The sequence below is a fragment of the Chelonia mydas genome, chromosome 14, assembly GCF_015237465.2.
Source record: "Chelonia mydas isolate rCheMyd1 chromosome 14, rCheMyd1.pri.v2, whole genome shotgun sequence".
Taxonomy (NCBI): domain Eukaryota; kingdom Metazoa; phylum Chordata; order Testudines; family Cheloniidae; genus Chelonia; species Chelonia mydas.
Window position 1 is genome coordinate 477,425 of NC_051254.2, and position 230,745 is coordinate 708,169.

The 230,745-nt window shown below is 47.6% G+C and overlaps 7 protein-coding genes and 1 long non-coding RNA gene across 39 annotated transcripts; 5 read left to right on the forward strand and 3 right to left on the reverse strand.

The window, feature by feature from the left end:
- Positions 1-381: 381 nt before the first annotated feature.
- On the reverse strand, positions 382-23,174 carry LRRC45 (leucine rich repeat containing 45). Of its 12 annotated transcripts, none has more exons than XM_043528386.1 (19): positions 23,047-23,160; positions 22,262-22,401; positions 19,780-20,104; positions 17,686-17,747; positions 15,826-15,896; positions 15,308-15,486; positions 13,935-14,063; positions 13,227-13,339; positions 12,566-12,624; positions 12,381-12,458; positions 7,680-7,815; positions 7,349-7,426; positions 7,032-7,143; positions 6,786-6,856; positions 4,524-4,616; positions 3,709-3,801; positions 2,458-2,631; positions 2,240-2,387; positions 382-1,674 (listed from the first exon to the last, which is right to left on the reverse strand). In XM_043528386.1, the coding sequence occupies exons 3-19, from the start codon at positions 20,009-20,011 to the stop codon at positions 1,478-1,480; spliced, it is 2,025 nt and encodes a 674-aa protein (XP_043384321.1). In that variant the 5' UTR covers positions 20,012-20,104; positions 22,262-22,401; positions 23,047-23,160; the 3' UTR covers positions 382-1,477. The 12 variants fall into 12 exon arrangements, with proteins under 12 accessions (XP_043384321.1, XP_037769714.1, XP_043384322.1 ...); XM_037913786.2 differs by having other exon boundaries at positions 13,227-13,354; XM_043528387.1 differs by lacking the exon at positions 22,262-22,401 and having other exon boundaries at positions 23,047-23,174.
- Positions 23,175-23,218: 44 nt separating this feature from the next.
- CENPX (centromere protein X) lies at positions 23,219-49,823 on the forward strand. Of its 3 annotated transcripts, none has more exons than XM_043528398.1 (6): positions 23,234-23,419; positions 25,490-25,541; positions 31,885-31,938; positions 32,513-32,601; positions 39,444-39,589; positions 49,612-49,823. In XM_043528398.1, the coding sequence occupies exons 1-6, from the start codon at positions 23,234-23,236 to the stop codon at positions 49,616-49,618; spliced, it is 534 nt and encodes a 177-aa protein (XP_043384333.1). In that variant the 3' UTR covers positions 49,619-49,823. The 3 variants fall into 3 exon arrangements, with proteins under 3 accessions (XP_037769731.1, XP_043384333.1, XP_037769730.1); XM_037913802.2 differs by having other exon boundaries at positions 23,234-23,392; XM_037913803.1 differs by lacking the exons at positions 39,444-39,589; positions 49,612-49,823 and adding an exon at positions 32,802-33,545 and having other exon boundaries at positions 23,219-23,392.
- ASPSCR1 (ASPSCR1 tether for SLC2A4, UBX domain containing) lies at positions 36,175-122,944 on the reverse strand. Of its 15 annotated transcripts, none has more exons than XM_037913796.2 (16): positions 122,778-122,944; positions 121,190-121,245; positions 117,440-117,554; positions 101,429-101,529; positions 89,937-89,994; positions 89,035-89,108; positions 87,881-88,319; positions 79,530-79,669; positions 74,603-74,684; positions 71,516-71,582; positions 66,935-66,997; positions 66,533-66,585; positions 40,570-40,621; positions 39,102-39,171; positions 38,549-38,736; positions 36,175-37,330 (listed from the first exon to the last, which is right to left on the reverse strand). In XM_037913796.2, the coding sequence occupies exons 1-16, from the start codon at positions 122,904-122,906 to the stop codon at positions 37,317-37,319; spliced, it is 1,701 nt and encodes a 566-aa protein (XP_037769724.2). In that variant the 5' UTR covers positions 122,907-122,944; the 3' UTR covers positions 36,175-37,316. The 15 variants fall into 15 exon arrangements, 14 of the variants coding, with proteins under 14 accessions (XP_037769724.2, XP_043384325.1, XP_043384326.1 ...); XM_043528390.1 differs by lacking the exon at positions 89,937-89,994 and adding an exon at positions 116,859-117,015; XM_043528391.1 differs by lacking the exons at positions 89,937-89,994; positions 122,778-122,944 and adding exons at positions 116,859-117,015; positions 121,434-121,597.
- Positions 122,945-148,034: 25,090 nt separating this feature from the next.
- Positions 148,035-161,688, forward strand: NOTUM (notum, palmitoleoyl-protein carboxylesterase). 3 transcript variants are annotated; one of them, XM_043528506.1, is made up of 12 exons: positions 148,035-148,135; positions 148,935-149,279; positions 150,567-150,619; positions 151,062-151,157; positions 154,569-154,629; positions 156,371-156,429; positions 157,684-157,786; positions 158,391-158,582; positions 159,304-159,404; positions 159,520-159,667; positions 160,220-160,267; positions 160,380-161,688. In XM_043528506.1, exons 2-12 carry the CDS (start codon positions 148,951-148,953, stop codon positions 160,684-160,686), a joined length of 1,497 nt encoding a protein of 498 aa, XP_043384441.1. In that variant the 5' UTR covers positions 148,035-148,135; positions 148,935-148,950; the 3' UTR covers positions 160,687-161,688. The 3 variants fall into 3 exon arrangements, with proteins under 3 accessions (XP_043384441.1, XP_043384440.1, XP_037770518.1); XM_043528505.1 differs by having other exon boundaries at positions 148,036-148,204; XM_037914590.2 differs by lacking the exon at positions 148,035-148,135 and having other exon boundaries at positions 148,252-149,279; positions 160,380-161,687.
- Positions 161,689-161,979: 291 nt separating this feature from the next.
- LOC122462834 lies at positions 161,980-182,756 on the reverse strand. The gene is made up of 4 exons (XR_006285668.1): positions 182,199-182,756; positions 181,535-182,168; positions 181,152-181,232; positions 161,980-163,153 (listed from the first exon to the last, which is right to left on the reverse strand). It is a non-coding gene; the product is annotated as an uncharacterized LOC122462834 (long non-coding RNA).
- MYADML2 (myeloid associated differentiation marker like 2) lies at positions 165,596-168,214 on the forward strand. Its single transcript, XM_007063381.3, has one exon. It carries the CDS (start codon positions 166,049-166,051, stop codon positions 166,955-166,957), a length of 909 nt encoding a protein of 302 aa, XP_007063443.2. The 5' UTR covers positions 165,596-166,048; the 3' UTR covers positions 166,958-168,214.
- Positions 182,757-183,365: 609 nt separating the features above from the next.
- Positions 183,366-190,456, forward strand: PYCR1 (pyrroline-5-carboxylate reductase 1). 2 transcript variants are annotated; one of them, XM_037913950.2, is made up of 7 exons: positions 183,366-183,594; positions 184,254-184,324; positions 184,974-185,153; positions 186,281-186,502; positions 187,360-187,452; positions 187,813-187,976; positions 188,121-190,456. In XM_037913950.2, exons 1-7 carry the CDS (start codon positions 183,528-183,530, stop codon positions 188,281-188,283), a joined length of 960 nt encoding a protein of 319 aa, XP_037769878.1. In that variant the 5' UTR covers positions 183,366-183,527; the 3' UTR covers positions 188,284-190,456. The 2 variants fall into 2 exon arrangements, with proteins under 2 accessions (XP_037769878.1, XP_043383767.1); XM_043527832.1 differs by lacking the exon at positions 183,366-183,594 and adding an exon at positions 183,677-183,904.
- Positions 190,457-207,592: 17,136 nt separating this feature from the next.
- On the forward strand, positions 207,593-222,930 carry MAFG (MAF bZIP transcription factor G). 2 transcript variants are annotated; one of them, XM_037914101.2, is made up of 3 exons: positions 207,593-207,849; positions 216,608-216,669; positions 216,759-222,930. In XM_037914101.2, the coding sequence occupies exons 2-3, from the start codon at positions 216,634-216,636 to the stop codon at positions 217,209-217,211; spliced, it is 489 nt and encodes a 162-aa protein (XP_037770029.1). In that variant the 5' UTR covers positions 207,593-207,849; positions 216,608-216,633; the 3' UTR covers positions 217,212-222,930. The 2 variants fall into 2 exon arrangements, with proteins under 2 accessions (XP_037770029.1, XP_037770030.1); XM_037914102.2 differs by lacking the exon at positions 207,593-207,849 and adding an exon at positions 215,488-216,419.
- The last annotated feature ends 7,815 nt before the right edge of the window (positions 222,931-230,745 follow it).

Sequence of the window (230,745 nt, forward strand, 5' to 3'; positions counted from 1 at the left end):
CTTCTCCTTTAATCTGCCCATCTACGAGAACTCTCAGAAACCAGTTTTTCCATTTTGAGCAGCTGAGGCTCTGGCCTCTCACTCAATTACAGCTACTGTACAGCTGCAGTCCATGGGCCTCTCCTGGGTCTCAAGGAGAGACTTGGAGCTGAGCAACCACCCTGGGGGTTTAATTCCAGGCCCCTTCTGTTTTTAGCTGTGCTCAAAATCTCTAACCTCTAGATGCCCTCAGCTAGTTCTCCATACAGCTGCCCCCTGTTTATTGGCCAGCCCCAGAGGGTCTCCCTGCAGGAAGCACATTACAGAGATCAACACAATAGTTAAGAACAAACATTAGAGTTCCCAAATTTGTTAAAGCATGCAACCAATGATTGCTAAGTATTATAACAAAATGCAAAAGCTCTTTATTTTAAAATAAACCCTGCAAAACAAACCATGAAAACAAATCAACCCCTAGACCCAGAGAGAAGGACACATACTTCACTTTCATCTTCATTTTAAAAATGTGCATTAAAATTAATATAAAATCATTCACCGTCTCCTACACATTATTTTCTGAAATACTATAGCAATGGAAAGAGAACAACTCACACCCTCTTCACCAGTTCAAAGCCAAGGAAATAGGCACTGCACAGCTCAGGGACCTTCTGGAGCCAGGAGTTCATTCTTTGCAGCTTGTCTATTTAGTAGGATCCACTGTGACTCCCCCACCATGTGGAACTAAATGCTGTTCTCTGCCACTGTCTTGTTAAAGAGGCCCCAGTTTAGGACAGTGGTTCATACTGAGCAAGGACAGGATCTTCCCTACTTTTCAGTATCAACTAGGACTGTAGGGGCTTCAGCCATAGCTAACAATTCATTATCCAGCCTGGTTCTGCAGTCACCTGCCAGCATAGCTGATTTTATTCATTACAAGTATGTCTGTGTCACCCATCACCGTAGTATCTGTGCTCACTGTACTTTGCCTAGAGTGACACAGATGGCTCCCAAGCATGTGAGCTGTTTTTGACAGTTCCCCTGTCGAGTGAGTGTTGACAAGACTTTCTTTGTGAACAGCCATAGCATCCAAATTAGTGCTGCAGGTGGACACCTCTCTCCCAGGCTCCTACAACATGGTTAGTATCAGTGTGTGGGGCAGATACAGATAGGCTTATGTTGTGTGACAAAACATAAAAACTGTTTTCAAAGGCTGTTACAGGCTCTAGTGTGGACAGAGTCTAACACGGTGAAGTGGGAGAACTCAGTCCTGGCTATCCCTAACCCCAGCCTTGGCTAGTTGCTTTCTTCAGACCTCATTGCTGTCAGCAGCAGAATTTCTGAATGGCCTGAGGGATTCTGTGTCTGTGACCCCCTTGTGCTTCCGAGAGGAGTAACACCACTCTCCTGAGAAACCAGGCCTGCTCCGGAAGAAGGAGCTGCACACAGATCACGCCCCCCTATTCCTGACAGCAGGCACCTGGGATTCCTTCGGACATGCTCATTTCCTAGGGCTGAGGGCTCCAAGGGCAGAGCCCTGCACATAGGCCATGATGGCGTTTTGCAGGAAACTAGCTCGTTGGGCCTCCTCTTCCCTCATCCTGGAGATCTCAGCCTCTTTCATCCTCAGCTTCTCCTGGAGAGTAGAGATTTCACTCTCTTTATCCAGCAGGGCCTCTCGGTGGTTACTTGATAACACTGTGCAGAAAGAACCATGTTAGCATAGGGAGTGGGTGTGTCCTTTGGCTCAGAGGGTCAGTACCAGGGAATAACCTGCTGTAGTGGGAGTATGCCTGTGGAGGCAGAGTGGTAACAGGCACACACAGCACAGACTGCTGGAGGCCTTTACCTCTAGTTTTATCTAATGGGCCCAACAAGACACTGATGGGGCATTTGTGTGCAGATGTGGTATCATGCTCATAGGACTGAGGGTCAAGAGACCCTGGGTTCTATCCCCCCCACTGTGTGAACTTGAGCAGGGCACTTCACTTCTGAGCCTCAGCCTCCCATCTGTAAAATGGGGATAAGAATCCTGAGACACTTCCAGGGGCTCCTGTGCAGTTTAATTCATCGCTGTCTGTAGAGCAACTGGAAGGCAGGAAAGAAATATGAGGGGGTATCGTCAAGGGTAGCAGCAGGTACCATTCGGCCCCAGACTCTCTAGACCATGGAGCGGGACTAGAGATGACATGACACCTCATACTACTCCCTGCAATCTGTAAGAAATATGCTGTATATAACCCCCAACCCCCATGTCCATCACCTTTCAATTGCCTCTCCAGGGCAGCAATCTTCTCTTTCAGCCCTTCCTGTGCTGTCCTTTCAGCCTGCAGGTGTCCAATCTGCTCCTGCAGCTCAACTCTCACTTTGTTCACCTCAGCCACCTTCTCCTGCTCCTTGCCGCTCAGGTCCTAGCATACACAGGACATGAGAGACCAGCAACCTCAGCATACAGTTCTGCATCAATTACTGCCCTAGTACCTGTTGTAGTTCCTCCATGCGCCTCTTGAGCCCTTCGGTTTGCAGGGTCATCTGGCTGAGCTTGGCCTGTGCCTCTCCCACTGCCTGCTTCTGCTGAAGGCAGTAGTTCTGAGCTTCATCACGTGACTGTGTCATCAGCCGTAGCTTCTCTTCCAAGTGATCCAGGCGCTGTTGCTGTAAAACACAAGCACGTAGCTTCTCTGCCTCCTGTAAGAGGATTCTCCCCAGCCCAGGGTCACGAGCAGGGACTGGCCTAGCAAGTGTTTGGATGGGAAGCAGAAATTATGCAGTATGTGGTGGCAGGGAGTCACCAAGGGACACGCCTCTCTTGAATTGTACAGGGGCCAGTGCCTCTTTCTGATGATGGAGACAATGATCTGGTGGAAGGGCTGCCTTTTGGAGGAGTTGTAAAAGCAAGGCCCTAACCACCCACTGAAGATCCCAATGGGCATTTCACGGGGTAGGACCGTTAACACCAGAGTCCTGGACGAGCCCCAGTTCTGGTATTTACATCCTATAGCCTGGGTTCATTTCAGTTTGACACAGCATTCTTCTTCACTTCCTGTCCTAAATGGCTGGGCAGCATTGCTATATCTGGTTATTCAGCTGCTGCATCCCACCTCAGACATCACTGCACTTATGCAGTGGTGAAGTGTGAGGGGGTGTGTGTGTGTGTATTTATAAGCTCATAAAGCATTTTAGCTTGGGATGTAAGGTGCTAGAAGAGGTCTGGATCCTGAGGAAGACTCCTGTGCCACACAAGGGGCACCTCACCTTGCGTGCTGGTCTCACTGTGGTTTCCACGGGTTTCAAGTCTAGACAGTAACATTTCTTGTCCAACAGCAATAGCCATACAAGAAAAATTCTACTGAGCCTAGAGAACTGCAGCAGCACATGAAGTCTGCAGAAACATAGCAGCAGAGGGATCCACTTGTCTGCCAGGACCTTGAGCATAAGCAGTTAGAATGACACCCTATTACACCATAGCCACTAATTCTGTATGTAACAAGTTGGAAGGCGCTGGGCTGCTGGGGACAGGGGTGATGGTTTTGAGACAATTTGGTATGGAAAGTGCTGATATAGCTTGATGCAGACATCTCAGGGTTACTCCCCCTCATGAGTCAGTCAATAATTAGGATAACAAGACCAAGAAGAACAAGTTACTGATCAGATATTGGAGAAAGACATGCTGGAAAGACAAATCTGCTCCCACCTCCACAGACAGGCCCAGCAGCTGGGTCACGGTCTTACCTCTTCCAGCCTGGCCTGGCCCCGGACTTTGATTAACTCCTCCTCTGCCTGACCTCGCTCAGCAAATGCCGCTGCTTTGACTCGGCTCAGCTCCTAACACACACGACACACACATTCCTGCCGTGATACCATGCAGCTTCAGGCCACAGATGGGACAGGGCTAAAAGTGATGCAGCCACCTCCTTTCCCTTAGGGGCAGGGAGCAAAAGGCATCCCCCACCCTGAGGCTGCCTGGGTCAGTCATTTGATTCACAGATCAAGCTTCAGGTGCAGGTGGGAATGCACCAGACACATTGTTCCAGGGCCAGAGAGCCACAGCCAGGATGGGCACGGGGGCTGAAAAACCTGATAGTCGAATCAAAATGAAAATAGAATATTTGATATAAAATCTGTGTGCCTTCTCTCTCAGTCCCCTAAGGCAGCCCCTCCCCTGAGGTGCTATTCTCCATGGACCTTAGCCAATAGGCAAATACATCACTGCTGTAGGCAACGTTTAATTCCCCTGACTGCGTGCCCAAGCCCTGCTATCTTACCCAGTTTCTGATCCAGGACTCTGTTTGACCTAACGCCATCACTATCCAGTAGAAAGAGTTTTTGTTTAAATGGGAAATCAAATGAACAGATGCCTCAGTTCCCTTGTCTTCTCATCTCTGCCCCAGCCCCCACGCCCCACAACACAGTGAGTGTCACAGCCCAGCAGTGGCAAATTTTGTAGAAGCCCCTTGTTAAAATATTGGCAGCACATTCCTGCCACTGCAACTCCACGACAGCCAATGACTCCCAGACACACATGCACCCGGACCACTCGCTCTCACCTCCTCCAGCCCAATCCGGGTGGCTTCCAGCCTCTGGATTCTCTCCTGCATGGAGTGCTCACTTGCCTCCATGTGATGTGTCATGTGATCCACCTGCAAAGCAGCAGGAGCCATTCCAGTGGGTTTCTGGCACCTTGTTATTCCTGAGATACAGCAGTCACCCAGCACTGAGAATAGCACACTCCTCTCTAGCCAGCTACTGGCAAGAGCAAACAAAGCTTCCTCCTTTCCCAACACCACTCTTCTGTGAGGCTCCAACAAAACTGAGCAGCAATGCCTTTAAATAGGAAGCCATAGCTTTGCATACAAATTCCCCCACATTTCTGGAGAAAGGGAGTTGGAGTCAACTCCCAGGAGCTCAGACCACCCTGTAGTTTGGTCCTGGACTGGAGCCAAACACCGGGAAAGGCCCAGGCTCCAGTTGGGATATGGGATGAGGTCTTCCTGAAACAGATCTCTCATGAGATTTCCACACACACCCAAGAACAGTTTGGAAGGTTTTAGTTTTGAGAGACCCAAATCCAATCGAGATCTGATCACAGCCTCCTCATCACTGCCTGTGCCAGTGGAGAATCAGTCCCCAAATCCCAGGGAGGAACTATTAATAGAGCTGGGACTCCAAGCACCCTGTATTCGCACCATACACACTACTGCAATAATCTTGGTCCAAAATATATTTTGTGAAGCATCATTTGAAAATACATAACTCACTAGTCAATATCATGGTAAAATATATGTAGCAACATTATACATAAAGTTATGAATTCCCCCTGTATGATGTTACTTGTTCAAAACCAGATAGCCCTGCCAGGGCCAAAGTTGTTAAACAGGCCTACCCTAAACAAAGCAAGGTGTGCTTACCTCAGTTTACATATAGGTAGTAAACAGAACCTTCAAGACAGCATGGGGTGGGAGGAGAGATTGGTAAAAATGCAAATTGTTTGGTTTCCTGCAAACACGAGCAGGATTTTAAAACAAAACAAAACAAAACCAACAACAAAACATGGGGCCTCCTTCACCACCAGACTGCAAGCTGCATGTCACCTCCTCACCATTTAAATAAACTTTACTTTGAGGGGTAACCTTCAGAAGAATCCATTACAAAGGTTCACTGGACTATAAAAGAAAGGGGCAGAAAATTCTTCTCTCTTTCACCCAAGAAGATAAAGAAATCAGGATCTTTGGGCTTCTGGAAGAGATCCTGACTGAGAAGGTCAGCCACTGTGGAAGACGGTGGGCGAGAAAAGCTTCTTGAACAATGCCTCAAACCAAACCTTGCTAGATTCAGTTTTAGGCTTGTAGATGTGTATTTTCACTTTTATTTTCTTGTAACCATTTCTAACTTTATCTCTTACACTTGAACTCACTTAAAATCCTGTCTTCTTTTGTTAATAAACTTGTTTTACGATTACTCTAAACCAACTGTGTTTGCAATACAGTGAAAGTGAACTTTGGGTAATTTGACAAGCTGGTGGGTTTGATCTCCTTAAAGGAGCAAACAGATCTTATTATTCCTCTGAATGTTGCAGGAGAGGGGTGGACATTTCAGAGCACACAGGTCTGGGGAAGTTCAGGACTGGGGGTGATGTTGGGGTCACCTGCTAACATTAAACAAGTCTGATAAAGACAAAAGCATGTCTGTGATAACTGCAGGCAGGCTGTTGGATTCAAAATGGTTGAATCAGAGCTCCACAGCACACAGAACACCAAGTGCATGCTGGCTGTGTGCATGTCCCAGACAGGGAGCCACAAGTAGCAGAAACATTTTGAGGCACTCAGGTTATATACAATGCAACAGTGATACAACCTCTCACTGGTGTGAACTGCACCTAGAACATGACAAGAGCCGATCACTGATCACTGGCCCTGAATTGCACAAATGGGTGTCTGAGACATTTTGTTGTTTGCTCCAGCAAAATATCTTTTTCAGGATAAAAATGATGACACCACAAGTTCACAGTTACTGCCCTCTGGAGACAGGATCAAAGGACAAATCTCTTTGACACCCCAGCACACTCCTGAGGGCTGCAGAACCTTGCTGGATGGCCTAGCAGCAGGGTGCCCTGCAATTTCTCCTGCCAGGCTCAGGCCTCAGGCTGACTGGAAAGAGTTTCTATTTTTATAAATGGCCTTTTGTTCCCATGGATGAGCCAGAGGCTGCTGGATCCTCACCTGACATCAACAAACAGTCCCAGTAACTAAACCAAAGGGGTCAGTAGCCCAGAGGCCAGTGGGGAGACTTGGTTCAGTTGCTGCTCTTACCTCTTTCAGTCGAAGGGATTCCATATCTTCCAGGCCCTGTTTAAATCTCTTCTTCTCCATTTCAAGGCGTTCTGGAGGTTAAAAAAGAGCGGATTATCAACAAAGGTTTCCCCCTGGTACTCCACACCCTCACTTCACATTACGTGTCTCACTACAAATCTTTATGCTCGGACTGCAGGGTCTGGCTCCCTAATAACTCAATTCTCTGATTCCCCCCAGGCCTGGCTGCCCAGCTCCTCCACTCACCCTCTGCCTGCACAACTCGCAGTTTCAGCTCTGCTGTTGTGTTTGTCAAATCTTGCTTCACCTGGAACAGTTGGTCCTGCTGGGCTTTGCACCTTCTCTCTAGCTCATCCACCTGAATGGAAATTACCACCATGAAGTGAAGACAAACAGAGCTTCTGCTTCCACTAGCACTGGGATGGGTGGCTGGCTGTGCATGGCCACTAGGCAGTGGGAGCATAGGAAAGGGTCTGGAAACCTTCACACACTTAGCAAAGTGAAAAGTATGTTGGGAATTCCCTATCCCCATCCCAAGTTTCAGCCTAGGCTTGCTCTCCTACCTGGTTTCTTAAAAGCAGGTTTTTCTCATTGGCAGCAGATAGTTGCTGGAGAAGGTTTGTTTCCCGATCAGAAGCTTCCTGCAAACGGAGCCCAGGATTAGGAAAGCCCATCCCAGACCTCCTGAGGCCCCACACCCCCATCCAATACCACTTCAAAATAACCCAAGTGCCCAACACCATCACTTTCTCCCACCCACAGTACAGATCATTCTCCACAGTCACTACTCTATCCTTCACCGTTCACAGCAGTTCATATACAGAACCACCTGACTTCTCATCCCATCCAGCATCCCCTGATACCCCAAACCAGAATGCCCCCCATCCAGCCCACCTGTTTTTGCTGCCGGAGCTCCTTCAATTGGCACTCGGCCATGCTGGCTTGCTCCTGCTTTGTGGCACTCAGAAGCTCTCCCAGGTTGTGCACTTTCTGCTCAGACAGAGCTAATGCAGCTTCAGTCATCTGCAGTCTACACAACAGAAGGCACAGATGAGATTTTAATCTTTGTCCTCCCAAAAATACATCATAGTTCCAATGAATTCTCTACACTGGACAGTACAGGATATGCAGCAAGACACAACCTCACAGCAACATAGGAAGAGCCAGAGGATCAGCTTGGGGTCCTCCCAACTCCATCTCTGGTCTCAGACAATGGTCAGCACCAGCTGCTTCAGAGGAAGGTGCAAGAAACTCTGGAATTTGCAATTACAGAATAACTTGCTCATTGGGGCAGTTCCTTCCTACCCCTCATCAGTTAGTGGTTAGCTCAGATCTTGAAGCACAAGGACTTGTATCCCCTAATGTATCTGTATCACATCTAATGTTACTCATTATCCAGAGATACTGGATCCCTTTTCGCAAAAAGAAAAGGAGTACTAGTGGCACCTTAGAGACTAACCAATTTATCTGAGCATAAGCTTTCGTGAGCTACAGCTCACTTCATTGGATGCATGGGGTGCCACTAGTACTCCTTTTCTTTTTGCGAATACAGACTAACACGGCTGCTACTGTAAAACCTCAATCCTTTTTGGAATCCTACTAAGCTCCTGGCTGCAATGAAAACTTGTGGCAAGAATTTGAGCAGACTAATTTTATATTGTGTAAGAGAAAGTTACTCACCTTCAGTAACTGAAGTTCTTCGAGATGTGTGCCCCTGTGGGTGCTCTACTCTAGGTGATGGTGAGTCCCAGCAGCGTTGATTGGAGATCTTTGGTAGCAGTGCCTGGTCGGGATGCACATGTTCAGCTGGTGTCTCGCAGTCTCGTTAGAATCTGCCTGAGTGTGTGCATCCTGCGCCCCCTTAGTTCCTTCTCTACCATGGAAAAATCATACTAGTACTCCAAAGTAGAGGGGAGAGGGCAAGGAGTGGAGCACTCACAGAGGGACACATCTAGAAGAACTTCATTTACTGCAAGGTGAGTAACTTCCCCTTCTTCTTCGAGTGCTGTCCCTGTGGGTGCTCCACTCTAGGTGAATGTGTAGCAGTACCCACTATGGTCGGCAGGACTTTGGAGATGCGGCAGTGAGTACTGTAGAGAGTACCGTATGGCCTACTATGGTGTCTGCCATGGTATCCTGCGTGATAGCATAGTGTTTGGCAAACGTGTGTTCAGATGACCATATAGCTGCTTTACAGATGTCAGGAATGGGTATATTATGTAGGAAGGCAACGGATGTCGACATGGCTCGAGTGGAATGAGTTTGAATGCCTTTAGGTGGCTGAATATTTTGGATGCGGTAACAGGATCTGATGCAGTCAAAGATCCACTTGGACAGGCATTGCCTAGAGATAGCTGTACCTTTCGATCTTTCGGTAATGGAGACAAAGAGTCGTGGGGACTTACGAAACAGTTTAGTCCTGTCTAAATAAAAGGCGATTGCGCCTGATGTCGAGAGCATGCAGAGTTGCCTCGTGAGGAGTCTTGTGAGGTTTGGGATAGAAAGTAGGTAAGTATATCGGTTGGTTAAGGTTGAAGGTGGACATCACCTTACAGAGAAATTTAGGATGTGGTGTCAGGGTGACTTTATCTTTGGAGAAGATGGTGTAGGGAGGATAGGCCATCAGGGCGCTTATTTCTCCTACTCTCCTTGCTGACGTTATTGCAACTAAGAAAGCTACCTTCATGGACATATGAAGAAGAGAGGAGGTAGCCAAGGGCTCGAATGGAGGTTTCATGAGACCGCGAAGAACGAGGTTAAGACTCCATGTAGCTGCCGTTGGATAAATTTCCGGGTAGAGATTTTGTAGGCCCGTGATAAATCATTTTATGGTGGGGTGGGTAAAGACTGAGTAGCCTTCTAACAAGTCATGGAAGGTGGTAAGTGCCGCCAGGTGTACTTTGATGGAGCTGAGAAAGAGTCCATCCTGTTTCAATTTTAGAAGGTAGTCTAGGATGTTAGGGAGGGTTACTGTATGGGGGTGTTAGGTGATTATATGTGCACCAGAGCACCAGAAGGAGAAATGTTTCCACTTCTGCAGGCATATCAGCGAAGATAGCCAAGTCAGGTGGGGAGAGCGGCTGTTCGAAGAGTGAGCCCTGTGTATCCAGGAGCGGGGAGTTAGGCTCAGGTGCCACTGAGAGGTCATACTGACTGAGAAACTGCTGCTTCTGCACCCAGGGCTGCGCTGAGCATGATCTGTGCTCAGGCGCATCACTGAGTCTGAGTTTTTCCGGTCCCGCGGGTCATTTGGAGGTGCCCTGCAGGGGGTCCACTGCTGGTGCCAGAGCGGCAGGCGGGCTCAGTGCTGACGTTCTTCACAGCACCGGGGCAGAGCACTGTCGGCACCGCGTCTGTGTTCGGTGCCAAGTGGACCGGTGCCAAGGAGACCTTCCTGGTACGGGAGATCAGGTCCCTGCCTCTGTGCTCCGCGGAAGCCGCGGCTGAGGCGGTGTGACAGCCTGAGGCGCCTGCCTTCTGCACTGTCAATACAGAGGGCAAGGATCTCGCAAGACACCCTTTACCCTTGTTAAAGTCTCTCCTCAGAGACTGTTGCGCTTCTTGCGTCTGCTCCTGAGAGGGTGAAGCCACGCTCCCAATTGGTTCAGATCTGGCCAGGAAATGTGAAGGAGAGGGTTTCACTTTCCCAGTCTCCGAAGGCGGCTGCAGAGATCTTTCCATTAATAGCATTTTAAGCTGCAGATCCCTGTCGCAACAAGCCCTGGTCTTGAGGCTCGTACACTGGAGGCATGTTGTGGGGACGTGTGTTTCGCCGAGGCACTTCGCCGAGCGTGAGTGCCCATCAGACCTTGGCATGGAGTCCTGACATGAAACACACTTCTTAAATCCTGAAGCCCCGGCATTATGAATTAGAAATGGCAGGGGAGAGTGTCTCAGCGGGAGATAAGCCTGAGGCGAAAAAGTTTTTTGTTTTTTTTTAAACTAAGTAACTAAACTATGTAACTATTCTAAAGGAAGGGAAACAACTGGGATGTTACTAACAACTATTCCTATGTTCTTTGCAACTGTTTAGAGACCAGGGAAGAGAATCAGCACTGCCCCGAGTCCCGTCTTCAGCCGAGGACGGTTGAGAAGGAACCGAGGGGGGTGTGGGATGTGCATGCTCAGGCAGATTCTAACGAGACCGCGAGACACCAGCTGAGCGCGTGCATCCTGACCAGGCACTGCTACCGAAGATCTCCAATCAACGGTGCTGGGACACATCGTCACCTAGAATGGAGCACTCACAGGGGCAGCACTCAAAGAACAAAATATTTTTTATCAGTTATAAATTTGCTGCCTTTCAATTTTGCTCTTGTAAAAAAGGCTGAATAGAAGCATCTGATTGTGATCACTGAGCTGTTTACAGGACACTTAGAGAACTTTTTCTTCAGTTGTTACAGTTAATTTATACACCAATAAGGGGCCTGAGTAGCTCCACTTATTCCTTCAATGTCCGCACCATATATTGCATTTCTCAACAGTGAATTTCATGTACCCACTCACCTAGGTTGTTGGGTCCCTCTTCACTGTCTGTGACAATCACACCTCACCACACCCCTGCTCTGCTGGCAGAAGTCTGTAGTATAGAACTGGCCTTAAACACACACAGCAAATGGGCCAACTCCCTCCCACTCTGCAAAGAAAGGCTGCTTGTCCTCAACCCCTGGACAGCCTAGCCTGTGTCCTCTCCTCCATACCAGCCCTGCACAACCCATCTCTTGCCTCCTGCCAGCTCTGCATGGCCGAGCTTCCCATCTACTTAACCACTCTCCAGTGATACCAGCTCTTGCAGCTCGTTTCTCAGCTTCTCCCACAAACGCACAGAATGTCCGTATTGTATCCATCTGTCAGGCCACAACCCACCCTCCCTCAAAACCCTGTACAAGATCCACTTCCACAGGGATCAATGCTGATGGGAAATTGCCAATTGACAGCAGTGAGGCAGGTGGCCAGTGGGGATCACTGACATGATTGTTGGATTCCCCCATCACTTCGATAGCTGAGCGTTCAGCTGATATTGATTTAAGTTTTGGGCTTATTTCTTTTTATGGTTTCTCACGTGGGAAGCAACTCTGATCCCTGATTTGCAAGTGCAGTCATTGTTGGGTGGAGGGCTTCAGGCACAGGCTTTACAATGTGCTCGCTTCTCTTGCGAGACCTCACACGCCACTCCTCAAAAGTGGACACAGCCACATGGCACAGACCTCTCCATCTAGGTCTGTCCAATGCAACAAGTTCCCAGGTGCCCTGGAAACTGACATGATTAGTGTCCATTTATCTCTCCAGCCTGCAAACTGCTGGGAGCCCATCCTCACAATGGGCTGCCTTGCCACTGTCCCCCTTGACCCACTCCTAAGCCCACCTGCTTGTCTGTTACTTCTTCTAGCGTGCAAGCTCTTTGGGGCAGTCACTGTTTACTACATTTGTGCAGCACCCAGTACAATGGGCCCTGATCCTTACTCAGACCTTTAGATGCTAACAAAATACCAACTGAAATAGCGAGCCAGGTACTCCCTCCTCTCTCCATAGCTCTGATCAATACAGCCTACTTCTCATACAACGGAATAACTGGGCAGATTCTTTCCTCCATACTTGGCTTTTAGTGAATTCATGACAGACTGCCGCTCATTCAGGGCTTCCTGTAACTGGCCAACTCGTGCTGCTGATGTCCTGAATTGGGAAAAGAAAAACATTAACATCCCGAAATGAAGACTTCCATCTCAGACTTCCCTCTGAGAACCTGATCTTTCCCCTTATGCGAGGAGAGATTCACTGACCTGCTGCTCCTGGTTATTTCTTCTCTCTGTTTATCAATAGTGTCCATCAAATCCAGGAACTGAGAATGAGAAAAACACCAGTGACACTGTGAACTGCATAAGTTTGTGGCATTTAGACCTGCCTCTCCCTACCCTCCCTTTGGGACCGCATGGGGAGCAGCACCAGCTGATCTACTGGAAGAAGCCAAACTGGTGATCTGATGGGTGTCACCACCTGGCTTGACTAGGATCATTGATCAAAGCTAGTGTTCTGTCTCAGAGACTTTGTACCACAGGGAGGGAGAGGATGTGGAAATCACGTGTATTAACAATTTCATAAACTGGTAAGTACTGAACTGTCCCAGTAAGAGAAAGAACAGGATGAATGGAAATGAAACCACTGAAATTCTTTGGCTCCCAAAGACAAGTGTGTCAACCAGGGGATGTTTCCAATGCATCTAATCTACCTACTGGTGGATCTGCTCCCAAGGGCAACCCAATCCCAATCTGCTGTATGATGCTGTGTGCCTACTGCAAGTATGAACGCAGCATGTCAGCATATGCAAGTGGCTCCTTGGGCCAGGATTCCTGGTACTGTGCTACTTTACAAAGACAATTCGCAGAAAAGCCAGCGTTCATGGCTGCCACATTCAAGCTGCTGAAGCATTAGGAGGCCACTCACCTGCTTAGCCTTCTCCTCCTTCAGACTAAACACTTCCTTACTGAGCACGCGTGTCCGGCTGTGGTTCTCAGCAAGAATGGTCTGGCGATCCTGGTTATGATCCATGGCTTGTTCTGACACAGAGAGAACTAGAGTAGATATGCACATTTCCATAGCAATAGAGCAGTGAGAGGTTCTACAGCAGGATGATACCCAGACCCCTGTGGGCTCCCCATGGACCCCCTTTAGGGAGACTGTTCCCACAATATGGATGCAATGGATAGAGTGAAGGAAGTGTTCTGTGTTAAAGAAATAGCTTCCAAAACCCACAATAATGCAGCTCAGTGGAGGCTGCTTTTGGCAACTTCCAAACTGTACCACAGCCACTACGGGACAATACAAAGCCCCACTGAAGGGGGAGCCCTTCCCTGTTTACATGACACTCCAAGATTGCACTCAATCAAACCCAACCATCTCCTCCCCTAGCTGGTCTCTGCAGGGCAGAACTGGAAAAATTCCAACATATCTCCCCTTAGCACAGTACAGCTCCCTGCAGTACCCGAGTTCAGCACAGCTCCTTCTTACCAGTAGGCAGGGCCCTAAATGGCTCCTGTCATGGAGTGGGAGACATGGGGCTCCTCTGAGATAGCAGCAGCCCCATCACCATCCATATCCCTGTGGTGAGAAGAAGAATGCACACATCTTGCTCACACAACATTGGCCACATACCCACAGCCTTTAGGATGTCACTGGGGACGTTGTTCCCAGCCAGCTCCAGCCTCCTCAAGGTCTTGTTGCTGTGCAGACAGCTCAGTAACGCTCGGCCCCCCAGGAGCCCAATGTTATTCCAACGCAAATCTAGAGAGGCAACAAACCATCACCCTGGCAACTGCACCAGCACCATCAGGCCATATTGAATATATTCCTCACACATGGCACCCCTGCACAGTGGGTCAGCTCCCTCCAAGAGCCTCAGCATAAAGCCACCAGTGGGTGTGGTTCACCCATCTGAGAGTGATGGAATGAGAAAGTGATGGGCAGTGCAAACATAAAGCAAATGCAACTTCATCTACCCTCTCAGCAACCTGCAGAAGGACCTGCAATAAACGCTGCACACACAGCTAAGTCTGCGCAAGTCTGCTAAGTCTGCGCAGTCTACCAGGCAAGCCTGCAGGATGTTCCCATCACGTCATTACTCAACAAACCCAGCTTCCTTAGAGAGGCTGCCCAGCTCAGAAGCTTGCTTCTAGTCTGAAAGAAAAGAAACTCCCTGCAGAGAGACAACACAGCAGCAGCCTCTGCCCAGTTAGGGAGGGGAAGGGAAATTCTATCAAGGCTTCTATTTGAGGTAGCAGGGCATCTGCACAAACAAGCCCCAGGGCCTGGAATGAGATGCATGAGTCTCAAACCAACAGGACAGTCATAAGCTGGGGGGATGGCTCTTCTCATCTACCCCAAGGGTGGTGCTTCTGCACCAGGTACCCACATTTAGACTCTGTGCTTCCATTCCAGAGTTACTGGTTAGCCCCTACTTATCTAAGTCATGAAACCTCTAGTGGCTGCCAGGGCTGCCACTGGCACAGAGTCTCTGAACAGCTCTGGAGTGACTGCAAATGGGGAGGCAGTGCCAAAGGCAATGTTCCCTCTAATTTTTGCCATGCATGTGCGGAATGAATTTTGTTATGTGCCCCAATATGGAAGTGATGTGTGACACATCACCTCCATATTGGGGCACATAACAAAATTCATGCAGTGAGGCCAAGGGGTTTGGAGTGTGGGGGGGGGGCTCTTGGCTGGGGCATAGGAATGGAGTGCAGGAGGGTGGTGAGGGCTCTGGGGTGGAGCCAGGGGTGAGGGGCTCAGGGCTGGGGCAAAGGGTTGGGATGTGGGGGGTGAGGGCTCCGGCTGGGGGTGCGGGCTCTGGGGCGGCGCGGGGGATGAGAGGTTTGGGGTTCACGCTGCATCTCTCCCCGCTTCAGCCCCAAGCCCCTGCACAGGGCTTAACAGGCAGCTGCGTGAGACTGCGCAGCTTAGAGGGAGCTTAGACCACAGGTACCACCTGAAAGTGGTAAAGAGTCCTGAGGAAGGGGAGTTGCTCTTACCCAGCTCCCGTAGACTGGAATTGCATTTCAGGGCCAAGGCCAGCTCTCCTGCCCCCTGGTGGTTAATCTGGTTATTGCGCAGATCCAGCCACTGGAGGAAGCGGTTGGCTCCTAGTCCCTGGCAGAAGAGGGAAAAGCCCTCCTCCCACATTCCCAGGCTGTTCCACTCCAAGGTGAGGCTGAGGGGAAAGTTAAACAGGAGTCACAGGTTAATCTACATCCCTAGGAACAAGGAACAGCAAGAGGCTGAAGGGGCTGCCTCAGCTTAGCTCCTATGGGGACCCAATCACAGGCCCACCCTAGCCAACAAAGACCAGACTCCAAAGAGAAGGGAAAAAGAAAAGGAGTACTTGTGGCACCCTAGAGACCAACAAATTTATTTGAGCATAAGCTTTCATGAGCTAGGCTCTCAAGTGTCCACCCCAGCTCTGGTCCAGCAGAGAAGGAAGCCCCCAACCCTCGCACCCACTCACCCAGTACAGAGTAGACGGACGGGTGGAAGTGACTTTACACCTCACCTTCTGATGGATTTGTTCTGCCTCAGGAGTTTCCCTAAAGCCTCAGCACCCAGAGCTCGCAGGTTATTCCCCTGAAACAAATACCGCAGGTGAGTGGCTTACCGTGTCCCATTTCATTCTGCCTGATACACAGGGTGGTGCCAAGGCCGAGTTGTGGTTATGATTTATCACATGTGGGTAACACTGGTCCCATGCACACTGCCCACTAAACCCGGGTTCTCCAGCCCCATGTGACAGTGCCAAATAGAAACAATGCTGCCTGGCCTTACTCTGCTGGGAAACACTTTCCACCTGGGGGAGCCAAATACCTCCCATATGGAAACCGTGGTGTCAAATATGATCGTCATTTACCTGTGATAAGAAGGTAGCCTCAGACTCTTGGCATCTTGTGGCCATTTCGACTTTTCACCAGGAAGGGCTCATCTGACAGCAGAGCAAGGCACGATGGATGGGTTTGGGAACTGACTCAGAATGATACCATGTCCTAGCAGAAGGCTGTCTTTATGTTTTGTTTTGGTTTTTTTAAATAAATCTTTTGTTAACACTCTCCCCTGAGGACCTGTGGGAAGTGTGAACTATCCAGGGGCTCCAGATCCCACTGTTCTGCACACACACACACACACACCCCCCCATAACTCAAGCTTGATTGTCAGTGTTGCAATGCATATGTGTAGGTAGTACTCAATCAGAACCCAGATTCTGCTTTGCTAGTATTTTTTAAACACAATTTTGCGCTGTATACATAAAGGCCACATATGATAGACCCAGGGCAGATAGTCCCTTTCACATGCAATTCTGGTATAATAATGTGTTCAGTTCTCCATATCATGTTAGTGGAAAGATATTGACAAATTGGAGGGACTTCACAGAAGAGCAATTCAGATAACCAGGGGACTCCCTCACTGATGTTGAAACATTAAAAGACCTAAATATGTCTAGCTTGACCAAGCAGTAGCTAAGAGGGAGACACACAGTAATAATTGCCCATGAGTAAGTAAAGATGGGCTAGTCTATATGAGAAAGTTGAACCAGTTGTAGGCAGTGTCTACATGATGAGCACCAGAGCTGTAGTGCCACAGGGCACACACTTTCTGCATTGATGGAAGGGTTTCTTCGTCAGTGTAGTTAATCCACCTCCCAAGCAGCAGTTGCTAGGTCAACAGAAGAATTTGCATCTACATTGAGGATTAGGTCGATTTAACTATAGTGCTGAGCGGTGTGAATTTCCACTCCCCTGAGCAACATACTAGGTGATCTAAATTTTAAGTTTCAGAGTGGTAGCCGTGTTAGTCTGAATTTTAAGTGTAGATCAGAGTGCAGTTAATGTGGGACTTTAAAGAGATTTAGTTAAACTGGTGCAAAAGGCTATGTGGACACACTTCGGATTAAAACAGATGTCATGCATAGTCAATTAGCAACAGTTTTAAAGTAAACTGAACTAAGTCATTATTAAACCAAAATAAGCGTGTCCACAGGAGTTTGCACCAGTTTAAATGAATCAGTTTAAAAAACAATTTTATATTAAAAGTATGCAATTTCTGCATGTAGACAAGGCCTTAGCAACGGATTACTAGGAAAACCTTCCCGCCCGTGAGTTCTACCAAGCAGTCTCCCTAAGAGGAGAGCTGTGAGTCCCATCAAGTGAGGCAATTACAATGGACAGGCACCGCATTAGGACTTGTGTGACAGGGAACAACCCTGCACTGGTCCCTTCTGTTGGTGGCCTGCATGGGACCATCGGGTCTTTCCATCCTAAATTCCCATGAGATCTGCACCTCTGTGCCCTCCTCAGTTGCTTTCTCGGTGTTGAAGGCCAAGTCTTGTGCTAAGCATTGCTCAAGTAAAGTCAAATAAAGTCACCTTCAAGTCCAAAGATTTTACTACGGTGTTGGAGCAAAGTCCATTCAGCAGCTGTCTGACCCCTGTGAAAGAAAAAAGAAGGTAATTTATATTTCACACAGGACTTCAACCCTCTCGTGGACCTGAACATGAGGTGTCAGTAAACACCTCTTCACCCTGGCACCCCCAGTCAAGGAGAGGTAGCAACAGGGAGAAACTATTTCATTGACAAGTAACTTGAGTGCTGCTGGAAAATGCCAACCTGACCTGGAGACCTCTCTTTACACATAGACCAGCTGGAGCCTGGGTAGAGGCTTCTCACAAGCCCCACCACTATGGTCACATCCTTGGTCTGGAGAACCCTCTTCTAGGAGTGAGGGGGGACTTCAGACTCTATGGCTTATTCAGCCCTTGGTCTCTGCTGATAGGGTGGTTTGTGTGATGTAGACGCTTCTCCTCTAGGATTTGGACAGAAATCTCACACAGCATTTGGCTGCTACTGACTTGGCCCACACTGAGACTAGTGATCTGTTCATTCCCTCCGGGGCACCTGGCATTGGCCACTGTTGGAAGACAGGATACTGGGCTAGAGCAGCCTTTGGTCTGACCCAGTATGGCCGCTCTTATGTATGCTCTTATGGAGAGAGTAAAGGCTCCAAGTCTCTTTTCCAGTCCCCTGAGCCGCCAGAAAGTAAATTCAGCATCTGCCAACAATTCCTTTTGCTGCTATAGGGCTAATTTCCAGGTGGGTAGATGTACACTTGCTAGCTTTGATCAACTTAGCATACTAAAAACATTAGCAAAGCTGCAGCAGCACTGGTGGCAGCGCAGGCTAGCTGCCCGAGTCCAGCCCTGTCAGAGAACTTAGGTATGAACTGAGGTGGCTAGTCCAAGCCGCTACCCATGTGGCCCCAATTACGTTGCTATTTTTAGCACACAAGCTCCATCAAAATTACCTCATGTATGTCTACATGAGCTGGAAGTTACACCACCAGCTGCAGTGTAAACATGCCGTATGAGTGGAAATGTATGACAGACAAGTCCTCCCAGGCAGAGGGAATGTGCTTCTGGCATATGCAGCAGGGCACCAAGGGAATCACCAAAGCACACAATCAGTTTCAAACAACCCTGTGGCCTCATTAGTCCAGCACAGCTAGAGTCACACCTCATGTTCCAAATGCAAACAGCTTCCTCCCACCACCCCCTACTCCTTCCTCTTACTAATGTGGGCTCCTGAAGATCTCTAATCATGCTGTGCTCTACAGGGACAACGCAGTGGCAGAAACCCAGTTTTAGACTGTTAAGTGGTTGAGGCAGAGTATTCTCCATGGTGAGTCCCCTTTCTGCAGAAACCAGAAAGCTGAGCCCAAGCCTGACTGTACAGATCTATATTTAAGACATACTTTTCCGATAAAGCCTTTGCCTAACATCAACACCCACAAAAATTAAAAGCCCTGCATATGCATTCATACACCTTGGAATGAGGGATTGGAGAGTAAAAATATTGTCTGAGATTTGAAAGTTTCATCCTAATTGTGTTCAGCTTGTCCACTTAACTTTCACTAAGCATGAAAGCGGTGCAAGGAGTTTCTGGGGCTCAGATCTTTTATTCACGCTCACAAAATAGTTTGTATGTGGTCCCAGTAAGCGTCTCAGGCCCAGGCCCTGAACAGAACAAGACCCACCACCCACCTTGGCATCACGGGTTGAAACATATGAAGGAGTTTTGCTTTTGTGATAAGATTAGTTAAATAAGAATATATATCAGCTTTCAAAGCTCAAACAACATGGTGAGGTAAAAAAGTAAAAAATGCAAACAGAACGTGTGGGTTCATCTGGGCTTAGATAATATTCTCTCGGAGACAGACTAGTTCATAGGAGTAAATGTAAGGCCAGGAGATTCAAACATACAAATTCCTATTACCAAGAATCCTGGATCTAATTCTCTGTGCGTGGGGCTGCAGTTTTGCCCACAAGCACACATTTATTCACTCTTCAAAGCAACTCCCTTAAGATTAAGAATTTGACTTTCAGCGTGAGCCTGACTCCCAGATCTCATGGTTCAGAGGCATAGCACACATGTAAGTGACTCAATGTGGGCAAAGAGTGTCCCACCTTCTTCATTCAGCATGCAGTCACTCAGCATGATCTCCGTAAACAGGATCTCATCCTGTAAAAGCTTCCCTAGAACTCTGCATGTGTCCACAGAAAGACTCTGGGTGGCAAAATCCAAGCGGCTTTGTCCTGGCCCCTCCCGGAGCTCATGTAGCTGCTGCAGGACTGTCTCCTGTGGCTGAGCACCACTCTCCTTACATAACTGAACATAGGCCTTTCGGAACTCTTCCATTGCCACAGCAGGTGCTAATGTCACTCCCTTCCTGTCCTCTGCATGACGAAGGACCAAGCTGGCCTCAGAGAAGAGCAGGGAATGCAGGAAAACCTGGTGGACAGGAAAGGCTTTACTGAGAAAGGCAAGAAGCAGTTATCTCTGGACTATCGTGCATGGCCCTAAGGTCTCTCATAAGCAGGACTGATACAAATAGTGCTCAGAGCCAGAACCAGAGCCATCCCCACCCTATAAACACCCACTTGGAGCCTTGCAAGACACCAGTCCCAACTCCACCCTCCCAGGATAGGGAGAAACTCACTACAGCCTCTTCTCACATACCCGTTGACTGTTACTGGGATACAGCCCCAACCCCTTACAACAGCCACCCCCTGCACCCTGTAACTAGGAAGAGTAGAGCATGCTGGGGATTGTAGTTCTGCTCTTCCCCTCTTTTTCCCCCTCCCTCCCTGCCCCAGTAACCAGGGGAGGAGGGCATGCTGGGAGATATAGTACAGAGCCAAATTTAGAATGTTACATGGTGCAGCCCCATCTCAGTAGAGATATTGTCTCCTGCTGCACAGGCCCCACTGCTCCTCCCATAACATCAGTGTATGGCCAACCTCAAAAGATCAAAAATCATGACACAGACTAAAAAATAATTTTTTAAATCTTTTGATTTAACTCCCTGCAACTCCTCTCCAGTGTGTAAGTGAGAATTTCAAGTTGAAAAGTCAATGTTTAATTGTACACAAAAATGCACACCTCTCCCAGGTTGATCTGATGTAGAGGCCCCTCGCCCTTTCTTCACCCCTAAGACCAGGTAATTCCCCAATCCCCATTGCATATTATTCTTGATTGTCCCCAGACTCATTTCCTACCTTCCCCCTACATTTCCCTTTTCAACCTTCCTCCCTCCTCTGCCCCCTCTCATATTTTCCTGCCATCCTGCTGTAACCTCATCTTCAGACACAAAAAATCATTGTTATTTTAGAATACACTGTACAAGGACTATAAAATGGAGCTGAACAAAGACCACCGAAGAAAAATAGAGCACTCTCCCTATGCATCAGGTTTTCAAATGATTTTTCAGTGAAGATTTATGTGAACTGCAACGGATGTCTTTACATCAACCACCTTGCTAATTGTTGGAAAACGATCACCCAAGCAGAGCTTTCTACATCCCAGTACAGTGTTTATATTTTCAATCTTAAATATTATTTTAAATAACCAATTCACTCACATTCAAAGCATATAAACAATAATTTTAAATAGTTTTCTTTGTATAATTTTAACTACAGAAATATGTTATCCAGTGATTACAATAAATTATTTACTTTTAAAATCTCATAATTGTCCAAATAGCTACAAATAATATATTTTTATTTTAATTACTCTTCCCTCTCACTGCACCAGGACTTCTCCTCTGCTGGGGACCCAGAAGCACTTCCCCCAACTATCCCCACCCCACCTCCTGCTGCCTCAGGAAGTGCAGCTGCTGGTCCCAGGCAAAGCAGTACTGAAGGGATGGAGGAGGAGTCAGAGAACAGCTCTGTCTGGGGCAAAGGAGAAGACCACTGCCCCAGAAGCTCTGTTGCAGGCTCCAGGACCCTGCTTGGGCCAGGCAGCAGCTGTTCCCAAGCTCCTCCCTCTCACTACCCCAGGACCCAGTCCTCATCTGTAGGGCCAATCCATATACGAAGGAAGGGCTCAGTGGCAAGGTACATCTGTGTCTTCTTTCACAGAGCTCTGGCTGTTTTTCCAGCCCTGAAAAATCAAGGGAATGGAGGAGCTTCTTACTCCATTAGTAGAGTTCCTCCTGCAAGCACCACAGTCCTGTGATTCACAATTAATTTGCAAGAGTTAGCAATACTGTTACATTCATGTGGCAACCACAGCAATTGCTCATATGATGAAGCCCCAGCAAGAAAAAATTTATGTCTTATTAACTCTTTGACACCATACATGTTTTGATCTTTGGCAGGAAGTTAGTTGCCCTGTCTCTTTTAGCTCTTATTTCACCTCCCCGTGCAGCTGTTCCAATTGCTCAGCTAGAAACATAAAGAACCAGTGCCAAGTGACCAGCAAGTGTTAGAGGAACCACAGCTTGGGAACTTCTGATGCTGACCATCCAGCAAGCCTTAGCCTGCAAATCTCACACAGGAGCAGAACAGCCACAAACCCCAAAGCAAGGCAGGTGCTTAGCAAAACCCCAAGAAAGATGAACCCAACAAAGCCTAGCACCACAGCACCACACATGCCCACACCTACCTTCTGGACTCTTCAGGACAGTTATTTCCTGGAAGCTAACTATCCTGATATACAGATACACAGGGCTTGAACTGAGCCAACGCTCTCCCAAGATGCCATCTTTACTCTGCAGAGTGTCCGCTTTTTTTTTTTTTTAAATTCTGTCAAACGTGAACGGAGCGTAAACTGATGCAGCAACAGCGGCCTCAGGCCTGGTCTACACATACAGATTTCATACCATTTTAATGATGTAAATTTGGGGGCAGCGGGGGGGGGGGGAGGGCATTTTTTCCTTTACTGAAATAGTTAAAGTGGTGAAATCCCTAATGTGGCTGTCGCCTCACTGTTATAAAAGTACCTAATACTCGGACAGTTTATTCCCCGTCACACGTGGGAATAACGCACACCGGCCTAAGGACCTGTACACCGCTGTCAGCGCAGCCGCCCGAAGGGCGCCGCCCCCCGGTAACGGCACGGGCAGAATTACAGCGGTGTCGCTCGCGTGCGCGTGGACGAGGCCTGCCGCGGCTGGCAGAGCCGGACACCACAGCTCCGAGGCCGTTAGCTGTCCCTGTCCACCTCAGAGGCGCGGCCTCAGTTCCCGCCCGCGACGCCGCCGCTGCGGTCACTGCTCTGCACGGCGGGGGAGGGGCTCGGGTGCCGCCAGGCCACAAACAGACCAGGGGGAGGGGCAGCCCGGCCCGCGGGCGATATCGCCGCCCACCCGGGGCGGGGACGTGGGAGCCCGGCCCGCAAACACCTTCCCGCGCCAGCCTCGCGCTCCCCGCCCCGGCGCGGTTACCGACCTCGGGCTCTTTCCGGGTGTCCCGCGGGCGGGGCTTATCCTGTGGGCGGGGCTAAGAGGCGCCCGCTGATGGCTTTGTCCCGAGCGTGGAAACGGCCTCCCCCATTGGCCCCAGTTCCCGCCCTGCGGCCCCGCCCTACTGCCCGGGGCGAGGCAGCGCGAACCACGGCTCCCAGCATGCACCGCAGATGCGACTGAGCCCGGAAACACCAGCGACTCACGTCCGGGGGCGGGTTCCGCTGCGGGACTACAGCTCCCATGATGCCGCGCGCAGCAGGCGGCCCGCCCCCCCACGGGGTCGCTGCAGGATGGAGAAGCGGGCGGAGAGCGCGAGCGGCTTCAGGAAGGTGCGCGGCCGCCCCGGGCTGTACGAGGTGCCCCGCGCTAACCACCGGCCCGGCCCGGCGCTCTCGGGTCCAGCCTGGAGCGCGCCACCGCCCGCCCCCCGTGGCGCAGCGGGCCCGCGCTCTGTGAGCTGGCGCGCGCTTCCCGCGCTGTGCGGCAGGGGCCGCCCCGCCCCGCCTCAAACCCCGCGCGGGCGGGCGCCGCCGTGGGAGGCTCCCTCTCCTAGTCCCCGGGCGCCCCGTCCCGCCTCCGCCCCGCTGCCGGCGACCCCCAGGCCCTCCCGCTCACGGCAGCGGCCGGTTTCCCCCAACCGGCTCGCCCCTCCCGCCTGTCCCTGCCGGGCGCGCGCTGTTCGCCACCCGCCGGCTCTGGCACCAGGTGGGCACGGGCCGGAGCAGACGGTCAGCGCTTCTCTGGGGCCCCAGCCTGTGAACAGCAGCTCCAGATCCTCCACCTTCCGCCAGCTCCCACCCTGGCCCCCTTCACAAAGCCGTAGGCACGGCTGCGACTCTGAAACCTGAGACCTCCTGCTTAGCCCTGTCCCCTCATCGTCGCCTCACAGAAGAGCCATTTCTGTTCTCCCTTCTGGTCAGTGGGCTGCTGTCCCCCCTGCCTTCATCTCACTCCCTTTGGTGCTCTCAGCTGCGATGCTCTATCAGCCAGTCAAGGCTGCTAGGTTCTGGCAGGCCTGGTAGGCTAGCAGCAGGACCTTGAGCTCTAGGTGTGGCTTTTTGTGCTGCACGTGTAGTTTCGTTTTGACCTACCCACTGACTTTTCACTGGTGGTGATAGTCCTCTCTCCTTGTGGCTTCTGCAGGTCCTTCCTTCTTGCTGTCTTTGATCAGTTCATTTGTGAGTTCAATTTTGTTTAATGTGTCTGTGCAGATGATATGCAAATCTCTTTCCCTGCCTCAACCTCATCAACTTCTTGCCCCCCTTTAACTTTCTCTGCCAAAAACTGCACCCAGAGTTATTGCCTAAGGTTTGGTGCCTGGTGTGTTCAGTTGTGGCCTGGTCTCCCAAAAGCAATCTGACAGAGCAGGGATCGTTTGAGGGAGATGGATAACTACAGCCTATCCCTAAACTTAGACTTTACAACAACTTTTAAGATTTACCTTAAACCTAACTGAAAAGGTTGCACTGGAGTTTCTAAATCCCTTGTCGTAGGTGCAAACCAACCATGGTAGCACTGAGAATCTGACATTGACTTAACTGACTCACTGTGAAGAATAATGCAGAACTGTTTCCATGAAAGTAGCCTAAGGTGCAGATAAAGGGGAAAAGTGTTTAAGATTTTTATCAAGATGAAACCTTACAGATAGAAACCACAGCTTTGTGTCATTAGAAGCTGAGAATGGCAGATTTCAGAGACATGAAGCATTCATGTCGATTTAAATTTTTACATCTTGCCGCCTGTTAGGAATAGGTTTCAGAGTAGCAGCCATGTTAATCTGTATTCACAAAAAGAAAAGGAGTACTTGTGGCACCTTAGAAACTAACAAATTTATTTGAACATAAGCTTTCGTGAGCTACAGCTCACTTCCACTGCATGCATCCGATGAAGTGAGCTGTAGCTCACGAAAGCTTATGCTCAAATAAATTTGTTAGTCTCTAAGGTGCCACAAGTACTCCTTTTCTTTCTGTTAGGAATAGAAACACTTGAGGGGATGTGTGTGTATGTGTAAGCAAATGTTTCCAACCACTGATTCTCATGCGCTGATCAGAAAAGGAAAGTCCTTCTCTCCAAAAACATAATGTGCAGGAATAAGGGATTTAAATATCTATTTATTTGTATTGTGGTAGCACCTAGAAGCCCAGACAAGGCCTGGGTCCTATCTGCTTGGTACTGTACAGATGCTTAGTGAGAGACAATCCCTTTTACACTTGAGCTTGCAGCCTAAGTAGTAGACAAGACAAAGGGGTGGGAAGAAAAACACAGATAGAGACAAGTACTGCCTTAGAAGTGGCTGGGGATTTCCTCCAATTGTGGGGTAGGGGAGGACAGGACTGTTTATACAGTTTATGGCCAGGAAAGGCAGGGAAAGGAGCTTAACTTGTTTCTTACTCACCAGTTCTATATCATGTTCCCTTTTCATGCAGGAGACTGTGAACAAAATACTTCATCTCCACTTCAAAGATGACAAAACTCGAGGTAAGTGCTTCTCCTATACTCTCTCTGCAGAGAGCTAGATTCCTACTGAAAATTACCTAGTTGCCAATAGTACATAGTGTAGTTGTAGCTGTGTAGGGTGTTAGAGACACAAGGTGGGTGTGGTCATATCTTTTATTGGACCATCTTCTGTTGGTGAGAGAGACAAGATTTCGAGCCACACAGAGCTCTTCTGAAATTCAGGAATACCAGAGGTGACCAGGAAGCCACCCTGGCTCTGTGTTGGTTCTCGGTTTAAATGGGCAAACACTTGTTCCCTGGATGTACGTGCTGTAGTGTTGGCAGTTTCTGCAAGGCAAACACTTATCCCGTGCATGTACATGCTGTCTAAGGCAGAGGTTCTCCAACTGTGGTCCGCGAGCTCCGTTCAGGTGGTCCGCGGATAGTTCCTTCTATGGTGACAGGTTTCAGAGTAACAGCCGTGTTAGTCTGTATTCGCAAAAAGAAAAGGAGTACTTGTGGCACCTTAGAGACTAACCAATTTATCTGAGCATAAGCTTTCGTGAGCTATAGCTCACTTCATTGGATGCATCCGATGAAGTGAGCTGTAGCTCACGAAAGCTTATGCTCAAATAAATTGGTTAGTCTCTAAGGTGCCACAAGTACTCCTTTTCTTTTTCCTTCTATGGTGTGCACTTATGAGAAAATGAAGGGCTGCCCACCTAATTAGTGGAGCCGCACTGGTGTGGCTCTACTAATTAGGTGCCTGGACCCTGGAGAAGACGCACATGTAAGGTGAGGTGGTGGCCTTGGGGGAAAGAGGGAGTAGGGGGAATTTGGGCCGTGCAAGACTGCGGCGCCAGAGAAAGAGGTGACTTTCTCCAGCTTCAGGGCTGCGGCTGCTGGGGAGAGAATTCCCTCCTTCCCAGCCCAGCTTGGGGGCTGCCATGGTGGGGGAGAGACTACTGATATTAAAATATGAGTTGCGTGCTTTTATTTGTAGAACAAAAACACATTTATTATTTAGTTTTTTATATAACACTTTTATCCAAAGCGCTTTACAATAGTTAGCTAACAGTACAAACAACATTTGGAAAGATCATTAAGTGGTCCACCGAGACCCTCAGCGATTTTCAGGTGGTCCGTGGGAGGAAAAAAAAAGTTTGAGAACCACTGGTCGAAAGCACTAATCTGGCCCCCATTGCCATAGAATCTGAGCATCTTTAATGTATTTATCCTCGAGGTAGGGAAGTGCTGTTAAGGAATTAAGACCCAGAGAGACTAAGGGCTTGTCTACATGGGAACACTTAGGAAAATTAAGACTGACTAATGAAAGGTGTGAATTTAAAGTGCATTAGTTAAACTGGATTAAAGCCATAGAATCTTAGGCTTGGAAGGGACCGCAAGAGGTCATCTAATCCAGTCCACTGAACTCACAGCAGGACTAATCTATTATCTAGACCATCCCTGACAGGTGTTTGTCGAACCTGCTCTTAAAAATCTCCAATGGTAGAGATTCCACATTCTGCCTGGACAGCTTATTCCAGTGCTTAACCACCTTGACAGTTAAGAATTTTTTCCTAATGTCCAACCTAAACTGCCCGTGCTGCAATTTAAACCCATTACTTCTTGTCCTGTCCTCCTTGTAACAATCTTTTATGTACTTGAAAACTGTTATGTCCTTCTGTCTTCTCTTCTCTAGACTAAAGAAACCCAATTTTTTCAATCTTCCCTCACAGGTTATATTTTCTAGACCTTTAATCAATTTTATTGCTCTTCTTTGGACTTTGTCTATATTTTCCAGAACTGGACACAATACTCCAGTTGAGGCCTAATCTGCGCAGAGTAAAATGGAAGAATTACTTCTCGTGTCTTGTTTACAGCACTCCTGCTAATACATCCTAGAATAATGTTTGCTTTTTTTGCAACAGTATTACACTGTTGACTCATGTTTAGCTTGAGCTAAAGCTCTTTCTGCAGTACTCCTTCCTAGGCAGTCATTTCCCATTTTGTATGTGTGCAACTGATTGTTCCTTCCTAAGTGGAGTACTTTGCATTTTTTCTTATTGAATTTCATCCTATTTTCTTCAGACCATTTCTCCAGTTTGTCCAGATCATTTTGAATTTTAATCCTGTCCTCCAAAGTACTTGCAACCCCTCCCAGCTTGCTATTGTCCACGAACTTTATAAGTCTACTTTATGCCATTATCTAAATAATTTGATGAAGATATTGAACAGAACTGGACCCAGAACTGATCCCTGCAGGACCCCACTCAATATGCCCATCCAGCTTGACTGTGAACCACTCATAACTACTCTGGGAATGGTTTTCCAAACCATTGTCTCTCTCACCAACAGAAGATGGCACCAACCTTATAGTAGCTCCATCTAGGTTGTATTTCCCTAGTTTGTTTATGAGAAAGTATCAAAGCCATAGGTATTAAAGTAAAGATATACCACATCTACCACTCCCCCCCCCCATCCACAAAGCTTGTTACCCATCAAAGAAAGCTATTAGGTTGGTTTGACATGATTTTTTTCTTGACAAAGCCATGCTGACTGTTACTTATCACTTTATTATCTTCTAGGTGTTTGCAAATTGCTTGCTTGATTATTTGCTCTATTATTGTTTCAGGTACTGAAGTTAAGCTGACTGGTCTGTAATTCCCCAAGTTGTCCTTATTTCCCTTTTCCAGTCCTCTGGAATCTCTTCTGTCTTCCATGACTTTTCAAAGATTAATTGCTAATGGCTCAGATACCTCCTCAGTCAGCTCCTTGAGTATTCTCTAGGATGTTTTTAATCAGGCCCTTGTAACTTGAAGACATCTAAGTTGTCTAAGTAATTTGTAACTTGTTCTTTCCCTATTTTAGCCTTTGATTCTACCTCATTCTCACTGGCATTCACTATGTTAGATATCCAATCGCTACTAACCTTTGTGGTGAAAACAAAAAGTCATTTAACACTTCTGCCATTTCCACATTCTCTGTTATTTTTCTCCCCTCATTGAACAACAGGCCTACCCTGTCCTTGCTCTTCCTCTTGCTTCTAATGTATTTATAGAATGTTTTCTTGTTAACCTTTGTCTCTAGCTATAGTAGAACCTCAGAGTTACAAACACCTCGGGAATGGAGATTGACCGTAACTCTGAACAAAAGGTTACGGTGGCTCTTTCAAAACTTTACAACTGAACATTGACTTAATACAACTTTGAAACTTTACTATGCAGAATAAAAATGCTACTTTTAGCCATCTTAATTTAAATGAAACAACCAGAGAAATAGTTTCTTTACCTTGTCAAATCTTTTTTTAAACTTTCCCTTATTTTTGTAGTAGTTTACGCTTAACACAGTACTGTACTTTTATTTTTTTTCTCCGCTGCTGCCTGATTGATACTTCCACTTCCAAATGCGGTGTGTGGTTGACTAGTCAGTTTGTAACTCTGAGGTTCTCCTGTAGTTTAATCTTGTTTTGTGTCTTGGCCTTTCTAATTTTGTCCTTATGTGCTTGTGTGTGTGTTTGTTTATATTCATCCTGTGTAATTTGACCTAGTTTCCACTTCTTGGTGGATTCGCGAACCAGATCTTCAATGCTCTGAAAAAGTCAGGGTGGTCTCTTACCATACTCTATCTTTCCTATGCAGTGGGATAGTTTGCTTTTGTGCCCTTAATAACGTCTCTTTGAAAACTTCCAACTCTCTTGAACTGTTTTTCTCCTTAGACTTGCTTCCCATGAGATCTTACCTACCAATTCCCTGACTTTGCTAAAGTCTGCCTTAATCCATTATCTTTATTGAGCTGTTCTCCCATTATCTTTGAGCTGTTCTCCCTCCTACCATTCATTAGAATCATGAAGTCTACCATTTCATGATCACTTTCACCTTTGCTGCCTTCTACTTTAAAATTCTCAACCAGTCCCTCCCTCTTAATCAAAATTAACAGCTTCTCCATCTTCTGAACTAACAGATTGTCTCCAATACATTTCAAGAACTTGTTGGATAATCAGTGCCCTGCTGTGTTATTTTCCCAACAGATGTCTGGGTAGCTGAAGTCCCCCATCACCACCAAGTCCTGTGCGTTGGATGATTTTATTTGTTCTAAAAAAGCCTCATTCACCTCTTCTTTCTGGTTAGGTGGTCTGTAGTAGACCCTTACTATGACATCACCCTTCTTTTTTACTCCCTTCATCCTTACCCAGAGACTTTCAACAAGTCTGTCTCCTATTTCCATCTTAACCTTGGTCCAATGTGTACATTTTTAATATATAAGGCAACACCACCTCCCTTTTTCCCCCTGCCTGTCCTTCCTGAGCAAGCTGTACCCTTCTATACCCATACTGCATTCCAGCCATGCGTATAGACCCACCACTGTGATGCCAAATATGTCATAGTTCTGTTTATTAACTAGCCTTTCAATTTCTTCCTGCTTATTTCCCATACTTCTCGCAATAGTATACAGACATCTAAGATACTGATTTGATTTCCCCCTTATGTTCTCTTGTCTGTCTCTTATCCCTGTTATGACAGCCCATGCTCACCCCAGATTCTGACTTTTCTCCCAATTCTCCGTGTTTTGGACTTACTTGTGGGCTTTTATCACCCGCCCCCATCAAACCTAGTTTAAAGCCCTCCTCATGAGGTTAGCCAGTCTGTATCCAAAGATGCTTTTCCCCCTCCTCACTAGATGGACCCCTTCTCTGCTTAGCAGTCCTTCTTTCCAGAACAGCATCCAGTGGTCAAGGAAGTCGAAGCCCTCCTGGCGACACCGTCTTCGCAGCCAGGCATTCATTTCTAGGATGGATCTGTCTCTGCCTAGGCCCTACCCTTGACCAGAAGGATCGAAGAGAACAGCACCTGTGCTCCCAACTCCTTCACCCTTCTCCCAGAGCCCTGTAGTCACTTCTGGTCTGCTCAGGGTCATACCTCGCGGTATCATTAGTGTCCACATGGATGAGTAGCAGGGGGTAGTAGTCAGAGGGCCAGATGATCCTCAACAATCGTTCCATAATGTCTCAGATACAGGCCCCTGGCAGGCAGCATGCCTCCTGGGATGTCATGTCAGGCCAACAGATTGGCGCCTCTGTCCCCCTCAGAAGAGTCACCAACCACCACTAAACTACATTTCTTCCTGGGAGCGGTGGCTGGGATCCTACCAGCCTTAGGGGTGCACGGCTTCTCCTCCTTCTCCAGGGTTGATTCCTCATGGCTCGTTGGCAGAGCAGCATAACGGTTCTTCATCGCTATGGTGGGTGGGTGGAGCACGGCCTGCTGCCAGAAGTAACTAGCAGCCAGTGTGCTCCCTGTGACAGCCATGTCCTTCTTCCCTGGTGGCATGACAGCAGTCGTAAAATATCAAGGTTGGAAGGGACCTCAGGAGGTCATCTAGTCTCACCCCCTGCTCAAAGCAGGACCAACCCCAACTAAATCATCCCAGCCAGAGGTTTGTCAAGCCTGGCCTTAAAAACCTCTAAGGAAGGAGATTCCACCACCTCCCTACGTAACCCATTCCAGTGCTTTACTACCTTCCTAGTGAAAAAGTTTTTCCAAATATCCAACCTAAACCTCCCCCACTGCAACTTGAGACCATTACTCCTTGTTCTGTCATCTGCTACCGCTGAGAACAGTGCAGATCCATCCTCTTTGGAACCCCCTTTCGGGTACTTGAAAGCAGCTATCAAATCCGCCCATATTCTTCTCTTCTGCAGACTAAATAATCCCAGGTCCCTCGGTCTCATAAGTCGTGCTCCAGCCCCCTAATCATTTTCGTTGCCCTCTGCTGGACTCTTTCCAATATTTCCACATCCTTGTAGTGTGGGGCCCAAAACTGGACACAGTACTCCAGCTGAGGTCTCAGCAATGCCGAATAGAGGGGAATTATCACGTCCCTCAATCTGCTGGCAATGCTCCTACTTATACAACCCAAAATGCCGTTCGCCTTCTTGGCAACAAGGGCACACTCTAGTCCTCTCTAGCTGGATAGTTTCCTCAGCCTTTGACGTCTCTGTATGAATACTCTCAATGTATTCCTCGTGGGCACGGATGCTCCTCAGCCTAGCCACCTCTTTCTGTAGCTCTCCTACCTGCTTCCTGAAAGATACCACCAGCAGTTACCTTTCCCACTGGATAGTCCCTCCCCAGCCTGGCTTTCTGAGAGTGGGAAATGCAAGCACAGTGTCTGCAAACCCACACCATATGTGAATACTCAGTCAGAATTAAAGTGGTTTAGTTTAATTCACTCAAGGGATTTGCCCAGGGGCAGAAGGGAAGCTTGTGGTGGAGCAGGGACTTGAACCCAGGCCTTAAGTTCTAGGTTAATTCCCTAAGCTTGTGCCCATCCTGCCTCCTTCTGTAGCACGTCTTCTGATAACGCCACTTTCCTTTTCCCCTAGTCAGCAATGATGCTTTGCTGCTAATGGCAGAAATGCTGAACGTATTTGTTCGAGGTAAGTGCTTAGGAGCTGCCCTTTTATTCTCAGTACTTGTGGTCATAGATCTGGGTCAATTAGAAAAGTTGTGGCAGTTCTGGCAAGGCACTTTGCTTGTGCTTTGGTGGAGCTTTTCTAAAACTTGCCTCCAGGAAAGGCAATCTTCCATAGAGCTGCTCTTCCTTGGGGTAGTCTGATTAGCATATCCAGGCTTCTGTGGCAGGACAGTGTAAGGAAACGAGCCTGTTCTGTCAAGTTGCAGGGACCTCACTGCTAGGTTATTATACCTACTCTGCCTGTGGAATGGCCTTTCTGCTTGTTAGGTGCCACTCCCTAGTGCAACAGCACAAGCCAGTGTGAGTGAAGAGTGGTGAATGGAGAGGAGCCAGCTATCTTCTCAGCTGTGGTTGTGTAATGCTATGAAAGACTCCATTTTACACAAGACTGGGATGCTAAAACCAAGAGGGATCTTGAGAAAGTGCTTCCCTTTTACCCTGTGGTTCTGTAACTGCACCCTAAAATCCAGCCCTGTTAGCTTAGGACTTCCCTTTCCACACCTACTTGTGAGCCTTATCTTGCATGTGTGTCGCAGAAGCTGCAGCCCGCGGAGCACGGCAGGCTCAGGCCGAGGACCTGGACAGGGTGGATATCGAACACGTGGAGAAAGTGCTGCCGCAGCTGGTATGTGAAGTACAGTCCCGCTTTCCCGGCTCACAGGAAAAGGATGTGGGCACAGGCCTCTTAATCCCCTTCCTTCATGTTTGACTAGTTAGTAATATCCTTACACCACTGCTGGGGACCCCACAGATGTGTTAATGACTAGCTTGGAACTGCCTCTTACTGTTATGAGAACTAAAGCAACTGCTGCTCTCTTCTTACAGCTTCTGGATTTTTAGAGGCCTGATCAAGCAGAAAGGGATGCATCAGCTGCTAAGAGGAGAAAGTCCTGATCTGGGAGTTAATCTGATACTGAATGTCTGGACTGGCATCCTGTTTAGCTACGGGGATGGGCATTGTTGTTGCTTCACTATGCCCTTGCCATCTTGCTGCAGTAACTGCTGCTTCCTCACCCCTCTCATCTGAGCAGAGCAAGCCCTCAGCAACTGCAGAGTAAGATGCCATTCTCATTTTGATTGTTGTAGACCAAATGACTATAGCAGGGCATCTTGCCCTCAAAAGCTGGGTCCCATCCTGCTCCTGCAGTAGCAGTTTACAGCCCAGAATGAATAGCATGGCCAGAGCAGTGCTACTTTCTCCACCAGAGAGAGAAACAGGTGCCAGTCTGTGTGGAAAGAGTGAGTGGCTGGAAACCTTCCTCTAGCTGTGGGTACTCATCACCTCAGGAGGCTGCTATGGCAGGAGTTTAAAGTCCAATTCCATGGCTGTCTGAGTAGTTTAAACAGGAGCTCAGCTGAAGGGCTGTGCCAAAAGCAGGTACCTGATTTTTATTTTATAAATAAACAGTGCCTCTCCCCCAATACTTTCCAGCATTCCTCCAGGGCAGTGACATCAAAGAGTGCTTAGAACCTTTTAACTGTTTGATATTCTTCTCAGAAGCTGCTTCCCTCTGCTATAAATTTGTTCTCACAAAGAAACATCAATAAATCAAAAATAAGTCTCCCTGGCTCAGGCTTTTCACTGCAATTAATCATCGAAAGTCAAGTTGCTTCAAAGACTTGCTCAGCTTCCCCCACCCTCTTCTCTAAATCTTCACAGGCCGAAAGGAAAACTCTTAAAAAGGGACAGAATAACAAACAGCATGTGTGAGAATCCCACATCATGGGACAGCATGTCCCCTTTGCCAGCAGGGGAGAGGGAAGCTGTGAAATAAGAAACCTTACACATGTAGGCAGGACCTACACTGCTGAACCTGGCTTTGTTGGGGAATATTAGGCTTGCTGCTGCAGAAGCAGCTGACACCAACATGTCTGAGAACTAGCTTTCCAGTTGCTTATTCTCTTCTTTGTGGGGTCCTTTGTGAAAAGTGGTAGAGATTTCCCAGCTGCCACGGGTAGCAGGCAAGGAGTGGATGAGCCAGTAGCACTGCTCTCTCCCTTTCAGGCTATGACCACTGGTGATATGAAAGGGGAAACTTTTGTTGCCTTGTTTGTGTTGATCAAGGTCTGCAGATCACAGTTCTACAAGCACCAGGCAGTTTGAGGATTTATGAAAAGATTACTAGTAGAGGTCAGATCAAATGATGCTTATCTAAGTCATCAGATGGTAAGTAATTCATGCATCACTCAGGTACTGAGCATTGGGAACAAGGACTTCTCATTGTGATTGCCCTGCTGGAAAGCCTGCAGTTGTCAGTGCGTAAGATTGTCTCAGGGTCGAGCTGTTTTTTTCCAGAGAGCACTTACCTTGCCCACCTGTTGCTTTTCTTGCTCCTTCTATAGAAACTGCATGTTAAAGATCCAGCAAGGGTGCCTGCTAGCACACATTGCCCTGTGATGTCAATTCCATGAGCCAGCAAGAAACAGACAGCTGTTCTATAAGTCTACTTCCTTGGGTGAAAGAGGCTAAAGATAACTGCAGAAGTGGAGGTGTGTAACTGGTGGCTGCCAGCATTAACCAACCGCTCCATGAACAGAGGGTTGGTTTATTTGGTAACTGTTGAAGGGGGCAGCCTTTCACCATCTCACTGATGAGGCACAGTTTGCACAGGGCACAGTCTGTTCAGCAGACAAGCTTAGGCAGAGAAGAATTAGCTGAATGAGGTAATGTGCATAATTAGCAGTATGAAGGCTGGCTCCTACAACCCAGAAGTTGAGTGCCACCTGCTTCCCAGTGGCACAGCCCAATAGTCACAGTGTAATTGGAGAAGCAAGAGTTATCTTGATTTTAAAATGATTAGAAAGTTCACTCTGGGAATCCAATTAAACCCAGCACTGCTCCTGTGGCTGTTGCTCACCTGCAGTTAAACAGAAATTGTGCCAGGACTTTAGTGTCCCTAAACTTGGTAAAGCAGCAGTTAAACTTCCTCTCTGAAGCACACACACACCATACCCCAGATTAGGCTAGCAGCTGTAGCCTCTCACCCCATCAGTTATTAACCCATAACCCAGTTATGCCCCAAGACCAGCTCATTATTGCTGGTAGAAGGGGAAAATGGAGAAACCTTTAGTATTTCAAGAGGAATATACAGAACACTATTACAGAGCAAAGTGTCCTATCAAAGCACTTTCTAACTAGCAGTAAGGCATGTCTCAGGGAATTGCTGCCATGTGCAAGCCCAGTAGTAGCATTTGATCATGGCTGTAGTCTCTAGAAGAGATAAAGGAGGATCAGTGAAATCACAAGGGACAAGTGGTGATAGAAGCTTGGCTGATAGGAGCTTCTGTTATCCATTCTACTGGTGGATGGGTCAAGCAACATTGGCTCATACATGCTACCCATGCAGAAACAGCATGCAGTAGCTCCCTGGTCCCAAATGTATATGTCATGTGAAGCAGCTCTGTCCCTCAGCCCATCTCACCGTACACACAGCATATTGATTAAGATGGACTATTCCATGAGGAAATGTGAAAGAGCAACTCCCAGCCATCAGCACAGTCCCAGAGGAAACAGCAAAGCAGAAGCAGCTCTAGGATAGGGCACAGTTGGAAGGAAATTCACCAAGCACCTGGACAGAAAAGATGGATTCTGTTATTAAACTCTTCCATCCCAGGGTTAATCCCAAAGTAACAATCTTAGAATTAAGTTAGATTACAGCAAGATTCCACTGGCATGAAAAGGATTAGTTTGTCTCACTTGTGCAACTACTCACATGCCTGGGTGAGCGGTTGTTTTCTATAAGAACATTTACTATTTAGAGCAGCAAATAGTCAATTCCCCAGTGCCAGAGGCTGCAGCACACACATCCCGTCTGTTCATGTTTGGGTATCACGTAAGAAATCAATCTTCTCTCCCTTACAGCCTGCTCCCTCAGCTTTGAGTTTCCTTTTTCCTCTTCTACCTTTCTTTCATTGCTCCCCCTCCCTCTGATGTTCATCAAAGCATTTGGGAGCATGTGGAAGTAATTAGACCTGAAGGGAAATGTTGGCCAGTCTGGGAGACAATGACAAGTGCCAGGAACTCTGGGTGCCCCTTTCAGCCACTTTGAAGTTCATTCAGATGGTACAAAACTCAGTTTTGCTTTGTTGGGGGGGAAAAAAAAGGTGGGGGGGATGTCAGGCCCAATGAATAGGGAGCAGGTTCCTGTGAACTGATAAAGAAACAGAACAGTGGGGAAGAAACACATTATCAAAGACCCCAACAAAAAGGCCGCCTGTGGCCACTCTGCTTTATTACATCTACAAATTGTGCAGACACACACATAGTTCAAGGAAAAAAGTCTGTTCAGGGAAAACAAATGGTGAGAATTATTACCATAACACAGTAACTCTGTCCAACTGGAATTACTGGACTATGAAAAAAAAACTTCAAATAAAATACAGCAGCCTGGATATTGTGGCACTACAGACCTCATCTCTATGGCAGGCACATTTCTAAACCTTAACTCACATCCCAACACTGCATATGGGTGAGGCAGAGCATCGTTCCTTACTGTACCCATACTGCAAACCCACAGCAAGTCCACTGCAGGCAACATCAAAGCCAAATAAATCAGCAGATGGAGAGTCAAATGAAGAGACCTTTCACTGGATTTTTGCTCTCATTAGAGGAGTAGTTAATTATGTGTAATGGAAATAAAACAGCTTAGTCCAGAGGCATATTCCATAGGCATGTCATTAATAGATACCTGCATTTTTCATTAACAAGACTCCACCAGTGGAAAACAGACAAGTACAATGAACCAGGAAGTTCTCAACAAAAGCCACTCAGTAAATTGTGAGTTATCTAAACGCTCCTGCAGGACTACCAGCAGCAAGTAGCCACTGCCACACCATAGGGACCAGCCCAGTTCTGGGCAGCACTTTACAGCTGTACGTGAAATTATGAAGCTGATTCCAGCACTAAGATCTTGTTCCAGGCAGCTGAGCAGCCACGCTGCTTCAGGTAACCTCCGAAGACAGAAATTAGAGAGAAGGCTTGAGTGTCAAACACCTATAGAAGCAAAGTCAGCAGTCAAGGGATGGCTAGGAAGAATTCTCTCTACCTGCTCCTTTCAGATTACATGCATGCAGTTTCTCCTTCTGGCCCTGCTTCTATTGCCAGGCAGATGGTCTTACAACACCTGGGGCTTTGTCTGCTCACAACAAGATAGAAGTAGCAACATAAAACAGCTATTCTATTTTATTTTTTTAAGAAATAAATCATGTTGTTCACGTCTCTCCAGGACCAGCAATGGTTTATTACAAACTTTGTAGCAGTTCAAATGGAAAGAAGTGCTATTGATTCTGCTGCTTCTCAGTCCAGCCAAGTAATCTTGCAGGCCCAGCACCTGGGATGTTTCATCTCTTCCCAGCTGCAAAAAGAAAACATAAGGAGGGGCTTATAGCTCTTATTGGAATCCTGTTAGAGAGAAAGGGTGAGGGCTGCTTCTCCAAACCCTACCAGGGTCACAGGGGCTTGTCCTACATACTCGCCCAATCATGTAACGACCTAGCTGAGGCCCTGAACACACTGGGCTCCCCGCTCCAGCTGTACCCAGGCAGTATAGTTATAGCACTTTAGCTCAGAGCTTAGTGAGAACTGAACAGGGGAGCCTACAACAACCGTGTGACTTCCAGGGCAGATATGGCTACCCCTCCACTGCCAGACACACTGCTATCCACTCCTACTTGGCTGCTCACAGCCCTCTCAACACTGTAGATCTCTGGCAGGCAGGACAGGTGATTAACATCTTCACTTCTTGCACTACAGACTTTAACCAAATATTCCCCATAGGACTGAGAAAGGTTCTTTACCCAGCATGGGAATGCATCATGCATATACTGCTTCTGAAGACTCCCATGTACCCTGCATCAAAATCCCAGCATCATTCTAAAGCAGTTCAGCCATATGGGGGCAAATGGACTAAACCACAGATTTGATATTTCCAGTTACTTGATGCCCTACTTTAAGTTTGCTGGAGCACCTGCCAGAATCAAATGATAAAATTTTAATTTCAAAAGCTATCATCAGATCTCAGCCAGAGATTTTAGCTCTGCTTTGGGGTTTTTTGGAAGGAGAGGAGAGGAGGGGGTTGGCTACAAAAATGTTAGATGGTCTTTTTGAACTTTGCTGACCCATTTTGTGTGAGCATAATTCAAGAACCTCTCTTCCAATTCACATCATGTCCCAGATCTAACCTACCATTTTGACACAGAGATTGATACTGTGGATTGTGATAGAAACTCGGTTGCAATCTTAATTACAGAGCGATTGCCACCACTCCATAGCAATAAGCACCAACAATGAAGTATTAATGATAGAATTTTAGCAAGACTGCACAATCGAGACAAAGGGGATGGTTCTGAGATCAACTGTGCCAGCACACGGAAACAACCAAATAGCTTTTACAGAGGTTCGGGGCCTTTTCTTATCGCAATTGGGACATCAGATCCACATCATGCCCATCAGCTATTAAACTGAATAGTTCTGGGATCACAAGTCATGGCAGTTGATTCCTGCAGTGAGGCTCTGCAGAGGCAGCTTCCACAGAGCAGGGAGGGAAAGCTCTCCCTCTGATCCCAGATGATACCTGGCAGCTTCAGCCACTTTGGTACTTTTTCAGGGGGGCTTCTCACTGGCTGTGAAGCTTCAGAGGCTCCTGCTGGTTCTGGGTTCTCTGCAGTTCTTTTCCCATCTGTCTCCTCTAGCCCAACTGGGGGTGGAACAGCTGTTTCTGAAGCTGGCGGAGCACAAGGGACTAGTGATTTGGACAAGCCTCTGAGAAGAGAAACAAGAAAGCAGAATGAAAGCAAGATTTTCACACTGGTCTCCACATACCCCAGCCCAGTGATTCATCAGGCCCAGGCCTCAAAAGGTTAATCTTCACCCCAGAAGCAAAGGCTTTAGGGCACATACCAGTCTGTAAGCAGATCTTCCAGCTCCTGCCAGATTTAGCAACAGACATGCCTCTCCATTTGAGCAGGGTTCACCAAGCTGCAAAGTTGTAAATGAGCCTGAGAGCAGGGGAGTTTTTTTCTGGTGCCTGTAGGTTCTGCTCCTCTCCAGCAGGAGAGGTGTTGATTCCACCCTTCCCTTCCCACAAATGCCCACTCACATTCAGTAGCTTTACTCGCAGTCCCTACCTGGCTACTAGCAAGTCAGCTGTGGAAAGGGACACTGTGGACTCCAGCAGTTCTGGTCTCAAGTAACAATCTGTAAAACAAACCCAAACACATACATTTGTTAAGACAGTATCATCAGCCAACCTGTAGACACTGTTACTGCAGCACCTCAGAACCACATAGCTCCAGCTAATCCCCCTTTGTGTGCTTCAGTGAGTTTCTGCCTTTTCCCAATACAATAGCCAACATTGTTAGCCACTGGGTGATAGTGACCCTCTCAAGGGATGCTAATTCCTGCCGAACTTCAATGTTCTGATTATTCTTTGCCATTTCTAATCCATCCCTCAAAACTTTGGTTTTCAGGCACTTGATCTCTGCATCTCAGAGGTTATGTTCTCTGGACCCAGAACTCCCTTTACACCTCTTAGAGAAGCAAACACTAATATTAACAGCACTACAACTATGCCAGAGAATCAGAGACTGTCCATCTCCACAGGAAGTCACAACAGGTTGGTCCCTACAGTACAATTTCTTGTTCTTTGTCTTGTTTAATTTTAAAGCAATGGGATTTCCACACTTCCTTCAGAGACCACCACTCCATGTTTGTCTACTGTGCCTACTCCATAGCCTAATAAATCTCATAAGAAATGCTTCCTGATTTACATTTACAATTATGTTAGTTAACTTGCATTAACTGGCAATCAACTTTGAAATAGAACAAAGCTAGTCTAGACAAGGCCTTAGGGCTTGTCTACACTTACATTTCATAACAATTTAACTTGCTGGCTCAGGGGTGTGAAAAATCATCCCCCGGAATGCACCAAGTCTGAGCGCTTTAAAGCACTAGTGTAGACAGGTTCCCAGTGCTCGGAGCTAATCCCCTCATGGAGGTGGATTATCAGGAGCACTGGGAGATCTCTCTCCCAGCGCTCAAGCGCGACCACACTCGCACTTCAAAGCGCTGCCATGGGAGCGTTCCCGTGGCAGCGCTTTGAAGTTTCCAGGGTAGACATACCCTTAGTGATTCACAGTAGGGGCAGAGGTAATGGCAATGCAAGATTCACATAAACCTCATCCCTTCTCCTACCAATGCCACTCAACCCTGAGCTGGAAGTACCACCTCTGGGAAGTTCTCTCTCCAGGATTCACAAGTCTCTCTGCTAACAAAAGGAGCTAATTAGTGCTAATTGTGGGGAATTGTCTGCTAGGAATTGCACAGAGCTACTGCACCCCAGCTCATTTCACTCAACCAAGGAGATTAATGATTTACACTCATTCCAACCTTAGACTGAACACAAACCAGTGCTGCCCATGCAAGGCTCCATATTCCACCCCCAAATACCTGAGCCATCTAATACCCCAATACCTGAGCCACTCCCAGCTTTGTTTGAGATCTCTTGTTGGAACAATTCTGAAGCCACGGACACGATTAATCTGGCTAAAATACAGCAGCTGAGGAGCCAGCTGGAGAGAGAAAGAGAGAACTCACCTCTGCGCTCCTCAGATCCAAAGTGAATGACAGACGCTGGGAAGAGGTTAGCCTGAAGCAAAGGGAAAAGAGATGGATGAGACGGGGACAGGGCAAACTGCAGGGTTGTCACAGCCAGCCAGCCTCGGACATTACATACATCTCTCTAAGGGAAGCCCAATCTCTTCCCCAACCCAGGGCAAAGGCACTGCAGCCATGAAAACATGGGTATTTGCTCATCAACCCTCTCCACCCCCAAAGCACCAATCCCTGCTGTGGGCAGCAAAGCCCCTTAACATAAATGCAACTGTATGAGTTGCAGGAGGGCTGAAACTGAACATGACAGCAGCTCAGACGCTTTTTTGCCAGCTATGTCCTGGCTGCATCTTCTGGAGCCCAGTTTAAAATAAAAGCAAATGCAAGCAGGATGGGCAAGCCAATTTTCAGGGTATTGGGTATCATCTACACAGTCATATTTGAGGAGCCTAGGTGGCATTCAGTGACAGCCCCTGGAATCTGCTACTCTCAGTGATTTTCAGCTTCGTTCAGAGAGTTCCTGACTCCCTGTGGGAAGCAGTTTCCCCAGGGGCCATGCTCCACCCCATGTTTATACCATCCCATTGGCATGTGCAGAATAGCCATCTTGTGGGCATCACCCCACCACCAAGCCTGCATCATGCCCCACTCTCTCGCACAGTCTGCATTACTAGGGTCACCAGCTCTTCCTTCCCTCCTTGAGAACACTAGAACATCTCTGGCTTCAGATTCTGGTTTCACTGTTGCTAACAGCTGCCCCTTTCCTCTCCTGGAGGGAACCTGAAATGTTCTTCGGTTCCCTGCTTTGGACAGGTCATACTGGCACTGCCTGCCTGAAGAGGCTGGGGATCAATGTTCCATTAATGCAAGTCAAAGAAGTTGTCTTAAAGTCTGCTACAGAGACCAGCTATGATGAAACTGAGGAACTAGCAGTGCTGACCTGAGCTAATCAGTGTGGGGGCTAGTCCTGTGCAAGTCACCACCATATAGTTCCACCACAGTGCACCCTTCAAGTCTCCCTTGCTATTTTAGTCCTGCTCCACAAGCCAGGCCTACCGTCCTCCACCCTGCTATTCTAGGTTTGCATCTCATTTGGAGAAGCTGCCAATCATACTAGAGAATGCTTAGCCTTAGTGAATTTTACCTACAGAGTGCTATACAAACACAGACTTTGTTTTTTGTTTTGTTTTTTTTAAAGAAAGTTGGGTGTGATGTGAAAATAATGCATCCCGGTCAAGTTGTGGGGAGCAAGTGATTACAGTACTGTCCTATTAGCCACAGACGGACAAGGAGCAATGTTTTCAGATTCGTAGATATTAGGGCCAGACGGGACCTTTGGCTCATATAGTCTGACGTGCTATATATCATAGGCCAGACAATTTCACCCAGTTACCCCGTAGTGAACCAAATAACTTGTCTGACTAAAACATCTCTTCCAGAAAGGCATCCAGTTTTCATTTGAAGACTGCAAGAGAGGGAGAATCCATCACTTCCCTTGGTAGTTTGTTCCAGTAGTTAATCATTCACTGGTAAAAATCTGTTTTACTTCTAATCTAGTCTGGCTTCAGCTTCCAACCATTGTCCTACCTTTCTTTGGTACATGAAGGAGCTCTTTAGTTAGCACCTGGTATTTTCTCCCTGAGATGGTATTCTTATACTAATCAAGTCACCTCTCAATCTTCTTTTTGATAAGGTAAACCAATTGAGCTCTGCAAGTCTCTCCCTGTAAGACATTTTCTCCAGCCCTCAAATTATTTGTCGCTCTTTTTTGTCCTCTCTCCAAAGTTTCTCTGTCCTTTTAAAAAGTGGACACTAGAACTGGATACAATATTCCAGCATCAGTCTCACCAATGCCAGAAGCAGAGGTAAAATCACCTTCTTACTCCCACTCACTAATCCCCAGTTTATACACCCAAGGACTGCATTAGTCCCTTTTTGCCACAGCATCACATTGGGAGTTCATGTTCAGTTTTTAGTCCACTATGACTCCTAAATCCTTTTTAGAGTCATTGCTTTCCAAGATACAGCCCCTATTCTGTAGGCATGCTCTGCATTCTTTATTCCTACAATGTCTGACCTTGCATGTAGCTGTATTCAACACATTTCGCTTGAATGGGCCCAGCTTACCAAGTGATCCAGATATATTTGTATGACTGGCCTGTCATTTACAATTCTGTCAATCTTTGTGTCATCCGCAAATTTTAATCAGCAGTGATTTTATAATTATTTTCAGATCATCAGTGAAAATGTTGAATAGCACTGGGGCAGAGAACTGATCCTTGCAGAACCCCACTAGAAACTCCCCCATTCAGTGAGCTATTTTTTTATATCTGTCAGTTAGCCAGTTCTTAATCCATTTAACATGTGCTTTATTGATACTGTATGTTGCTAATTTTTTAACGAGACTGTTGTGCGGTAGTATGTCAAATGCCTTACAAGTCTAAGTATACTACCTCTATGCAGTTACCTTTACAACCAATTCGTAATATCGTATCATGAAATATCTTTGTGTAAAGAGCCATGATGGAAGAACACTACTGCAATGCAAAGTCTGGCCACAGGAATGGGGAGATAGTCAGAATCTACCTACCTCTTCTGAGAATGGCCCAGAGATCTGAGGCTGAATCCCCTCTGTGTCCCTGACCATCTTGGCTAATAGCCATTGATGGACCTATCCTCCAAAAATTTACATAATTCTTTAATCCAGTATATACTTTTATACCTTCACATCATCCCCTGGCAACAAGTTCCACAGGTTGACTGTGCATTGTTTGAAGAAATTTCCTTATGTTTGTTTTAAACCTGCCACCTATTAATTTGAATGAGTGACCCCTGGTTTGTGTGTATTGTGAAGGGGTAACCAACACTTCCCTATTCAGGTTCTCTGTATCATCCAGAATTTCATTAATTACTGACCTGTTAGTAATTTACTCATCACCTCTTCATTTATTAAACAAAAAACACACACCTAGGTAGCCTGCAAAGTATACATTCAGATAATATCTTCAACTTCGTCTTCCTCCTCCCCTCCTTCCATGGTCTTTAATGCTCAACTCGTGTCATGTCATTTAGATAGCAAACTCTTTGGGGCGAGAATTATATTTACTGTATGTTCCACTACCTGGTCAAATGTCACAGTAGGACAAACTGTAGAGAAGCAATTTCTCTACATATCAAAGGAAAGCTTATTGGAACAGCTAGTTCTAAAGCACACAAGAGGAAAAGCTATTCTCAACTTAGGCCTAGGCCTAAGTAACATGCAGCATCTGGTTCAATTAGTAACAGAGGATGAGGCTCTCAGTAACAGTGACCATATTATAATTAAATTCAAGATTGGGGGGGGGGGGGGAGGGAATAAGGTACCAAAAACTAAAACAGTGACACTAAATTTCAGAAAGGAAGATCTCAAACTCATGGCATTGATCAAAAAGGCCCTAAACTTAAAAGCAAAGCAAGTAAAATCCCTAGATTCGGCATGGATGTCACTTAAGAAAACAACGGAGTCTCAGAAGGCATACATACCACTGAGCAAAAAGGGAAGCAGAAAGGCAAGCAGTCAGTCAGCCTGGTAAATAGTAAGAGGTTATTCAAGCCAAACAGTGATCCTTCAGATTTGGAAAACTAATCTTAGTGAAGCCAATAACAAAGGATGTGTGAGAAGTAAATTTGAAGGACTAGACTTGAATTAAAAGAGCAAACAGCTAAAGGGACAAAAATAAACATCAAGGAATTACATGAAGTATATCAGAAGCAGGAAACTTCCAAAAGAAGTGGTGGGTCTGGTGGATCACCAGGGGTTAAAAAGAGCGATTAAGAAAAATAAAGAAATTGGCTGAGAAGCAAAATTTATTTGCATCAGTCTTCACCACTAAGGGTGCTGAGGAAGTTCTTATCTGACACCTGATCTTTCCTGGTAATACAGATGAAGTGCTCTCAGAGCTGAGGTAGCAGAAGCCTAGGCGCTGGAGAAAACAAATTAAAAAGCAATAAATCACCAGGTACAGATGGTCCATCCAGGAGTTCTCCAGGAAGTTTTCAAGTTCTCATTCTGAAGAATGAGCTACTATCAAAAATATTAACTGGCCTATTAAATATAGCTACTATTACAATGTTGTACCTCTATTTAAAAAGGGCTCTGGGGTCATCTGGGGAATTACAGATCAGTAAAGACTTACCTCTGTTTCTGGCAAATTGGTCAAAATGCTCATTACAAATAGAAACATAAAACACCTGGAAGATCACATGATATGGTCTAACAAGCATGGATTCTTCAAAAGAAAAATCATACTTTACTAATCCGTTAGAATTCTTTGTTGTGAATAAAGGAGAACTGTTTGACGTAATTTAGTCAAACTTTCAAAAGACCTTTGACAAAGTCCATCATAAAAGGCTAATAAAGAAACCCAGTTGTTGCAGAGTGAGAGGCAAGGTATTGTCATGGAACAAAAACTGGCTAAGAGACGGGAAACAGAGTAGGATTAAATGGTCAGTTTCCATCATGGCAAAAGGTGAACAGCAGGAGCCTTAGGGGTCTGTACTAGGACTGTAGTGTTTAAAATATTTAGTAATGATCTGGAAAGAGAAGTGAGCAGGACAGATTATCCCACATCTGCCTGCTGTGGGATTTCTTGAACCTTCCTTTGAAGCCTCAAATGCTGGCCATTATCAGAGATGAGATGTGGGCAAGATGGACTATGGGTCTAATCCAATGTGGCAATTCCTGTATTCCTATGCATATACAGCACTGAGCTCAAAGGGCCCCTGATCCTGACTGGAACATCTGAATGCTACCTAGTATAAATATTAAATACAATTATTAACTTCTGGGAAAATGAAATGGCATCACCTATTTTCCTGTCCACAAACTTGAAATGAGAATGTGATCTTACAGCTCTCTGGACTGGGAGACATGAGCACACAGTGATGGTACTGGTGCCAGCATGTAACATCCAGGATTAGAGACACCCCCATCCACTAAGTCTGAGCTCCCTCCTAGCAGCCAGGAATTTGTACATCCTCAAATTGACATTTTAGCAGCAGGAAACATTATTTATTAGACCTTTTAACATTTCCTTTGCCAATCAGCAAGACCAAAGCTTGCCTGCTCCAGTCACAAAGGCAGCTCTCCGTAAATGTAATTAAAAAGTACCAGACATGGTTAAGAAACCCCAGAGAAAACTCTTGTGAGAGCTTTGATGTCTCCACTGCATTCGTCTGAAGGGATCCCACTATTTGGAAGGGGTGGCTTAGAAAGGAGTCCCCCGTCCGGCCCCTCCTCACACACAAGCCCCTTTACACACAACATCCTTTTCATGGCAGCTGTGACTTGGAAAATGAGGTTTTTGTAGCGTGTTAGTGTTGGAATTTTTTAATAACCTCCCCTCTCTCTTTTTCCCCTCCCGCCCAATTATAGTGGTGAATAATTAACATTCTGAAGGAGATAACTAAGCACAACATCTCAGAGCTCAAAGCCCTTTTAGTTCAAAGCCCTGCCCTTTTCTCTTCGTTTCCCGTTGCCACCACTAAAACTTCCTTGTCATTCAAGCTCTGGGCACACACATCAAAGCAGCATGTGGGAATGGCCCCAAGGGGTCAGAGAAAATTCATGGCAGGGCCTGTGAGTGAGGCACCAAGAGAGAGGGAGAAACAGACAGACACACTCAACCACACAAACACACAGAGACAGAGCACGCCCTAGTAGGAACCACTACCCTCTTTACTCACAAGCTGATAAATCACCCCAGCTCTAGATTTCAGGCTCCACCTCCGCAACCACTTCCCACCACTGGCAAAACATCAGTCCAAACCCTTTTTATTGGGAGAGAAAAAGGAACTCGATAGCAGGTCACACGTGCAAAAATTGTAGCCTCCTCCCCGTGGCTTATATTACCCCACACATCTTTTCCCTTCCTATGGCTCAGCCATGACCGATTTCCCTCCCAATTCTTATCCCTAATATATGCCTTTCCCTTCAATTTAGGTACAATATTAGGTCACTGATGTAACCCTTTACTTTGCTTCCTACATGAATCTCAGGTATCAGACCAATTTAATTTGAACCCTCAAGGCTGAATATGATTCATGGGTTAGAAGAAGGCATCCCACTAGCACACGAATCTTCCAGTCAGCCACAGGCAGGGCACATCCCCCTGGTAGGGACCAGGCTCTTTCAGTTATGTAATAGTCTTTAAGTCAGCATCAGATTTAACCACAGGAAAAATCAAGGTACGTTGATATTGGCCATGGAATGTTTTAGCATAAAGATGTGGTGGTTTTAGTATTTGCTCAGTCTAGGAAGGTGCAAAAAATCATACTGTCGCAAAGTCACAGAACTTGTCAGCAGGTCTCTCACACTGCTAAGTGTTGCACCAATCAACAGTGTCAATACTTGAGTTTCACTCTTATCTCACTGGGCAGAATGTTTTCAGTGAACATTCTTGGGTCAGCTCTCATTTTCTCATTTGAGAAGATGCAGCAGCTGTCTCCAGTGTTTGAATCTTTGTCTCCAGACTGGATCCCTTCAATGAGTGCTTAGCTCTGCTCTCTTTCCTGAGTAATGCATCAAGAGAACAAGAATTCTCCAGACCTGCTGAGATCACATTCTCCTTTAAGTTCTATGTTTATTAATAGGAATAGAGTCTCACTGAATCAAAAAAGATTAAAACTCTTACAGTCACAGACCAGGCAACATAGCAAGTAGAATCAAAAGCTATTTGAAACAAGATTTTAGAAACCTGCCATCAGTTGAATGCAAGGAGTTATATTATGAGTGAGTCATCTGCCATTCGCTGTTTTCCATATTCAAATATTACTATCCAGCAGCCCCATTTCTTTGCTGTGACTTCTGTCCAGAAGTGCAGTGCCAATGTGACTTGGGAGAGGGACTCTGTAATCCCACAGATTGAGAATGCTGAAAATCACTTTACACAAGTTACATTTCCAGGATACATACATATTATTAATTGTACTGTAGCAGCAAATAGGAGCCCCAACTGAAATCAAGGCTCCCACTGTGCTACATGTTATGTATACATACAGTAAGAGACACCTTACAACATAAATAAAGACCGACAACAGGTTCTATTATCCCCATTTTAGAGATGGGGAATTGAGGCACAAAGATTAAATGACCTACCCACAGAAAGTGTGTGGCAGAACCAGGAATTAAACCCAGATCTCCCAAGTCCCAGCCCAGGGCTTTTACCAGAAAACCAGCCTTCCTCTCCAGAAGAATCCTGGACAGTCCAATCCAGAAACTTAAAGACAAACCTTAGAGTCCCTGGGTCAATTCAGGAAGTCAGACTATTGGGACAGTGGCTCTAGGCAGGTTACATTTTAGAATCAGAAGATATGGGTTGGAAGAGACCTCAGGAGATCATCTAGTCCAACCCCCGGCTCAAAGCAGGACCAACACCAACTAAATCATCCCAGCCAGTACTTTGTCAAGCTGGGCCTTAAAAAGCTCTAAGGATGGAGATTCCACCACCTCCCTAGGTAACCCATTCACCACCCTCCTAGTGAAATAGCTTTTCCTGCTATCCAACCTAGACCTCCCCCACTGCAACTTGAGACCATTACTCTTTGTTCTGTCATCTGCTACCACTGAAAACAGTCTAGATCCATCCTCTTTGGAACCCCCTTTCAGGTATTTGAAAGCAGCTATCAAATCCCCCCCCCCCTCATTCTTCTCTTCTGCTGACTAAATAATCCCAGTTCCCTCAGCCTCTCCTCACAAATCATGTGCTCCAGCCCCCTAATCATTTTCGTTGCCCCCCACTGGACTCCTTCCAATTTGTCCACATCCTTTCTGTAGTGGGGGGACCCAAAAATGGACGCAGTACTCCAGATGTGGCCTCACGAGTGCTGAATAGAGGGGAATAATCACTTCCCTCCATCTGCTGGCAATGCGCCTACTAATGCAGCCCAATATGCCTTTAGCCTTCTTGGCAACAAGGGCACAGTGTTGACTCATATCTAGCTTCTCATCCACTATAATCCCCAGGTCCTTTTCTCCAGAACTGCCACTTAGCCAATCAGTCCCCAGCCTGTAGCAGTGCATAGGATTCTTCCATCCTAAGTGAAGGACTCCGCACTTGTCCTTGTTGAACCTCATCAGATTTCTTTTGTCCCAATCCTCCAATTTGTCTAGGTCACTCTGGCTAACCCTACCTTCCAGCGTATCTACCTCTCCCCCCAGCTTCATGATGAAGTATGTGAGAGACAAATAAGACCAGCTCTCAGGATCATTAAGAATTCTCTCTCCTGTGAGAGTTAGCAATGGCTGATGGGAGCAGAGCTAGAGAACTTCTGCCGCTGTAAAAGCATGGATGACATAGATAAGGGGTGGCTAGTAAGTACAACACATCAGGCTTACAACTGACTGTTTGCATAGTTGCTTATTCAATTTCCTGTAGACAGCCAGTAATCCCAATTCCATGCCCTTCCCAAGTCCTGATGCCCCAAGAATCATGAAAAACAGCAGTGATTCAAATGAGCACCTTTCATGGACACAGTATGCATACAGCAGCTTCAAAACACATAACCTCAACATGTCTAGCACACTCTAGTTTGAGTAATTTAAGAAATGGTCCTGAGAGAGGCTGCTCTTCTCAACATCAGAACAGAAGGAAGAACATCCTGACACAGAGGGAGTGACTGTGCTGCAATCTGCATGATTCAAAAAACTGTTTGAGAAGGAAGTCCTAAGAGGCTGCTACAACCACATGTAGTCCATGTACATACTGTGTTGAAGGGGAATTTGCACATTCGCCATTGTTCAGTTCTCAAAGTTCAGGTGTTAATTTACATTCCAAGATGACCTGGCAAATTCTTTAGTGATTATCAACTTAAGTTAGATACAGAGAAGTCGTAGTAGTTCATCCAGGAAATCAGTGCCACAGCTGCCCCCACAGTATTCACATTCCCCCACTAGGGCAGGGTTGTTCCCAACAGTCCATTCTTTAAGCTTTACAGGTGTCTCAAAAAAAGATACATCATCAATTCTCTTGGCATTATTTTTTTCCACAGAGTTTAAAGCCAAAAGCGACCATCAGATCTTCTAGTTTGACCTAATCTATCACAGGCCACCACCACTACCCGACACCCACGCAACAAACCCCACGACCAAAATTAAACCAAAGTACTACAGCCCACAGGCGACTAAGCAATTCTATTCCACAGGCAGAGGTGGTGATCCAGTGCCTAAGCTTACATCTAGGAAAGCTTCACGTTTTGGGCCATCAGTCTAAGAATCCACCCATTACTGACAGAGCAGCCTTTGACTTTGATTCAGAGTAGCAGCCGTGTTAGTCTGCTAAGGTGCCACAAGTACCCCTTTTCTCTTTGACTTTGAGTGATTAGTGATCTGAAGTTCTATTTCACATGTTTAAATACGAAGGCACTCAGAAACCAGGGTGGTGAGTGTGGTACACAACATCCAGAAAGCCTTGGAACAGGGTGAGTCGGGTGGGACACTGCACCCCATATTCTTCACCGTGATAGATTATGACATAATTGTAATGTATTTTATACAAGATAAGTCATGTGAAGGAGCATTGGAAAAGTTATGATTTGCTGAATATGATTATCCTATTTGTATGCATGTATCATTTTTCTGTCTGAAGGTATGAATGTTGACTGTATAACTGTATTTCAAATGTAGTTACACCTGGGTAACACCCACTAGACAAGATGCTTTCAGTCTAGATAGTGGGTGGGGAAGGGCTTATTCAGGGCAATGAGCCACTAGCAAAAAACAGTAGGCCTTAGGAGACGCTTATCTCCCACCTGGTAATCCTTCCTGTGATGGCTACAGACAGCCTCCAAGTAATGGCTTCCGTGACTCTACAAGGACATGTGATCAGACCACATGTCTCTAGATTCCATTTTGGGATGTCAGTGTTTTTCCACAGACTGGTCTGAGAACCAAGCTTTGAAACAAAGGGTTCCCGCCATATGCAAAATTTATATAAGGCAGGGAGTGACATCTTGGGTGGGAAGTGAAGAACACCAAATGAAGACTCCTGGAAGCACCTAAAGAACAAAGACTGAACTGGGAGAAGTGCTGGACCTAGGCTAAAGGGGTTTCTAGCCTGTGAATAAAACACCTGGGGATTCCAAGCTGTAAAGCAAGTGCAGCTTGCCCCTTAAGAATCTGCAGCCTGCTTGTATCATCTCTTAGGGTGAGAATCTGCTACTCCTATCCAATCTATTTAGTATGTTAAGCTTAGTTTGCATTTTTTATTTGCTAGGTAATCTGCTTTCATCTGTTTGCTATCACTTGTAATCACTTACAATCTATCTTTTGTAGTTAATAAATTTGTTTTTGCTTTATCTAAATGAATGAGTTGGAGTGAAGTGTGTGGGAATCATAACTCAGGGGCAAAGACTGTTGCATGTTCTTCTCCACATTGAGGGGGGAGGCGAATTTTTATGACCTTGCGCTATATAATTAGTTCCCTGTGCAGTGCAAGACAGTATTGGGTTTATACTCCAGAGGAGGTGTGTGCCTGGAGAGCTGGGAGTTGCCTTAACTGTAGCCTTCCTATGCAGGGGCTGGTCAGAAAGCTTGCATGTAACTGCAGCTGGGTGTATCCCTACCTGTATTAGGCTGGTGAAAGTGCAGGCTGGAGGGCTTTGCAGCTTGTTACAGGTGTACAGTGTGAGAGGGAGCCCAGGCTGCTGTGTCAGGGGGCTCAGTGGTATCCCAGTTCCAGGTGGCACCCCAGGGGGAACCAGTAACATCAGGGTCTATGGGGCATTGCATATTATGGTATAAATGCCTAAATTAGAGGGATTTTTCCCAGTTAGACCAGCATCAATGACCCATGAGGACACATTTTTGACTTCGTTTTTATTGCACATTTTAATAGTTTGTACTCTGGAGCACAGAGAGGATCTCAGGCAGTGCTCTCTATCCAGTACTTCTAGTGCATATCCCCACCCTCCCTCCCCGCATCACACACAAACCCTGAAATGAATGAATGCTGCAAAAACATGCACATTATAACTATATTGCAATTTGGTTTACTGCATAGGTTCTCAAACCGTGGTCCGCGGATCGTTCCTTCTATGGTGCGCACCTGGGCGGCCGCACACGAGAGAATGAAGGGCTGCCCACCTAATTAGTGGAGCCACACAGGCTTGGCTCCACTAATTAGGTGCCTGGACCCTGAAGAAAATATTCATGTACGGTGAGGTGGTGGCCTTGGGGGAATAGGAGGTGGGGGGTGGGGCAGTGGGGTGAAAAGAGGGAGTAGAGGGAATTTGGGACATGTAGGACTGCAACACCAGAGAAAGAGGCAACTTTCTCCAGCTTCAGGGCTGCAGCTGCCAGGGAGAGAATCCCCTCCTTCCCAGCCCAGCTTGGGGGCTGCCGTGGTGGGGGAGAGACTACTGATATTAAAATGAGTTGTGTGCTTTTATTTGTAGAACAAAAACACGTTAATCATTATTTAGTTTTTTTATATGACACTTTTATCCAAAGCACTTTACAACAGTTAGCTAACGGTACAAACAACGTTTCATAGAATCATAGAATATCAGGGTTGGAAGGGACCTCAGGAGGTCATCTAGTCCAACCCCCTGCTCAAAGCAGGACCAATCCCCAATCAAATCATCCCAGCCAGGGCTTTGTCAAGCCTGACCTTAAAAACTTCCAAGGAAGGAGATTCTACCACCTCCCTAGGTAACGCATTCCAGTGTTTCACCACCCTCCTAGTGAAAAAGTTTTTCCTAATATTCCAACATTTGGAAAGATCATTAAGCGGTCTGCCGAGACTCAGCAATTTTCAAGTGATCAGTGGGAAAAAAAAAGTTTTGAGAACAACTGGTTTACTGAATGAATTCAGAAGCTCTACGATCAGTCAGAGACTCCTGTCTAAGGGGGAACTTGCAGCTGCTAGGATGAGAAGCATTCTTTCCATTATATGATCTGAAATTATTAGAGTGCCACAGGTCTGCTGGTAGTCTGATGTTAAAAGATTAATAAGAAAATGAGTGCTTCAAAGGGACAACCATATAGATGCAGAAACCAAAGCAACCAGCATGAAATACTGCACAGCAAGCAAACTCCACCCCACCACCAAACACAGAAACCACCACTTGGGGAAGCCAATGGATCAAAAGCATCTCTGACAAAAGAGCAAAGAGCATCTCCAGAACGGAAATAAACAGAGCCACAGCCAAAGGGACATTCTGCCTAAATAGCTCTTTCCTGTTTAATACCCAAGAATAAAGTTTCCCAACCGGCAGGCTACAACCACTGAGATGGATACCCTGAGACAAATATCAGCTGGCAGAGGGGTTTGAGGCCAATTCAACTTTATCAGATAAGGTTTGCACATGCTATCTTGACAAGGCTGATAAAGGGAATCCCAGTAGAAGGAGCACTCAGTGACCCACTGCGTGGAGGTCAGAAGGACGTGGCCCCTGAAAATTAACCAAAGAGCTGGAGAGAAACATTTTTAAAGCAGAATTTCTGTGCTAAATCATCTAGTCTGAGGAAGTCCTTAATGCTGCCCACAATGCCTATTTCCTCATACCACCTTCTGGGTGCTGTCATCAGCTCCTCAAAATCAGTGCAAGACACAGGCAGGCACAAAGCTTTATGGGTAAGGCTACGTTTATGTCACAGAGGTCATGGAAGTCACAGAATCTATGACTTCCAGAGACCTCTGTGACATTCTCTGCTTCATCCCCAGGGGCTGCGGGGACTCCGGAGCTGGCAGCCAGTGGGGCCCTGGCAGGGTTCCAGTGACAGGCGACAGACTCCTGAGGAGGGGACACACCTCGGGCGCGTAGCTGGGGGTGTCCCGTTTTCTCGTTGGGAAATATGGTCACCCTGCAGCTCCCAGCTGCTGTGGGTGGAGGGGGGCCCCCCCCTGCAGCTTCCAGCTGTCATGGGCAGAGGAGGAACCCCACAGCTCCCAGCCACCACGGTCGTGGTTTCCATGAATTTTTGTTTAGTGCCCGTGACCTGTCCGTGACTTTTACTAATAACCACCATGACAAAATCTTAGCCTTATTTTATGAGAAGTAAGATTACTACCCAAAATCCTATCTGCCCAGAACATCCTGAACAGACAAGAAATGGTCTAAGACCCCAAACAGTGAAGGTGTGCGCCAGGTTCCAGGCTGTACCAAGAAGGCTGAATTCCAGTGTCTGCCTCACCAGACCAGCCATTGGAAATGCCTCTATGATGGGCTGACCCTGAATGGGATAGGTTTTCTTCTGAACTTATTTTCAAACTGTTGCCAGAACTGCAAGCCCAACAGCAGAGGCGGCTTCACACAGCCCAGGGACATTGTCAGCATTGCTAAAGAACAGAAATGCAAATGACACTAATGAAGAAATGGAACCAGAACAGAAGGGACAGAAAGGAACAAACAGCTCCCCTGGAGTCCCTCCCCAGGGTAAAGGCCAGCGGGAGCCTTTCCCGACACTCAGAGAATTCTAAGATCTGATTAGAAAAAATAAGTATTTATATGGAAGAGTATGGGTTCCTTCAGATCCTTTGAAGGTGGGACCATGGCCATCTGCTCCCTTTACTGTCTCGGCTTTTACAGAGTCTGGGATTCGTACCTTCTGCTCACTGTTTCTCAGCACTAGTTCACAGATCAGTGCTGTAGTCTCTGCTAAGCCCAAGACCTGAGTCATGCCAGTGTCTGTCCCTGTGATGAGGTGGGAGGGAGAGAAGGGAAAAAGCATCTTTGAGAAGTTCAGCTAATCTAGAATAGCACAAACAAGCAGCTGGGGCTGTAAGGACCCCATCGCTGAGCACTGCTGCAAAGAAGCCTGCAGATGATCCAGTTCTGCCCTTGAGAAAGCTATGAAGTAATTCAATGGACATGGGGATAATGCAGCCAGGAAAAAGAGCAATAACAAAATATCAAAGCAATGCCTTGAAGTCTTTATAGGTTCCAAAAACTCCATGTTGTTGCCAGTCTGTGCGCTCACCATACTGTAAACACACACTTCAGAAACAATTCCTTCTACCAGGCTTCTTGGCAAATAAGTTTCCAACATTTGTTTCCCTGATTTTGATTGCAGCCCTTTACTATGGCTATCAAATTTAATAAATACTTGTGACTCCAGCAGCCTTATTGGGTGGGTGAAAGAAGTGTCAATAAGACTATATTCCTCCTCTTGCGCTGGCTCCCAATTCAATATCAAATCCATTGCAAGATTCTGGCTCTGATTTACAAATCTCTCAATAGAATAAGCCCACTCTATTTCAGAAATCACTCCATCAAGGCAGTTCGATGTAGAGGGAGAATGATCCAGTGACCAGGGCACTAGCCCAGGATTTGAGTTCAAGTCTCTGCTCTGCTACAGACCTCCTGTGTGACCTTGGGCAAGTCCCTCAATCTCTTTTCTTCAGTTCACCATCTGTACAATGGGGATAACAGCCCTGCTGCACAGGGATGTTGTGAGGATAATACATTAACGAGTGTGAGGTGCTGAGATACTGCAGTAATGGGGACCAGATAAACAGACGTATTTATCCAGCATACCACATGTTCAAACAGAGGGTGCCAGAGGCAAAGCCTTCTTTACAGCTGACTGAAGGCTCTAGAAACCCCTCTGAAAGCTGATCAGGAAGAGCCTCACCATTTTCAGGCCACACTATCAGACTCCCCTCTGTAGCAGAGCTCAAAGAACAGAAGCTGAAGAAACTGAACCAAACGGATACTGGAGGATCGGCTGCTCTTCTGCATTTTCATCCCATTTTCTGTAACCCACATGTAGAATTGAGACACTATGGCACAAGCTGCTTTAGAAAGAGAGAAGACACAAAAATCTGAAGCTGCTTTGCACATGAGCCAACAAGCATCAAACCAGTCCCTGCTCCTCTTCTCCTGGGGTTCTATCACTGTGTCCCATTTCCCCTCTCCCTAGAGTTCAGGCACCCTGACTGGGAAGCATACGTCTAATCCCCAGGAGTGAAAGGAGAACAAATAAAAAACCAAAGGTCGATAGACTGGCATTTATACAATAGGCTAATCGCAGGCTGAATGGATGGTCTCATATTTATATATAAGTGGTCCCTAAGGATGGGGAGACTCAAATTAAAGCCCTATAACCAAATCTCAATGTACTCTCCCTAACAAGTACCTTTGCATTTGCCAACGGTCATGTTACTCCTGAAATGAACATGCAGCCTAGCAAACGTCCCAAGCAAAATCCGTTTATTTTGAGATGTTTGCTGCTGCTCTGATGAGATTTTTGTAAGACAGAATGAATACATAATAGAGCTTGAAAAGATGACAATTAAATCTGCAATACCATGTACAATTCTGGTCCCCTCAGTTCCAGAAAGCTGAATTCAGAGTGGAGCAGGTGCAGAGATGGGCTGCTAGGATGATTGGGGGAGTGGAGGGCTCATCTGACCAGAGGAGACTAACGGAGCTTGGCTTGTTCAGCCTAGCAAAGGGAAAACTCGGAGGGGATTGGATTGCTCTCTATAAACACATTGGGGGCAAACCCCAGGGAGGGAGAGGAGCTATTGACACTAAAGGACAATGCTGGCACCAGAACAAATGGAAATAAACTACCCATGAATACATTTAGGTTGGAAAGTAGAAGACCCTTTCTAATATCAGAGGAGGTAGGTTCTGGAACAGTCTCCCAGTAGGAATAGAGGGGGAAAAACAACCCAACTAGTTTTAAAATGGAGCCTGTTATGTTTATGAACAGGATTATACGATAGAGTTCTCTGTGACAACAGGGGACTGGAGTCCATGATCTAGGAAGGTCCTTCCAGTCCAATGTCCTTAAATGTTAATGAAGAAATACAGCATTACCAGGCATGAAGATTCTATAGGGCAGGATACAGTTGTCTGGGGTTTTTTGAGATTTGGTTTAAACCTCTGCTGGGTTCTACAACAACATAAGGAACATCCCATTAAGTGAAATGTCACAAGGACATGTACACATCTAGCCCCCTTGCTAGCAAGTCACATTGGGTACAAAGCGCTGTAAGTGCCTGTTACTATGGCCTGGACACAGAACACTGGGAACAAGGGCTGTACATTTTGGAGGGACAAATATAAAGGACACTTGTATTCACTAAAGCAAGGCAACCCTCCCCCACCATAGAACCACCAAAGAAACTGTTCCTTTGGCCTACTGGCAGCAAAGTCAGGCTTAGGGCTCCCAGCTGTTCCTAATAAACATTACCCACATCCTGCTTCTGTTACTGGACGGAGAGAGAAGTCCCACATTCTCGGCCCTTCCATTAGCTGTGCTTCATGCCAGGACACAGCCTCTCTGCTGGGGTGAAGTGCTCCAAGGTCCCCTAAGTGCAGATCTCCACTTCTCCAGTACTGGAGGCCAGAGGCTCTCTGCAGCTTACTCCATCTAACCCTGAAGCCCACCAACCCCAGGGAGCAGCCCTGTCCTCCCACCCCTGTATTCTGACATCTAATTCTGGGAGTGGGAGCAGATTCCAGCATAGAGGCCTCCCTTCCAAATCTCATATATTGGGTAGAGTTGGGGATAGGAAGCCGCCTCCCTAAGGAAAGCAGAGGCCTAAGCAGAGGCAAAGGCCCCACAGAAACTTCCATCTGGAGCCAAGCCCCATCTAGTGAAGGGTTCGGTGCAGAAGCCTCCTCTCTAAGCCCCATCTCTACAGGAACAGACACAAGCAGCACAAACCTGCTCCCAGACTCAGGATTTCACTACTTGGCAAACAATACTGGAGCATGCCAGCAAGTCAGAGAACCGGTGTGCAAATCCTCCTCCCCCACACTGGTGCCCAGACAGGTCCAATAACAAATACACAACCTCTCCTCCTGTTCTGTGCTGGTGTAATTTTACTGAGAGCACCAAGGTTTAGGCGAAGCAGCCTGATTAGTAACAGCAGCCCATAAAAAGGGCATCCAACAATAACAGAATTGCCAGGGACATGAAAGCCAGAGCAGCTTCCGCACCCATTTCTCTCCAGAGAAGAAAGCCCCCTTCAGCCCCTGCCAAGCACTCAGATCTCCGGCGGCAGGGAAAGTCTATCCAAGCAGAAGACATTACAGCATGGAGCCTCCGCTGACTCAAGGCAAAAATTACAGATGAAAGACGATTTATGCTGGTAGCGGGGAGCAAAGTGTCACCCAGAATCAGCCAACCTAAATTGGGACAAGGCACCAGCCTAGTAAGTTAGAACACTGTGGTCTCCAGCAGGCAGACCGGGTAATTGGAAGGGTATGAGGCACTCTGAACAGGAATCACTCCTTCCCAATTGATGCTTCTTCTAAATAAAGTTTTTATAAACACACAGACTCATTCCTGTCTCAATCAGACCATGATGCTACAGAGCTGAGGGCCCCAGGCCTGGGACACAGGCAACATGGCCACTAGCACCAAACTCAACCCCTCCACTCCACAAACCCACTTCTCATAGGAGGCTGTTTTACACCCAGCTATCAATAAACAGCTTCTAGGTTTTAGTGTATGTTGCTGAGGTGCCCCTCCCCTAGTTCACATTCCCAACAGTAGGGGGGCAGGGGGAAGAACACACAAAAGTCTGCTGCCACCAAAGCACTTTAAACAACTTTAAAAACAGGAGGACCCCAGGCCTCCTGCCCTCTCCCCTCCCCCTCTTGCCCACACCTCGCCCTTCCCTCTCTCTCCACCTCATTTTAATCCAGTGATATTCAGACCTCAGTGATTCAGGAGCCAAATTAGTGATCATCACCATCCAAAAGAGACACAGGAGTGTGAATTCATTGTTTCATTTACACTCTCTCTACAAAAAGAAAAGGAGTACTTGTGGCACCTTAGCGACTAACAAATTTATTTGAGCATAAGCTTTCATGAGCTACAGCTCACTTCATCGGATGCACACAGTGGAAGTCAGCTATAGCTCACGAAAGTTTATGCTCAAATAAATTTGTTAGTCTCTAAGGTGCCACAAGTCCTCCTTTTCTTTTTGCGGATACAGACTAACACGGCTGCTACTCTGAAACTCTCTCTACAATTACTCTCACAGCAAAATGACTGACCAAGTATTATTTTATCAACTACAACTGGTTAGCAGCGTAGTAAAAGCATCCTGATTGGTTAATAATTAAATCACAGTGTTTTAATATCACGTGCTGCAAAGAGCCGCAAGGGAGACATTAAAGAGCCACTTGCAGCTCTGGAGCCTCAGTCTGAGTGTCTCTGCTTTCATCCCTCCACCCAATCTCAGGCCTACATTTCTTTTTGCCTTCTCCCCCTCAAGCCTCCCACTCCAAGCCTGTACCAACTTCTCTCCCCTTCAAACCAATCTTCCTCCTGCTTCCAGGTATGATGATCAGATGTCCCGATTTTACAGGGACAGTCCCAATATTTGGGGCTGTGTCTTATATAGGTGCCTATTACCCCCCACTCCCATCCCGATTTTTCACCCTTGCTATCTGGTCACCCTACTTCCAGGCAACCCGCTCAAAACTCTCACTCCTCTTCTCAGCCCTATACCTTGGCTTCTGCCACCACCATCTAATCATAGCAGTGTCACCAGTCTCAATCCCTGCAGTTCAGATTGTGAAATCATTTCCAATCTATCTTGTTTTCAGTCCTCTCCCCACTCCCTGAAACATTCACATTTGGGGATGGAAACTTCCTGAGAAGAATTTAGGAAACGTTTGGACAAGATCCCATCAGTTGTTTTCAAGTTACATTTTTTTTTTTTTTAAATCCTCAATGTAAAAATATTCCAGCGACCTTCCCTTAGTCCCAGCTTGTTTTTATAAATAGACTCTGATGAGCCAGGCAGGATTTACTAAGTTTTGGAGAAAAACAGGTTTTAACACAACAATTATGAGCTTTTGGAAATGTCATACTGAGTGCATGTAGCACGAAATTCCATAAAGCTGTTAACTGTACAGTTACATACCCATGTCCCACTTCCTGGTGTTTCTACCCCAGCCATCATAGATAAAAATAAAGGTGGATACATACTGCACTGGCAGTGAACTGGGCAGATACTTAATTCCAGGAGTTAATAAACTCAGCTGCTGAAGCAGAGAGTGTAAAATTAAGTGGCTTCAGAGTAGCAGATCCTGTGAGCATACCAAACAGCGTAAGTCATGTCTACACCTGAAATGATTTGCCACTACAGCTCTACCAGCAAACCCTCCTACTGTAAACACAGTATGTAACAGCAAAAATCTTTACTAGTACAGCTTATAACTGGACTCCTGAACTAAATAAGTTATTCTGGCAAAAGCACTTGTGTGTCAGTAAAAGTGACTACACTGGGGTTGTTGCTGGTATAAGCGCGTCACCCCCAGACAGACAATGCTATACCAGCAAAAGTTTCTACGTAGACCTGCCAGACTAAGGAGTTCACAGCGTCTTTGTTGGTCCACATACTCACCAGGCTTGATTCCCCCCATGGTAAGTCCTCATTTGCACCTATACAGAGTGTGTACAAAGTGCTCTCACTGGTGTAAGTGTTGATTTCTGGTAACTAGCACTTTACACCCTGAAAAAGATTTGGAGGTAGCGGTGGATAATCAGTTGAACATGAGCTTCCAGTGCAGTGCTCTGGCCAAAAGAGCTAACGTGATCCTGGGATGCAACAACAGGGGAATCTCAAGTAGGAGTAGAGAGGTTATTTTACCTCTGAATTCGGCACTGGTGTGACCATTGCTGGAATATTGTGTAGAGTTTTGCTGCCCACAATTCAAGAATATTGATAAATGTGAGAGGATTCAGAAAAGAGCCACAAGAATGACTGAAGAATTAGAGCTTAAATTCATAACTTTGTTAAGACACTAAAAACCATGGACTTAACAGACACACTGATTTATGATTTATTGCAACAATCTATAACTAAGGCTAAGGTTTAGTCATGGGTATTTTTAGTAGAAGTCAGACAGGTCACGGGCAATAAACAAAAATTCACAGGCCTGTGACCTGTCCATAACTTTATAAATACCCATGACTAATCTTAGCTGCTCCAGGGGGTCCTGGGGCCCCGCTGTTGCTTGGAAGAGGGGGCAGGGGCCCCGCTGTTGCTTGGAAGAGGGGGCAGGGGCCAGCCGCACAGGCCGCTGCCTGGGGCCACTCCAGCAGCAGCAGTTGCAGAAGTCATGGAGGTCCCGGTATCCATGACTTCTGTGATCTCCGTGACAGACTCACAGCCTTATCTATAACCCACTAACAACCCCAGGAGCTCCTTTCACGCTGCCCTGTTCCTCCCTATGACTGGAAGGGTGTTGACAGGGCAATTCACCTTGAATGGTCCCATGAAATATGTGTGAACGACTTATGTTAACCAATCTGTTCCACACTGTATTTAGCTCCGACACTGCTGAGATAGTCTATACTAGAACTTACTTCAGTATAACTTGTGTCACTCGGCATAGGCGCCAACTCCGTGGGTGCTCCTGGGCTGGAGCACCCAAGGGAAAAAATGGTGGGTGCAGCCCCCCTATCAAAGCCACTACCTCCCCCCAGCGCCTCCTGCCCACTGGCGGGCCCTGCCAATCAGCACCTCCCCCTCCCTCCCAGCACCTCCCATGGATCAGCTGTTTTGAGGCATCAGGAGGCGCTGGGAAGGAGGAGGGAGGAGCAAGGGCACAGCACACTCCGGGGAGGGGGTGGAACTGAGCAGGAAGAGGCAGAGTGGGGGCGGAGCTGGGGTGGGAAGAAGCAGAATGGGGGTGGGGCATTGGGGAAGGGGTGGAGTAGGGTGGAGGCAGAGGGCGCATCCACAGCAGATTAGAAACTCAGCACCTATGTTGTTCAGCATGATCCGTTAAGAAACATAAAAGTTATACTGACCTAAGTGCCAGTGTAGACAGTGCTATGCCTGTGGGAGAGCTTCTCCTGCCGACATAGCTACTGTCTCTTGTGGGAAGTGGAGTAATTAAGCGGACGGGAGAGTCTCTCCCATTGGCTTAGAGCATCTTCACCAGACAGTGCATCGGTGCAGCTGTGCTGCTAGGCCATGTCTACATTACCACTGATGTCAGCAAAACTTATGTCACTCAGGGGTATGAAAAAAACCCCCGCACTTGAGCAACAAAAGTTTCGCCCGCGTAAGTGGTTGTGTGCACAATACTACGTCAGCGGAAGAGCTCCTCCCACCATCCTAGCTACTGCGCTCATTGGGATGGTTTTATTATGTTGACGGGAGAGCTCTTTCCCATCGGCATAGAGCAGCTACACAAGTGATCTTACAGTGGCGGAGCTGCATTGGTATGATTGTGCAGCTGTAAGGTCTCTAGTGTAGACATGACCCCAGTGTAGATGTAGCCTAGTAAGTTTCCCAGACCTGAAGAAAAGCTCTACTTAACTTCAAAAGCTTGTCTCTCTCACCAACAGAAGTTGGTCTAATAAAAGATACCATCACACCAACCTTGTCTCTCTAATATCCTGGGACTGACATGAGGGCTACAACACTGCACATGAAGAATTAGAAAACATTCCTTATAGCGATAGACTCAAGAAGTTCAATATATTTAGCTTAACAAAAAGGAGGCCAAGGGATGACTTGATTCAATCTGTACTTATCTACATGGGAAAGAATATATAATAGCGGGCTCTTCAGTCTAGCAGAGGTGGTGTAACATGATCCAATGGATGGAAGTCAAAGCTAGACTAATTCAGACTGGAAATAAGATGTACATTTTAAATGGTGAGAGTAATTGACCACTGGAACAATTTACACCAAGGGTAATGGGCGATTCTCCATTGCAGACAATTTTTAAATCAAGATTGGATGTTTTTTCTAAAAGATCAGCTATAGGAACTGTTTTGGGGAAGTTTTATGAACTGTGATTTACAACAGGTCAGACCAGATGATCAAAACGGTCCCTTCTGGCCTTACAATCTATTAATCTATACACCCACTTTGCAGAGGTGTAAGTTATTACGTAGGCTGTCAGGCCCATTAGCTAACAAATTCCACTGGTATCAGCAGCTGCTCCAGAACTAGAGAGGCCAAATGAACTGTATTTTTCTCACCGTCATCCCTAAAACCAAATGCAAAAATAATTGTGTTAAATGAAATCTAAAAGCTGCAAAATCAAGCACTAAAATGCCAGGAAATTCCAAGAGTTATATTCTCCATAATGTTCACTTGGTCAAGTTGCCCATACCAGACAGAGCAGTTTATATTCCTGCTCTCCTTATTATACATGAAGTTCCATGTATTACTGTTCAGGGGTTCCCCCCACAGACCGCACGGGGCTAAGAGTGGGCACGACCTGTGAGTCCGTGACAATGTTATTCGTGAATTACCATAAAACCTACAGGGGGTTTATAAAGTACCTGGGTTAAGAGTGGAACATAGGAATTGTCAGACTGAATCAGCCCCATAGGTATATCTAGTCCAGTATCCTGTCTCCAACAATGGCTAGTACCAGATGCTTCAGAGGAAGGTAAATAAAACAATGCGTCAGGCAGATGTGGAAAAATTGGAAAGAGTCCAGCGGAGGGCAACAAAAATGATTGGGGGACTGGAACACATGACTTATGAGGAGATGCTGAGGGAACTGGGATTGTTTAGTCGCGGAAGAGAAGAATGAGGGGGGATTTGATAGCTGCTTTGAACTACCTGAAAGGGGGTTCCAAGGAGGATGGATCTAGACTGTTCTCAGTGGTAGCTGATGACAGAACAAGGAGTAATGGTTTCAAGTTGCAGTGGGGGAGGTTTAGGTTGGATATTAGGAAAAACTTTTTCACTAGGAGGGTGGTGAAACACTGCAATGCGTTACCTAGGGAGGTGGTGGAATCTCCTTCCTTAGATATTTTTAAAGGTCAGGCTTGACAAAGCCCTGGCTGGGATGATTTAGTTGGGGATTGGTCCTGCTTTGAGCAGGGGGTTGGACTAGATGACCTCCTGAAGGCCCTTCCAACCCTGATATTCTATGACTCTATGAATAATTTGTTCTCCATTAATCCCTAATAGTTAAAGATTGGAACATGAGATTTTATATCCTTTCCAAATCTTGTTAGCAATAGTTATAACAACTCTGGATATTGCTGTTATCTATATAAGCATCCAATCCCACTTTGAACCTTGCTAAATTCTGAGCCTCAACAACACCCTGTGGCAATAATTTCCACAGATTACCACCCAGTGTTAAAAATAGCGTTTCTTTTTTTAAAATCAGTTTGGATGGGTCATCTTTCAGTTTTGTTGTGTATACCTTTGGCCTCGTGTTATGAGTCTAGGAAAACAGAAGGTCCTGCTCAACCTTCTCGAGACCATTCATCCTGCAAGAGAAGGCCAAAATGGGAACTGGAGGAAGAAGTTGTAGATGAAGAATGTGACCTACACACCAGAGGAACTGAAAAGGAAAAGGGAGGAGGGCATAGATTGGGAGTTAGGATATGTCTACACTGAAAATGCTACAGTGCTGAAGCTGACCTGCTGTAGTGCTTCAGTGTACACTACCTACGCCAAAGGGCGGGGCTCTCCTGTAGGTATAGGTACTCCACCTTCCCGAGAGGCAACAGCTGAGAGACACAGCGATGCTGATGTAAGTTCCCAATGCAGACCAGCCCTTAGAGAGGCAGGTGGGATCAAAAGGGGTTTGTTGGGGGCAGGGATAAAGGGAAGTCAGAAAGCAGAAGGGAAGGTGTCCCTTCTCCCCCCACCCACTCCAGTGCAAATCATCTCCCATTACTTCCCATTTTCCAATCATGTCATTAGAAATTGAATCACAGTTTCGTTTATTTTCCTGGAACTTCCCAGAGCTCCAAACAGAACAGCTTTCCCCCATTTCCTACCGCAGCACCTGCGTAGAAATCTGAGACAGCATGCTGGGTGGCAGCTGTGGGCAAATGGCACAAACCGGGGGAAGCTGGGAGGCATTGCCCTCACACTGAGTGGGAAAATTTCCCAGTTCAAAGGCACGAGGAGCTTTCCATTGGCATTTCTGTTATTAATTAAAATGCATGAAGTGTCTTTGAAGAGAAAAACACTTGGCTGGCTGTTTTCCCACCAAGACGACATTGTGTGTCTCTCAACACTGACTGTCCCATGCCTGCCTGGGGCTGGGCTGCCAGGCTCAGGTGGAGAAAGCCAGGTCAATACAGACGCAGCAACACTCAGGCAGTGTAGCTGGGTCCAGTGCAATTCCTGAGCCACTGACCAGCCATGGCTGTGATCAGTACCAGGAGACTCAGGAAGGTGAGCACACTTGAAACATTCCTTAGTTGTGGCACCTTAGAGACTAACATTTATTTGAGCACAAGCTTTCGTGAGCTACAGCTCACTTCATCTGAATGCGTCCGATGAAGTGAGCTGTAGCTCACGAAAGCTTGTGCTCAAATAAATGTGTTAGTCTCTAAGGTGCCACAAGTCCTCCTTTTCTTTTGCGAATACAGACTAACACGGATGCTACTCTGAAACCGTTCCTTAGTTGGGGATCCTGGGCAAAGGCATTGTGACAAGGAGAGGAGCTCAGCCATTAGCAAATCTTGTAGAACCACCATCTTCAGGGCTAATTGTAGCTTTTGGTCAAGGGGATTCGGCAGGCTCCAGGCCCAGGAAGGGATCAGGCTGTGGGTGTGAACGCAGGTGCTCATACTATTTGTCTCCATGCAACAGCTGCACTTGTCTCTCCTCCACATGGCCTGGCTAGGAAGGTGTGGAATTTGGAAAGCTCCATTATAAACAACTTCAGAGGAGCTCTAATCCCTTCCTAATTCAATATGTCGCCAGAAAGGCGCTCTCTCACATACACTCCGGAAGCAAAATCTCCCATTACATTCTGTCTCACTCCTCACCTTACAAATGATCTTTGGCATATCACTCTACAAATGACCACACTCTAGTCCTGAAGGGAAGCCCTGTCTATACACAGTGAAGTTGCTAGCAAAGTCAATGGTAGAGCTATTTCACTGTCTCTCTAATAGTTCTTAACTCCAAAGCAGGCTCTGTACTGATACTTCAGTTAGAACACGTTACCTGGCAAGTGCAAAAGCCTCCAGGCAGAGTCGCCCTAGGGTACAGCGAATAGGGGCGACCGCCCTGGGCCCTGCACTTTGGGGGGCCCCGCACTTCATGAGAAGGTGGGCACGGAGATGAGGTGGGAGGTGGACAGGGGGGCAAGGAGGAGCCCTGCTACCAACCTCCCGCTCCCCCAAGCGCCTCCTGCCTGCCAGCGAGCTCCGCCAATCAGCGCCTCCCCCTCCCCCGCCAGCGCCTATCGCCGATCAGCTGTTTCACGGCATCTGGAGGTGCTGGGGGGAGAGGGGGGAGGAGCGAGGGTGGAGCGTGCTCGGGGGAGGAGGTGGAACTGAGCGGGGAAGAGGCGGTGTGGGGGTGGGGCCTTGGGGGGAGGGGTGGAGTGGGTGCGGGGCCTGAGCAGAGCAGGGGAAGCACCCCCTGGCAGATAGAAACTCACTGCCTAAGTCCCAGGCCCCGCAGCCCCCAAGGGACAGCCCTATCCAGGAATTCCAGACTGCTGGAAAATTCACAACATGGAAAGTGAATCCTCCACAACACCCACGTCTGACTAAATCAACCTTCCCTAGCCCTGAAATCAACACTAAACCAAGAGAGACTATCTCCAGTGTCAGACCATTAGTCCCTTTACGTCTGGCCTTCTACCTCTTATAATGGCAGGTAAGGGAAACAGTTGGTTTCCTCCAGTATTCCACCTCCTGTCACAATGGGTCAGACGACAAGTCCGTCGAGCACAGTAACGGGCCTCTTGCAATTCTTCAAAGGGCGATTACCCAGACTCTCTTTAGGCCAAGGGTTCTGCCTCACACCTGACTAGAGAACTTAGGCACAACAATTTTCCATTCACCAGACACTGCATTTTGCTGCACACAGGGGACCGCTCAGTAAGGACCTTATGCTCTGGAAACCTGAATCCACAGGCCATAGCTGATCACAAATCTACAGAGATTATAGTATTATCCAACCTCCCTTTAGAATTATTACAGTGCCTGGTACAGTGGAGAGAGGGGGAGCATTTCAGACAGGAGAGAAGTAGTACTTACCTGGAAGAGGGTTTCATTCTCATTACTCAAGATGGCTCTGGGAGGTGCAATAACTGAAGTTAAAGAACAAGTTACAATCAGGAAAGCAAGTAAACCAGAACAAGCAGCAGCTGGTTTGGAGAAGGACTGTTTCCACTCAAGAGAAGGACACAACCTCACTGTCCACACATGCTTCAACTCAAGTCCAGGCAAGAGTACAGTATGGCTACAAAAATTAGTCTGAGGTGAGTAGGTTACATCCTTTTGCACTCCTGGGCCGTAGAGAGGAGACACAGTCCTACCTGGGCCAAGTATCAGGGCACCACCCCAGGGGATGGAGGGGAGATGGGCTTTGTGCCAGACCATCACTCCAGGGAAAGGCATGCAAGGGAAGGAATGGGTACAAGAAACCACTGGACTCACACAGGTAAAATGGCAGCTCTGCATCTGCAAGGTGGCTTCTCACAAAGTCTCTCAAAATGCCAACTGTGAAGTGAAGAAGAGAAGGGTTTGCAGGGTGAGGGGGACAGTCCATATCTCACACAAGCCCACCAACACAGCCCATATGCTGGGCAAGGGACACAGCCTGTTCCTCAAATACTCCCCCTTGCATGACAACAGAGTCTGTATATCAGGTACCTCTCTCTGAAACAAACATCACAGTTGTCACCACTATATCCCTCTCTGGAAAGAGGGAGCAGACCCGTTGGTAGCACCACAGGGTCCCAGCAAAGCAGATAGTGGGTACATCAGTGCATCAGCCCTTGCTTTCAGCAAAACTCCTCCTCCCCCCATTTCTCCTTTTAGGCCATAAACCGCACTTGGATTTCCAAACACACCTAGTCCTGATGGAGAGCGTACTCTACCTAGGTCTCATATAGCCCACCTCACCATAGTATCTGAGCGTTACCTGTCCATCAGTTCCTCCATCCACAGTATCCCCTTGGCCCTCCATTTTGGCTAAGGGATGGAAGGGAGGTCCTGTTTCTCTGAAAGGAGTCAGTGAGCCTTACATTTACTGCTGCAGGCTCACAAGGAATCTTCCCGGACACCCCCAGGGTCACTCATTTACACGGAAAATACAGCTCTGTGCACCAGTCACATCTGTGACAGACTGAATATCCTGAATGAACTTTACTGAATTAAGTTAAACTTAATTGAAGTAGCGTTATTACCTTTGGGGTACATTGTATTGGAAATGCAAATGTTTATGTACAACTGAGATTGTATGAACTTTCATTAGGAGGAAAACAAGATTAATGCAATCTATGGAAGGTATGTGGAAGTTCAAAGGTCTTTTTAGATCAATGTGTGTGAAGTGGATTTCCTAGGAAATACCTTGAGGTGAGGGGAACGCAAATTCTCCCCTCCAAAGCCACCTTTTGAAGATATGCCCTGGGAAGAGATCCCCATTGTATACTAATTACCTCCTCCTGGAAACTCTAGATCAAAGACCCCTGATTTGTATCAACTAGTCATGAGGATGCTTGTTCTGAGCTGAAGTGATGATGAACTTGTAACCACAGGGAAATCCTAGGGTGGGGTTTTGAAAGTCTGTTCTTGCCAGAGCCAGTGCTGGATTTGGGATGAACTCTGGTAAGCTTTGAGCATGTGCACAGGTTATTATATTGTTTTTAATATGTTTTCTCAGAAGCACTTTTTATCTTAAGACAAAAGTAGTCTTGTTTAGAAAGAGCTGTGTGGTAACTTATGTCTGTAGCAGTCACTCTTATCAGTCTCTGAAGAGAAAGCTAGGTGGTCTGCTTAGGCAGACTGTCTTTCCTGGCAGTAACCCAGTGAAAGCAGGGAACTGGTCAGTCAGGACATACCCTGGTAAGAAGTGAACAAGAAGTTTGGTCTCCATGCAAGAGAGGCAACAGCTGGCGAGCCAGAAGCCTGAGACTGGGTGCCACGGCTGGACCACGGAGTAATAACATCTCCTGTTGTTACAGACCCCAGTTGCTCCCTTCAAAAGGAAGCATCACTAGCTACACAAATGACTGAAGTTGCTGTTGCAACTAGATTGAGGATCTTTGGAACTTTCATTTATTCCTTTGATTCTACTACATGGTATTGACTCGTTACCAAGTTAACTCTTCTGTTATTAACTCTTCTATCCATCCCACCCCCAATGCCCTGGGAACAGGGTGGACAAAAGTCCACACCACACCTGACAAACAGAAGCTTTAAAATCTTGGACCAGACAGCCAGGAAGTCCGGATCTGCAGAGGGGAACAGACACCTGAGACTCTGGTCACCAATTCTCAGGTCTAATGAGACGACAGGTGTTTCCTGGGGCAACATCAAGTAGTCTAATTGGCAAGGGCACCTGACTCCACCAAAGGTGGAGGATCTAAATTAGTAGCAAGGAGAGCAATTGGATGAATACCCTGACATACTCCCTGCAAGAAACTCTAATTTCCCCACTATTCTGACTGAGCTGAGGACACCTGCTTTTTTGTTTTGGTCTTTGGTAACTTTAGACACAACAGCTAAATCAAGCCTTCTCTCGCACTCTGGCTGGAACAAGCCTCAACTCTAATGGGACAACACTATGTAGTATGGCAAGAATAGTGTGACCTCAGTTGGGACCCCACAGCTTTTCTGGCATGGCCCCCATCATGCAGTCCTGGAAAAAAGTCCTCTTTCTTTGTAGGTCTGCTAAAGGTGAATGTCTCCAACCCTTTTTACGCAACTCACTGAAGCAACATGAACAGACTGCACTAGCTCCTTACAGAATCATAGAATTGTAGGACTGGAAGGGACCTCGAGAGGCTATCTAATTCAGTGGTTCTCGATCGGGGGTATGCAGAGGTCTTCCAGGGGATACATCAACTCATCTAGATATTTGCCTAGTTTTACAACAGGTTACATAAAAAGCACTAGTGAAGTCAGTACACACTAAAATTTCATATAGACAATGACTTGTTTGTACTGCTCTATATACAATTAAATTTTAGTACAATATTTATATTGTAATTGATTTATTTTATAATTATATGGTAAAAAGGAAAAAGTCAGCAATTTTTCAGTAATAGTATGTTGTGACACTTTTGGATTTTTATGTCTGATTTTGGAAGCAAATAGCTTTTAACTAAGATGAAACTTGGGGTATGCAAGACAAATCAGACTCCTGAAAGGGGTACAGTACTCTGGAAAAGTTGAGAGCCAGCGATCTAGTCCAGTCCCCTACACTCATGTCAGGACTAAGTATTATCTAGACCAGCGGTGGGTAAACTACGGCCCGCAGGCAGCATCCAGCCCAACAGAGGTTTTAATCTGGCCCTCGAGCTCCTGCTGGGGAGCAGGGTCAGGAGCTTGCCCTGCTCTGCGTGTGCCATGGCTCCGCGAAGCAGCGGCATGTCCCCCCTCCAGCTCCAATTGGAGCTGCAGGGGCGGCGCCTGCAGATGGGGCAGTGCGCAGAATGCCTGGCCGCGCCTCCGCGTAGGAGCTGGAGATGGGACATGCAGCTGCTTCTGGGAGCTGCTTGAGCGCCGCCTGGAGCCTGCACCCCTGACCTCCTCCCGTGCTCCAACTACCTGACCCAGCCCTGATCCCCCTCCCACCCTCCGAATCCCTCGGTCCCAGCCCAGAGCGCCTTCCTGTACCCCAAATCCCTCATCCCCAGCCCCACCCCAGAGCCCACACCCCCAGCCAGGGCCTCCCCCCCTGCCCCAGCCGGGAGCCCCGTCCCACACCCTGAACTCCTCATTTCTGGCCCCACCCCAGAATCCTCATCCTATCCCACATCACAACCCCCAATTTCGTGAGCATTCATGGCCTGACATACAATTTCCATACCCAGATGTGGCCCTCGGACCAAAAAGTTTGCCCACCCCTGATCTAGACCATCCCTGACTGGTTTTTTCTAACCTGCTCTTAAAAATCTCCACTGATGGAGATTTCACAACCTCCCTGGGAAATTTATTCCAGTACTTAACCACCATGACAGGAAGTTTTGCCTAATGTCCAACCTAAACCTCCCTTGCTGCAATTTAAAGCCATTGCTTCTTATCCTATCCTCAGAGGTTAAGGAGAATAATTTTTCTCCCTTCTCCAACAACCTTTTATGTACTTGAAAACTGTTATGTCCCCTCTCAGTCTTTTCTTCTCCAGACTAAACAAACCCATTTTTTTCAATCTTCCCTCATAGGTCATGTTTTCTAGACCTTTAATCATTTTTGTTGCTCTTCTCTGGACTTTCTCCAATTTGTCCACATCTTTTCTGAAATATGGCACCCAGAACTGGACACAATACTCCAGTTGAGGCCTAATCAGCACAGAGTAGAACGGAAGAATTACTTCTTGTGTCTTGCTTACAACACTCCTGCTAATACATCCCAGAATGATGTTCACCTTTTTTTGCAACAGCGTTACACTGTTGACTCATATTTAGCTTGTGGTCCACTATGACCACCAGATCCCCTTCCGCAGTACTCCTTCGTAGGCAGTCATTTCCCATTTTGTATGTGTGCAACTGATTGTTCCTTCCTCAGTGGAGTACTTTGCCTTTTTTTCTTATTGAATTTCATCCTATTTTCTTCAGACCGTTTCTCCAGTTTGTCTAGATAGTTTTGAAATTTAATCCTATCTTCCAAAGCACTTGCAACCCCTCCCAGCTTCGTGTCATCTTCAAACTTTATAAGTGTACTCTCTATGCCATTATCTAACTCATTGATGAAGATATTGAACAGAACCGGACCCAGAACTGATTGCTGCAGAACCCCACTTGATATGCCTTTCAAGCTTTGACTGTGAACCACTGAAAACTACTCTCTAGGAACAGTTTTCCAACTAGTTATGCACCCACCTTTGAAAGGACGCCCACTCGGGTGGGTGGAGATGTGACAGTGCAACTAATTACTGCAGCTTCTTCAGAACTGTGTCACTCTCCCCAGCAGTGCAGAGATGCCTGGGGCCCCCCTCCTGTAACACTACTTCACAGATGTAAGTGGCACTGCAGGCTATTGTCACCAGACAGACAGAAGCAGGGATGCTCTTACCAGTTTCATTGGGGCGGAAGAACCCTTGCAGAACATGACGGTCTGGGAACTGGACTCTCAGCACAACCTGGTTAGAAACAAAGCTGCATCAGCTGAAACCTTCACTCTCAAAGATTAAGAGCTCCATTTAAATAAGCTAAAGTCAGGGCTCAGGTAGAGGCAAGGTTACCTCTGCCTCACAAGAGGCTCATACAGGATTGACTCTCTTCCTGAGAGGCTGCACCCAAGAATGTCAACTATTATTTGTATTGTGGTGGCACCTTGAGACCCGAAATGGGACGAGAACCACACATACACACAGACAGTGATAGCCCCTCTCCAAAGACCTTGCCATTTAATTTGGAACAACATACTAGAGGAGCGTAACAGTCAGCAGAGAGAAACGCAGGGAGAGGATGAGGGGAACAGAGGGAAGCTCACATGGTCACACAGACTGCTATATGCACCACTTGATGCTTCCAAGCCATTTTAAAATAAAGAAAGAGCATAAAAGTGGCCATACTGGGTCAGACCAATGGCCCATCTAACCCAATATCCTGTCTTCCCAGAGTGGCCAATGCCAGGTGCCCCAGAGGGGAAGAACAGATTAGGGAAATTATCAAGAGATCCATCCTATCATCCAGTCCCAGCATCTGGCAGTCAAAGGTCTAGGTACACACAGAGCAGGAGGTTGCATCCCTGACCATCTTCGCTAATAGCCATTGATGGACCTGTCCTCCATTAACTCACCTAGGTTTTGGGTTTTTTTAAAAAACCGATTTATAGTTTTGGCCTTCACAACATGCTCTGGCAACAAGCGCCACAGGTTGACTGCGTGTTGTGTGAAGTACTTCCTTTGTTTGTTTTAAACCTCCTGCCTATTAATGTCATTGGGTGACCCCTAGTTCTTGTGTTATGTGCAGGGATAAGTAACACGTCCTTATTCACTTTCTCCCCACCAGTCACGACTGTACAGACTCGATCGTCTCCCCCCCGTCGTCTTTTCCAAGCTGAACAGTCCCAATCTTTTTAATCTCTCCTCATACGGAAGCTGTTTCATACGCCTCATCGTTTTTGTTGCCTTTCTCTGTACCTTTTCCAACTCTAGTGTATCTTTTTTGAGATAGAGCGACCAGAACTGCATGCAATATTCATGGCGTGGGTGTACCATGGATTTAATAGTGGCATTATGACATTTTCTGTCTTATCATCTATCCCATTCCTTATGGTTCCCAAAGTTCTGTTCGCTTTTTTAGCTGCCACTGCACTCAGATGTTTTCAGAGAACTATCCACAGTGACCCCAAGATCTTTCTTGAGTGGTGACAGCTAATTCAGACCCCATCATTTTATATGTATAGTTGGGATTATGTTTTCTGACATGCATTACTTCCCATTTATCAACACTGAATTTCATCTGATCATTTTGTTGCCCAGTCACCCTGTTTTGTGAGATCCCTTGGTAACTTTGCAGTCAGCTTTGGATTTAACTGTCTTGCATAATTTTGTATTGAATAAAATTAATTCTCTCTGCCACTGAATGGAGCCATTATGAGCAGATGATTTCACATGCACATCACCGCAGATGTAAGCCACGTCAGACAATTAGGTCTTGTTTACACTTCAGAGTTTTGTCGACGCAAGTTATGCCAACATACAGCCACCACTGTAATTAAACCACTGTTGCATGTCCACACTATGCTCCTTGTGTCTGTGAAGCACACCCACAATAGCAGCTCTTGCACTGACACAGAGAGAAGTGCGCAGTGGGTAGCTATCCCACTATGCAACTGGCCGCTGGGTTCTTTGGGAAGGGTTTGCAGTGCCTTATGGGGTCAGGTACAGCATCACATAATGAGGGTTTCTCAATGCCATCATTCATGGGCATCCTACTAGATTGCCAGCTACTTTTCAGCTGCCCTGGTAACTTGCACCCCAGCCATCTGTCAGAAAGCATGGATCCTGCACTGTGTTCAGTATTGTGCTGTGCATTATGAACACAAGGCTAAAAAAGAGGAGCCCAACAGATTATTTGGGTGGAGGATGCCTTGAAGAAGCATTTTAACACTGAGCCACAGTAATGTGTTTTGCTGTAGTGTGCTGAGCTTGGCATTGTTTGTTTGCGCCATGCTAGGAGACTGGTTATCATTGCCGTGTGTGTGTGTGGGGGTGGGGTGGGTGGGTGTGTGTGTGTGTGGGTGTGAGAGAGAGAGTGTTGTGGAGAGTGAGTGTGTCAGCACGCTGTCTTTAAGTTCAGACAGCAGCTGGAAGCAACCAGTCCTGAGGCAGAAGCTGGTGGGCACAGATAGTTGGTGTCCCCCTGTCCTTCACCCCGGCTCAGCAGATACCGGTACACCAGGGAGCAGAGGGGGACACCCCAACATCATCCCCCGCCTCACTCCCTGGCTCTGCACAGCGCAAGTCTCTTCCTCTCCATGCCCCAGCAGCAGCCCGCCCACCCTGCCTGCTGATGTGTGCCGGGGAGAGCAGGATTCCACGTTAAAGTTTTGATTTGGTGATTCCCTCTGAGTTCTCCTACAGCCTCCTCTGCCCACAAACGCAGGAGATCCACCCCCATCCCCGTAGTCCACGCAGGAGTGCATTTGCTGCCGGGAGCCGCACGCTCAGCTGGGCAGTAGCTATATGAGCTCTCCATGCTGAGCAGCGTCAAAACTACCTGGGGCTTTGAAAGGAGAGAAGCACCTGTCTGGGTGGCTGGATGCAGAGCAGTGGAGTTCAAAACGGTAAGCAGAGTGGTCATGGTGGGCATTGTGGGATACCTCCTGGAGGCCAGTTACAGCAATATAATGAACACAGGGTCTACACTGATACTTTGTTGATCTATCTTTGCCACAAAAATCTCTGCCCTCTTGTCAAGGTGGTTTTATTTTGTTGGCAAAGCAGGAGAGTTTTGTCGGCGGGAGAAGCATTGTAGTGTGTACACCTCCACTGTTATGCCAACAAAACTGTGTAGTGTACAAGGCCTTAGAAACCCTCCCCTAAGAGCAGCTGCAAGCGCTTAGGATCCTGGTGGTCAGAGTTTGGGCCCTGAAGCTATCTGACCACTAAATTTACACTCACCCAGAAAGAGGAAAAGGAACAAAGGCTACCTTTGGGTAATGCTCTAACTTCTCCTTCATCTGAGCTTCTCTCAAAGATTTTGTCATCAAGGGAGCTTCTTCCAGACGTTTCCTAAATAGGGTGAGAAGGAGACAATCTGTTAGTTCTACCACTAAGATTCATCTTGTTAATGTAAATGTAAGGCAAAAACAGGCCAATACAGCCAACTGCTGCTCGATGTATTCCCCACTCCCACCTCCATACCAGCTGTACTCAGATCCCAGTCCCTTCAGCACACCTTCCTCTCCACCACCAGTAAACCCAGAACTGCACCACCACAGCCACCCTAAAAGCCCAAACGCAGGTCCCTCCACATTCTCTCCTTCCCCATAAAGCTCTGCTCCACTCTCTGTGCATGACCACCACCACTTGGCAACACTATTCTGAACCAACTCCTAAATCTGCCCATAACATTACCTTGGAACTCCTTTTTACTTCCAGATATATGAGATCCCAGAACATTTTGAATATTTGTACCAGTACAGGTTCCCTCTTAAGCAGGATTCATGGATTCTCTGCCATTTCCCCTTTACACAGAACAGGGCTCCAGAGCCTCAGCATCGTTTAAAAAAAAAAAAAAAAAAAAAATCTTTCTAGCCCTCATGGTTGTGAAGAAAACCTTGAGAACATGACCCAACTGACACAACGATGCCTGCTTGACTTTGTAGACAGCCTGAATCAATAACTCAGACAAGTGTAAACATCCCTCTTCACCTCAATCATGGGGTAATAACTCTGAAACCTCAAAGTGACAATTTCACTCTGGACTATGAACTGTGAACTGTTTCACGGTGCATCACTGTAGCAGAATCATTCTGCTAATGTGCTTATCCCACAATCCCAAATTGCCACCCACACATTCCCAGATGCAAAAACCCAAATGACCCCATCCCAGGACTCCCCCACATTGATGATGCAGTTAATTCCATAACAATACAAAAATATACAACATATTGAAAACTGGAGACGTGGGGGCAGCATAAAGTCAGTTGAATTTCATATCAAATCAATTCTGTACTGATTAAATGGAAAAGAAGCTGCTGCATAATTCCCAGCCTGCCAATGAATTTCAGGATCTTGCCACAGAAGTTAGGTCCCCCAGCATGCTGCCATCTTCCTCTATGGCAGCAGGAAGAAGAGCAGCAGGATCACACTATCACACACAAAAACCGAGTTAACATGGAGTTAAGACTGGAGACACTCAAAATTGCCCTGTGCTCATCCTGTCCTGCCCAAGCAGGAGTTTAGCTCCCAGAATGTAAATCACAGAACAATCACAGAATCATAGAATGGAAGGGAACTCGAGAGGTCATCTAGTCCAGTCCCCTGCACCCGTGGCAGGCCTAATCTAGACCATCCCTGACAGGTGTTTGTCCAATCTGCTCTTAATCTCCAATCATGGAGATTCCACAACCTCCCTAGGCAATTTATTCCAGTGTTTAACCACCCTGACAGTTAGGAAGTTTTTCCTAATGTCCAACCTAAATCTCCCTTGCTGCAATTTAAGCCCAAATGTCAAACCAGGAAATGCAGAGTTAAGTCAACATTTCCCATATAACAACTATACCAACTGAACTCTGTCCAAAGAGTCCCCTCAAGGAGATCAGAGTAGCTTACCTCTGCCAACCAACCGCAAGTACTTCCCAGACCAATGATGCTGCACAGACCATAGTGAGGGTAAATTCAATTGTATGACTAGGAATGCGGGGCACAGAGAAAATGGCACATTTGGTTAGGAAGGGGTAATGCATTTCCTAGTTTCCCAACATTTGAGTTCTGGTAATTAAACTCTCCCATTCTGAAAAACCACAAGGAGCACACAATAGTGCTGAGCTCCCACACTCTTAACTCCTCATAAACAACTTTTTGGCATGTGAATTTTTCTTGGTTTTTGAGAAAGTGGGGCAAGTGAGGAGGTATGATTCAAGGGCAAATGTGGGCAGAACAAAGTGCTGTGGAGAGTTTTCAGGGGCACTTTTCAGATATCAACCAGAGGTACCACTAGGCAGTAAGGAAACCCCTACCAGGGCCCAGAAGAAGCATATCTGACATTACATGAACTCCAGGGCAATAAGTGATACAATATTAATGTGGATAACTAGCCATAGTTTTTGGCTGGATCCATAAAAGCCCAGGTGTATAAACTAAATACAGAAGTCAGGCAAGCAGGGGATTGGAACTCAGAGTCATTAGGATTGCAGATCAACAGTCTAAACCACCAGCTGGGCTGGTGGATGCGTTGCTCACATTTCTCATTCACTGAGCTCTGCCTTGCAGAGCTCAAACTGGCTCTCTAGCGCAAGTCTGTTGACCCAGGCTGCGAGGCTCAATTCCATGGGCTGCACAGACATACTCCAAGTGGCATGCCAATTTTCAGGCCAATCCGTAGAGCCCTGCACAGATACAAATTTATATCCGCGGATGTGGACATAAATCGGTATCCACGGAACCGCAGGGCTCTCTTGGTTTGCGGAAAAAGGAGCAGACCATGGGACCACCACTCCCAGGAGCCAGGGTCCCACATCGGCTGCTCCTCCAGTGCACCTGTACCACTCTCAGCTCACCAGCAGCTGTCCCTGGTCACACTCGTGTGTTCAAGCGGCATGCATACCCCCAGACAGGAGACAGACAGCTGCGTGGAAGGGCTGGAGGCAGGGCAGGGGGCGCTACAGCCACGCCGGAGGAGCTGCCAGAACAAGGCGCTGGCTCCTGGGATTGGTGGCCCCACATTCTGCTCCTTTCGCCACTACAGTTCCTGGGAAAGCCCTGAGGTTCCGCAGATACCAATTTATATCTGTGGATATCCGCATCCGTGGATATAAATTTGTATCCATGCAGGGCTCTACCAATCTGAATATCCATGTGGATTTTAGAGCCCTTTGAAAACGCAGTTCTAAGCAGAAAGCTCTGGTCAACCCTAACAATGATGTTACATGGGCTGCTCCATATTTAAAGGAAGATTATGGCTCAAACACTGAATTCAGAGCATTAATTTACTAGGAGGGGAAAGGGTTTATCTTAACTGAATACTTGTTACAAAATAGGATTAAGAGTTCAGAAATTTTCCTATACAGGTCCCCAACTTTTAAGAGAATCTGTTCAGGAGCTCACCCAGCTTCTGTTCCTCACACGTTCTTGTCAACTGCTGGAAATGGCCCACCTTGATTATCACTACAAAAGGTGTCCACCACCCCGCTCTCCTGCTGGTAATAGCTCACCTTACCTTATCACTCTTGTTACAGTGTGTATGGTAACACCGATTGTTTCATGTTCTCTGTGTATATAAATCTCCCTACTGTATTTTCCACTGCATGCATCCGATGAAGTGAGCTGTAGCTCACGAAAGCTTATGCTCAAATAAATTGGTTAGTCTCTAAGGTGCCACAAGTCCTCCTTTTCTTTTTGTTCAAGAGCTGTAATGCCTTATATCTGTAATAAGTTCAGTATTCCTTCCTTCTCTTTGGGTATCCCCCAGGTGTGGAGCTATGGGTCATCACATCCTAGTTTGGCGTTTATAGTTTGATTTGATTTTCACCTTCTGTCATGTCTCAAATTGATTTATTCCAGCTGGTAACAGAAGGCAATTCTGTCATTAAAATTACAGAGATTTGCTTATTGGCTGCAGTCTGAATCCAACTCCCATTGAAGTCTGTGGGAGTCATTTCACTGACTTTAATGGGAGCTGGATCAGGGCCTGTATCAACATGTGACAAACAAATGTATGGACAAGTTGGAACTTCCATGCTTGTTTAGTTACCAGCTATCGTTGTAATGTCAGATCAGAGCATATGCACTGGGGCAGTGTGAAATGTTATTTCAGCTCTCATGTTTTAGGCCCCTGGCATATGAATGCCATCCATCTTTAAAAGCAGCAATCATTTGTGGTGGGGAAGGGGAATCCAGTAGCTTTGGGGTAACTGGCTGAAATGTACTTAACAGGTATGACAAGACATGCAATAATTTTAAATCCTGTCCCAACGTGGGCACCATGCGTCTTCCAGTCAGTTTATTTACCTTAGGTTTTTCTATGATGCTCAACACCATAGTATCTAAACACATCACACGCATTGAAGAATTAATCCTCAACACCCTTGTGAGGTACGGAAAAATTATCCTCCTTTAAGAGATGGCAGACTGAGGCACAGAGAGACACTGGGCCCGATCCAGAGATCCAATCCATCCCTTATACACTGCTCTGGCAGTGCCAAGGGGCCAGAAGGCAACCAAATCTCCCATGCTGGTGATTCCTCCTATATCACACAATGTACCATGCAGCCACTGGCATTAGGAGCACGTTGGGGGCTGAGAAGGGGCCATTATCACGTAGAATACCATGGAGAAGCCACTAGGCCACTCTAAAATAAACCAAGGCCAGCATACAACCAGCTCTAGGATCAAGGAGTCTTCCTAGTTGGGAAAAGCAAAGAATCTGGCCCAAGGTCACAGAGTAGATCTGTGACTGAACCAGGAACAGAACAAAATCTCCTAAATTCCAGCCTAGTCCCGGAACCCCCAATCCCATTCCTCCCTCCAGCACTCGTTATTGGAGTGTCTTCTCTTCTAGTCTGTCGACCAATTCTATTGTGTTCTTCAGGAGCTAAGCTCTTGATCTGAAAATCACAAATGCCCCAGGTCTGGAACCTAGCACGTTCTGTCCTGGACAGGTGCCAACCTCCCTGCTTAGGCCAAGTGATTAACAACAAGATTAAAGCCTGAGATCTCTCAAACCACCAAGGAGAGGAGAGTATTTTATAAGACTGGGGAGCTAGAATTCCCAGGTACACAGAGCCCAAGCCATCGATCAGACCAGAACCTTTTCCCTAGAAGCCAGCACAATCTATAGAGAACCAATGCAATACATTCAGAATGGCAAGAGAAGATGGAGGAACTTCAATTGCTAATGAAAAGAAAACTTGCCTCTCACTCTGCAGCTGGGCCAAGCGCTTCCTCACATCATCCACTGTGACTTCGAAGAACTCATCAGGAAGATCCTGTGGGCCAGCAGACAGTGGCTCGTCCAGGTCTGGATGGCACACGACTGGCTCTCGCTCCAAAAGCTGCAGAGCGGAGAGGGAGCACAGGTTAGACTTGAATGCTATGCCCCAGCTAGCGCCAAAGCATAGCACAAAGAATCAGACCTCAGCATTTGCAAAGTAAGGTCCATTCACAGGATGCATCTCTCTTCTAGGAAAGACCTACCCAAAGGGATCCCTTCACCTACATAATACAAAAGACCTTATATTGTACTACAGCTCCAGCTAACCACTCCCATGCTATAAGCACCAGGGAGCTACTCCTGTCCCAGTGTCTGTCCACACACACAGATCTTCCCAGTGGTAGAGCACAGCTGCCTTCTCTCCCTGCCCTGGGGCAAAGCATGCTAGCTACCTGGCAGCAGTTCTGCTACGAACACCTGGATGTCTGAATCATCACCAGCCAATCAGATTAGTCAGTTTTGGAACAATTCTAACCTTTTAGAACCCAGACATTCTAAGGTAGATGAGAATTTGTAGGAGACAGAAAAGGAGAAAGTGCTGCAATCTCCAGAGCTGAGAGGCAGGCCAGTGGAAGAACACGAGCTTTTATGGATAATATGCAGTTTTGTAACCAGGAGCCCCTGACAGCCAGTTGCCTGCCTGACATGGCCCAAGACGCCATGATTTAGGATATTCCTATTTACGCAAACCTCTTGGCCCTCTTCTCTCCCACACAGACTCATATACCCTCCAACCAACCTCCAGCACACCCTGCGCATGGCCTCCTCTCCCATCCATTCTCCCTACCCACATGTACGGGGCCCCCTGGGAATACAAAGAGTCTCTCAGAGACAACGCAAATTACAAGGCAAGGTTTGCTATGTTTGTGGGCACCAAAGGGTAATTTGAGAAATTAAAAGAGTGAGGTTGCGTGGGTGGGACTCTCAGCTACTTTTAGAAAGTCAAGTGGAGTCAGCTCTAACTAAAGGGTGAAAGAGCCTGATTGCAGCTTTCCCTGGGCTGGTGAAGAGGAGTGCCCAGAGCTGCAGCATTCCCTGGACTGCGAGCACAGGAAGCATTCCCGAGCTGCCAAGCTGCCCTCTTGGAAAGAGACTCCTGCATATCAATCTTCCAGCGCTAACTGTTTACAGGGTTAGTTAACAGCTGCACTGATGCAGCTGTGCCTCTGTAGCGCATCTGGTGAAGATGCTCTATGCCAATGGGAGAGCGCTCTCCCATCAGCATAATTACTCCACCTCTGTGAGAGGCGGAAGCTATGACAGCAGGAGAGCATCTCCTGCCGACATAGCACAGGTATAGACACCACTTAGGTCAGTCTAACTTGCGGCACTCAGGGTGGGGTGTGGGTGTCTTTTTCACATCCCGGAATGATGCGAAATAACTTAAGCAGTATTGACAGGTTTCAGAGTAACAGCCGTGTTAGTCTGTATTCGCAAAAAGAAAAGGAGTACTTGTGGCACCTTAGAGAATATAAATAAATTGGTTAGTCTCTAAGGTGCCACAAGTACTCCTTTTCTTTTTAAGCAGTATTGTAGACCTGTCCTGGGTCTCCTTCAAGCCAGGCAGCGGAGGCTACCTCTCTTGCGTCATTCTGGGCTTCCCATGAACAGGACACTTTGCCATCCTCCCAAACAGAGGTAGTTAGATTTGATCTTGCTGCAATGATCAACTCAAAGCACATCTACAGCCTTGTCAAATAGCTCTGTACCCACCACCTCAGGAAAAGCCTGGGGAAAACATATGGGACACGCAACATGTCCTGAAGGGTCTCTGGAATCCCCAGGAGAGAATTCCAGAGCCAAGGGACCTCACTGAGAACACCTCGCCAGCAGTGTCTCATTTAATGTAACTGAGGCTACTAACTCAAGCACCTTGACTAATCACGACGGTAGCAGAATCCCACAAGAAGATGGTCAGGCAGGGCCCAAACCATTTAGGGCTTTGTACATTAAACCCTTCAGCCAATGCATATCATAGAGCATAGGTGTAACATGTGCCCACAGGGATACTCCACTTCAAAGGAGGGCAGCTACGTTCTGGTCCCCCCTGCTCAATTGCTTTTCCTGCTTTGTGTAGCTCCTTTGGGCTACAGTCTGCCATAAGAGTCACACAGGCACTGGTTTCCAGACATCTCCATTCATATAGTAGGAGGCCAAGGTCCTTCTTCCCCAACGTCATTCTCTGTCAGCTAGTCAGAATTACAGATAAATTGTGCAACAAAACCTGTATCATCCAAAAGATAAATTCTCTTATCTCCATGCCCATGTGCTCCAGCACTGCCTCAATACCTGCCACACACTAGTCCAGCAACAAAGCTGTGCACCTGCTGTGGTATGAAATATTCCCATCCTAGAACTTTTTAATCCTTTTCAACAGCACTGAATGCCGAATATCTGAAACAAATTCCGAACACACAAGTATAGAAACAAGCCTCTGAGTTAGTGACTGAATTAGCATAACATTTCTCTCTATAGAATATTCAACTTACACTAGAGATAAGAAATTCCAAGCCTGTCCAAGGGGTCTGCAAAAAAACCAATGCAAACAGAACAAGAATTCCCACCCAGTCGACCTTTAAGCCAGACCCCAACAGGACATTAACAGCTCTAAGCTTTAGAGAGAATTGTCGTGGATGAATTTGCGGGGCAGCAGCACATACATGCAGAGCTCCTGCCATTCAGGCCCTACATTTGCACTACCAGTTCCGAAGACAGAAACATGAAGAAAGCAGCACATCTTGCACACACCAGCCTACCACCGAGGTGATCATTTTGCAATAGATGATACAGCCTGAAGAGAGACTGCTACTGAATAATACTTCATCTAGGTAGCTTATGCTCAGTGGTAACATCTGTGCCCCCTCCCACTCCCATCTCTACCCACCCACGCAAACAATATTTATGGGCTGGAAGGGCCAATCTGTTTCTGTCACTTCACCCAGTCTGTGCTTTACCCAAAGGACAGCAGTTGCCATTTGCTGCTTCTTGTCCCATTGATATTCATTCCATGGGCCTTTCCGAGTCCAGCTGCTCCCATCTCAAGTTTGGGTCAGAAATTATCTCAATTGGCAACTAATAACCTTAAGTATAAGCAAAGTCTGAAAGCTACCTTCCAACCCCCATTCCTGTCAGCAGCGTCACCCAACAAGGGGACAGAGTAAATGGCATACACATGTCCCTCTTTAGGAGTTCCAAAAGCCTGTGATCTAAGAACACCTGCTATCGATGAAGTCTCCCCACAGATTCATGCCCCTTAGCTTCTCAGAGCCAGAAGTAGCTATGTGTTTTCATAGGCAACGAAGGGGCTGATGGAGCAACAAACTAAGGCTGCTCATACAGAGGAGACTGTCAGCTACATCCTAATCCCACCAACTGTGCCCAATCCTGCTGTCCTCACCCCACCTCCACCTCACAGTTTGGTCCAGATTTCTCTGAACGGGAAGTCATGGCAGAGGGAAATAATCATTAGCTGACACTAGGAAGTTCCAATCTGTACTTAGATAATTAATGGGAAGGGCACATTGTACCTTTCTCAGGCAGAAGCTCCTTCTGGGAAGCTTAGAGCAAAAGCATTATAAATCAGGGAGATGATACACCCTGCAACACCAGTTCTTGGTCATGGTCTCCAATATTTGCTGCCCAAAGTTGAATTCTCAGGCACATCTGATCAACATGCTGGAGCCACCCATCAGGCCTCAGTATGTCTATATGACTCCAACCCACACGAGACACCCAATGTCAGCAATAATGCCTATCTGAGGTCATCTCTTTGGCTCTAAAAAAGGGAGCAGTGGAGGGAGTCTTTAAAAGCTCCCTCTGACTTCAAAGCAAAGTGGTAGGCAGACCCAGCTCCTCTCCCCACTGCAGTGAGCTCTGATCTCCAGGGGAACTTGGAGTAAAGCTACCTTCTAATAATTAATGTTTTGACATCAAAGCCAGCATGCGGCTGGTCTGTAAACCATCCTTAGCCCAGAAATGAAGAGACACCCGCACAGATTTTATCCAGTCTCTCCCTTTCAATCTAAAAGCCACACACAGGCACAGCATTAATGGGAAGATTCTTTTACTAAAATGGACCTTTGATGTTTAAAAAAAAAAATTGTTTTGTTTTGGGTTTTTTCCTCAGGTCTGAAAAGGGACAAAAAGCAGATGCCATGTGGCCAGCTCTACACTCTGTGTTGCTGCTGGGAGTGAGGAGGGCAGAGAAGGCCAGGAGGGGAGGCGGAAGCTCAGCTTAATCAATCAGCAGCAAAGGCACCCAAGATCAAAGGGCACGAAAGCATCAGTCAAAGTCACGTTCTGTTGAACATGAGGGCAGAAACCTCCAGCAGAACCTGCTCCTGAGCAACTCTCACAAACTGGGAGTAGGAGGCTGGCTCTAGAAGCAACTCTAACTGGGTAGAACAGCACTACAGTTCTGGTGGAGAGAAGACTTGGGGAGGTAGGAGCAACTAGAGTCCTCCGCTGTGTGTGATCAGAGTCCCACTCAGCTCTCCATGCCTGTCTGAACACCAGGCTGCAGAGCAGCATCCCATATAGCTACAGGCAAGACATGAAAGGGGAGCTAGGTTTGGCCTCACATCAGCACATGGAGGTGGAGAGAGAGAACGGAGCTGGTGAAGGATGACACCAGCCCTTCTGATTCTTCAGCCATTTCCCTACGGAGGAATGGGAGAGTCCGCTCCCCACTCCGGACTCCCATACAGGAGGAACAGCAGCCAGAGGGAGACAAGCTCAGCCTGGGCAGGCAGCACATTGTCCAGCTCTTCAGGCTCAAACCCCTCTCTCTCAGGAGTTCAATTCCGAGGATTAGAAGGGACCAGCCAGTCTGGAGCATACATGAATATTCATAATTTAACTGGAAAAGAACCTGACTGCTACATGATTTGCGGCTCATGAATCCTTCCAGGGTCTGGCTTCTGTTTCTAGGCAGTGAAACCCTCTCAAGAACGGGGAGCAGCCACAGAGAAACCTGCCAAGGGGGAGATCATGCACACAAGCTCCACCCTGTTGAGCTCCCATGAAGCTGGGCTCTCTCTGAACCTCACCAGACATTTTTCTTGCTACTTCTAAGATTTTATTTGTTTAATTTCTTGACTGGCTCAGGGCTGAGGCCAAAAGGTAAAACTCAAACCTCAAGGATGCCATAGCAGGAAGCATTCAAAAGGAAAGAACAGAGAAGGGGATTCTGTGTAGGGTTAAAAAAAAAAGTCAGCCTCTGTGTTTGGGAAGTAACCCAAGAGACTATCATCCCCAGCTTCTGGAGAGTGGACCCAGTGACAGCAGGAGAAGTCTTTATCAAATTGTGAGCTCCATTTTGTCTTGTAATCTCCATTTTCTGTTAGGACCTCCATTTTGTATTATGTGCTGAACACATTTAACTTTGCCCAAGGTAAGGTTATTGAATTGCATTCTAGCCTCCCTCCCCAGGAAAGATTTTTGACACTGATGGAATATGCTCCTCTAGTCACACCCTACACACTGTTATAATAATTTTTGTACAAAATATGCCTTGTAAGGTATCATTTGAAAACTAATAACTTGCTGGTCAATAATATCATGGTGAAATGTATGTAGCAACCTTGTGTGTCAAGTTATGAAATCCCCCCATGGTGATGTTAAAGGCACATGTTCAAACTCATGTAGCCCTGATTAGATATAACTGGTCAACCAGGCCTGTCTTAAACAAAGGGAGTGTGTTTACCTCAGTCTGCATGTAAGTGGTAAACAAAGTCCTCAGACAGCAAGAGGGTGAAGAAAAAAATAAAGAATCTGAATTTCAGCATACACGGGTGAGGAAAAAAACAGCAAGAAGCCTCCTTCTTCCACCCGACTCCATGTTTCCTTGCTCTCAGCTGGAAAGAACTGTATTTAAGGGTCACACTCAGGAACATGCACTTCAAAGGGTGACTGAACTATAAAAGTGAGGGCCAAAAACACCCCACGTTCTCTCTCCCTGTCCATCTCTCTCTTTTCGGCTACGAAGACAAAAGAAACAGCCGTTGGACCTTGGGAGTAGATCCTGACCTGAAACTTGGTCAGCAATGCTACTGAAAACCTGTGGTAAGAATTTCACCTTGAATCAAGTTTAGTTTGTTAAGTTTAGTATTAGGAAGCGTTTTATCTTTGTTTTCCTTGTCACCATTTCTGACTCTAATGCCTTAATACTTCTACCCACTTAAAACCTCTCTCTTTGTAGTGAAACGAGCTTGTTTTATTCTTTTATCAAAACTAATCCAGTGCTGTGAACTGTGTGGGTAACTCCATTTGAGGAGGCAAGCTGCTGTACCTCAATCCCCTTAGAGGTGCAATGGATGATCTCATCTATCTGGACTGTCCAGAAGAGAACTGGATAGTGCAGAACACATGTTTTGGGGGGAAATCTGAGATTAGAAGTGTGTTGGAGTCACCCTGAATGTAGTAACCAATGTTGCTGGAAGCCAGAAGCTGGCTGCTGGCTTCAGAGTTGCTGGACAAGTGCTATGGCTTTACAAAGACACTCTGGGTGTGACCTGCAGGCTGATTGTGAGTGACCCAAGTTGGAAGCTACAACAGCAAAGCATTGTAAGGCACCCAAGTTTGCAGGGCAGTGGTGACAGCCCCCTCATTTGTGTAGATCGCACCCCAAAATGTCAGACACCTCATTGAAGGATCATCACTGAGAAGCAATCAGCTTTGGTCTCTCAACTGCTGGCCCATGAAACAATGGATTTTCTACACAGGGGCACCTGCATGGTCAGTAGATATGCAATTTGTTTGTCAATATGGGCACATGGCTAAAGGGAAAGAGACTGTATTGGGGGTGGGGAGGAAAGAGAATGCTTTTCTGAGCAGGGGGCCAAACACTGCGACTTACAAGCAGGAGTGGGTGGAAAGAGAAGGCAGAAAGAACTCTCGCTTGCCTGAAACACTGAGAGGCCTCGAACTCACAGAAGGGGTGAGATCAGACTTGGGAGGAGCCATCTCAAGACTTTTGTTATTTTTCAAATATCTGTAACTCTCTAATGACAGGTTTCAGAGTAACAGCCGTGTAAGTCTGTATTCGCAAAAAGAAAAGGAGTACTTCTGGCACCTTAGAGACTAACCAATTTATTTGAGCCTAAGCTTTCGCATCCGATGAAGTGAGCTGTAGCTCACGAAAGCTTAGGCTCAAATAAATTGGTTAGTCTCTAAGGTGCCACAAGTACTCCTTTTCTTTTTTCTGTAACTCTCTAGTTCTTTTTAAGAGTAAAGTGACTGTGGTTAAGAAATTTCTTTGCTAAGCCTGTGTTCCTTGCTTTCTTGATACGTTATCCCCGAAGGTGTTAAACCAGAAGCCAGAGTCCCATCTGCTAAGTGGAAATCTGGGGGAGCATATGTAAGCAACTAAGCAGCTTGGAGGGTACAAGACGGTACAAGGCACTGGTTTTGAGGACTAGGGCAGCTGGATTGGAGAGTTTCACGTCCTAGGGAAGGCTCAGACAAATGGTTTGATCCAGGGGAGTCCTCCCTAGAATCCCGGAACTAAAAAAGCGACTAGACTCTACTCAGACCCAATTGGGTTAGAAGCACATGCAACCCAGGATCTAGGTCCACTCACAACAGATTAGTGTCCACACAGAGAGGCACTGGGTCAGGCTGCGAAAGATTTGAAAAGGCCATCCATTCCCCCTGGACACTACCCACAGGTGTATATTTCTAATCATGCAGAAGGTAACGGAGCCTCCACAAGTTACAAGCATATCTGGGGGGAAAACTACAAGTCTGGCCAGTTAAATCCTATCTTTCCTTTGGCAAAACTACAGAGTGAGTAGTGGTGGGAAAGAGCTCAGTGCCCCATTCCTGGAAGCAAGCACGGCATCTGGCTACTGCGCTTAGCGCTGCAGAGAGTGTTTGTCATGCACTTGGCATGACTGGCACTATAGAAACCAGTCCCTTTTTTTAATGCTTCTAACTCAGCCTTGCTGCCTCCATTTGTAAAGGAGACAACACATTTCGAAACCTTGTCCAACTCCTCTGTCCATTGCACAGAGGGCAAATTCCTAAATCCCCACCACTCATCTATCTCTGGAACATCAGTCAAGCAGTCCAAAAGGCAACAACTCCGCAGCAACACAACGTCCTCAATGTCAGAAGCCACAAGCCCAGTGGCTCAAGTCCTAGGATTACAGGACAGAAAATACTAAAACCTGACAGTTTTCTTTTTCTTGTTAGAAGCCTAATCTCAGGCAAGGCAGGATGAGAGAAAAGCCCCTCTACCCCAGATACCTAAAGAAAGCAAAGCTCCCTTTACCTGCTCTTGCTCCTTTAGCTGTTCTTGGCTGGTCTTAGACTTCTTTGGCTTAGAAGGGCCTCCAGGACTAGAGAGAGATGTTGGCAGCTTTGAAGACAGCATATCTGACACTGGAAAGTCTGCAGCTAGAGGGGTCCCCCCCAGACGCTGTCCATCTCCAAAGAAAGGGACAAATGGGGCAGGCGCAGGATCTGAGGGAGACCACAACTCCCCCAAGCTGGCCTGGGATTCTTTAATCAAGTCCTGCTTATCTGTGCAGTTGTTTAAAGAGAAGGCCACATCTCTGGGGTCCAAGTCCTTTGAAAGCATGCTTGTGTGAGGTGATGGCATATCCACTGCTCCTTCAGTAAAGACTGGGCTCACTGGCAGCTTGCTAAATGGGGCCGCTGTGTCCAGAGCCTCCTCCTGGCCAGGGGAGCCACATTTCTTCATGACAACCCTTAAAAGGAGACACCACAGAAAGAAGTAAAAGCAAAATCATTGACTGGAAGAACTGTCCTCCCCTCCTAAAATGCCCTGGACACAGGGGAGACTGCTGGTCACAAAAGCCCAAACCCCCACAAGGTGCCTCCGTTGGATACCCACAGAAAATAAGTTTTCGTTACTCTGAAGTCAGTTCTAAAGAACCTGAGAACGACGCATTCCCTGGGAGAAAACCCCCCCTTCAGGAAACAACAACAATCATCTGTACAGCCACCAGTAAATTGAGCAGGTGGATTGGCTAGTAGACACAGAATGAGACCTCCCACATTCTAGCCAGCAAGAGGCATGGCAGGCCCTGTGAGTTTAATATGCCTGAAATCTAAAGTAGGGAAGATGTGGTAGCAGGTTTTGTCCTTTCCTTAGTCAGAGGGACTTTAGCTTTGAATTGTTTGTTTCACTCAAGAGAAAAAACAAATCTGCAAAAGCCCCTTTAATCTGCACATCTGGTCAGTGCCAGGATCTGCAGCTGTGGGAAGCACATCTGGGCAGCAGTTTCAGATAAACAGGCAAATACAATAATTACTGAGTGCCACGATGTTCATCTCTTTGAACTTTTTTTTTTCATGCATTTTTTGGTACTTGAAACAAAACAAATTTACCACTAGAGTGAAAAATTATGAGAGAAGAGGAGGAAAGTTCCCAAACAGGAAGTGCACTTTGCTCCTCCCAACCTGATGATGGCGTTGCCTCCAGTCAGACCAAGCGATTTCAGTGTTGTCCTCTCCAGGGAAGCTTTCCCTGCTATCTGCAACAAGAACAGAGGCAGAGATTTAGGGCATGTACTTACCAGAGGAGGCAGCCAAGGAGACTTTGCCCAGAAACAAATGCATAGCAAGGTCAGCACTGTGCCGTCTAGTGACCAGCTCACAGGCACCCCTTCTGCAGGTGGCATCAAAGCTTCCCACCATAGCACCCAACTTCACAGTTCTTACCAAACTTACTCAAATGCTTTGTAGTATTCTTAAGCATTCTAGCTGCAAAGTTAACTAGACATACATGGCCATATCTGAGGAGTTCTTTTCAGGGCCAGTTCCACCCCAGAGGTGGGTTTAAAGGCAACGCCTCTAGGCTCTGAAATCAGATTCCATTCATGTCCCTCCCCTCCCTGACCCACTCCCAGAATAAGGAGGATCTGTCCATAGAGTTCAGAAGGAGATGAAGGGGACAGCTGGGGAAGGCAGACTCCAAAATACTCTCACAAAATATTAAACAAAAATATTAATGCTCGAGAGATCAAAACATGGAGAAAAGAAAATATTTACTGAAGTGAAACCACTGTTGTGACTCTTGAACTTTAAGAAAAGTTAAAAAAAAACCCACAAACAGGTCATTGAGAGCATTTTATGGGTTCAGAGGCCTGAATGGCTCCGGATTATGTTCCAAAGGGGCTTTTTCACACACACACACACACACACACACCCCCACCCCAGGCTTTGAAAAGACCAAAGCTCTTCCACTTCCCCTCAAGAAAGCTGGGAGAGGGAACATTTTCCAGGCTGGAAAACAGTGCTGGGTCTTCCTTATTTTCAGAAACAGAGAAAGGGAGACAGCTGAGAAGAGATTTCTGTCTTACCTCATCTCGCATGTAAATACAGACTGGAGAGAATTCACCATGCTGCTCCACACACTCCCTGCAAGAAAAGGAAAAGGAAGTGCAGCTGTCCGTACAACTCAACCTCTCTGAAACCCTTGGAGTGGAACAGCACTAGGTAAGATCAGGAGGCCACATTCTACTCTACCTACAGCAGTGTAAATCCAGAATAACTCCGAAAGGTCAATAAGAGCAGAATTTGGCCCAACATGTCCACTATTCCGTCAAATGCAGACCAATGGAGGGTTTTAAAAAAACAAACAAAGAAAAGCCAATTCCTCATCCAGATTTTGAGATAAAGAAAGAAATCAGAAAAGTTGATTTTCTTTGTAACTTTGGGCAAGTCAATCTCCCCATCCACCAGTTCCCCATCTCTAAAACTGGCAACAGTTTTTCACAACCCTTTGTTTAGCTTAGGGTATCTATTACAATTTAGATTGTATTCTCTTTGGAGCAGAGACTGTTTCTTACTATGTATGTAAGCATCTAGCACAGAGGTGGGCAAACTATGGCCCGCAGGCCACATCCGGCCCATGCAACCATCCTGCCTGGCCCCTGAGCTCCCGGCTGGGGAGGCTACCCCCCAGCCCCTCCCCTGCTGTTCCCCCTCCTCCGCAGCCACGCTGCCAGTGCTCTGGCCCGCCGCTCCTGCTGGGCAGCACGGGCGGCAGGGTTGCATGCTCCTGCTGCTCTGCGCAGCATGGTAAGGGAGCGGGGGGGTTGGATAAGGGGCAGGGGGTCCCAGGGGACAGGGTGTAGGGGGAGTTGGATAGGGGGTGGGATCCCGGGGGGTAGTTAGGGGTGGAGGTGTGGATAAGGGGCCGGGCAGTCAGGGGACAGGGAGCAGGGGGAGGTTGGATGGGGCAGAGGTTCTGGGGGGGCGGTCAGGGGATGAGGAACGGGGGGGTTGGATAGGCATGGGAGTCCCAGGGGGCCTGTCAGGAGGCGGGAGAGTGGATAGGGGTCAGGGCAGTCAGGGGACAGGGAGCAGGGGGGTTGGATAGGGGGTGGGGTCCCAAGCGGCAGTCAGGGACGGGGGCGGTCAGGGGACAAGGAGCAGGGGGGGCTGGATCGGGCGGGGGCTCTGACGGGGGCAGGACGTGGGAGGGGGTGGGCCAGGCTGTTTGGGGAGGCACAGCCTTCCCTACCCGGCTCTCCATACAGTTTCACAACCCCGATGTGGCCCTCAGGCCAAAAAGTTTGCCCACCCCTGATCTAGCAGAAAGGAGACACAAATAATAAATAATCTAAGGAGGAGAGTGATGCAGTTGTGTCTTGGTATCAGATATACAACATGGACAACAGCATTATTTCATTCATTCTGGAGAGCAAGGACTTGAGGAAGCCATAGAGAAGGCAGCTGCAATACCCAAGGTGTGAGATGAAGACATGGCTAAGAACTTCAGTGAGGCAGGGCATATACCAACAATGTTGCAGAGCTGGTCACAGGCAGTTTGCAGGCAGAGGAGATGAGGAAAATAGGGACTTCAGAGTCAAGGAAGAAGCACAAGTTTTGGACAGCAGAGAAGCAGCCAGAGAATGTGCTGTTTCTCCCCTTTCCCCAAAGAGAAGCACTTTTCTCAGGCCTGGTCTACACTTAACATGTAGGTCAACATAACTACATCACTCAGGGAGGTGAAGAATCCACCCCACTAAGCACTGTAACTATGCTCACCTAACCCCCGGTGTAGACGCAGCTAGATTGGTGGCAAAATGATTCCATCGACCTAGCTACCGTCACTCTGGGAAGTGGTGTTCCTACAGTGACAGGAAAACCCCTTCCACCACTATAGGCTGCATCCACACTACAGTTACGCCAGCATAGCTTCAGTGCTATAACTATGCCTCAACACTCTCTGTAATGTAGACATGGCCTCAGACATTTAGATCTGAAGGGGCGATTTAATCTCAAATGTACTTCAAGACAGGGAAAGAAGACTGCCAGGAAGGAGGCAGTAAAAGGGGTCCAGTAAAAGGTTTGTATATTTGATAGTCATCAGCACAAAAAACAACAGTTATTTACCTTGCAGCAACTCTGGTTCTCTGAGAAGTTTGTCCAGGTACTGGTAGCGTGCATGTGTCTCCTGTGCTCAAGGTCAGAATCTTTTGATCAGCAGCGTCTATGGGGGCCATGCCCTGCATGTCCTTGTGCTCCACCTCAGCCTGACAGCATGCAGGGCAGAGCAGCGCAGCCCCAATCAGTTCTCAGTTCCCTCACTAATTCAGAATCCCAGCAGAGAGACTCCGAAGGAGTTGGGATGGAGGGGGAGTCATGGGATCAACATGGATAAAACATCTCTAAGAACTAGTTACTGCTGCCAGATCTCCGTTTGAAAAGGTTTGCTGGCATACCTATGACGTCAAACCTTCCCAATGAAGACACATCTTATACTGGAAAAAGCACCATTGCAAATATTGTTTATACTAGTTCAGTGAGCAAAATAAGCTATATCTGCTCTGCAGATTTCTAGTATAGGAATGTCTCTTAGGCAAACTACAGTGATTGCCTGAGCAATAGTTGAGTGTGATTCAATTCCTGATGAAGGGGTAGACTAGGTAACTAATGTAATACTGTAATGCATTGGTAATCCAAGAGGATAATCTCAGAGGAGAGACTAGTTGGCCCTGCACAGTTTTTCCCCAATGCCACAAATAAAGAGGAGGATTATCAAGTGGCTTTGTTTTATTCAAGTAATATAGCAGGGCACTGGGAAAATTTATGGTATGCAGTTTGCCGTCCCTAGGTTCAAGTGGAGTTTGGAGAGGAAAACTGAGAAACTGATGGTTTGGGTTTAAATGACAATCCGACGCCACCTTAATGAGGACTTTAGGATGGGGTCTCAGCATTACTTTATCCCTGTGGATGGACTACTGTGTATGGAGGACATGCCATTAATGCTTGGATCTCACCAGCCCTTCTGGCTGATGTGATAGCTACCAAAAAGTCTGTTTTCAGGATGAAATGGTGAAGAAAGCACTTAGGTAAAGATTTGAACGCGAGTGCCAGAAGGCCCACCAGAACTATATTAAGATCCCAAGACGTGGGAGGTTCCTGAATGGGGGTGGGGGAGATAGGCATAAACCAGCCCTTTTATAACAATGGGACGAGAACACTGAGTTTGAACAGGAAGGTGGCAAGTTGAAACGGCATCTAACTGGACCCTGACAGAGCTGACAGTGAAGCCCGATAGCTTAAAATGGAGTATGTAATCTAGAATGGGTTAGGACTTTGTTGTGAAGCCCAGATGGAAAAAATCTCTGCAAGATCAGTCTACAGATCAAAGTGGAAGAGGGCTCCTGCTCAATATCAATAATTCTTGGACTTCTGTGAATAGTCTCCATCTGTTATTGTCAGCCAGCTAACTTTCAAGCAGTCACATGAAGAGACATGGGGTCTGGGTGGAAAATTTGTCCCTGATTCTAGGAACGTAAGTATGGAAGATTGAGGCGAGAGATCTGCAGAGGTCTGTGAGCCAGTAATGTTTGGCCCAATAAAGAGCTATAAGTATCACTGTGGCAACAGCCTGGCTGATGTTCATTACGACCAGCGTATGAAGGGACGGGGGAAAGACCTCTACAGAAAGATGGAGGCTAGTATCACAATTCTGAATCTGAGTCAATGAATGTGTTTTGTTGCCTCAGATCCAGGATAGGGCACATTCCCCCTTTTCTTTTGGGAGTAAGGAAGTAGCTGAAATAGAAACCCTTCTCTCTGAACTCCTGAGGTGGTGCTTCTCTGGCTCCTACTTGAAATAAAGAACCCACTTCTTCCCTCAATTGTCTCCCCAAGATAGGTCCCTAAGAGGGACAAGAGACAGGAAGCAAGAACTGGAATTCTATGGAGTAGTCTTTGGCAATAATCTCCAGTAACAAACGCTCTGAAATAATCCCAGTTTGTGCCTGAGAAAAATAGGAAAGGTGTCAACTAAAAATGGCAAAAAGAGAAAGGCAAGTTGTGGCAGAACTGGTATACAGCTTTCAACAGGAGCATCAAACCTGCTGTTTGGAAGCTAATGCAAGGTGGATGCTGGTAGAAGAAGAGGGGCTCTCTTGTGGGTGTGTAATGACTAATCCATATGGGAACTGACAAGAGCCGGTCCTTCAAAGTGAAGATCTTCAATCGTAATTTGGATTTCTCTAGGAATCCCTGAGGACAAGTGCCTCCTATACTGAATCCCTGGTGACCATAGGGGGCTGTAAGTGTTTTTTTTTAATCAAGGTAATCACAAGGGGAAAGTTGTTGGATGTCCAGAAAAGGGAAACAGCTTGACTCTGAGGAAAAAGAAAGAGAAATATATTTGCTCTGGATGTGCTGCTGTCCTCCCCTTGGTAAGAGGGGAAGGTACTGGTGCTAGGGGCTTCTTAGGATTTCTCATTACTGGGGAAACCAGTACCTGTAGCAATGGTACCAAAGGCAGTGTCTGGAACTCTAAATCTGTAGCTAGTAATCAATAACAACGTGGCAGCATTAGACTCTGGCATTATCACCAGGTCCAGTACCATGGATATCAATACTGTAGCCAAGAGGGAACTGTTGCTGGTTCCACCCTTTGGTACTGCGGTTGATTTGGCTTCAGTCAGCGCTGGAGGAAGCAAAGGTCCACCACAGTGGCCAGCACTGAGTGATAAGGCTTGTGGGTCCAAGATTTAGAAGAGTCAGTAGGTTCATGATTCTTTCCTCCTGCTCTAGGAAAGAAGCATGGTGCTCTGAGACATCCCTGATACTGTCCTCTACCTGCCCTGCGTTGAGGTGGTACCAGTCTTCAGTTCTCAGGTCTCAACTCGCATACAGCTTGATATGAGGGACTGAAGACAGCATGTCAAAGGAGTAGAAGTTTTCTCCTCAGGAGTAGCCAAAGGAGCTTTGGGGTAGAATTCCTACTTACTGGGCCACTGAAGGAATTGGATTTCTGAGAGAATGTCCCTTTTTTGAATCAGCAGGCTGTCCTTCTGAATCCAATAAAACTCTTTCTGTTGGAGCAAGAGGTGTAACAGAATATCTCTGAAGTGGCAGGTTCTGTGGGAGAAGGACCAGCACCCTGAACAATAGTCCAGAATACAGCCCACACCCAAACAAAAAAAGGAACAGTTATGTTCATCCATTAAGAGACTAAGACCACTGAATATACGTATGCATCAGATGAAGTGAGCTGTAGCTCACGAAAGCTCATGCTCAAACAAATTGGTTAGTCTCTAAGGTGCCACAAGTACTCCTTTTCTTTTTGAGTTAGCACAGGTTACCCTTTCAGAGATTTTGTCTCAGGCAGCCTTCTCGGCTTTCAAGATACAGTCGGTCTCCTGGTTTTCCTTGTCCCTCTCTGGCCATTCTTTTAGCAACTCTTTCAGCAAGTCCTTCTCTGATGCTCTGTGCGGGTTTCCCCAGGGCTCCATCTTTGGCCCTTTTTTCTTCTCATTTTACACCCTATCTATAGATGATCTGATCAGCTTACATGGCTTCAGCTACCTGCCACGTTCTGATGACTCGCAAACTCTCTCCCCTCCATCATTAAACTCTCTCCTTCTATCCAATCCTGCATACCAGCCTCTAAACACCACCTCTTAGATGTCTCCTTATCTGAAACTGAACATGGGCAAAATCATACTTTTTATCTTCCCACCAAACTCAACTCTACTCTCCTTTTTCTTCGCTGTTACCACCACCATCCTCCACAGGTCTGCAACTTGGGGGCAACCTTTCATTCCTCCCACCTCCCTTACCCCAACACATACAGCCCGTTCCAAGTCCTGCCACTTCTCTCCAGGATTCATCCTCCTCTCTCCATTCCCAGTGTCAAATCTTTCATTCAGGCCCTCACTATATGCCTCCTTAATTACTACAATAGCCTCCATTCTGGCCTGTAACAAGGCACTGGTAGCTGGGACATGTGTTACAATCCTTGGGCCCTTTAAGAGCAAGCATTCTGGGACCCTACACCATTGTTGTGCCACCTCTGGAAGGGACCATCTAACATCCCTGCTGTAAGGGAAAAGATCACCGACCCAAGAAAGGCTAGGGAAAGGACCATCCAGTCCCTAGGAAGCAAGCTGTGGACAACCTGCAGCAAGGGCCAAAGGACTACCAAGACCAGGGAGGATAGCAGTGTACAATTTGTGTTTTGAAACTTGTTTTGTTAACCCCCCAAAAGGGCATACTAAAAGGGAGAACTGGCCAGAGGCCTCATCATTCAAACTCCAAATTCCTTAACTACCAGGAGAGATGGCAGACTACCAGCTGGAAGAGGAGGAAACTGAGGCATGGTGGCACCCTATCAAAAAGACCTAGTTTATAGTGAACAAGCTGGACTTGTATACATTATCTATTGTTATGTCCCTTCCCCTGACCTCTGTCTACATGTTTGTTCTTAGATTGTGAGCTCCTTGGATCAAAGCACATTCTTTTTATAGTGGGTACTACCGCAAATAAACAACAGCACAGGGTCAGAGTGACAGAATGTTCTTCACAAACATCAGGGCAAACAAACACTGTTTAAGTGAAAGAATTTACAGAAACAGAGGAAGCTGCCAGATGGGCAGGAGTGGGAGAGAGAAAAGGGACAGCATCCCCTAATCCTGCTGCCAGAGGTGGGGTGTGGAGGACCACGTGCCTCAATCCTGTCTCTGTAGGGCAGACACAAATCAAAGATCCAAGAGATTTGTTTTTGTGTAACTGCTGGAAGCCAGCAGGCTCCTCCTCCAGCGGCTGCTAATCCATTACGTGCATTCACTGAGGCAAGCAGACACATCAAACACACTGCTATTTCTTTGATGTGCTGTTCTTCAGAAGGGGAAAGCAGGCAGATTAGATTCCCTCATGTAGTAATCTGACAGGACCTGTAAACATCTTGTGCAAGGAGTGCAGCACATTGAGAGGAGGAGCAGCCTGCAATAGCTTCCAGACTTTCTTCAGACTCAATTAGCAGAGATGGACACTGGAGACCCGAGGGAAATTCCAGTGGGTTTAGAAGACTTCCCTTTATGCATTTCAGGCGGCAGAGCTCTCCAGGAAAACATCTCCAAAGGGAAAGCCCAAGGAAGGATGCAGCAAAAGCCAACAAACGGAGAACTAACTTATGCTACCAGGACCCACGCAGAAGTAACCATAAGTCAGTGACTTCAGCCAAGAGACCATCAGTCCAAATGTTACATGACCAAGTCACTTATGGCATCTTTGCTGCTTCCTGCATTTAATGAAAAGTCCATCCAAACTGCTGATCTCACCTCCCAGAGGGCAGGAAATCCCACCTGTCTGATGGGGTGAAGTTAATAATTCTTAACACTTCTGTAGCACTTTACATCTTCAAAGAGCTGTATGTACATTAACTATTAAGTTGGCGTTACAATAACCCACAGCAAATGAGACCACTCCATGAAACCAAATCACACAAGAAAGAGCTCACATTTTTAACTGAGGAAACACTAGCTGACGTGTGAGCGAGCTGTAGAGAGGTTATTTATCACTCACTGCACATAGATGGCTTCCCCACTAGACAGCAGGTATTTCCTCCGTTAAGAGGGGGACTTCCTTATAACATTACTGACACCCCTGGGTCTTAGCTCCTTAACACAAGATTGAAACGCCCTCGGCCCTATCGGGGGGGGGGGTTAAATCCTTGAGGGCAGTGGCAGTGAGACAGGACATGTGTCCGGCCCCTTCCTGTCTCATATTCCACTCCCTCCAATCCTTCTAGTCAGTTCTGACTGACGGCACTGAGGTGGAGCTCTCAAAGGCCGAGGCAGATCCAAATATGATTAACATGTGATCAAAAGAAATATTCCTTAAAAAAACAAAACTAAGAAAAACATCTCAAAGAGATAATCCTCCAGACTTTTGAAAGGAGGTGAGTGGAGCAGTAAGAGCCCTCCAAGAGCATAATCTCAGAGACAAACGAAGTTTTCTCTTCTCTAATGACATCACAGGAGCACGATCACTACTCTTGAAAAGGAAGAAGCGTGAGGGACGTCCACCAAAAAGACAAGCGAGTAAAGCTGTAACAAGTGACATTGCTAAGGACAATACCAACAGTGTGAACAGAGAGGGTTTAGGGAGCTGACTGTTTTAGAGAAGAGGACTACAAATACCTCATGATAATCAGGCTCAGCATTCAAGCCTGAAGATGAAACAACAATTAAAGAAAATATTTAAAATGTGACCAACTGAAAATGAGATATCCCAAAAGAAAAACTTGTTTGGGGTTAAGAGAGTTCAGCCTCCGCCTACCCTGGAGCTACTACAAAACAGGAGTCCCTTCCTGCATCCCAATCCAAGCAATGCTGCTTTGGTAAATGTGTAGAGAGGAGACCATATCGCAGTATTGCATATGTACAGGATGAAAACACATCTGAGGCAGGCAGTGGTGGCCACCTCACCTCAAACTGAGTGAGCCTTGCCATGACTATTTCTTGACACGACCATGTAGACACAGTCTTCTTACTGACAACACTGCCCAGTGAACTGATGTCAGAAAACAACAACTTGGTTTGTCCTTTTATTTGACCCAAGTAGAACCCAAGTATTTTTTGACACAAAGCATGCGGGGAAGTGAGTAGGAAGAGATTGGCCTCTGCTGTCCATCACTGGAAGAAGATCTAGTCTGCCACTTCTTGATCCAGAAATCATTCATGAGGAGCTAACATGGATCAGCTGCAGTGCACCTACAGTCTTATTCACTTCCCTGCCAGGTACACTGCTATAAGGAATCTTTTGTGGGATGCAGGAGGTTTACATATCCATATAGGTTCCAGTGCCTCTTTGCTTGTTTATGTAAGATAAGGAGACCTAATTATCTGTTTGAACCAGGATCACATTTATTAGGTCTCCAAAGGTCCTTAATGCAGACAGGACCATCCTTGTCTCCAGAACGTTTTTGTGCTACGGCCATTCCTGGAGGGACTAAATTCCCATGGTGAGAAGTCCACATCCATGGATTCTTCTGTTACACACATCTGTGGTCACAATATGAACAGGTGGTGTTTGGAAGTCTGCTTCTAATTATGGATAGTCCCTAGACTGGGACAAGGGCAGAAAGTCCTGGGGGGGGGGGGGGGTCCACCCATTACCAGGATGATGCAAGAGTCTCTGTGATACTAGAACGTACAGAGGGGAAAATTTAAACTCAGGAAGGCTTGGTGTGTGACTACTGGAAGGGAATCTGGCTCGCTTTACCCAGGTACCTGCCCTTACAATTTAAAAACAAAAACCAAAGTGCTACAGGAGTTCTCCCAGTCTCAAACGAAGGAGCTAAGACCCAAAAGCGAGAATCCTACACGTATGTTATCTTTAGAATGGATGTTTTGGGTTACGAGAGCCATTCAATTTACTGTAGTTTAGTTTAATCTTAACAATAATGCCTCCCCAGTCACCAGCATGTCAGCTTTCTTGTCCTTCTGAGACGGGTACTCAGGCAGCTGTTTTAGTATCAAACATCTTTGTTTTCTTTTGTCCTTAGTTTGAATTGCCTTAAAGGACCTGTTTTTGAATTGTGCATTCAGCCAACCCAAACAACTTTCTTCCCATGTATCAAACAAGGGAGAGACCTAAAAAGCAACGATTACTTCCCCTCAGAACCTGTGCCAAAGGCAAGCTCTTCAGGACTAGTGTGTACTATGCAGTTTCTTGGGCCCTAGCAAAGACAGCGTATTCCAATGATAGAGGAGCAATCAGCAAGCTTCAGTTTTTCAATAGCCCCCAGCCACTGGCTGGCAAAGGACTGATGCTGCCCTCTAACACTCCCAGAAATGATGCGAAGTTCTGCTCTGAAAAATTACATTGAGCACTGTCTCCACAGCCCAAGGCCAGCCTGCCTGAGCCACAGCATGTACTGCTCAGTTCATAACCACATCTGCTCATAGGGGACACTTTATCCTCCATTTGCAGCTTTAGTAAATATACTAATTCAGTAATTCAGTCTATGCCAGGAATTGCCTGAACTTCCACATATTTGAACTCCTCAATTGGTCCCACTATCAAAGGGACTTTAAAAGCAATGACAGGTTTCAGAGTAGCAGCCGTATTAGTCTGTATTCGCAAAAAGAAATTTGTTAATCTCTAAGGTGCCACAAGTACTCCTTTACTTTTTAGAAGCAATGAGACCAAAAGTATTTGGGAAACCTGCATACAAGCTCCTCTAGCACCCAGCTCTGAGGAATGGGGGGGAAGGAGAGGAGTTTCCTTCCCGCCTGGCCCCCAACTCCTTAGATCACATTCCTGTAGAGACCTTATGCATCAGTTATCACATGAAATTAAAAATGTTAATCATACACGGTTGACATGGACTAAGACATTCATCTGCATGCTGTTCCTCATCAGATTATTCCAAATGACCTTTTATTTCCTAGAAGTCCTAGTGTCAGAGCTCTGGGAGCCTTTGGAGGGTTTGGCATGATACTGAATCACTTACTTTTTTTAGATAGGTATTTAAATGGTTTCAGTACTCAAACCAGCTTCCAGTTACACATTGCAGCATAGCATCTGCATCATGGTGCAAGAGCTTCAAATGCAACAGAAACTCTCCCATCAAGTTAGAAAAAGCCCAGAGCACCAGCCAGAAAGCGGGAACTGAGCAAATGAAAGAATAAAATAGGCAGACAAGGCCAGAAAAGACAGCACATTAGCAAAAGGTAAATCCTGCTAAAAAAACGGGAAGCTGAAATCCTCCATACTACTCCTGGCAGAATTGGCAGAATTTGCCTCAGCTTCAAGAGGCTCAGCCTTCCAAAGCCACAAACAAAAACGAAATCAAAGAGCAGAACTGTCTTTGGAGTAGAGTTTATTAGTTTGACATTTTAAAAAAATGCTGCTATTGTTCTTGAGTCAACTAAAGACGGAAGGAGCCGCGGAATGCAGACTGCAGCAAAGCCGAGGCAAACTACAGAAACTTCTTAACCCTTAGAAATATGTATGAAGTTCTTTCTAGCTAGAGCAAGACAGCAGGAGCAGGCATGAAACCCTGCTCTTTAAACAAGACCTAGTCAATGGTTTGAAAATGCTACTTTAGCCTGTACTCCAGGCTTCCCCAAAGCGTTCAGAGGAAACCAGCCGTTTGTTCAAGAAAGAACGCACTTTACCGAACACATGGAACTGCCAGAGCAGACACACCAGTAGTCCATCTAGTCCAGCCCCCACCTCTGGCAGTAGCAAATATTTCAGTGTAAGTCCCCATAATGGACACATACAGTAACAGGTCCACAGGGAAGTTTATTCCCAGCCTCAGGGAGTTAGTGGTTGCTTTATATTCTGAAGCAAGAAGTTACATTCTCTCTTTTATCCTGGTCTAACTATGAATCAATGTAATTTAATAAGACATGAGCAGAATGTAAGAGAGTGGAGAGCACAATAAAAATACATATAATTTCTAGAAATCTCCAAGTGTCTTTTGACAATGTCTAAAAGTGGTAGCTATCCATCCTTCTTCAGCTGACTGTTGGAAGTGTCCCTGGAAACAAGCCCTTTCCCTTCTACATGCCTCATTGCTCACCTGGTTTGTGTAAAATGGCTGAGAAGTTCCCACAGTGTCTGGCCAGAGTGAAAGGTGTCCTGTAACCGGGAACCACTGTTCAACTGCAATGCAATCTGAACCTAAAGGGGAAAATCCACTGTTAAGGACAGGGAGGAAATTCAATTTCTTCACATTTTTTTTTAAGGTACTTCATCTCTAGGACCTCCTATCCAAGGCTGAATCAAGCATCTTACAAACATTAAAGAATTACTTCACAAGCCCCAGGAGGTATATGTCAATATCATTTCCAGTTTACAGTTAGTGAGAAAAAAGGAGAGGCGAGATAACTTGCCCAAAATCATATACAGAGAGTCAATGGCAGAGCTGTGAATAGAACCTTAGAGTCCTGACTTCCAGTCCTGTGTTTTATTTATGTTCCTGACTGGCAGCCGTCAGGGTCATTCTGAACTTCAAAACATTAATTCCAAAGAAGTGACTTGAGAATACAGTGATACCATCTCAGAGTCTGTTCTTGGTTCCAGATTTTCTCCCCAAATACAAGGCAGTAATGTACAGTTTGTAACTCCCACCCCAAATGTAATACTGGGGAAGGGTTGGGGGGATGCCTAAAACAGCTATCCCTATGAGCAGAAATGAGTTATGAATGATACTGTGATTCTATGAAGGGGTAGCCACAGGATGGAATTCTCGATGTTTGCAACGCTCCCACAAGACCAGCAGAAAGCACTCTGAAGATGCATGGAGGCTGGGGCACACCTAAGGGTTGCTTTAAAAGCAAATTTTTAGAAACCGTAGTGTGAATAGAAATATTTAACTTTTTTTAAATGCCATGTAAACTTCTTTTATTGGGGATTGTTGGGATTTAAACCTTCCCCTGCATTGCTGGAAACCTAATAGAACCATATTTTAGTTAATATCCACAGAGTGAAACTAACCACTCCGCTTTCAGTTCCCCAGCCAAGAGAGCACAGTTAGTTTTGATTCTTTCCATTTGAATAGTCTCAGATGGGTCGATTCTTTTAATGTGACACTGGCATGACCTGCACAGATACAGTGCATGGTGCTGTCAGATTTTTATTCAGGGGGCACACAAGCTAAATTTCCTCACTCTCATGCATGGGCAAACACAATAAAACTTGACTGACCATCGTGATCCAAATCCTCCTCTCCTATAGTGAAAGCCTTAAGAGGAGATCACTTGCAAAGGAACTCCACTAGAAAATCCTTGAGAAGAATTCCCCACATCTTCCCATTGAGGAGCACGGTTTGCTTCCTGGAAAAACTGCCCCAAAACCTGGCTGATTCTAGAGCCATTCATGCAAAGGCTCTGTTCCCCTGCAGCAATGGTGGCCCCCAGCAGTCCCCTTAGTTCCTGCGAGTATAGTTCTAATGGAGCCATGTTGGAAGCAATTCCTTCTAGCCATAGCTTCCCCTAGTCCCTTGGGCTGCATTAAATCTTATTATTTTTGTTAACTTATGAAGTCCCTCCTGCCCCCTTAGCCCTGCACTGCGCCGACACTGGACTGCACAGGATCTATCTCTGGAGGACCCTCAACCGGCAGATTTCAGCGGGACGATTTGGATAATGACTGAGCCAGGCCACAGAAAAGCTGCAGTGGGGGAGGTTTAGGTTGGAGATTAAGAAAACCTTTTTTACTAGGAGGGTGGTGAAGCACTGGAATGGGTTACCCAGGGAGGTGGTGGAATCTCCTTCCTTAGAGGTTTTTAAGGTCCGGCTTGACAAAGCCCTGGCTGGGATGATTTAGTTGGGGATCGGTTCTGCTTTGAGCAGGGAGTTGGACTAGATGACCTCCTGAGGTCCCTTCCAACCCTGATATTCTATGCCAAGAGGAAAGATTTCCATCGCCAAAAATAGCGTTCCTATAGTTTGCTTTATGGGAAGACAGTTTCTAAGCATAAGTCTGGAAGGATAATTATTTATAATAAACAATACTTTGTCTCTAGTGCCTCTTCTCTGAGGTTAGAATCATAGAATATCAGGGTTGGAAGGGACCTCAGGAGGCCATCTAGTCCAACCCCTGCTCAAAGCAGGACCATTCTTCTCTTCTGTAAACATCCCCAGTTCCCTCAGCCTCTCCTCATAAGTCATGTGTTCCAGTGCCCTAATCATTTTTGTTGCCCTCCACTGGACTCTCTCCAATTTTTCACATCCTTCTTGTAGTGTGGGGCCCAAAACTGGACACAGTACTCCAGATGAGGCCTCACCAATGTCGAATAGAGAGGAATGATCACGTCCCTCGATCTGCTAGCAATGCCCCTACATATACATCCCAAAATGCCACTGGCCTTCTTGGCAACAAGGGCACACTGTTGACTCATATCCAGTTTCTCGTCCACTGTAACCTCTAGGTCCTTTTCTGCAGAACTGCTGCCAAGCCATTCAGTTCCTAGTCTGTAGCGGTGCATTGGATTCTTCCGTCCTAAGTGCAGGACTCTGCGCTTGTCCTTGTTGAACCTCGTCAGATTTCTTTTGGCCCAATCCTCCAATTTGTCTAGGGCCCTCTGTATCCTATCCCTATCCTCCAGCGTATCTACCTGTCCTCCTAGTTTAGTGTCATCTGGAAACTTGCTGAGGGTGCAATCCACACCATCCTCCAGATCATTAATGAAGATATTGAACAAAACTGGCCTGAGGACCGACCCCTGGGGCACTCCACTTGATACCGGCTGCCAACTAGACATGGAGCCATTGATCACTACCCGTTGAGCCCGACAATCTAGCCAACTTTCTATCCACCTTATAGTCCATTCATCCAGCCCATACTTCTTTAACTTGCTGGCAAGAATACTGTGGGAGACCGTGTCAAAAGCTTTGCTAAAGTCAAGGAACAACACGTCCACTGCTTTCCCTTCATCCACAGAGCCAGTTATCTCGTCATAGAAGGCAATTAGATTAGTCGGGCATGACTTGCCCTTGGTGAATCCATGCTGACTGTTCCTGATCACTTTCCTCTCCTCTACGTGCTTCAGAATTGAGTCCTTGAGGACCTGCTCCATGATTTTTCCAGGGACTGAGGTGAGGCTGACTGGCCTGTAGTTCCCAGGATCCTCCTTCTTCCCTTTTTTAAAGATGGGCACTACATTAGCCTTTTTCCAGTTGTCCGGGACTTCCCCCGATCGCCATGAGTTTTCAAAGATAATGGCCAATGGCTCTACAATCACATCCGCCAATTCCTTTAGCACTCTCGGATGCAGCGCATCCGGCCCCATAGACTTGTGCTCGTCCAGCTTTTCTAAATAGTCCAGAACCACTTCTTTCTCCACAGAGGGCTGGTCACCTCCTCTCCATGCTGTGCTGCCCAGTGCAGCAGTCTGGGAGCTGACCTTGTTCGTGAAGACAGAGGCAAAAAAAGCACAGAGTACATTAGCTTTATCCACATCCCCTGTCACTAAGTTGCCTCCCTCATTCAGTAAGGGGCCCACGCTTTCCTTGACTTTCTTCTTGTTGCTAACATACCTGAAGAAACCCTTCTTGTTACTCTTAACATCTCCTGCTAGCTGCAACTCCAGGTGTGAGTTGGCCTTCCTGATTTCATTCCTGCATGCCCGAGCAATATTTTTATACTTTTCCCTGGTCATTTGTCCAATCTTCCACTTCTTGTAAACTTCTTTTTTGTGTTTAAGATCAGCAAGGATTTCACTGTTAAGCCAAGCTGGTCGCCTGCCATATTTACTATTCTTTCTACACATCAGGATGGTTTGTCCCTGTAACCTCAATAAGGATTCTTTAAGGTTCTCAAAGTGCTTTATAAAGGAGAGGTCAATATCGTCATCCTCACTTTACAGATAGACAAACTCAGGCCCAGAGATGTTAAGTGATTTGCCCAAAGCCTCACAGTGAGTAGGTAGTAGAATGAGAATTAGAACCCAAATCTCCAGACTCCCAGTTCTCTGCACTATACCTGCACCAAAGTACAACATGCAGATTAACTCAGAAGACACTACCGCGTTCACAGATCTCTCTTCCATTTATGGCTAAACAAACAAGGCTGCATTTTCAAACCGTTCTGGAAATCAAGAGCCTTCTTTACAGGCGGCAAATGGGCTCAAAATACTGAATACATTCCAATGATCTGTTAATTTGAATTCTACGTAATAGCACACATTTAGGGCATGAATTCCATAGTTTAAGATTATCTCTTGTGAATGTTCTGTCCCCTGCATTCACATGTCTCTCCATATCTGTCAATGGTTTTACTGTTCTTACAGAATGCATCTGTGAAAGGAAGTCACAGGTGCTGAAAGACCTCAATCTCTCAGGTAACCAGGGCCAATCCCATAGAGGGCTTTGAGTATCAGGACAAAAGACCTTGAACTGGACTCACAGAAGACAGCGTAGAGTTCCGGGAGACCTGTTTTAGTAAGCAGACGAACTATTGTGTTTTTTTAACTAGTTGAAGCTTTTACAGAGCATGGGCCTTCATTGCTAAATAAAATGAGTTGCAATAACCCAGGCTGGTAATCACAAACTCAAGGGTCAGGTCTGTGGCGAGAATGAAGCTGCTCCTCTTCTCCCAGGATTTTTCTTTCCCCTGTGCTTGATGGCAGCCAAGCACAGCACCAAAGGAGGAGAAGGACCTTGGAGTATTGGTTGATCACAGGAGGACTATGAGTCGCCAATGTGATATGGCCGTGAAAAAGCTAATGCGGTATTGGGATGCATCAGGCGAGGTATTTCCAGTAGAGATAAGGAAGTTTTAGTACCATTATACAAGGCACTGGTGAGACCTCATTTGGGATACTGCGTGCAGTTATGGTCTCCCATGTTTAAGAAGGATGAATTCAAACTGGAACAGGTACAGAGAAGGACTACTAGGATGATCCGAGGAATGGAAAACCTGTCTTATGAAAGGAGACTCAAGGAGCTTGGCTTGTTTAGCCTAACCAAAAGAAGATTGAGGGGAGATAAGATTGCTCTCTATAAATGTATCAGAGGGATAAATACCGGAGAGGGAGAGGAATTATTTAAGCTCAGTATAAGTGTGGACACAAGAACAAATGGATATAAACTGGTCATCGGGAAGTTTAGACTTGAAATTAGACGAAGGTTTCTAACCATCAGAGGGGTGAATTTTTGGAATAGCCTTCCAAGGGAAGAAGCGGTGGCAAAAGACCTATCTGGCTTCAAGATTAAACTCAGTAAGTTTATGGAGGAGATGGTATGATGGGATAACATGATTTTGGCAATTAATTGATCTTTAAATATTCATGGTAAATAGGCCCAATGGCTTGTGATGGGATGGGATCTGAGTTACTACGGAGAATTCGTTCCTGGGTATCTGGCTGGTGAATCTTGCCCATATGCTCAGGGTTCAGCTGATTGCCATATTTGGGGTCAGGAAGGAATTTTCCTCCAGGGCAGGGCAGAGCAGATTGGAAGAGGCCCTGGCGATTTTTCACCTTCCTCTGTAGCATGGGGCACTTGCTGGAGGATTTCCTGCTCCTTGAAGTCTTTAAACCATGATTTGAGGACTTCATTGGCTCAGACATAAGTGAGAGGTTTATCATAGGAGTGGGTCGGCGCCTGCGTTGTGCAGGAGGTCAGAGTAGATGATCATAAGGGTTCCTTCTGACCTTAATATCTATGAATCAAAGCCTCCGCAAAACTAAAGGCAGATCTATCAGGGATTGATTTATCGCGTCTTGTCTAGACACGATAAATCGATCCCCAAACGCACTCCCCGTCAACTCCAGAACTCCAGCTCGTGAGAGGTGGAAGCGGAGTCGACGGGGGAGCGGCAGCAGTCGACTCACTGCCGTCCTCATGGCCAGGTAAGTCGACCTAAGATACGCCGTAGCTGAAGTTGTGTATCTTAGGTTGACCCCGCCCCCGCAGTGTAGACCAGGGCTAAGATCCACTTGAGGCTGAGGAAAAGGTGCTGAAGAGGCCCTACACAGATTTCCTCAGTACCAGGGAAGCTGCTAGCACCAGAGTGTCCCAAGAGAATGAAGCCCTTTCCTGCCAAGGGAGTGTCTTGGCACCCTCATGAAGTGCCTACCTACTTAATACCAGGTTTCTTAGACACCCAAGTTCCTGGCACCAATAAAGGACCCACACTAATATGGTCCTTAGTCCCAAGGCCAATTCAGATTTCTAAGTGCTCATTTCTCAAGGCCAGTTAGGCCTTGATACCAGAAAATTTACTCTGTACAGTCATCAGCCCCAGACCAATCTGGCACAGTCTTCTGTGGCACCAGGGACACTGAAGTCAAAGGCAGCCACCTCTGTCCATTCACAGGAACAGAAGACTGATCCAGTATCAGAACGAATAACTGGTCTCATAAGACCTCCTCAGTAAGGATGACCTAGACCCTCCATGACCTTCTGGTGCGGGCACAGACTGAGCATCAGTTTGGGGAATGGGCTTCCCTCAGGCACAACAAACAGCAATTGAGCACATCCACATGTGGGACCATGGAGGTACAACACACATCACTTCAATCCACTCTTCTTATTCACAAAAAGAAAAGGAGTACTTGCGGCACCTTAGAGACTAACAAATTTATTTGAGCATAAGCTTTCGTGAGCTACAGCTCACTTCATCGGATGCATTTAGTGGAAAATACAGTGGGGAGATTTATATACATAGAGAACATGAAACAATGGGTGTTATCATACACACTAACGAGGGTGATCACTTAAGGTGAGCTATTACCAGCAGGAGATCGGGGGGCGGGGAAACCTTTTGTAGTGATAATCAAGGTGGGCCATTTCCAGCAGTTGACAAGAACGTCTGAGGAACAGTGGGGGGGGGGAGGGGAAGGGGGGAAAAAACATGGGGAAATAGTTTTACTTTGTGTAATGACCCATCCACTCCCAGTCTCTATTCAAGCCTAAGTTAATTGTATCCAGTTTGCAAATTAATTCCAATTCAGCAGTCTCTCGTTGGAGTCTGTTTTTGAAGTTTTTTTGTTGAAGAATTGCAACTTTTAGGTCTGTAATCGAGTGACCAGAGAGATTAAAGTGTTCTCCAACTGGCTTTTGAATGTTATAATTCTTGACGTCTGATTGGTGTCCATTTATTCTTTTACATAGAGACTGTCCAGTTTGACCAATGTACATGGCAGAGGGGCATTGCTGGCACATGATGGCATATATCACATTGGTAGATGTGCAGGTGAACGAGCCTCTGATAGTGTGGCTGATGTATTAGGCCCCGTGATGGTGTCCCCTGAATAGACATGTGGATACAATTGGCAACGGGCTTTCTTGCAAGGATAGGTTCCTGGGTTAGTGGTTCCGTTGTGTGGTGTGTGGTTGCTGGTGAGTATTTGCTTCAGTTTGGGGGGCTGTCTGTAGGCAAGGACTGGCCTGTCTCCCAAGATCTGTGAGAGTGATGGGTCATCCTTCAGGATAGGTTGTAGATCCTTCATGATGCATTGGAGAGGTTTTAGTTGGGGGCTGAAGGTGACGGCTAGTGGCGTTCTGTTATTTTCTTTGTTGGGCCTGTCCCGTAGCAGGTGACTTCTGGGTACTCTTCTGGCTCTGCCAATCTGTTTCTTCACTTCAGCAGGTGGGTATTGTAGTTGTAAGAACGCTTGATAGAGATCCTGTAGGTGTTTGTCTCTGTCTGAGGGGTTGGAGCAAATGCGGTTGTATCGTAGAGCTTGGCTGTAGACAATGGATCGTATGGTGTGGTCTGGATGAAAGCTGGAGGCATGTAGGTAGGAACAGCGGTCAGTAGGTTTCCGGTATAGGGTGGTGTTTATGTGACCATCGCTTATTAGCTCCGTAGTGTCCAGGAAGTGGATCTCTTGTGTGGACACTTGATTACAGACCTAAAAGTTGCAATTCTTCAACAAAAAAAGTTCAAAAACAGACTCCAATGAGAGACTGCTGAATTGGAATTAATTTGCAAACTGGATACAATTAACTTAGGCTTGAATAGAGACTGAGTGGATGGTCATTACACAAAGTAAAACTATTTCCCCATGTTTATTCCACCCCCCACACCACTGTTCCTCAGACGTTCTTGTCAACTGCTGGAAATGGCCCACCTTGATCATCACTACACTGACACCATCAGAGGGCCTAATTACATCAGCCACACTATCAGAGGCTCATTCACCTACACATCTACCAATGTGATATATGCCATCATGTGCCAGCAATGCCCCTCTGCCATGTACAGCTCACGAAAGCTTATGCTCAAATAAATTTGTTAGTCTCTAAGGTGCCACAAGTACTCCTTTTCTTTTTGCGAATACAGACTAACACGGCTGAAACTCTGAAAACTCTGACACCTGTCAGTATTCAAGATGTGGGCGTACCATGGATTTATATAAGTGCAATAAGATATTCTCCATATTATTCTCTATCCCTTTTTTAATGATTCCTAAAATCCCGTTTGCTTTTTTGACTGCCGCTGCACACTCCATGGACATCTTCAGAGAACTATCCACGATGACTCCAAGATCTTTCTCCTGACTAGTTGTAGCTAAATTAGCCTCCATCATATTGTCTGTATAGTTGGGGTTATTTTTTCCAATGTGCATTACTTTACATTTATCCACATTAAATTTCATTTGCCTTTTGTTGCCCAATCACTTAGTTTTGTGAGATCTTTTTGAATTTCTTCACAGTCTGCTTTGGTCTTAACTATCTTAAGCAGTTTACTATCTGCTGCAAACTTTGCCACCTCACTGTTTACCCCTTTCTCCAGATCATTTATGAATAAGTTGAATAGGATTGGTCCTAGGACTGACCCTTGGGAAACACCTCTAGTTACCCCTCTCCATTCTGAAAATTTACCATTTATTCCTACCCTTTGTTCCCTGTCTTTTAACTAGTTCTCAATCCACGGAAGGATCTTCCCTTATCCCATGGCAACTTAAGTAGCTTATGATCACTGGTTCGAAGCTTCCCTTTTGTTCTCAATCAGTTCCTCACTATAAGTAAGTAGCATACTGAGACAGGAGGTGGCGTTGGTTGCCTCTGGTTGTAAACTCCACTTTTTGGGTGGCAAGTGGACTTCTAACATACGTAGCTTGTTGATGATGCACCTATTTGGCTGCATTGTTACCGAGAATCCCCCATAGGGCAGTATCCCATGATTTCTAGCGAACCATGGTTTTCACCAGCCCCATAAAACCAAAATTACCCAAGGAATCAGAGAATGTGAACAACCTCAAAAGGTCACGCGCACAGAACATCAACAAATGCTTTCTTCCTATATATCTAGGTTTTTATACAAACTTTCCACCATAGTGCCTGAGCAGCTTGAGGGAGACAGAGACAAGAGAGTCAAGCCAAATATTTTAGCATATTTTCCTTTTCAAAAGAGGGTTAAAAAAAGGAGACAATCTACAACAAATTCCTTTGTGGCATGTGTTTGCTATCTACCTCAGGTCCTGCCCTTGTAGTACTGCTAAGAGACAGGAACCTTCCTGCACAGAAGAAACAGTGAGCATTATCAGCCACTACATGGTAGCTAAGTAGTTTCATCCCATCACTAACACAGTCTCCTATTTTCTTCTTTGCCAGAGACCAGCCTTAGATTATCCTCAGCTACAGATGTGTGCTGACAGCTGACATCACCATGCTACAAGAATCCTGCCCAGAAATTCAAACTGGCAATTACATCAGTTTTTGGGCAACAGTTCAAAGCCAAAAATGTCACGAAAGTCATAGTCAGTCAATTAAAAACTCTTTTCAAAAATCCCAGGCTGCATATAAAATACTACAGAGAACGGTGCCAATTAGTTGCTAAGTTTACAAATGTGCATAAAAGATGGATGGCTGTATCTCTAGGTTAGCTCTTTGTAATAGTGCCTTCCTTCCCCATCCACATCACAAAGCAATCTGGTGGGCAGTGCTCTGCAGATATGTTCTAGAGGGGTCAAGGATCCTTACAAACAAATGCTGATGATAAATCCCAGACCAATTACCATTCTACTTCCCAGACATCCAATTTGCTGAACAAATCAGTGATTTATCAAATCCAGGATCCAGTCTCTAGAACTGACCACCCCAGAGCCAAATGTGTCAGGGGAAACCACATCTCCTCACGTTCACAAACCTCCACATCGGCCCAAGCTACCATACCATGGGGCACACAGAGTGGGAATTCATCCCCAAGCCTGTGGAAATCAGCCCACACCATTAAGCATAAGGTTGGATTGCCTCCATTTCAGCACATAATTACTAATGTCGATTCTGCTCATGTAATTATCCAGAGATTTGAAAACCCAAGTGCCATCGCACCGCACCCGGGGGAGGTCGCCGTGAACTGAGCCATCCCTGGTACTGACAGCCAGTTGCGACCTGACGTGGTAGTCACCGACAAGGCCCAGAAAAAGATCATCCTCGTCGACATCACGGTCTCCTTTGAGAACAGGACCCTGGCCTTCCGCGAAGCCCAAGCTCGTAAGCTGGAAAAATATGCCCCCCTGGCCGACACCCTGAGAGCGAAGGGCTACAAGGTGCACATGGATGCCCTGATCGTCGAAGCCCTGGGCGCTTGGGACCCCTGCAACAAGCATGTGCTGCGGACCTGTGGGATCGGTCGACGCTACGCACGGCTCGTGCAGCACCTCATGGTCTCGGACACCATCTGATGGTCCAGGGACATCTATATCAAACACATCACCAGCCACTGACAGTACCAGGAGGTGTGAACCGGTACGACATCATACATCAACTATGGGAAAGGGACTGAGAGACTTTTTCCATTGGACCATATGAACTGGAACCATAAACTCACTGAACATTAAATCCCACTAAATGAGGGTAGATCCTGGGGCCGGTTTTGTTCAATATCTTCATTAATGATCTGGAGGATGGTGTGGAATGCACCCTCAGCAAGTTTGCGGATGACACTAAACTGGGAGGAGTGGTAGATATGCTGGAGGGTAGGGATAGGATACAGAGGGACCTAGACAAATTGGAGGATTGGGACAAAAGAAATCTGACGAGGTTCAACAAGGACAAGTGCAGAGTCCTGCACTTAGGACGGAAGAATCCAATGCACCGCTACAGACTAGGGACCAAATGGCTAGGCAGCAGTTCTGCAGAGAAGGACCTAGGGGTGACAGTGGACGAGAAGCTGGATATGAGTCAACAGTGCGCCCTTGTTGCCAAGAAGGCTAATGGCATTTTGGGGTGTATAAGCAGGGGCATTGCCAGCAGATCGAGGGACGTGATCGTTCCCCTCTATTCGACACTGGTGAGGCCTCATCTGGAGTACTGTGTCCAGTTTTGGGCCCCACACTACAAGAAGGATGTGGAGAAATGGGAGAGAGTCCAGCGAAGGGCAACAAAAATGATTAGGGGTCTAGAACACATGACTTATGAGGAGAGGCTGAGGGAATTGGAATTGTTTAGTCTACGGAAGAGAAGAACGAGGGGGGATTTGATAGCTGCTTTTAACTACTTGAAAGGTAGATCCAAAGAGGATGGATCAAGACTATTCTAGATCAAGATCTATTCTAGGACAAGGAGTAATGGTCTCAAGTTGCAGTGGGGGAGATTTAGGTTGGATATTAGGAAAACCTTTTTCACTAGGAGGGTGGTGAAACACTGGAATGCGTTACCTAGGGAGGTGGTGGAATCACCTTCCTTAGAAGTTTTTAAGGTCAGGCTTGACAAAGCCCTGGCTGGGATGATTTAGTTGAGGATTGGTCCTGCTCTGGGCAGAGGGTTGGACTAGATGACCTCCAGAGGTCCCTTCCAACTCTGATATACTGTGAGATCCATCCTAATCATCATATCCACTCACTATATTCCACACCTGAACACAGCTATTATATGGACAACATACCCCCATATCTCAATGTCTGTACTTTGACCCGTTTAACTTTTACCCCCAATCGGAGAGACTGCAGATTATGTATTCCTTACGCCACCCATTCCTAAACCGAATTTCACACCCCTTGATAATCTGTACCTTATTCCCTGATAACCAGAAACTTCTATGCTTAAACTCTGTACCATTTTCTTTTTATTTCAACATTATCTTAATAAAATTATTAAATCTGACACTGGCAGGGAGTTCTTTTGGCCAACTACGTATTGTACAATGTATTTTCTTTTACTGGCTTTATACCATTAAATTCCATACCTTGTTGTTCTTGCATTATGGGATGGCAACTCTGTTTACATTCCACCCTTCAAGATCTTAAAAGCAAGAGTCTTTAGAATAGTAACTGTCTTTTTTTAATTACTTCTCTGTACAATGCCCGGCCCCAAAAAGGCCTGATCCCTCTAGACTGTACTGTAATATAAATAAATAAATATCTTAAATCTCCTGTAGCTCAGCGTTTCTCAAACTGAGGTCCACGGTCCCCAAGGGTACTCCAGGGGATCCACGGGCCCCACTGATCAACTCCTCCTCCTCCCACTATTTCCTGGAGGTTACTGAAGCCAAACTAGGAGATTTTAGATGCTAAAAGTGCGGCAGCACAGTGGGGTTAAGGCAGGTTCCCTGCTTGCCCTGGCTCCACGCCGCTCCCAGAAGTGGCCGGCACATCCCTGCGGCCCCTGGAGGGGCAGGGGACAAGTGGGTCTCTGCGAGCTGCCCCCACCCCGGGCACCAACTCTGCAGCTCCTTTGGCCGGGAACTGCGACCAATTGGAGCTGTGGGGGCGGTGCCTGCAGGCAGGGGCAGCACACGGAGACCCCCCTGATCCTCCCACCTAGGAGTCACTGCCAGAGAGATGTGCAGTTTCAGGAGCCACCCGAGGTAAACACCACCCAGCCCGAGCTTTCTTCTTCCACAAAGTGAGAAGTAAAGTCACTGAAGCAATGCATAAAATGGGAGGTGGGGGGGGGGGTCATGCAGAGGAGAAGTGTGGATACATGATAACATCCCCAAGTCCAACACAGCCTGCTAGAGCAAAGGCTCACAAACTTTTTCACAATATGGACCACAACTCTATACAGACAGGTTTCAGAGTAGCAGCCGTGTTAGTCTGTATTCGCAAAAAGAAAAGGAGTACTTGTGGCACCTTGGAGACTAACAAATTTATTTGAGCATAAGCTCTCATGAGCTACAGCTCACTTCATCCGATGAAAGCTTATGCTCAAATAAATTTGTTAGTCTCTAAGGTGCCACAATTACTCCTTGTCTATACAGACAATAGCTCATGGATATCTGCCTTCCATTATCAGGCCTCACCTGCCTTTATGTATGAATCATATAACATTACTGGAACTTCAGCAAATGCCTATGAAGAAATATAACATTATGGATAGTAGTCTTCCAACACAATTTAGCAGATGAAAATAAAAAGAAACCAGCATCATGTGTTCTGTCACAAAGTTTGAGAACCTCTGTTAGACAAAATATCCATAGGGATCACAGTGACAGACAATTTAATATTTGCAGACTCCATTTAAGCAAGATCACACAGTATCCATTTCTAATAATAAAATACAGGGTAATTTTTTTTTAATTTATTTAACACTATTTTTTTTTTAATTTACTGCAAATAAGCATTTAGCTGCTACAGCAATAAATACTTTACAAATCTGTAATATAAACATCATAAGGAGAATAAAAGTGGCCAAGGGAGTTATTCCAGCATTTTATAAATTAGGGCTGTCAATTAATCGCAGTTAACTCAAGCAATTAACTCAAAAAAATTAACAGTGATTAAAAAAATTAATCACAATTATCGCAGTTTTAATCACACTGTTAAATACCAATTGAAATTGATTAGTTTGTATATTTTTCTACATTTTCAAATATATTGATTTCTATTTCAACACAGAATACAAAGTGTACAGGGCTCACATTATATAGTATGAATATTTGCACTGTAAAAATAAAAATAGTATTTTTCAATTCACTTAATACAAGTACTGTAGCGCAATCTCTATCATGAAAGTTGAACTTACAAATGTAGACTTATGAACACACAAAAAACTGCATTCAAAAATAAAAAAAGTCAAACTTTAGAGCCTACAAGTCCACTCAGTCCTACTTCTCGTTCAGCCAATCGCTCAGACAAACAAGTTTGTTTACATGTGCGGGAGATAATGCTGCCCACTTCTTGTTTACAATGTCACCTGAAAGTGAGAACATGTGTTTGCATGGCACTGTTCTAGCTGGCGTTGCAAGATATTTACATGCCAGATGCGCTAATGAGTCATATATCCCTTCATGCTTCAACCACCATTCCAGAGGACATGCATTCATGATGATGATGGGTTCTGCTCAATAACCATCCAAAGCAGTGCAGACCAACGCATGTTCATTTTCATCATCTGAGTCAGATACCACCAGCAGAAGGTTGATTTTCTTTTTTGGTGGTTTGGGTTCTGTAGTTTCTGCATCGGAGTTTCTCTCTTTTAAGACTTCTGAAAGCATGCTTCACACCTCACCCCAACAGATTTTGGAAGACACTTCAGATACTTAAACCTTGGATCGAGTGCTATAGCAATCTTTAGAATCTCACATTAATACCTTCTTTGCATTTTGTCAAATCTGCAGTGAAAGTGTTCTTAAAACAAACAACATGCTGGGTCATCATCCAAGACTGCTATAACATGAAATATACGGCAGAATGTAGGTAAAATACAGAGCAGGAGACATACAATTCTCCCCCAAGGAGTTCAGTCACAAATTTAATTAACACATTGTTTTTTTAACGAGCGTCATCATCACTATGGAAGCATGTCCTCTGGCACGGTGGCCAAAGCATGAAGTGGCATATGAATGTTTAGCATATCTGGCACGTAAATATCTTGCAACGCCAGCTACAACAGTGCCACGCGAATGCATGTTCTCACTTTCGGATGACATTGTAAACAAGAAGCGGGCAGCACTGTCTCCTGCACATGTAAACAAACTTCTTGTTTAGTCAGTTGCTTATACAACAAGTAGGACTGAGTGGACTTATAGGCTCTAAAGTTTGACATTTATTTTTCAAAAATAAATATAAAGTGAGCACTGTACACTGTATTGTGTTGAAAGTGAAATCAACATATTTTAAAAAGTGGAAAACATCCAAAAATATTTAAGTATTCTATTACTGTTTAACAGCGCAATTAATTTTTATAATTGTGAGATTAATCGTGATTAATTTTCGTAATCGCTTGACAGCCCTACAAATTATATAAATGGGCTATCTGACCCACTGCTGAACACAGCCACCTTTGAGATAAAACTTGGAAGTTGTCTGAGTGCACAGTAAAACAACAGTAAAAAAAACGCAGAATAAGAAGTGAAAAAGAATCCTGTAACAATTTGAGATTGCAGGCGGAATTTAGGGTGGCAGAATATAATTCCTGAAACAAAAATTAGGTCAGGAAAATGGCCTCAATTTCTGGACAAAATGATGTGGAATCTTTAATGACTACAGATGATCAGGACCTTAGTTTTATATCTCACCTAAAAAAATTTCCCCCTCCAATAGCATGTCCTAGCATAAGGCTGGGACACTGATTGTAAATGGGGAGTGTCAACTACTGAATCACCAACACTACCTTCTGCAGCACCTGAGCATTCTTTGGGTGGTTTCCAATCCAAGTACTGGCCAAGCCTGACCATGCTCATTAGTTGCATGCAGTGTTGTTGTACCTGTGTTGGTCCCAGGATATTAGACACACAAAGTGGGTGTGTGGGACCAAATGGGACCAAATTCTGTTGGTGAGAGAGACAAGCTTTTGAGCTTACACAGTGCAATGGGGTTCAAAAAAGAACTAGATAAATTCATGGAGGATATGTCCATGAATGAACATTAGCCAGGATGGGCAGGGATGCAAAACCATGCTCAGAAGTGTCCCTAGCCTCTGTTTGCCAGGAGCTGGGACTGGGCGACAGGGGATGGATCACTTGATGATTATCTGTTCTATTCATTCCCTTTGAAGCACCTGGCACTTGCCACTGTCGGAAGACAGGATACTGGGCTGGATGAACCTTTGGCCTGACCCAGTATGGCCGTTCTTATGTTCAATAAAATATTACCTCGCTCATCTTGTCTCTCATTCTTATTTGATCCGACAAGATCAAACCCAGTATGGCTGCAAACTAAATAAACTTAGTTCATGTTGTGAAACTGACATACTCTGTTTTCAGTTCCCGCTCTGTTACGAGTGATTGGCACCACCTCCAACTTGGCATTGTTGGGCAATCTGGCAAATCTCCACTGCAGAGAAAGATCTAGCACAGACCTCTGAAACCTGCAAAAGAAACAAGCCCAAGAAGGAGATCAGGTAAAACCACATGCTTCCCCTCAGATCATTACAGAGATTTCTAGCAATACACTGTCTGGAGCAGGAAAAAAACTCTGTACTTCTCCATAAGTTGATGAAGCGCCATGGGTTGGAGTCTATGGTGCAAAGCTGTAATTTTAGTAAGCAAACCCACAAAAAATAATTCAGAATACTGAAAATGTGCAGACTGGCAGTGGAGGTCATAGACTTTGCAAGGACTCAAGGTTCTCATCTCTTCTCCCAAGACTATAAGGAAGAGGTAGAATACAAGTGAACAGGCTAGGCAACACATGGGGTAGAAAGTAAAGGTGACAATTCCACCATTCCTATTAATGAGATCTGGAGGTGGAGGCCTGGTTCAGAATACAGTAACTCCTCATTTAACGTTGTAGTTATGTTCCTGAAAAATGCGACTTTAAGTAAAACGATGTTAAGCGAATCCAATTTCCCCATAAGAATGAATGTAAACGGGGGGGTTAGGTTCCAGGGAAATTTTTTTTTTGCCATACAGTACAGTACTATAGTTGGGAGGTGCCCCCGCCTTACCCCACACAGGCACAGCCCACTGGCACTGGAGACAATGAGGCAGCCAAGGAGGCTGAAGATGCTGTAGGCTAGGAGAAGCAAGTTGCGCAGCAGCAGCAGCTTCCCCTACTCTGCAAGCACCAGGGGCGGGCGGGGGGTGGCCTCAACCCTCGGCCTGCCCACTCCACCCCTTACCCCAAGCCCCCACCCTTAACCCACCTTTTCTTCCCCAGCTCCTCCCCCTTTACTCCACACACAGTGTCCTCGCTCCCCCCCCGCCCCATGCCCGCGGCAGTCAGCTGGCTTGCAGCATTCAGGAGGCAGGAGCAAGGACACAGCACACAGGCTCCCCCTCCCTCCTGAACACCGCAAGCCAGCTGAATGCTGTGGGCAGGAAAGGGAAGGGGAGACACGCCACGTCCTCACTCCTCCCCCCTCCCTCCTGACCACGGCAAGAACAGAACATAAGAATGGCCACACTGGGTCAGACCAAAGGTCCATCCAGCCCAGTATCCTGTCTTCTGACAGTGACCAATGCCAGGTGCCCCAGAGGCAGTGAACCTAACAGGTAATGATCTAGTGATCTCTCTCCTGCCATCCATCTCCACCCTCTGACAAACAGAGGCTAGGGACACAACGCCTTACCCATCCTGGCTCATAGCCATTAATGGACTTAACCTTCATGAATGTATCCAGTTCTCTTTTAAACCCTGTTATAATCCTAGCCTTCACAACCTCCTCAGGCAAGGAGTTCCACATGTTGACTGTGCACTGAGTGAAGAACTTTCTTTTATTTGTTTTAAACCTGTTGCCAATTAATTTCATTTGGTGGCCCCTAGTTCTTATATTATGGGAACAATAACTTCTTCTTATTCACTTTCTCCACACCACTCATGATTCTGTACACCTCTATCATATCCCCCCTTAGTCTCCTCTTTTCCAAGCTGAAAAGTCCTGGCCTCTTTAATCTCTCCTCATATGGGACCCGTTCCAAACCCCTAATCATTTTAGTTGCCCTTTTCTGAACCTTTTCTAATGCCAGTATATCTTTTTTGAGATGAGGGGACCACATCAGTAAGCAGTATTCAAGATGCAGGCATACCATGGATTTATATAAGGGTAATAAGATATTCTCCGTCTTATTCTCTATCCCTTTTTTAATGATGCCTAAAATCCCGTTTGCTTTTTTGACTGCTGCTGCACACTGCGTGGACGTTTTCAGAGAACTATCCACAATGACATCAAGAACTTTCTCCTGATTAGTTGTAGCTAAATTAGCCCCCATCATATTGTCTGTATAGTTGGGGTTATTTTTTCCAATGTGCATTACTTTACATTTATCCACATTAAATTTCATTTGCCATTTTGTTGCCCAATCACTTAGTTTTGTGAGATCTTTTTGAAGTTCTTCACAGTCTGCTTTGATCTTAACTATCTTGAGTAGTTTAGTATCTGCTGCAAACTTTGCCACCTCACTGTTTACCCCTTTCTCCAGATCATTTACGAATAAGTTGAATAGGATTGGTCCTAGGACTGACCCTTGGGGAACACCTCTAGTTACCCCTCTCCATTCTGAAAATTTACCATTTATTCCTACCCTTTGTTCCCTGTCTTTTAACCAGTTCTCAATCCATGAAAGGATCTTCCCTCTTATCCCATGACAACTTAATTTACATAAGAGCCTTTGGTGAGGGACCTTGTCAAAGGCTTTCTGGAAATCTAAGTACACTATGTCCACTGGATCCCCCTTGTCCACATGGCTGTTGACCCCCTCAAAGAACTCTAATAGATTAGTAAAACATGATCTCCCTTTACAGAAGCCATGTTGACTTTTGCGCAGCAGTTTATGTTCTTCTGTGTGTCTGACAATTTTATTCTTTACTATTGCTTCAACTAATTTGCCCAGTACTGACATTAGAGTTACCGGTCTGTAATTGCCAAGATCACCTCTAGAGCCCTTCTTAAATACTGGCGTTACATAAACTATCTTCCAGTCACTGGGTACAGTAGCTGATTTAAAGGACAGTTTACAAACCATAGTTAATAGTTCCACAATTTCACATTTGCGTTCTTTCAGAACCCGTGGGTGAGTGTCATCTGGTCCCGGTGACTTGTTACTGTTCAGTTTCTCAATTAATTCCAAAACCCCCTTTAGTGACAGTTCAATCTGTGACAATTCCTCAGATTTGTCACCTACAAAAGATGGTTCAGGTCTGGGAATCTCCCTAACATCCTCAGCCGTGAAGACTCAAGCAATCAGCTGGCTTGCGACGTTCAGGGAGGCAGGGGGAGCCTGCACACAGAGTCCTTGCTCCTCTCCCCTCCCTCCTGAAGCTGCAAGCCAGCTGATTGCTGTGGGCAGGAGGGGGAAGGCACTGATCAGTGCAGTCTGCTGGCGGGCAGGAGGCACTTTGGTGGGGGGGGGCACGCACGTAGGGGAGCTGATAGGGGGCTGCCAGCTGTGGACAAAGCAGGCAGCCAAATGACATTATAGCAAAGCATTGCACAACTTTAAATGGAGCTTGTTCTGTAATTGAGCAGGGATGTAAGAGCGAAACAACGTTAAGCGAGAGAACGTTAAGTGGGGAGTTCCTGTATAAACATCCATTTTGAAGTTTTTGAACAAAGCAGTACGTCAGCCCTATAAGCATCTTTACAGCAGGGCAGAGCCTGAAACACGCTGTGTATATGCTCCCATAACACCAACTGGGAGAAACCAACAAAACATAACAGCAGCCAAGGCAAGTCTGCCTGCTGCTCCAGCGCCGCCCCCTCCCAGGCTCACAGCTCAGCCACTGACAGGCAGGCGCCTCCTGATGCGGGACTCAGGGCCGGAGCCCCAGAGAGACGGCGCTGGGCTGCCCTGTGGAGCCGCCGCCGCCCGCGCAGGAACGGCCCGGGCAGCTCGCCGGGCAGCTCGCCGCTGAGCTCGCTCGTCCTGCGCGGCGCACGGAGCACGCAGAGCTCCCTGCCCAGCCGGGGCAGCTCCGCCGCGCCGCGGCGCCCAGGGGAGCCCGCTGTCCGCTCGGAGGCCGGCCAGGCACGGAGAGGGCGCGTCCACCCCGGCCGAGACTCACTTCAGATCGTACTCGCCGGCATCGAAGTTCTGCCTCCCACAAGCTTCCTCCAGAACCTGCGGGGACAGACGGGCCGTTAGCGGGCGGGGCGCCAGCGGGTACCCGGCGGGCGGGGCCCCGACAGCCGCCGCGCAGCCGGGCGCCGCCAGGGGAGGCCCGGGGCTGCTCACAGCGGGCCTCGCTCCGCGCCCACCCTCAGCGGGTATCCGCCCGCCCGGGGCCGCCTCCCGCCGGGAGGACCAACCTGGAGCAGCGTGGTGCCGGGCCCCACCCGCACCGTGACCCGCCGCCCGTTCGGGGCCAGCACCGAGACCGCGAAGCCCCGCCCGCCAGCGGCCGCCGCCATCTTGCCTCTGCCAGGCCCGGCTCTCCCCGCCCCCCCGCCGCCAGAGCGAGCCGCGGTGGGCGGGGCCTAGGCACGGACCGCCCTGCGCTCGGAGCCCCGCGAGTCTCGCCGCCAACGCCTGGCCCCTCCCTCGCCGCCGCGCCTGCGCGCTCGCCAACATTCACCGCACAGTACGCATGCGCCTAGCCCCACCCCCTCAGCGCCTTGTCCCCGCAAGCCTTCGTGCATCCCGCTGCTCCCTCCCCTCCCCCACACAGCGCCCCTCCTCCTGCACCCTTGCCCCGCCCATCATACAGCCCCCCTCCTCCGGCACCCCCCAGCCCCTCCTATTCCCCCACACAGCTCCCCTCTTCCTGTACCCCCAGCCCCCCCATTCCCCAACAGCCCCCCTCCTCCTGCACCCCAGCCCTTCCCCTCACACAGCCCCCCTCCCCTGGCACCCCCCAGCCCCTCCTCTCACACAGCTCCCCTCCTCCTGCACCCCCAGCCCCTCCCATTCCCCCACACAGCTCCCTTCTTCCTGTACCCCCAGCCCCTCCCATTCCCCAACAGCCCCCCTCCTCCTGCACCCCTGCCTCTCCCATTCCCCCACACAGCCCCCCTCCTCCTGCACACCCCAGCCCCTCCCCTCACACAGCCCCCCTCCTCCTGCAGCCCTGTCCCTCCCCCCACAGCTCCCCTCCTCCTGCACCCCTGCCTCTCCCATTCCCCCACACAGCTCCCCTCCTCCTGCACCCTCTGCCCCGCCCCCTCTACCCTCTTACACAACTTCCTGCATCTGCCCCTCCTCTACACAAATCCCCCTGCTAAAAGCTCATCCCTTCCCTTGTACCCCCTTTTCTACACAGCTCACAGCTCATCCCTTCCCTCCTCACCCATCTCCTCCTTTATACAGCTCTGCCCTGGCATCCCCACACATTGCTGCTTCCCCCATAGCTCACACCCCCTCCACTCTCACAGCATGCTCTCTCCACAGTTCCCCTTCCCCTGCTCTCCACCTGCTGCATATCTCACTCATCCCCCTATCATCCCATGCTTGCAGCTCAGTACTTCCTCAAAGTTCACTCCCTGCCCACACTGCTCAGTCCCCCACAGCCTACACCTCCTCACCCACAACTGTCAGGCCATGTCTACATTACAAACTTTGGGTGACACAAGTCACATCAGCATAAAATCGCCACAGTTAGTATATTGCTTGTGCACCTGTGCATGTCTGCTTGCATCAGCGCTGCACATACTCACCAGCAGTGTTTGTGTCAATGCAGTGTGTGGTGCGCCATCAATAGGTATCCCAGTGTACAACATGCCACCATTCAGCGCACTGCCTTTTGGGAAGTTCTGGCAATCTAGGGTGGGGCAGAAACGAGTCATGCAGGGGTGACTGGGACCAAAGGATCAACTTCCCAGCATGCAACTGACTCCAGCCCGTAATGTCACCTTTATCCCATAATTTTTGCCCCTTTTCTAAAAATCCCTTCCCGTTTGTCTGCCATCTCTGACAGAAGCGTGGAGCCTGCCCAGCTCTGCTCTATTGTCATAAGTGTTGCAAATGCATAGGACTCATGATCCTCTGGTGTTTGCAGAGCCACGAGAAGAACCAATTCAGCAGGAAACATCATGAGTTCATGGAGGACAGATTGCTGTGGGATCCAGCAAGAACCAATTCAAGGTTATTGGTAGTGTTCACAGAGCAGCTCCAGATGGTGGAATGTTGCTTCTGGGCCCAACAAACAAGCACTGACTGGAGGGAATCTCATTGTAATGCAGCCTTGGGACAATGAGCACTTATCTGTAGAACATTCAGATCTGCAAGGCCACTTTCCTGGATCTGTGTGCCAAGCTTGCCCCAGACCTCTAGCACAGGGACACTAGAATGAGAGCTACATTGACAGCGGAGAAGCGAGTGTGATCACACTGTGAAAACTTGCAAAGCCAGATTGCTACCGGTGAGTGGGAAATCATTTTGGAGTTGGAAAATCCACTGCGGTGGCTGTTGCCATGGAAGCGTGCAGGGCCATTGATCATCTCCTGCTACACAGGACTGTGACTCTCAGCAATGTGCAGGGACTAGTGGATGGATTTGCAGCAATGGGATTCCCAAACTCTGGTGGAGTGCTGAAATGGCATAAATGTGTATTCTGGCACCACCTTGTCCCACAGAGTTTGACAGAAAGGGCTACTTTTCTACGGTAATGCAAGTGTTGATGGATTATTGTGGATGCTTCCTGTTGGTTGGTCAGGGAAGGTGTATGATGCTCACATCTTTAAAAAAAAGAGAACTGTTCAGAAAGCTACAAAAAGGGACTTTCTTTCCTGACCCTCGGATTACCATTGGCAATGCTGAAATGTCACTAGTGCTGCTGGGGGACCCACTCCATCCTCTGGCTCATGAAGCCATACACCAGCTACCTTGACAGTTCCAAGGAAAGATTCAGCTATCAGTTCAGCAGGTGCAGAATGACATTTGAATGTGCTTTTGGGAGATTATACGACACCAGTGTTCCTTCACTCACACAATTGGATCTCAGTGAGAAAAATATTTCAATGGTTATAGCTGTGTGTTGTGTCCTGTGTCATACTGGTGATGCAAACAGGGAAATGTTGCTGCCGGGCAGAGATGGAGCACCTGTCTGCTGAGTTTGAACAGCCAGACATAAGAGCTGTTAAAGAGCTCAATATGGAGCTATAAGGCTAGAGGGAGGCCTCGAAAGATCACTTTAACAGTCAACTGCAGAAATATGGTGTGGTGGACTGTGGTGTACCTGGCCCTGAAATTTTAGCAGCTATGAGGAATTGTCTCTCCTTTTAAGTAGGCCCTCTAGTTAGAGCATGCTCTGCAGCTGCTGAGGGATGGGGCCCCTCACTACTGCTCCCCATATCCCGTAGCCTTAGCATGGTGTCAGTACACACCATCACAGCTGTGAGTTTGCCATTGAGCCTATAAGTTCTAATACCCTGTGCAAGAACAGGTAGTGGGCACTTTAAATAGTATGAAGTAATAAAGTTTATTTACCAACAAATAGATTTGTATTGCATACTAAAACCAGTGCAAAAAATGTCTAAACAAACAAATACAAGAAACATTTCTGAAATTAACAGAACAGGACTTAACAAGGAGAATATTCACATCCATTTCAGTTATACATACACTGAGCTGTGACAGCCACAGTTGCTGTATGTAAAGCAAAAAGAAAAGGAGTACTTGTGGCACCTTAGAGACTAACCAATTTATTTGAGCATGAGCTGATGCATCCAATGAAGTGAGCTGTAGCTCACGAAAGCTCATGCTCAAATAAATTGGTTAGTCTCTAAGGTGTCACAAGTCCTCCTTTTCTTTTTGCGAATACAGACTAACACAGCTGCTACTCTGAAACCTGTATGTAAAGCAATGATTCTCCTTCTTGTCCCCTGGCATGGAGTGGTTTGGATATGGACATAGCCCCTTGATGCCATGTGGAATGTGGGAAGCGGGGAAGGGAGGTGTTGAAATGGAGTACTCCATTGACTATAAAGGAAGGAAAGCCTGTGGATCAACAAGAATCTGCAGCATTTGTGTTTAGTGCTAGAGAAGCCCCATTATGTCCTAATGCATCTCCCTCTCCAACTCCTGAGCCCTTCTCCTGGCTGCTCTTTCCCTCTCCATACAGTCTGAAATATTCACACTCGGGGCCTTCTGTTCATGGTCCGATGCTGCTCTGGCTTGCAGAATCTCGCTGAACATGATCTTCCTATGTCGTCTTCTTTTCTCTCCTTATCAAGGTCAAGCATTCTGCAAGTGTGAAGAGGGTACCCCTCAAGACCACAAAGGCAGCAGTTACAGATAAAACACAGAGGTAGCATATGTATAGTCACAACAGAAAACAAAAGTTAAGTTTCAGCACTCCCTTTGCTTGCTCCCCTAACATTTTAAACAAGATGTTTATTGACACTTCAGCTTCAAAACACCTGTACAAAGCACTGCTCTTCAGCCCCAGCCATGGTGAGTATGGCCTTCAGGGGTGTTGGGGAGGGGGGAAGATAAGTAATTCTTGTATTTAACAAAATTTCAGCCCCTATTTCCCTGGGTACACATGCAGGGTAATGGCTCTGAGCACTGGCACTATTTTCCACAGGTGGTGGTGATTTTAGCTGATCTCACTCCCGAGTGTAACAAAGGCACAGAGTACAGCTGTTGCTGGTGTTTCGAAGCCAGCTGGGCCTGTATGCCACTAGTCTGTTTACTGCAATGGTGCCTGCCTGCTGAAGTCACTGCAGAGTGGCACAGCAAAGTGTCCTACTGCAGAGGAACAAATAACCCTAAAAACCCTTGGGAGAGGATTGCAGAGTACCTCCATGAAAGTTTAATTGAGATTTCTCAGAAGGATTCCAGGGACACCTCTGACAGGTTTCAGAGTAGCAGCCGTGTTAGTCTGTATTCGCAAAAAGAAAAGGAGGACTTGTGGCACATTAGAGACTAACAAATTTATTTGAGCATAAGCTCCGATGAAGTGAGCTGTAGCTCACGAAAGCTTATGCTCAAATAAATTTGTTAGTCTCTAACGTGCCACAAGTCCTCCTTTTCTTTTTAGGGACATCTCTGTTCATGATCATTATGCTCTGCATACTCCCCTTTCCCTCCCCCCACTCCAGGTTAACTCTACAAGGGAATGAAAAGAGAATGCTACCTCGGTCTGTTGCACTGCTACTTCTTCTAGTAGGAGTAAACGTAGCAGCCATGTTAGTCTGTATCCGCAAAAAGAAAAGGAGGACTTGTGGCACGTTAGAGACTAACAAATTTATCTGAGCATAAGCTTTCTTGAGCTACAGCTCACTTCACAAAAGCTTATGCTCAAATAAATTTGTTAGTCTCTAAGGTGCCACAAGTCCTCCTTTTCTTTTTTTAGTAGGAGTAAGTTAATGAAAAGTCAATACCTGCTACATCCAGGTTGGGTGTCATCTGTACATTGAAACATTGTATCATTTGTTGCCCCTGCTACGTTGGTTATGTCTGCACTGCCAAAAAAGGAGTGATTTCACAGCGAGATTGCTGGCGATCCCTCGAGGATGATCTCTTTCACAGGTTTTATTTTTCATGGGTCCTTTGGTGAGTGAGGAGTCCGATCCTTGAGCCGCAGGCTTGTTGGTAGACATTGCAAGTGATAATTGAAGACAGGGCTGGGCTGCGATTGCTGTGTGACAGTTGTCTTTCCTTTCTTTTCTGGCGTTTTTCCTGTGACCAGGCAAGGCGATTTTCCTCAAAAGTGGACGTTCCCTCTCTGACAAGTCTTTGCCAGTTATTCCTCTCCTGGGCTGCTGTCTCCCAGTGTCACAGTGGGTGGTGTCAATGCCACATCTCTTGATGTTTATCTTAAGGGTGTCTTTAAAGCGTTTCTTTTGGCCTCCCCATTTCCTTTCTCCTTTGATGAGTTGGGTGTACAGCAATTGTTCTGATAAGCGTACATCAGGCATGCACACACAGTACCTGCGCTACCTCAGCTGATGCTGGATAATCAGGGCCTCAACACTGAAGATGTTGGCCTCTGTGAGGACACTGACATTAGTGCAATGATCCTCCCACTTTATGTTCGAGGATCTTCCAAAGAAAGTTCTGGTGCTGGCATTCCAGATTTTTCAGGTGTTTTCTGTAGGTCACCCAAGTCTCACAGCCGTAGAGGAGAGTTGGGATTACCACTGCTTTATAAACTAGAAATATAGTATGTGTTCTGATGTTGTGATTGTTGAACACCCAGTGAGTCAGTCTGCCAAAGGCAAGGCTGGCACAGCAAATTCTGTACTGAATCTCAACATCTATGTCTGCCCTCTGTGAGGGACAGGCAAAGTAGTCTACATCTCCCTGTTCTTCTTTGTCGATACAGATCTTCCTTGTGGAGTCTGATGATTGAACATCGGCAAAACAAAAGTTCTCCACCAGCCAGTCCCTGGTCAGAGTTAGCCCTAGGCTTTTGTAAGATTCAGAGAAGCAATTCAGGGCTGTTTGAAGATCCTCCTTTGAGTGTGCAACTACAGCACAATCATCTGCACACTGGAGTTCAGTTATTGTTGCCAATATTACTTTAGTTCTGGCATGGAGATGAGAAAGGTTGAAGAGATTGCTGTCAATCCGATATTGGATGCCAATGCCCCCAGGTGGACGGTCTTCTTCAGTTAGGAACTTGATGATTAACTGCACTGCCATCCATGATGTCTTCATGGCAGTTAACAGAGCATAAGAGAGCAGTGAGGGATCCATCAGTGATGTTATCTGATAAAATATGACCATGTAGTTCATTGTTGCTACCACTGTTATAGAATTGCAACAAATCTCATACAAAGTATGAGAAGTAAAGTGTCTATGGAAAGGTTATGATCTGCTGAATATGTATCATTTTTGTATCTGAAGTTATGAGTATTAGCTCTATACCTGTGTTTCAGATGTATTTGCTCCTATGGTAAAACCCACAAGGAGTTTAGCCTGCACATCTTGAAGGGACTATTCAGGTTAAATGGTACATCAAGGAACATTTAACTCACAATGGACTAGGGAAGACGCCTATCTACACTTAATGGACTTTCCTGTGATGGCCTCTACTATGACTAAGCGAAAGCATGCATGGACATGTGACTTGCCCATGTGACTCCAAACACCATCTTGTTCCTTTTAATTTTCCACAAGGAAAACAATGGGTTTCTCTTCACTTGGCAGAAGCTATAGAAGGTCCTGGAACCATCTCCATTTGGCCTCTCTTGCTCAAACCTCTGGACTATGAACTTGTACTAATGCAGGTGTTCTCAAACTGGGGGTCAGGACCCCCCAGGGGATCACAAGGCTATTATATGGGGTGGGGTCATGAGCTGTCAGCCTCCACCTCAAACCCCGCTTTGCCTCCAGCATTTATAATGGTGTTAAATATATAAAAAAGTGTTTTTAATTTATAAGGGGGGGAGGGATTGCCCACAGAGGATTGCTGTGTGAAAGGGGTCACCAGTGCAAAAGTTTGAGAGCCACTGTACTAATGGGAACATTCTAACCAAAGGACTGAGGACCTTCCAGTGATTTGGATGCAACCAGAGACTTGACTTAAGCCAGCAGTTTATTCCATCACTGCTACAAGCCTGATCCAAGAACTTTGCAATTATTGCATGTATTTGATTCCTTTAACCAATTTTAACTCACCTTTCTTTTTATAAATAAACCTTTAGATACTAAAGGATTGGCACAGCTCTCCCCACCCCAGGGCTAGAAGCTGGGGCCTGAGTGGGTGTGATCTGGCAGCTGCAAGGGACCAATCAGATGCAGATGCAGGGGAGGCACCAATTGGGGCTCTTTCTGAACTGGAATGTCTGCTCCACAAAAAACCCAGACATTGCCTTTTTTTTTTTTTGATCCTCTGTCCGGGCGGATTTTTCAAATAAGAGGCAATATGTGGGAAAACCCCAGACATATGGTAACCCTACTTATCAGTCACAGCAGACCCAAATCCTTCTTACCTATTATCACTCACTCTTGCACCCCTAAACACCCCAACTCCCCAGGGAGCTTTTGCATGTATGATTTGTTTTCTTTTTAAAATAGTTTGTTCTTTCTGAATATTCTGCTGTACTCAGATTACATTTATCCAAAGAAAAACCCTGACAGAGGCAGCTTTGTGCTAAGTGTTTACAGTTCATTCTCAGAGTTTCAGACTTGAAAGTTACAGGATAAGAGAGGTGTTAAGTGGCCCTGGATGTTCTCAGCTGAGAGAGAATACCAGATGGAGATGAATACAGCCTGAAACAATAGCTCTGAGATGTGTGAACAACCCCATTCCTGTCAGTGGGTGTTCCCTTCCCCCATCCCCACTACAGGAAGGTTTCTGATGTGTCAAGCATAGATGAGAAGCTGAGTGTCCAGTGTCAGCCATGTGTTCCTGGTGCATGCTCTATGCCTGTTCTAAGCACCACACCCAGATACCCAGCTCACCCAGGGGAGGAAGAGGGGGCTGCCAGCGGTCAGGGAAACCCAGATCGCACTGGATGCGGTGTGTGTGTAGGGACAGAGGCTCAGACACTCCATATTCTGGCACACAAAGAATGGAAGAATGTGGGTTTGACAGGTGCTCCCCCAATTTTCCTCCAGTCCCTATGTCACTCACCCCCATGTCCCCTTCTCCATGCCCTTCCCCCTCACCTGAGCCGCCCCACACAACTGCTCTCACCTCCCCTACCACTCATCTCCACTTATCCCTCTCCAATGAGTGCAGCTCCAAACTCCTTGCCTCTATTCCCCCACCGCCTAAAATGTCCCTCCTCTGCCAGAAAGCATTTGCATATTTAATTTTAAACAAATACTTTGATCATATTCCCCCAAAATACACACCCACCTCCCTGCCCAAGACAGATTTTAGCAATATGCCTCCTAACCTTTTCCAGATTTCTGCCTAAAGTGGGACTCAAACTGACAGTGGCTAAGGTGAGGAGGGGTCACGTTCAAAGGACTACTGCTTAGCCCCTTGAGTTAGCCAGCTGGTATGAAACTTTAAAAGCTAAAAATTCTATTAATGCCTCTGCCAGCATATATTTAGTATAATTAATTTGGTGCCAGAATTAACACAAGGCTTGTGACAAATGCAAACTGGAGAAGCAAAATCTTTTTGAAATAACCTTTTAATTATATCTTCCCCAAAGGGCTGGTGGGCAGCATGCATGCTGTGGGGGTAACCTTTGGGTGTTGGACACCATGGTGTGATAATCTGAGCCCTTACTCAGAAACCCCTTGGTCAAATGGCCCCAAATTTGGGTCACTACAAGCCCTTAGGTCTTATCTACACTAGGCAAACTTCATAACCATATTTGACTACCAATGCAGCTCTGCCAGCATTAGCAGTGGTGAAAAGTTATAGTGTAGATGAAATTCAGGCATTTTTACCACTCTCATCCAACAGTGCGTAGGTTGCTATTACTATAATTGTTAAGGTCAACGTATATATGGCAATAACATCATGAGTATTCATACAGTCATAGGGTATGTCTACACTACGAAATTAGGTCGAATTTATAGAAGTCGGTTTTGTAGAAAGCGTTTTTATACAGTCGATTGTGTGTGTCCCCACACAAATGCTCTAAGTGCATTTAGTCGGCGGAGTGTGTCCACAGTACCGAGGCAACCGTTGACTTCCGGAGCGTTGCACTGTGGGTAGCTATCCCACAGTTCCCGCAGTCTCCGCCGCCCATTTGAATTCTGGGTAGAAATCCCACTGCCTGATGGGGCTAAAACATTGTCGCGGGTGGTTCTGGGTACATATCGTCAGGCCCCCCTTCCCTCCCTCCCTCCGTGAAAGCAAGGGCAGACAATCGTTTTGCGCCTTTTTTCTTGAGTTACCTGTGCAGACGCCATACCACGGCAACCATGGAGCCCACTCAGCTAACAGTCACCGTCTGTCTCCTGGGTCCTGGCAGACGCGGTACTGCATTGCTACACAGCAACAATTTATTGCCTTTTGGCAGCAGACAGTGCAGTATGACTGGTAGCCGTCGTCGATGTAGTCCTGGGTGCTCTTTTAACCAACCTTGATGAGGTCAGAGGCGCCTGGGCAAACATGGGAGTGACTCAGCCAGCTCATTTCCCTTTTAAGTTTTGTCTCATGGCGATTGAGTCCTACCGGCAGTGCACTGTCTTTTAATCAGCAGCCAGCAGAAGAGGATGGCCAGCAGTCATACTGCACCGTCTTCTGCCGAGCACCCAGGAGATGACGATGGCTAGCGGTCGTACTGCACAGTCTGCTGCCAGCAAGATGTATAAAGATAGATGAAGTGGATCAAAACAAGAAATAGACCAGATTTGTTTTGTATTCATTTTCTCCTCCCTCCCTCCGTGAAATCAAAGGCCTGCTAAACCCAGTTTTGAGTTCTATCCTTGAGGTTTTGAGTTCTATCCTTGAGGGAGCCATTCTGTTTCTCGCAAAGCCACCACCTTTGTTGATTTTCATTCCCTGTAAGCCAACCCTGTAAGCCATGTCGTCAGTCGCCCCTCCCTCCATCAGAGCAACGGCAGACAATCGTTCCACGCCTTTTTTCTGTGCAGACGCCATACCACGGCAAGCATGGAGCCAGCTCAAATCACTTTGGCAATTAGGAGCACATTAAACACCACACGCATTATCCAGCAGTATATGCAGCACTAGAACCTGGCAAAGGGAAACCGAGCAAGTAGGTGACGTCAGCGCAGTGATGAGAGTGATGAGGACATGGACACAGACTTCTCTCAAAGCATTGGCCCTGGCAATGTGGGCATCATGGTGCTAATGGGGCAGATTCATGTGGTGGAACGCCAATTCTGGGCTTGGGAAACAAGCACAGACTGGTGGGACCGCATAGTGTTGCGGGTCTGGGACGATTCCCAGTGGCTGCGAAACTTTCACATGCATAAGGGCACTTTCATGGAACTTTGTGACTTGCTTTCCCCTGCCCTGTGGTGCAAGAATATCAAGATGTGAGCAGCCCTCACAGTTGAGAAGCGAGTGGCAATAGCCCTGTGGAAGCTTGCAACGCCAGACAGCTACCGGTCAGTCGGGAATCAATTTGGAGTGGGCAAATCTACTGTGAGGGCTGCTGTGATGCAAGTAGCCCATGCAATCAAAGATCTGCTGATATCAAGGGTAGCGACCCTGGGAAATGTGCAGGTCATAGTGGATGGCTTTGCTGCAATGGGATTCCCTAACTGTGGTGGGGCCATAGACGGAACCCATATCCCTATCTTGGGACCGGACCACCAGGGCAGCCAGGACATAAACCGCAAGGGGTACTTTTCAATAGTGCTGCAAGCACTGGTGGATCACAAGGGACGTTTCACCAACATCAGTGTGGGATGGCCGGGAAAGATACATGACACTCGCATCTTCAGGAACTCTGGTCTGTTTCAAAAGCTGCAGGAAGGGACTTTATTCCCAGACCAGAAAATAAGGGTTGAAGATGTTGAAATGCCTATAGTTATCCTTGGGGACCCAGCCTATCCCTTAATGCCATGGCTCATGAAGTCATACACAGGCAGCCTGGACAGTAGTCAGGAGCTGTTCAACTACAGGCTGAGCAAGTGCAGAATGGTGGTAGAATGTGCATTTGGACGTTTAAAAGCACACTGGCGCAGTTTACGGACTCAGTTAGACCTCAGCGAAACCAATATTCCCACTGTTATTACTGCTTGTTGTGCGCTCCACAATATCTGTGAGAGTAAAGGGGAGATGTTTATGGTGGGGTGGGAGGTTGAGGCAAATCGCCTGGCCACTGGATACGCACAGCCAGACACCAAGGCGGTTAGAAGAGCACAGGAAGGCGCGGTGTGCATCAGAGAAGCTTTGAAAACCAGTTTCATGACTGACCAGGCTACGGTGTGAAAGTTCTGTTTGTTTCTCCTTGATGAAACCCCCTGCCCCTTGGTTCACTCTACTTCCTTGTAAGCTAACCATCCTCCCCTCCTCCCTTTGATCACTGCTTCCAGAGGCAATAAAGTCATTGTTGCTTCACATTCATGCATTCTTTATTAATTCATCACACAAATAGGGGGATAACTACCAAGGTAGCCCAGGAGGGGTGGTGGAGGAGGGAAGGACAAGGCCACACAGCACTCTAAAAGTTTAAAACTTATTGAATGCCAGCCTTCTGTTGCTTGGGCAATCCTCTGGGGTGGAGTGGCTGGGAGGCCGGAGGCCCCCCCACCGCTTTCTTGGGCGTCTGGGTGAGGAGGCTACGGAACTTGGGGAGGAGGGCGGTTGGTTACACAGGGGCTGTGGCGGCGGTCTGTGCTCCAGCTGCCTTTCCTGCAGCTCAACCATATGTTGGAGCATATTAGTTTGATCCTCCAGCAGCCTCAGCATTGAATCCTGCCTCCTCTCATCACGCTGCCGCCACCTTTCAGCTTCAGCCCTCTCTTCAGCCCGCCACCTCTCCTCCTGGTCATTTTGTGCTTTCCTGCACTCTGACATTGTGTGCCTCCACGCATTCATCTGTGCTCTGTCAGTGTGGGAGGACAGCATGAGCTCAGAGAACATTTCATCGCGAGTGCGTTTTTTTCGCGTTCTAATCTTCACTAGCCTCTGGGAAGGAGAAGATCCTGTGATCCTTGAAACACATGCAGCTGGTGGAGAAACAAAAAGGGACAGTGGGATTTAAAAAAAACACATTTTATAGAACAATGGGTACACTCTTTCACGGTAAACCTTGCTGTTAACATTACATACATAGCATGTGCTTTCGTTCCAAGGTCGCATTTTGCCTCCCCCCACCGCGTGGCTAGCCCCTCATCCCTCCCCCATCCCCGTGGCTAACAGCGGGGAACATTTCTGTTCAGCCACAGGCAAACAGCCCAGCAGGAACGGGCTCCTCTGAATGTCCCCTTAAGAAAAGCACCCTATTTCAACCAGGTGACCATGAATGATATCACTGTCCTGAGGATAACACAGAGAGATAAAGAACGGATGTTGTTTGAATGCCAGCAAACATACACTGCGATGCTTTGTTCTACAATGATTCCCGAGTACGTGCTACTGGCCTGGAGTGGTAAAGTGTCCTACCATGGTGGACAGAATAAGGCTGCCCTCCCCAGAAACCTTTTGCAAAGGCTTTGGGAGTACATCCAGGAGAGCCGCGAATGCCAGGGCAAATTAATCATTAAACATGCTTGCTTTTAAACCATGTATACTATTTTAAAAGCTACACTCACCAGAGGTCCCTTCTCCACCTGGCGGGTCTGGGAGGCAGCCTTGGGTGGGTTCGGGGGGTACTGGCTCCAGGTCCAGGGTGAGAAACAGTTCCTGGCTGTCGGGAAAACCGATTTCTCCGCTTGCTTGCTGTGAGCTATCTTCCTCGTCCCTAAAACCTGCTTCCATGTTGCCTCCATCTCCATTGAAGGAGTCAAACAACACGGCTGGGGTAGTGGTGGCTGAACCCCTAAAATGGCATGCAGCTCATCATAGAAGCGGCATGTTTTGGGCTCTGACCCGGAGCAGCCGTTTGCCTCTCTGGTTTTCTGGTAGGCTTGCCTCAGCTCCTTAAGTTTCACGTGGGTCCCTGTTATGGCCTCTGTCCTTCATGCCCTGGGAGATTTTGACAAAAGTTTTGGCATTTCAAAAACTGGAACGTAGTTCTGATAGCACGGATTCCTCTCCCCATACAGCGATCAGATCCCGTACCTCCCGTTCGGTCCATGCTGGAGCTCTTTTGCGATTCTGGAACTCCATCATGGTCACCTCTGATGATGAGCTCTGCATGGTCACCTGCAGCTTGCCACGCTGGCCAAACAGGAAATTGACATTCAAAAGTTCGCGGGCCTTTTCCTGTCTACCTGGCCAGTGCATCTGAGTTGAGAGTGCTGTCCAGAGCCGTCACAATGGAGCACTCTGGGATAGCTCCCGGAGGCCAATATCATCTAATTGTGTCCACAGTACCCCAAATTCGACCCGGCAAGGCCGATTTCAGCGCTAATCCCCTTGTCGGGGGTGGAGTAAGGAAATCGATTTTAAGAGCCCTTTAAGTCGAAAACAAGGGCTTCATCATGTGGATGGGTGCAAGGTTAAATTGATTTAATGCTGCTAAATTCGACCTCAACTCCTTGTGTAGACCAAGGCTTAGATGCTAAGGCCAGAAGGGACCATTATAATAATCTAGTCCATGTGTATGGTCGGAGTGCTTTGCCAGCACAGCCGTACTGGTAACTATACTGGCACAATACTCCTAGTGTGGACTCAGCTATGCTGGCAAAATGGCACTTTTGACAGTGTAGCTAACTCCGGCTCCCCTGCATAAATAAACAATGCTGACAAAGAGCAGTCCTGCTGGTATAACTGTGTCTACAGAAGGGGCTTTTGCTGGCACAGCTCTGTTGGTCAGGGATCACACCTCATCACACCCCTGACCAACACAGCTGTGCCAGCAGAAGTTCGTAGTATAGAGTAGACATGGCCCTAAACTAACTTCCTACAAAACAGAGGTCAATGCCCAGTAACTTCTGCATCAAGCTCATGACTTCTGTTTGATCCTTCCAGTGGCGAAGAATCCACCACATCCCGAGGTAAGTTGTTCCAATGGTTAATTACCCTCATTGTTAAAAAAATTATGCCTTATTTCCAGTCTGAATTTGTCTACCTTCAGTTTTCAACCATTGGATCTTGTTATACACCTTTCTCTGGAAGATTAAAGAGCCATCTACTATCAGATCTCTCTTCCTCACGTAGGTACTTATAGATCACAATCAAGTCACCTTTTAATCTTCTCTTGGATATGTTAAATACATATAGCTTCTTTAATCTCCCACTATAAAAGTCATGTTTTTCAGACCTTAGATAGATCATTCCTGCAGCTCTTTTCCAAACCCTTTCCAATTTGTCCACATCCTTTTCGAAATATGGATAGCAGAACTGGACAGAGTATCCCAGAAATAGGATCACTAAAGCTGTATATAAGAGGTTATGCCACCTCCCTACTCCTAGTTTATATTCTCCTCTTATACATCCAAGGATTGCATTCATCTTCTGAGCCGTAGCAACTGGAAGCTCATATTCAATTGAGTATCAACTGTGAAAACTACATCAGTTTCAGAGTCTCTTTTCCAGGATACAGTCCCCCATCTTATAAGTGTGATTCAGACTTTCAGCCCAGAAGGGACCATCATGATCACCTAGGCCAGGGGTAGTCAATAGGCAGACCATGGTCCAAATCCAGACTGCCAAACACTTTTGAACAGACCCCAAAATCTTTTTATTTACTTATTAATTTCTCTGAAGTCTGGACCTTAACAATAATTGGCTACCCCTGATCTAGGCTGACCTCCTGCACCTCACAGGCCACAGAACCTCACCCATCCACTCTGTAATAGACCCCAACCTCTGGTTGGGTTACTGAAGTCCTCAAATATTGATTTAAAGGCTACAAGTTACAGAGAATCCACCATTTACTCTAGTTCAAACCACCAAATCACCTGTGTCCCAGGCAGCAGAGGAAGGTGAAAAAATGCTAGGGTCTCTGCAAATCTGACTTGGGGGAAAATTCTTTCCCAACTCCAGATATGGCAATCAGACCCTGAGCATGTGGGTGAGGCTCACCAGCCAGACACTTGGGAAAGAATTCTCTGTAATAACGCAGAGCCCTCCCCGTCTAGGGTTCCATCTCTAGTCATTGGAGATTTTTGCTACTAGCAGTCATAGATGGGCCATATGTCACTGTAGACTAGTGACCCTCAACCTTTTCAGACTACTGTACCCCTCTCAGGAGTCTGATTTGTCTTGCATACCCCCAAGTTTTCACCTCACTTCAAAAACTACTTGCTTACAAAATCAGACAAAAATACAAACATGTCAAAGTTAAAGAAAAATTGCCTGCTTTCTCCTTTTCACCAATTATAAAATAAATCATTTGGAATGTTAAGTATTGTACTTACATTTCAGTGTAGAGTATATAGAGCAGTATAAACAAGTCATTGTCTGTACGAAATTTTAGTTTGTACTGACTTCGATAGTACTTTTTATGTAGCCTGTTGCAAAACTAGGCAAATATCTAGATGTACCCCCTAGTCTCTAAGGTGCCACAAGTACTCCTTTTCTTTTTCCCCTAGAAAACCTCTGCCTACCCCCAGGGGTACACACCCCCAGCTGAGAACCACTGCTGTAGACAAACTCATCGTACCATCAGTTCCATAAACTTATCAAGTTTAACAGTATTGAAAAAAGTAAGTTGTTTTGCCCCCACTGCTCCCCCTAGGAGTCTGTTCCAGACCTTAATGCCTCTGATGGTCAGAAACCTCCATTTAATTTCAAGCTTAAACTTGTTGATGGCCAGTTTATATCCATTTGTTCTTGTGCAAACATTGGCCCTTAACATAAATAACTCCTCTCCCTCCCTGGAGTTTATCCCTCTGATGTATTTATAGAGAGCAATCATATCTCCCCCCAGCTTTCGGCTGGCTAAGCTAAACAAGTGAAGCTCCTTAAGTCTCCTCTTATAAGGAAAAGTCTCCATTACTTGAATTAATCTCTCTTAAACATGAGAGACCAGAATTGCACACAGTATTCCATATGAGGTCTCACCAGTGCCTTTTACAATGGTAATAACACTTCCCTATCTCTACTGGAAATACCTAGGATTGCATTAACCTTTTTCAGGCCCCAGCACACTGGCAGCTGATAATCAGCCTGTGATCAATTTCTCCTCCTCTGTCACTTCCAACTGATACATTCTCAGTTTATAGCAAAATTTTTTGTTGTTAGTGCAAAGTGCAATGTCTATTTTCTCTGGGCTTGGAGCACCCACAGGAAAAAAAAGAAAAAATAGTGGGTGCACCCAACAGCAGCCCCACCAATGAGCTCCTCCCCCCACCGCCTACTGCCCGCCAATGAACAGCTGTTCAGCACCAGGCAGGCAGCGGCGGGGGGGGGGGCGGGGGAGGAATAGAGAAGAGAACAGGAGGCAGGAAGAGTTGGAATGAGGGTGGGATGCGCTCAGGGGAGAGGATGGAATGGGGCAGGGCCTTGGGGCAAGGTATGGAGTGAGGGTGGGGGCAGAGCAGGGGTTGAGCACCACTGGGGGTGAAAAACAATCAGAAAGTCAGCACCTGTGATTCTCTCTCTCAGGGATTAATGTGGTTCAGCCCTCTGGCTGGGTCATTCTCGGAGTTCACTAGCCTTTCAGGGTAACCAAATCCACCTGTAATTGGTCAGGCCCTGAGCTGGCTTTGCCCAGATGGCTTCTTACTCTCACTCAGCACCACCAGGGCCCACAGTACAGTCTTCCCAAATTAAGGAGAACCTCAAAACAAAAGTCCTCTTCAGCCACACCTTTGCCCCTCCTAGGTTCTTCTCCAGTCACACGCGTTCTTTGCGGAGTAACTGGTCCCAGGACTTCTTCCTCAACCCCCTCAGCAGAATTTGAAACTACAAACAAACCAAACACTACTGAAGCCTCTTCTTCCCTCTCCAGGCCCCCATCTCCCCTCTCTTGGACTCTCTTCAGTTCCCTATTGCTTTTCAGAAACATTGGCTCCAGGGCTGTCTCCCTGGAGCCGGAGCCTGAGCCTTGTTCCAGGACCCACCATAGGCCCTAGCTCCTCCTGTAGCAATGTTCCTTTTATGCTTCCCCAGGCTTCTTTATCGACAGCCAGAGACCTGATTTTAGCCACATGACCCATTTGTCACATTTCAGAGTAGCAGCCGTGTTAGTCACATGACATCACTCATTACTACTCATTCTGTGGAAATGAGTTAAGTTTGTCACAGGTGAACTGGGGCCCATCTCCCCTTAAAGGCCCAGCCATTTTATGACAGGATGGATTGGGGACAAATCTCTATAGTTTTCAAATTGTCCTTAATCTTAAGGGTGGAAAAGAGAGAGGTGGTGTGAAGACACATATCTTCTTTCAAACTACAGTCGGTGTCTGGAACACAGTGAGTATTTGACTTCCCATTAATTAATATCTTAGTGGTAGGTAGAGAATGATGAAACAGCTGCTTTTTTGCATTAAGTTGGCCATGTAAACATTAGTGATTACTCAGAAGCAGAGCAATAACCCAATTCAAAAGGACAGTCTTGCTTCTTACAAGGCATGTGGAACTTGGGCTTGTTTCCTCATCCACTAAAGATGTGGGATGGTCCCTATTGTCTGTCTGAAGCATGCAGCTGTTTCCTATTTTACATCTGAAAGTGGCGTATCCCTAAGAAATGTTAGAAAGACACTCTTTGAAGTAACTTAAGCTGAATATTTCCAAGCTACAGGCTTGGTGAGATGCATCTAGTTTCCAAAGGCTGTGATAATCAGAAAAGTTGCAAGGAGGTTAAAGGTCATGTTTCATATCCAGAGCCACTTCTATTTTCAAATTCTTGTATGAAATTAGAAGCATCAGGGCAGAGGGAAGGGATTACAACCTGGAGCTCATTAAGGCTCTACAGAGGAGGATGAATTAATCAAGGAACAGCTGAAAATACCCCCAAACAATTCACATTTCTCCCACTAACAGGATCATTGTGATGCCTCCAAATATCCCCTTCAATTCTCACCAAAATGATGTATCCTCTATCTCTCCCCCCACCTCCCCACCCCCGCACAAAACTGCGTCTGCAAACATTCTAATCCTTTTACATTTCACTGGAGACTACAGACAAGGAACTCGAGTGACCTTGAGCTAGAAACACTTTGAAGCTGTAAACATTTCACATCACATACAGATATGTATAGTGTGTACGTCTGTGTGCACGTGTGTATATGTATGTGTGCGTGTGTCTATTGTGACAGGGTCAGGCCAGATGGTTATAGGAGAGTAACAGAAGGCAGATATATTAGCCCCAGGCTAAGTAGGTCCCTTTTCCCTGGGTAAGGTAACAGGGAAGGTTCCAGAACAATCAGGAACCTTCTGGAGACAATTAAGCCAGGCTGATTAGAACACCTGCAGCCAATCAAGAAGCTGCTAGAATCAATTAAGGCAGGCTAATCAGGGCACCTGGGTTTTAAAAAGGAGCTCACTTCAGTTTGTGGTGTGTGTGTGAGGAACTGGAAGCAAGAGACACTAGGAGCTGAGAGTGAGAACACGGACTGTTGGAGGACTGAGGTGTACAAGCATTATCAGACACCAGGAGGAAGGTCCTATGGTGAGGATAAAGAAGGTGTTGGGAGGAGGCCATGGGGAAGTAGCCCAGGGAGTTGTAGCTGTCACATATCTGTTCCAGGAAGCACTCCAGACAGCTGCATTCCACAGGGCCCTGCGCTGGAACCCGGAGTAGAGGGTGGGCCCGGGTTCCCCCCAAATCCTCCCAACTCCTGGTCAGATATAGGAGGAGTCGACCTGGACTGTGGGTTCAGAAAAACGGCCAAGCTGAGGGCTGCCGTGAAGCTCCAAGGTGAGCAAATCCGCCAATAAGCACAAGACCCACCAAGGTAGAGCAGGAACTTTGTCTCTCTCTCTCTCTATATATATACACGCGCACACACACACACACACACACACACACACGTCCAATAATAATGGAATTTGATAAGCCCATACATTTACTGCTAGTTGTGGGGGATAGGGGAGTTCTGTTTCATCAGAATGGACAGAAAATCTACTAAGAGAATTTAAAATATACTGTGGCTGATTTCAAGTTTAAAAAAAATAACCACACAGGGAAACAGTTATTTACCCTAGAGTACTTGTGATCCTTCAAAAAGTATTCCTTCTGGAAACCAGCACACACCAGGGCCACTTGTAGCACTGAAAATTCAGAGCAAAAGTTATAACAGGGACATGGAGATTCAATTGACACAGCTCTATCCACTGCACCTCACAGTCAATGACAGTAGAACTGTGAAGAAGAGGAGTAAGTGGACAAGTCATGTGGCTATGCAGAGACAAGACCCTACCTATTGATAAGTTTCCTTCCTCTTGGAGTGGCATAGAATATCAGGCTTGGAAGGGACCTCAGGAGGTCATCTAGTCCAACCCCCTGCTCAAAGCAGGACCAATCCCCAACTAAATCATCCCAGCCAGGGCTTTGTCAAGCCGGACCTTAAAAACCTCTAAGGAAGGAGATTCCACCACCTCCCTATGTAACCCATTCCAGCGTTTCACCACCCTACTAGTGAAAAAGTTTTTCCTAATATCCATCCTAAACCTCCCCCACTGCAACTTGAGACCATTACTCCTCATTCTGTCATCTGCTACCACTGAGAACAGTCTAGATCCATCCTCTTTGGAACCTCCTTTCAGGTAGTTGAAAGCTGCTATCAAATCCCCCCTCATTCTTCTCTTCTGCAGTCTAAACAATCCCAGTTCCCTCAGCCTCTCCTCATAAGTCATGTGTTCCAGTCCTTTAGTCATTTTTATGGCCCTCCGCTGGACTCTTTCCAATTTTTCCACATCCTTCTTGTAGTGTGGGGCCCAAAACTGGACACAGTACTTCCGATGAGGCCTCCCCAATGCTGAATAGAGGGGAAGGATCATGTCAGGGCCGGCTCTAGGTTTTTTGCCACCCCAAGCTAAAAAATTTTTGGCTGCCCCTCCTTTTTTTTTTTGGCTTTTACACATTTGCACTTTGCAATTTTTGTTGTTGTTTTGTTTTGACTTTTTTTTTTAATTTTAAACAGAGAATTTGTAGTTAGTGAAATAAAATAATTTCCTACTAGTGTACTCATTTAATTTTAACAAAATCACAATTACAAACAATTTGGGTTCAACTATACACTGTAATGAAAAACGTTAAATTTCTCCTTGATTGTTGACTTTTTAAAAATACTTATTTGAAGTACAAGCTGGTTTTTCTAACTCTTTTTGCCATTTCCCTCTTTGTTGCCGGTAGGCAGCACCGGAAAGTCATTTTCATTTTTGTCCCGGCATTTTAGCCCTATAACCACCGGCTCCGACGCGACATGGAAATTGGCGCGAATGGCGCCGATAGGGCGGCACAGTACACACAAGTAATCGTGAGTCCTGATTTAATTAATCAATAACCGTTAACATTTACACATGTACGCACGTTCACATTATGAGTGACCATGTCACGAGGTGACACAATATTTTTCACGTCATGCTCCTATCGCACTACTGGAGATTTTTTTGATCATCGTGTATTTTTCTTTTCATACATTGGTGGATTTTTCTGAAAAAAAAGGATGACCAGAACGCTGCCCCTGGAAATGTGCTGCCCCGAGCCCGTGCTTGCTGTGCTGGAGCCTAGAGCCGGTCCTGGATCACGTCCCTCGATCTGCTGGCAATGCCCCCACTTACACAGCCCAAAATGCCATTGGCCTTCTTGGCAACAAGGGCACACTTTTGACTCATATCCAGCTTCTCGTCCACTGTCACCCCTAGGTCCTTTTCCGCTTGTGCATATTCCCAATTGTGAGCAATACAAACCCCACCAAGGAGTTCTAGTTAAATAAGGACTGCAGGTAGGGTTGCCAACTTTCTAATCACAGAAAACCAAACACACCTGCCAGGCCCTTCTCCAAGGCCCCGCCCCAGCATGCTCCATCCCCCTCCCTCCGTCTCTTGTTCTCCCCCACCCTCACTCACTTTCACTGGGCTGGGGCAAGGGGTTCGGGTACAGGGGGAGTGAGGACTCCGGCGGGGGGACTCTGTGGTGGGGCTGGGGATGAGGAGTTTGGGGTACAGGCGGTTGGGGGTGTGTGTGAGGGCTCTGGCTGGGGGTGTGGGCTCTGGGGTGGGACCAGGGACGAGCGATTTGGGGTGCAGGAGGGGGCTCAGGGCTGTTGGGATGTTGTGGGGGTGTGGGGTGCAGGATCCGGGAGGAAGTTTGGGTGCAGATGATAAATGATCTGGAAAAAGGGGTAAACAGCAAGATGGCAAAGTTTGCAGAGGATACAAAACTACTCAAGATACTTAAGTCCAAAGCTGACCGTGAAGTTACAAAGGGCTCTCACAATACTGAGTGACTGGGCAACAGAATGACAGATTAAATTCAATGTTGATAAATGCAAAGTAATGCACATTGGAAAACATAATCCCCACTATACATACAAAATGATGGGGTCTGAATTAGCTGCTACCACCCAAGGAAGATCTTGGAGTCATTGTAGATAATTCTCTGAAAACATCTGTTCTATGTGCAGTGGCAGTCAAAAAAGTGAACAGAATGTTAGGAACCTTTAGGAAAAGGACAGATAAGAAGACAGAAAATATCATAAAGCAACTATATAAAGCCATGGTAAACCCACACCTTGAATACTGTGTGCAGTTCTGGCACCCCCACCCCCATCTTAAAATAGATATATTAGAATTGGAAAAGGTACAGAGAAGGGCAACAACAATTATTAAGGCTATGGCACAGCTTCCATATGGAGGAGAGATTTAAAAGACCAGGACTATTAAGGCTAGAAAAGAGATGACTAGGGGAGTGTGACAAGGTGCTCTACTCACCACAGTATGGCACCTCCTCCTGGCTGTTCTTAGGATTAGGTTCACAAGGTCAACCCCCCTACCCACAGTTGCATGCTGTCCCTCCATCCTTCTTTCTCCGTCTACAGCCCCCTCTCTCGCTGCAGGAGCTGTCTCTTTGTGACATGGCCCTCTAGCCAGGTCACTCAGAATTTCCCCCTTCTAGGATAGAGTCCTTCGAAGTCTCTTCTGCTCAAGGGGCATCCAGCAGTCCTCATGCCTAGTGCCCTGATCCTGTCACTTCTGCAGTGACCCAGACAGTCTTCCAGTTCACTGCCCTGCCACTGCTCCTTCCCCAGTGGCAAACAGGGGAACCCTCTACTCTGAGATCCAGCCCACGGACCCTACAATATGCAATCAATGTCGGTTCAGTCCCCAGCCTTGCTATGTCCTACCCCATAGGTTCTCTTCTCCACACAGCTCTCTTCAGGATGTGCCCTTTCCTTCAGGCTATGCCAGGCCCCAAGGGTCTTACTCTTTCCCTGGGTTCCCTCCTTCTCTCTCTATGAAACAAAGGGTTGACCACAAACTTCCTCCCAGCAGCCTTTGCTGCTGGTAGCTTCCTGAGTTTATGTTAGCCCATCCTACCTCTACTCAGATGAGCTTCCTCCTAATTAGAGCTTTCCTCTCACGCTTACTTCTCCCAGCTTGCAGCCTAATTGGCTGATTGGGACCACCTGGCCTACCTCAGCCCTCTTTGAGCTAGAGTTGCCAGGTGTCCAGTTTTTGACTGGAACGCCTGGTTGAAAAAGGGTCCTGGCGGCTCCAATCAGCCCTGCCGACCGAGCCGTTAAAAGTCCAGTTGGCAGCACAGCGGAGGCCCGGGGCTAAGGCAGGCTCCCTGCCTGCCCTAGCTCTGCAGAGCTCTTGGAAGTGGCCACTAGGTCCCTGCAGCCCCTAGAAGCATGGGCGGCCAGGGTAGCTCCACACACTGCCCCCACCCCAAAGGCCAGCTCCGCAGCTCCCATTGGCCGGGAACCGCGACCAATGGGAGCTGCGGGGACGGTGCCTGCAGGCGCAAGGGTAGTGCACACAGTGAGGAGCTTCCCTGACTGCCCATGTTTCTAGGGCAGGGGTGGGAAAACTTTTAGGCCTGAGGGCCACATTGGGGTGCGAAACTGTATGGAGGGCTGGGTAGGGAAGGCTGTGCCTCCCCAAACAGCCTGCCCCCCGCCCCCTATCCACCCCGACCCATCCAACCCCCCTCCGCTCCTTGTCCCCTTACCACCCCCTCCCGGCACCCCCACCGCTAACTGCCCCCTGGGACCTCACCCCACCCCCTATCTAAACCTCCCTGCTCCCTGACTGCCCCCCCAGAACCTCTGCCCTATCCAACCGCCCCATTCCCTGCATCCAAACAGCCTTAACTCTCCCCTGCAAATACCATATAATTATGTGATTAAGGCATTTTAGTTCTTGTGGTCCCAGATTAGATTAAACTGATTTAAAAGTAGATGTTTTTCTTTTTCCCCTGATGGTGTCAATATATGGCAGAGTGGAGATTGTTTGGTTCATTGTGCACTTCCCTATCTGAATTTGTTTGTCTGTGTTTTAACAAATACATTTGTTAGTCTCTAAAGTGCCACAAGTACTACTCCTTTTCTTTTTGGGTTTTAAGTGTATTCCTTTTATAATCCATCGTTTGGGGATGTCATATTTTTTATCCTTAAATTATTGTTATGTGCTCTCAACCCTAACTCCATCTGAACATAGTTTTTCGTCTGGGATTTTTTTTTTAATTATTAAAAATGTCATACATGATGAATACTAACCCCTCTAAAACACACACACAAAGAAAATGCTACGGTGAGATAGTCCTCATGATCTGATACTAAATAATACCAAACTTAAATCACTTTTAAAATTTTAACTTTTAAGAACAATTCACCAGCATGCTAGAGAAGCGTATATCAGCCATAGCACACTGGCTAGTTAGGCTGGGTTTATAGCTGCTTTGCATCTCCATAGCAGCAAAAAAGAGTCAACGTGTACTGGTGGATCTGATCCTTAATTTGCTATTACTCTATTGGTTTAGAGGGCTACGTTACGGAGACTGGTGTTATGTAAAAGAAGAGGTTGGAGAGCTCAACATCTGCACTCTGAGGTCTTCCCCTATGCTCCTGTCTCAATTCCCCCAGACAGTGCTTCACTGTGTGCAGTGGAACCACTAGCGTGTGGCCATGGAACCTTCAAAGAGCAGCAGCATCAGATGGACTCATGAGAACTTTGGACACGAGTCCAGTCTTCCTCAGACCATCGATTAATTACAACCAATAGAACTGCTGTATGCAAATGATTTGTAGGGGAAGAGTGATCAGTGGAGTAAAAATGGACCCATTTAAGTTACCTGAGACATTGACCTGACTTTGCCTGTAGTCTATATAACCATAACAATTACACCCACCAGCCATTAATAACTTTAGCTTAATTACACCTAAATTTCTTCAAATGTAGCCTACAGATAAGGTTTAAGTGAAGTTTAACTATGAGGAAACTTTGATGAGTCTGTGCCATTCTGTTGTCAAGATAATTTGTGACAAATAAAAGTCTGATACAGATGCTACATATCTTAAAGGACCCATTTGAAAATTATTTTTAATAAACTAACAGATTTACTTGTAAATTCTCAAGGATTTTTTTCTGCACTCAGAGTGAACGCTGGAAGTTCAGAGAGGATACACTGTAGTTTTCATACAGAACAATGAGGTTGAATCTCTCAAAATGGAACTCAGCCTTCATGATGGAACCATGACTGGTGCCTCCATGAAGAAAGTTGCTGATTTGATTTGGGTATTTTTAATTTCCTTTTGTACGTATATGTACGGTGTTAGATTTTAACTGTACTGTCTGTATCCTGCATCCTTTTCTCACATGAGTAGTCCCACACTGATCTCAGGTCCCAACTCAAGGCACACCCCTCCTGATTGCCTGGCAGTGCAGACTCCCCAGCTGGCACTTCCTTGTTTGGGGAGCTATGCTGACCACTTACAGCGACTTTTCCACAGACAGCTTTGGTCTGCCCTGAGCTAGCCCCTTTGCTTTTGAGTGAGCTGGGGACTATGTCAAGACTTCAAAGAGAGTAACAGAGCCCAGAGAGCTATGACTGATATCACAGCTGGAGTGGGGTGCTGATGTTGTAGGGCAGAGAGGATCTAGTAGGCTCCAAAACTCGGAGATAACTCAGTGGTGCTCACAGCCCTACACCTTATGTGTGGTCTAACCATTGGCAGGGGCTCCCAAGGCACAAGCACTGGGCAGGCCCCCAGGTGGAAGGACTGGTGTAGGTTCTGGCCCCACAGCAGCAGCAAAATGCAGTGGCACTGGCTGTCCCACTGCCTATTCAGGTATGGCCCTGCAGTCCCCACCCATCATGGGGGGGCTGCAGGGCCAAACATGAGTGGTGCTGCAACCCTCATATGCCAGGCTGCAATGCCACTCACTCAATTTTGGCCCATGACTCCCAACATGGGGGAGTGGGGCCAACCCTAAGTGGGCAGGGGGGTGGCCAGCTCTGCTCCTCCTCGATGCAGCCATAGAGCCAGCTCCTTCACCACAGTTACCCCACTCTAGGGCCCTGCGTGGCCTTGCCCCAATTCCAGTAGCTCTCTGCTTGCAGGACTCGCTCAGAGAGTGCATCGAGCCTGCTTACAAGTATGGGGAGCTGCAGTTAGTGCCCACCCAGGGGAGCCAGCCGGGAGAGGGGCAGCGAGGAGCCTTGTGGGGAGGGGACAGACATGAGGAGGTTCTGTTTTGTGTACCATGTGAAAAAATTCTGGGGGTGCTATTGGGATAACTTCAAGTGAAATAGACAAAGGAGCCACCCTCACCAATAATTAAAGAGGTACTGACCATCCTTGGAGGGGGGATTCCATCTCTCAGATATAAGCCTGGGTGGCTTTTCCAGGCAACAAGCGTTTTCCTTTGAAATTGCAAAAGGACCAAATTACCTCCTCTCCACATCTAAACCCTGGGGAATATAACAGGCCCTTAGGGAGGACACAAGAGGGGCAGAATCGGAGCTAACCAAAGGCAGTTTCTTTCTCCTTTGAAAACCAGGAACACCTGTCCTGGGTCCCATCTCAACCTTCACCAAGCTCATTCTCTTCTCCCCCAAGCTCTGGTGCAGCAGAGCAGCCTCCATGACCCCATCTCATAGGAGAGAGACTCCAGGCACAGGGGCTGAAGGGGTCCCACTCCATACAGCACTCTGGATTGCTCAGCTCTAGCACCAGAGACAGAACCGGGTCTGCGCCTGGCCGCAGCCTCCGCTCCAGAGCCTGGTGAGCTCTGCAGCCCCAACTCCGGACCCTACCCCAGAGCCTTGGCCCGGCACGTTCCTCCAGGCCAGGGGAGGCCGGGGGCTCCTGGGTCCCACGCGGGGAGTTCATTCTGCCCTGCTGTTCCCCAGGCAGGTGCTGGCGGGAAGAGAGGAGCAATGGGAGCAGCCGCCTGCACCCCCTACAGTCCTGAACATTGAGGCCTTTGTTTCAAACTCCAATCAAACATCCAGAGCCGGGGAATCCTTCGGCTCCTGAATGGGGATCGGGCTGCCACACTCATTCGAGCAAGCCCTGCCAGCGTGCAAGAGTGGGAGGAGCAGTTCAGAGCCGCGCAGGGCCAGAGAGCCCCGGGAAGGGGGCACAGATCGAGCACTGCGGCAGGACAGGGGACAGAGAAGCGCCCTGGCAGGGGCAGGAGCCACTGGAGAAGCAGCCCGTGGAAATGTCCCAGGCCGTGAGTCTGCTCGCGGGGCTGGGGCGGGCGCGCGCAGCCCCACGCAGCGAGCCCAGCCGCGGACAGGAGGTGAGGGCGGCTGGGCACTTTCTCCCAGAGCAAAGAAGCCCGCCGAGACAGGGGGCCTGGCGGCGGGCGCGGGGCACTTCAAAGGCCTGTCGGGCTCCGCCCGCCCTGGAGCCCAGCGCCCCTGGGCTCGGGGAGCCGCCGCTGCCCCCCGCTGCGCATCGCAGCGCCCGGACAGGACGGGACGGGAGAGGCGGGGCAAGAGCCGGCAGAGCAAAGGCCGGAATCTCCTGGCAAGGAAACAGTAAAGCCCCCCCTCCGCCTGGATCCCAAGGGGCGGAGGGCAGGGCGGGGCTGGCCGGCTGCTGCCCCACGCGGCGCCCGCGCTGGCGGCGCCCCCGGCGGGCTCCCCGTGGCCCTCTGTCATGCGTGTGGTTTGGGACGAGAAGGAGAGTCCGTGCGCCAAGAAAAGCCGAGCGCCCCCGAGCCCCGCCGCAGAGCCCGGGCACCAGTCGCCGGCCCCCGCTAACTACGCCCAGGCGCTACCCTCGCCGCTCATTGGAGCGGGACTGAGCGGAGCGACCAGACCCTGCGCTGCCCTGGGAACAGCAGGAGCAGGCCCGGGCCAGAGACCCCAACTCCGGCCAGCACGGGGGAGACAGAGCCCGCGCAGCACTGCCCGCCCCCAGGGACTAGTTCCTCCGGGACCCGGAGCCCCCGCCAGTCTGCAGCCGAGCGGAGCAGGGGGCAGAGCCCGTCCGTGCGCCCAACTCCTCTGCTCCTTCCCCCGCAGGTGGCTCCGGGTCGCGATGGGCAGAGGAACCGTGCAAGTGCTGCTGCTCCTGGGACTGCTGCACTGGGGCCCCGGTGGCGAGGGCAGGAAGAACTGGAGACGGCGAGGGCAGCAGCCGGCGGCTGCGGCGGCAGCCCGGGAGCGGAGCGAAGCGACCGGGCAGCCCGTGGAGAGCTTCCCGCTGGACTTCACCGCCGTGGAAGGCAACATGGACAGTTTCATGGCTCAGATCAAGAGCCTGGCGCAGTCGTTGTATCCGTGCTCGGCCCAGAACCTGCACCACGAGCTGCGCCTCCATCTCCTGCTCAACAGCTCGGTCACCTGCAACGACGGCAGCCCGGCAGGGTGAGTGCGGGGCTGGGGTCCTCTCCAGAACATAACCAGCTCGAGCCTCCCCTGACCCTGGGGTAAGCCTGGTCCTGACCAGCCCCCAGCGCAGCCCTTCCCGATACACCCCCAGCCGGCGTCAGTTCCGAGTCCTGGCCTCTCTGCTCTCCCGCACTACAGGGGCCCTTTCATCTCTCCACGATTGGCTTCACGATTCTGCCCGCATTATCCTGCGCCCCAGAGCGGCCTCCTTGGAGGGCTCCTGCGGACTGAAAGGGATGCCGGAGAACCATCCCCAGAGATCTTGGGGAATGACCTACCCCACGCACCCCTGCTTCTCCAACTCCGGTCCTTTTCCTTTACTTCATCTCTTCCATGCTCATCTCCCATCCTGCTTCATTCACTTTACTAGAGCTACTTCATTCACATCTCTCGCAGGGACAGTGGTCTCTGTGCTTGCTTCCCAACCCTGAAGGCTGTGGGGTGTGGAAGGGAGGGTCAATGTCCTTCATTTTAACTTATCAGTAGTTTTCCAAAGTCCATTAGAATCCGAAGCATTTAAGGGCACATTCAAAGGCAGCCAAAGAAGTTCACAGACACAGGGGTGGAGAGGATGACATGGGGACACAGTCCTAAGAAAGAAAGCTGCCTGGGGCTATTTTACTTGATCCTGACTCCTTCTGCATTATCACTCGCCCTCATCTTCATCTCTCTTTTATTTTTACCCTCACCAGCATGAGGTAGTTAATTCAGGGAGCCAGCACTCTCCTCTGTTCATCTGAGTGTGTATAAGTGGGGATAATAATGCTTACCCACCTTGTAAAGTGCCTTGAGATCCTCTACTGGAAGAAGCCAGAGAAGTGCCAATTATTATTTATTATTATGATCGCTGGCCCTCTCCTATTCCTGCTTTATGTATATTAAAACAAAGTATGAACATTTTTGTCTAGCACTCAAACTCTGCTTCCACCTCGTGGTCATTACTAAAAACACAGCAAGCAACAGGTGGAATAACTCTTTCCTGCCTGGAAATTCTTAGGAATTCTAGGAATTTGTTTAATGCATTTATTTTGGAGACAGATAAAAGCCAATCTGCCTGGCTCAGGATCTCGGGGAAGGCCCTTTGATCAGAGGGTTTGGAGCTCTTCTGACAGTCTTCCTGTTTCTTACTCTTGTTCTTTAACCAAATATTTTATGTAACCCTCTTGATATTATAATGAGTTGGTGTATCAAAGAGCTTGTGGTTAAGCTAGTCAGTCTGCCTAATGAATTTAATGCTGCTTTCTCTGCTTGTTTTTTCTTCAGCTACTACCTCAAAGAATCGAAAGGCAGTAGAAGGTGGCTGCTGTTCCTGGAAGGTGAGCCTGGGTTATTTTTTATTTAAGCACAGGTCAAGCTTTTTAGCCTTTTTTGGTAAATGAAGAGGTGGGGGTAGGGGAGAGCTATCCAGCTGCTTTCTTCAAAGGCTGTGCAAAATGTGTGTGCTGGCTGCCTTCTGCATAACCAGTGTCTCCATCCTTCCACGCAACCCAATCACTTTGTCATATGCCTTCGCTGCCTGACAATTTAGTGCATTTCTTGGCCTCCTAACTACCCACCTGACCCTAATCAGAGCTTCTTAATCCAACTACTTCTTTCTTCGATTTCCTTTACCCACTGCTTGCACCATTCATCTCAGCCTGGAAATCCCATATTCTATTGTACACGTTCATCTCTTTCTCTCTGTGATACTTTGCCACTCCTTCCCTGAACAAAATGACAGCAAGGAATTGACTTGATTTTTTTTTTCTCATGACCCAGGGGGATGGTATTGCTTTAACAGAGAAAATTGTGATACCCGCTATGATACAATGAGGAGGCTGATGAGCTCCAAGGAGTGGCCCATTACCAAAACTGGTAAGTCTTTCTGTGCAGGGGGTAGAAACACCATTACACATTACATCTACCCTCTACACATAATAACAAAAGAAAAAAAGAAAGGGGGGATACACAGATTTTGCAGTGTAGTGTAGCAGAGTTCCTCACAACATACACTGTCACTTCCCCATAATTGCTCCTGTTCAGATATTAACACAATGTAATAGTCACATACATGCATTTGCCTGTACATGCATACACACTGCCATTAATTAGTATACATATGCACCTGCCCTTGCAGAAACATGAAAGCATATACATGTATGCATGTACACTTGCAGGGATGTCAACCTTCTTTGAACCCCCTTTAATTCTGCAATATCATTTTACAGATGGGACGACCAGTACTGCACACATCCCAGATAAAGGAGTATCATTGATTTATATATTGCCCTATGGGACCACATGGGAGACAAGAGTCTTTCAAAGTGTAGTCCAAGGTCTACACCGGGTGGGTGGGTTGTGGGTTACATATCACCCCCCTCCTCCAGCCCTGTGTAGATCAATCAAATATACAATATTCGGGGGGGGGTCCCTCCCTTTCTTCTCCCTCTGAGGTCCCAGAGGGAGCTATGGCAGGAGGACCACCATGGTAACATGGCTTTAATGTGCCAAGGAGCTAGAGTCAGTGGAGACAGACAAAAAGAAAAGGAGTACTTGTGGCACCTTAGAGACTAACTAATTTATTTAGTCTCTAAGGTGCCACAAGTACTCCTTTTCTTTTTGCGAATACAGACTAACACGGCTGTTACAATGGAGACAGACAGTGCCACCATGTGGATGGCCCTGACTTCCTGCAGATCCCCAGGGATCAGTGTGGTTCTCTGGGGATCTGTCAAGATTAGGGAAAAACACTGTCCTGACTCCTCACCGCCAATAGGATGAGGTGGAAGGGATCTCTGCAAGGAGATGCTCACACAGATTTCTTCCCTCTGAGACCCTTACCCTCATGTTGAAAGACCTGAGCCTTAGTCAGCAATTCTGCCCATAATGGATGAGCCACTCAAAGCCAGCAGCAGAATCTGTTTTGAAAATTGACGTTTAATGGTACATACTCTTATTTAGTGAATCTAGGTGCAATTTTTCTCTGTGCCCAAACTCCTCCTACTGCAGGATAGGGGCCGATCCATAACTGGCTCCCTGATTCTGCTCCAGTATTAGAGCAGCTGATGTGCTGCTTTAACCTATGGCACTGTCATAAGAGAAAGATAGCTATCCTCCATCTCCTAACATGTTGCCTAAACCTGGTGCAGGCACTGCCTCAGCTGCCTTTATGCCAACTGGAATTTCCCTCCACAAGGGGAATTTTCTGTTAGCCATTTTCAGCCAGAATCCATCTACTTCATGCTGCTGGGTAGTGGAAAGTAGATCATACCAGAAGATATGGGTTCTTGTGCTTAGCTTCTTGTAGTACTGGAAGCAATTACATCAGCTTCTCTTTAAATGCTTTTCTATTCTTGTTGTTTGGTGACTTCCCTTATCTTATTTTTATTTTCACCTCTCTCCCTCTGTATAATGGGGTGAATGATGCTTGATGCTCAAAGCATCAGATAAATGCCTAGAAATACAGATTACCAACCTTCCTTCCCCTCTTTCCTTTTTCTGGCTGCTGAGCTTCATACCCCACTGCTCCCTGATTGTGGGCCAAATTCAATGCTGCACCTTTCAGGAGGCACAGCACAGAAGGCACAGCACAGGAGGTGGGGAGCAAAGGTGAGCTATATACATCACATTTTCACTTCCCTAATTCTGAGCTTCTCTAAGAGGTGGCTTAACTCCCAGCATAAATTAGAGTAGTCCTAGGGGGTGCTTCAATTTATGGCGGCTTTGCATAGCTGACATAGCTACAGATGGAAATAACTGGAGTACTTTGCACTTGGGCCACTCCCCATCCAGCCCTCAATACACCAACCACAGCTCTCTCCCTGGCATGGCTCTACTTTGGGGACTGCACAGGAGAATGATGAAGGGCTGCCCACATCAGCTCTACGCTGCTCTTGCGTTGGAGGAATTTCCATCAGGGCCATTGAGGTTCCATTACATCACTAGAATGGTATAAATGGGTCATAGTGGAGGCCAGAATCTGGCTCTGTGTCTCCTACTTCTTTGGCCAGCCTCACTGGAACCTTTGGACTTCAATATTTCATCTGTTGTTCTTAAAGGGGTAATCATCATAACAGGCTCTTAGAAATTCTTGTACAATAATCTTGGCCTGTCAAATTTCCAGAAGAAATTCATTCACTGTAGTTTGTGGGAGAGGCCTTCACAGTGGGACGGACGGACGGACGGACGGACGGACGGACGGACGGACGGACGGACGGACACACACACACACACACGTAATTCACTTGGATCGGTTTATCTATCTCAGGTAGGCCTGGTCCTATGACTTGGAGGCCCCAAACTGCTGCAGATGGAAAACCAGATTGTGAGTTTCTGGGCCTCACCTGCCCTCCCATATGGCCTTGTGAAGGCCCCACCTTCCTTCCCATTCATCACTGCATAATATTCCTTTGGCATGTACAGTAGAACCTCAGAGTTATGAACACCTCAGGAACGGTGTTCATGAAATGTTCGTAACTCTGAACAAAATGTTATGGTTGTTCTTTCAAAAGTTTACAACTGAACATTGACTTAATACAGTTTTAAAATTTTACTATGCAGAAGAAAAATGTTGCTTTCCCCTTATTTTTTTGGTAGTTTATGTTTAACACTGTACTGTATTTGCATTTTTTTTTTGTCTCTGCTGCTGCCTCATTGTGTACTTCCGGTTCCAAATGAGGTGTGTGGTTGACTGGTCAGTTTGTAACTCTGGTGTTCACAACTCTGAGGTTCTACTATACTGCAGTTGCCTTTGTGAAGATGTAAGATTAGGGAAGCATTTAATGAATTTTTATTTTCTTTTAATACTGCTTAGAAGGTGGAGGTAACACCATGGATCTCCACATGTCTGTGGACCAGAGTTACTGAGTCAGCACAGGATTATGGGGTCTCTACGTTCCCTTGCCCTGTTTATACCAAGGGCTGATTGTACGTGTAGGTTCTTTCTCTCATTCACACAAATCCTATAATTGCTAGTATTGGAATTCACCTTCCAGAATTTAGGGGTTACAGGAAGAATGTACTTTTAAGTAGGTGCCACAGCGCCTCTTCATCATGAGGTAATAAGGCTTCTTGAAGTGCTGGGGTTCACGTCTGATGTGAATCAAGGGCTGAAAATCACATCCACCAAGATGTAGGCACAGACACATTTCTCTTTTTTCCTCCCACTTCACCAACGGCTATCAAAGTGTACCCCTTCTGTACGGCCAGAGCCCCCACACCAGGCTCATTCCTATTGCTTTAAAATCTGAGAACAGCGTTTGTATATTTCTTTTCATCCACCTGCAGGAACTGGGATCCTGTCATCACAGCCAGAAGAAAATCCGCACTGGTGGAACGCAAACATGGTGTAAGGAGGGGCACCAAGGGGAACAAGTTTATATTCCAAAAATTATGTACAAAGAGGCACCATGAGAGGAAAAGGGAAGGGGATTATACCCCAGACATGGTGTAAGAATGGGGAGTGGACCATGCAAACATGGTCTATTGCTTCCTAGGACAGCAAGAGCAGGGAGTGCTACTACGGCAGATAACATAATTAATCCTTGGTAAAAGGGAAAACCCTATATTGTTCCCTCTGTCTACCACTTCAGCTTTCCCAGGAGCGGTGTTGACAAGGTCCAGAGTGACCTGTGTCCATTTCAGCTGAAGGCATAGGTTGGTCTAATGATAAACCTCAAGAAAAACTGGGGAGATCCCAGAGGATATCCCCCAAAGGAATAAATTGGGAAATACCATATCAGGTCCTGTGGCTGGTGATGTGCCTGACAGTTCTCTGAGCTTTGGATGGCTACTTCTGTTCAGAGGGGAGACCTAGGAGGGGGAGGTTGGCTTGCTTGTGCTTATACATAGACCCTCTGGACTGCAGTGCTGCAAGAGGGGAAGAGAAGCAGATATAGGTGACAATTTCTATTGCAGCAGCTGGGGCCAAAAAGCTAAGAGATAGAAAAATAGTTCCATTCCTGCAGAGACATTTAATAACAATACTTAGCAATTACATAGGGTAGGTGAGTTCTTCCATTTTACATAGAGGGAAACTGAAGCACAAAGAAAAGCACTTGCCCAACGCTGCCCAAGTCAATGGAAAAGCCAGGATTAGAATTTAGATTTGTGCTCTAGAGCATGATGCCTCATAATTAGGGCTCCATGTTTGTCATGGAGGTCATGGAAGTCAGTGATTCCATGACTTCCTGTGACCTCCGTTACTTCTGCAGCGGCCAGTGTGGCTGATCCAGGGCTGCCCAAGCAGCTGGCCCCGAAGCCAGCTGCTCAGGAGGCCCTGGGGACAGCCACAGTGGCCACTGATTGAGTGGCTCTGCAGCCAGCCGCTCAGGCAACCCCGGAGCCAGCCACCATTGGAGCGGCCCCGGCCCTGGAGTCAGCCACACTGACCGTTGCTCTGGTGGCCCCTGGGACCATCTGAGCAGGGCCAATGCAGCTGGGCCTGGGGACTGTTTGAGCAGCAGTCCTGGAGGTGGCAGGAGCAGCTGCAGCTCCTGGCAGTCCCAGGGCGGCCGGAGCAGAGGCTGGCCCCCCAGGGCTTCCCCTGCAGTGGCGGCTGGAGCGGCTGCTGGCCCCCCAGGGCTCCTCCTCCGGCAGGAGCCGGAGCAGCCACTGGCCCTTTGGGGCTCCCCCCCACAGCTGGTGCCGTGGGCCCCTGGGGATCCCCCGCCCAGCAGCTGGTGCCATGGGCTCCACCCCCACCCCCCCCATAAGATTCAATCAGGTATTTATGGCATAAATCACTGACAGGTCACGGACAGTGATTTTTTTGTTTCCTGCCCGTGACCTGTCCATGACTTTTACTAAAAATACCCGTGATTAAATCGTAGCCGTAGTCAATTAGACCAATAAAAAGATTTCAGTAAAAAGGCTAACATCCAGAAGGGGAAAAAAAAAACAACTGTAACTGACGCCACTGGAGGTAATCCTTCCTTTGAGTATTCAAGGGGGTGGTATAAGCATCTCATTGAACAAAAAAACCGGTCCCTTCCCTTCTTCGCAGGATTTCCTTCCAGTTCCTTGACCCCAGCCTCACCCCGTGTATGTCAAGGGAAAATGAGTGCTCACAAACTTCTCATCTCTTGCAGTTTCATCCCCTATTGCTCAAGTGATGTTTGGAGTGGTGCCTCTTCCAAATCTGAAAAAAGTGAGTGCTGCCAATAGGCTGGCTGCCAGACAATCATCACACATTAGAGGATATGGCCTGATTTCTCTGAAATTATTCGAATGAGAGACAAGCTTTTTCCTGCTGAGAAGCAGGAAAGAATAACAAGTAACCTCCAGACAAAACATCCCTCTCCCCTCATCACATCCTGCAGGGACATGGTTCAGAGCCCCTGCATGCAGGGATGTCACAGATGTACATCTAGTCCCTGCAGGTTGCACCTGGAGTTCCTGAAGCAGCCTTTCCTTTTAGATAAGCCTCTCCCACCCTGCATACACTGCAAATTAAATGGAGTGGCTGGGGCACCATGGCTTGTAATGTGTCTTCTCATATTGCGGACCTGAGTGATAAGTGTAATGAATTCAGTCTCATTCTTGTCCCAAATGGATGTGAAGCTCACCCATTGTTGGGCAGGAGCTGCTTGCAATTTGGCCTGCAAGACAAAAACCTGTGCATTATAATATAATATGATGCTGCTGCCTGATGATACTGGTTTTGGATCAACACAATGTCACTGTGACAACAGTGCAACATTGTGATGTCTCCTTGGCACACACAGATGGACATTTCCTTATGCAGATAAAATTAAAGATCTTTAACATCCTGCAGATGAATCATGCCACCTCAGGATATGATGAGTCTTAAAAGATAACCAGAATTAGTACTTGGATGTGAGACCGCTACAGAAGACTAAAGGGGGCTTATTTTCTCACTTACACTGGATAAATCTCCATTGACTTTAGTCAAGTTATTCCTGACATAGCCTGGTGTAACTAAGAGGAGCATCAGCCCGAAGGTGCTGCACGAAGTAGTACTAGTAATTCAGCAGGACATATGCTTTCCTCTGAATCAGTGCTTGATCCAATGCCATACTGTCAGCCATTGTGCTGCTGGATGTGTCGTCTTTCCACTGATGTGAAATTGATATTCTGACCACTTGTGGGTGCCCACGACAGTTTTTGCAAGAACAGAGGCATTAGCTCTGGTGTCCTGGCCAAATTCCAAGTGAGATAATGAAATATTCTCCCTTTCTAAATTTCCCCTGTAGTTTCAATTGGCTATAATATTCTTTTTCACTTCCTATCCTGTTGTTCAGTATTGCTGTGCAACAGTTAAGCAGCTACTGTCTCTCACCTCAGAGCAACTGTGGGATGGGCATGAGTGAGGGAAGCCTCCTCAGCAAAGTTTTAGCCTACACCTCACAGTCCTATTGATGGTGAACTCTTTCTTTTCCAGATGAATATGCCTTCATGGGAGCCCTCATAATACAAGAGGTAGTAAAGGAGCTGGTGGGAAAAGGCCTTAATAATGCAAAGGTACTACTCCTGGCCGGAAGCAGGTAAGTGTCTGCATAAGATTGTCCTACAATGAAGAGATAAAGAATATGAAAGAGCAACTGCAATGGAGCACTGTCTTTACAGGAGATTAGTCATGGGAGATTAGTTCCCAGACACTGCCTGTAGGTGGTGCTACGAGGAGTGAGGCAGAAGCACTGGTAGGGGAAAGCTCGCACAAATACTCCTCTCAGCCTCTTCCTGTAAGAGCTGCAAAGGGAATGATGTAGAAATACTGGCTTTTGGTTCAGAGGAATTTATTTATGGGGAAAGAATATTAGACAATAATAGAAACAGATGGAAAATTTTGTCTCCAAATTTCAGGGTCTTTCTATTTTGAGCTGCCAAAGCTCTTGCTAATAACAGGAAAGAGCTATGCCAGAAAGAAGAAAATAAAATGGATGGCTTTTGGTTGCTGAACTAGTTAGCATTGATTTTATTTCTGAGAATTTATGAAGTGAGGAAATAACTTGCTGACTAGTGACTAGATTATGCCCTTACTGACTGGTCAAATTGCTCAATGCATCAAAACTGTAAAAGGAGTATGTATCGTAGCTGTCTTGCAACTATGTCAGGTCTGTAACTGAATTAGTGATCTTCTCATTGCAGTGCTGGGGGAACTGGGGTGCTTCTGAATGTGGATCGAGTAGCAGAGCAGCTGGAGGAGATGGGTTATCAAGGGATTCAGGTCCGAGGGCTGGCAGATTCTGGCTGGTTCCTGGATAATAAACAGTACCGCAGAACTGACTGTATTGATACCATAACCTGTGCCCCAACAGAAGCTATTAGGAGAGGAATCAGGTACAATAAACTATTCTAAATTACCCTTCCCCAAGAGCTAAGGATGAGGAGAAATCCTGAGGCAGGGCTCTGACACTCTTCCTGTCTTCCTTGCGTCCTTTTTGTATTTTTAAGATACCTATCACATGCCTCACCCTTTGTTAATGAGCTTCTACCTCTAAAGAAAAAAAACATCATTTCAAAGGCATATTCACGAGACTGTGTGACATTACAGACACTGTATTGAGTAACACAATACATTGATGTGACCTGACAGACACAGGGAAGAATGTTGCTGTTAATAAACTGAAATTGCCATCTCTCTAATGCTCCCATCACTGAGTATCTGATTGTTATTTAGGGGAAGGTGCCATACCCTAGGATCATAAAAGCAAGTGATGGGAAAAGTCCTATCAGAGTAGCCAGTCCACCTCCAGAACAGAGAGTATCACTGGCTAATGAAATGCCAGCTCTCCTCCTTCTCATTTATAAGTCAAGTTTGATTAAATAGTACTGCTTAATTTGATTAAATTCACACCTGCTTGCCTTCCAGCTGAATCAAGAAAGGTTAGCTCTGTTCTTCTGTGCACGGTTTTTTGCATTCACTGCTTCATTCGTGCACAGAGGACTCTCCAACTGCAACCAGCAAATGCCCCAGTGTTCTAGTGAATAGGAGATATTCCAAGCAGAATGAGACTGCATGGCACCATGGCACTAACCCCACCATTGCTATATCTTTCAGATATTGGAATGGCATTGTTCCTGAACGCTGCAAACTGCAGTTTAAAGAGGGAGAGGAATGGAATTGCTTTTTTGGCTATAAAATTTATCCCACTCTTCGATGTAAGTGCAAAAAGAAAGGCCTACCTGCCTGAGAGTCTGAAATTGGTCCTAGGCAGTTCCTTCATTTACTGCTGTTAACCTGATGAAGACTCTCTCCAATTCTTTTTCCCTCTAGGTCCAGTCTTTGTTGTGCAGTGGCTCTTTGATGAGGCCCAGCTCACTGTAGATAATGTGCACCTAACTGGACAGCCTGTCCAGGAGGGGCAGTGGCTCTACATCCAGAATCTGGGCCGGGAGCTAAGAAATACCCTGAAGGATGTGACGTGAGTACTGCAGTAGGAAAAGCTGGGGTGTTTTTCCCCCTAAGAGAAGTCCTGCATAAGCTGTTTTGTGGGAAGTTCACAATGGCTCTCTTGATACCAATGTGATTTATTTGGTATCTGTACCTAATCTGCATCAGGAAACATGCTCTTAACATATCTGAAAAAAAATGAGGCGGGAACAGAGTTCTACAGGGGTGTTTTAAGAGACACTGATCATAAAACACCCCGGCAACAGGTGAAAGGATGACATGAAGCCTCTCGTATGTCTTAGATGCTTCATGCTAGATCAGCTGTTCATGGGAGTCACTGTAGCACCTATGAGCCCCTATAAATGCACCCAACCAATAAGCTATGGAAACGTGCCATTTTCTGAAACTTCCATCCTGTTCTAGTCTATTCAGATTCTTATATCATGCCCAGCACTGTGGTATCCAAGCATCATGCCAGGGACAGCAGAACTTCTAGCCAATTCCAGGACAGGGGCAGAAATTATCTGTGAGATGAGTCACCTTTTTGCCTTCTCACCATACCTGATCTGTGTTTTCCTTTCAGTGCTAGTTTCGCTCCAGCATGTTTGTCTCATGAGATCATTACGCGCAAGTAAGTGTCTCTCTTCACGGAGTCTATGAAATGTCATGAGTTAGCAAGAAAGGGAATATGGTAATACTGATACCCTAACCCACTGATACAATCTTTTGGTTTGATTTTGCAGTCACTGGACAGACATTCAGGTGAAAGGAACTTCGTTACCCCGTGCCCTGCATTGCTGGGACCGCAGCCTGCATGACAGCAACAAAAATGGGAAAGCCCCTTTGAAGGGTTGCCCAATCCACCTGATTGACAGCTGTCCCTGGCCCCACTGTAACCCCTCATGCCCTACCATCCGGGACCAGTTTACGGGGCAGGAGATGAATGTGATCCAGTTCCTCATGCACATGGGTTTTGATGTTCAGAAGATGGCACAGCAACAGGGCCTGGAGCCCAGTAAACTTCTGGGGATGCTGAGCAGTGATAGCTAGAAAGGGTTCTCTATGAAAGGGCAGAATGATCAGATAAGGAGAGGGAGCCTCTAAGCTTCTCTCCCAAACTCTTTAACCTTCTCCATTCTCATGCAGGCACACTTACACACATGCACACTCACAAGCACACTTAGTGTGTGTCAAGAAAAAAAAAAAGAACAGATTCTTGCTTACACCATTTGACTGAACCTCATTACCTCTAAACTTCAGGGCCTAGTCTTGGCTGTTCAGAATCTCTTTCTGTGATACACAAGGTGGCCTGAAGCAGGGAGCAGCAATGCCATAAACACCAGCTTTGAGAACCCTTCCCAAGAGCTAAAAGGACTCTTACCCTTGCTGAGAATGTTTCACATCATAGACTTACAACATATGGTGAAAAAAGCACTGGATTTTTTTGTCCAATTAGAAGTGAAGGATTACATGACTTCCTAGAGGTCAACATCTCATGATGTATCATAATGTACAAACCAAGGACATGTGCTAGGAACGGACACTCTTATACTCAATTTACTTTTTTATTATTTTATAAAATGACTTTTTTATTACTTATTTTTAAAAAAATTAAGCAAGAAATATAAAATTAATGATATTGTTTTGTAACATATTTTTTTTAAATAATGAAAAAACCTCCTGCTACTATGGCAATGTGGGCATATTTATTTTAATATGTAAATGCTATTTATAAGGGCTGACCAGAGAACTGCTCATATGTCTTAGTAAAGTTTTAAATACTACTCCTGGGGATGGGGTTTTCTTCTGATCACATGTGTGGGAGAGGGCAGTATTGGCATTATTATAATTATTATTAGATTCCAATGTTCCCCTTGTAATATGTTTGTTGTTATTTCTGGAATGGAAAGGATGTAATGCACGGTCTAGTTACAGAACTTGGTAGTCAGAATTCACTATGGCACTGATTAATACAGGATCACAGTTCCAGACTATGAGCAGAGCTGAAACTCAAGTAAATAGTTTCAAATATTAAGTGTTTAAAAATCTTTACATTCATAGATTCTAGGGCCAGAAGGAAGCACTCTGATCATCTAGTCTGACCTCCTGTAGAACACAAGCCTCTGCAAAATCATTCCTAGAGCAGATCCTTTAGAAAAACATTCAAACTTGATTTAAAAATGGTCAGTGATAGAGAATCCACCTTGACGCTGGGTAAGTTGTTCCAAGGGTTAATTACTCTCACTGTTAACATTTTACACCTTATTTCAGTCAGTATTTGTCTAGCTTCAACTTCCAGTCACTGGTTCATTTTATACCTTTCTCTGGGGGACTGAAGAGCCCATTATTAAATATTGGTAGTTACAGACTGTAATCAAGTCATCCCTTAACTCTCTCTCTGTTAAGATAACTCCAATTACAGTCCTTGGGTCTACCGCTATAAGGCATGTTTTCTAATCCTTTAATCATTCTTGTGGCTCTTCTCTGAACGCTCTCTCCAATTTATCAACATCCTCCTCGAACAGTAGACACCAGGACTGGACACAGTATTCCAGCAGTGGTCACACTAGTGCCAAATTCAGAGGTAAAATATCCTGCCTACTCCTACTCCTGTTAGAAATCAGCCATGTCTACCAGTTTCACAATGAGAAAGTGTATAAGCTCAAGGGCCAGTTCTGGCCCCCTATATGCTGCACAGAAGGGATTTAAAGAAATCGCAACAGGCTGGGGAAGAATTTCTCTGGCACAAGAGCAGCATCCAGCCACCCTACTCTGATCCCATAGCATAATGTGTATGGGGAGATGTCCTGGGGAGGGAGTATCCAGGGTGTTGAGTGCTACGAAGATTCTGGGCTTCAATGCAGACTGCATAGGGCACCCATAAATTTGAATAGCTGTGGGGACTGCACTTGTCCCCAGCCAACCCAAGAGTTCAGGCAATGAAAATTGGCTCAAAGTCATCTTTGCTTCTCCTGGCCCTGAGCTCTCTCTCCTGTGAAACACAGGTGTCCCCTGATCTTCAAAAGAAGAGTAGTCTCTGTCCCCACTCTACTTACACTAAATGCCAGCTCAGAGAGACAGCTGGAGCCAGAAATACAGACAAGGTAATTAGAAATATAAGTGTAACAAAACAAGAGGTGCTCTGAACAGTTTTGAAAAATTCTATGCAGGGAAACACAAAACCTTTCTAATGTAAGAAATGTGATTCTCACAGAATAACAATGACACACAACATACATGTCTGGAACCAAAATAAATGTATAGAACTGGCTTCAGAAGCACCCCATCCAATGAATAACATCAAGAACTCTTGAAAACAAGAAGAGATGAAATAGAGTGCTTTCTCTGGACTCATGCCATACAAAACTTGAGTAACCACTCAATGGCACCAGTATACGAGACAAGTGACTAACCAGTACTCAGGAGGGGCATGACTCCAGTGTTGGGCTTCACCCCACAGATGGAACCTGGAGACCTATCAGCCATGAGTCTACCAAACAAAGCATAGTCCAATGGGCTGAAAAGAAAAAAAAACAGAAAATGAACAGCCAGGAAGAATGACAATCTGCTCCAGTGAAATTTAAAGAATGTTGTGATCAATGGTATAAAAAAATCTGAATTATAGGACACAAGACTGGAGTCCAGAGAAAGGACTCAGGGAAATCTTTATAGGAGAGAAAGGAATTAGGGAGCCTCTCAAAGAAAAAAATCATTCTTATTATTTATTTATACTGCTGTAGTGCCTAAAGTAAAAAGGGCCCAATCAGAATTGGCTCTGCACAGACACCTAGTAAGAGACAATCTCAGCATCTCTCACCTTTCTATATGACTTTATCTGATGGTAGTTTAGGCTGCATTCCAAGAAGTCAGGGCTTCATAGATGGTCATAGGCCACTCTGTTGTCATGATAAAATGTGGGAACTCCTGCTCTACAAGAGTTATATTTTGGGAGTTCACAGGCTTCATCAGGACAGCTTGTAAGTTCTTTCAACCAGTCAGTGCATTTTTACTGACTAGAACCCTAAACCTTAGTCAGATGGACTCTTGCAAGTGAACAGAGTCCCTCTGAAGTTCATGGAGCTTCATACACACACAAAGACCCACTTGCATAGATCCAATTGCAAACCAGGGCCTAGTTGTGCATACCTATTTAGAGCATGTTCAGTACATGCTAGCTCTTACTGAGGACTATGTCCAGGCCAAGCTTCACTTTCCAGCTATTCATTTTTTGGCTGTGGCAGGGTCTAAAAAAGTTGGGTGAGGACTTTTTGTATATTTTTATCTCTCTTCCATCACTCTGAAATTGCTGAAGGGGTTTTAAAATTTTCAAAAATTACAATACATAAAATATAATCCACCTTCGGGTAAAGACCAACCCTGGGGAAAAACATGCCAAAATGACTTTTTTGGAAAGTTCTGAGCCTTTGAGAATAGGGGATAAGAATATTACCATAATTACTGTGGGCACTTCAAGCACCTGGTCAATAGCTAAGACAAGGGGAGTCTGCAAAGGTAGGAGAACAAAAGTTAGTCCTATTTTGCCAATTGCAGTCCTTCCTGTCACCCAAAGCTCTAGGAACCTGCACTTTACTGTTAAAGTAAGAGAGAAAGGAAGGAGCAGGACAGGACACAGCAAGAGAGAGAGCAGCCAACCCATTTCTAAAGGTGTTCCCATACTAAAGGCTGACACTGGTGTCCAGGACAAAACAACAGCAATACCTTATACCCCCATATTGCTGTAGGGTTAACCCTTTCTGCTTTTCTGGGCTAAGACTAAAAATGCAGCTTATCTACCACCTGTTTCACTTTAAGGAAGTAAATAAAATACATATTCCTCCACTCCCTTACATCCAGTGCACAAACAAAACTTCAGTGAGACAAGAACCGGGCATGAAATTCCACAGATCAGAAAACCTCCATCCCAAGCCAAGAGGGCACACTAGATTCAGCATCCCAGTGATCAGTGAACCCCATCCTAGGGGTCAAAGACCTGCATGTGCTGGTAGGAGCCATTGAATATAATGTTCCAGAGATAAGAGAGCTGCTGGAGCCAAGCACAGAACAGAATCAGATCATAATAGCAATGGAAACATTTATCTCAGCCCCAGGAGGCTGCCCCTCAGGACCCTGGCCTACACCTAACTACTGTGATACAGAAGGAGACTGCTCAGTGGGAGGTATAGAAGCCCCAGGATGATCAGAGCCTTATTCCCTGTGGACTACGGAGAGGCGACTACAGGTTACTTAGAGCACCTGGAACCAATTGAGACTCTGCCAGAGACCTAATAAACCCCCCCTGGTTCAGTCAGACAGGAGAAGGGAAGGAGAGCTGACTGTAGTTTGGAGATGACTGGTGTTGACCAGAGGATCAAAGTACTGGGGCACGCAGACCCTGCCCAAGCAGGGCAGAGGGACTTCCCCAGCACAGAGGACCAAGAGAAACCCTGCCCAACAGGAAAGAGGGTAAGAAGTCTGCGAAACTGAAGGGGCTGAGACCGGAGTAGGAGGTGGACCTGGGTCCCTTCCCTGCTCCCCTTTTCTTCCCGTCCAGGGTACTAGTGGAGCTCAAGAACAGAGGCAGGGGCAGCACCCTGACCCACCACACCAAGGAAAAGCATGGGACCCACCACAATAGCATTGGCCATTTGCCAAACTACTCTAGTGCCCAATATCAAATGAAGCAAAATTAATTAGTCTCTGTTGTGCCATTGGGTCCACACACCCCTCCCTCCCACAGCTTCTGTGATCCCACCAGATCCATTACCCATCTGGTGCCATTGAATCTGCAACACCAAATTCCAGGTTCTGTGGTGTGGTAGGATCTGAGCACTCTCCCCAAGAGGATCTGAGACCTCCGCAGGGTCTGGGAATGCTGACAGACGGTCAGTGCTTAAATGACAAAACAGGCGGTAGAGGAAATGCAGGCTGTTAATCAGGAACCCCTGATGGAGTCCACAGTTTGAGTGTAACTAACACCAGCTCATCATAGTTTCAGGGGACAGAGTTCATTCCATTCCAGGACTATTAATATAGCCAACTATTTATACTGCTGCGTCCCTACAGCACTAAAGCAGAGCACTACAGCTGCAGAGCTAAAACGGAATAAAATGTCAACCACCAAGGAGAAAGCGATCATGCTAGAGACTGAAAGAAGAGACAGTGAAAAGACAGAGTAAGAGAATCTTCACAGATCCTGCCTGGTACCGCTGGGTTAGCTGATCTTCATAGCTCTCTGATATCTTCAGCCTGAAAACAGAACTAGTCAATAATCTTACTACAGGAAAATGAAGCTATTCTGAGAGGCTGCCAGAAATACACGCTCAGCGAAGATTCTGGCAGAGGGATAGAGAACTGAGCTAACCTGAAAGGAAGATTTGGGGTCTCCAACTGCCTTGTTACCTGCTCTGATCAGATGATGGAGAGCTCAGGAGGGCCGTATTTGAACACAGCAGCAGTGGCATCCCCGGTGGGAATAGCCCGTTTGTTGCAAGTGGCGTTTGGATGTACTACGTTCAGCCTGGTGGCCCATCAGGGGGGATTCAGTGCAGCCTATGGCACCTTCTGCATGTTCGTCTGGTGTTTCTGTTTTGCTGTCACCATCTTTATAATAACCTGTGAGTTCACTCGTCTCCACAGCTGCCTGAGCATCTCCTGGGGAAATTTCACAGCTGCTTTTGCCATGCTGGCCACACTCATGTCCATCACTGCGGCTGTGATCTACCCGCTCTATTTTGCCCAGTTTGGCTGTTATTCCATCAGTTGCAAGGTGAGAGATTTCCGCATAGCAGCCAGTGTCTTTGCAGGGCTCATGTTCATTGCTTATGCTGTGGAGGTGTTTCTAACCAGAGCCAAGCCAGGACAGGTGACCAACTACATGGCCACAGTATCTGGCCTCTTGAAAATTGTCCAGGCCTTTGTGGCCTGCATCATCTTTGGGGCACTGGTAAATGACAGTCAGTACACCAATTATGTGGCTACCCAATGGTGTGTGGCTGTCTATGGCTTCTGCTTTGTGGTGACAGTGGTGGTAGTGGCCTTCAATGTCACGGGAAGGACAGCAATGCTGCGGTGCCCCTTTGAGCGCTTTGTGGTCATTTACACATTCATGGCTGTCCTCATGTATGTGAGTGCAGCAGTGATCTGGCCAGTATTCTGCTTTGATAGTAAGTATGGGTCCCCATGGCGCCCCTACCAGTGCTCCCAGGGCAAATGCCCCTGGGACAGCCAACTGGTGATTGCTATATTTACTTATGTGAACCTGGTGCTTTACATTGTGGACTTGGCATACTCTCAACGCATCCGCTTTGTCTCACACCCTTAAATTCCAATGCTGCCCCTGCAAAGCCATCAGGGCTCAAGCAACAACAGAGTTGTTGGAGACAGGGGTTACAGAAAGTAGCTGCTGAGCCAGACATACCAATAAATGTAACAAACTTCAAGGTTAAGACTGGACCAGTAAATGAACAAGATGTAATGGGTGGACAGCAGATGAGTCTGGAAAGAAGACAACAACCTTTCTTACCCTTCAACATTTGCTTCATCCCTTCTGTATAGGGGAAAGGAATAGCATAGCAAACTGGATAGTATCCTTGCATCTCCACCAAACACCCTCTCTGGTCTCCTATAGCATGGCTCAGGATTTCAGGGTTACACCCAATGGAAACTGCTCTTCATCCAAAGGAATTCCCAGTCCAGCAAGAAACCAAAGCAGTTTGTTTTTATTCAGATACTTGTGCAGAATGTGTGTGAATCTAATAGGAGGTCAGATTAGAAGCCACAAATAAAAATGACACATTGTCAAAAGTAACTGTGTTTAACTGGAAATAAAGTCACAGGGTAACCTTACAATGCAGATCCATACACGCCCACCTTCCCCTCCCCAGATACAGACTCCCCAACGTTACCTTTCCCACCAAAAATACACCAGCAGACACTCCTCTTCTATTTCCCCCCCAACACAGATTTCTATGCATACCTTCCCCCCGCTCCCAAAAAAGCACAGCCTATGGTTTATATTGTAATGTATAAAGTGTGCGCTAACATAACTTAGGGTGGATGTACAAAATCTAATAGTCAAGTCCACTGAGCACCATGTTCTGTACCAGGGTCTCTAAAGATCCCAGCTGTGTTCTCTCTCTCAGAAGAAGGTGCAATCTGGAAGGAAGGAACCATTTCACAGTGTCTCAATGTATATCATGGAGTTTGGGCAGCTAAAGAAAAACTATATGGGAGATGTTGGGTGATTCTGCTGCTCTCTCTCCAGGTTAGAAGCAACCATTTTGGCTACGAACCCCAGGGACAAGCTTTATCAAGCCCAAGACAGAGAGCTGCTCCCACAGTCAAACAAGAAAATGCATGAAAGACCTTTCCCAAAAGGGTTTTCACCACACTAGGGAGCAATAGACAAAAGCCTTCCAGGGGATTTTCCTCCTGCACAGATTCCCATCTTGGACAGGAGCTCTAAAAGAGAATGAGTGGCTCTATCGGAAGGCACCCAGCTACATGGAGCCAGCCAGCTCAATGGGACAGTAGTAATAGAAAGAGACCAAAACTATGTAGTGTGACAGTACCAGATAACTAGGGGTGTTTTATGGATTGCATGAATAAAACGTCAAATGTGGAAGTGCATTTATCTCACTTAATTAAAAGTGGACAAAAGTAGTCATGGTACAAAACTATTCAAAGAAATATTCAATTGGTATTATATTTTTAACTCTATCACCCACCAAATAAAAAAAAGTTGTCCACACCCCATCTAGTCTAGGTTTTACTGAAAGTATTTAAGTATGTTTCTTTTGTTGTTGTTTATTGGATGGACTTGGCCCACATGCTGGGAAAGGTGTGGAACTCTCTACAGGAATTATTGGCTTGCTTTGTAAAAAGTGCAAGTGAAAAAGGGACTGTCTCTTTAAGACAACATGTCTTTGAGGAATCTGCAGTGGATATAAAAGGCCTGGCAGGAGCCCAGGGAGTTGGTCACCAGTAACAGGTGTCCAGCAAGCAGGCGCTGTTTATTGCTGGAGATGACATCACTAAGTGCTGTGTGCAGTGAGGCCTGAGTGCAGAGGCACCTGTGACACTCTGTACCTCGGGGGAACACCCTTCACCCCCATGTTCATGTTTATAAAATGACTGTGTGGTATCCAATTCAAAGTTTGTCATGTTGGGTGTCTTCGGAAGGCCCATAATGCACTGAGCATGGTTGTTATAGTGATGTTATAGTAATTGTTACCGTAATGTTATAGTAAGGTTACAGGTTATAATTTCACGTATATAGTTATGAGGCTGAAAATGTATCCTCATGGCTTAAAGCAAGCCCACGCAAAAACTCTCCAAGAACAGAGAGGCAGTTCACACCTCCTCAGGGCAAGGATGAGACAAACCCAGCCCAGCCTCACAGGAACAATGGACACTGGCTTAGGCAGCAACAAAAGAATCTGTTAGACCCTCGAGGGAGTCACCCCCTTCCTTTGGGCAGTTTGGGACTGTGATGAGGTAATGTTCACCTGACTCTGAAGGAGGGGGGCAAAGCCAAGAGGAAAGAAAGGACATGATAAAAGGGAGAGATATTTTGCCATGCTCTCTCTCTTCCACCTACATCTACAGACACCACCACCAAGCAACTGAAATGCTGATCAAAGAGGAGAGCCTGACTGAAAAGTAACCAACCAGCCTGTGGTGAGAAGCATCTAAGTTTTTAAGGACACTGAAAGTGTTAAGATCAGCTTAGAATGTGTTTTGCTTTTATTTCATTTGACCAAATCTGACTTGTTATGCTTTGACTTATAATCACTTAAATCTACCTTTATAGTTAATAAATCTGTTCGTTTATTCTACCTTAAACAGCGCATTTGGTTTGCAGTGTCAGAGACTCCCCTTGGGAGAACAAGCCTGGTACATATCAATTTCTTTGTTAAACTGATGAATTTATATAAGCTTGCAGTGTCAAGCAGGCATAACTGGACACTGCAAGACAGAAATTCCCAGGGTTGTGTCTGGGACCAAAGATATTGACTAGCATCATTCGCTTGCAAGTAGCTGGGAGCAGCTTACATGCCAGAGGCTGTGTGTGAACAGCCCAGGAGTGGGGGTTCTCACAGCAGAGCAAGGTCAGGCTGGCTCCCAGAATCAAGGATTGGAATGGCCTAGCAGATCACTGGTCCAGATAACACCAGAAGGGAACGTCACAGCGCTGACTTCCCCAGTTACGGGGGGTACTCGACCCCTGCTCCACCCCAGGCCCTGCCCCCATTCCACCTCTTCCCACCTCCATCCTGCCTCTTCCTGCCTGCTCCACCCCCTCCCTCACTTCTTCCTGCCCCTGCTTCTTCTTCCTAGCTTCCTGAATGCTGCTGATCAGCGGCCGGCAGGAGGTGCTGGGGGTGGAGAGGAGCTGATCTGTGGGGCTGCCAGTGGATGCTGAGCACCCACTATTTTTTTTTCTGTGGGCGCTCCAGCCGTGGAGCGCCCACAGAGTCAGCAGCTATGGCTGACTGGAGTCTCCTTCCCTGGTTAAATTTCTTTGGTTGGCTGTATTTTTGTTGTTTGTCTTTTTGCTCTGAGGATTCTGTACCACTCTGAACTAATTACCTGGGACTTGGAAAAATCTGCCAATGATACAAAATGATGTGTATTATAGGAGACTAAAGTCTTGTCTACACTACAAATGTTTTGCCAGTATAGCCACTGTATATTGGCAGAGCCCCCTAGTGTAGACAGTGTATGCTGACAGAAGTTTTTCTGTCTGCACAGTAACACCACCTTCCTGAATATTAGCTGTGCTAATAAAAGCTCTGTTCTGTCAGCATAGCTGTGTCTACATTGGGGGTTTTGCTAGGATCACTATGTCCACTATGGACTCCATGTTTTCACACCACTGACTGATATAGATACGCTGACAAAACTTGGCAGTGTAGATATGGCCTAAGGACAGTAAGGAACTGCAGAAAGGTCCAGCAGAATGAGGTATCTGAGCAGCAGGAAAGCAGGTGAAATTCAGTGTCTTGTATAGACACAGAAAGTTGCAACTTCAACTCAGACACAGTGCTGGGGCCTAAATAAGGTCACGTCTTAGGAACAATCTAGGTATTGTGCACTGATCGGTGACAATGTCTGCGCAGCTGTGGCCATCAAAAGAGCAAATAAGATGTTAAGAAGAAGCGTGATTGATGTGAGTATGCTTGGTGGTGAATGTGGATCTGGATGCTAATGTATTTTTCTGTGTAGGGTTTCTGAGGTGGTGTGTTGCAATGCTGGGCAGAAGACTTTTAGCACATGTCTAGTCAAAACTGTAGAAAGTTCTCTCAATGTACAGAAGTCCCAGCTTTGGCTGCTTCTGCTCCTACCAGCTGGTGTCTCCAGCTGGCTCCTCTCTCCAGTTTTCTACCAAGGCAACATAGAGACAGGGATGCACCACCTGGATGCTAGTGCCTCCAGAGTGAAGTGGGGGGGTCACCCCTGCACAGTTCTGGTTCCAGGGTATGCTGGGGCAAGGAGGAGTGGGAGAGGAGATATGGCTCAGCCTGGGCCCCACTTTATCCCCTCCCCCCATAATGCCATTGTGCCCAGACCTCAGTCCAATTGTGGGAGAATTGTGAAATTACCCCTTAGTCTCCTATAATACCTGTCTTACCGCAAGACAGGTATGAGCAAAAGCCCTAATGCCTGATGGTGTGCACTCAGAGACACTAGGAAAGGGAAGGAGGTGCAAGTAGCCCCGTAGCCTTGACAAGAAAGGAGACTAATCTGGAACCCATGACACCCATTTGATTAATCTAAGGGGAATCCTCACCAGGGACAGTACATTTAGATTTAGCTGCCTCATCTGCCAGCCAGAAAAGGGGAACAAAAATAATTAGAGGCATCCATGTAGGAGAGGAGGGGGAGAATCCATACAGAAACTGGACATTTATATTGATGAGAATATTCAGTTATTAACACCTCAACTGCTAGAAGAGGGCCTCATCCTCCCTGATTGAACTAACCTCGTTATCCCTAGCCTGATTCTTGCTTGCATATTTATACCTGCCTCTGGAAATTTCCACTACATGCATCTGACGAAGTGGGTATTCACCCACAAAAGTTTATGCTCCAATACGTCTGTTAGTCTATAAGATGCTACAGTACTCTTTGCCGCTTTTACAGATCCAGACTAACAGGGCTACCCCTCTGATACAGTTATTAACTGTAACACATTTTGGCAGAGATATTAACTTTCACCCTTCAGGGTTTGAAACAATCTCTAAATATAATTGTAAGGCCTCTCTTTAAACAGGGGTGTAGTTCTGATTTTTTTAAGTGCAGGTACTCCACCCCCAATGATGTGACCCTACCCTGCAAGCCCCTCACAGCATGTTCCTGTATAATGGCCTCACATCTGCCTAATGTGAGATATTCTTACCTAATTCTTGCACCTTCTTCTAAAACAGAGGTTCTCAAAACTGTGGGGAAGGCCTCACTGGAGAGGTGTGTGTGTGCAAAATATATTCTGTGAGGGCATGAGAAGCTTTAGGGAAAAAAAACAAACTTTACTGGGCATATTTTACCCACACCAATAAATAATTAGCAAAGTTGATTTCTCCAGACATAACAGATCCTCAGATAGCACTGTGCAGTTGACTCCAGATGGTGCTGTGTATTTTGACAGATTTCTGTTAAGCTTGCATAGCATTATACAAAATTGTTGCCATCTGTATGTTAATCCGTTTGCTACGACGCAGTGCGCACAGTTAATTCTAAGCATCGACCACAATCGCAGTTTTGCTTTTGCTCTTATGACAATGCACTGTTGGTTCTGTTTGAATCAATGCCTTGCTGTTTTTAATATTTAGTGAAAATTGCTTTTTTTTCCTTCTTCTTTAATTGGTATATATACCTGCCTGGCAAGGATATATGTATTACATAAACTACTATGGACACAAAGAAGCGGGGGCATGATCAAATAAGTTTGAGAACCACTGCTCTAAAGCATCTTTTGTTGCCACTGTCAGGGATGGAATGCTGGACTAGATGGGCTGCAGGTCTGATCCACTATGGCAATTTCTATACAGTTCCATCCAAAGCTAAATTGAAAACACCAGGGATCAAATTCAGTCCTTGTGGAGCTTCATCTATTCTGCCATAACAGAATTTGGTCCAAAGACTCTTTAATTTGTTAAGAAGAAGAAGAGTAAGAGGGAGTAGCAGAAAAACTGCACTTACTCCTTACTGACCTAAAAGAAATAACCTGATGTTTCTCCTGTGTTTTATTTGGGCAGTGTAATGGGTTTTAGGACCCTTTAGAGAGATCCAGAGCTCTTATAGATTCATATATTTTTAAAGCCAGACAGGACCATTATGACAGGGTAACAAACCTTGTGGATAGGGAGGAAGCACTGGATGTGGTATATCTTGACTTTAGTAAGGCTTTTGATACTGTCTCGCATGACCTTCTCATAAACAAACTAGGGAAATACAACCAAGATGGAGTTACTGTAATGTGGGTACATAACTGGTTGGAAAACAGTTCCCAGAGAGTAGTTATGTGCGGTTCACAGTCAAGCTGGAAGGGCATATCAAGTGGGATCTCGCAGGGATCAGTTCTGGGTCCCGTTCTGTTCAATATCTTAATCGATGATTTAGATCAGCGGTTCTCAAACTGTGGGTCGGGACCCCATTTTAATGGGGTCACCAGGGCGCTCTTAGACTTGCTGGGGCCCAAAGCCAAAGCCTGAACCCCACTGCCTGGGGCCAAGGCTGAAGCCCGAGCCCCACTGCCTGGGGTCGAAGTCGAAGCCTCAGTGGTGGAGCTCAGGTTACAGGGCCCCTGCCTGGGGCTGAAGCCTTTGGGCTTCAGCTTTGGCCCCCCCGATCTCAAGACAGTGTGAATCAGGCTTTACCCCCACCCATGGGGGGGCTTGGGTGAGCTCTGGCTTTGGTCTCTCCTCCTGGGGTCGTATAGTAATTTTTGTTGTCAGAATGGGGTTGCGGTGCAATGAAGTTTGAGAACCGCTGGTTTAGATAATGGCATACAGCGAACATTTATAAAGTTTGAAGATGACACCAAGCTGGGAGGGGTTGCAAGTGCTTGGAGGACAGGATTAAAATTCAAAATGATCTAGACAAACTGGAGAAATGGTCTGAAGTAAACAGGATGAAATTCAATAAGGACAAATGCAAAGTACTCCACTTAGGAAGGAACAATCAGTTGCACACATAAAAAACTGGAAATGACTGCCTAGGAAGGAGTACTGCAGAAAGGGATCTGGGGGTCATAGTGGATCACAAGCTAAATATGAGTCAACCATGTAACACTATTGCAAAAAAAGCAAACATCATTCTGGGATGCATTAGCAGGAATGTTGTAAGCAAGATACAGACACGAAGTAAATCTTCCATTTTACTCCATGCTGATTAGGCCTCAACTGGAGTATTGTGTCCAGTTCTGGGTGCCACGTTTCAGGAAAGATATGGACAAAGTCCAGAGAACAGCAAAAAAAAAAAGAGCTAGAAGCATGACCTATGAAGGAAGATTTAAAAAGTGGGTTTGTTAGTCTGGAGAAGAGAAGACTGAGGGGGGGGACATAACAGTTTTCCAGTACATAAAAGGTTGTTACAAGGAGGAGGGAGAAAAACTGTTCTCTTCAACCTCTGAAGATAGGACAAGAAGCAATGGGCTTAAATTGCAAAAAGGGCAGTTTAGGTTGGACACTGGGAAAAACTTCCTAACGGTCAGGGTAGTTAAGCACTGGAATAAATTGCGTAGCAAGGTTATGGAATCTCCATTATTGAAGATTTTTAAGAGCAGGTTAGACAAATGCCTGTCAGGGATGGTCTAGACAATACCAGCCTTGAGTGCAGAGGTCTGGACTAGAAGACCTCTCAAGGTTCCTTCCAGTCCTGCACATCTATGATCATCTCCTCTGATGTCCCATGTAACAGGCTTGGGGTGGGAACATGTGAAACAGTATCCCTGCACTTTGGACCTTGCACACACTATACATGCAAGGTCATACTGCTTGGAGGCCACTTTATACAGGAACATGCTGCGAGAAGCTGGCAAGAGGGGGTCACGTCCATGGGAGCAGCAGAGTGCCTGCACTTAAAAAAAATAAGAACTACACCCCTGTTTGAACAGAGGCCTTACACTTGCACCCAATAATTCCTTCATCCAACTTATAACTTCTAGCTGACCTACAGCACATATTTTAGAAAGACACATAGTCTTGAAGTAAAGACTTTTCCCTGATTAGGTACTTACAGATCATAATTAAGTCACTTCTTAACCTCCTCTTGGATAAACTAAGTAAAATGATCTTCTTTAGTCTCTTACTGCAAGGCAGGTTCTTCCCAGATTTCAAATCATTTTTGACTCTTCTGATCGTTCCCCCGATGTCAGGTGTTAGGACCCTGTACAGAAATGCAATTATTTCTTCTGACACATCCTTGCGGGCAGACCAAACAGGTCCTATTGGCTCCTGACCAGGGATATGCTAAGGTTTCAGTGGCTGTCTGAAGAAAGGAGGGACTCTGACTGAGACCCTGCAAAGCAAATCCTGAGGAGCATCCAAACTCAGGAGAAAGATTGAGCTCAGGTTTATGTTTTATTATAAGTTAAGAAACAATAAAAACGAAACCCCATGAAAGAGGAAAGTAAGTCTGTGTATGAGAGAGAGATGGAACACTGCCGAGGCTTTGCAGGGGGAGGAGCAGACATCGGTTTACCTGGCGTCGGAGCAGCGCAGTAGCGTAGCTAGGGGGGAGCGGGACAGCAGCTGCTCCCCCACCGAGCAGAAGTGGCGCCTTTTTAAATTACTTGACGCCTTTAAAATTTTTACTCACCCGGCGGTGCTCCGGGTCTTCAGCAGCCCTTCGGTGTCAGGTCCTTCACTTGCTCCGGTCTTCGGCGGCATTGCAGTGGTGGGGGGAGGGTCCTTCAGTGCCGAAGACCAGAGCGAAGGACCCGATGCCGAAGTGCTGCTGAAGACCCGGAGCGCCGCCGAGTGAGTACTAGGGGGTGGTGCCTTTTTTTTATCTCCACTCCCCCTGTTTTCTCCACCTGGCTGTGCCACTGGAGCAGCAGAGCTGCTGGCCAGAGTGGTCAACTAGGCACTATGGGATATCCGCTGGAGGCTAAAAGCTGTGTAAACAGGAAGGATGAGTCTTCACTTGAACATCACCACAAAAGTATCACTGGTAAGAACTGTACGCCTCTTGTGGAGGTGGTTTTCTGTTTGCGGAAAAAGTAATTGGCAAGTGTAGACGCTCCAGCGTTTTTCGCAAAACAAAGCAACTTTTTGCGCTTTAAAGGGCAAGTGTAGACATGCCCGTAGGCTCTCTCTTTTTCTCCTGCCTTGGTCTTTTGTGCAGAGGCTCAGTAGTGGAAAAAATTTCTCTAGTACGTTTATTAAGGTTTACCATGACTCAGTTTCCACACAAGAATTTCTTTATTAGTCCAAAGGCCACTTGATGTTGGCAGAGGCGCCAACTCCATGGGTGCTCCGGGGCTGGAGCACCCATGGGGAAAAATTGGTGAGTGCTCTGCACCCACCTGCAGCTCCCCGCCCCTCCACCCCAGTTCACCTGCGCCTCTGCTCCGCCTCTGCCTCCTCAGTGAGCGCACTGCATGCCCACTTTTTCCCCCTCCCTCCCAGCGCTTGCTGCCACGAAACAGCTGTTTCCAATAGGGGCAGGGAGGGGGAGGAGTTGGGGCGGGGACTTTGGGGGAAGGGGTTGGAAGGCGGGCGGGGGGGCATGGGCACCCACCAGCGCCATGAGAAGTTGGCGCCTATCAATGTTGGTCATGTCCAAAAAAGCAATACAAACAAATACACCCATATTCGATATCTTACCAACAATACAATTACAAGCATACCAAATACTCACAACAGAATCAAGCTCAAGAAATACCATCTCTTCATGGTGAGACTCCAGAGGAGTAAGGAAAAGCTCTGACAAAGAATAAGAAATATAAGAACATAAGAATGGCCACACTGGGTCAGACCAAAGGTCCATCCAGCCCAGTATCCTGTCTGCTGACAGTGGCCAATGCCAGGTGCCCCAGAGGGAGTGAACCTAACAGGTAATGATCAAGTGATGTCTCCTCTGCCATCCATCTCCACTCCCTGATAAACAGAGGCCAGGGACACCATTCCTTATATCCCTAAACAATTTGTCTTTTTATACACTATAATAAACAAGTGATGGTTATCAGACCTTAGCCAAAACCAGAGGAGGCAGTTTTAGGGCTGCGCACTAGAGATGTAAAATATTAAATGGTAACCGATAAGAATTAGTCTTACCATTAATATATTGCAGTTAATGTTTAAAACAGATGTGCAGCCTTGACCCTGGACCCCTGCTGTGTGGAGCTGAGCGGCAGCCCTGACCCCAGACCTCTGCCGTGCAGCAGCCCCAGACCCCTAGCCCCACCATGTGTCTGTCCCGACCCCCGTCATGCTAACAAACATTTGACCGACAAAATTTTAATAGTTTAAATGGGTACTTTTTAAAACGATATTTACATCCCTACTGTGCATGCTGTCCTTTTGCCCAGTTCAGATAATATTAATGGCAGGCCCCCTTTTCAAGGCCTTCTTATCTAATTTTGCCATATTTTTTTCCCCAACCACTGGACTAAGCATTTCTTTTTAAACAAACCATATACTGTATAAGCAATTATTTACGGCACCCGGTGCCCAGTTAACTATGTTTTCTTTATTCTCATTACCTCAACCCAAACCTTAAATAAGATAACACTGGTATTTCAAGAATCTCTACAAGTTTAACACGAACAACTCTTCTATCTCATGATTTCATTCTTTTTGGTCACATGCTTTGGATCTATTCCTCATGCTAATATACAAACAATTTTAAAAAACAGTTCACTGAGGCCCTGTGTAGGCCTATATCCTACACTCTTCCTCAAATGAATCTGAGATCAGTGCCACTGACTTCCAGGGATGGCCTCAATTGTGCTGAGAAGCTGTCACTTGCCACAGCCCTCATTTTCAATGGTGAAGTTGCCCCGCTGATCTTACTAGAAGGATGGGTCGGCACAAACATGGGCAGCATTGACAGAGTCCAAATCTCAATTGTACTGGCTGACTCAAGCTCTCCCCCTCCCCCTGCCAAAGCATTCCATGGCATATTTGGGCCAGACTTACAGGAGTTGACTTCAAGAGCCCCAAGCAGGGCTTGGAGGCAATCGCCATCTTTCTGCAGTGCTCAGGTGGAACCTGTTGATGTATCTGGCTCCTCTATGCATAACACTTGACTCCAAGGCATATGAGGGAATAAACATGGTTAGTCTCCAATGATGTTCAGGGGAACTGACAGAGTTCAGAGGGGTTGAGTAGCCTTCCTTCTATTTTAGACGCTATACATACCAAGGTAAGAGAAGAAAAACTGGTCTGTTGAGAGAAGAGTTGGAGCGATAGAGAAACAAGCACCAAAAGAGGTACCAAGGTACACTACTAAGTAATTTGACACTGAAATTGTGGAGCAGGCACTGGGATGCTGAATAGTCTTAGAGCTGCCTAATAAAGTCTGTGGCACCAAAAGGCCATATCTCAGGCACGGGTGTGCTGAGAACAATTCTGGGGCCAGAGCAGCACTGCACTGGCAAGTAGAAGCACCAACACAAAGAGGAAAGCACCCATTAATGAAGAAAGAACTAGCATGAAAGTGCCAAAATAGAGCATGGCACCAAAATAATAGTGACATCAGAAACACCATACATTGAGCCAGGGCATTTTCAGAATCAACTATAAACATCACCCGAACACTTCACATTGAAAGAAGAGGAGCAACCAGGCATCAACACAATAAAGATTAATTTAAAATAAAAGAATTAGCAATAGCAGATTAATTAAGAATTGGAGAGTAGAAGCTTTTACAGACACATATAGTACATATTTTACAAACAGATAAGCCAAATTAGGGTTAAAAACATGATTTTTCTCTCAAAATTCTTTCCTGAAATTGTGTTGGATAAAACATGTTTCATAGGACTGACAGGCAGGATGGTTTGTACAAAGAGTTAACAGGTTTTACAACACATGCACTTCCTTCATCTCTGTTTCCCTTATATAGGTCTCACCTTTCCACATGCAGCCACATTCTAACGAACTGACAGTTGAGTAAAAAGATTCCACTAGATTAAAATATTCCCAGAATGTGGAGAATGAACACATGGCAGGCTGACTCCTAAATTGCCTCTGCCCAACTCAGAAAACTAACACAGTGTGCTGAGACATTCCTAGCTGTTTTCAGCCCTGTGCTGAGTAACTGCAAATCTCCACAGCTGTTTTCTATTCATCCTGAAGAAACTCCCAGAGATGAGGCAAATTTAAGGGGGAGACTTTTAAAAGAGCTCACATTATCTGGGTGCCTCTATGGGTGCTGAGTTCTTTTGAAAATCTGATCCTTTGTTTCTGTGAAATAAAATCCAGATCCCACTGTGACACTCTGTACTTCGGGAGAACACCTAACACCCCCATGTTCATCCTTATAATATGATTGTGTGGTATTTAATGCAAAGTTTGTCATGTCGGCTGTCTTCGGAAGGCTCATGATGTACTGAGCATTGTTGTCATAGTGATGTTATAGTAATTGTTACAGTAATGGTATAGTAATGTTATAGGTTATAATTTCATGTATATAGTTATGAGGCTGAAAATGTATCCTCATGGCTTAAAGCAAGCCCAGACAAAAACTCTCCAGAAGCAGAGGGGCAGTTCACACCTCATCAGGACATGTATGGGACAAACCCAGCCCAACCTCACAGGAACAAAGGATGCTGGCCTAGGCAACAACAAAAGGATCTGTTGGACTCTCAAGTGAGTCACCCCCACTTCCATTGGTCAGCTTGGCACAACAATGAGTTAATGCTCACCTGACTCTGAAGGGGGTGGGCAAAGCCAAGAGGGAAGAAAGGACATGATAAAAGGGAGAGACTTTGCCATGCTCTTCCACTCTCTTCCACCACATCTACAGACACCACACCAAGTGACTGAAGTGCTGATCAAAGGGGAGAGCCTGGCTGAAGAGCAACCAGCCAGCCTGTGCTGAGAAGCATATAAATTTGTAAGGGCATTGAAAGTGTTAAGATCAGCTTAGAATGTGTTTTGCTTTTATTTCATTTGACCAAATCTGACTTATGTGTTGACTTATATTCACTTAAAATCTGTCTTTATAATTAATAAATGTTTGTTTATTCTACCTGAAGCAGTGCGTTTGGTTTGAAGCGTGTCAGAGACTCCCCTTGGGATTACAAGCCCAGTACATATCAATTTCTTTGTTAAATTGACTAACTCATATAAGCTTGCAGTGTCCAGTGGGCATAAATGGACACTGCAAGACGGAAGTTCCTAGGGTTGTGTCTGGGACCAGAGATATTGGCTAGTGTCATTCGGTTGCACAATCGAAGGAGCAGCTTACTTGCTAGAGGCTGTGCATTAACAGCCCAGGAGTGGGGGTTCTTACAGCAGAGCAGGGTAAGACTGGCTCCCAGAGTCAAGGACTGGAGTAACCTAGCAGAGCACCAGTCCAGATAACACCAGAAGGGAACATCACACCCGCCCCTACACTTCCCTCCTATTTCAATACATGCACAATCTAGTCACAGGCCAGGAAGTGATAGAGTCCAGGACCAAGAGGTACAGTATTCATGCAGTTTTATGAAATGCTGTAATTAACAGGACTTGATTTCCACAATCTGGCAATTGTCCAGATTTGCCAGTCTACATGAGCAAATACAAAAACAGCTTAATCTCGATGGTCCTCTTCATCCAAGTGAGCTCAAGGTGATGTTACGGACCAAACACTCTTCCATTTCAGAGAATGTTTATTCCATTTTCACTTACCAACTTGAAGCACCATGCTACTCACCTCCAGGCCAATACAGAATCCCTTCCCCTCCCAACTCTTTCCCCTGAGGGATGGACAGCAGGAGGCTCAAGAACTGTGTGTGTGGGTAAGTGGGAAGGCAAATGGAAGCTGCAGTCAGCTGAGCTTTACAAGGGGTAATTGGTTAAGAATGCAAAACTCATTGTATTTTATATAATCCACATAGTTCAATCTGATATCCTGCCTCTGACAGTGGCCAATGTTGGATGCTTCAAAAAAAGGCACAAGCCTTTTATGATGACCCAAATATACAATACTATCCTTTTTTGGGGGGTGTCAGGGGTGTGGGGAGGTTCTTCTTCTCTTGACCCTAACCAAGCTGGTGATCAACTCATTCCATGGTGCGTGGGGTTTGAAAGCCACTGTATTGTCATCCTCAGTTGTGAGATACTTATATGTGTAATGGCCTCCCTGAACTGATCCATAAGGACACGACCCCTACCTTCTTCAAATCCCTCAAGACCCACCTATGCTGTGAGACCAATTTACCTCTTCCTATATGCTAGTAGAGCACCCAGCGCAATGCTGCAATACATGTAACAAATAATAATATTGTGACATTCCAACTGGGCTCACTACAGGTGTTATACTTAGTCATATACATGTCTAATTGTATTTCGTAAACTTACCTAGCTCTTTGTCTCATCAATGCTGTGGGCTGCATTCTCTAATCTGGTGCCTCATCAGATTTGCCCCTTGCCAGTCTATTCCTGTTAAATATAAATCATGTTAATGTCAGCATTGCAAGTTCTATTTTACATAAACACAGAGAGGGTCTCTCAAGCATATAGAGCAAGGGTTCTCAAACTGGGGGTTGGGACCTCTCAGGGGGTCATGAGGTCATTACATGCAGGATCGCGAGCTGTCAGCCTCCACCCCAAACCCCGCTTTGCCTCCAGCATTTATAATGGTGTTAAATATATTAAAAAGTGTTTTTAATTTATAATGGGGGGGTCGCACTCGGAAGCTTGGTATGTGAAAGGGGTCACAAGTACAAAAGTTTGAGACTCACTGATATAGAGGGCACTGCATATAAGTGACAGGACCTGGGTGGATGAGTAGCAGGTTCCTTCTCCTGATCTGGCGTGGTCAGAACAACTTTCAGGATCAGATAAAAGCCGCCTTATTGGTATAGTAAATCCCTGGATTTCAGCAGGTGATGGGGGTATCCATGGTGATGATACTGCTATATGCACTGACGATGCTTCTGGCACCAGCTCCCTGCCAACCAAAGTTGCCGAAGTGCTCCCAAGAAAAGTAATGTCCAAACAGGGTGGCAACAACATCCTTTCAAAACTGGCTAATCACAACGAATTCCCCAGTGCCCATATATGAGATGACATGAGTCCTGCTATGGGCCCTTCCCCTTGTCATAGTAAGAGGCTGATCTGCTGCTCTGACAGTTTGTAGCCACCCTATGTTTACGCTCACCTGATCCTGGGTCTGCCTAATGGCTGACCTTGTCCCTGGCATATATTACAGTATCATCCCCATATCTGTGTTCAACTGTCAATCTAGACCCGGGGTGCTCTGAGCTAGGCCCTCCCTATCTCTGTCCAGACCTGAAGGGCTCTGAGCCAGGCTCTCCTGACATCCGTCCAGACCTGAGGGGCTCTGAGCCAGGCCCGCCCTACGTCCGTCCAGACCTGAGGGGCTCTAAGCCAGTCTGTCCAGACCTGAGGGGCTCTGAGCCAGGCTCTCCCTGCGTCCGTCCAGACCTGAGGGGCTCTGAGCCAGGCCCGCCCTACGTCCGTCCAGACCTGAGGGGCTCTGAGCCAGGCCCGCCCTACGTCCGTCCAGACCTGAGGGGCTCTGAGCCAGGCCCGCCCTATGTCCGTCCAGACCTGAGGGGCTCTGAGCCAGTCTGTCCAGACCTGAGGGGCTCTGAGCGAGGCTCTCCCTGCGTCCGTCCAGACCTGAGGGGCTCTGAGCCAGTCCGTCCGGACCCGAGGGGCTCCGGGCCAGGCCCGCCCTGCGTCCGTCCGGACCGGAGGGGCTCCGGGCCAGGCCCGCCCTGCGTCCGTCCGGACCGGAGGGGCTCCGGGCCAGGCCCGCCCTGCGTCCGTCCGGACCCGAGGGGCTCCGGGCCAGGCCCGCCCTGCGTCCGTCCGGACCCGAGGGGCTCCGGGCCAGGCCCGCCCTGCGTCCGTCCGGACCCGAGGGGCTCCGGGCCAGGCCCGCCCTGCGTCCGTCCGGACCCGAGGGGCTCCGGGCCAGGCCCGCCCTGCGTCCGTCCGGACCCGAGGGGCTCTGGGCCAGGCTCTCCCTGCGTCTGTCCGGACCCGAGGGGCTCTGGGCCAGGCCCGCCCTGCGTCTGTCTGGACCTGAGGGGCTCTGGCCTGGGTCCCCCTGAGTGTATGTCTGGAGGCAGAGCCCCCATGAGTATCCGTTCGTCTACTGAGGTGAGAAGCCGCCACTGACCCGCCCTGCGCGCGCTCTGCGAGACTCTAGCTAGGGCGGGAGGCGAACCTAGAACGTTCCAGAACCTGTTGTCACTATTAACAATGAGCTGGTCCCCTCTGTCCCCTGAAACTACAATTCCCAGAAGGCAACGTGCGCCCAGACTACCGCACCCCATAGGCAGCTCGGGCCCTACGTCAGAATAGCTAGAGCATTGCATGCCGGGACATAATGGCCGTCAGGAGCGTTGAGCCCTTGCGGCACTCGTAGGCAGCGAATGATGCAATCGCAAACACAGGTTGCTCCAACAGTTGGCGAGGGCCGAGAGGTGACCCCGCCTCGTCTTTCTGATTGGTTGAGGTTCCGGCGAGACCCCACCCCCTCGCCCGTGGATTGGCTGGTCTCTGTCGCGCTGTGCCTGTGCCACGCGTGGTGGAGGCGAGGCCGTCACTCTCCCCTCGCCGGACCGGCCACGTGGGCGCCAGCTCGGGGCTGCGGGTGCGGGTCTGGCCCAGGCCGCGCGAGCTCGCCGGCGCCTGCCCCGCCACCGCCTGCCCCGCGGGGGATGCCGGCCGGCCGCGCGCGCGCGTAACCGCGGCCCCGCCATGAGCGTGGGGTTCATCGGAGCCGGGCAGCTCGCCTTCGCCCTGGCCCGGGGCTTCACCGCGGCAGGTGGGTGCTGCGCGCCGGGCTCCGCCTGCCCGGCGTCCCGCCCCAGGCCTCGCTCCGCTGCCTGCGCGGGGCGGCAGCCCGGGGGCGGGGGCGGGGGCGGCGGGAGCCTGGCGCTGGAGCGGCCCGGCCCGCGGGCTCGCGGAGCGTCGGCGGGGTCCGGATCCAGGACGGCTCGTGGCTGGTCAAACGGAGCCTGCAGCTCTGTGTGAAGGACAAGTGTTCTTCCCGCGGACCTGGGCGAGACGCAGCGGAGAGGTGGAAATAATGGAGGCGAGCCCTCTGGGGAGTGTAAAGAAAATGTTTAAAAGCTGTGAGCAAAACTTAAATATGACACTTGTCCATCAGAATACATGTCCCCCTAGAGACCAGCGCTGTAACAACAAAAGGTGTGAATTAAAACGACCCTGTTTATTTGATGCAAATTTGTGTATTTCATCCCTCAACCACAGGGTGCTTGAGAATGTGAGAGTTTTTTAGTAGAGAGCCATTAGGATCAGTATGTACATCAGTGAGCCGGAAGAAGAGATGTGTTGTGAGGGGACAACATGAGTGTGGGGGAACGGCCAAGTTCAGAATAACCTGGATAAATAACAGTGAAGAAGCTCTGGGGTAAGCAAGACACATGGAACCCAAACTGAAGTTACCTGTCCCTTTCCTAGGGGTTTTGGCTGCTCATAAGATCACAGCAAGTTCCCCAGACACTGACCTCCCAACTGTATCTGGACTGAGGGTAAGTTCCAGTGTTTGTAAGATCCACACTCCTGCCCACAGAAATCACGTAAAGATCTCAGTATGTTTGCAGTGGCCACAAGTAGGACTCCTATGTTCAGTATTGCATGTTGTTTTCTCTGCTTGGCTCAATAAGGCTCTTCTAGGGTCTGAATCGTCTCACATCTGAACTTCCTGCCATTGGCTGTTGGGTTCACTTATTGCCAACGGTGGACACAGAGCCAGGAAAGGTGAGTGGTTCCCATCTCTGGGGCAAAGAGTTTCTTGCCCAGAGAAGCCAATTGAGAACCACTCTGGGAATCTGAAGTTACAAATAGAGTCAATAGTTACACGTTCAAAGTGCATGACGGCACTACAGTGAAAATGCAATGTGGAACTGATCATGAGCTATAAAGGCTGGGGATGTAACTTCGCTTCTTCCCCCATAGTAACTAAAAAAACCAAACTGTCCTGTTCTCACTGAGTTACTGCTGCGCTCTCTGCTGATCAGGTCTGTCTCTGCATGACTCTTAATGAACAAGATTATTCTCCGCTGGTGGCTGACCCAGCTTGGCTGAATCCTGATCCCAGATGCCATTTCTAAGCGCTGAGAATGCAAGGAAGTTCTAGGAATGAGGTGCTGTTGCTATGTAACTTTCAAATTATTCCAGAAAATAGGTGTAAACTTCACTATAAGTAACAAGGAAACAGTTAAAAACAGCGATGTTCTGTTCCTGGCTGTGAAACCTCCCATCATTCCCTTCATTCTGGACGAGATTGGCTCAGATATAGAGAATCGCCACATCGTGGTCTCATGTGCTGCTGGTGTCACTATCAGCTCCATTGAGAAGGTGAGGAACAGTGTGCTGCACAGCTCTGATGGGGTCAAAGGGCCTGGGGATAGGGCTACATGCCTGCACCTGCATGCATCTGCACCTGAAGCTTCTTGAAGTCAGGGTACTAAAACTCTAGAAAGCTTTTCCCAGAGGCCTGGAGCTCTGGGTATCTGACTTTGAGACTGACTTGTTCTTCCAGCTGCCAGAAGTTGAGTACAATGTTCGTTTCTGGCACTGGGAGCACTACAGCTCACCAGTTAAGCACCATTTGCCTATGAGACTCTGGCCCATTTCTGGACTGCAGCCAATTTTTGGAGGCGCAAAGGTTGCACTAGGCCCTGTTTGCACCTCCTAATCATACCCAGGATAAGCTAAAACAGTCACTAACTTACTCCCTGGCTGCAGTGGTCCGTAAGGGGCAGTCTGGAAGTCCGGAGTAGTCAGAGTCTAAGTGCTATGAATTCCAGCAACACAGATGGAATGTCCCGGTCCTACGAAGGGGTGTAGTAGGTCTGTTCTGGCCCAAGACCACCAGGGAATCCTTCTTATGCCAGTAGGGAGGTCCATATGGTTTCAAGACTCTTTGCTGCAAGATTGTCATGCAATGCCTGGGAAGCGTCCCAGAATCAGGGTCTGCGTCAATAGGACCTTGGCATCGTCCCTGTTCGTTCCCCATCATTGGATGAAACTTTAATAGGTCTTGTCTTTCCCTGCTGAGGGCTGCCAGCCCCTCTGCATTCATGGAGACTCATTATGGTAGATATCTGCAGGAGCTGCCCCCATGGAGATTACAGGGGCCATGTTAGAATGATGATGCTGCTACCAAGGGATGGGCAGGCTCTGCCCAGCACTCTGTAACTGAGTTTCACCTGCATCCCCAGGGACATTGCATTAAGCGCTTGTCCCCTTTGGCAAAGGCTTAACAGAGGGAATCTTGATGACCATCCTGTAGAAGTGCCTGGGGGTGGGATGAGGAAGAGGTCCTTTACCCTGCTGGATTTCCTCTGACCTTTAGGAGTTCCCTAGAGGGGGGTTTACTCCAGATGTAGAAGGTGTATTAAATCTGGTTCGTTTTCTCTCTCTCTCTCTCTCTCTCTCCCCCTCCCCTTCCCTTTCTGTCTCCAACTCTTTCCCATCCCAAGAAACTCTCTGCCTTCTGTCCCACCCCGAAAGTGATCAGGTGCATGACTAACACACCTGTGATCGTGCGGGAAGGTGCTACCGTCTATGCCACAGGGACTCACGCAGAGGTGGAAGATGGGAAGCTCCTGGAACAGCTGATGGCTAGTGTGGGCTTCTGCACTGAAGTAGAAGAAGACCTAATAGATGCTGTTACAGGCCTCAGCGGCAGCGGCCCTGCTTATGTAGGTGCCACTTCATTGGGTTATGCAAGTCAAGTGGAGAACATTGAACTTTAAATGCTGAGAACACACTTGCATCTTAAAATGGTATCAGATTAGGCTGCAGATTTGACCAAGGGGATATATTTGAATTTCTAATCACCTGGAGTCAAGCATCAGAGGGGTAGCTGTGTTAGTCTGGATCTGTAAAAGTGGCAAAGAGTCCTGTGGCACCTTACAGACTAACAGACATATTGGAGCATGAGCTTTCATGGGTGAATACCCACTTCGTCAGATGCTACTCACAAAAGCTCATGCTCCAATACGTCTATTAGTCTATTAGGTGCCACAGGACTCTTTGCCGCTTAATCACCTGGAGTGTGTAATCTATAACCTGTAGGTGTCTTGTTCAAAGCCAGGCCAGCTCAACAATGAGCGTCTGTTAGACTGTGCGTGGCCTCTTAGTAATGAGTGTGGGTTTCTGTTCAGTGCCTAGTAGACAAGCATCCACATTACAAAAACTGGGTGCTAATTGGGCCACTTGTCGGCGATTTCATCTGAGGCCAAGGATGGAATAGCCTCAGAGTCTGAATCACCCTGCTCAAGACCGAGGCCCTCTGGGTGGATGTGAAGCTTGGTTTGCAGCACGTGCTGGGGAGCCTGAGGACTGAGTTCCTGGCTTCCCAGTCTGTCATCTTCGTTTGCTTAAGAGATTGTCCTCAACAAAGAGTGATTTTTATCAAGTCCCTTTAAGTGGTGGGGATCCAGAGTGACCCCAGAGCCTTGGGCACTGTCCCTCTGCCTGGGAATGTCACAGCTTTGAGGGCACACGTTGGTCTCCAAACCTCGGAATCACTGTCATGCTGTTTCTGGTCTCTCAGGCATTCACAGCCCTGGATGCTCTGGCAGATGGAGGTGTGAAGATGGGGCTTCCTCGCAGGCTAGCTGTCCGCCTTGGAGCCCAGGCCTTACTGGTCAGTGTCTTCTCTTCCGTACTCCATTCAGTTCACATCTGGTCCATCCAGATATTTGATCCAGGCGCTTGCAGACTCAGGTCCACGAGGACAGTTTTTTCACATAAAGATCTCCCTGGGTGGAATTTCCCAGAGATTATTGAAGTTGCTGATAGCTCTGAGGGAGGCTGGAAAGTGCGAGGCCCTTACTCCTCTACAGACTTGCAACTCTGAACTGGGTTTCCAGTAGCCCTGCAAATGTGAGAAAGGGGCCCATTGCCTACTGTAGCCGTCTAGCAGCAGGGAACTGGAACTCACAACTGTTGGGAATCCTTTTGGTCCTATTTCTGACACATGTTTTCCCTCCCTCTCCTGCTGCAGGGTGCTGCCAAAATGCTGTTGGAATCTGAGCAGCATCCTGGGCAGCTGAAGGACAATGTCTGCTCACCTGGGGGAGCCACCATCTATGCCCTGCACTTCCTGGAGAGTGGAGGCTTTCGCTCGCTGCTCATCAATGCCGTGGAGGCCTCCTGCATTCGCACAAGGTGAGCAGGTGTAAGGCCTCCCTGACGCTGGGCAGTGTTGCCCTAAAGGGAAGGCTGCAGAGTTCTGCTGCTCCTTTCTGTCTCGATGCCTCCTTCTCCTCTGTGGCTCTGCTCTTCCCACTGACTGACAGACTCTTCCTGCAGGGAGCTGCAGCACCTGGCGGATCAGGAGAAGGTCTCCCCGGCTGCCATTAAGAAGACCCTTCTGGATAAGGTGAAGCTGGAGTCTCCCTCTGTTTCCATGGCTTCTGCCAACAAAGTCAGTCTGTTCAGCAGCAGCTGGGCGCCCAGCAGCAAGAAGAACTGAAGGGATGAGGCTCGGCCAGGCACCAGCCCTCTTGCATGCACTTTCTTCTCACTCTGTAAAGGAAAAGCTCTAGTCCTAGGCATTCCCAGCCCTTGCCTGGCTCTCGGCCTGCAGCAACTCTGGGAGCGGTGCAAAGCTGTAGAGAAGGGACCTTAACTTCCAGCGGAGGGTGGGAACACTGTCACTAGCACTTCCTTCCCTTTGGGGGTGGGCAGTTGCTGCGTTACTGGCACAGCTGATTGTCAGGGACACAAAGTGTCTCCTCTGGGCAGTGAGCTGGCTTCTCCATAAAGCTAGCCCCTCCATCCCCATTAATAATCTCCTGGGCAGTAGTTTATTTTGATGGCTTATTTTAAGGGGTATCCTGCTGCTCCTTGGCTCTGAAGGTTAGAGCGGGGCCTTGGGCCCCTCGTGGCCCCATGGTTCCTATCCCCATCTTTTTCTTCACCACCCAGAGTAGAATCCATCCCCTCTGTGCATCATACTGGGGTTGGGCTCAAAGTTGTCTTCCACTGAGAGCAGCAGCCTTGCTTTCCCCTCAGCCAGAATCCACGTTTCAGTCGCTGCATGATGCAGCCCACATATTTTTCTGTGCAGAACTCAGAGCATGTGTCTCTCTTCCTGTGCCAGGTGTGCTTTGCAGGCCAGGCTATCTGAACATCCCCCTTCTGAACACACTGCTGGGGACACAGCCACTTCTCCTCCTTCAGCACCCTTCCTGGATGAGCAGCTCAAAAAGCCTCAACTCAAGCGCGTGTTCCCTTTCCCTTCTGCCTGTGAACAGGGTCCAGTCCCAACCTTACCACCACTGAATGCTTCAGTTTTCATCCCATGTCTGAAATGCTTTCCGTGTTCCTTAGCATGTTCTCTACCTGCTGCCTTGGGGGCAGAGAGGGCAGGGGGAACCCCCATTTAGGTCACACCTGGTTCCAGGCCCCAGCAGGATTTGCCTGTTTCCCAGTGTCTTGTCCAGTTGTGTATGCAGAGACTGTCAGCCCTTCCCTTGGAGCTGATTTCACAGGGTTCTTCCATATACATGTGGTTCCTTTCTAACTTCATCTCATTCCCCAACATTTACATCAGTCCTCGATGGTTTCCAGCTCCACCACCCTTTGTGCTCCAGCTCAAACTGAAAACTTTCCTCCTTTTTGTACTGGAGCCCTGGCAGTTCCTCCCCTGGCCTTGCTGCACTCTCTCTTTTTTCCTGCCCTCTCCTCTTATCTGTCACATGCCCTCCCATCTCCAGCTCCCTGGAAGGTGGTGCACTAAAGGGACAGAGGAGAAATGCGTGGGCTGGCAGACACTGGCCATGGAGGTGGGTGTTGAACCTATCAGTATTTCACTCACTGCTTTGTGTGACACATTTACAGCAAAGGGCTAAGCTGATCTATGTTTACATAGCTTCCCTGCCCCTGTTGCCCCTCCCCCCCCCCCCCCCCCCCCAATGGAAACCCTGTTACACACCAAAGAATCGCACGGGGTAGACAACAGTCCCCTGCTCTCCTTTTGCTTGGGTGCAGTGGAAGCCAGCAGGCATGGCAATGATATGGGTGGATAAACGTTATTCTAGACCATTTCCTACCTCTGTTCCAACGGGGCGGGGGCAGGAGCGGGAAGGAAAGTCTGTCTGCAGGTGCTAGCATTGTTCTTGATCTGTCAGCATCCTGGCTGCTGCTGGCCCTAGAAGGGAGGTGGCAGCAGCGCTTCACTTGCTGGGTAGTCTCCTCACCCAGCCCGTGGCTTCTGTCTCAGAGCTGAGGTTTACAGTCTGGTGGTGTCGGAGCCTCGTGGGCCAGGCCTCTGTGCATAGACCCTTGGGGCTGAGACCCAGTGCAGGCAGCATGTAGAGCACAGAAGGGTCTCTGGAAGTGTGTCCCCACTAGGCAGACATGGCTCAGCTCAGACCAACCCACCTTCCTGCGGCCGAGGGAAGGGGGCTAGTCTGAGCATCTGCACATGTTCGTAGTATGCTGTCTCAAGCCCAACTAGCACATCTGTGGCCTGGGCTGGGAGGCTCACTCCCCTTTGCAGTGGAGACACACTGCGTGCAGCACAAAGGTAAAAGCTTTCTTGCTGTCCCAGCCCCTGCTTGGCAGAGGCAGCGTGGGACACTGTTGCTGAATTACACACACTTGCTCCCCCTCCCTCTTTCCAGAATAAACTTTGCTTCTCAGCCTGGGGCTAGTGTGAGCTGTGTGGACTTGGAGTGTGTCCCTTCACTGGCAGGGAGCCCAGCTGTCGCCACCATCTCCTGCTCTGCTCTGCACTGCACTCATTTTTAGCCCCTTGAGAGGGTTTGTTTTCATTGGAGACTAATTCCTAAAGGTGGGAGATTAAGGTCCAACCTTGCTCTTCACCCTGGCTCCTGGGGGCAATAGCACAGAAGCTGTACTCGCGGGTTCATTAGCTCTTGCTTTTAGTGGTTTAAAACATGGAGGGGAAAACCCCTTCTGGCTGAAATGTGCCAGTTAAGGGTCTTGAAATTTGTAATCCCCTGAGAGCCGAGCCTGGGCTTCTGCACCTCTAACAAAAAGCCACTGTGCCTGTAGCTAGCATCACAGCGAGGGAGCAGAGCTGCACTGTGGGCTGGGCCTGTGATGGTGAGCAGAGCACACCCAGGGCCAACCTGCATAAATTACTGCAGCCTAAATGGTGGAAAGGGGGAACACATCCTCCTTCCCCACCACGGGCACTGCAGTCACTGGCCTTTGTTGGAGAAAGGAATGTTCTAAACAGTGGTTCTGGCAGTGTGCAATAAAGAATAACCAGCAGTGCTAAAAGGTTTCTGTCCTCCGAAGAAGGCACTGCAGGATGGGCCAGCACCCTTGCCATCACTCAGGGGAGGGAGCCCTGGAAGGAAAGCCCTGCTCTAGCACTCATTTTACAAGCTGGGCTTCAGAGAGTTCTAGCCCAGCTGGTCTTCTGGACCCCCCCAGAGAAGGGCCCATCAACCCCCATTCAAAACATATGCAGGGTTTATTAATTTGTCCCCCTCCATGTGTTGCATGGGACTCTGCAGCTACTGTTGAATATCCTAGATCGAGAGCATATCCCTCCAAGGACATAGTACCTTTAGCCAGCATGTCACCCTAATTCCTGTGTGTTGCTGTGCCTTTGAGTACCGTGATGTGCACATATCCCTCTCTTACCCTTCTGCTGACATTTTTTTAGACTGGAAGCTCTTTGGGCCAGAACCCATGTCCTCATGTTTATGCAGCATCCATTCCCCTCCAATGCTACAAAATAACAATTCCAGCAGGAGCACAGGTGGCTGCTGGGCCTGGCCTCAGGAGAGCAGGACTTCACAGGCAGGAAGTAAGCCCCCCACTCCCCCGCTTAATGCATTTTGGCTGTGACTTGCTTTAGCACCATCACAGGCACCTAAACAAGAAGCAGCTGCAAAACCCTCTTTCCTGTGTCAGCATTTCCAGTAGCCACCCTGGTGCTTCCTGCCCTTTCAGCATCATTGAGAAAATGTAGATACCGCAAAGAGGAGCTGCTGAAGAGAAGTTGGGGTGAGGGAATTTCTAGGGGAGAGGACTTCATGTTGCAGGGTGGGTAGCACAGCGTGGTGAATGTCTGATCTCTGGTATAAGGTATTTATATCTGCAGGGCCCAATTGGCAACAAAGTGTTCTGATGCAAAGAGTGTGACATTTGGTCAGTTTGTCAACCCCTGTCTATCCCTGTACATCTCCCAAGTTCTGTCCAAACCTATCTAATTAATAATACCACACACTCCCCAGGGGGCTGGGTAGGAGCTGACTTATACCTGCACAAGACAAGAAGTTTTCTACTCAGGCAGTTCTCCATCACATACCCTTTTATCACGGACCCATCCCTTCAAGTGAGCAACTCCACAGAGCTGGGCTTTTGTCTCCAAATAAGCACCTTTACTTCTTTAGAGTGGCATAATTCACCCACACTACCCAGGGGCAAGGCACTAGCCCCTCTAATCTCAGATCTGTCTGTTACCACAACACCTGTACTGTCTATTAGAGGGACCCACAGCACAGCAAAAGCTGGGAAGTTGTTAGTAGCTGTGTGTAAACGCAAGCACCTGGAGCCCTGGGAAAGGGGCTAGAAGAGACAAGCTCTGAGCTTTCTTGGTTTAGTATAGCGTTCATTTCCTCTGGGGAAGAGTCCTGAATATTGGAACAAAGCGCCCAGCATAGGTGACTATGAGTTCCTGGGGACATTCCTAAGGCCGGAAAGTCGGGGGCCCTGCAGAAAGCCTGACAGTGGAGAAGGGGCCGAGGTTCGGTAGAAAGAGCTAGTGCTTCCCCCTGCCTGAGGCAATGATGTGAACTCTGAGACTCCAGCCCAGCTCTGGTAGCTACTGGGGCTCCAGTTGGGAGGGAAGGATTTGACCATGATCCCAGGGGAATCCTGGCTGGTGAGCAGGAGGTTAAAACTGTTGCAAAGTTGAATGTAGTGTTTGCACACTACATCTGTTCCTCTGCAGAGCACTGTCTAGCTCAAAGGTAATGTGTTCCAGGAAAAGGATGTGCTAAGCGGGGTAAATTGGGTGAGTGATCTGATGGTGAGGAAAGTGCTTGGTGGAATATTATGACAGGCAGAATCTTTCTGGCATGGGTGGGGGAAGGGGGGATTTTGTTTCCCTAAGATACAGAAAAGTGCTGGGCCAGGCAGATTCTTGGAGAGAGGGATGTGAGCTGCTGACTAGGCAGTGTGACAGGGTTCAGTGTAGTGATTAGTCCAAGGCATCTAGCAACAAGATGAGGACCTGCTAATCATCTGAGAAGGTGCCCAGGTGACAGCTGTAAGCCCCGCAGAGCTGAGTAGGGGCAGGGAAAAATTCAGCCTCTGTTTTATTTGCACACATACAGACAAGTCATATTGGAACCATAATTTCCAAGTGAAATCTCCCTGAATAATTGTTTCCCACCGCTGGCTGTGATTCACATAGTGACTTTGCAGCTTTCCTGCTGTGGTCATTCTGTGGTGTACCTACTTAGAGGAGAAGCAGTTTGAAGATAGGACTTTCCACAGCAGGCTAGTTGCCCCCAGTTGTGTTGGTTGGAATATCCTGGGGAAGGGGGAATTCCACCATTCTGTAATTACCCACAAAATCTGCTTTAATTTGTCTTTGTATGTGAGTGGGTGCGCTGAAGGTGTAGCTTTTACAATGTGCTGAGCTGCTTAGCAGCTACACTGTCAGCATGCCATGCAGAAAACTCTCTAACCTGCAACAAGTGTCTTACCTCTCCCCTCCCACTAACCTCACAGTGACACCCTCCCCACCCCCACCCCTTGATGGGTCAATATCACTAGACAATGCAGCATCGGAAACAAACTCCACTCACCCACTTTGTACTGCAGGGGCACAAGGGGACCTTTGCACATCTCCCCATCAGGAGCTTTCTGTCACTCAGCTGCCTTAGGAAGGAGACGGGTTCTCTCTGCCCCTAGGAGGCTGAAGGCTCGATTTGTACAACTAGCCACACTCTGGATCTAGTGTTGGCGCAAGGGAACTGTCCTGATGGTTTCAGAGTAACAGCCGTATTAGTCTGTATTGGCAAAAAGAAAAGGAGTACTAGTGGCACCTTAGAGACTAACCAATTTATTTGAGCATAAGCTTTCGTGAGCTACAGCTCACTTCATCGGATGCAGTCAGCTGTAGCTCACGAAAGCTTATGCTCAAATAAATTGGTTAGTCTCTAAGGTGCCACAAGTCCTCCTTTTCTTTTTGTCCTGATGGTGTACCCTGTGGGGGAGACTAGGATATTACCAGCAGATCACTCTCAGTGTGCTTCATGACTACCTTTTGTCACCGACCATTGGTGGAGCCCCCTTCTCCAGACCATCTTTAGGGGTCATTCCAGCTTACCGATGACGTAAGACAGGTGGAGGTGGGATGACTGTTACAGTGCTTGTAGCAGAAGTCTTGACTCAAACATTTCTTGAATTCTTATGCTGTGGTTGTGTGGGAGAAAAGCGAATAGTGGGTTTCTTAGGGGCAAATGTAAAGCTCTATGAGTTGCCTCTGATACTGTACTTAAGTAGGATAACCAGATGTCCCATTTTTAAAGGGACAGTCCTGTATTTAAGCCCTCCGGCAGGTGTCCTAACTTTTTCTTAAAAATGGGCAAATTGTCCCATATTTTCTGTCTCTCCCCCTGCCCATCAGTACTGGTGGTTCCTGCTGCTGGCTGGATCCCTGCTCGCCAGCCGCCCTCCCACCAGCGGTGAGTGGGGGTGTCTGATGATGGGGGTGGGTGTGCAAGGCTGGTGGCGGAGCGAAGATGCAGTGTGCGGTCGGTCCGTCAGCGCAGCCCCTGCTGCGTGTTGGCTCTCAGCCAGCAGGCCCCTGCCCCCCGTCCTGTTTCCAGCCAGCACTGGTTGCATGGTGCAATGGTTGGTGAGTGCAGGCAGGTGCCAGGTAGTGGCCGGTTACATGTCTCCTCTGCTGCCCACCCATTGGCCCTTTATGTGCTGCCCCCCTCGCTGTCCTCTCCCTGCTTTGCCCCTTCAACCCCCAGCCCCGCTGCTGCTGCTCCTCCATATCCCTCCCGGCAGGACATGTCCCTCTCCCAGTGTTGTGCGGAGAACTGGCCCCTGGTCAGAACACTCAGACCACCAACAGCCTGGCCGCAGGCTCCTTCCTTCCTTCCCCCACTGCTTCTGGCTGAGCTGGGGCCCTGGGAAAGCCCAAGACCTTCCGACCTGGGGCGCTGGCCAGAAGGAGCCAAGCCTGGCATATGCCAAAGCTCCACACAGGGCTGGCATGGGGAAGGCTCTCCTCAGCTAAGCTCTGGAGTTGGGGGGGACCCCATTTCCAGCCTGTTCATGCCCCAAATCTGCAGGCTCCACAGCAGCCCCCTAGGCAGGGGCTTAGCACCCTCTTCACCTGCCCCACCCCTGACCTGGGTCCTGCCCCCAGGGAGTGTGGGGCTGCTCCATCCCCTAGGCACCCTCCCTTGCTGAGCCACCTCCCTGGCCTGGTTTGCTGAAGCCCCTGCAGCCAGGTTCCCTGGGCCCTGATGCACAATGCATCCTTAGGGCTTAACCCCTTCCTGCCCGCGCTGTAGCTAGGGGACAGGAGACTGCTGGGTTATGTTGGTGGCCTGCAGCAGAATGGAGGTGTTAGCTGCCTTTCGACAGGGGGTGGGTAGGAAGGGACAAGCTGCTTCCAGCCAAGCGGGAGAGGTGGGGGAGAAGAAGAGATGAGCTCTGCAAAGACATGGGCCAGGTCATCCTTCCCTTCCCCCGCCCCCCAGCATCTCGAAGCAGCTCCCGACCCTTCCCCCACCCACACAGTGCTAAAAGGCTGCTGCTGGCCATGTTCTGGTGTGAACCCTGGCAGAACTCTGGGGTGGGGGAGCACGTGACCCTGCACATGCCCCCCACCTGTTGCCTCCGGAAGATGTGGCACCAGGTACCTGCGGAGCAGGTCTGTCCCAGGGGCCCAATCAGGCATCTAGGGTGGAGAGCACTGGGCAGGGAGGGGAGGGTCAGTCGGTCACCCCCTGTATGTGAGAGAGGCGTACAGGAGTGTGTGTGTGTCACCTCTCCCCATGTGAACCTTTAAGCCTTAAAGATAAGGTGAATAAAAAGACTCCAACTATGCAGTATTTCTTTTTAACGGGGGCTCAGTCAGCTTGATGTTAATTTGAACGTTTGTACTGCATAGTTCTGACTGATTGCCGTTGAACTCGCTTGAATATGAGTAATTTTACCAGATGTCCCGTATTCAGCATAGGGAAATATGGTCACCCTTTACTTAAGGGGCGAGCAACTTTAAGGAACTAGAGAGCCACAAAATTCATGAAAGCCCACTGACAGGCCAGGGGTGTGTGATGGGGAAGTTAAGTTCTGGCCTGACCTGGGGGTCAGAGGATTGGGTCCTGCCCCTTGTGGGGGATGATGTGAGGGCCCGGTCAGTGCCAGGACCGCAGAAGTCTCACGGTGTGTGTGTGTGGAGAATGAGCCTGTCCCACACCCATCCTGGACTGGTTCCTGCCCCACAGGGCTGGGCCCTACTCCCTGCTCTGGCCCACTGACTCTTGCCCCAGCATCCCATGACGTGTCTGTGAGCAGGTGGGGCCCTCCCTTCACAACACAGCCTCCTTCCTGGACCTGGTGGCCAGATTGCCTGCCCCAAGCTGGGCTACAGTGGGCCACGTGAAAGGATCGGCTGCCCCTTGCCCACCCCTGCTGGTGGTGATGTAACTGGGATCCCTGGAGGGTGGGGTGGGGCTGCTTTTTGCAGCCCTGCTCTGCAAGGCTGGACGATCCCCAGCCTGCCCGGGGCTCTCACGGGGCAGGGCATGAGCCGCGCTGTGACTGCCTGCATGTGAGCGAGGACAATGGGAAGCTGGGCCAATGAGCTGCCCAGGCCAGAGAGCACGGCCCAAGTTGGCTGTGGTGCCTCCACCGGGCTGGGGGCCACTTGACAGGCACGTGCTCACCTCCTCCCGCATCTTGGCAGGCAAAACCCCGGTGACTGGCTGCTTGCCCATTTCCCCACCTTCTGGGGGTAAGCAGCCAATCAGAGCTTCTGTGGGAAGCAAGTGAAGCTCTCATCCCCTTCCTCAGGCAGCGAAAGCTGTTCTCAAAGGGATGGGGCCTGGGGGGAACTAAAGAGACCAGCAGTTCAGGGCAGCTTTGCACCCTCCCCTCCTTACCAATGGGAGGGCTCCTCTGCCCCACCCTCTCCCTCCATGGCCTGGAAAAGGGAGGGGGTCAAGGCCCAGAGGACCTGAAGCAGGAGGAGAGGGCAGAACCAATGGTGTTGGGGGACAGACAGGTGAAGGGTTAGACTCCATCCACTTTTTCAGCTCTTTAAGCCCTGGATTCAGCCATCACTTAACCAAAGTTTGCAGCATGACGGTCTGAACAGATTCTCTGATGCCTTTAGATAAATTACTTCTGGGGGAATTCTGCACCAAAAAAATTAAAAATTCTGCACAGAATATTTTAAAATTCTGCAAAATTCTGCCTATTTTATTTGTCAACATAACACAGTATAATCACACAAGTTTCAATTGTTTTTGGTCATTTATTTAAAAATACCTGTCAGCAAGTATGTCTGTAACAATACAGACAACCAAAAAGATTCAGGAAATGTTTGTTTTTTTTTGCAAATAGATTCCTTACTAGGCATATTAATACAGCACTCTCAGTAATAATTTATTTAAACTACAATACAGAACGGTATTTCCCGCACCCCTCAAAAGCAGTGCAAAGGTTTGGGGGAGTCAGGGGTAATGGAGGAGCTGAAGGAGAGGGAAGTAAATTGCTGGGAAGAAGCCTGGGTGTCAACTTGGAGGGTTGTTAGGTATGGGTGGGAAAAGTATGGAACAGATTTTTTGGTGGGGTGAGGAGGGATTGTTAGGAAGCTTCCTCATGCAGACCCTGTCTGACCTTTAGCCTCTCCCATTCAGTCGGGTACATCTGCTCCTGTCCCCATGTGTTCCTGCAGCCTCAAGTGTCCTTGCACTCCCTGTCCACATGTGTCCCTCCACCCCCACTCAGATACCCACCCCACTATCCCCATGTGGCCCTGTACCCCTCCCCCTGTGCTCAAATGGCTCTATACCCCCTCCCCCATCTGTCTCTGGGCCCCCACTCAGCCACTCCCCTGTCCCTACATGTTCCTGTATCCCCTCCCCCTGTCTCCATGTGTCTCTATATCCCCACCCAGCCACTCCCTTGTCCCTATGTAGCTCTGCACCCCCTCCCCCATCACCATATGGCTCTGCACTTCCTTCCCCCGTGGGCCTGTGCCTGCACTCCCATTCAGCCCCTACCCCCTACCCCAGTTTGGGTGAGGTGGGGACATTGGGGAAGGGGTGGAATGGGGGTGGGGCAGGAAGAGGTGGGGCAGGGGCAGGGAGGGGGGTTTCGAGCATCCACCGGGCAGAGGGGAAGTCGGCGCCTGTGTCCCTCACCAAAGACTCTTAAGGAAACTAAGCTGTCATGGGATAAGAGGGAAGGTCCTCATGGATCAGTAACTGGTTAAGATGTAGGAAAGAAAGGGTAGGAATAAATGGTCAGTTTTCAGAATCGAGAGAAGTAGACAGGGGTGTCCCCCCGGGGTCTGTACTGGGACCAGTACTGTTCAACATTCATAAATGATCTGGAAAAAGGGGTAAACAGGGAGGTGGGAATTTGCAGATGATACGAAACTACTCAAGGTAGTTAAGTCCAAAGCTGACTAGGAAGACTTACAAAGGGGTCTCACTACACTGGATGATGGGGCAACAAAATGGCAGATGAAATTCATTGTTGATAAATGCAAAGTAATGCACATTGGAAAACATCATCCCAACTATACATACAAAATGATGGAGTCTAAATTAACTGCTACCACTCAAGAAAGGGATTTTGGAGTAATTGTGGATAATTCTCTGAAAACATCTGTTTAATGTGCAGCGGCAGTAAAAAAAAGCCAACAGGATGTTAGGAACCATTAGGAAAGGGATAGATAACAAGACTGAAAATATCATATTTCCTCTATATAAAGACATGGTACGCCCACATCTTGAATACTGTGTGCAGTTGTGGTCACCCCATTTCTAAACAGATATATTGGAATTGGAAAAGGTTCACAGAGACGGACAACAAAAATGATTAGGGGTGTCGAACAGCTTCTGTATGAGGAGAGATTAAAAAGACTGGGACTTTTCAGCTTGGAAAAGAGATGACAGGAGGGGGGATATGATTGAGGTCTATACAATCATGACAGGGGTGGAGAATGTATATAAGGAAGTGTTATTTGCTCCTTCACATAACACAAGAACCAGGGGTCATGCACTGAAATTAATAGGCAGCAGGTTTAAAACAAACAAAACAAAGTACTTCTTCATGCAACATGCAGTCAACCTGTGGAACTCATTGCTGGGGATGTTGTGGAGGCCAAAACTATAGTAGGCTCTAAAAAAGAATTAGATAGGTTCATGGAGAAGAGATCCACCAATGGGTGTTAGCTAAGACAGTGATAGATGGAAGCCTATACTTTGGGTGTCCCTAGCCTCTGACTGCCAAAAGCTGTGAGTGGATGACAGAGAACGGATCACTCGAAAATTGCCTGCTCTGTCCATTCCCTCTGAAGCACCTGGCATTGGTCACTGTCCATAGACCGGATGCTGAGCTATGTTCTCATGGTTTCTTCACCTGTCGTTCTTTTCCCATTCTTATCACATGTCCCAGCCAACTCAAACATGCACGCCTCAACCTATCTATCACTGAAAGTCCCAAGTTCATCTTTCCTCTAATTTCTTCCATGAGCACTCTGTCTACCCTCTGTTTGCCTGTCATTCTCCTTAGTACATTATTTTCTACCAGCTGTATCTTCTTTTCTTCCATCTCTATAAGACCACTGTTTCTAACCATAGAGCAGGCAAAGACAAACACACGGAGCATACACTTTTCCTTTCAGTTTGTTACTTAATTGCGAGTTCCACAATACACTTGCCACCTTATTCACTGCTGCCCATGCACAGTGGGTTCTTTTAAATTCTCCAGATCTCGCTCTGATATCACTACTTCCCATTAAGAATACAAATCCATTCTGCTGACTCAGTGTCTCTCCTGAAACGTCAATCAAAATCTCTTCTTCCGCCTTCCCTATATGTATAATGTCAGTGTCCCTTGTGTTTACCTTCAAACCATGGTTTTCAAATATTGATGGCCAGTCTGATATCATATTTACCAATACTTCTCTGCTGTCAACCAAAGGGCTAGTTTGTCAGCATGCACTAGTTTTCTCTGTCTTCAAGGTTTGGTTCCTGTACTCCATTACTAATATGGTTTTAATAAAGGGAAATCCTGCCTCACCAATCGACTAGAATTCTTTGAGGGGGTCAACAAGCATGTGGACAAGGGGGATCCGGTGGACATAGTGTACTTAGATTTTCAGAAAGCCTTTGATAAGATCCCTCACCAAAGGCTCTTAAGCAAAGTAAGCTGTCAGGGGATAAGAGGGAAGGTCCTTGCATGGATCGGTAACTGGTTAAAAGATAGGAAACAAAGGGTAGGAATAAATGGTCATTTTTCAGAATGAAGAGAAGTAAATAGTGGAGTCCCCCAGGGGTCTGTACTGGGATGAGTCCTATTCAACATATTCATAAATGATCTGGAAAAAGGGGTAAACAGTGAGGTGGCAAAATTTGCGGCTGTTACAAAATTACTGAAGATAGTTAAAACCCAGGCAGACTCTGAAGAGCTACAAAAGAATCCCTCAAAACTGGGTGACTGGGCAACAAAATGGCAGATGAAATTTAATGTTGATAAATGCAAAGTAATGCACATTGGAAAACATAATCCCAACTATACATATAAAATGAGGAGGGTCTATATTAGTTGTTACCACTCAAGAAAGAGATTTTGGTGTCACCGTGGATAGTTCTCTGAAAACATCCAGTCAGTGTGCAGCAGCAGTCAAAAAAGCGAACAGAATGTTGGGAATCATTAAGAAAGGGATAGAGAATAAGACAGAAAATATCCTATTGCCTCTATATAAATCCATGGTACACCCACAGCTTGAATACCGTGTGCAGATGTGGTCGCCCCGTCCATAGATGTCGACTCTAAAAAAATAAGTGGGTGCTTAGCACCCACTGGCAGGCAGCCAGCTCTCCCCTCCCCCCCCAGCGCCTCCCATCTGCTAGCAGCCCTGCCAATCAACTCCTCCCAGTGCCTCCCGCTTGCCGAAATCAGCTGTTCCACGGTGTGCAGGAGGCTCTGGGAGGAGGAGGGAGGGCGGGGAAGGGGTGGGCTTGGGGGCCGGGGCAGGAAGAGGCAGGGACTTAGGAGAAGGGGTGGGCAGGGCTTGGGGCAGAGCGGGGGATGAGCACCCCCCCAGAACACTGAGGAAGCCAGCACCTGTGGCCCCATCTCAAAAAAGATATATTGGAATTGGAAAAGGTACAGAAAAGGGCAACAAAATGATGAGGGGTATGGAACAGCTTCTGTATGAGGAGAGATTAATAAGACTGGGACTTTTCAGCTTGGAAAAGAGATGACTAAGGGGGGATATGATTGAGGTCTATACAATGATGACAGGTGTAGAGATTGTAAATAAGGAAGTGTTATTTACTCCTTCTCATAACGCAAGAACAAGGAGTCAACAAATGAAATTAATAGGCAGCAGGTTTAAAACAAACGGAAGGAAGTATTTCTTCACACAACACACAGTCAACCTGTGGAACTCTTTGCCAGAGGATGTTGTGAAGGCCAAGACTATAACAAAGTTCAAAAAAGAACTAGATAAGTTCATGGAGGATAGGTCCATCAATGGCTATTAGCCAGGATGGGCAGGGATGGTGTCCCTAGCCTCTGTTTGCCAGAAGCTGGGAATGGGTGACAGTGGAGGATCACTTGATGATTACCTGTTCTGTTCATTCCCTCTGGGACACCTGGCACTGGCCACTGTCAGAAGACAGGATACTAGGCTAGATGGACCATTGGTCTGACCCAGTGTGGCCGTTCTTACGGTGAAAAGTGGTCTCAGCACACTACGTTGTCTCAATCCAACTATCACCTCATAAGAACATAAGAATGGCCCTACTGGGTCAGAAAACCAAAGAATCAAACGGACGCTCCGGGACAGAGCCCCAACATGCCACTTCTACGCTCAGCTGCATGCAATTCTAGTGGGGGCTGACACCACTACCCTACCCCTGTCCGGGGACTCCGATGATGGGGTACGCTCCGCCATGGCTGAGGATTTTGCAGATGGGGAAGATGATGATGAGGAGGACGAGCTTGGGGAGAGCACACAGCACACCGTTCTCCCCGACAGCCAGGATCTTTTTATCACCCTGACTGAAATACCCTCCCAACCCAACGAAGCCGGAGAAGGGACCTCTGGTGAGTGTACCTTTTAAAATATAATACATGTTATAAAAGCAAGTGTTTTGTAATGATTAAGTAGCCCTGAGGACTTGGGATGCATTCGTGGCCAGTATTGCTACTGGAAAAGTCTGTTAAAGTGTCTGGGGATGGAGCGGAAATCCTCCAGGGACGTCTCCATGAAGCTCTCCTGGAGGTACTCTAAAAGCCTTTGCAGAAGGTTTCTGGGGAGAGCAGCCTTATTCTATTCTCCATGGTAGGACACTTTACCACGCCATTCTAGTAGCAAGTAATCTGGTATTATTGCATGACAAAGCCTGGCAGCGTACGGTCCCGGTGTTTGCTGGCATTCAAGCAACATCCGTTCTTTATCTCTCTATGTTATCCTCAGGAGAGTGATATCGTTCATGGTAACCTGGTTGAAATAGGGAAATTTAATTAAGGGGACATACAGAGGTGCCTGTTCCTACTGGGCTGTTTGCCTGTGGCTGAAAAGAAATCCTCCCCGCAGTTAGCCACGCGGTGGCGGGGAGGGGGCATTGGCACTGAGCTGTTCGCGTTTGGCTAGCAGGGATCTTCCCTGATACCAGCCAGGTGGTGGGGAGAGGGGAAAAGCAATCATCCCAGAGAATTGGATGGGGGAGGGGTAGTTTGGTTTCTGCTGCTGCATGTTAACAAGAAAACCACAGCACTAAATGGCCAACTCAACGGGCTTTGCTTGGTATGGGAGAGGAGGGCGCTGCTGTTATGAAGGTTGCAGAAGCCGAAAGACTATGGCTTACCATGGCTGCCTGCAAGCCGAATTCTGTTGCCCGGCACTGCGTGTGTGATCTCTAACACCAAAGCCGCAGGCACTCAATATAAGATGCAAAATGCGACCTTGTACCAAAATCACATGTGCTATATAATGTGAATAGTGTTGTTCACCGTGAAAGAGTATAGCCATTGTTCTGTAAAATGTATCTTTTTAAATACTTCACTCCCTTTTTTTCCTCCAGCAGCTTCAAATGTTTCAAGCCTCCCTCCTCCGTCCCAAAGGCTATCTCAGATAAGGCAGCGGAAAAAAATGCACGCACGATGACATGTTCTCTGAGCTCATGCAGTCGTCCAGCACTGACAGAGCTGCATGGAGGGACACAATAGCAGAGCACATGACAGTGGCCGATGAATGTGAGGAGAGGTGGCCGCAGGAAGATCAGAGGAGGCATGAGGCAATCAAACGGACATGCGCCGGTGTCTGGTGGAGGTTCATGAATGGCAGCAGGATCACAGACTGCCGCTGCAGCCCCTGCTTAACCGCCCTCCATCCTCCTCAAGTTCCATAGCCTCCTCACCCAGACACCCAAGAAAGCGGGTGTGGGGGGTGAAGGCTCCGGGCACCCAACCACTCCACCCCAGTGGACAGCCCCAGCAACAGAAGGCTGTCATTCAACAAGTTTTAAAGTGGCCTTTTCCTTCCCTCCTACCCTCCTCCCATACCCCACCCGGGCTACCTAGTGAGTTATCTCCCTATTTTTATAATCAATTAATAAACAATACATGTTTTTTAAATGATAGTGACTTTATTTCCTTTGCAAGCAAGCTGTGATCGAAGGGGGGAGGGCAGGTAACTTACAGGGAATTTAGAGGCAACCAAGGGGGCAGATTTTCATCAAGGAGAAACAAACAGAAGTGTCACACAGTAACCTGGCCAGTCATGAAACTGGTTTTCAAAGCTTCTCTAATGCGCAGCGCTTCCTGCTGTGCTCTTCTAACCGCCCTGGTGTCTGGCTATGCGGTCATGTGATTTGCATCAACCTCCCACCCTGCCATACACGTCTCCTCCTTACTCTCACAGAGATTGTGGAGCACACAGCAAGCAGCAATAACATAGGGAATATTGGTTTCACTGAGGTCTGAGTGGGTCAGTAAACTGCGCCAGTGACCCTTTAAATGTCCAAATGCACATTCTACCACCATTCTGCACTTGCTCAGCCTGGAGTTGAGCAGCTCCTGACTACTGTCCAGGGTGCCTGTATACGGCTTCATGAGCCAGGACATTAAGGGGTAGGCTGTGTCCCCAAGGATAACTACAGGCATTTCAACATCCCCAACGGTTATTTTCTGGTCTGGGAAGTAAATCCCTTCCTGCAGCTGTTTAAACAGACCAGAGTTCCTGAAGACACGAGCATCATGAACCTTTCCCGGCCATCCCACACTGATGTGGTGAAATGTCCCTTGTGATTCACCAGTGCTTGCAGCACCATTGAAAAGTACCCCTTGTGGTTTATGTCCTGGCTGCCCTGGTGGTCCGGTCCCAAGATAGGGATATGCGTTCCGTCTATGGCCCCACCACAGTTAGGGAATCCCATTGCAGCAAAGCCATCTAGTATGACCTGCATATTTCCCAGAGTCACTACCTTTGATAGCAGCAGCTCAATGATTGCGTTGGCTACTTGCATCACAGCAACCCCCACAGTAGATTTGCCCACTCCAAATTGATTACCGACTGACCGGTAGCTGTCTGGCGTTGCAAGCTTCCACAGGGCTATTGCCACTCGCTTGTGAACTCTGAGGGCTGCTCTCATCTTGGTATTCTTGCGCTTCAGGGCAGGGGAAAGCAAGTCACAAAGTTCCATGAAAGTGCCCTTATGCATGTGAAAGTTTTAGAGCCACTGGGAATCATCCCAGACCTGCAACACTATGCGGTCCCACCAGTCTGTGCTTGTTTCCCAGGCCCAGAATCGGCATTCCACGGCATGAGCCTGCCCCATTAACACCATGATCTCCAAATTGCGGGGGAACGCGGTTTTAGAGAAAAGTGTGTTCATGTCCTCATCACCACGCTTCCGTCGCCTCTTCACCTGGTTTTTCAGGTGCTGGTTCTGCATACACTGCACGATAATGCACGAGGTGTTTACAATGGTCATAACTGCTGTGGTGAGCTGAACGGGCTCCATGCCTGAGGTGCTCTGGTGTCTGCTCCTGCTTGGGCAATCCAGGGAAAAGGGCGCGAAACGATTGTTTACCATTGTTCTGACGGAGGGAGGGGCAACCGACAACATGGCTTACAGGGTTGGCTTACCGGGAATTAAAATCAACAAAGGGGGTGGCTTTGCGAGAAACAGAATGGCCCCCTCAAGGATAGAACACAAAACCTCAAGGATAGAACTCAAAACTGGGTTTAGCAGGCCATTAATTTCACAGAGGGAGGGAGGGAGGAGAAAATGAATACAAAACAAATCTGGTCTATTTCTTGTTTTGAGCCACTTCATCTATCTTTATACATCTTGCTGGCAGCAGACTGTGCAGTACGACCGCTAGCCATCGTCATCTCCTGGGTGCTCGGCAGAAGACGGTGCAGTATGACTGCCGGCCATCCTCTTCTGCTGGCTGCTGATTAAAAGACAGTGCACTAGGACTGCCAGTAGGACTGAATTGCCATGAGATGAAACTTAAAAGGGAAATGACTTGGCTGAGTCACTCCCATGTTTGCCCAGGTGCCCCTGACCTCATCGAGGTCGGTAAAAAGAGCACCCTGGACTACGTCGACGATGGCTACCAGTCATACTGCACTGCCTGCTGCCAAAAGGCAATAAGCTGCTGCTGTGTAGCAATGCAGTACCGCGTCTGCCAGCACCCAGGAGACATACGGTGAGGGTGAGCTGAGCAGGCTCAATGCGATATGTACCCAGAACCACCCGCGACAATGTTTTAGCCCCATCAGGCATTGGGATTTCTACCCAGAATTCAAATGGGCGGCAGAGACTGCGGGAACTGTGGGATAGCTACCCACAGTGCAACGCTCCAGAAATCGACAGTTGCCTCGGTACTGTGGACACACTCCGCTGACTACATGCACTTAGAGCATTTGCGTGAGAACACACACAATCGACTGTATAAAAACGCTTTCTACAAAACCGACTTCTATAAATTCAACCGAATTTCGCAGTGTAGAATGGCCTGAATGGCTTTAACAGCACAATAGACAGAACAAGGAGTAATGGTCTCAAGTTGCAGTGGTGGAGATTTAGGTTGGATATTAGGAAAAACTTGTTCACTAGGAGGGTGGTGAAGCACTGGAATGGGTTACCTAGGGAGGTGGTGGAATCTCCTTCCTTTGAGGTTTTTAAGGTCAGACTGGGATGATTTAGTTGGGGATTGGTCCTGCTTTGAGCAGGGGGTTGGACTAGATGACCTCCTGAGGTCCCTTCCAACCCTGATATTCTATTATTCTAATACATATGCTAACAAACAAAGGCTTCGTTTAAGTTTGTTATCATATGTTTTGTGCTATTACATTAGTCAGGAGTCCTCAAGAGAGGAGGGGTGCAGGGGAGAGAAGGTGTTTAAACAGAGTTTTGGATTCTGTTTCTCCCCATTGGTCTGAATTATCCATGACATCCATCCTGCATCACATCAAGTCCAAATCATTAGAGGACTGCCTCTGCTTGCACTGACCAGAGGATGTTTGGATTCTGATGTCAGCCCAGTTCTGCAGCCTGATGGGAATCAGATGTTGTCCCCAGTGCACCTAGAATTGTTCTTTCCAGCCAAACTAGTCTAACATGCATTTTGTTAACTGGAGCAGCAAAACAAAGAAAACGAATGCCTCATTTTCCAGTTTTGTGGTGAGAAATTATAAGTGAAGATGAGAATGCTGGACACTGACGGCCTTTAACCAGCTGCCTCAGGAATCTGCCAAGAACTTTGCTGAAAATATGTTTCCCTTCTTAGCAAGGGAGCTAAGACTTACCACACATCTGCCCACCTCTATTGGAATGAAGCGCCTTCTGCTCTGACAGCTCAGGCATTGTCAGTTTCATCCAGAACAATTTACAAACTTGGACCCTAATCCTGTAAACCCTTAATCATTTGATCAATCCCATTGAAGACAACGGGACTATTTGCAGGACTCTGGACCACTCTGGTGGACTGCTAAGAGTGTCAGGAGTCTGTTCTACCTAAAATTTGTCTTTTAGTAAGTCCTACATAGGCTGAAATGGCTCCTCACCCACCTCCCATTTCCCTGTAAACAGACCGAAGACCACCAGGCGGGGGGACGGCGAGCAGCGAAGCACGTTGCTGTCCGGCTACACCAAGCGGCGGTGTCGGAGGGGATGGGGAGCGCCCGGGGGCCCGGGGCTGGGAGCCCCCCGCTGTCCCTCCTGTGCCGCAGTGCCGGCAGGAAAGGATTTCTGCCTGCACCGCCGCCGCAGGCCGGGTGCGGTGACCCCAGCGCTCGCCCCGTTTCCGGACGCCCCCGCGGTGCGAACGCCAGCCGCAGGGAGCCAGGCCACCCGGCCCGCAGCGCCCGGAACGCTGCCGCCCGCGCGGGTCTGGCTGGAAACCCGCACCCCGGGGACCCCCGCCTCCTGCCCCCCTTGCGGCGCCTCTCGCCCGGGGCCCGGCCCGTGGGGGGCGGCGCCCGCTCTGGGCCCCGCCGCGGCAAAGGCAGGAGCGCGGCCAGCCGGCGCCCCACCCCCCACGTGCGCGCGCGCTCCCCACCCCCCACGTGCGCGCGCGCTCGCTTTCCCTTTAAGGTCCAGGCCCATCTGCGCGACGTCTTTTTTTGCGCCGACACGAATGACCGCGGCCACCTCCCTTTAAGGCTCGGGGCGGTTGCGCCGGGCCTCCGCTTCATGAATGGAGCCACGTGACCTAAACATCACGTGACGCGTCCGTGAGCGGCGGCGGCGGCGGCTCCCGGAATCTCGGTCCCTCCCAGCGCCACCCCGGCCCCGGCCCCCCCGGCGGCACCGTGCGGAGGGTGAGGGGGCGAGGGCGGGGCCCCCGCCTTTCTTGGGGGGGGGGGAGAGCAGGGGGCCCCCCCGCCTTCCCCGGGGCACTGGGGGGGGAGAGAGCGAGCAGGGGGGCTCCCCTCGCCTTCCCCGGGGCACTTGGCGGGGGGGGGGCGAGAGAGAGAGCGAAGGGGGGCCCCCCCGCCTTCCCCCGGGGCACTTGGCGGGGGGGGGGCGAGAGCGAGCAGGGGGGCTCCCCTCGCCTTCCCCGGGGCACTTGGCGGGGGGGGGGAGAGAGAGCAGGCCCCCTCCCCGCCTTCCCCGGGGCACGGGGAGGGAGGGCGAGAGAGAGCAGGGGAGCCCCCCTTGCCTTCCCCGGGGCACTTGGCGGGGGGGGGAAGAGAGAGAGCAGGGGAGCCCCCCCTGCCTTCCCCGGGGCACTTCGCGGGGGGGGGGGGAGAGAGAGAGCAGGGGAGCCCCCCCTGCCTTCCCCGGGGCACTTGGCGGGGGGGGGGGGGAGAGAGAGAGCAGGGGAGCCCCCCCTGCCTTCCCCGGGGCACTTGGCGGGGGGGGGGGAAGAGAGAGAGCAGGGGGCCCCCCCGCCTTCCCCGGGGCACTTGGCGGGGGGGCGGGGAGAGCGAGCGAGCAGGGGAGCCCCCCCTGCCTTCCCCCGGGCACTTGGCGGGGGGGGGGAAGAGAGAGAGCAGGGGGCCCCCCCTGCCTTCCCCGGGGCACTTGGCGGGGGGGCGGGGAGAGCGAGCGAGCAGGGAGTCTGTCCCCCCTGCCTTCCCCGGGGCACTTGGCGGGGGGGGGTGAGAGAGAGCGAAGGGGGGCCCCCCGCCTTCCCCGGGGCACTTGGCGGGGGGGGGTGAGAGAGAGCGAAGGGGGGCCCCCCGCCTTCCCCGGGGCACTTGGCGGGGGGGGGGAGAGAGAGCAGGCCCCCTCCCCGCCTTCCCCGGGGCACTTGGCGGGGGGGGGGAAGAGAGAGAGCAGGGGGCCCCCCCTGCCTTCCCCGGGGCACTTGGCGGGGGGGCGGGGAGAGCGAGTAGGGAGTCTGTCCCCCCTGCCTTCCCCGGGGCACTGGGAGAGGAGATGTGTTGCGTTCTCCCTGCTGTTTGCCCCTTGCAATGTGCAGACGTGTCTGAGGGTGTTAAAGGCGAGAGCCGTTGATTCATCAGGTGTCTGGGGCTGTGGTGGGAAGCGTCTTAGAGCTGCTGTGGGTCACCCTAGAGAGAGAGTGTTTCCGAGGAGCTGGTGCTTGCACCCCCACTCCCATTCTACCCGCATCTTGTGAATGTTGAACAGAGACACTGCTGACTCATCAGCATGAGCTCACAGGGCAGACAGTGCCAGGGGGTAATGGGGCACGAAGAGGGGAGTGAGGTGGGGGCTCATGGACAGGGGGACAATGTGCTGGTAAGTCTGTGTCTGCAAACCGACGTTTAGGGTGTCGGAGCTTGACATGCTGACTCATCTGCTGAGAAAGTGAGACGGTAGCGCTGTCATGGAGGGCAGCAGGTCTCCCCCTTGTGAGCCTGGCTGCTGTGGGATGGAGCTGCAGGTGCAGGCAGTGGGACGAATGGTGGAGTTAAAATCCTGACTAGAATTTGTGAGCGCACAGCGCTGGGTGACATCCATATGCTGGGTCTGTGCATTGACCACTCTGGCTGCTGAGGGACAGGATGTAGGGAGGAAACAGAAAAGGTTTGTTGTGGGAGGTGGATGTATGTGGTGGGGTGGGAACAAGGATTCTGAAAACACTTCCTGTTCAGAACTAGCTTCCTGGGGCTGGTCTCAGTGTGAGACCATCAAACTGTCTGCTCTGTATACTTTTCTGACGCATGTTTGGGCTCTGTGCGATCTGTTTGTTTGCATGCTTGTATTGTACTTGTAACACCCACTGTACCTCTCCTGCCTCAGCTAGTGTTACAGTTGATTGATCTGCTAGGGTGATAGTCTTGCAGTACAGTCCCCAGCAGGTCCCCAGAGACACACATGGTCTTTGTAACAATAAACACAACCCTTTCAAGGGCTCAGTTGAGGCTGGCATACCTTAAGCATAAGCAGAAAGAGGAGAGCAGTGCTACAGATCTATTCAAAGTGCCCAAAGATCAGCTAAACCCAACTGTTGTGAGACACCAAAGAACCCTGGGTAATAGTGAACACCTGTGTGGAACATTACAACAGTTCACCATCTTCCCTCCCATAGCAAGATTTCTGCTCAACCCAAATGCATTGTCGCAAGGCAGGGTGAACCAAAACAAGTGGGGTCAGGCCTAACTCCACTGGTAGATATGATGAAGACCTTTGCCTTTGAGGGAAACCCAGCTCTGTCAAGGGTGCATATGAATTGAACAATAACAGCAGTATTTATGAATTAACTGCTACTGAATGAGTCATTTTAAGAATGTTTTGTGTTTCTCAAGGATGTCTCACCAAAGGATTTACAGCTCTTTGCAGATACTTGCCTACTTCTAGGTTTAAGTGCTGTGCCTATAGGAACACAGGAATTGCCAGACTGGCTCAGACCAGTGGTCCATCTAGTTCAATCTTTGAAAGCATCCAGAATCAGCTGCTTTAGAGGAAGGTGCAAGAAACCCTGTAATGAACAATTATGGAATAACCAGCCCATGGGGGTAGTTCCTTCTGTCCCTGACTGCCAGTTAGTGTTTGGCTTAGGCCCTGAAGCAGGAGGGTTTATATGCCTTATACATTTCTAGCCTAGCTAGTGTAAGATCTGCTGTACACTAGGAAATTAGGTTGATATAACTACATCGCTCAGGGATGTGACAAATCCACCCCCGGAGCAACCCAGTTAAACTCACCTAACCCCTGGTGTAGGCAGTGCTACGTTGCTGGGAGAATTCTCCCATCAGCCTAGCTGCTGCCTCTTGGGGAGGTGGATTAACTTCGCTGACTGGTGATATCTCCTGCCCCTTTAGATAGCTTCTTCGCTGAAGCACTGCAGCTGCAGAGGTGCAGCATTTTAAGCGTAGACAAGCCCTAACTGTAGTTGCTCAATCTTTAAAAACACATTGCCATAGAAACACAGTTGACACAATGTCAGCCATTGTGTTAAGTTTCCCTAGCCCACACACAACTTCTTCTAAAGATCCTACCTATCAAATCAAAATGTATAGTAGTGGTAAGGCATTTATTCATAACGTCAGTTAGTACAAAATGTTAATGAATTAAGCTCCCAGCTGGGAGGCAAGCAGGTCAATATTATCCCCACACTGCAGAAATGGAAACTTAGGCAGGGAGAGACTGATTTTCCCAAAGCCACACAGTAAGTGCAGAGCCAAGAGTAGGATTTGGGTGTCTTGCATCCAAGTCCTGTGTTCAAAACACTAGGTCACGCTCTTCAGTATCCGTGTGAATCCCCATGTTTGTTTGTTTTTGAATGCAGTAACCCCTAAAATGTACCAGGCACTTGCCAAGCACAACAGAAGATCTGTTTCCTGACCTGAAGTGTTCCCATTCCGAGAGAGATCTACAGATGGGTGTAGGGGGAAGGAAAGATCCAGACAAGCGTGTTCTATGGGTTTTTTTGGTTGGTTTGCTTTATTACATGTATGGCCTCTGCATCAAGTTGTTCTACATGCTGGGAATTATTGTAATGTCAGTCTTTGCAGCACATCTGCTCCCTCTTACCTGGGTGATCAGCAGAGGTACACGTTTCTATCTGGTCTCCCAGCTCCTCTGGATGGAATAGATGTATATGAAGAGCAGCAGGTACAAGTCCCTTTGGATATGAAGATGTAAACTGCAGGAGAAGACTCTGCTAGAGCCAATTCACCTGCTGTGTTCCACAGTCCGTTGTTCAGTAACCTCACTGATGGTGATCCCAGGCTCTCTGAGCTGAGGGGTGGTGGTTGCTATTTTGTATGAGGTGACAGGTGAGGGCTGACAGAAGACTTTCTTCGGCCATCTGTGTTGTCAGTCACCCCAGAGGCAGGACTATTTCTTGCATCTTTGGTCTCCCCATGAAGGAAAAAGGTAGAGAAAAGCACTAGCCAAGAAGCTGTATCCCTCCTACCTTAGACCTGAGCGTTTGCTTGTCTCTGTACCCCAGAGACCTGACTTGGGTGTGCGCAGGGCTGCACTGTTCTGTTTTGTCTATACAATGTCACTTGGAATGAAAGCTTCAGAGTTGGGGCAGCTGTTGGACATTGTACCATTGGTGGAGAGGGAGTTTTTGGTCTGCGTTACTGTTAAAATATTTTCTTAGGGAAAAGGGGTTTAGAGGTGCAGAGGCTCATTGCATCCTCTAGAAGGGACTGAGAATTCCACTCTGTGGGCTCTCCTGAGCCCAACCAGTAACCAGGTTTGAGGGAGAAGTGTGAGGTGAGTTGCTGCTTATTGAAAGACATGCTGCTGGTTGATGCTTAATCTGCCCACTGCCCAGAGCTGACAAGCTTTGGAAGGGTTCAGAAAGTTTGAGCTGCATGCAGTGGGGAGTAGCAGATGCCACTGGAACCTTTCCCTCCCAGGTTTCAGGGCGGGCTGCAGGTCCTGCTCAACAGTAGAATTATTCTCCCTTCTTGCATCCTGGCATTTCCTGTGTCTGGAAAGCAGGATTCTCAGGTGACAGCTTATTGCATGAAGGTTTGCTGCTCAGAGCTGGGAAGGCCTCTGCTTTACAGCATCTTAGGCCACTTCCCATCTCCTGTGTAAGTGATACACCTTGCCCAGCAGGGCTCTGCATTTAGAAAGGGGTTAATGTGCTGAGGGAAGGAGTATCTGAGAATCGGCTAGTCTCATTCTCTGTCTGAATTCAGCTAAATTGTGCACAGGTATTTTAGCTGCACTGTAAAGATGCTCTGGGCACTAGTTTGACTCGGGGCCCATCTGCTGCAGCGTGTATCTGTGGGTGATCTGAAGAGATGAGTTGCAGAGGAGGTACTGTCTCCACTTCAACACGTACAGTCAGCGAGAATATTCAAGCGGTGTCTTTGCTGCCGGTGTAAGCACCATTGTTTGGCCTGCCATCCCCCCTGCAAAACCCCTTACAGTGCAGTTCCTTCCTCTGGCTGCTACATCCCTTGAGGATGGGCCTCCCTTGGTGGAGCGGTCTCCAGGCTGGCTGTGCTGCTGGAAGGAGTGACGTCAGCATGTTTACACTAGTTTGATGGCACAGTTCTGTGAATCGGGAATGTTGAGAATGGGGCCTGTGTTGAATCATGCGTTGCTGTCAGCTCTGTTGTGCCTTTTTTCAGCTGAGGAGAGAATTGGCTGTGCTTGTGCTGAGTTCAGGCCTTTTGAATTCTGGTGAAATGTGTTGAGGCTGCATTTTTCCCCTTGGAGCCGTTGTACTTGGCACTTTTCAGTGTGATCTTTCTTCATGAAGCCATTGAAAAGCTGAGAAATCAGCAGTCTGGGGAGTTAAACCAAAGTTTGTCTCTGCCTTGATGACCGTTCTGAGTGTCCTCTGTGTAGGCTTCTGAATAGCCCTGCCTTTGGCCTTCCTGTCAGGGCTGGAAAGTGACCAGCAAGCCTTTCCCTTGTCCTCCCCTCAGTGATGGAGACTCAGGCACTGATACCTTCTGAGTGATGCTTCTCCACCTTTGATCTCTTCTAGAGGGGGGGTGCTGAATCATCAGATACTTTCAATGGAATCTTACTACAGCTGCGGAAGTGCTGGGAGGCTAGGCTTGGATAGAGAACAAGGCCTGACAAATTGGATTCCTTCTGTTCAACCCTTTTAACCCTTAAGACACAAGGAAGAGTTTAAAGAAAAGGAGTACTAGTGGCACCTTAGAGACTAACCAATTTATTTGAGCATAAGCTTTCGTGAGCTACAGCTCACTTCATTGGATGCATGAAGTGAGCTGTAGCTCACGAAAGCTTATGTTCAAATAAATTGGTTAGTCTCGAAGGTGCCACAAGTACTCCTTTTCTTTTTGCGAATACAGACTAACACGGCTACTACTCTGAAAGGAAGAGTTTAGTTGTCATCAGGTTCTCCCACTCCTTTGCTCCTTTCCAGTCTGTTGATCTTTCTCCTACCCCCATCCCATCCCATCCCAGCTGTCTGACCACCTGCAGTGGTTTGGAAGCACCCAGCCATTGTCTCTCCACCACTGGTTCTTTTCAGCTCCCACCTGTCCCTGACTCTTCTCAGATCTCTCCTTGTTCCCAGAGTGACTCTCAGATCTGGAAGCAGTTTGCATGGGCTGTATGATTTTAGGAGCTTGAGGAGTGGGGAGGATTATAGCACCTATTCCTGACAGCCCAGTGCATTCAAACACCCAGTTTGCAGGAATTGAATGTTTTAGCAGTAAAGGGGCATGTGTAAATACTGCACAGTGCAGGGGGTGAAGGGTAGGGTGAAGCAGTGTTTTCTGAGCAGCTCCTGTGACATGCTTAATGGAGATCTGGAATTCTCATGCTGAGGGATTTTGCTGAGCAGCTTAGGCCCTAAATTTTGAGTGAATCTGCCTCTGCCCCCTCCCCCATATCAATACTTTGCTTGGGACTATATTTCTGGATATGAAGTGTTTATATAGTCTAAAATATCAGTGCCAAGACTAAATTTGTAGGATCTACAAATGTGAAAGTCGTCGTGTCCTCCCCCCCCACCCCTGTTCTGCAGCTTCTGCCAGTAGGAGCCCTTTTTCCATGAATGAGGAAGTAAACAGACTATTTCAACTCCATTGTAGTGGGGTGGGGGGGAGGATTCAGTGTTTCTCCTGAAAGTGAGAGAGAGTGAAATGACCCAATGAAGAGGGGAGAATACATTTTACAAAGCAGTTGCTGGTGTCCCGTGAAACTGTCCTGCTCATGGGCTGTGCGAGCCTGCTCTTTGTGCAGCAGCTTCCTGTGGAGGCTGGATGGCAGAAATGACCTTTCGTAGCAGCATTGTCTGAGCATAGTTAGCATCTCCTGAGAGGCTAAGGCTATGTCCTCTAGGCATAAATTACTTACCTCCCAGTAGCCTCTGGCACTTTAGAAGCATTTGAATCTTGCCTGTTTGTTGGGAATCTTGGAAAATGCTGAAGCCTTTCTTCTCTGGTGGATGGTGGTAGATGCATTGCATGATGCCTGAGCACCATAACTTGGCATTTACTGACTTTTGTGTCTGATTCTCAGCATTGTGTCAATGTTTCTTGCATGTAATGAACAAGATACAAGCTGCAAATATGATTAGTTTTATTGTGGCAGCATTAACTGTGCTTGCGACTGGATAGCACACAAATATAGAAGCGTTCTCAGTCTGGATTTGGATGGGAGTGCTCATCCCAGTCTTGGCAGTGGCAGCTCTCCAGGGTGGCTCATGTTCCCTTCTTGTTTGGGGCACAGCTGTGGTTATGTCAAGTGGGATTTCAGGAAGCTTCCCAGTAGCAAACCCTAGACAGGGCGGTGGTTTATTACTGTCTTTCTAGAACTGCAGACCTAGAGGAGAAAGGACCTAGGAGCATGAGTCTCCATTACAGCTGTCAGTGTATGTGTGTCTGAATCCCAGATGGCTGCTGTGTGAAGGGAAGAGCTCAAATCTTCCCACTGGTGGTAGCAAAGGGATCCACTCTCTTCTTTCTGTGGCCTCTTCATCTTTAATTTATCACCCCTTGTCTTTGAACTCACTTCCCTGAATCAGGAGGGGAAAGTGGTGGCAGGGATAGTCAATTCTTTTTTGTCAAGATCCAAACTTCTTGGTCAAGGTCCAGACTCCATAGAAAATAATAATAAAAAAAACCCAACAAAACCCAACCCTGATGATGATGATAAAATTTCAGAGTCCATTCAAAAGCATCTAGCGGTTTGGATTTGGCCCACAGTCTGCCTATTGACTACCCCTGGGAGTGGGCCTTCAGCCTGGCATTTTAACAGGAGGAGGAGCTTGTCAGGTGGAAAGTGCCCAGCCCCTGCATAGGGGTTGAGGAAATGCTTAGGCACCAAGTGGGGCTTATGGTGGTTGGCAGGGCAAATACTTTTCCAGTGCTGCAGGTTCCCCCTACCCTCTCACACTTTTGAGTGTGCCACAGAGCGTTGCTAAGTAGACCTGCACCCCTGGACTGTGGGGTGAGAGGGACAGTGCAGGTCGGCGGTGGGAGCTGGGAGTGGTGACTGTCTACTTCCTGGGGCAGCCCAGCAGGGGATTCTAGCAGAGCCAGTGGCTTTCCCCCTGCGCAGCTGCTTCTGGAATCACCATTCCTTGGATTTCACTGGTTTGGGTCCTCTGGACTCTCTGGCCCTCAGTGAGAATTTTGACCCCAGCCTGAAAGGGTCACAGGTAAGGGAGGCTGTTTTCAGGCCCCCTATGGAGGGAGGACACTTAAATGACTCCACCTGGTTGGTTGTGCTTGGGGGTTCTGAGGAAGGGGGTGTCTGAGAGAGGCTCAGAGGTTGCCAATGTGCTGAGTCAGCATGACAGGCTTGGAAAAACCATGCTCTGGACCCAGCCTGCTGCCTGCCAGGCTATTTTTAAATATGTGGCTTCCTTGTACTCTGACTCCTCCCAGTGTTTCTAATCTCCCCCCCACCCCCTTTCCCTCTCCAGCCACTGCCAGCACTTGGCTTAAGTCTTCACAGGCGCTCGGGTGAGGAAGGAGAGAGATGAGGAGCAGCAGCTTCTGCTGAGGGGCAGGATCAGTTGCTTGTGAGTCGGTCTGGTTCAGACTGGGAGACAGGTGCTTGCTAAGCATAGCATGTGGGAGAGACTGGCACTGGCAGCAGGCTTGGCCCCAGCCTCCCCTGTTGGAGCCCCTGGGTGCTGTGCAGGGTTAGGTTGCCCCTGGGGAGTTGATCCCATGGGCCAACCTCTGATCTTCCCCTCCTTTGTTTCAGATCCTGACTGACAAGGCTCTCGTGTTATGACGACCCCCAACAAAGGAAACAAAGCCTTAAAGGTAAAGGCGGGGGGGCCTGGGAGCATGGGTGACCAGCAGCTGGCGCTCTGTGGGGGATCGCAATAATGCATGTGTTCCTCTTCCCACAGGTGAAGCGGGAGCCGGGCGAGAATGGGACCAGCTTGACAGATGAGGAGCTGGTGACCATGTCTGTGCGTGAGCTGAACCAGCATCTACGGGGCCTGTCCAAGGAGGAGATCATCCAGCTGAAGCAGCGTCGGCGCACGCTGAAGAACCGAGGCTACGCGGCTAGCTGTCGTGTCAAGCGTGTCACCCAGAAGGAGGAACTGGAGAAGCAGAAGGCAGAGCTGCAGCAAGAGGTGGAGAAGCTGGCCTCTGAGAATGCTAGCATGAAAATGGAACTCGATGCCCTCCGCTCCAAGTATGAGGCGCTCCAGAACTTCGCCAGAACCGTGGCCCGGAGCCCTGTGGCCCCTGCACGGGGCCCTATCACCTCCAGCATGGGGCCCCTCATCCCTGGCAAAGTTGCCACCACCAGTGTCATCACAATAGTGAAATCCAAAACGGACGCCCGGTCTTAGTAAAGCAATGCTGCCTGGGCTTCTCTGTGCAGGGCAGTTAGGCGCAAAGCTAACCTGGAATCCCCAAAGCACAAACCCCTTTCCTGTTGGGTCAGGACTCCCTCCTCTCTGCTCGGGACTGGCCTGCTGATCACTCCATTTTTGTGTTTTGTTTTGTTCAGATTGATATGTCCAGTGGTGACACCCCCCCATCCTGTGCAAACAGAGCCTCCCACCTTTGGGTCTACAGCCCTCTGGGGCATCCTTGGGATAGAGACTGTGAAAGACCTTGGTGTTCTAGCCAAAGAAATTCTGCACAGCATGGAGGAAGGTGTGTGCTTGAGGCCCACGACACTTCTCAGTGGGTAGGGGATGGGAGGGCAGAGGAGGCTCTGTGGCAGGGAGTTGGGATTTCTGGTTTCAGTCACTTCCGAAGGATTTATTCCATTATACTTCCAAGTGGCATATCTCGGTGTCTGTTTGCCAGGTGCCCAAATCTGCTGCTTCTGTCTCGCTTGGTATCAGTGATTGCTGTGGGGGGTAGTTTGTGTAACTGAGTTTAACTTCTAGACATGCTGCCTGTGTCCCAAAGGCAGGTTTCCTTGTGACTTTCACTGCACCAGCCACACACATGCAGTAATGGAAGAGAGGAAATTGCAGTTCCCTGGTGTGTCTGCTCTGGAGATGGAGGGTGGGGGACGATGGGGACATTGTGGGGGGCCAGCAATGGTGGGAGGAGAAGATACCATAGTGACTGAAGGCCAGTTTTGTGCCTAACATGTTGCACTGAACAAGACCAAAATCACTAGTTTTTTCCCATCTATTGAGGGTATCAAGTGTGTCTAGTGTGATGGTTTACACAACCAGTTTGTGGTTAAATAGTCCTTTTATTTAAAGAGAGAAACATTCATTTTAAGAGTTATTAAATTATCTAAGTTTAAAATCAGACGGAAGAGAGCATATTTATAGTCGGCTTTTTTACCTGAGCAGGCAGGAATATTTGACCATATAAATGGAGAAATATTCTCTGTCTCTGCTAGCTGAAAAGTAAATAAAGAAAAATAATTTTAAAGTTTCTCATGAACCTCCTGCAAACTCTCTGTGGCTCTGAGGTTAGTTTTTATAAAGAGTTATCAGACTTTATTTATAAAATTTAGAAAAAGACAAAAAAGAGGCAAGTCCTGTTTGATATCTTTTTTGCAATTGTACCAAAAGTGACTTATTCTTGAACTCGCTGGCTTCCTTCGTGTTCCCACTGTGTTGCGCTGTCCGTGCTCTCTGAGCTCTTGTGTGGCGCTGTGATGTGATGGTGCCAATAGCTGCCTTTGCTGTCTGGATGTCCTGTCTTCATGCTGCCTTTGCTTTCCCAGGGATTGACATGGGGCACTGTCCTAGGCCTGCAGTAGATCCTTGGCACATAGGTAAGGTTGCTCCCCAACCAGTTGGGCCAAGATCCATCCTGACCTTTCTAAACGGAAGTCAGAACAACTTGATGGGTGTGAACAGATGGTGCCATCTCTCCAGGAGCCTCTCCTTCTGCACTGTCCTTTTGTATAGCCGAACAGCCTGTTTCCCTAGCTGGCAGCCACCCTCCTCAGAGGTACAGCTGCTGCTGGGGGCTGTTGCTAACCAGGTTGTTCTTGGTAGCTCTGTTACCTGAACATGGCAGACTGTTGTAAGACTGTTTTCCCCCTACTCTTCAAGCAGGAAAGATGGCAGGGAAAGTGAAGCAATGGAGACTGATCCAAGAGGTCATGTTTAGGAGGAGACTAATGGGAAATAGCTCTGGGCTTTGGTTTCCTTTTAGATCCTGCGGTAAGAACTTTTAAGTGCTCATTAGATGCTGGCCATGAGCCTCATTGTGCATTTGAGCAGGGCAGGAAGTTGCATCAGTCCTGGTGATGTCCTCCTTTTCTTTCAACAGCAAGGGAGTCCTTGTGGCACCTTAGAGACTGACTAGTCTCTAAGGTGCCACAAGTCCTCCTTTTCTTTTTGCGGATACAGACTAACACGGCTGCTACTCTTGCTTGCTGTTGAGTGTCTGCATAGTACTGAAAGGGAAGCCAGGACATAGTTGCTTTCTTTCCTCTCCATCCAGCCTCCCCAGCTTCCTGGTGCAGCTTCTTCTAGGTGTGATGTGTATGCAAGGCTATGCGATGGAGCTAAGATGCTATCTGAGGTCTTGATCCCTTGCCACAAACTGTTCCCCTGGCAGCTTCAGCTCATTGCTGTTACCCCGAGGTGGCAGGACAGTGGGAGGAGACCAGCCTGACAGGGACACTGAGCTCCATGTGGTGATCTCTGGGTTGCTGGATTCAGGCTGAGCGTAGGGGACAGAGTATGCTGGTGCTGGGCTAGGCAGCTTAGGAGCCTGTTCATATTGCTGACCTTCTCTGGCTGGGCACAGATTTCATGCCCACCCCACTCATGGGCAGAGATTTTTGCTTTTTACTTAAAGCAGGTAGGCCTGCCAAAAGCCAAGCATTCAGTAAGAAGAGGGAGGGCCAAGGACAGGTTGGAGTCTGAGCGCTCAGGGCAGAGCAATAGTCCACTATGGAGGATTTTCCATGAAGTCTCACCCTTACTCCAGAGCTTGAGGGATTTTTCTGCTTTGCTTTGCTCTGGGATCCAGGAGGAAGCCGTTGGGGTCGAACTTCCCAGTGAGTTGCATTGGATAGAGGAGAGGATTGGGATGTCTCCCACCTTCCCCATGTTCCCCCTGCCAAGCCATGGGGCTTTCTATAGTCTCCATTATGAAAAATAGGTGTCTTCAATCTCTGGTCTCAGTCCCCAGGAACCTGCTGAGACTGTAACTCTTGAGAAGGGCTAGTGACCGTGGAGTGTGCAGTGCAGCTCCTTGGGATTTAACTCCCCAGTTTTCTGGGTGTTGTTCAACTGCAGAACCCTGAAATGAGCCCAGAATACCAAGTCCTAACTCCCCTGAGAACCAGCTTGAAATTGGGTACCCCACATGAAGCCGAGTGCAGAAGGCAGTTCTGAGCCAGCCTGGCATGTCTGTCCTGCCTGGAATGCAGGGGACACTGTTGCCAGGGGTATATAGGGAGCTGGGTGCTGTGCTCTAGCTCCGAGAGGGTTTGGTTTGAGGAGGCCCCATCAGTGTTTGTGCAAGAGAAGGAGCAGGTGGTCAGAGAGAACCCTGTTAGTGGCTGCCAATCCCTTTCCGTCCTACTCCAACCCTCATCTAACAGCCTGGAACTTCTCTCCCTGACTGACAACATCTCATCCATCATCCGTTTTCAGAGGAGTCCTGGTAAATGTGTTTACTGGGAGAGGATGCTGTAGGGCTGGGTGCCGTGAGGGCTGGAGGATGGAGAGAGCAGGCGGCAGACACTGACTCAGACAGAATCTTTTCCTCTTGACATTCTTTTATTGTGCTTGTTAGTCTGTTATCCTGAACAGCTCTCTGATTGGCTGGGCATATTGAGTGACGTCACATCTCTACATAGAGGATTTAGGCGCAAAGGCAGCGAAGCTGTGGTTGTGTGATGTGGAGTAATGAACTCGGTGCTGGGAGCCGGGACTTCTGGGTTCCCCTCTTGGCTCGGCCACTGGCTCCGTGTGTGACCTTATGCAAGTTGCTTCCCTTCTTTGTGCTTGGTGCTCTGCCCTGTGTCAGTGACCGGCGTGTTGGAGGGGCTCTGGGCAGCTCCCTGTGGGCTGTGCTGTGCCCCATGTCAGTGACCGGCGTGTTGGAGGGGCTCTGGGCAGCTCCCTGTGGGCTGTGCTGTGCCCCGCGTCAGTAGTTTTGGTTCTTTGGTTTTAGTGAAGTATCAAATCTGAATACCTTCTTGCCCCTGTGTTCAGGGAATCCCCTGTTTATACTGAAGGGGGCACTCCCCCACCCACCCCAGCACCAGTCAGCTTCTTGTGTTTATGGATTGTCCCAGTGTGAGTCAGGCCCCCCAACCCTTCACTTGATTTCTCTCTCTCTCTCTCTCATATATAAGTGTTTCAGAGTGTGACTGTTCTTGTTTTCAAGGTGCTTGTTCATTTGGTTTCCTGCTGTGAAGGGTGTTGTGTTTTCTTTCTCTGGTATCTTTTTGACGCAGCGGGTGGGGTTTTTGCTCCTGGCCTGGCTGCAAAGCAAACCCGTGAAGTGTATCCACCCTCGCACGGCTGGGTGTAGGCGTGGCTGTCCCACCCAGGGTGTGCACAGGGACTTGTGTATGTTGTGGTGAATTGTGTAAAGTGATCTCTTGGCTTAGGCAACATGATGGATATTTCTCTTTCGGGAGAGGAAGAGGCAGACTGCAGTGTGCAGGCAGGAGCTAGGACTGCTCTGTGCGTGTTCATGCAGGTGGGGAGGGGCGCGTAGAGCACTCTTCCCTTGGGTTGGCTGGTGTGTGTGCGTGAGATCCTGGATGGTTACCACCATCCCTTTGTCTCTGGTATGAAATACATGGGGGGGAGGATTTGTGAAGAGCTGGGGGTGGCATATTTTTTCCAACCTTTTGTGAGCAGAGCCCCTCTTGCCCTCCCCCCACCACACCCCCAGTGGTCAGAGGGTAATGGCTAGCTGGGGGCTGTGTTCTGTCCCTTCACAAGCCCACAGGGAGGACATCGCTGGGAGGGGACTGGTCCTTTTGCTTACAGACGCCTTCCTGAATGAAGCTCCGTGCTTCAAGCTGTGGTTTTTCTGGCAGGAACAAACACTAACGCTCTCACCTCAGAGGAAGGTTCCCTTCCTGCCAGGGTACGCTGCTGCCTCCCACCATAGTAAAGGGAAGGGTGGGGACCTGTGGGTACACTGTGACTTCCCTCCCCACTCAGATATGAGGAGGTCGTGCTGGGCCCCTTTCAGCTGCAGGGCTGGCAGGTGTTAAGGGGCAGCCTGGCTGGGGCAGTATTCTCTTCTTAGTCGGTGGCGTTGCTCCCTGTGGGAGTAAGGAGCAGTCAGGTTGGCTGCCTGGGGTGCATGAGTGAGCTTTGGATGCTTGTGTATGATACCTCTGGCTACAGCCTGTGTGAATGATTCTGCAGCCCCAGTTCCTTCCTGAGGCAGCCACGTGAACCACTCCCCAGTGGAGGGCAGTATTGTGCTGCCATGAATTCAGAGTACAATGGTGGGGCAGCGGGAGTGGAGTCCGTGCCCTATTCCAAGGGGAGAAGGAACTACCAAACTGCTGAGCCCTGCCTGAAGTGTGACCTCACTGCAGTCTGCCGGAGTTTATTACACCCTTGGCCAAACTGGAATGTTGTTGGAGAAATAACATCCTGAGCACGAAGTGACAGGACAAGGGCGCCTTGGCCGCTGCCCAGGCTATGGTGCCCTGCAGTGTCAATATTGGCTTGTGTCAAACATGAGGACTGGGCCTGCAAGGCTCAGTTCTGAATCATGTATTTGCTTCTTTTCAGTTTTAAAAGGACTCTAAAATGGTAAAAAAAAAAAAAAAAAAAAAAAAATATTTTATTAAACAGAATCTAATTTGTAAATATAAAAAATGACTAGAAATGGGGGCGAGATCTCTGACAGGGGTGTAATAAAATGTTCAGTGCAAGGCTTTTCTATAACCAAGCCAAGCCCAGCTAATCATCAGTATTTATTACTAAATTATTGTCCTTTTTCAACCTGTAGATCGGTATCTGTTGATAACTGTCGGGGATTTGCTGTTGCGGCCCCGTTGGAGGTGTTGTTAATTTATTTCTGTATATAGTGTATGTTTGTTCATATGAGGCTTTCTTTATTTTGTATATGACCAATAAACTTCTTTTAAAGAGACCCGTTCCAGAGCACCTTCCTTGGGGATTTGGCGGGCCGCCTTGCGGTAAGGTTTATTTCGGGCTCTTCTGCTGATCCATTGTGGGGGCTCTTCTGAACTGAGAAACTCTTCTGTTTTGCAGACACTGATTTTTGTCCTAGGCCTGGCTTATGCAGCGCTTTTTTACCAGTTTCACTGTTTGGTTAGATGGTGACTTCTTTACAGGAGATGAAATTGTACAGTCCCTTCCTGGGGATGCCATTCTTGGTATAAGGTCCCTTATCTGAGCCTGGGAACTTAAATTCATAGTTCTGCTGAACACTAAAAAACATGGACTTAACAGAGACACTGGTTTGATGACTCGCTACATCAATTTGTAACACACCCTACTGCCTGATAACCCTTAGCTGTCCACTTAAAATTAAGAGGTTTCCTACAGCATGTGTGAAGTACTTGTGCTTAATTTCTCCCATGTTGTATTTAGCTTGGACACTCTGTTAACCTTCTCCAGACCTGAAGAAGAGCTCTGTGAACTTGACAGCTTGTCCTTTCCACCAACATCACGCACAATCATCAACCAGTAAGGGCTTGGCTACACTTGCGAGTTACAGCGCAATAAAGGAGCCCCGGGCGCACTAGCTCACTACCCGTCCACACTGGCAAGGCACGTAGAGCGCTCTGACTCTGTGGCTACAGCGCTCCTGCTGATCCACCTCGGCAAATGGAATAATATTTGCTTCGCCCCCGCTGGAGCACCACAGCGCCAGTGTGAATGAGGTGTTGCATTACTGTGCTCTGATTGACCTCTGGAAACGTCCCATAATCCCCTTAAGTCAAGTGGCCACTCTTGTCATTGTTTTGAACTTGCTGTAGGAATGCTGATAGCCCTTTCAAAGCTCCTTTTCAGACAGCTGGTTGTTTATCTGCTCCGGGACAAAGGAACCATTACTGAGGAATGCTGCTTGCTTTGAGTGGGGGGAGGCTCTTGCTGTCTGAACTTACAAGACAGCATGCTGACATGCTCTCAGCCCCCCAAAAACCCATTCTCTCTCCCTCCACATACACACAACACACTCCCTGTCACACTCCAACCCACCCCCCGCATTTGAAAAGCACGTTGCAGCCACTTGCATGCTGGGATAGCTATCACAATGCACTGCTCTTTGTGGTGTTGCAAGAGCTGCTAATGTGACCACACCAGTGCGCTTCCAGCTGCAGCGTTTTCCCTGCTGCAGTCTCTGAAGGCTGGTTTAACTCCCAGCACTCTACAACTGCAAGTGTAGCCATGCCCTAAGATGTTACCTTACAGACCTCATCTCTCCCTTATAGAGGTATTGTTTGTTTCTGCCCACTTATGGGAATAAGCTATGCTGGTATAACTGTGTCCACACTAGAGGGTTGTACAGCTTTAACTGAGTTTCAAACCAGTATAGTTAAAGCAATACAAAAGCTGCATGTAGACAAGACCCCAATTTGTTGAACAGATGACACAATAGATTCCAGGTGTGTCCCCTGTCATTCTGGGTCTCAGGAGAAAGATGCAGTACTTTGGACTAGAGTGCAAGGGGCACTCACACCTTACTTCATGGACACTGTTAGGTGATGGAATAGCTTCTTTATGGAGGAGATGCTGCCCCAGACTAGAACTGAAGTTTGGGGTAGGAGGGAGAACCCAGCTATGTCTTTCCCCAGGTGGAGACATTCTTTAAAGGGTTTCACAAGCACTGAGTAGAGGGATCCATTGACCTGATGCTGAGAAATGGCCCCATGGAAAATCTCATAAACCAGTCTTGGCTGATATCCCCTCCCTCAGCAGGAGGAAGAGGAGAGAATATAGTTAGAGGTTGTCAGTGAGGCAGCAAAGGGAGAGAGAAACCTAGAGCACAGGCTCCAAGGTGCAAAGAATCGGCGCCCAAAGGTTCACAGTATCCCCTTGCACACTTCTCATTTTGAACACTGGAGTGTCCCACGGATGTGATACCTGTGGGGGTTGGGATGGTAGTAGACACACATTAGTGTGGCGAGGGCAAGCTGGCCAAAGACACCAGGGAAAACTCTATCCAACTTAAAGAAAAGGAGGACTTGTGGCACCTTAGAGACTAACCAATTTATTTGAGCATGAGCTTTCGTGTAGCTCACGAAAGCTCATGCTCAAATAAATTGGTTAGTCTCTAAGGTGCCACAAGTCCTCCTTTTCTTTTTGCGAATACAGACTAACACGGCTGTTACTCTGAAATCTATCCAACTTAGAAAGAGCCCATGGAGTCATAAGCCTCTCCACAGAGAAGGCAGGCTTCAGCTCTAAGGCCTCTTCTAAGCTGCAACTACACCATGATGTGCCTGCAACTCATTGTGTTGCCTTTGGCAGGGTAAGAACATAAGGAGAGCGTAAGAATGGCCATACTGGATCAGACCAATGGTCCCTAGCCAAGTAGCTTCACTTCTGACAGTGGTTTGTACCAGATGCTTCAGAGAGAATGAACAGAAGAGGGCAATTTATCGAGTGATCCATCCACTATAGTACAGTCCCAGCTTCTGGCAGTTGGAGCGTGGGGTTGGATCCCTGCCCATCCTGGCTAATAGTCATTGATGGACCTATTCTCCGTGAACTTATCTAATTCTTTTTTGAACCCTGTTATACTTTTGGCCTTCACAACATCCCCTGGTAACGAGTTCCACAGGTTGATCTGCTGTCTATTAATGTCATTGGGTGACCCTGGTTCTTGTGTTATATGAAGGGGTAAATAACACTCACTTTCTCCACACTATTCATGAACTGTGTGTGTATATATATATATATACAGAGAGAGAGAGACCGTTATCATATTCCAACTGTAGTCATCTCTTTTCAAAGCTGAACAGTACCAGGTTTTTAATCTCTCCTCACATGGAAACCATTCCATACCTCTAACTTTTTTTTGCTATTCTCTCTTTTTCCAATTCTAATATATTTTTTTTTGAGGTGGGGTGACCAGAACTGCATGCAGTATTCAGGTGTGGGTGTACCATGTATTTATAGAGTGGCATTATGATATTTTCTGTTTCATCTATCCTCTTCCTTATGGTTCCTAACATTCTGTTGGCTTTTCTTTGACTGCCACTACATATTGAGCAGATGTTTTCAGAGAACTATCTACTATGATTCCAAGATCTTTCTAATTTAGACTCCATTTTGAATGTATAATTGATTGTTTTCCAATTTGCATTACTTTGCATTTATCAACAATTAATTTAATCTGCCATTTTGTTGCCCAGTCACCCAGTGTAGTGAGACCATTTTTGTAACTCTTCAGACGGCTTCGGACTTATCTATCCTGTGAAATTTTGTATCCTCTGCAAACTTTGCCACCTCACTGTTTACCCCTTTTTCCATATTTATGATTACGGTGAACAGAACTGGTGGCAGTGCAGATTTTGGGGGGACAACTACCTCTCTCCACTATGAAAACTGACTATTCCTACCCTTTGTTTCCTATCTTCTATCCAGTTACTGATCCCTGAGAGGACCTTCCCTGTTATCCCACAACTGCCTACTTTGCTTAAGAGCCTTTGGTGAGGGACCTTGTCAAGGGTTTCTGAAAGTCAAAATACACTATATCCACTGGATCATCCTTGTTCATAGGTTTGTTGACCCCCTGAAAGAATTCTGATAGATTGTTGAGGCAGGATTTCCCTTTACAAAAGCTATATTGTCTCTTCCCAATTGTATCATATTCCTCTGTGTCTGATCATTCTGCTCTTTACTATAGTTTCAGCCAATCTAACTGGTACTGACATTAGGTTTACCAGCCTGTAATTGCCAGGATCGCTTCTGAAGGCTTTTTAAAAAATTGGTATTACTTTAGCTATCCTCCAGTTATCTGGTTTAAGCAATAGGTTACATACCAAAGTAGTTCTGCAAATTTGTATTTGAGTTCCTTCAGAACTCTTGGGTGATACCATTTGGTCCTGGTGATTTATTACTGTCCAGTGTGTTCCAAACATCTGTTGTTGATGCCTCAATCTGAGACAAAAAGGAGTAGAATCATAGAATATCAGGGTTGGAAGGGACCCCAGAAGGTCATCTAGTCCAACCCCCTGCTCGAAGCAGGACCGATTCCCAGTTAAATCATCCCAGCCAGGGCTTTGTCAAGCCTGACCTTAAAAACCTCTAAGGAAGGAGATTCTACCACCTCCCTAGGTAACGCATTCCAGTGTTTCACCACCCTCTTAGTGAAAAAGTTTTTCCTAATATCCAATCTAAACCTCCCCCACTGCAACTTGAGACCATTACTCCTCGTTCTGTCATCTGCTACCATTGAGAACAGTCTAGAGCCATCCTCTTTGGAACCCCCTTTCAGGTAGTTGAAAGCAGCTATCAAATCCCCCCTCATTCTTCTCTTCTGCAGACTAAACAATCCCAGCTCCCTCAGCCTCTCCTCATAAGTCATGTGCTCTAGACCCCTAATCATTTTTGTTGCCCTTCGCTGGACTCTCTCCAATTTATCCACATCCTTCTTGTAGTGTGGGGCCCAAAACTGGACACAGTACTCCAGATGAGGCCTCACCAGTGTCGAATAGAGGGGAACGATCACGTCCCTCGATCTGCTCGCTATGCCCCTACTTATACATCCCAAAATGCCATTGGCCTTCTTGGCAACAAGGGCACACTGCTGACTCATATCCAGCTTCTCGTCCACTGTCACCCCTAGGTCCTTTTCCGCAGAACTGCTGCCTAGCCATTCGGTCCCTAGTCTGTAGCGGTGCATTTGATTCTTCCATCCTAAGTGTAGGACTCTGCACTTATCCTTATTGAACCTCATCAGATTTCTTTTGGCCCAATCCTCCAATTTGTCTAGGTCCTTCTGTATCCTATCCCTCCCCTCCAGCGTATCTACCACTCCTCCCAGTTTAGTATCATCCGCAAATTTGCTGAGAGTGCAATCCACACCATCCTCCAGATCATTTATGAAGATATTGAACAAAACCGGCCCCAGGACCGACCCCTGGGGCACTCCACTTGACACCGGCTGCCAACTAGACATGGAGCCATTGATCACTACCCGTTGAGCCCGACAATCTAGCCAGCTTTCTACCCACCTTATAGTGCATTCATCCAGCCCATACTTCCTTAACTTGCTGACAAGAATACTGTGGGAGACCGTGTCAAAAGCTTTGCTAAAGTCAAGAAACAATACATCCACTGCTTTCCCTTCATCCACAGAACCAGTAATCTCATCATAAAAGGCGATTAGATTAGTCAGGCATGACCTTCCCTTGGTGAATCCATGCTGACTGTTCCTGATCACTTTCCTCTCATGTAAGTGCTTCAGGATTGATTCTTTGAGGACCTGCTCCATGATTTTTCCAGGGACTGAGGTGAGGCTGACTGGCCTGCAGTTCCCAGGATCCTCCTTCTTCCCTTTTTTAAAGATTGGCACTACATTAGCCTTTTTCCAGTCATCCGGGACTTCCCCCGTTCGCCACGAGTTTTCAAAGATAATGTCCAAGGGCTCTGCAATCACAGCCGCCAATTCCTTCAGCACTCTCGGATGCAACTCGTCCGGCCCCATGGACTTGTGCACGTCCAGCTTTTCTAAATAGTCCCTAACCACCTCTATCTCCACAGAGGGCTGGCCATCTCTTCCCCATTTTGTGATGCCCAGCGCAGCAGTCTGGGAGCTGACCTTGTTAGTGAAAACAGAGGCAAAAAAAGCATTGAGTACATTAGCTTTTTCCACATCCTCTGTCACTAGGTTGCCTCCCTCATTCAGTAAGGGGCCCACACTTTCCTTGGCTTTCTTCTTGTTGCCAACATACCTGAAGAAACCCTTCTTGTTACTCTTGACATCTCTTGCTAGCTGCAGCTCCAAGTGCGATTTGGCCCTCCTGATATCTTTCCTACATGCCCGAGCAATATTTTTATACTCTTCCCTGGTCATACGTCCAACCTTCCACTTCTTGTAAGCTTCTTTTTTATGTTTAAGATCCGCTAGGATTTCACCATTAAGCCAAGCTGGTCGCCTGCCGTATTTACTATTCTTTCGACTCATCGGGATGGTTTGTCCCTGTAACCTCAACAGGGATTCCTTGAAATACAGCCAGCTCTCCTGGACTCCCTTCCCCTTGTGGCACCTTAGAGACTAACCAATTTATTTGAGCATAAGCTTTCGGGAGCTACAGCTCACTTCGTCGGATGCATACTGTGGAAAGTGTAGATCTTTTTATACACACAAAGCATGAAAAAATACCTCCTCCCACCCCACTCTCCTGCTGGTAATAGCTTATCTAAAGTGACCAAGCTCCTTACAATGTGTATGATAATCAAGGTGGGCCATTTCCAGCACAAATCCAGGGTTTAACAAGAATGTCTGAGGGGGGGTGGGGGGGTAGGAAAAAACAAGGGGAAATAGGTTACCTTGTATAATGACTTAGGCTTGAATAGAGACTGGGAGTGGCTAAGTTAATTGTATCCAATTTGCAAATGAATTCCAATTCAACAGTTTCTCGCTGGAGTCTGGATTTGAAGTTTTTTTGTTGTAATATAGCAACTTTCATGTCTGTAATCGTGTGACCAGAGAGATTGAAGTGTTCTCCGACTGGTTTATGAATGTTATAATTCTTGACATCTGATTTGTGTCCATTTATTCTTTTACGTAGAGACTGTCCAGTTTGACCAATGTACATGGCAGAGGGGCATTGCTGGCACATGATGGCATATATCACATTGATGGATGTGCAGGTGAATGAGCCTCTGATAGTCTGGCTGATGTTATTAGGCCCTGTGATGGTGTCCCCTGAATAGATATGTGGGCACAGTTGGCAACGGGCTTTGTTGCAAGGATAGGTTCCTGGGTTAGTGGTTCTGTTGTGTGGTATGTGGTTGCTGGTGAGTACTTGCTTCGGGTTGGGGGGCTGTCTGTAGGCAAGGACTGGCCTGTCTCCCTAGATTTGAGAGAGTGTTGGGTCATCTTTCAGGATAGGTTGTAGATCCTTAATAATGCGTTGGAGGGGTTTTAGTTGGGGGCTGAAGGTGACTGCTAGTGGCGTTCTGTTATTTTCTTTGTTAGGCCTGTCTTGTAGTAGGTGACTTCTGGGAACTCTTCTGGCTCTATCAATCTGTTTCTTCACTTCCACAGGTGGGTATTGTAGCTATAAGAATGCTTGATAGAGCTCTTGTAGGTGTTTGTCTCTGCCTGAAGGGTTGGAGCAAATGCGGTTGTATCGTAGAGCTTGGCTGTAGACAATGGATCGTGTGGTGTGGTCTGGATGAAAGCTGGAGGCATGTAGGTAGGAATAGCGGTCAGTAGGTTTCTGGTAGAGGGTGGTGTTTATGTGACCATCGCTTATTAGCACCGTAGTGTCCAGGAAGTGGATCTCTTGTGTGGACTGGACCAGGCTGAGGTTGATGGTGGGATGGAAATTGTTGAAATCATGGTGGAATTCCTCAAGGGCTTCTTTTCCATGGGTCCAGATGATGAAGATGTCATCAATATAGCGCAAGTAGAGTAGGGGCGTTAGGGGACGAGAGCTGAGGAAGCGTTGTTCTAAGTCAGCCATAAAAATGTTGGCATACTGTGGGGCCATGCGGGTACCCATAGCAGTGCCGCTGATCTGAAGGTATACATTGTCCCCAAATGTAAAATAGTTATGGGTAAGGACAAAGTCACAAAGTTCAGCCACCAGATTAGCCGTGACGTTATCGGGGATAGTGTTCTTGACGGCTTAATTATTTTACATTTGGACCAATCCCCAGTTTTTGCCCCAGATCCCAAATGGCCCCCTCAGGGATTGAACTCACAACCCTGGGGTTAGCAGGCCACTGCTCAAACCACTGTGCAGGGGGAGCAGAGGGG

Excerpts from the sequence above, each read along its gene's own strand:
- LRRC45 (XM_037913787.2), bottom strand. The coding sequence starts at position 20,011 with ATGGAAGAGTTCCGAAAGGCCTATGTTCAGTTATGTAAGGAGAGTGGT. Across the intron at positions 13,355-13,934 it reads TGACATCCTAAAGGCTGTGG|TTCTCTCTGTGTCAGAACAA; the intron begins GTATGTGGCCAA and ends TATCTACTCTAG. Across the intron at positions 12,459-12,565 it reads GAAATAACCAGGAGCAGCAG|GACATCAGCAGCACGAGTTG; the intron begins GTCAGTGAATCT and ends TTCCCAATTCAG.
- CENPX (XM_043528398.1), top strand. The coding sequence starts at position 23,234 with ATGCGACTGAGCCCGGAAACACCAGCGACTCACGTCCGGGGGCGGGTT. Across the intron at positions 25,542-31,884 it reads CAAAGATGACAAAACTCGAG|TCAGCAATGATGCTTTGCTG; the intron begins GTAAGTGCTTCT and ends CTTTTCCCCTAG. Across the intron at positions 31,939-32,512 it reads GCTGAACGTATTTGTTCGAG|AAGCTGCAGCCCGCGGAGCA; the intron begins GTAAGTGCTTAG and ends TGTGTGTCGCAG.
- ASPSCR1 (XM_043528390.1), bottom strand. The coding sequence starts at position 122,906 with ATGACTCGTTTCTGCCCCACCCTAGATTGCCAGAACTTCCCAAAAGGC. Across the intron at positions 79,670-87,880 it reads AGCTAAAGGAGCAAGAGCAG|CTTTTGGAGCGAGAGCCAGT; the intron begins GTAAAGGGAGCT and ends TCCGCTCTGCAG. Across the intron at positions 74,685-79,529 it reads GCCCAGCTGCAGAGTGAGAG|GAAACGTCTGGAAGAAGCTC; the intron begins GCAAGTTTTCTT and ends CACCCTATTTAG.
- NOTUM (XM_037914590.2), top strand. The coding sequence starts at position 148,567 with ATGCGTGTGGTTTGGGACGAGAAGGAGAGTCCGTGCGCCAAGAAAAGC. Across the intron at positions 150,620-151,061 it reads GTGGCTGCTGTTCCTGGAAG|GGGGATGGTATTGCTTTAAC; the intron begins GTGAGCCTGGGT and ends CTCATGACCCAG. Across the intron at positions 159,668-160,219 it reads AATACCCTGAAGGATGTGAC|TGCTAGTTTCGCTCCAGCAT; the intron begins GTGAGTACTGCA and ends TTTTCCTTTCAG.
- MYADML2 (XM_007063381.3), top strand. The coding sequence starts at position 166,049 with ATGATGGAGAGCTCAGGAGGGCCGTATTTGAACACAGCAGCAGTGGCA.
- PYCR1 (XM_037913950.2), top strand. The coding sequence starts at position 183,528 with ATGAGCGTGGGGTTCATCGGAGCCGGGCAGCTCGCCTTCGCCCTGGCC. Across the intron at positions 186,503-187,359 it reads GCGGCAGCGGCCCTGCTTAT|GCATTCACAGCCCTGGATGC; the intron begins GTAGGTGCCACT and ends CTGGTCTCTCAG. Across the intron at positions 187,977-188,120 it reads GCCTCCTGCATTCGCACAAG|GGAGCTGCAGCACCTGGCGG; the intron begins GTGAGCAGGTGT and ends CTCTTCCTGCAG.
- MAFG (XM_037914101.2), top strand. The coding sequence starts at position 216,634 with ATGACGACCCCCAACAAAGGAAACAAAGCCTTAAAG. Across the intron at positions 216,670-216,758 it reads AAGGAAACAAAGCCTTAAAG|GTGAAGCGGGAGCCGGGCGA; the intron begins GTAAAGGCGGGG and ends CTCTTCCCACAG.